Source organism: Mchenga conophoros, linkage group LG4 (genome assembly GCF_057382185.1).
Source record: "Mchenga conophoros isolate Kocher_MC1m ecotype Shallow Benthic linkage group LG4, M_conophoros_male_GT1.1, whole genome shotgun sequence".
Lineage (NCBI taxonomy): Eukaryota > Metazoa > Chordata > Actinopteri > Cichliformes > Cichlidae > Mchenga > Mchenga conophoros.
Window position 1 is genome coordinate 13,024,340 of NC_140529.1, and position 279,662 is coordinate 13,304,001.

General features: G+C 42.7%; 11 protein-coding genes, 2 long non-coding RNA genes and 1 other non-coding gene across 27 annotated transcripts; 8 read left to right on the plus strand and 6 right to left on the minus strand.

Moving 5' to 3' along the window:
* Positions 1 to 8,284: 8,284 nt before the first annotated feature.
* trnas-aga (transfer RNA serine (anticodon AGA)) lies at positions 8,285 to 8,366 on the minus strand. Its single transcript has one exon. It is a non-coding gene; the product is annotated as a tRNA-Ser (tRNA).
* A 701-nt stretch (positions 8,367 to 9,067) lies between these two features.
* On the plus strand, positions 9,068 to 36,027 carry LOC146575641 (nucleosome-remodeling factor subunit BPTF-like). Of its 7 annotated transcripts, none has more exons than XM_085270423.1 (32): positions 9,068 to 9,810; positions 11,662 to 12,484; positions 14,024 to 14,244; positions 17,056 to 17,241; positions 17,450 to 17,632; positions 19,529 to 19,741; positions 19,827 to 19,906; positions 20,040 to 20,392; positions 20,520 to 20,651; positions 20,852 to 20,981; positions 21,080 to 21,215; positions 21,313 to 21,582; positions 21,684 to 23,211; positions 23,488 to 23,612; positions 23,711 to 23,839; positions 23,957 to 24,107; positions 24,196 to 24,319; positions 24,427 to 24,670; positions 25,121 to 25,273; positions 25,704 to 25,843; positions 25,936 to 26,044; positions 26,128 to 26,363; positions 26,459 to 27,623; positions 27,730 to 29,255; positions 29,411 to 29,493; positions 29,578 to 29,803; positions 29,912 to 30,441; positions 30,538 to 30,714; positions 30,874 to 31,066; positions 32,514 to 32,598; positions 32,866 to 33,052; positions 34,113 to 36,027. In XM_085270423.1, exons 1-32 carry the CDS (start codon positions 9,315 to 9,317, stop codon positions 34,126 to 34,128), a joined length of 10,350 nt encoding a protein of 3,449 aa, XP_085126549.1. In that variant the 5' UTR covers positions 9,068 to 9,314; the 3' UTR covers positions 34,129 to 36,027. The 7 variants fall into 7 exon arrangements, with proteins under 7 accessions (XP_085126549.1, XP_085126546.1, XP_085126547.1 ...); XM_085270420.1 differs by having other exon boundaries at positions 35,108 to 36,027; XM_085270421.1 differs by having other exon boundaries at positions 25,707 to 25,843; positions 35,108 to 36,027.
* Positions 36,028 to 37,825: 1,798 nt separating this feature from the next.
* kpna2 (karyopherin alpha 2 (RAG cohort 1, importin alpha 1)) lies at positions 37,826 to 41,277 on the plus strand. The gene is made up of 11 exons (XM_085270428.1): positions 37,826 to 37,943; positions 38,169 to 38,292; positions 38,386 to 38,526; positions 38,955 to 39,043; positions 39,156 to 39,424; positions 39,560 to 39,648; positions 39,811 to 40,074; positions 40,182 to 40,415; positions 40,512 to 40,694; positions 40,784 to 40,933; positions 41,025 to 41,277. Exons 2-11 carry the CDS (start codon positions 38,236 to 38,238, stop codon positions 41,112 to 41,114), a joined length of 1,566 nt encoding a protein of 521 aa, XP_085126554.1. The 5' UTR covers positions 37,826 to 37,943; positions 38,169 to 38,235; the 3' UTR covers positions 41,115 to 41,277.
* A 13,757-nt stretch (positions 41,278 to 55,034) lies between these two features.
* LOC146575643 (uncharacterized) lies at positions 55,035 to 55,786 on the plus strand. Its single transcript, XR_014892321.1, has 3 exons — positions 55,035 to 55,157; positions 55,314 to 55,603; positions 55,713 to 55,786. It is a non-coding gene; the product is annotated as an uncharacterized LOC146575643 (long non-coding RNA).
* Positions 55,787 to 56,992: 1,206 nt separating this feature from the next.
* LOC146575644 (pleckstrin homology domain-containing family F member 2-like) lies at positions 56,993 to 58,521 on the plus strand. Its single transcript, XM_085270431.1, has 2 exons — positions 56,993 to 57,318; positions 57,587 to 58,521. Exons 1-2 carry the CDS (start codon positions 57,072 to 57,074, stop codon positions 58,180 to 58,182), a joined length of 843 nt encoding a protein of 280 aa, XP_085126557.1. The 5' UTR covers positions 56,993 to 57,071; the 3' UTR covers positions 58,183 to 58,521.
* Positions 58,522 to 63,193: 4,672 nt separating this feature from the next.
* Positions 63,194 to 117,272, plus strand: LOC146575645 (E3 ubiquitin-protein ligase SMURF2). 2 transcript variants are annotated; one of them, XM_085270430.1, is made up of 20 exons: positions 63,195 to 63,449; positions 63,633 to 63,727; positions 86,920 to 86,958; positions 88,848 to 88,956; positions 95,417 to 95,550; positions 99,118 to 99,183; positions 99,674 to 99,758; positions 99,923 to 100,006; positions 100,404 to 100,618; positions 102,873 to 102,957; positions 103,906 to 104,064; positions 104,155 to 104,202; positions 109,346 to 109,547; positions 110,969 to 111,072; positions 111,228 to 111,342; positions 112,046 to 112,224; positions 112,659 to 112,917; positions 113,030 to 113,231; positions 114,228 to 114,303; positions 114,411 to 117,272. In XM_085270430.1, exons 2-20 carry the CDS (start codon positions 63,676 to 63,678, stop codon positions 114,508 to 114,510), a joined length of 2,313 nt encoding a protein of 770 aa, XP_085126556.1. In that variant the 5' UTR covers positions 63,195 to 63,449; positions 63,633 to 63,675; the 3' UTR covers positions 114,511 to 117,272. The 2 variants fall into 2 exon arrangements, with proteins under 2 accessions (XP_085126555.1, XP_085126556.1); XM_085270429.1 differs by having other exon boundaries at positions 63,194 to 63,727.
* A 1,774-nt stretch (positions 117,273 to 119,046) lies between these two features.
* LOC146575646 (putative ATP-dependent RNA helicase DDX5) lies at positions 119,047 to 124,461 on the plus strand. Of its 2 annotated transcripts, none has more exons than XM_085270432.1 (13): positions 119,047 to 119,206; positions 119,933 to 120,104; positions 120,216 to 120,312; positions 120,395 to 120,528; positions 120,646 to 120,711; positions 120,847 to 120,988; positions 121,087 to 121,247; positions 121,355 to 121,527; positions 121,617 to 121,727; positions 121,818 to 121,879; positions 121,969 to 122,028; positions 123,293 to 123,514; positions 123,692 to 124,461. In XM_085270432.1, exons 1-13 carry the CDS (start codon positions 119,160 to 119,162, stop codon positions 124,117 to 124,119), a joined length of 1,875 nt encoding a protein of 624 aa, XP_085126558.1. In that variant the 5' UTR covers positions 119,047 to 119,159; the 3' UTR covers positions 124,120 to 124,461. The 2 variants fall into 2 exon arrangements, with proteins under 2 accessions (XP_085126558.1, XP_085126559.1); XM_085270433.1 differs by having other exon boundaries at positions 123,293 to 123,527; positions 123,692 to 123,857.
* An 8,287-nt stretch (positions 124,462 to 132,748) lies between these two features.
* LOC146575647 (envoplakin-like) lies at positions 132,749 to 146,009 on the plus strand. Its single transcript, XM_085270434.1, has 22 exons — positions 132,749 to 132,883; positions 136,037 to 136,136; positions 136,328 to 136,482; positions 136,672 to 136,795; positions 136,892 to 137,023; positions 137,104 to 137,145; positions 137,244 to 137,405; positions 137,524 to 137,631; positions 137,725 to 137,820; positions 137,897 to 138,007; positions 138,676 to 138,822; positions 138,915 to 139,069; positions 139,162 to 139,259; positions 139,388 to 139,557; positions 139,651 to 139,829; positions 140,581 to 140,719; positions 140,823 to 141,016; positions 141,105 to 141,255; positions 141,364 to 141,447; positions 141,559 to 141,699; positions 141,978 to 142,070; positions 142,232 to 146,009. Exons 1-22 carry the CDS (start codon positions 132,843 to 132,845, stop codon positions 145,730 to 145,732), a joined length of 6,123 nt encoding a protein of 2,040 aa, XP_085126560.1. The 5' UTR covers positions 132,749 to 132,842; the 3' UTR covers positions 145,733 to 146,009.
* A 3,599-nt stretch (positions 146,010 to 149,608) lies between these two features.
* Positions 149,609 to 151,920, minus strand: LOC146575648 (serotonin N-acetyltransferase-like). The gene is made up of 4 exons (XM_085270441.1): positions 151,820 to 151,920; positions 151,135 to 151,377; positions 150,649 to 150,803; positions 149,609 to 150,556 (listed from the first exon to the last, which is right to left on the minus strand). Exons 2-4 carry the CDS (start codon positions 151,286 to 151,288, stop codon positions 150,188 to 150,190), a joined length of 678 nt encoding a protein of 225 aa, XP_085126567.1. The 5' UTR covers positions 151,289 to 151,377; positions 151,820 to 151,920; the 3' UTR covers positions 149,609 to 150,187.
* A 1,426-nt stretch (positions 151,921 to 153,346) lies between these two features.
* LOC146575649 (myosin-10) lies at positions 153,347 to 222,881 on the minus strand. Of its 5 annotated transcripts, none has more exons than XM_085270436.1 (43): positions 222,543 to 222,881; positions 220,500 to 220,877; positions 213,569 to 213,725; positions 185,137 to 185,164; positions 182,809 to 182,911; positions 181,302 to 181,331; positions 177,781 to 177,873; positions 175,680 to 175,743; positions 175,082 to 175,180; positions 173,673 to 173,816; positions 173,461 to 173,556; positions 173,167 to 173,285; positions 171,941 to 172,093; positions 171,581 to 171,754; positions 171,322 to 171,495; positions 169,903 to 170,017; positions 169,218 to 169,280; positions 167,184 to 167,377; positions 166,711 to 166,832; positions 165,887 to 165,956; positions 165,566 to 165,726; positions 165,375 to 165,483; positions 163,742 to 163,873; positions 163,441 to 163,647; positions 163,149 to 163,286; positions 162,931 to 163,054; positions 162,647 to 162,818; positions 161,597 to 161,809; positions 161,378 to 161,522; positions 161,077 to 161,283; positions 160,416 to 160,520; positions 159,597 to 159,749; positions 159,270 to 159,518; positions 158,956 to 159,168; positions 158,635 to 158,847; positions 158,393 to 158,554; positions 158,182 to 158,310; positions 156,431 to 156,519; positions 156,139 to 156,262; positions 155,496 to 155,704; positions 155,297 to 155,405; positions 155,018 to 155,190; positions 153,347 to 154,848 (listed from the first exon to the last, which is right to left on the minus strand). In XM_085270436.1, exons 2-43 carry the CDS (start codon positions 220,842 to 220,844, stop codon positions 154,692 to 154,694), a joined length of 6,036 nt encoding a protein of 2,011 aa, XP_085126562.1. In that variant the 5' UTR covers positions 220,845 to 220,877; positions 222,543 to 222,881; the 3' UTR covers positions 153,347 to 154,691. The 5 variants fall into 5 exon arrangements, with proteins under 5 accessions (XP_085126562.1, XP_085126563.1, XP_085126564.1 ...); XM_085270437.1 differs by lacking the exon at positions 222,543 to 222,881 and adding an exon at positions 222,254 to 222,395; XM_085270438.1 differs by lacking the exon at positions 181,302 to 181,331.
* Positions 222,882 to 223,310: 429 nt separating this feature from the next.
* Positions 223,311 to 228,771, minus strand: ddx47 (DEAD (Asp-Glu-Ala-Asp) box polypeptide 47). The gene is made up of 12 exons (XM_085272584.1): positions 228,605 to 228,771; positions 228,299 to 228,392; positions 227,246 to 227,434; positions 227,094 to 227,165; positions 226,829 to 226,947; positions 226,288 to 226,359; positions 226,019 to 226,135; positions 225,765 to 225,911; positions 225,034 to 225,171; positions 224,870 to 224,940; positions 224,561 to 224,690; positions 223,311 to 223,671 (listed from the first exon to the last, which is right to left on the minus strand). Exons 1-12 carry the CDS (start codon positions 228,728 to 228,730, stop codon positions 223,504 to 223,506), a joined length of 1,443 nt encoding a protein of 480 aa, XP_085128710.1. The 5' UTR covers positions 228,731 to 228,771; the 3' UTR covers positions 223,311 to 223,503.
* Positions 228,772 to 228,901: 130 nt separating this feature from the next.
* On the minus strand, positions 228,902 to 233,888 carry wbp11 (WW domain binding protein 11). Of its 2 annotated transcripts, none has more exons than XM_085270443.1 (12): positions 233,780 to 233,888; positions 233,076 to 233,162; positions 232,934 to 232,965; positions 232,733 to 232,826; positions 232,276 to 232,472; positions 231,833 to 231,966; positions 231,566 to 231,723; positions 231,237 to 231,470; positions 230,980 to 231,105; positions 230,593 to 230,874; positions 230,257 to 230,442; positions 228,902 to 230,163 (listed from the first exon to the last, which is right to left on the minus strand). In XM_085270443.1, exons 2-12 carry the CDS (start codon positions 233,137 to 233,139, stop codon positions 229,472 to 229,474), a joined length of 2,199 nt encoding a protein of 732 aa, XP_085126569.1. In that variant the 5' UTR covers positions 233,140 to 233,162; positions 233,780 to 233,888; the 3' UTR covers positions 228,902 to 229,471. The 2 variants fall into 2 exon arrangements, with proteins under 2 accessions (XP_085126569.1, XP_085126568.1); XM_085270442.1 differs by having other exon boundaries at positions 233,691 to 233,868.
* Positions 233,889 to 234,140: 252 nt separating this feature from the next.
* On the minus strand, positions 234,141 to 236,656 carry LOC146575652 (uncharacterized). The gene is made up of 4 exons (XM_085270444.1): positions 236,511 to 236,656; positions 235,085 to 235,204; positions 234,639 to 234,928; positions 234,141 to 234,529 (listed from the first exon to the last, which is right to left on the minus strand). Exons 1-4 carry the CDS (start codon positions 236,556 to 236,558, stop codon positions 234,343 to 234,345), a joined length of 645 nt encoding a protein of 214 aa, XP_085126570.1. The 5' UTR covers positions 236,559 to 236,656; the 3' UTR covers positions 234,141 to 234,342.
* A 21,953-nt stretch (positions 236,657 to 258,609) lies between these two features.
* On the plus strand, positions 258,610 to 262,933 carry LOC146575653 (uncharacterized). The gene is made up of 3 exons (XR_014892322.1): positions 258,610 to 258,740; positions 259,851 to 260,011; positions 262,465 to 262,933. It is a non-coding gene; the product is annotated as an uncharacterized LOC146575653 (long non-coding RNA).
* Positions 262,934 to 279,662: the final 16,729 nt, after the last annotated feature.

A 279,662-nucleotide genomic window follows, 5' to 3' on the forward strand; every position in this document is an offset into this window, starting at 1 on the left:
AGGGAGCACAAATAAAACACCCTTAAAATGTACATAATAAAATGTTTGCTCTCTACTAAAAACAATTCTAAAACCCATAAAGCTACCATTTTCTACATTCACTAAAACCCCCCCTGCTATAATTAGGCCACATGTTCATTATGGGTCCATCAGCAGGCCAGGAATTCCTCCTTTAGAGCAGAGTCCACGCCAGCCCCGTCTTCAGCAGACAAGAAAGAGCCACCCATCTTCTTGTCCTTCCGCTGGCCCATCACTTCCCAGCCCGGCTTGCGTTCTGCACCCGAATCCATGATGCGACCACCGCCACAGCTCCCCTTGCGTCGGTGTCCTGCAACATAACAAATAGGGGCCAGAACAATGGTCCCAGAAGCGGCCCTGGCTCATGGCCATGGTGACCCTCTCCCAATCCAGCTGCACCCAGTAAACAACAGTAGAGACCCTACTCACAAATGCAGGCAGAGGTAAACCTCTGCCCTGCTGCCAATCACACGCGTTGTCTCTTACTGTTGCCGTTCCATGAGGTCAGGACTTGGTCGCCGCATCACACTGGCCATCTCGCATTAACCTTCCAGTCTGGGGCCTCTCTCTTTCAGTGCCCAGCTAGCCTGTTTTTAAAAGGTCTTTACACAGCTGATAGGCCACCTCTGGACACACCCCTGCCTCAGCAGGTGGTCCCTATCAGCTAATTTGTCCCATGTGCAGCCAGTCCACAGTGGATAAAAACCATGTCACATAAAACACTAAAAACCATGCAATAGAAACAGAATAAAACCATGCAAATAAAACACTCATAAATAAACACTAAAAATCAGAATAAAAACAATATACAAGATAAATACAAATTTCCACTGTGTGACATATACAGTTGTACAATGAGATACAGAGCATCTCCTACTCAGTGTAAACATGCTGGGGGGGGTACAGTTCTGCAGCGCTATATACATATGGACAGTATTAACAAAGGGAAAAAGTAAAATGTACATAAAATGTACAAATATACAAGCCGTTTTTAAAAAAAAGTAATATGTAATAAATAGTGTTGTGTATATACAGTTGAGTTATTGCACATAGAATTGGTATTGCACAGTGGTGGTCCATAGAGGAAGTGGGAAGAAAAAATTTTTGGGGGGGGTGGGGGCTGTGTTATCTGTGCATGTGTGAGTTCAGGGTGGTTATGGCTTTGGGGAAGAAACTGTTTTTGAGTCTGTGGGTTTTTGTGCTGATGCACCTGTAGCGCTTCCCTGAGGGAAGCAGGCTGAACATGTTGAAGCCAGGGTGGGAGCTGTCCTTGATAATGTTTGCTGCTCTGGTGAGGCAGCGGGAGGAATAGATGTCCATCAGGGAGGGGAGAGGGCAGCCGATGAACTTTTGTGCTGTCTTGACCACACTCTGAAGCCTCACTCTATCCGCCTTGGTGCAGCTGCCGTACCATACCGTGATGCAGTAGGTTAGCAGGCTCTCAATGGACGAGCGGTAGAAGGTCAGCAGCAGGTTGGAGTTCAGCTTGTACTTCCTGAGGACTCTCAGGAAGTGCAGCCGCTGTTGGGCCTTCTTGACGACCGCTGAGATGTTGTCTGTCCAGGAGATGTCAGCAGAGATGAGGACACCAAGGAACCGGAAGGTGTGGACCCTCTCCACACACTCCCCGTTGATGTAAAGGGGGGCCAAGTCAGTGCTGTGTCTCTTGAAGTCAACAATGAGCTCTTTGGTTTTCTTAGTGTTCAGTGCCAGGTTGTTTTCTGAACACCATGCTGCCAGCTTCAGGACTTCCTCTCTGTAGTCTGCCTCGTCTCCCTTCGAGATGAGTCCGACTACCGTGGTTTCATCAGCAAACTTGATGATGAGAGTGTTGTTGTGGGTCGAACTGCAGTCGTGGGTGTAGAGAGAATACAGGAGGGGGCTCAGCACACAGCCCTGTGGGGAGCCGGTGCTCAGTGTGCAAGTGGAGGAGAGATGAGGGCCGAGTCTTACAGTCTGGGGCCAGTTTGTGAGAAAGTCCTTAATCCAGGCACATGTGAGAGGAGGGAGGCCAAGAGTGACCAGTTTGGTGATGAGGATGTCCGGGATGATTGTATTAAAGGCTGAGCTGTAGTCCGCAAAGAGCATTCGGATGTAGCTCTGCCGCTGCTCTAGGTGACTCAGCACAGCGTGGAGGGCTGTGGCGATGGCGTCTTCTGTGGATCTGTTTGCACGGTATGCAAACTGGTGGGGGTCGAATTCTGGGGGGAGGTAATCCTTGATGTCCTGAAGGACTAGTCTCTCAAAGCATTTCATGATTACCGGTGTGAGGGCCACAGGGCGGTAATCATTCAGGCTGGAGATGGGAGACGGCACTGGGATGATTGTGGCTGATTTTAGACAGGATGGGATGGCTGCCTTATCCAGTGAGAGGTTGATCTCTGTGTAGGCATCTGACACGAGATGAAGTTATCAGATCCCATGTTTCATTAGTGTATGTATTTATCTGGCATGCAAAGGCTGACACTTTCCACTCCACTCCCTGCTGGCATCACAGGTAAATGACATAAGCTCCCACATGTTCCTGCCCCGTGGGGACTTTTATGGCTGCGCTAAGTGGAAAACTGCAATACAAAAGTTGCATTGAAAGCCTGCACTTCCCAGCACCTCCAGAACAATATGTCATATTCTGCTGTAACGTAATGTGGCATTTTGTTTAACCACTCTTCATGCAAATATCGCCTGTGTATTGCAAACATTGGTTTCTTTGTGCCCATGCCAGCGTGTTAATGCTGCCGCAAACTATCTCACACTTCAACTTTAGATAAGTACAAGATGTGGTTTTACTTTATATCATTGTAACACAGCTCCGGATAATTATCCATACTTTTTAAATCGAAGGATTTTAAATTATTGGAGCTCCTCCATCCACAATGTATGCTGAGACTATTTTTTAGTGTGTGACTGCCACCTACTGGTTAAAAGCGGCTATTTATTCTACATGAGAAAAAACAAGGTGTACCTTTATTTTATCAATTTCAACTCTAATGCTCACCTCCTATGTAGACCTTCTAATTTACATCCTATTAATAACCATTCTAATTCATAATTCTTATATATTGTTTATTTTATACGGTCTGAAATATATATTATTACATCTATAAAATGCAAAATATTAATTTTTCTACACCAAGCAGTTCCCATTTTTAGGGATTGTCACTCAATGGTTTATTGAGTCGCTCCTTGGTGCATTTTGCTAGTGTGCTTATAAATACTTATCTCCTTCAAAGCTCCACGTGATGTTTGATTCGGTGACACCAAGTTGCTCGGTCCCTGTACTGTAAGTCAGCAAACAATGTTAACTGCAACATTTCAACTGTGGTGTCTTAAAGAAAACAGGGCTCATTGTCCTGAAGGCAGGGATTCACTGGTAATCAGACATACCGACTCACTTTTGGACCGATGGGCACCGATAGCAGCCCATTCGTTCATTTTCATTACTGACACTGGATTGCCCAATCAAATCTCTTCACGCGACCGGCCCCTCCCCTACCTTCGCTTTGCTCTGACGCACCTTGTCGAAACAATTTAGTGAGAAAGAATTGGCGAAAAGATGGAGTTGAAAAACTGAGAGAAAACAATAAGAAGAAACTAATAATTGATGTAGCAAAATGTGTGGAATTAACCGACATGTTAGCTGGACCAGCAGTAGTACCAGCAACCAGAGGTGGGAATTAACAAAGTACAAATACTTTGTTCCTGTAATGAAGTAGAATTTTCAGGTACTGTACTTTATTTGAGTATTTATTCACGGATACTCCATACATTTTAAAACAAATATAATAAAACACAACACCATCACAATAATCTAGCTAAGTGTAAATTACAGTAAATACTAAATATTGAATGTTATTGTGCAGCATGCAAGACTGACAGTGCACAATGTGCTTTGAGGTAGCAGCCAAGAAAGGTGTAGTTTGTGTCTGTGAACACCCGTGCATACACCTGTGTGCACACCTGTGTGGATGAGCGTGCTTGTATTCAAAAGGTTTCTCCATGTAACGATCTGCTCGAGCGTATGAGGAACCATAGCCCAGTCCCCCAGCAAATGAAGCAGGCATGGAGGAGATCCAGGCCCCAGACATCCAGAGGCCCTCAGAGTGCGAGAGCCCAAGGAGGACCATCAGAAGGGCAACCATGCCACCCTCCTAGGAAGAGCTGAGGAGAGCCCCAGACGAGGGGTCACCTAGCAGCCACGGTGCAGAAGCCAGAGGGGGCTGCAGTGACGTGCCCACGGGCTCTGCTGGCAGCCAAAGTGGACCCCAGAGGCCAGAGGCCCGACCTGACATATAGACACAGACGTACAGGCACACACAGACACAAATGTGCATTCCCACCCTCATGCAAACATATACAAATACTCGGCACTCACCCAACGTGGAGACAGACACAAATGGACACTGTACACACAATCACATTCCCCAAACATACTCTATGCCCCAGGTCCAGGGGGAAACCGCACCTATAGACCCAGGAGATGTTACCCTTTTCCCTGGGGTTGAGACAAGCAGACGCTGCTGGCTCCGTAGTAGCAAAGAGACCCCGCATCCCAGACCCCAATCAGACAGCCAACTGCTCCTCCCAGTCCCTCCGCCCCAATGGCTAACAGAGAATGGGGGTGTGTGAAGAGCCTCCCTCTGCCAGCTGTAGTGTTGCTGCATGCTGTTCTAAAGTGCATTTAAAACACTCGAGGGCAATGTGGTTCCTACCAGAGTGCAGCAGGTGTCAGCACAGCCCCTCCTGAAGACCTTCAATGTCTGCATGCATTTAAAATTGAGAAGTGGGCACCGGCGCCAGATGTGAGGTTGAATACACAGAGCTTTCTCTGGACGCCATATAACATGCCCACCCCCAAGGCCCTATATGTATGTGTTATGAGTGTGAGTAATGTGGATGTCAGGGTTGTGGAATAAAATTTATGTAGCATTTATGGTCAGGGGTTAAAGTGGGCGAGTGAGTGCAGGTGTCCTATGTTGTAGTCAGTATCCACTGCAGAAGAGGAGGAGCACAAGGGAAGTGAGGTTTCACTACAACATAATGTTTCAGCTGTTTTTCTATCGGCTCAAAAAACTGTGTCACAGTGTGTTGGTAGCTAAAGCTCCAGCTTTACCTTTTATCTCACAGGGGCATAAAATAAAGAAAGCTAACTTCACTATCAAAGAAAGCTAACTTATCTATCAGGCCGCAAGAAAGACAGGACCTGGGGGGAAGAAGAGAGGTTAGATTTAAAGATAATGACTGCTCAGTGATACCTGATAAACTGCTAAAACTATTTTTTATCACATATTTGATTTGTATGTGCAATACTAGCTTTGTGTTATTCAAAAGCTGCATGAAAATGCTGTGTAGGTTTGTGCAGGCTAACAGATTAGTTTGCAGTAGTGTGGTGAATTCACAGTAAAGCACTGCGATGGACTGATAGACAGTGGCTGTGGTGGTCAGTCTTTGGTTACATCATAAAGCAGATAATGATCTACATTTAGGCTGATGATGCTTAGATTCATTTACTGAATTGAATCGTTATACCAACGTATACTGTCTAGTATAAAGACACTGTACAGTATAATGTTGGTGTAGGAAATGGAACTCAGTCGAGAAAACTCTGAATCATCTGCTTACATCTTGTTGAATTCAGTTGTATAAATCCACAAAGAGCAGCAGGTTAGCTGATCACAGTATGAGTTGTTTGTATTTTCCCCACACCGAGCCACTGCAACAGATCTTTGTGTTCCCACGAAATGTTCAAATCTCACTGTGACCGTTCTCATTTTTCTGTTTAGATGGCAAAGTCACATTCTGCAATGTAGGCAACAGAATATATATTCTGTTAAGATGAGTATATTCATTAAAAATAGAAATTAAATTAAAGTGGTAGTGCCAGCCAGATGTTTGTAGCTGTGGGTGTCTGGACTTTTAAAGCACTTTTAAGAAAGTTAATGTTCAATTTTAGAGAACGACTGGATGGTTCGAGTAACAGTATAATTTTAGCACTTACAGATCTGACAGTGAGTGGTTCCCGTTACTCATCCAGTCTCAGAAAGCACTGGTTAAAGTGTTTGTGTATTTATTGATTTATTTTAAGTAATTGCGTTTTATGTATATTATGGTTTTATATTTTTACAAATGCTTTATATACTTATTTATATACATATACAGTTGTGCTCAAAAGTTTACATACACTTGTAAAGAATATAACATAATGGATCTACTGAGTGTCCCATTATTTCTAAAACTCTGATTTTCCTCTGATAGAGTGATTGGAACAGATACTTCTTTGTCACAAAAAACATTCATGAAGTTTGGTTCTTTAATGACTTTATTATGGGTTAACAGAAAAAAGTGATCACATCTGCTGGGTCAAAAATATACATACAGCAGTGCTAATATTTGGTTACATGTCCCTTAGCCATTTTCACTTCAATTAGGCGCTTTTGGTAGCCATCCACAAGCTTCTGGTTGAATCTTTGACCACTCCTCTTGACAGAATTGGTGCAGTTCAGTTAAATTTAATGGCTTTCTGACATGGACTTGTTTCTTCAGCATTGTCCACATGTTTTCAATGGGGTTTAAGTCAGGACTTTGAGAAGGCCATTCTAAAACCCTTATTCTAGCCTGATTTAGCCATTCCTTTACCACTTTTGATGTGTGTTTGGGGTCATTGTCCTGTTGGAACACCCAACTGCGCCCAAGACCCAACCTTCATGCTGATGATTTTAGGCTATGTTGAAGAATGTGAAGGTAATCCTCCTTCTTCATTGTCCCATTTACTCTCTGTAAAGCACCAGTTCCATTGGCAGCAAAACAGCCCCACAGCATAATACTCCCACCACCATGCTTGATTGTAGGCACGGTGTTCTTGGGGTCAAAGGCCTCACCTTTTCTCCTCCAAACATATCGCTGGGCATTGTGGCCAAAAAGCTCGATTTTTGTTTAGTCTGACCACAGAACTTTCCTCCAGAAGGTCTTATCTTTGTCCATGTGATCAGCAGCAAACTTCAGTCGAGCCTTAAGGTGCCGCTTTTGGAGCAAGGGCTTCCTTCTTGCACGGCAGCCTCTCAGTCCATGGAGACGCAAAACACGTTTAACTGTGGACAATGACACCTGTGTTCCAGCAGCTTCTAATTCTTGGCAGATCTGCCTTTTGGTGATTCTTGGTTGACTCTTTACCCTCCTGACCAATTTTCTCTCAGCAGGAGGTGATAGCTTGCATTCTCTTCCTGATCTTGGCAGTGATGAAACAGTGCCATGCACTTTATACTTACAAACAATTGTTTGCACTGTTGCTCTTGGGACATGCAGCTGCTTTGAAATGCCCCCAAGTGACTTTCCTGACTTGTTCAAGTCAATAATTCGCTTTTTCAGATCCATGCTGAGCTCCTTTGACTTTCCCATTGTAGCATTTGTGGGCGTTTGTATCCAATGAGCCCTATTTAACCTGTCTAAGAGAAGACACCAGCTGTAGTCACTCATAATCACTCAGAAGAAGTTAAGAGGCCATGCTATGAAGCTCAGTTCACTGACAACTTTCTAAGTCACCAAAATTGCTAATTCATGTTACTGTATGTATAATTTTGACCCAGCAGATGTGATCACTTTTTTCTGTTAACCCATAATAAAGTCATTAAAGAACCAAACTTCATGAATGTTTTTTGTGACAAAGAAGTATCTGTTCCAATCACTCTATCAGAGGAAAATCAGAGTTTTAGAAATAATGGGACACTCAGTAGATCCATTATGTTATATTCTTTACAAGTGTATGTAAACTTTTGACCACAACTGTATATATTTAATGGTTTATACCTTGTGTCGTGGGGGGGGGGGGGGGGGGGGGGGGTAGTTGTGTGTGTGTTTCTTGTTTCTTGTCTTGTTTTTATGGACATGAAGTCTGCCAATAAAGATTGAATTGAATTGAATTGAATTGAATTGAATTGAATAACATTTACATTCTCATGTACCACTATTATTGTTGTCTCATCAGATAAAATGACAAAAAAAATCCCTCAGAATTTTAAACTACAGCATCCATCTGCGTGTCCGCATGTGCAAACGATTCAAAGTTCCGAGTTTTATATGTGATGTGCGATTTGTTAAAGTGCGGTGGTTATGAGAATCACTGTGTGGCGGGGCGCTGCATTTCATTAAGCGCGTGTTCTGAACGCGACACGTCGTATTCAAATGGGTTGATTTTCGTGAAAATTCTCCGCTTTTGTGCCACGGCATGAGGTAATACACGTCGAAGATATCTTTGTTGAAATGAAAAAGATGACGTTGTCGGCAGGATTCGAACCTGCGCGGGGAGACCCCAATGGATTTCTAGTCCATCGCCTTAACCACTCGGCCACGACAACTCGTACATCCCAATCACACAGACGTCAACTCATAACAAAATTTCCGTTATACTACTAGTTACACAAATAAAGCATGTTTTGAAGAGTATCTATAAGGCACTGGAAGCTGGAACAAGCAGGGAAACAAGAGCCAATCTTAACTCAGTTTACCGCTTTATACTCGCCTTAATATAACCTCATCGGCTTTTTAAATCTATTTAATCGTGCCAAATAAATAGATTTGCTGAATATTTTCTCTATGTAGTTATTAGAGTATCCTCTCCCCTTTTATTAATACCAAGTGTTTGTATTTGTTCAGTTCTTACGACTTAATATATTAGCACTGCACGTATATAAACTATTGCAATCTCTGAAAGTATGCATCAGCTGAAATCCTCCACACATGCATATGAGCTCATTGTCCAGTTTACAGCTCGTCGTAACGTGTAGTTTTACATTAGGTGCATTACTTTCGATTATTTTGTTGCCGTTTATCTCCCATCTTAACAAAACCTAAAGGGCGGCACTGAGCCATGGAGATGCAGAAAAACAGATGGCCTCAGTTATGTTCGGTTAAAATTAAAATGTGCGCTTATTTCTATAAACTAAACAAAAACAGAAGTGTGACTTTTAACATGAGACTAATTTGGAGTAATTGTCATTTCGGTCATTGTTGCCACTGAGCTGGAAGCAGTGACATCACGTGACTCCCGTAGCGAGGGCCTGCTGTTTGTTCAGCCAGAGAGGCAGAGGAGAAGAAAAAATGGCGGCTCTCGGCGCACCAGAACGGGACGCCGGGCTAACGTTTTGAGCTTTCACACCCGAAAAAGACACGGGGGCTTTACGGGGCCTATTGCACCGTCTGAATCCTCGCCAGTTCAGCTTTGTGGCGGTCCCGCTTTCGCTCGCGTTCGTGCAGGCTAAAGAGACGCAAACATTGGGAGCGTAAAATAATAGATTTCGCCTATCATGAGAGGGAAAAGGGGCAGGCCGCCCAAACCGCTACAAACCGAGGAGCCATCTCCAGCTGCGGCCCGGGGCTTGCGACCTAGGAGGAATTTGAAGCCCAGGCTAAGGGATAGCGGGGACGAGGACGCTGAGAGCCCCACAAGGGAGACCGTAAAGACGCCGAAAAAGAGAAGAGGGGGACCGTCGACACGGGGCAGGGGACGAGGGAGAGGTGCTGGTGCTAGAGGAGGCAGGGGTGGTCGTGGAGGAAGGCGGACGCCTGCATCCAAAGCGGTTGTGTACGATGACCACGAGAGCGAGGAGGACGACGATGCTGTCAGCCTGAGGTCGGAGGAAGATGAGTTTATTGAGGAGGAACCTCAGTCCGAGGAGGAAGAGGCCCTCAAGGAGGACTCTGACTGCCTGGAAGATGATATGCTTGAGGAGGAGGAGGATAATGCCAGCTACTGCACAGAGAGTAGTTTTCGGAGTCAGAGCACACACGCCAGCACTCCGGGTAAATAAGCACTTAAATATTGCCACGGGCACGGTGTCTGCACACACTTTGCAGGGGTTTGAAAATGCATCCCGAAATGTTGCTGATGAGTGCAGGAAGCAGTTAGGTTATTGTTCAAAATGGAGAATGCACACAGGCCGCAGTCCCCTCATTAAGGCTACTGCAGGTAGAGCGAGGCGGCAGCGGGATCACCAGCTTACCTGGTTGTCACAAACGTCTGTCACCAAATAGCTCACATATATTTCACCTGTAACACCACCGGCCTCTGGCTCCAAGTATCAAATCTGCAAATGCATTCATCTTAGCTGCTAACGTGCTAACTTTAGCAGGAAATATTAGCTTCTAGCTAATGTCTTAATAAGTCTGCGTTGGTTAAAGAACGACACCTGTATGTTTTTTAATCAGTGTTCGTAACATCCAGTGCTTTTTATGAGAGCAGTATGTTCTACTTTCTACTTTGAGTGTTTTATTAGGAGTACACAAAAGAGACTGCTAACTAACCTAGCCCACGAAGCTAGCATGCTTGTCATTTTTTTTGACAGCTTGGCTAACTGTAAATCAATCAAGTTCAAACTCATGAAAACACCGACAGCAACTGTTCTCGTGGTGCAACCGAGCCAGGAAACATTGTATTGGGATTCTTAAGTAGATGTAACAATATTAGCCAGGTGACAGTCACTGTTTTCCTCAGTGCAGGGAGGTGGAGGTTCCCTCATTTAGCTAATAATGACACTGGCCATGTGTCGACCCGGCTATGCCAAAGTATCGCTCTAAAAAGTTTCCCACCACTGCAGGATTCTCAAAAAGGTGTGCCGCTGTGTATAATGTAGATAGAAAGTAGTGAAAATAAAAAAAATCAACTATCTAAATTTGATTTTTAACACAAAAAAAAGGGACATTTAAAAAAACAAAAAACCAGTTGCTCGTTTTGAGTTTGAATCTGGGTTCTCAGTGTTGTGTTGAATCGCAGCTTCTTTTTAATACTCGGTAAACCTGAGGAGAGCAAATGCTGTAGTTTTGAAAGTAAAACCATTCCCCATCCCTGCTTGGCACGGGGTTTCAGGGGTAGCCCTGCACAGCTGCCCGTGTTTTCTGTTTCACAATGAACCATGGGGTTTCTAGTGGGGAGCTTTATTATAGAGCCATGCTGCTATAATAAGGCTACTTCTCGGTTTTACATTGTCTTACTAAAAATATAGACCTTCCCTTAGAAAGATAGACAGTGATTTCTTTCCTTTCTATTCTCATTGAGCACTCAAAGCACCGTGTACATGCACCATATGTTGTTCCATAATCTGCATACGTATGTATCATTCATAGTCAATGTAGCCTTTAAAGATGCGCAGGTTCACTAAATTCTCCATAGAAAAGCAGAGAACCCCTTCCCATCATAAGCCAAAGGCTGAGGAACGACCTAAACAGCGAGAGTCTAATTAACACGTTACAGCAGGTGTATTGCTTAGGGGTTCTCCTGACTTTTTGTTGCCAGTATCGACTAAAATGATGGATGCAAGGTTTTACTTTTTGAACCAGACTTGGAAAGTTAACTTTTTTTCACATTTAGGGTAAAATGTTCTATTTTGTCTTTTTATTTGATTTTTTTTCTGGCACATAAGTTTCACAGGCATATTTGAAAACAATAATAGTTAGAACTACCTTAAAAAATACTACAGGTGAGCATTGTAATATATTGCAAATGTATGACAATTCAAAAGCTGGTAATATCCTTAACATAGTTATTACCATGACAGCTTTAAAAGTAATTGTGTTACTTTTTTCTTTTGTTACGTTGTACTTGGTACTTTGAGGTGCCGTATTTCTCGTTCACAAATCTCATCGTGTTTCCCACAGGGAGGAAAAAAGGCCGAACTCCCCGACCTCGAACTCCCATTCTTGAAGAGAAGGAGATCCCTCCTCTTGAGCTTCCCGACACCTCTGAGGACCTCCTGGTGGTTAATGAGGAGCTACTCAATGCCATCTCCATCTACGAGGTGCTACGGAACTTCAGCACGGTGCTGCGTCTCTCCCCCTTCCGCTTCGAGGACTTCTGTGCAGCACTGGTAGGCCAGGAGCAATGCACTTTAATTGCCGAGACCCATATTTCCCTGTTGAAGGCCATCCTGCATGAGGAGGACTCCTCCAACACTACCTTTGGCCCTGCTGACCTCAAGGACAGTGTCAACTCTACTCTGTACTTTATTGACGGCATGACGTGGCCCGAGGTGTTGCGGGCATACTGTGAGAGCGATGTGGAGTACCATCATGTTCTGAAATACCAGGAGGTGGATGATTACCCTTACAGTCCTCTTGGAAGTAAGATTAAGGTGCTGCAGTTTTTGGTGGACCAGTTCCTAACCACCAACATCGCCCGCGAGGAGCTCATGTCTGACGGCAGCATGCAGTACGACGACCACTGCCGCGTGTGTCACCGCCTGGGTGACCTGCTGTGCTGTGAGACCTGCTCGGCAGTCTACCACCTGGAGTGCGTGAAACCGCCACTGGAAGCAGTTCCAGAGGACGAGTGGCAGTGTGAGATTTGTGTGGCGCACAAGGTGTCCGGTGTCACAGACTGTGTGCCTGAGGCGCAGAAATGTAGGCCCTACGTCCGCCAGGAGCCCATTGGATATGACCGCCACCAAAGGAAATACTGGTTCCTCAACAGAAGGATTATTGTGTAAGTCGGAGCCCTCGTTTCCCTCAGTATTATTCTGTGCTGGTCTCTTTGGCTCCGGCAGCTTATTTCCAAGCAGCAAGCATTTGATCATTGTTATTTAAGGTGGTCAAAATCTATTCAGATTGTTATTCTCAAATCTGACTTTGCCCAATTGTAACTTGAATGATGTAACACCAGAGATATTATCAAACCAACCACTTTGCAACTTATTCAGAGAAAAGACTGAAGCACAGTTCGATGAAATGAGTGTCTGTTCGGTTATCTCAGTTGCACTGTAGATTAGATATGGCCGATTTGCAACATCTAGTTATTTTACAGTTTTAAATGTCCTAATAAGTTCAGTCATCCTTGGTTTTCTGGCTAATTTTTAGCTAAACAAATGTACTTACATCTACATGGTCTAAGTATAAATGGTACATTACAAGCTATTAATGAATGATACCATAAGCAGACAGGCCCCAGCTTTGAGCATACAATAAAAAAAGACCATGCAGACATAAATGTATAAAGTTGCATACCATTTTCTAAAAGATGATCCCTCATTAATCGCCCTTTTGTTTTCTAACCTTTAGAGTGAACAGCTGCAGAGAGAAAGTGAAAGTTGTTGGGAAATAATATAAGCTTTCATATATTCAGTCCTTTGTTTGTCAAGAAATTATAGAAGAGCCCTGCAATCCAAGCCCTTTATCTTTTAGTGCCAGTCATGCTTTTCCTGATTGCATCTCATGCCCGGAAATGATGTTGTTTGAGCATAGCCTTTACAAACAACAGGTGAAATCAATCTCAGTGCCAGGCAGTATTTGCCATAATCTTTTTAATCTCTTTGACTCAGGGGAAAGAAACTTCATACTTGAGCTGAACGCATGATAAAAGCAAAGAATCGAAACCTATTTAACACCTGGTAGTCATCATTTCTGGTGTGTGGTCTGGTGGTTAGCCCTGTTGCCTCACAGCAAGAAAGTCCTGGGTTCGAATCCACCATCTGGTCGGGGCATTTCTGTGTGGAGATTGCATATTCTGCCTAATGTCTGCGTGGGTTCTCTCCAGGTGCTCTGGCTTCCTCCAACAGTCCAAAGGTTAATGTAAACTGGCTGTAGGTGTGAATGTGAGTGCTAGCACTCTCTGTGTTACCATGGTGTGACCTGTCTTGTGTGTAACCTGCCTTTCACCCTATGGCAGCTGCTACACCTGAAGAAGATGCAGTGATGATGTTTCAGTTATTCTTTATCTTTATTCTAGCAGTCCAGAATGCCCACCCACCTGCTGTTCAAAGCTTCTGTTTACAAGAGGCAGCCAATCAGCACAAAGCTTCCTTGAAGGGGAAGGAGTTAAAACAGCTTGTTTCAGACTCTGTGTAAGACGCATAAGGATTACTGTGAACTTTGACTCATGCAAAGCTGCTCTATTGGAGCCCAAAAGAAAAATGTGCAATTGGAGTTCAGCCCCTTTAAATTATATTCTATTTAAACGTTGCACTGTCATAGCCAAGGAAATAATGTTTTTTTTTAATCTAATGGTTAGCCTTTTCTCTCTTCCTAGTGAGGAGGATGGGGAGCATGAGAAGAAAAAGATCTGGTACTACAGCACCAAGGCTCAGCTGGAGGAGCTCATGGAGTTCCTGGATAAGGAGTACTGGGAGATGGACCTGCATGCAACCCTCGAGGAGATGAAGGAGGAAGTCCAGGCTCACATGGACATCACAGAGGACCTTACCAACAAAGCCCGTGGAAACAATAAAGCCTACCTCACTGCAGCCAACGGTACACATCATGGATTTTTTACTTTTGTGCGATAGCTGCAAATGGAGGGAGCTCAGGCTCATAGTAGTGGATTTTCATGCTATAGAGATGTAGAATGTAGCGACGCTTAGCTTGAAATCATTGATTTGACAGTGATCAGAGCACGTGCGACTCGAGCTGTGATACGCTTGCATCCTTGCGCGTTTAGGTCCCGCAGGGTTGCACTCTGAAACACGTCGATGCTTCAGACGATGCTCTGCAGGCAGCAGCACTTTGCATCTCTGACAGTTGGCGCAGAAATGTTAGGTGCTGCCTTTTCTTCCTGCGTTGTGTTCTCTCAGACAGCAAGCAACTGTTTTCCCCTTCTGTTTTCCTCCAGGGAGGCAGTGGTTAGAAGACTTTTGATTACTTAGCCAGCAGTTTCCGTTTGAGTTTGACAGGCTGCCATGTCTGTCCTGTGTTTTCTAACAGTTTTCCTGTGTATGTCAGAAACTGCTAGATGCTGTGTTTTATTAAGGATCTGCCAAAAGATAGAGGTTTTTGTCGGTATTCTGAAGCCTGAAGAGGAAGAAAATGTTTTGTTTTTTTTAAGCCACTGCAGACAAAAGAGAGTTATGAGTAAAGCTGGTGTTTTTCATCAGTTAAAAGCTTTCTGCAGCTGCACGGTGAGGCCTGCACCTGGTTCGTGTCAGTGGGGACGCAGTTGTCTCTGTCCCAGTGAAAACTAGGTTTATGACACATGATGTCTTTGAGATGTTGAACATTTGATAAAGGAAATTCCACTCCATCTTAAATCTTTATTTATGGGAATAACTTAATTTTTGCTGGATTAGTGAAGTTATAGAAACATAATGCGGGTTATACTGGAACTGAAAAGTATGATATGGATGCCTTATTCTGTAGTGGACTCTGGAGGATACTATTAGGGCTGCACGATTTTGCATAAAATGAGAATCACGATTTTTTGGCTTAGAATTGAGATCACGATTCTCTCACAATTCTCTTTTCCAATATAAATATTTATTGCACTTATTAACTGCACATCAACTTCGTAACAGTTGAGACTGAACATAAAAACAATAAATAAACATAAAAACAACAAATGTCTCACATTTTGTCGTTGCCACAAAATGTCGTACTGCTTGAAATTCCGTCTCCACCGTTGCTCGACGCTGCGTGTATAGAGCAGGTAGTGCAACAATAGAAAAATAGTTGCGGGACGGCACTGTGTAGCGTTTGTCTAGGGTGTTGATCATTTTCCTAAATCCCTCGTTTGCACAGTGTTGATGGGAGCCATATCTTTGGTCAGGTGATAAGTAATAGCCTCCGTAATTTCTTTGTGCCTGCGGGAGTTCGACGTGTATAGGGAAGCGCTGTATAAGGTTCCCATTATTGATGTTTGGGTGGTTGACCGGGACGGATTTTCTCCTGTCACTTTCTCGTCATCCCTGACGTGCTCTCCGTTGTTTTTTCCCTGCTAATTTTAGCATCACACGGCACAGCTTCTGTATCACGTGGTATAAGGCTCCGCCCTTGTCATTTGTTGAGCAGGAAGAGTGAGCGCTTGTTTTCATGCGGAAGATGAAGATGTCTGTCTAATAACTCATATATGAAATAATTAGTCAAGAAAATGATCATGAGATAACTCAATAAGGGAAATGTCAGACAGGCATGCATTGATTGTGATCTCCTGATACAGATTTTTCTTTGTGAGAACTACAACTGACTGCATGACATCTTTTCTTTAATTAACCTTATTATGTTCATAATAAAACCATTTGTTAAACTTTATCATTTCTCTCAAGCTGCAGTAAAAGTTACAGGATCTTCGTTTACTTAAACAACCCTGAAAATAAAGCGCTCACCTCCTAGAAAGTGGTACAAAGACCTGAAAATGAGTTGCTGTACGCTCACCTTTACCTGATATATTTCACCTACCACACAAAAGCAAAAGAAGGGCAAAACAAATGTCAGTGCTTGCATAATTTTCCATTGTCTTTATAACTTCACTAAATAAAAGCCTTTTCTCTTTTTCCACTCTTCGCCATAATTTTCTTTGAACCTTTGCTCATACCGAGGCTGCTGGCTTGTGGCGGGCCTTCACCTTTGGCTGGTTTTAACCACTTTTGCCTTTGTTAGCTTCTTTGAAATATTCATGTTCAGCTGGATGAAGGTGGTTTACGTGTCTGATTAGCTCTGTTGTTCCGAAACTTCGTGGTTAACCTTTTTCATTTTTGTTTTACTGTAAGTACACCACAAATGTAGTGGAGTACAGTAGGCAAAAAGAGAAGCTATTTTAATGCCATTTATACTTGCAGAATTTTTATTTCTATGCCATTCATTCATTATCCTTTTTTTTTTTTCTTTTGTTTTGGTCTGCTGCACTATATTTGTCGGCTCGTTATATCTTCTGTCTTTTAAGAAACGATCAAGGAAATGCTAGAGCCTCTATGCATAATTTCTTTAACGCGGTTTTTAATTATTTATTATTTCAGTGATGCTGGAATGTAAGCCTCCTGTAAACAATGACTATCTGCACGTAAACATCTCACAAACATTGGAGGGGTTTGGTTAGATGCTGGTCTGCTCCTCACTGCTATTTAGTACGTCTAACAACATGTTGTCAGACTGTGACAGGCTGGCCGTAGTACATGTTTGTTTATTTATCCCTCGTGCCCCAGAGCAGCAGCTCTGAAATACCTCTTATTTTACTTTTAATGCTTTAGATTTAAGACTTAACAGTTTTAAAGTATTACTTTTCTACGTCATTTGCACATATGTGTAATTGTTGCCTTCCATGTCGAATGAATGAATGTTTCCGTTTGTTTGTAGAAGTTGTCGTGGAGCGTTTGAAGGTCAGGCGGGAGGCACGGGAAGCAAAGACTCGAGCAGAGGAGCCAAAGCAGGATTCAGATAAAGGCTCTGTAAATGCAGCTGACGCTACTGCCGAGTCCACATCGCAGCCCGACAACGCAGAGAGCAAAGCGGTTAAACCGATGGGAGAAGCTGGTTCACAAGGTAAAAAGTTTCTCCAATGTATTTTTATTTTTTTTATTTTTTTGTTCAACTGCCCACTGGAACTTTCTCCAATTCCTCAAAGTAAAGAGCTAGCCTCCTACACGCAGAAGCTGAAATTCTGTCTGCAGCATTATCAAAGCAAATTCATTTTTACCTCTACTTGACCCATTTTGACTCTTCCGGTGCTGTTCGTCTTGTCGCACCACAGCGGCTAGCGCTCCGCCTGCTGCAGAAGAGAGCCGCGCGTCAGATCCTGACCCGGGCTCTGCCGCGCTGGACACAGCCCTGCCTAAAACAGAATCCATTGAATCAAACAAGGAAGCGCAAGTTTCCCATTCTGGGAGCCAGGAGAGCAGCGAGTCAGCTCCAGATGCGAAGCGGGAAAGGACAGGTACTCAGACTCATGTTTGGTCTGCAGTCCAGCTGTCGTCCTGCACTTCACGCCTTGCTGCTGGGCTGTGCATCCATTATCATCTGTCGCTTTGTTTCCGCTGTTTCTTGCTCACCCTGCCTTCATTTTACCCCGCTCATCTGTTTTGTTGGATTTAAGGGTTCGTCTCAAACCTCGTCGATCACGCGTAAGAACTTTTTTTTTTTTTTTTTTTAAGGAGCAGAACTGGTCTGATTTCGTCTGAGCAGGCATTTAAACCAGAGAAAGAGTTTTAGTATCATTATATTTTACAGGCTACACCAGTTACCATCTACATGTGTCTGACCTGATTTATATCAGCAGATATGAGAAGGACCCTGCCCTAACATCAGCCATCATACTGGGCTCCAGTGTCACCATACCTGTGCACAGTAAAATCTTTTCATATATTGCACACATTTGGTTACGTTTATCAAACACTTGCAAATGTAGGAATAGAACTGTGGTTTTGTTATACTATAATATAAAAACTAATTCCTTCCTTAATATACTTAAGTTTTTTAACCATGCAGCTCAGCTGCAACACTTTTTCTGGTCTCATTTATTTTTTTTCCACTTATAGCTTATTTGTAGTGTTGGCTGTCCGCTCTGTTACGGTTTGCCCTGACTTTAACGGGCTAGTGTGAAACGCTGTGATGCATATTTCCTAGCGGAGGCCGCTCGGGTGCATTCCATGCGTCTCGGTGGGTGTGAAAGAAAACGCTGAAGATCTGGACACAGGGAAACATTTCAAACAAAAAAAAGCCTCAGTGGCAGTTTTTACACATCCATCTGTCTCTGAACATTCAAGACCTGACGACACTGGAGTGGCCATAACTGTGAGAAGATGATTTCTCCTTTCACGTCACTGCACAGAAACCCTTCCGTGTGTTTTGCTCCTACGCTTAGCTTTAAAAGAAGGCAGGTGCATTAAGCGCTGCTAGCAAGCTCTCCCAGTTATTCCTGGTGCATTTAATTACTTATCCTGTGCTTTGTGTTGTCTGCTGCACGCTTGGTCTTGAAAAGCATGTCGTTTTTTTCCTCTCTCTCTCTTTTTTTTTGTTTTTGGCACTGTGATAAACGGCGTCCCTGGCAGCAGCTACCACGCCATGTCTGTCACAAGCAGCTCCTTATTCTCTTTCCAATTTATGGCCATTTGGTCGGGTTCTTGTCGCTCAAGACAAAAGGCTCTTTCCGCCGTTTCCCCACCTGCTACCTCGTCAACAAAGAGCTCCATGTGTGTGCAACACTCTCCCGTTACGACTCTGAGGCAGAGCCGACGTTTTAGGTTGCCGCAGGTGTTCGCCTCATTTTGGAAGTGTCATAGATTTCAGTTATTTTAGGTCTGAGGAAGCTTTGAATTGTCGACTAAGCATTCTTCTTTTATAACAGTTTGTTGGGTATATGCTAATTCACATATACACTTCTTTTTTTTCACCTTTTTTTGAGGATTTAATAATTGTTATTTTTGGTTTGTTCTTTTTGTTCACCAATGTTGTGTACATTTTTCTTTTTTTGATCAATTATTTACACACAGTTACCACTTACAGCTCACCGTCACTACCTGAGCTGCACCATGGGCTCTTTCTGAGGCTACTCTTCACAATAAAAGCTTTAGGCAGATGCTAAGATGAAAAAGACGTCTTTGTAGAAGCAAGCATAAATATGTGGCTTACATTTCTGATGGCGATGTGAATGTCTTTGCACATTTCATAAATTTCCACATGCATGCACGGTATTTTAATACTTTAGTAGTGATGGGAGCAGACACATTTTCCCACATGCATAGAGGAACTTTTACTTCCTAACACCTCGCACTGCTGATGCTGTTATTGTTATTGTTAACTGCACTCAGTCTTTTTTGGCATATTTCTGTAGACGAGGACTCGAAAGAGTCTAGCAGCGAAGTCAGGCGAGCTGGTGATCTGCAGGCACCAACTAAAAATCAACCACAACAGCCGCAGTCGTCTCAAGCGGAGGCAAATGGTGGCAGCAGCCAGGTTCCTGGATCGGCGAGTTCCAAGAAACCCGAGCCACCTGACCTGGCCGATAGGTCCTCTCAGTCCTCTTTTACCAGCCAGGATGGGACAGGTGATAATTAAATGGGCTTTTTCATTTGTGGTGAATTGCCTTTGCCTTGGTGATACTGATAGTGAGTGTGTGTTCTGAATAACAGAGGAGTATAACGAAAGGGTCAAGAATGAGCGAGGAGCGGCGCAGGAGTCTAATAACCATACGCCCAGAGGGAGCAAGGAGGTGAGGAAGAGGTTTGGTCCAGCTTCACTGCTGAAAAGTGAAATGTGCCGCTTTAGTCTGTTGCAACTGTCATCCTGTTTTTTAAATATAAAAACGGGTTTTTATGTGCCTTTGTCCTCTGCTCGTGTTTCAGTCATCGCCCGTTCGCTCAGACGTCGAGTCCTTGCGTCTCAGCTTCTTGAAACGGGACCTGACGGTGAATTTGAACAACTTGTTCAAACTTGGCCAAGAGGGTAAATACAGGGTCTACCAAAACCAGTACAGCACCAATGTCCTGGCCCTCAACAAACATCAGCACCGGGAGGACCACGACAAGAAGCGTCACCTCTCCCACAAGTTTAGCTTGACCACCGCGTCGGAGTTCAAATGGAACGGCTCCATCTACGGCTCGAGAAGCCTGACAATCTCCACCCTGCGTCTTACCATCATCCAGCTGGAGACGAACATCCCTGGACCCTTTATGCATCCCAACTGGGCATCACACAGGTACACCTGGGACCAGTGGAAACGCCCCCCGTGTAGTTCTTAGACGTGCTACGTTTGGGCAGAGTCGCATTTCAGATATGAACATCACTATCAGTAGTTTTATGCTGCTTGTGTTTGGTGTTTCTAGGACCAACTGGAACAAAGCAGTGCAGATGTGCAGCAAGGCCAGAGAATTTGCTTTGGCCTTGGCTATACTGGAGTGTGCCATCAAACCAGTGGTCATGCTGTCTGTATGGAAGGAATCCCTTGGACACACAAGGTAAACAAAACTAACGTGGCGCTGTGAAAATGTCTGTACAAACAGTAAAACACAACTAAAGGGTTATTTGTGAGTCACTGCACCTGGGATTTCTTCATTTTTCCTTTTTGGAGTGCACGGCTGACAAACTCGGTAATGACTTTCCTGTTTCCAATACGGTCCTTGTGCTTTATGTCTTTGCTCATGTTTTTTTAATACAGGCTACATCGTATGACCTCCATGGAGCGGGAAGAGAAGGAGAAGGTGAAAAAACGAGAGAAAAAACTGGAAGATGAGGAAACACTGCAGCAGGCCACATGGGTGAAATACACCATCCCCATCAAACACCAGGTACAAACAGCAGCATCTTAACTCTTCTCTGTGTTAATGTGTAAACTACCTCGTCTGAAAACTACTTTTTAACCTCCTCGTAATTTTTTCCAAACAAGGTGTGGAAGCAGAAGGGGGAGGAGTACAGAGTGACGGGGTATGGCGGGTGGTGCTGGGTCAGTAGGACGCACGTGGCCCATTTTGTTCCGAGGCTCCCGGGAAACACAAACGTAAACTACCGCAAAGAACTGGAAGGTAAGAGATGAAGTAGCTTAATTTCTTAATGGTACTTGATATGTTCTCCTGCGGCTGACGCTTTGGGTGCATAAACTATTTTTGCTGTCTTCATTAGCAGCTAAAATGAGGAAGGAAAATGCAGCAGACTGTACAAATAAGCAGAAAATGCCAACAGAAATGGAGACTCAGGCAATTCAAAAGACAGCCGACAAGGCCAAAGAACAAGCATCCGTCACAGAGTCATCTCAGAGGGCCTCGTGCGAGGAGGACCGTAAATCTGAGAACTCCACAGAGGAGGAGAAGCCTGCAGAAGAGGCGCAGGGAAAAAATTCTGAAGCAAAAAGAGAAGATGAGAAAACAGAGGTTTCTTCAAACAACAAGCAGGGTAAGTTTAATTTAAGGTTTTGTTTTTTTTTTTTTTGCCTCTATGCTGTCCATGAATGTGCATCTCCATCATCCACTAACCCCTGCTCTTCTTTGTCATAGATAATCCTGATGGCAAAGGCCCTTCCTCACCTGCTGCACATCCTGAGAGGGATGAACCAACCCAGAAACTCGAGCAACCCAAGGAGGAGCCTGCAACATCGAAACTCTTCGCTGACGTCGTGAACGTCAGTGAGGGCTTCCAGCTGCGCACAGTTTATAAGAAGAAAGTAAAGCCTTCCAAGCTGGACGGGCTCCTGGAGCGCCGGGTGAAGCAGTTCACCTTGGAGGAGAAGCAGAGACTTGAGAAGTTAAGACAGGCAGCCGCAAAACCTGCTCCTGTTATTAAGACTGAAGGATCAACCAGACAGCAGACAGCTACGACTCCGTGCGTTAAAGTAGAAGAGAAGGACGAAAGCCTACAAGTGAAAGATGGCATGGTTAAAAAGCTTGACTTCGATCAAGAGGACATAAAAGCAAAGACGGACGGCCTGGAGGTCAAATCAGAGGAGTTAGGACCCGACAGAGGTCAACAGGGGGAATTAAATTCTGTGCACGGAAACAGCGGGGAGGTTTGTGCCCATAAAGAGGTGAATGGAGGACCCTTAACTAACCCTGGCCTTAACAATAAAAACAACTGTATAACAGAGACATTAGAAAACAGTGAAAAAACACAGAAGTCTGAGAATTCAAAGAAACGTGCCTATGAGGAAGTTGAGAAAGACTCTGAACAGAGTGACACAGAGAGCATGGAGGTAACCCAAAGCAAGACCAGTCCAGTACAGGTGAATGGGAAAACTATGGTCACAGAACCCGTGCACTCAAACCCAGAAACCCGAGATCAAGGTGACGTCAAAGAGCCCGTCAAGTCCCTGATGAATGGAAACCTCTCGCAAAACGATGTATCCGATATATGTCACCCCCCTCCTATGAAAGTCCCAAAATTAGAAAACCATGTTGGAGAGAAAGGAGACTCTGTTAGTAAGAGTGAGGATGTGGCCATGGATACCAAGGAGGCAGTGCCTGTTACGCTTCAGTCTTCAAGCCCTTCTTGCCAGAATAATAAAACTACAGATAATTGCTCTAGTGGTGAAGGTTTGAAGTCCTCTGCCACCAATGACGTTGTCACGAAAGTATCTCAGAACTCCCTGATACCAGACACGCCCAGCAGCACCAGCAAGCTCGATGTGCCCGCAGGAAGTAGCGCCGTTTCCAGCTCCGCCACCCAGCCCAGCTCCGGAACGCCTGTTTCCCAGAAGACTAAACTTCCAGCTGCTGACACCAAAACGGGCGCCTCTGGTTCAGCCAGCTCCATGACAATAAGTAAAGAGTACTCCACCAAAAATAGAGTCAGCCTTCTAAGGTTCTCCAAAACTAAGAAGGCCCGCTCGGGCACAGCCCTGCCGTCTTACCGCAAATTTGTCACCAAGAGCAGCAAGAAGAGCATCTTTGTCCTCCCGAACGATGACCTTAAGAGACTGGCGAGGAAGGCAGGCTTCAGAGAAGTTCCCATCTTCAACTACAATGCCAAGCCTGCTCCAGATATATGGCCGTACCCTTCACCTCGGCCCACCTTTGGAATCACGTGGAGGTCCGTTACACATTTAACCTTTTCTTGAAATTACCTTTAGATCTGCTGCTACAGTATGATGTCATTGCAATAGCCAGGTTGCCATAGACTCAATCCCTCAAATAATTTAGCTGCTTCTTTAATGAAAGGCTCTCGTCTCACAGTTGGCTGTAGTAGTAGTGGCCTCTCAGCCACTGTGATGAACCCCAGTGAATAAGAGAGCAGCTGAAAAAAGTTTAATATAAACTGAATTACTGTTGGAAGATTTACTAACTAACAGCTTTGGTGACTGTTCAGGTACCGTCTTCAGACTGTGAGGTCGCTGGCAGGGGTCAGTCTAATGCTGAGGCTGCTGTGGGCCTGCCTGAGGTGGGACGACATGGCTGTGAAGCCCTCTGCTGCTGTAGGGACAACGCGAAAAGGTTAGAAAATTCTGAGCACATGTTATGTACAGTTTTCTGCTGTTTTTTTTTTATTTAAAATATGAAAATGTGGCAATGTGTTTTATCTTTCACCAAAGAAACAACGGAGACAGACATCACCACAACTGAGATTATAAAACGAAGAGACGTGGGGCCCTATGGCATCCGCTCTGAATACTGCATCAGGAAGATCATCTGCCCCCTCGGAAACAGAGACACTCCCAAAGGTAGAAAACGAAAGCCTGTTTGGGCATGATGTAGGATCTTTGACAAGCTGTTAATGGTCCACTTGAAGAAGATTTCTAAACATAATTAATTGTTGCTTTCTGACTTTTTGTGAGCAGAAACCCCCACTCCACAGAGGAAAGGCCTGCGCTCAAGTGCTCTGAGGCCTAAGAAGCAGGAGCCCACTAAACCGACTGGTCCTGTTGCTGTGGAAACGTGGGTGCCCGAGGAGGAGCTGGAGCTGTGGGAGATCAGAGCCTTTGCAGAGAGGTGAGAAACTCCCTCAGCGTCGCCTCTGTATGTTTCTTCATAGCGTCACTGTGTTAGTGAACACTTTACCTTCTTTTTGGTGCCACAGGTTGGAGAGGGAGAAGTCACAGGGCGGAGATCCCTCCAAGACCGGCAGTAGTCTGAAGACAGCGGAGGAGGTCAAGGCCCATTTAGAGAACCAGCTGAAGCAGGCCAGACTGGCAGCCCAGCAGGTAGAAACTCGGCGCACTGCAGTTACACGGGTGTAATCAGAGATTCTGGCTCTGGGTAAAGCGCCGCACCAGCAGCACATTTAAATGGTTGGACACATTTCTTTCAGAAACGTCTCGAGCAGCAGAGACCGACCACAACTGCCACAACAACCACGACAATGTGCACCACCACCTCAGCCGGCACTCCCGGCACCCCAGTATCGGTGGGCCAGAAGACAAGTCAAATAACTTCAGGAACCAAGATGGTGTTGGCCTCCAAACTGAGCTCTCCAGTCCCGTTCCAGCAAGACAAGAACTTCCATCAGTCTTTTGCTTCCTGGGTCAAGCAGGGTCAGGCTAACAACAGCTCAGGTGAGCAGCTGGAAGATGAGGAGAGGTTTAGTCATCTTCCTTTTTACTCATCATCCTCATCATCATCTGTAAGATGGAGGAACCGAGGAGGGTGCCATAAGATTTCTTCTGTTTTTTCTATTTAAGTAATATTGGCATCCATAAAAAATACATCATCTGCACGACTTCAGCGTTTTCATTATGAGTACGATTCGCATGCCAAAAGAATTTTGTGGTTCGTGGTGTCCACTTTGAATCCTGCAAAAATTCTCAATTCTGTATATCCTTTGAGGCATTCATGCAATACCGTGTGTCATTAGACTCTAAACCAATATACCCGATACCAAAATATTCAAAACATCAGCCTCCTTATATTGACTCCCAACAGTGGACACCACAGCCGTAGACTGGCTGTTGTGGTGGTCCTTCTTGGGTTACCCATGACCACAGGTGGCGTGGTGTGTCTTGCAGCCTCCACTGTGGCTGGTAGCATCACCACCTCAGAGCAAGCCTTCCAGATCGCTGGTAGCCCAGTGACTGTGGCTGGCCAGGTCCTCGCCGCCAAACTGCCACTGCCCGCTAACAGCAAGATTGTCACCTTGAACATGCCCACTACTCAAGGAGGTAGGGAGCACGAGAATGACATCCATTCCTGCCGTTTTTGGCGTATGTGTGCCCAAAAATGGATGGTGAAGTATTATGTGAAAATGTCAGACTTGCGTTGAAGTATTGATGCTGAGCTTAGATAATGCCACATTTTCTGTGTGTGTGTGTGTGTGTGTGTGTGTGTGTGTGTGTGTGTGTGTGTGTTTGTGTTTTTTCTTTGTATTCTGAAAAGGTTCTCTGGCTAAAAGCTGATCGCTGTTTTGTAAAATCGTTTTTTTCTGGTCTTTGGCTTGTGTGTATAAACTACTTTAATCTAGTTAACTGAGTGAGGAAGACTTTCAGACACGCATACTCAGTGCATGCTTTTCCCTTCTGTTCTTGTTTACCTGTATCTATGTTCCTAGCACATTTCTGCTTTTTCTCCTTTTAACATAAATGTTCCTGTCAGCAGGTGTAGTGCAGCAAAAAGTCCTGGGTATATTCCCCTCTGGGCCTCCTGCGAACCTTAGGACATACAGCACACTACATCCTACAACTGGCAACATCAACCTCAGAGCCACAACCTCCACCTCAACCACCCAGCAACAGGTCTTTTGTCCTTCACCCTGCATTTTTCACTTATTAACTAAAGACACTAAGCATGATTACTGATGTTTTCACCCTTGGGTTTGTTTTTCTAGGTCACCACAGCAGGAGGCCAAACACAGCCCAGTACCGCAGTGAATCAGCCACTCACTCAGTCTACCTCTGTAGGCACAGCAGGGGTCAGAAGTTCAGCAGCTCAGCCAGGTTTGTGTCTGAATGCTACTTTTTATTCTCAGGTTAACATCCCCAACATTTCAATACAAATAATAAATCTTGATCCCTTCCAGGTCAGGTTCATCAGGCTGTGGCTCCGATGGGCCGTGGCCAGCCTGCAGCTGTGCCTGGTTCTACACCTGTGCAGGCAGCTTTGGGTCAGAGGGCTGCAGGTCCTGCACCATCACCGTGTGCTGCCTCCACAGCTCCTGGACAGTCTCCCGGAGCTCCTCCCCAGACACAAAGACCGCAGCAGGGTCAAGTTAAACTCACTATGGCACAGCTCATGCAGCTTACACAGAGTGCACAGGTTTCCCTTACTCTTTCTCTCTAAAAGTAATTTATAATATCTTAATCTTACAAATATAAAAAAAAAAAAAAATCCTTTTGTGTGCAACTCCACAGGGAGGAAACCCAGGTCTGACAGTGGTGATCCAGGGTCAAGGCCAGACCCAGGGACAGCTGCAGATCATCCCGCAGGGTGTAACAGTCATCCCCGGCCCCGGTCAACAACTAATGCAGGCAGCTATGCCCAATGGCCAGGTCCAGCGCTTCCTCTTCACTCCGATTCCACCATCATCTTCAGCTCCAACTTCAGCACCTGCTCCTGCTACCCCTGCCAAACCCACTGCAGTCCAGACCCCCCAAACCCAAATGTCAACTCCTCTTCAACCCAGAGCTTCTGCACAAGTCCAGACGACTCCCTCATCTGTAGCCCAAACCCAAATGACGGCCCCTTTGCCTGCCCCAACGCATGTTGCAGGCCCGACACAGATGCCAAGTTTAGCCCCCACTCCAGCTCCAGTCCCCATGCAAACCCAAGTCGCAGCCCCCGTGCCCACTTCCCCACAGGCTGTCGTCCAGGCTGCATCTCAAATGCACCTTTCAGCCGCTACCCCGTCACCTGTCCCTGCACTCTCGCAAATATCCACTCCCATGACTGCTTTGCCACAAGTTGCAACCCACTCCTCCACACAGATGTTGCCCTCCACACCAGCCTCAGCTGTTGCACAGCCCCAGCTGGCATCATCGGTTCCAGCCCTCCCAGCACCAAATGCAGGCCCGTCTATAACTCAGAAACAGGTTTTGACCTCAGCATCATCACAAGCTGACCTCCAACCTGTGGTCCAAACCCTCGTCTCCAGCCTCGCACCCAGTTCTCTACCTACACAAACCCAAACTGCAGGCTCACCACCAGGACAAGCTGTCCCCAGATCCCAAGTCCAGGCACACGCCTTCAGTTCTGCTCCAGGGTTATCCTCCACCCCAGTTCAGGTGCATGCTGCTGATCCCCTGCTCCCCCAGGTTGCTGGTGTAGCAGCAGCTGGTCCTAACTCTGTTCCAGTGCCCATTTCTGCCTCTCTTCCTTCACCTGTCCAAGCTCCCACCCCGGCCCTTGCACCCGTCTCTGCTCCCGTCATAGCCGTCATGTCCACGCAGATCGCTGTCCCGTCCCCAGCCAAAGCTCTTACTCAAATCCAAGCCACAGGTCCTGTCCCCCTCCATGCTGCTGTGGCAAACGCTGTTGTCACACCAGTTACTGCCACCTCAACAACACCTTCAGTGCCAGGTAAAGTGCCCACCATCATCAGCACTGTCCTGTTGTAGTGGACCTTAGAATGGTTTTGCTTTAGTTGACTTTAAAATTTTCTGTTTGCTTCTCTGTCTCGTTGTAGCTTTGACAGAGCAGAGGGCAGCTCAGCCTTCAGGATGGACTCCCACCTCGCCTCAAGCGCAGACTCCAGTTCAGCCAGCTCTACAGGCAGCAGATGCTGTTCAGCCACCCGCTCTGGCTGCTGTACCCGCCTCCGCCCCTGCTCCAATCGCCACTCACTCCCCCCCTGCTCCAATCGCCACTCACTCCCCCGTTACTCCGCTGCCTCAGGCATCTCTGACTCCTCAGTCTCAAGCACAAGTCCAGCACCCGGTCGTCGTGTCCGTGCAGCAGGTGGCACAAATACCGGTCTCAGCAGTGCAGGTTCATATGACGGGATTGCCGGTTTCCTCTGTCGTGACCACCATGAGACCCGCTCAGTCTCAGCTTCAGCCCCAAACCCGCACTCAGCTTCAGCCCCAGTTTCAAGGCCAAATCCGTGCACAGGTTCAGGTTCAGCCTCGCGGCCAAGTCCAACAGTTGCCACACATTCAGGCTCAAGCGCATCTGCAAGCACAACCTCAAAGTCACCCCCAGGTCAGAGTTCAGTTTCAGCCACGAGCACAGATCCAACCACAAACTCAGCAGCCACCCCAAGGGCAAGTACCCCCTCATGCTCAGATTCAACCTCAGGTGCAGTTTCAATCCCAAACAAAAACCTTGCCTCATGTTCAGGCTTCAACCCAGGCCCAGATCCAACCGAGGGTCCAACCTCAGTACCACCACCAGGTACAAGCTTCATTCCAAACGCAGCCGCAAACCCAACCTCAGGCTCAGCAACAGCCTCAGGTCCAACCGCAACCCCAGGTTCAGCCCCAGCCTCAGGTTCAGTCTCAGGCCCAAAGTCAGCTTCAACAGCAGCCTCAGATCCAAACCCAACTCCACCCGCAGGTTCAGGTTCAGTTCCAGCAACAAAGCCAGATTCAAACTCAGGCCTCTCAGCCGCCCCAGGTCCATATTCAGTCACAAGTTCAAACTCAAGTCCAAACCCAACCCCAGTTTCAAGTCCAGTCATCGCAACCAACTCAAGTCCCACAACAGCTTCAGGTCCAAGCCCAACCTCAAGTCCAAGCAAAGCTCCAAGTCCAGTTCCAACCTCAGAACCAAACTCAAGTTCAAACACAGCCTCAGATTCAGGTCCAGTCTCCAATCAGGCATCAGCTCATCACAGTTCCAGGTCTCCAGCAGCCCGTGCAGCTGCTGTCAGCTCTGCCGCCCCACGTTGCAGCCCAGATCCAAGCCCAGATCCAGGCGCAAGCGCAGCAGCAGGGTGGCACGGTTCCTCAGCAGATCAAACTGCAGCTTCCGATCCAGATCCAGCAAACCGGGGGACAGATTCAAGCCCACCAGATCCAGAATATGGTAACCATACAGGCACCGGCAAGTGTTCAGGAGCAGCTTCAAAGGATGCAACAACAACAGCAGCAGCAAGTTCAACAACAGCAGCTACAGCAAACACCAAAGAAGAAGAAACACCAGGAGGCTAAAAGGGAACAGAAGGAGCAGAACGCACAGGCGATCAGCCCTGGAGACGGCATCCAGAAGCAGGTATGAGTCAAAAGAAGAACAAAAATTAGGGATTTCTCACAAAATTTATGTCTGTGTGCAAATGTTAGTTATATAAAGACCTGTTTTAGACCTGACACTGTATTACAATCGAACATATATTAAAATAACTTCTTTGGTTTTTTTTTTAATGTCAGGCGGTAGTGAAGCAGAATGCTACAGCAGAACAGCTGAAACAGAGGAAGACCCTGGCTGCAGCTGAGCGAGAGGAGAACCAAAGGTTCAGGAGCTCGAGTCGGTTAAAACTGTTTAAAACCGATGACGCGGATGAACCAGCGACTAACGCGCTCTTTTCTCTCTTCAGGATGATCGTCTGCAACCAGGTGATGAAATTCCTCCTCGACAAGATTGAGAAGGACGAGAAGCAGGCAGCTAAGAAAAGAAAGAAGGAAGAGGTGGTGGAGCAGAAACGCTCCAAGCAGAATGCCACCAAGCTCACCGCGCTCCTGTACAAGCACAAAGAACATCTCAAGGCTGAAATCCTCAAAAAGAGGGCCCTGTTGGACAAAGAGCTGCAGCTGCAAGTGCAGGTGAGCACATCTCCAGCCTTCTCAAACATATTTTTTTTGTCTATAGACAGAGAGAGTGGGAATATTCTTGTTTACTTTTATTCCTTACATGTGCTGTCTCCCTCTCAGGAGGAGCTGAGGCGGGACATAGCCAGGCTGCAGAGAGAGAAAGAGAAAGCTCGAGCTGCTATTGCCCAGGCTGCTGCAGCAACAGTCAAGGCTGCCTCTTCCCAGTCTTCCCACTCCTCCCAACTCTCTCACTCCACACATTCCTCTCACAGCACGCGCACAGTGACCTCACCTTCATCGTCCCACAAGCGGAAGAGAGAAGATGAGAGAGACAAAGACAGAAACAGGGAAAGGGAGAGGCATCACGACAAGAGTAAGAAACGGGACAGGGACAAGGACAAAGACAAGGAGAGAGAGCGACACAAAGACAGAGATAAAGAAAGAGATCGGGAGAAGGAGAGAGACCGAGAACGGGACAGACATCGGGATAGGGACCGGGACAAGGAGAGAGATGGGGACAAAGACAAGGACAGAGATTCCAACTCTTCAAAACACAAGAAGAAGAAGAAGAAGCTGTCTTCTACCTCAAAGGATCACAAGAAGGACACCAAATTGTACTGTATCTGTAAAACGCCCTATGACGAGTCAAAGTAAGCTGTCTTGAGGGGAGGGGGGGACTTGTAATAAGTCATTGTAATTTGACTGTGAGGCACTCTGCTGTCATTAAATCACCTGATTTCTCTCAGGTTTTATATCGGGTGTGACCTGTGCTCCAACTGGTTTCACGGCGCCTGCGTTGGCATCACGGAGAAGGAGGCTAAGAAGTTGGAGGACTTTGTGTGTAACGACTGTAAACGCGGGCAGGAGGGAGGAAGTAATGAGGAGCTGTACTGCATTTGCCGGACACCATACGATGAATCGCAGTAAGTCACCATATGGATGGCTTTACGTTAGCATTGTCTGCTCTAATTATAGCACCGCTTTTGTTTTTCAGTCTGTGTCAGACGTTTCCTTTGTTTGCATATTTGTGTGGAGTCTTCCTTCAGTGTGCTAACCGGGATGTGTGCGTCGCTCACCCACAGGTTTTACATAGGCTGTGATCGCTGCCAGAACTGGTACCACGGCCGCTGTGTGGGGATCCTGCAGAGCGAAGCCAATCACATCGACGTGTACGTGTGCCCGCAGTGCCAGTCGACAGAAGACGCCATGACGGTCCTCACGCCGCTTACTGACAAAGACTACGAGGGGTTGAAAAGAATATTACGCTCGTTACAGGTATGAAAGTTTTGGAATTCAAGACTGTGTCATTTTTTTTATATTAACAGTAACAAGGTGGTTTCCAATGTGTGGGCTGAGGTCAGTGAGAGGTACTTTCAGCGACTTCCTTATTTCCCACACAAGGTTTTTATTTACGGGGTCAGCACTAGGAATACACAGTGTTGGGCAAGTTACTTTGAAAAAGTAATTAATAGTTTATAGTTACTAGTTACTTCTTCAAAAAAGTAACTGAGTTACAGTATTCTAAAAGTAATTAATTATTTGAAAAGTAACTATTGCGTTACTTTTTTTAAAAAAAAAGCGTTTAAACCTCTGGGGTCCAGGGTATAATTGGCCATTTTTAACTACTTTTGATTTTCCCTCCACATTTCACCTTTAAAAACTATTTACTTTGCCTTGTTTGGTATCATTCTTTTCAGCACAACCTCACGTGTCTGAATTTACAGTTATGTTTTCATTTTGACATACTGTATTAACACAATTGATCTAAAATCAGACAAAAAACATAAAATCAGAGAAGAAAATATTTTTTTACTGTAACAACCACAAACATGTTTAATGAATCATTTTTCATAACTTTAAATGCAAATATACATTTTCAATTTTAAAATCATATGCACAAGTTTTGCAAACAACAAAGTTATTTGCATCCATTTACCTTTTACCTTGATTTTTTAAATAACCATTTTAAACTATTTACAGAACAATCAGCTGTTCTGCATTAAATAAGATGCCACACAATTTATTTGTGCCACTCCAAAACAATAATTTCTGTCCACTATAAACATCACAGCCTGATACCTGACAGCAGGTGTATCACTCCTGTTTCTACCTGGAGACAGCAGTCGCCTCATTGTTCTGACACACAACACAAAACTATCCACAACACTACACACTAACTACACAAGACAACACATTAACTACACACTCCAAACACGCTAAACGTCACAAATCTCTCAACATCTCAAAACTCGCTCTCCCTCTTTTTCTGCTCTCTCTCTCTCTCTCTCTAAAACTTCCCCTGTTTTTTTTTTTTTGCTCATAAGCAGCATATATTGTTTATCATGACTCTGGTTTTACGTGGCCTATCAACACAATTTATAAACTGGTAACGCGGGGATGGGGATGTTTTGAGTCAATCTCTATTTAGGTCTTTTATATTTCAGAAAATGCAGGTGGCTCCAAAACTGGGTGAAACTGTAAAATCTATAAACTGTAGAAAAAGTGAGTGAAAACTATGGATTTTTTGAGATTAAAACATGGCAACAAGACACAATAAAATACTTGCTTTGTCTTTACATTTAAGTGCTTTGATGCTATTTATGTGTGTGTTTGTTTGTGTAGTCAAGGGATGTTGACAGTGAAGTTTTATTTTATGCCTAAAGTAGTTGCAGTAACAAAACCGGCATCATTTCCTGAATTATTATTTTTTTCTCTTCCCCAGTCTCATAAAATGGCATGGCCTTTCCTGGAGCCGGTGGATCCACATGACGCGCCTGATTATTATCGTGTGATCAAGGAGCCAATGGGTAAGACTGTGTGACAAAAGGTCATTTAAAAAAAAAAAAAAGACAATGCTTTTTAAAGTATTTACTCACGTGTGAATTCACCACGTACGGGAGAATTTTGTTTTAACTTATTATAATTATTTAGTTTCTCCTCCAGTTACAGCATTTATTTGCTGTTTTTGCCTCTCTTTGTCAAGTTTGCATAGACTAATTATGTGATAAAAAATTGTGTAAATGTATGTATTTTTTGTGATGTGAGCAATGTGTCGTGCTTTTCCTTCCTCGCAGACTTTTCCACAATGGAAACCCGTTTGCAAAAGCGACATTATCACAAGCTCACGGAGTTTGTGGCAGACGTGACCAAAATCTTCGACAACTGCCGCTACTACAACCCCAACGACACGCCCTTCTATCAGTGCGCCGAGACGCTCGAAGCCTTCTTTGTACAGAAGCTAAAAGGTTTCAAAGCGAGCAGGTGAGTTTAAGCGCTGCTGGTGCCGCAGACTCGGCCTACAAGTTTCTCTCCTCCGTGCTCGTCTGTTTGCTGTAAACACTCGACTGGCCTGACTGGCTTTTTCAGTAATTCTGCCATTTCATTTGTTTCTTCCTTAAAGGGGACCTATGATGGTTTTCCATATTTTCGATACTGTTATGTAATGGTTTATGCTTAGAGCCTATATAGGATTGTTAAGACTGGTACCGATATTTAGTGATTTTAAAGAAATCTGATATTCTGGCCAATATTTAGCATGAAACAAACAGATTTCCTGACATTCGTTCTTGCTAAGGTTGGATCAGCTGGTTGTTTGTCATGTTTCTAATCTGTATTGCCAACAGGGCAGTGCCCTCTGGTGGACAAACCACGCAACATTAACACTCATAACATGGTTGCCAGGTTTTTAGGGATTTTTTTCTCCCTCAGCTTTTTTATTTTACTATTTTTATGTTTTGTTTTTTGCCATTTCTCAGCTGTTATAAATGCCAATACCAGTATATCAGCTGTGGTGTATTTATGCTCATATTAAACACGGGTAAGGTTTCAAATAATGAGCAGGTATTCATCTGCCTGATGTCAGTGAGAGTCCTCTTTACAGGCATATAAGTCCCACCCACTGCTGTTACAAGGGGCAGCCAATCAGCAGAGTTTTGGCTTAAAGGGACAGAGCAGGGCTGAAATAAGAATTAAGGATTACTTTGAAGTTTCAAAGCTACTATAGTGGACTTTTAATAGGTCCCCTTTAATATGTGCATTTATGGCTTTCCATTCACGGTTTCTTTTCTTCTTCTTTTGTTTTATAGCACTAGCATGTGTGTAGTGATGATGTTTTACTTGTGCTTTACTTGTACGTTGTAGTTGCTTGGCAGTACTAAAAACCCAAGAGAGCTGACAGACTTTAGGCCATTACATCCAGTGTCTTGGCAAACCCGAGTGCCATGTTTACATCTTGTATTGTGTATCATCTTGCATTTGTGTCTGTTCACTTTTGCTGCATGCCTTTTTGATTTATGCCATCCCATTTTCTTCTTTCTTACAGATTGTCAGATTCTTAAGTGGGCCAGTCTAGCTGGAGTCTGGACTGGATGCTGGGGTCTCTAGTAATATTGATATGAAAGCGAAACAAAAAGAATAAAAAGGCACAAGAACACAAACAAAACACCAGAGGTTTTCAGGAACCCGTTGTGTAATTGAGGGGCATGCTGTCTTCACATCGTAAACATAGACTGTATAGAAAAAATGAAAGTAGCCCCAACTTCAACTTTTTATCTGCTTTCTTTCTTATAGCTACAGAAAACAAGCCACTGACTTTCACTCTCAGTCAACAGTCTCAGGTTTTATTGAATGCAACATTGTTGCTGTCAAAACTGATAATGGTGAGCCACGGTGGCTACTTCCATCTTTTATATACAGTCTGTGATCCCGAATCAGGAGTCGTGGCCTTTTTGAACAATCAGTCACACTAACGAGGGTTGTGTTCAGTAGAAAATGCGTTTTAGTTTCTCATTCTTGTATTTATTTCAGTTCTACACCCGAGTTAATTTGGGAATTTTGACTCAACGATATAAAGCTGCATATTTTAATATAGAGAGATATTTATAAGACGTTTTGTATACTGCCTCCCTCCTTGAGTTTGATTTTTTTTTTTGTTGTTGTTGTTGTCCTGGCTGTTAAGGTGGTTGTCTTGAATGTATATACCCTTCTTTTATTTTTTTCTCTAAATCATGTACAGCGTTTGTAAGATATGCCTGTATTTGACTGTTTTAAATAACAATGAAATAATTTTTAGATAGTATTATTTTATGAGACTAAAATGTACTAGACGGAGTAAGGAGTTAGAGCAAAGTAACCTCAGTTTGTAGTTGTGGAAGATTTCTTCACTAATAAAAAGCATTCCCAGTTAATTACACCAACATGGCTGTAGGATCCCATGCAGACCCCTTTGCATCCTCTTGTCTCTTGTCTGATCACTGTTATAGCAATAAACAACCTTGCGAAGGGCTCTCAACTTTCCCCTCTCTTCACGTTCTGTAGGTCTCATAACAACAAGCTTCAGTCTTCTGCAGCCTCTTAGGATACATCGCACATTGCGCGAAACAAAAATGCACTTGCCAAGAATATGGCTTTCCTGAACTGTAACTCTGTGATGGACTCTGCCTCACCCTGTGTTTGGGGTTTGCTCCTCTTCGCCGCTGCAGCGGGAGGTGGTGGTAGTGGTGGTGGGGGGAAGCTGGACAACCAGCTTGCTGCTTTCACGGGATCTCTTTTCCAGGCAGAGCCGCCCTCTGCTCATTTCAGCTGTAAGGGACCTGTTTTTATGGACCTGCTTTCATCAGAGGAGCGAGAACAACTGAGGCATTTCAGAAGAAAGTTTACCTCGGAGAAAAGACTCTTACAAGCTCTCATATTTCCATGTACTTTTTTTTTTTTTTGATCTGAGTCTTTTTATCTTTTTTTTTTTTCTTACTTGGTTTAAAAAGAAGAAGAAAAAATCCCTCAGACCATTTCTGTGGTCATCATGTCCAATGTAATAGAAACGGAATACTGTCAAACAATGGCTAGGTTCTACTCAGCATAATGAGTAGAGTTTTGTGTCTAAATTCATATATCACAGTGGAGCAATGTTTTTTCTCCCATTTCCACTCATTGTTTAGTCTGATGTGGCATGAAAGATCGTTTAAGTACTAATTATCTGGACATCGATAGTCTGCTTGGTTAAACTTCTATAACCTACTGAAAGTAATAAGCTATTGTAAATGAGTTGCTTTGCAGTAGTGACTGAGAAGGATGATGTATTTGAAGGTTCCTGCCCTGTTTGTTTAACAAAACAAAAAACAAAAAAAATCATCAGATTTTGACTTGATTTTCTTTTCCTTTTTTTTGTATTACAACTGAAGAAATATTGATGTACATGGAACTTAATAAAATGGAAAACACAGATTTCCTTCCTCTGATTTTGACACAAAAGAGATTTTTTTTTTTTAGTGTCTCTTAACTTGCAGACATAAATCATAATGTAAAAACTGACAGAAACTCAGGTTATGCTGTACATAACCTGAGTTTCTATATCAACTGAGTGATCAGCTGACAGAAAATTGGTTAATCTTTTTATAATTGTTTCCTTTTTACTTTATATGAAAATCCCAATAAATATAACCTCATGCTCGCTGATCCTGTACAGAAAAGTAACCGTTACAGTTCAAAACAATATCCAGTTGTGGTCAGGAATATATATTCACTTATCGGCACGGATCTCATGGGCTTGTAATGATGTCCTCGAACTTTTCTTTATCAAGGGTGGAGTGATTGTACAGCGTCTCTTTAATGACTTTAAAAATTGATTTTGGATTTTACTAATCCATACAAGGTCAAAAGTAAACACACATTCCCGCTATTATTTGGTTAGCAAGTTCCACTCCAGCCTGACCCTTTTGTTATCCATAAAGAAGTCCTTGGCATAGTTTTGGATATTTGACCACTCTTCTTGGCAGATGTTTATTTAAATTGGCTGATTTCCTGACTCCAGCTTTAAAGTGTATTCCACAAATTTTCAGTAGAGTTGAGGTCGGGGTTTTGAGGAGGCCGTTCCATAAGCTTAACATTGGCCTGTTCTATCTATTACAAAACCAACTGTGATGTGTGTCTGGGATCATTGTCCTGCTGGAACGCCCAGGTGTGTTTGAATTTAAGCCGGTTATTTATTTGAGCCGAAGTTGAAGAATCTGAAGGTCGTCCCCCAGAGCACGATGCTACCACCACCGTGCCTGGCAGCTGGTACAGTGTTCTTGGGTTTGAAAGCCTCACCTTTACCCCTCCAAACATCTCTTGTCACTGTGGTCAAAAACCTTAATCGCAAACAAGCAATTTTTAGCTGCGTTTGAATGTTTCCGTTTCGGAGCAGGGGCTTCTCTCTTGGTCGGCAGCCTCTCAGTCCACGGCGATATAAAACCTGTACTTATGTGCAACTGTTTAAACCCATGATCATGGATCCTGCAGTTGTTAAAGAATGCAACAAATTTGTTTAAATGTAAAATTATTCAGAGTTCTTCTGACTTTGATGAATCCAGTGTATATATCCTGTCAAATTATTCCTTTTCATGCTCGCAAAGAGAAACTACCGGTTCTAGTCGATCGTGATCACTAATGAAGCAGGCCAAATTAAAGGACGCTGTCGAACATTCAGCGCTACTTTTTAAAAGGTTTAAGAGAGTGCATGTATTCTTTTGAGCCTGTATTGATTACATATCCAACATAAATCCAAAACTTGTTCACCCAGTTCTTCTTTTTTAAAGTCATTAAAGATGTATGCTATACAATCATTGTATCCTGGAAAAAGAACATTTCAAAGAAACTATTAAAAGCCCAAATTTACCATGACATTCACGGCCATGATGTGTACATCCTCAGACCACACCTGTATTGTTAAACAATGGTTCATAATGTAACTTCCAGATTTATTGTTAATATATTTTATTACACGTACTTTTTAAATGTATTCTATTAAAGGTTAGTTAAGACATGGGAAGGTAGTTATTTTGTGGGGGTTGTTTCCCTGCAAGAGCAGCGTGATACTTGAACAAATATGCACAGATCTGGGAGCAGTGCTACCGTTCCAATATTCAACTCGAAATGTACAAAGTTGGCACAAAACCGACCCGCAGTCAGATCTGACGTGGTAGCGCCCAATACAGAGTTCTCGCGATATTTAAGTGACGACATTTCCTGTGTTCACCGTGATTTTTTTAAACGGCCCAATAAGAAGAGGCGGCAGGATGCTTCAGCTTGAACAGCCCAATCAGAAGGCTCCAAAGCAGGAATTTAAAGGTCTGTGCGGCGTTTTCGGTATGCCATAACTTCTGCTCGAGCACAGGTAAGCATGTGTTAACTCCTTAATGAGACTTTTAAAAGTGTTTTACGATTAAGTTTTGAAAAAGAAGTTGTTGTCTTTCTGCGTGTAGTTATTGCATCAACTGTATTTTCTACGTAAAACGCTTGCCCGATAGCTTAAGTCAAACAAGCAGTACCGCCATATGTCTTAATGCGCGATCACGAGGCGCTTCCGTGTGCTTAAGGACTTCTTCTAAATGTCTTTCAGGAATAAACACGACTAGAGGCTATTTTTATTTTTGCCCACCGCTGTTGACATTTCCTGTTACTTAAAAATGGCTGAGAACTCCCCCCGTCTGAACCAGTTCAAGAACAAAGGCAAAGATGTCAATGTGAGTTTCATCTGCACTATTCACAACTGCTCGCTGAACGGCAAGCTTGTGAGAATTGATTATTTTATTTATTGGTATGTGACATAAATGCAGGAGCTTCGACGCAGGAGGGTGGAGGTGAACGTGGAGCTGCGCAAGGCCAAGAAAGATGACCAGATATTCAAGAGGAGAAATGTGTCTGCGATGCCTGAGGATGCCACTTCTCCTTTACAAGAAAGAAGCCAGAACTGTCAGGTGAGCACTTGAAAGCATCATTTGCTGTTTTGCTTAAATCTGGCATTGAGTAAACAGAAAAAACGGATCTAGTCCCAACAGCTTGGTGCTAGTGCTGTGCAGTACTGCCAATTTTGATCTGATACTAGGGGCCTCTATTGCCAATATCAATAATCATTTTGTTTCAATGTCCACAAAACTAGAAATTGAGTGGGTTACATACTATCCTTTAAACTCGGTATCAATCTTATCGTGCTAGTCAATACCAATACTGCTGTTGGGATCAGTACCATTGGGATTGATCTGCCCATCTGTTAGGTTTTTGTATGGGTTGGAGTTCGTTCAGTGTGATATTCATTGTTAACCCACTGACATGTCAAAATATAGCAACACAAAATCCAGTTTTAAATTTGCATGTCCAATAAACTGCTTTCTGTTGTCCTGTGCAGGGGCTCAGGCAGTGGACTGTCGAGGAGATTGTCGCAGGAGTGAACAGTGGGAATTCTGAGTCCCAGCTCCAGGCTACACAGGCTGCACGGTAATGACTGTGCATTAAAGAAATCATCCTTTTTCTTTTTTTCTTCTTTTTCCATAAATAAAGGCTACATAACTACTGGCACAGTAACTCTTATGTACCGTTTTGAATACAGGAAGTTGCTGTCTCGTGACAAACATCCTCCCATTGACCAGCTGATCAGCGCTGGTCTCATCCCCAAGTTTGTCTCCTTCCTGGGATATGTGGACTGTCCTCCGATCCAGTTCGAAGCATCCTGGGCTCTGACTAACATCGCCTCCGGGACGTCCGAGCAGACGGCCGCTGTCGTGTCAGGCGGGGCCATTCCTGCCTTTATTAGCCTGGTCACATCCCCCCACCAGCACATCAGCGAGCAGGCGATCTGGGCCCTTGGAAATATTGCTGGTAATTAATATGAAAATATTCATGTTTGGTTTTTTGTTTGGTTTTTTTATTTATTTTTTTTTTATTTTAGTGGTGATAAAGTGAGGTTTGTTCATTTTTTATTTTTTTTAAAATATATTTTCCCCTCCTTTTTAGGTGATGGATCAGCTCTTAGAGACAAGGTCATCAAGCATGGCGCTGTGGCCCCTCTGCTCGGTCTGCTGGCTGACCTCAGTGCATTTAGTGTGAGTGTGGATTCTGTTTCTCTCCCTGTTTATATCTGGAGAAAGTTTCAAAAGTTTGACATGATCAGACTCAATCGTTTATTCTCCTCCTTGGCCAGTAGGTGGTTTCCCAACTCAAATATAACTGACCTTGTGCTCTTCTCATATTTGAAATCTTTGCAGGCTGGCTACCTGAGAAATGTGACGTGGACACTGTCAAACCTGTGCCGCAATAAGAACCCCTCCCCTCCTATGACAGCCATCCAGCAGATTTTACCCGCTCTCGTCCGTCTGCTACACCACGATGACCCGGAGGTGCTGGCTGACGCGTGTTGGGCTGTTTCATACCTGACAGATGGCCCCAACGACCGCATTGAGGTGGTCATCCAAACCGGTTTGATCCCTCGTCTGGTGAAGCTGCTTGGCTTTGAAGTCTTGCCTGTGGTTGTACGTATAAAGTCTTGCTTGAGTTTCTTTTATGTCGTAACTTCTCACCCAGTCCCCCTGATGTGCAGCGACTTGTTCTCACTGCATTTCCTCTCGCCTTTCCTCAGACTCCTGCACTCCGCACCATTGGCAACATTGTGACTGGGACAGATGAGCAGACACAGGCAGTGCTGGATGCTGGAGCCTTGGCCATGTTCCCCCCACTGCTTCGCCACAAAAAGGCCAACGTTCAGAAGGAAGCTGCCTGGACTCTGTCTAACATCACAGCAGGAAAGGACTCACAAATCCAAGAGGTCATCAACGCAGGCCTCGTTCCATACATGGTTGAGCTGCTCGCACGGGTATGCTTTTTGTGTGTGTATGTAAAGGTACATATTTTATACCCTTTATTTATTTTAAATTAAATGATCTATGTTCCTTATGAACTTTGTCTGCAGGGAGACTACAAAACTCAGAAAGAGGCTGTATGGGCAGTTACAAACTTCACCAGTGGGGGCACTGTTCAGCAGGTGGTCTACCTGGTTCAAGCCAATGTGATTGAGCCACTTCTGAATCTCCTCTCCTCCAAGGACAGCAAAACTATTCTTGTCATCTTGGATGCCATTACCAACATTTTCATGGTGAGTTGATATTTATATTTTTGCAAGATTCGATGATGGGGTTTTTTGTTCTGATGATAAATGACATCACTGGTGTGTTTTGATCTTAGGCTGGGGATAAAATCGGTGAGTCCGACAAGCTGAGTCTAATGATCGAGGAATGCGGTGGACTGGACAAGATTGAGGCGCTGCAGTCACATGAGAATGAGATGGTCTACAAAGCCTCCCTGAACTTGATTGAGAAATACTTCTCTGAGGAGGTGGGTTATAGTCCTGGAGAGTGGTTTGCAAAATGAGCATTTCTGTGCCTTTTTTAACTTTAATAAGAATAATTATTTTATTTTTTTAAAGGAGGAAGTCGTGCAGAGTGTCATCCCAGAAGCAACCAATGACGGCTATGCGTTCCAGATCAGCGAAAGCCAGAGCACTTTCAATTTCTAGATTGACTTCTAATACCTCTCCTCTCCCTACTGTACCATCATTTCTATTGTGCGTCCTTTGTTCATGTCTGTGTGATGTTTTACTATTTTTGTTTGTATGTGTTGTACATACTGTTTTAACATGGCTGATGAAACAAGTCTGTAAATAAAGTTGTCAGATCGTGTGTGTGGTTTTAGTTTATTGTATCTAAACGGAGTGCTGTAAAATGGTAAATGGCCTGTATTTGTATAGGGCTTTACTAGTCCCTAGGGACCCCAAAGCGCTTTACACATCCAGTCATCCACCCATTCACACACTGCTGTAGTCTGAATGACTACAGGGAGTGCAGAATTATTAGGCAAGTTGTATTTTTGAGGAATAATTTTATTATTGAACAACAACCATGTTCTCAATGAACCCAAAAAACTCATTAATATCAAAGCTGAATGTTTTTGGAAGTAGTTTTTAGTTTTAGCTATTTTAGGGGGATATCTCTGTGTGCAGGTGACTATTACTGTGCATAATTATTAGGCAACTTAACAAAAAACAAATATATACCCATTTCAATTATTTATTTTTACCAGTGAAACCAATATAACATCTCCACATTCACAAATATGCATTTCTGCCATACAAAAACAAATCGGCGACCAATATAGCCACCTTTCTTTGCAAGGACACTCAAAAGCCTGCCATCCATGGATTCTGTCAGTGTTTTGATCTGTTCACCATCAACATTGCGTGCAGCAGCAACCACAGCCTCCCAGACACTGTTCAGAGAGGTGTACTGTTTTCCCTCCTTGTAAATCTCACATTTGATGATGGACCACAGGTTCTCAATGGGGTTCAGATCAGGTGAACAAGGAGGCCATGTCATTAGTTTTTCTTCTTTTATACCCTTTCTTGCCAGCCACGCTGTGGAGTACTTGGACGCGTGTGATGGAGCATTGTCCTGCATGAAAATCATGTTTTTCTTGAAGGATGCAGACTTCTTCCTGTACCACTGCTTGAAGAAGGTGTCTTCCAGAAACTGGCAGTAGGACTGGGAGTTGAGCTTGACTCCATCCTCAACCCGAAAAGGCCCCACAAGCTCATCTTTGATGATACCAGCCCAAACCAGTACTCCACCTCCACCTTGCTGGCGTCTGAGTCAGACTGGAGCTCTCTGGCCTTTACCAATCCAGCCACGGGCCCATCCATCTGGCCCATCAAGACTCACTCTCATTTCATCAGTCCATAAAACCTTAGAAAAACCAGTCTTGAGATATTTCTTGGCCCAGTCTTGACGTTTCAGCTTGTGTGTCTTGTTCAGTGGTGGTCGTCTTTCAGCCTTTCTTACCTTGGCCATGTCTCTGAGTATTGCACACCTTGTGCTTTTGGGCTCTCCAGTGATGTTGCAGCTCTGAAATATGGCCAAACTGGTGGCAAGTGGCATCTTGGCAGCTGCACGCTTGACTTTTCTCAGTTCATGGGCAGTTATTTTGCGCCTTGGTTTTTCCACACGCTTCTTGCGACCCTGTTGACTATTTTGAATGAAACGCTTGATTGTTCGATGATCACGCTTCAGAAGCTTTGCAATTTTGAGACTGCTGCATCCCTCTGCAAGATATCTCACTATTTTTGACTTTTCTGAGCCTGTCAAGTCCTTCTTTTGACCCATTTTGCCAAAGGAAAGGACGTTGCCTAATAATTATGCACACCTGATATAGGGTGTTGATGTCATTGGATCACACCCCTTCTCATTACAGAGATGCACATCACCTAATATGCTTAATTGGTAGTAGGCTTTCGAGCCTATACAGCTTGGAGTAAGACAACATGCATGAAGAGGATGAAGTGGACAAAATACTCATTTGCCTAATAATTCTGCACTCCCTGTATAGTGTATTCAAAGTAATGGCTGTTAGTGAGTTTAAATGCTTTTTAAGAGTTTGTGTTAATAAACTTCCAAAGTCACAATGCATTAGTTATAAACAGGAGCCCTGGAAAAGCTATGTAGAGCTTACATAATACATATAGTATAATTTCCTAAAACAGATTCTTTTAAAAAAAAGTTCATTCCAAATTTCTGGACCTCTGCAGGTCATAGATTTCACAAAAAAAGCTTAGTGGATTTGATCTTTAAGTAGAAGCATGATGTGCTGACAGTATAACTTAACTGGTGGTTATTTGAATTGGCTTTGTATGGAGCACTAGAAGTGGGACACGCATTAGAATAAAGAATTTGGTGCTCCAATTGTGCAACAAAATATGCAGTAAAATGCCTAAAATTTTATTTAGTAAGACATTACTAAATTTATCATTTAAGTAAAGTAACACTAAATATTTCAAAATTAATCCAATAATTCTTTAAATCTGATGGATTTTGCAAAGAACCACTAACTCAAACACTGAAAACATTTTAAAACCCATCCGTTCTTTTATTTCTGACCTTTAAAATGGTGAATGCAGTCCTCATTTTCAAATCCATTTCCCCACTGTTTCCTTTTCCTGTTAGCTCATGGATCATATTAGAGGCAAACTTGTGGTGTAACGGGCCCATCTATTAAATCTGCTATGCCCTGCAAGGCCAGCTGATGTGTGTCCATAGTGGGAGGTGGTCTATTAATCAACAGATACCTTTTGGTTTTCCACAGTCAGAGTTTAAAGATGGTTGGTTGCATCTCACCTAGTCTGTGAATTTTGGTGGTTAGTTGATTTTCTGGGTCCACCTCGGAAGTTGGATTGATGGGAAAATGTCATCAACCGTCAGTGATGCAGGTGGTCGCCAGTCTTCCCCATCCATCTGAAACGTGGCTTCTCTTTTAGACTGGTTTCCACTCCATAGTTGAAATATGTCAGACATATTATTATCTGGGACTGGTAGACCAGGCAATGGTGGCTGTTTGGTGAAACTGTGGAGAAGGACTACTGGCTTCTATGTGATATTTCATCTCCAGCACGGCCGTCTGTAGTCGCCAATTTTTTTCCTGCCTAATAGGTTTTAAAACCTCTACTGAAGCAGATGTAAGAGGGTGGTGGATATTATTGTTTTTAAGACAGATAAGGGTTAATGTTTAAAACTGCCTGCGCCCACCTCAATGCACATCCCCGCAGTAACTCAACCAGTAATTTTTGTGCCGTCTGACGAATAGGTTCAGCTCTGTTGTCTAAACACCAAGAAAAATTGCCTTAAGAAATCTGAAAAAATACCTCAGGGGTTGGAACAGGTCTCTCCAGAGGTTTGGGAGGTGACAGTGGCGAAGGAGCGAGCAAAGGCTGTGCCTGGGTAGTGACAAGTGGAGGATTAATAGTGTGAGACGCAGAAGAAACAAACATATCCTAGAGTTCAGCAATCTTTTGCACAATGGCATTTGACAGAGCATGTTTTGATGTGTGCTCAGCTTCTCTTTCTGTAGATCCAGAGAGCGACTCAGCACCTGAGTCCGCTGAGTCCATGTGAGCCTGATCATTCTGTCATAGTCTACAGTACAGACTGGACTCAAGATGCAGAACCCAGAAAGATTCAGTGAAGGTGTGTTTATTTACGGTGCAGTGGGGACGGCAGAAGAAATGTTAGTTCACAGAATCATCTCCACACAAGGAGAAACCCACTCTCAGAGACCCACTCAGGATTCCCGCGGAGAGAAACGGAAGAGGTGAGGAGATGACACAAGCCAATGCATACAATACCTCAGACTATGAGCCAGTAACACTAACTAGTTCCAGTTCAACAACCATCTTAAACAGCAGGCAGCTGAGATGATTACCAACAGGTGAGTTTGTTATCTGCATCTTCAATGTGCACTTTATTTACATATACTGATAGCAGGATCGCTTAAGTACCAAGACAAGCACCAATCCATGTAGTACAATAAATAACAGCATTCTTTCAGTGCAAAACTACACAACCACAGATATCACTGCAAACCTTGAGTGGTCAGTAACTGTGCTATTAACCAGCTCATTAACGTGACAGGTAAAAAAACAGTTTTTTTCAAACCACTTCAAACGTCTCCTGGAGCTCAGTAGCAGGATATCTAAACATGCATCTGAACTACAGTTACCATTCTGTACACACCGCATTTCCACAGCATCCAGCGATACAAACCTCATTAGGGAAGTAAGATTTAACAAGTTATGTGAGAGTACGGAGGCACAATGAGACAGCAACAGCCAGAGATGCTCACATTAGCCACAACATTAAAACTGCCTGCATAATGCTGTGTACAAGCCCCACTGGGGTGTGGACACAGGCACCTTGGGATGTGAAGTCTAGCACTAGGATGTTGGCAGTGGATCCTTTGGGAGCTGATGGTTGGGGAGTGGGTCCTCAGTGGATCTGGCTCCAATGTGTTCCTTGGATTCTTAATTGTATTTTGATCTTGGAAGTCTGGCAACACCTTGGCTTGTTTGTTATGTTTCTCTGGCTGCTCATGTAGTCGGGGGCTGTCACTGTGAGGGAGTGTGCTCAGTCTGTAACAGTGTTTGGGCAGGTGGTCCACGTCAGGATTACTTCCACATAAAACCCAGACCCGTTAAATCCTAAATAAGTAAGTATAAAGGGCCACCTGGGAGGAAGTAAGTCAGACATTCTGCAGGTTGATGCTTGGACTGCACAGCAGTGATTACACCTCTTTTCTTACATGTCTTACATCTCTCAGCTTGATGAATGTTACAAGTTCAGACTTTCTAAGGACATATGTGATATTTGAATCTTGCAAAGTACCTGGCTAATGTTTTTGTTAGCAGTCTCCAACAGTGCTGACATGGAAAAAAAAAACTTTGTTTGCATTACATTCAGTTTTTACAAATATATGAAAAATAGCTTTTAGTTAAAATCGCTGCAAAGGATTTATGTGGGGCTTAGCTATGCCTAACAGTTCTCTGATTGCCGACACAGTTTACTCAACTAAAATTTTTGGGGGGTTTTTGGTAACCTTTAAGTGCTGCAATTCAACTGCCTGAAACCAGCATGTGATCAGTCGCTATACTGCATTTAAAACATCAGCCGTGCACCTGTTGAATACAGAACAGCTCATTTGTGATCTCTATGAGTAAACCCAATGAGCATGTGTCCCCACAGACCCCACAGTGTTTTTATCTTGCTTTTCCCTGACACCTAGTGGACACTGATGGGCATGTGGTGTGTGATGTATATGATTGAATAGAAAAGCCAAAATTTGTGTGGGGTGTTATAAGACATTTCACAGTGTAAAACCACTCTGACCTATGGCACACTGCATACTGTGAAAAGTGTTAATGCTGTTTATTTACTTTATATACTGAACAGTATAACTACTGTATATTTTATCATCATTAGTTGATTAGTGTGTTTATTGGACTACAATTAGGCCTCATTTATACCAAGGTAAGCACTGGAAGTATCCAACTCATTATAAATTCATAATAAATGCTAATAAAAACTGGAAAATTGCAAAAAGATTTCTTTTAGTTTCCATTTAATGGCTGATCTGTTAGAAAGTAATGTATTTATCTCACAGCTTACAGAATGAGAGTTCATAGGTTAGGAGCTTTAGTGGCCCACATGTTGTGCTCAAGCATTTGCACTAAAAAGGCGATCAGTGTGTTTGTGTGCATTACGCTTGGACACTACACTATGTGTAATCTGTCCAACAAAACCGCTGCTGAGCTCTTCACCTCCTTTTAGAGTCACAGTCGCAGGAGCAGGGAGGAAATCAAACTCCAGCATGAAAGATGTGCCGGCTTTGCAAAACTCCTTTTTTCCCTAAGAAAGACCTGCAAGAGATTTGGAGGTGAGACACTGTAGTAGAGAGGCATCCCTCCTTGTTTACAGTGACAGGACTTAGGAGACAGAGGCATTAGCTACTCTGCTTATTCACATTTCTTAAATCTGTTAGTGTGATAAAACAAAGAGTACCTTGACCATTGCTTACGCCAACCATATTTTTTCTAGCCTGCTCCTAATATGTATTAAAGTCTGGTTACCATGTAGTTAGATGGATGCTAGGAGCTATTTTCTTACTGTAGTACCAGGCAGACTGCACATTTATATTTTATTATGATTGCCTTTCGTGCTATTGCAGCTATATGATGACCCAGAGGTGTTCAGGCTCAAAGCTCATTTAAATTATCTTCAATACTGTCAGTTTCAGCCACATCACTCAGGCTGCTAGTTAGAGACAAAATCCTCTGACTTGTATACAGTGAGTTTGTTTCTACCTCATTGTTCATTTCTGGCAGCTTATGTAAGAGTTTGCTGGCCATAAGCTGAGTGATCACAACTGTCCCCAGTTACATATAACATTTAATTTAAAAGCTCCAATTGTAGTTACTAGTTAATATAAAGGGACTTAATATTAAAATCCCAAAAATCAAATGACCCCCTATGGGCAAACACTTGGCAACACTGATAAGGAAAAATTCCCTTTTAACAGGAAGAAACCGCCGGCAGAACCAGCCTCAAGGACGGGCAGCAATCTGCTGTGACCAGTTGGGAGTGAGGGGAAGGAGACAGGACAAAAGACACACTGTGGAGCCAGAGTTTCATAATAACAAGTATAAACATAAAGACATGAGTGAAGAAAAAACTCAGTGCATCATGGGAACCCCCAAAAAGCCTAGGCCCAATTGCAGGCTGACTAAGGGAGAATCCAGGGTCACCTGATCTAGACCTAATTATATGCTGGTGTGGCACTATGTTAAAGACAGAGACATGAAAATAGTAGCCCCCCATTTTATTTTATACTCAAGGACATTTTCTTTTAGTAAGGCCACTGCAATGTAAGTTTTACTGTTGTATAAGTTCCGCCAGCAGAGGGCGCTCGGTCCTGTACGGGCGCTCGGTCCTCGGTAGCTGACGCTACACTAGAAGAAGTAGTGCCAGTGGTGAAGAGGCAGCGTACGGCCTGCGCGCCAAAGAGAACTGATGGTCTTATTTTTCTGTTTTTACAGTTTTCTGTAAAAATAAATATGTTGCACGGGAGATGAGTTGGCCCATCATTTCAACAGTGTAACATATTTTGGCGAGCCAGCCAGGAGGTGGCGCTAGTGAGTCAACACCATCACCAACCACCTTCTTTCCCAAGAGACGAACCTTCAACCAAAAGAAATGGAATCTCTGCAACCTCTGCGTGACGAAGTGAGTGCAGCCTTGTGGCAGTTGGAGAGAGAGCATCTTGTGGATGTCTGCAGGCGACTGAAATGTTCCGGCCTGGACAGCGCAGAGTCTCACAGCAAGACCAAGAGGACACTCATCAGGTTGGCAGAGGGCATGTTTGATGATGTGGAGAAAAGTGAGGAAGAGGATCAAGTGAAACAGTTTTATAAAGACATTGCTGTATACATCCAGAGACTAAGCAAAGGGGAGAGTCAGTCAGAAAGGGAACCCCAAGGCATAGAGTCTATGCAAAAGAAAGATCTTGAGAACACCGCATGTGCTACTCCAGTACATATTGCAGATTACTCACCCAGAGCCCGACCAGAGGCAACGCGAACTCTTCAAGAGGTAACACTGAAGAAGGAGTTTAAAATCTGTGGGCAGGTTGGAGAGCATGGGCAGAAGGACAAGCAATCCTATCTCAGCTTGATTCGCCAGATTGAGAATGGGAGTGAAAAAGGGCACTCGGAGACTGAAATTGTGGAAGCGGTAATTAGGGCCATTAGTCCAGGAACACCCCTAAGAGACATGTTGGAGATTAAACGTGGGTTAACACTTAGCAAACTGCTCACCATATTAAAGGGACACTATAGGGTAGACAGCCCCACTGAGCTTTACCATCAGCTCCTCAATATCTCCCAAGAGCCCAAAGAAACTGCTTTAAACTTTGTATTTCGTGCCATTGAACTTAAAGAGAAGTTGTTATGGAAAGCGGCAAATGAGGAGACAGATGAACTGTATAGCAGAGCCACCATCCAGCGCAAATTCCTCCGCTCCATTGAAACTGGGCTGCTCAGTGACTCTATCAAGTATCAGCTACTGCCCCCCCTAAACGACATAACCATAACAGATGAAGAACTGATTGAGAAAGTCAATGAAGCTTCAAAGCTAGAAAATGAAAGATTTGAGAAACGGAAAAGGTCCACTGCAGCCAAGATTCCCAGGGTCCAAGAGCTCCAAACAGAATGCCAAACAGCCCTGACATCTGCTCAGAGCCCCTCCAAACCCAGAGAATCCCCCGCTACAGTGGCCATGACAACAGTGAAAAATAAAGAGACTAAGTCAGACACGCAGCAGATTATAGAAGAACTACGTAAAGAGATGAAACAAATGTTTATGGCTGTTATGGAAACCAGTCCCCGCCCCATGGCACCAAAGCAACGAGAAAAAGGCTGTAAAAAGTGCAAAGAAGAGGGGAAAGGAGAGAGCTGCCTGCACTGTTTCAAATGTGGGCGAGAGGGCCACTACTCCCGTGGATGCCGAGCACCGAGACTGCCATCGGGAAACGGGGAGGGACTACTGAGACGGGACCAACAGTAGTCCAAAGCCCACGGTCCCATAATGAACAGTCAAGCCCACCAACATCCTCCAAAGAAACTGCAACTGGTGTCCCATCAGCGATAACTGAGGTTCACTATCTACCCCCTCAACGGAAGTCACGGTTAGTAAGCCTGGTGGGAAACAGATGTACTGTGAACTGTTTTATGGACAATCACCCAGCTAAGGTGTTGTGGGATTCAGGGGCACAGTCCAGCATAGTAAATGAAAACTGGCGGCAAAACCACCTCCCTCACACAGTCGTCAGACCTGTTTCAGAACTGTTAGACAATGAGACGCTCACAGTGTTTGCTGCAAATGACACACCCATTCCCTACATTGGTTGGATAGAAGTCAGCTTCAGACTAGGCAGTGATTTGTCCCCAACCAGTGAGCTGCAAGTTCCAATATTGATATCCAGTGACCCGGCTGTGGCCAGTGATCCCATCATTGGCTACAATGTCATTGAAGCTATCGTGAACCAGGAAGAAGTAAAGACCAAAGGAGGAAGAAAACAGCTAGCACACTATGTGAGTAAAGCATTTGAAATAACTGTACGCACTGCACATAATGTTGTCAAGCTTGTGCAGAACAGCAGTGAAGGCCCAGAGACAGGTGTGGTAAGGACTGGTGTAAGAAGAGTGCCTTTGTCAGCGAACCAAGTCACTACAGTTTATGTACGGGCACACGTTAGTTCACATGCCCGGGGCCAAGACATGCTCTTTCTACCTGATGGAGCTGACCCACAACCAGAGGGCATAATATTCAGTGATGTACTGGTGAAAATCCCAGACAGAAAAGTACCATATGTGCCCATCCCTGTGACTAACACCACAGACCACACCGTTTATCTGGAGAGCCGTAAAGTGATTGGATACCTTGAACCAGTAAAGACTGTATACATAGCTGGCATCCAGACTAAAGTAAATGAGCTGACACAAGAGAACAAAAATGGTACAGAGCTAAAGTCACACAACCCGAGTAACACACAGACACGAGAGAACCAACAGAGACCAAAGTCATGGGACCCACCAGTGGATCTCCAGCATCTGGATGAAAATCAGCGAGCGGATGCGAGGAAGATGTTGCGAGAGGAATGTGAGGCGTTTGCATATGACAGTGACGATGTCGGCTGCATACCATCCCTGAGGATGCATATAAGCCTCCATGACACAAATCCTGTGAAAAAGACTTACATGTCCATCCCAAAACCCCTGCACAACGAAGTGAAAGAGTATTTGCAAGACCTGCTTAACAAAGGCTGGATCACACCATCACGGTCCCCCTACTCATCACCTGTGGTGTGTGTCCGCAAGAAAGACGGCACTCTCCGCCTTTGTTGTGACTTTAGGGAGCTCAACCGCAAGTCAGTCCCAGACCGCCATCCAATCCCAAGGATCCAAGACATGTTGGATGCTCTGGGCGGGAGCTCCTGGTTTTCTGTGTTAGACCAGGGTAAGGCGTACCACCAGGGTTTCTTGGATGAAGAAAGCCGCCCCTTAACCGCCTTCATCACACCCTGGGGGCTCTATCAGTGGGTACGCATTCCCTTTGGCCTGAGCTCCGCACCCGCTGAGTTCCAGAGAAGCATGGAGCACTGTATGGCAGGCCTCAGAGACACTATCTGCCTCCCAAACCTGGACGACAACCTGGTGCACAGCAGCAGCTTTGATGAACACTTGGAACATATCCGCCTTGTCCTCCAGCGTTACAGAGAGCATGGTGTTAAGCTGACCCCAAAGAAATGTGAACTGTTCAGGCGAAGTGTGAAGTTTCTGGGAAAGCTGGTAACAGGTGAAGGCTACACAATGGACCCGGCAGAGTTGGCCCCAGTAATGGCGTTAAAGGAAAAGACACCTGCAACCGTCGGAGAGGTACGTCAAATGCTTGGTTTCCTCTCTTATTACAGGCCTTTCATCCCCAACTTCTCCCGTATAGCCCATCCACTCTACAGCCTGCTCAGCCCTCCATCTTCTGAGAACTCTGCTCCAGTCTCAGTCGACAAGTCCAAAAAGGAAGTGAAGAAAAGTAAAGGCCACTTACCATCACGGGCGCCCATTCAGTGGACGACCTCCCACCAAGAGACATTGAACCAGCTTGTAGATGCACTTACACGACCCCCCATTCTCGGGTACCCCGACTTCACAGAGCCTTTTGTGTTACATTGTGATGCATCACAGGTTGGGTTAGGTGCTGTTTTGTATCAGCGGCAGCAAGGCAAGATGAGAGTCATAGCATATGGCTCCCGCACCCTGAGTCCAGCAGAGAAAAAGTACCACCTGCACTCTGGCAAATTAGAGTTTTTGGCTATGAAGTGGGCGATTTGGGAACGTTTCCGGGATTATCTGTACCATGCCCCATCGTTCGTGGTGTACACTGATAATAACCCACTAACATATGTGCTCACTACTGCGAAGCTTAACGCCACAGGTCACAGATGGGTCGCGGAGCTGGCCAGCTACAACTTCACCATCCGCTACCGTCCAGGCAAGACCAACGCAGATGCTGATGGGCTGTCGCGAATGCCGCTGGACATTGACAGCTACATGAAGAGCTGTACAGCTGAAGTTGGACAGGAAGCCATAAGCGCATCAATGGAGTCTGTAACGGTGGAGGAGAGAGACCCTTGCCAAGGCGTTGGAGTTATCCAGGTGAGTGCTCTGAAATTAATCAAAGATTCTGACACTACCCAGTCTTTTACACCAGACCATATATGCAGAGCCCAGGAGGCAGAGGAAGTTCTGGCAAGAGTGCTCTGGTATAAGTCGCTGGGTAGAAGACCAAGTAGAACTGAGGTGAAGTCAGAGCATCCTGCAGTAGCTGCACTACTCAAGCAGTGGTTGAAGCTTCACGTCGACCAGAATGGTGTCCTGCGTCGCCAAACATCACGGCGAGAGCAGCTACTGGTCCCTAAAGCCTATCGTTCCCTGGTTTTTAAAGAACTCCACCAAGACATGGGCCACTTAGGGGTGGAAAGGACGCTCGACCTGATTCGAGACAGGTTCTACTGGCCGCAGATGGCGAAAGAGGTTGAACACTTTGTTACAGAAGAATGTGAGTGTCTTAAGAAGAAAAAACCGAGTAAGCAGACCCGTGCACCTCTGTCCTCGATCCAGTCCACTTACCCATTCCAGCTGGTGTCCATAGACTTCCTTCACCTGGAAAAGTGTAAGCAGGGCTACGAGTATATACTTGTTATCATGGATCACTTCACGAGGTTTGCCCAAGCCTATGCAACGAAGAACAAAGCAGCTAAAACAGTCGCTGACAAGCTCTTCAATGATTTTGCACTCAAGTTTGGCTTCCCGACCAGACTACACCACGACATGGGCAAGGAGTTTGAAAACAAACTCATGGCAAGACTGAAAGAACTCTCTGGTATCCAGGGCTCCCACACGACACCCTACCACCCACAGGGTAATGGACAGGTGGAGAGATTCAACCGCACCCTGCTGTCCATGTTGCGGACCCTGGAGGACAAGGAGAAGGATGATTGGAAAGAGTCGCTAGCTAAAGTCGTCCACGCGTACAACTGTACGAAGAATGAGGCAACAGGCTACGCCCCATATTACCTCATCTTCGGACGTTCCCCACGCCTGCCCATCGACTTGCTCTTCAACCTGAAAAGGGATGAAGCTCATGTGGACTATGATGACTATGTTAGCTGCTGGAAAAAGAGAATGCAGGAGGCGTACACAGTGGCTTCTCAAACTGCTACCAAGGAAGCTGCTCGAGGCAAAGCGTACTACGACAAGAAAGTTAAAGGGAGAGATCTTCAGCCTGGGGATAGAGTGCTCCTCCGAAATCTCACTCCTCGTGGTGGTCCCGCGAAGATCCAGTCCTTTTGGGAGAACCAAGTCTACAAAGTGAAGGAGAGGAAAGCAGATAACAGTCCAGTGTATGTGATCAGCCCTGAAAATGGCCAAGGCAGAGATAAAGTGGTGCACAGAAATCTCCTACTGCCCTGTGACTTCCTACCAAGTGAGAAGCCATCAACACAGACTGTTCAGCCCCAAAAAGACTCGCCGACTGTGACAAGGAAGAAGTTCAGACCTCCGCGTAGACAGCAGCAGCCAGGGAATGGCGACACATCGGATGATGACGACAGTGGCACCTTCCAGTGGTACCTCAGGCCGGTTCCAGGGAGACGACAGAGGCAGACTCCGCTTAACCCTTTGGCAGAGTCCTTCCAGCCTCATCTGAGTCTCCACTGTCAAGAAGAGGATTTGCCACTACAGAGCGAAGAGGATTTGCCACTACAGAGCGAAGAGGATTTGCCACTACAGAGCGAAGAGGCTTTGCCACTACAAACTGAAGAGACTGGGCCTGGGCAGATCCAAGGCCCTGACCCTGACAATGACAGGCCACTGAGTGGTGATGCTATGACTGACATTCTAGCTGCAACTGGTGGTGAGACTGACTCTGTGAGGCAGCGACCTCAAAGACAAAGACAGCAACCAACGGTACTGAGCTATGACACTTTAGGTCAGCCAACTTTGGTTCAGAGGAACTGTACAGTGACTATGGCTCAGGTTATTGACTGTAATGGCTTCTGGAGACCATGGGCTGTGGGAGTGTGTTAAAGCTATGGTTGAATAGATGATGCACACAGAAATGTCAGGTGACATTTAATTTTGTGGGGGAGAGTGTGGCACTATGTTAAAGACAGAGACATGAAAATAGTAGCCCCCCATTTTATTTTATACTCAAGGACATTTTCTTTTAGTAAGGCCACTGCAATGTAAGTTTTACTGTTGTATAAGTTCCGCCAGCAGAGGGCGCTCGGTCCTGTACGGGCGCTCGGTCCTCGGTAGCTGACGCTACACTAGAAGAAGTAGTGCCAGTGGTGAAGAGGCAGCGTACGGCCTGCTCGCCAAAGAGAACTGATGGTCTTATTTTTCTGTTTTTACAGTTTTCTGTAAAAATAAATATGTTGCACGGGAGATGAGTTGGCCCATCATTTCAACAGTGTAACACTGGAAAGTTTTAAGTCTAATCTTAAAAGTAAAGAGAATGTCTTTCTCCCAACTCCAGATTAGGAGCTGGTTCCACAGACACCATATAAGGTGCCACACGTGACCAAGCTTAGCCAGTTACAAAGGTATTTTGTGCATCTGCATTGTTCAAAAACGGCAATAAGCAGCAATGATTATAACAGAAATTAGAGTTTAATACAACATGGACTTTGGTGTTTGTTTAGCTTATGCAAATTATTATTTGACATGTCATTTGGGGGTATGCAGCAGTGAAGCTCTAACACGACGAGCCCATAAGTTGACACGTCTTTTATTACACTGACCTTGATGCATTGTCCTGGTTTTAGTTCTTATGATTTTATGTGAACATGTTGGATATTTTTTGTCGTTACAATCACTGTGGACAAGTTATTCAACCATGCGAGTGGTTTAAGTAGTTTATGGACATATGAAAGGGTTTGTTATTTTTTTAATGTTTCATGAACTACTAACTGATGTCTGCATTACTGTCATTTTTGTGTATACCTGCAGCTTACTGTGCCCGATCACCTCAAAGACCATAATTATTGTAAGAGAAACACTGCATGCCAGGCCCGTGATGCAAAGAAACCCAGAGCCAGCAGGAAACAACCGTGCTGCAGCAAGGACCAGGTTGGATGTGTAAAATTTCAGGAACAGAATCATTTGAGGGTTTTGGAGTTTGGACTTCATTGTGGTTCATCAAATTTAGATTTTTGTCTTGTTTGAAAAAAATGAGGTCGCTATTAACTACTGACATTCCCTTGTGTGCTTCTGACCTTTCCCCAGGTTGTTAATTCAACCCAGAGGCCCCGGCGCCGTGACAGAACAGTCAGTCAGCCCCGGAAAAGGAAGCGAAGCCCAGCATCCAGTTCTTCCCGACCTCCAAAGACCTCAGTGCCTCCCTCTGCAATCTCACATGATGACCTGCCAGTGTCAAAATAATTGCCCCCCAGACCCGAGCCATGCAGTACCGACCACCAGCCAACCAGCTCCAGCTCCAGCCCTTTAAAAATCCACAACCTCTCAGTGGAAGATTATCAGCGAGTCTACCATGAGGTGGTAGATAGCATGCTGACGTACGTTTGTCTCCAAATGTCCTGTCACTTTTTTAAATCGCCAGCTCTAAAATGGTTACAGTATGGTTTTTGACCACATGCATCATTTTGATTGAATTTCTTCTTGCAGGTCCAAGAATGGCCGCAAACGTCCCTACAGTTTAGAGCTGGGGAGAAGTATTAAACAAAAGCTGTGGGAGAGACTGAATTGTCCTATGGTGGAGACATCAACCAGCGAGGACGGACTTGAAGAAATTGACATTGTGTATGGGCAAAAAGTCAAAATCCCACAATATGATTTTCTGTAAATAGTTCACATGTGACTTTGATTAAAATATAATTTCTGCACAAGTTTGTGTTTCTGTGTATTATAGATATATTCCACTGTGTGTTTGGACAACTCTTTAAGGTCACTGCTGAGAAAATTCATAAAACCTTCATAGGACTTTTATTTTGAAAAATCACTACTTATATTATTATTTATCTGACTCAAAAGGGCTCATTTGAAGTCCTTCTTGACCATGATATATATTCAGGCACTGTGAACAAAACATAACATCCAACTTTAATTCACTCGCGCCTTTGTCTTTTTAAAGACAACACATTACTTAACTTCCTTGAATAAAGTGCAGAATGCTAGAGATTTATGTCATTCTGTTTGCATACTAAATATTCAATAATCATTCATGTTCTCTAATGACCGGTGCCCAGTGTTGTGCCAAAAAGTGATCGTTTGCCAAAGTGATTTCTGGTATTTGCCAAAAGATAATTGATGGTAACAGATGTAAATGACTTGCTGTCATATAATCTGTCAAACGTTTCTCTCATGAATGAGATCAATTCATTTTGATCCAAAAAGAAACTTCCTTTCATCCGATGTGACTTTTATTCAGCTTTCATTTATTCAGGTAAAAAGTGTCGCTGACATTAAAAATGTCGTTTTCAAACGAGGTCTGGCCTGGAGGGCTGCAGAAGTTACAAAAAAATCACAGTCCTTTAAAAAACTGTGATGTTCTTCAAGTGGCCGAAAAGGACTGGATGGATCTTTATAATGTAGGTACAATAAAGCAGATTCATAGAGCTGCTTTAAAATTTGATATAACATATAACCCATTTTTAAACTCTGTTTACTGCAGCCTATTTAACAATATAAGCAACTATATAAAAACATAAAAAGAGATCTAGACATAAAAAACACGCAAAAAGTGATTGGCATACGATCACTTTTTGGCACATCAGTGCAGCGAGGTTGTAATTGCTGCTTGTAACCATCAGGGGGCAGTATCGCTAGAGTGCAGTCTTGGAACCTGTAACGAGAATCACCCTTCATTATCATTAGAGTTACATCTGCCTCACTACTCCCTTTTCTTGCCTTCCAGTATAACATGTTTGTCACTTGGCCCGCCCCGTTACATCACCACCAATAGTTTAAAAAGGCACTCTGGAGTTCAGACACTATCAAGCTGCACAACTTGTTCACGCCAAAGAAATGATGGATCACCCAACCTTTGAACGAGAGAACCAAGAGCGTGTGCAGGCGGTGGAGAGTTCATTCCATCAAGCAGGGAAGCCCTTGTCCAAGCCGGGCCGGATTCTAATCGGAGAGGGAACTGTGTTTAAGCAGGGTCGCAAGAAGATACAGCAGAAAATCCTCTTCCTCTTCACTGATATTCTGGTGTACGGCAGCATTGTTGTGCCTGGTCGCTGGTACAAAAAGCAGAAGATCATCCCTTTAGGTGAGACATTCATCTGCGTTTCCTGCAGCTAACCTACTGTGAGAAGATTAATGTGAAACTGCCAAAAAACAATTTTATGACTGAAGAGAAAGAAATATAGACAAAAGCTTCAAGAAGAGCCAACACTATTGAATACTGTTCATAATATGACTGGCAAGTAGAAAATAGCAAGTGTGCTGTGCTAATTTAACTTCATATGTTCAGCTTTCTGCTCATACCATTTTATCCATGTAATTTTTATGTTGTTATCAAATCACTATGATTTTAGAGGACATTGAGCTGGAAGACCTGGAGGACAGTGACATATTCAAGCATCAGTGGCTGATCCGAACACAGAGCAAGTCTTTTTTTGTGTCCGCCCCTTCATACGAGGAGAAGAAGGCCTGGATAGAGCACATCAATGAATGCCGGTCCAGCCTAATGCAGGGCACCAGCTGCAAACCTTCCAAGAAGTTTGCTGTTTCCTGGATTCCTGATCCGGCTGCTTGCAAATGCATGCGGTGCCTCTCTACAAAGTTTAGTGGGGTCAATCGTCGACACCACTGCAGGAATTGCGGCTTCTTGGTCTGCAATTCATGCTCCAAGCAACGTGCCGTTATCGATCACATCCACCCCACTAAAAAGCTGAGGATCTGCAGTTTCTGCTACAAGAATATTAATGAAGAGAAGTTTCGCGACAGGGGAGACAGCGCCGGGAAAAGCAGCTCAGAGGAGGAAGAGTTTTGTCCTTCTGGTGAGGAAAATGAGAAAGTGGAGGAAGGAGAGATAGGGATCTATTCTCCCAGCAACTGGCTGGACACCAAAAACGGGACTTGGGAACGACTGAGCATTTATGATTACCCAAAGTCAATACCATCACAGTAGCCAATAAACTGCAACAAAGACGCTTTTGAATGGATTCAGATTACACAAAGTTGATTTTCTTACATGAAGTTACATAAATGTAAAGATAAATGTGACGACGTATTATTTGTTTGTGTCTATTTGTGTTTTAATCTTAGGCTGTACACGCAACAATTTGCACTGTAAATAACAAATCAGGAGTGAGTCGAAAAAATCATTTTAAAAAGACAAGAATATATCATCTTTGTACATATTCAGTGCCATTAACCATGCTAGTTAAATGAATAATGCTCCATCTGCCTGTCACTTTGCTGCTGGAACAGCTGAATTTCACAATAAAGGATATTTCTATTCCAAAAAGCACTGTCTTCTCCCTGTGCATGTGACTCTGAATGCATGTTTCTTTGTTTGAATGCATGTAAAGTATTTGCATCCAGTATCTGCTCTTTTGCTGCTCCTTAACCTCAACAATAAAGTGCAGATAATCAATTTGTGAGAGATGTTATTACAACACTGAAATCTCATCATTTAGTAATAAGTCCTCTGTTTAGCCCTCAGAGTCTTATTGGAGCATATTACAGTGTTTTCTTGTACTTCTGTGACTTTTTGGGGTTTTTATTGTGCAAGTCAAGGTCAGTGAAGTAACCGTATATAGTTCCTCACCCACTTAGGGTATACATTTTTCCAATAAGCATGTATATAAAAACCATTCGGGAAAACACACAGAACCTTTACAGCACCATTGATTTATCATCATTTTTCTTCTCACTGGCATTTTTCATAAATATAACATACAAACATACATATCAAACTGTAGCACGTCCTAGTGTTACAGTACTTGATGACGCTGCTATAATAATGCGGTAATAACAGAATGTGGCTAAACATTTACACTTCTTTTCAAAGATTTAAGTTCATTCTAGTTAACTCTCTGAATCGAGCACATCCTAATACAGTAGACAGCTCCAAAACAAAAGCGAGTACATTTTTGAGTCAGTCAGCCAGTTTTGAAAGAACAGTAAATCGACTGAAAGCAAAATACTGATGTAGAAACTGTAACTATGTAACAAGAAGTAGACAAATTGCCTTCTAACTAGTGGTGGTTTCTGCACATTTTTTGTATGCAACTCAATTAAAACTAAATAAATTATAAATATTGAATTATTCCGTTAATTTTAGCAGTAATAAGACTTACAGTAAAAGTAAACACCAATATATGTGATTTAAGTATAATAAAACTATTATAAGGTCACAAAAAATAAATGAATAAAGAAAATGATGTATAAATGGGTCAAATCTGTCACTGGATCACTGTACAGTGATATGCAAAGTTCTGGCAACATCAAATATCCTGTTTACCTATGTTCTATGTTTATTTATTTATTTATTTATTTATTTATTAGGAGTGTTTTTTGTTTTTCTGGAGTTTTTTTTTTGTTTGTTTTTTGTTTTGTTTTGTTTTGTTTTGTTTTGTTTTGTTTTGTTTTGTTTTGTTTTGTTTTGTTTTGTTTTTTTGTTTTGTTTTGTTTTGTTTTGTTTTGTTTTGTTTTTTTGTTTTGTTTTGTTTTGTTTTGTTTTTTGTTTTGTTTGTTTTGTTTTGTTTGTTTTGTTTTGTTTTGTTTTGTTTTGTTTTGTTTGTGTTTTGTTTGTGTTTTGTTTTGTTTTGTTTTGTTTTGATTTTTTTGTTTTTTTTGTTTTTTTTTGTTTTGGAGATATCATGGCTCCTTAGATCCGTCTGGTCAATGTCTAATACCTGCTGCTAATTTTAAGTAAACAGGTCACCGTCTTTATACTACACATTTCACTAATTTCTAAAAGTTAAACAATCTTTTAAATTTTTCTAATGCAAGGGTTTCATTAAGTTACCCCTGTTTGATGTTATGATGACCAGTGTTGGTCAAGTTACTTGAAAAAAAATAATTAGTAACTAATTACTGATTACTTATCCAAAAAAACGTAATCCCGTTACTTTACTGACTGCTTATTTTCAAAAGTAGTTAGTTACTCAGTTACTTAGTTACTTTTTAAAAACATGATACACAACCTGAATAGGCAATAAAGCAATAGACCTTTCAGCCCAATTCTACTTTTTCTGCATAATACATCATACAAAATGTAATCAAATAAAAAAGTCTCTTTTCAAAACTTGTTTTATTAGTTTTAATCTTTTAACTTTGTGCACATTGCATCAAGCAAAAATTAAATTATATGCAACAGTCTTTGACAATTAAACCTATTTTCTGCATATTCCAGAATATAAAATAAGATATATTTTTTTCTGTTTACACTCACTCTTTCAAATAGATGCAAGTAAAACACTCCCTTACTTTACTCATTACTTGAAAAAAGTAATCGGATTACAATGATACATTACTTGTAATGTGTTACTGCCCATCTCTGATGATGACAAGTGTGTGAGTAGCTAAGGCCAAAAACACCCAGTTTCCTGAATTCTTGAAGAACGCTGAAGTTTGAAATACTTCAGGCTGATCGAGCTGATGCAGTGATCTCACTGCATTATCTGCCACATAACCTGATCTTTGCTGATTGACTGGAAGAAATTCACCTGGTTCTACGAAATCACAGTGAGTCATAACGAGGTCAATGTTGATGTCCATTTAAGTTACCAAAAATTGCTCCTTGTGCAGTGAAGGGTTTATTAGACTGAGAGGCAAACTGCTTCTCGCTCAGTCACGTGGAATGGTTTCCACAGAACCCATTTAATATCAGCACTAGTACTGATATACTGGTCAACACAGAGCATGAAGTACAAATAAATACTTGTTGGTTTAAGAAAAAATACATGAATCCCTTTTGAGAAGTTTAATAGAAGTACAGCCACAAAGACTAGAACACCTAGTGTTCAAAAGTAAAATTACCACATTGTCGGGATGCTTGGGGCTTCCCATGCTTTAATTACAATATGATCAGACACATAGAGCTATTTGTCTGTTTGTATATCTGTCAGCGAATTTCCTGAAAGTGGGTGAAGAGGTGGAGCATGAGGAAATGAAGATCTTGGTACAGATTCAGACTGCTTATTTGAAATATGAAAAATATGCCACTGGCTTTGGCAGATGATGTGCTGCTTTAACTGTTGAAAGTTTATCCCCTCACCTGTCAGTATCTTGGATATATTTGGCATTCTTTTAATTATTATCATTATTATTATTATGTATAGCAGATATGATAATGTTGGGGAGTAATATTAATTGCTCTTTGAGGTTGACTGATTTATGTGACCATCCTGTGAGAGAAGATGTGTTTTTCTACCCTTCTGCTACCAGCCTGAAGGCCTGTCTGTCTGTCTGCGAGCCAACAATGATTAAATGATAAATGGTAAATGGACTGATTCTTATATAGCGCTTTTCTACTCAAAGCACTCTGTCATGTCATAACATGTCATAGTTTCAGGTTTCTGCAGTGTATTTGTTCTGTTTGATCCTTGTTACATTGGCTGTGTTTATGGTTTTTCCAGCCTCCGGCCTGAACGTTTGTCTTCATGTGTTAGTTTTTCATGTTTTTGTCATTTCCTGTTTTAGTCTGTAGGTTCGGTTTTTTTCTGTCTTTTTCAAGCCTTTTTCCTGCTTTTGTTCCTCTCATTTTTGACTGAAAGCCCCATCGTCATTACTCTCACCTGTGTTTCATCGTATAATTAGGCCCGCCAATTTAATGCAGTTTCCTTGTATTAAAATATCTCTGGGATTAAATGTTAAGTTAAAGGTAGTAACTTTCTTTAAGCTGACAGAAAGAGTCTGACCCCTTTGAGATCAGGTACGCTGTATGTGACCCACAGTGTAGTATAAGTTTGACATCCCTGGTTTAGATCCAGTTTGTAGTCTGGATGGGAGGAGTCATTTATGGTGTTGTGAGCCTTCTTCGAGCTGCTATTCCAGGGTATGTTGAGAGTGGAGGAGAGCTGGGCATACAAGATGCCCAGCTCTCTGTGAGGTTTGGAACTCTGCAGCTTTGAGTTGACAGAGCGTTGGTGATTTTTACACACTATAGACTCAGCACTCAGCGAGAACACGTTCTAAAAGTTCATGGCTAAGTTGCTGTGGTTCCACTTTGCAACAATAGCACTAACAGCTGATTGTTGTACATGTAGGACCAAAGAAATTTCACAAACTAACTTGTTGCAACTGTTGCATCCTATCACACTATCACACTCAAATTCAGTGAACTCTTAAGAACAACCCGTTCATTCACAAACAATATGTTATAAAGGCAGACTGCATGGCTTGTTACTACATTTTACACACCTATGGCCACAGGACTGAAAACATCTAAATTCAAAGATTCAAAGAGTTTGGCCCAATACTTTTGTCAACGTAGTGGATAGTCTTGACTTTCCCCTTTGTTAAGGTGTTCACCTGTTCACCTGAGTGACATATTTCCTTTCATTTTTGTTAATGATGTTTTTGTTACTTACTTATTTAGGATTGTTTTTTTATTTCTGATATTAATGCTTATTATTACAGATCATTAATTAGATACCCATATACGGTGGCCCTGAGAGGTCAAATGCAGTGCAACTTAAGAAAACACTAATAAATAGAAAAAGAGCTAAGGTATCCGTGTTAGTGCTGCGTGACATTGCAAATTTTGGTATTGATTCAATACCAAGTAAACACAGAGCCAGTATTACCGATACCAAAACTGATACTGATAATTTTAACCTATAAAGGCAGCTTATGTAGGGATAAATAGTGCCTCATAATTTATGAAATGAATCATCAATTTGCAAATGCTGAACACACTTTAATGACCGCAAAATCACTGTGATGTTTTACTTTCCACTATGATTAGTTGACAGCAAACAACAACAAAAAAAACTGTCAAAAGAATTTTCATATATTTTGACACCTGGAATGTAAATGTGCCCGTCTTTAAAACAATTTGGGCAACTTCAGACTGTAACTACGCCCATGTTAAATTAATAAAGGGATATAAACACAGGGAGCTGGGCTTGCCTGTGCCATCAAAGGCGGTCCTACTCATCACCAACCCTTGTTGGAGGAGGCTGTATATATGATTCATAGTTATATGCCACATGTTGGAGAAATGCTTCACTCCCACAAAGCGTGTTGTCGTCACTGGTCAGCTCCCAGCAGCAGCCTCCTGAAGGGGGATCTACCCCGGAGGGCTCCGCAGTTCAACTCTCGACGAGCAGAGGAGGACTCTCACAGTCCGAGGAAGAGGTTCTCAATGAAGATGTGAAGATAAGCAGCGCCTCGGCTCCACCACCAGCTCGTTCACACGCTCCAGCAACGGCGGCCTCATTTCCAGTAAATGCAATTTGCAGCAGCCCTCCACTCGGGCTTTTCTTTTTCCTTTTCCTTAATTTTTCTCATTTGTGAGCGATCGCTATGGCAGTTCAGTCCACATCCGGGCCACAATGCTTTGACTCCATTATTGTCTAAAACTGGCGGAGAGGTTGATAAACCTTGTCATTTTTTACATTTAAATAGACATTTTTTTGGGACGCGCAGTGACGGCTGGGGTCGAGAGGAGATGTCTAACCAAGGAGTTCGGCGGAATGGCCCCGTGAAGCTGCGATTAACAGGTAGCCTGCAACGCTTTTAAATCCCCACGTATTCCCACACACACACCAGCTAGGAAGGCTCCGTGTATTTGCTGGCTGGGAACAGTTCACATGGGCTACGGAGTTGGCTCGCCGCCGGTGCTTTCTGCTCTCATTTGCACAGATTTGTTAGCAGCAACAGTGTATTTAAATTACTAGCTGACTTCACAGGGCTAAGGCAAGCAGGAAAAGCGAGGAAAACGCTTAATGAGGATATTGTTGCTCTTGGAAATAGTCTCAGCCTCGTGATTGTCGCCAGTAAAGCACCACCAGCCATAACAGTGGTACCCGGGTCGCTCAGCTCCAGTAATGAGCCGCCTTCCAGTTGTAGCTGGTTGACGCTTATCAAACCTTAGTGTGTATTAGTGTCTCACATTTATATTCCAGCTCGTAAAATTCCATTATTTTTAAACAAAGGGGAGCTTTACAAGTGTTGTGCTGTTCCGCTGACAGACGGGCTCGCACAAAAGTTGGCTAGCTGAACGTAGCATTCCCGGTTAGCTCTAATCAAGTCTTTATGACAGGACAAGCTTCGGCTGAGATGATAAGCAGCTCAGGTCACTGGAGTCTGAGCAGTGAGCGAGCAGTGCGCCAGAACCGACAAACGGCTGCCCCCCTTTGTTTTGGTGTCGTCGTTAAAGCAGGTTAAAGTTGTATCCGTGAACCCGTGGCCCCCTTTGTACCGCTACGTTATGATTCACTGGGAAACACTTGAATGTCACTTTGTTTGGAAGTAGCATGTAGCTGTGCTGGTCTGCTCGGACCTGTCGCTCTCCTCGGCATCAGCACACTCAGGAGGGGGGGGGAAATAAAAAGGTTTACACGAGAGCAGCTCACTGTTTTGACTGGAAGAGGGGGTCAGACGGCTGCCTCCTGGGTCTTTTTTTTGTTTTGTTTTGATGTGCGTCCAAGGTCCGACCTGAATCCAATTAAAGGGCTGTTTGTTCCACCAGGAACTGCCGAGGGAAACATTTAAGTTGGTGATGTTTCTGATAGGAACAAGTGGAGATAAACAGGGGATCTCAGTGAGGTGAGTGGGATACATGCAGAGTGGCAGAAGACAGGAAAGCTTTCAGCAACAGTTTCACAATGACGCAAAAATTAGATACTGATCATCCATACAGTTGTATATGAGTGTGTATTTGAGAATGCGTTGCCTTCAAAACTGTTAGGATCCCAGTCCTTACTTTCTCTACAGTGATGTTCCTCTGAAGTAAGGCTGCTAACAGAAACTAAACACTGTTATTAACATATAAGCTCGACATGTACAGAGCCCTGCTTATATAGCAGAGCATTTGAGACCCAATGACTACAGCTGGCCTCTCCCATTCTCTACCGAGGATCTCCTAACTGTCCCTCGCTCTGATTTTAAAACCAGAGGTGATCTTGCTTTTTAGGTTTTGGCATCCAAGCTGTGGAACAGCCTTCCTCAGCCTGTCAGGTCAGCTGATTGTGTTATTGGTTTTAAAGCTGAAAACACATTAGCTTTCCCTTAGTCTCGTCCCCTTTATTTTCGACCCTTGTTTACAACTATTTGCATGTATTGAAGTGTGAATAGTTGATTATATGGCTGTCTATGTGTCCGTATTTTGGATCGTTATACTTTGATGTGTGGATTTTACTTAAACTGTGAAGCACTTTGTAACTCTACTTTGCAAAATGAAGTTATGTCATTTTTTTTAGGTACACAACTTCAAATTAAAGTGGACCTTTAAAGTTAAAAGGGCTTGTTGCAGAGAGTATATGAACTGAGAAGCTATACAAGTTAAACAAGGATTATTTTGAACCCCGTGTCATGCAAAGCTACTCTAGTAGACTTGCAGGGTTGAGGAAAAATGCGACTTTGGAGATGAGCATAATAAAAGTCTCGGTTGTGAACTAGTTTGTCACTGCAGTCGTCTCCTGGTGGAATTCGAAGAATCTGAGTCCACTGTAGGGAAAAAATGGTGAGAGCAGGACATTGCAGCGCACCTCTCCTGTTTAAGCTCAGTTAAACTTGTGAAACACTCATCAAGAGTCAATATTAAGCTCCCTACTTATCAATCAGCAAGAGAAATAGAAACTACTACTTGCACACATGTATGTGTTTGGCTTTCAGGATCCTTGCATGCTTTGTTTTGTTTTTTCAGTAACACCAGCTATCCATGGAAAGTCCCCCCCCCCCCCCCCCCCCCCCAGACTTATGTAATCTGGTGCTATCTCATCCATATGGTCCGCTCTGTTCCTTCGCTCAGGCCGTCGCGATCCCTTGTTCTCCAGCTCGTGCAAAGCGGAGCTCAGAGGAAGTTCTCAGAATCAGAATCAGAATCGGAAAGGGGTTTATTGCCAAATGTTGAGCAGGTTTACAACATTAGGAAATTGCTATGTCGTAGCTGCGTGTTGTCATCTCCAGTGGAGTTTTTTTTTTTGTTTTTTTTTTGACATAGCTCTCTGATTAATTTCTTCCCCCGACAGGTTGTGAGCGATGAGTTGCTACATTTAAACAGGCCCAGAACTGTTTGCGTCGTAGGCTTCTCTCCTCGCTGACAAGCCTCCTGTCCATTTAAAGCAGATGTTGCAGATGTTTGCCGGCTATTAAAGCAGGGGAAAAAAAATATCACAAGCAAGCTGCTAAAGCCCACACTTAGGCTCCTGAGGGCAGGTTTCCATTATAACCTGCAGCTGATGTCTGCTAAGTTATGTCATGAAACAAACACGGCTAATGGCGTAACATTACATCACACTCAGTGAAATTGCTGAGAAACGACTCGTCTTATCGTCCGATGCATCTTAAGCTCTGTCATGCACGCCTGGCTTCTGGCATAACTTGGGATGCTTTCCATCATCTGTGCCTGAATTTTTTAAACTTTGCAGAAAAGAGAGCACGTCATTTGTACCCTCAGCAAATATAGAACCACAAGCTCGCCTGTCATAGAAGTAAAATCAGACACATAAAATAGATGGTTAATAATCAGGCACAGTTGGAGCGATGTCCTCATGAAAAATGCTTCTATCTGGAAAGATGTGCACCAGAATAATAAAACTGACCGATGTTTAATTTAATTTTTTTTTTTGTCTCTTCTGGTTAGGTCCTTTACGGGTTATTGCTGTTGTGTCTCAGCTCTGAGTTTACATGTGACTTGTTAAGCATATGGTTTGCTCATCTGAATTCTTTGGCGCGGCGTGAACCGCCGAAGAGAGCTATCTCAGTGGGATTCCCTGCAATTCTCCATTCGCGTTCCCACCTCTTCCTCTCTGAGTCACTCCTGTTCTTTCCGACTGTAAGCCTCTTCCCTCTCAGACCAGGGTCCAAAGCATATTTCACTCCCACCCTCTCTAACCGAGCTTCCTCATCACTCTCCGATCGTCCTTCTGTCTGATGCACTTTGTGTTTAGTTTATTTCTTTCTTTTTTTTCTGTTTTAAATAACCACACATGAGAGTTTGACAATGCTGTTATTTTTCATGAAGTGGTTTGCAATATACCAATGAATGAACATGCAGAAAAAAACACACTTATTTGAAAGCTGCAACAAAGGCCCAGTGTGGGTTGGAGTGAAAGACTTGGGTCTTTTTTAAATTGCAAGTCCTCGCTTTTCAGTGCAGCTCATCGCCTCCAGATGAAGGTCTTTTGGATGCTGCTTAACTGCAGAAGAACCCCCCCCCCCCCCACACACACACACACACACACACACACACACACACACACAGAGCTGGGCACCGATGAGGCTGTGGAGGCACACAGGACCTGATCATCAAAAATGTTTTAATGTGGTCTGAGCTGGCTGCTCGGTGCATTCATGTGGCCTCAGTCAGAGCCATTTTTACAGAGTGGCTGTATGGAAGTGATTTGGGTGCATCTGGGTGTTCAGACAGGATACACTGTAAATACACAGTGATTAGCTGCATGTGGTGAAATGTTGACTCTGCTCGGCCCATCGTGGTCATGCATCTTGAGCAAACATTTCCACATTTTTACTTTTTGTTTTGTTTTTTTCTAAGCTTTTGACAGGTTGTAAAAGAAAACAAAAGAATAGCTGAAAAAGACCAGGGAGGAGTGGGAGAGGTGGAGAAAATAAAACAACAAGGGTGGAGGAATGCAACGAGCAATTATGGCACATCATTTGTAAACACCCCCCCCCCCCCCCCCCCCTCCCCCCTCCGCTGTGAGCCTCCCATAATTTTTAAATTGTCCCATCAATTAATTGACTGGCTGAAGTTGGCTTTCCTGTTGGTTCAGCTGCTCCTCGATGAGGACAAAGCCTTCTTGCGGTTGCTTTAGCCCTCAACTGCTGCCAGCAACGGCCCAGAGGAGACCAGATGTAGCAGGCGGGAGAGAAGAGTGGGCAGCTTTGTAGAGAGGAAGTGCTCCCCAGACTCGAACACTTGTCCAAACGTCACCCCCGACAGGTGGGGAGCAGAGCAGTCTAGATCGCCTTATGATAATAAGTAAAGTGAAGAACCGCAGTCGTATTACTCAGCGGGACTTCAGGCGTCTAGTGTGTTGCTTGTGTCACTGGGTGGCTCGCAGATGTATGTGCTCGCTGAATTATAACAGTGTGTATGGGTTTGATTAGTGGGCAGCGTGTGTGGTTTGGGGAGATTAACTCTTCCTGCTGAGCAGAGCTTCAACACCTCATATTGGTTGCTTTGTGATATTAATATTCGAACAAACAGTATTTTCCTGTATCCACACACTCTGTTTTATTTGGTGTCTGAAAGAATAGGGAAAATCAGCCGCGGTGTTCCCTGTTTGTACTCAAGTTTTCGACAGCAGAGATCCTCAGCCGGGGTGGCCTGTATCCGAAGGGGATTAGTTCTAGAGATACCAGTAGGGTACAGAGCTCATAGTCCTTTGAGAAGCAAAGCAGACCACTCATGATCCATCCTGGTAGCTTATCTACAGCTGTTATTTGGGGAGTAACTTTTTTTTTTTACATTTCGATCCAGATGTTGAAGCTGTGCGACAGATATTTGGGAATTTCAGTGCGGCCGTTTGAGCTCTTGTTGGCAGAGTTGGGACCACAACTGAGACAATTCAGGTCCCCGAGATGCTCAAGTCTGACACGCAGGCCCTCTGTGTGCCTCAGACTTCCTGTATTGGAGGTTGCAGGCCTTTATGCCTTTTATTTGACAGCAGCACTAGTGGCCAGGACAGTGGAGTTATCAAAGGCAGAATCAAACCAGTGTTGACCCAGACAAAAATCTAGATGAATAAATGGGACTAAAGGCCAAATCGGAGGGGGAAAAATGCACTGCTTTTCTCAAGCTTGTGTGGTTGCCTCACATGTAGGTTGTGCCGCCTCATCTTCTGACCCATTTAAACACTAAACACACACACAGATGTACATCTTTTGCACTGTGTGTCAATTGGCCCTCCAGGTAGAGAAGGATGATCATGTCTGCTGTTATCTTGAGACAGGGACGACCTCCATACCTATGTTTTATGTAGTGTATGTGCTCGAAGCCACGGTTAATTACAGTTTTTAAAGAATTTAGATTAGCAGGGTATATTCAGGGTCCGGGATGAGTCAGATCAGGATCGCTACACTCCAGGATCGCACTAGTGGTGTGGCTTCTGTGGGCCTGACAGGGGAAAAAAAAAAAGTGCACAGAGTGAGACCATCTCTTTGGCCTTTGGAAAAATACTAATCCTTCAGGGTGGTTTGGGGAAGACCTTCAAAGGCCTGCTCTCTTAACCTGGCTGTGGTGGTTAATGGGCTTGAATTGGATTAGTAGTGCGTGTGAGGGAGGGACGTTCCAGTGAAAACTAAACAGATTCTCGCCCGCAGTCATTTCTCCTATCATCCCCTGCATAGCTGTTATACATGCTGTCGGTCCCAAAAGCCCAACCCTCCCAACCCCAGCTCCATTTCTTGCCTACTTCCCAAACTGGTTCTCCCTTTGAAGTTAGAAACTCCACTTGAGGGTATTTTTTCCATTAGAGAGTTGCATGCATAACCGATATCAGTCCAGAACCCTGTTTGACTTTAGATGCCCTTGCATGTCTAAAAGAAGTGTATACTGAAGAACAGTATCCATCAGACATTGTGATTATATCTTATTTTACTGACAATTTGAGGGTAACTTGGGTCAGAATCACCCATGTGTGCATGAAGCTCGAGTTGTCTTTCACCTGATGGTCAGGATGTCTGCAATTATTTATTTATTTATTTATTTATTTTTATCACTCAGCAGCGTGCCCAGGTGAGATCACTCAGCACGTTTGCACAAAGTCTCATTAGCACTGATAAACATCGACGCATGCATGTAACCTGAGATTAATTCTTCAACGTGCTAGGTTGACTTTAAACTCTGATGGACAGGGGTTGACAAGATTATCTGTGTAACTCTGACTAACTTTAAGCAGATGGGGTGCTCTCTAGTCTCCCAGTGTTACCAGCTGTTGGTGGTGGTGGTGTTGGTGCTAAAGCCACAAGACGCCAACAGCTGACTGGAAATGTCTGTTCATGCCTTAGCCTGACGTTTGAGCCCCCTTGAGTGCTCTTAGGAGACAGGATCAGAAGAGAGATGTTTATATTCACACCAGATCACATTTCCAATGGCATCTCCTCTGAAGCTGAGAAAATACACCACTGGATTCCTGTGCAGTAAAAAAATCTGACCGCATACGCACAGACAAGTAACTATGATATTTTAGCAGTGGCGCTTGCCTCAGAGTTAGAAAAATCCTAAATATGTGCAGAGGCTCGTAGTTACTCACTATTCCCGGTCTACTCTCGAATGACTGTCTGGTTGATAAGCGTTGCGGTTTCCTTCGCAGGAAGTCACTTAAGATATCAAACTCAAGATCCAGCCAAAACTGGGAGTGCCTGATGAGTCAGCGCTCGGGCAGATGCTACAGACACTGAACTCACTCATGTTTACAGATGTAGTCTGATATCTGCTTTTAACCCATATTATTACAGGCAAAGTGTTTGATGTACAAATGGCTTAAGACTAAAAGCGTTTTTTTTAAAAGACCAATACAAACCAATACAGCAGGAGACTTGTGCACTAATTGTGTAGGCATACTTAGTTAAAGATAAACACGTCTAAGCTTGTCTTTGAAATGTCTGCATACCTATACACTTTAGTAAGTATTGGAAAAATGGGTTAAACTATATGGAATGTGCATTTGATGCCTTGAGCTAGGCGCTTTTCTAAACATGAAACAGGAAATCATCAAGTCATCAGGGCCCTGCAGTGCGTGCCTACTCATTATTTAGTCAGCACAGTTTCTTTCATCTACTGACCAAACAGGACTCCGTTTAAATTGTTCTCTCTGTAGCCACATTGGGTTGTAAAATCTCTGCCACTGTTGCCACACGGTTGTTGTTTTTGAATTATTCCAGGCCTGTATTGACCGCCACTGGTATTGCGGGTGTATAGTGCTGTTAACCCCCTCATCTGCGCTGGGTCTAATAGTTTTTTCTGGTTGATATCCAACTTCAGATTCTAGTGATGTAACCAGCCACCAACGGTGCTGCTTTTTTCCTCTCAACCAAAATATTTCTTTTTGCAGAGCAGTCCAATGCAGAAAAACGATTATCAGCAACAGGCTTGCAGAGTTTCCTGCACACAGACTTTATTTTATTGTAGGCAGCAAAGTATATTTGGTGACTCATCTTAGCAATTTTTCCAACTGTCTGAGAGAGCAATTCTATCTGCACTCGGTTTACCGGTGGATGATTCCCCCCCCCCCGGTCTTATTTTAAAAGTTCAGCTAGCCCTGGCCTCTCCATCTCGTATTTCTGCTGTCTGTCCAGAGAGCTTCTCATCCCACGGTCAGACACGGTTCAACTCCACCATCTTGCACCGCAGCTGGTGATTGTACTTTGGCTCTTAAAATCCTGAACCTGCAGCCAGTGGAGAGCTGTATGCACGAAGCTCACCGAGGTTTCAGAGCAGAGCAGGGACTTCCTTGGCCAGCTGCAGTCCAAGGTGATGGCGTCTCTCTGCAGGATGAGACAGACTGTGCCTTATGCTGTTTCATTATTCATTTACAAGCTTTCAAATTCTACTTTAGATATTTTATTTTGGCTGCTGTAATACAGGGATTTCTCAACTTTTGAGCTAAAGCATATCGTCTCATATTTAACAAAAAACAGGAGCATCTTAAACAAGTATTACTTAATAATTTAGAAAAGCACGGGTGTGCCTCGTTCCTCGCACACATGGATGCCCTCACAAATGGTTTCAGCATGGCTAAATTTGGGTCAGACATGATGACGCATGTCCTGTTGACACTTGTCAGGCACTTTAAACGCGACTCGCAGCGCATTGTAAAAGCCGTTTATTGCATGCACCTGCACACAGCGGCATTCGGCTCTAGTTAATGCTGACAATTACTGTTAATGAACATGTGACGTCACAGCGTTAGTCGGACATTGCTGGCGTGCAGCGGAGCGCTTTCATCTACGATGACCGTGCTGTTATTGTCCCGAGATCCACCCAGTGCAACGCATCCATTGGCGAAGTGCAGAAGGGAAAATATGGCATGGTGGTAATGATGTAACGGTGCTCCCAGACGAAGCTGTGAAGTCATTCTTAGAAACTAAAAGTCCCCGGGAAATTTTGGAGGGAGCACGCGGTGGTCCTCAACTTCTGTTAAACAAGTTGGTACTAAGCACCCCTCCACTGCAGCTTGATCCAAGCCTCTCCTCTGCTCTCCTCCATTACATCAGAGTGGGCAAAGGAGCCAAGAAGCTAGAAGAGCCACGCAGCCACTCAAAACAGCTCAGGTCCAAGCCAACAGTGGTGCAAGCTTGCAGAAGCCCGAGCGGTGCCTCTGCTCTGCTCCGCTCACTGTTTTGACTTCTCACTTAGTAGTGATGGTACTGTGGAAGACTTTACTCGTCTGGATGGCTCTCTGTCAGGCACATTGTAGCACACAGAGTGGAAAGAGAGAGTGATGTACTGCGCAGGGGAAGCAGGAATGCCACAGTGCCATTGTGGCATGGTTTCCCACTATTTGGGAGCTGAAAATAGGAGGGCCGGACTCCTCTGTTATGCAATTGCAGCGGACTGTATCACGGAGGGAAAAGGTGACGTGAGGCGGATGAAATGCTCTCACATTAAGAATGCTGCCAGCCTCTTTCCTCTCACGTGTGGATGTGTGTGGCAAGTTTTCCCCATGTCATACAACAGGTTTTTTGCAAAGGCAGCTGACCTGTTTGATAATCTCCCTTTGTGTGTATCTTTGTATCGGCATCTTCTCTTTGTTTAAAGACTAGTTTGGTCAAAAGGTAATCTTAGTTCAACGTCACGAGGTCCTATTGTGTGTTTTCAAGCATTTAAAGAGTCATTTTTTAGGATTTTGTATCACAGTTAAAAAGCTGTTTTTTGTTTCCGGGACTGGGAGCCCTTATATAAGAGGAAAATTTAGGGCTTAACGTCACTTCACAATGTGGACACACTTTCTTACACTATATAGCTGCAATAATCATTTGTTACACCCTAAAAGCCATGTGATAGTTTTCGCGGCTGCGAGTGTGCTAGAGTCCACTTGTATCCAAGTGATACAAATTTTTGTTATCAGATGGTGAGCTCAAGGCTCCTTGTGGATGTCTGCACCCCTGCCAATGTTTTGCTACCGTACTACAAGCAACAACTACACATGCTCCCGTCAGCCCAGATCCAAGCGGGCTTCAAAGAGCTATAACAGGAGCGACTACTCTTTCTCCATGGTGTCTGCAGCTGTCCATGTCCACTACAAAGTTTAATCCCCATCTGAGGAGTGTGAGGCATCACAATCATATCAGTTGCTGCTGGCCCTAAGATAACATGGGAGGGAGGCGTGGGCACAATATACTTGCTTTATTGGTGTAAATAGTCCCTGCTTGTGTGCACTTTTTAATGGTCCTCTGCAATTTCCTGATTTATGGCAACTTATTTTGCTGACTGCTCAGATTGCTGTTCTAACTTTTATTTTCTTTCTTAATGCATGGCGTGTTTCCCAAGGTGAATTTCCCCAAATGTCTTCTGTTAAACAATCCAAGCCCCTAAATATTAGTTTACTACAATAATGGACAAAAAACAGAAACCTGAACTGGATTCTGTGGTATTGTCTTCTTTTAAAGCTCCCGTGTTTAAAATCTCCCCACTAGATGTCAGTAGATTGCAGATTGCAGTCAACTGAATTTAGTTTTCTTGTACCTCCCAATGCAAGTGCATATTCCTTGCTACAGTGGCAGCTGTAGGACAGACAGTTCTGGCTACCGTTCATCTGTAGTGAGTTTAGGCAGTCCGTCCGCTGTTTACCTTAGCTGGAGGTTATTTGCTCTGGAGGAGGGTGTAAAACTGTGAAAGGAGTCTGTCATCAGACAGTAGTGAGCTTCACTGAGTCATCGATTTGTATCAGAGATACTGAGGTGAGTTGTTGAGGATATCCTGAACTTTTGTCTCAGTAAGTGCTGCTGATTTTGCTGTTGTTGGCGAATAAACTTTCCTCCTTAGCTCACTCAGCCTAACATTAGCTAGTGTTGAAGTACGCCGACTTCACGGATTCTTTTTGATGGTAGCGATCAGGCCGAGACTCTTACTTACAAAACCAGATGTATTTATTTGCGCTTTACAATAAAATACGGATGCATCCGGAGACCTAGCTAACTAGCCTGCTTCCGCTACGTTTAGCAAGGTCTGGCTCACAACCGGAAGTCAACACAATCTTATGGGTTCGGTGTCCCACCCATTGTACCACCCCCTTCAACTGTCCTGCCTCTGGTCTACCCCACCTCAGCACTATAAATAAAATCCTCTAAGTTTAAACCTAGCTCTGTAATCCTCTATACCTACAATGAAAAAATATACCATCATGTCCCACAAGCATCCCTGTTGTTATCAGCTGCCCGGAGACGGTACGGTATCATGTCTAACCTGCTGACAATAAGTAACTGTGACAATACATGCATGTTTTCGTGTCTTTAAAGCCTTGACTTTAATTCAGGAGATGAGGCTTGAGGTGAGGTTTTATCTAGATGTCTCTTTGTCTCCTGTCCTTCATATTTTCACTTCTTTGGTAAAGGGGACTTTACATATCATTAATCACAGGCATGATCCTTCATGTCTTGAATCTAAGTGTAGACACAAATTGATATTAATTAATATACTAGTTTTGTATTCATCTACCTTCGGCGTACCACGTATGTAACCCCTCTCTAGTCACATAGATAAAGTGTGGTTAGATGGAACAGTGATGTCGAATTCAAAATGGCGGTGCAACATGTTGACTTCCACAAATTGGCGCCTGCTTTTAAACAGGAGTAGTCTGTTATTCCAGTTACTGTGATTGTTGCTGTGAGACATAAACATTAATACAGTCACTTCCTTTGCTCATTAAATCTCAAATGTCACCAAAGAACTATTGGTGAGAGCAGCCAGCGCTTAAAATAAAACCAAAGCTTATCTTCCCACCTAATGACTCACCTCGACTGGTTGCCCAAACATTAACAATATCATATAATCACTGGAATTTAATACATCCTTTTCTAACGCCACCTGGAAGAACAGGTCTTCGCTTCCTCTGAGCGTCTCAAAACATTTCACGAGCGCTCTCATTACTTTTCCAGCAGGTGCTGAGTGTGATGTATGATGATATATGGCTTCTCATAGTCACGGCCTTTTATCCTTTTTATGAAAAGAAGCTCTGGGGGGATTTTATGTCTTCTGTGGTTTTTCTTCCCTCTAATTCCATCACTTTTTTTATGCTTCTGGTCACACTGATTTGGGTGCAGCAGATGTCCCCAGTCATCCTTTCCTCCTGCAACAGGAGTCCAGGGAATCTTGAGTTTTCTATCTTTGTTTGTGCCATATACAGTGGATGTCACAGGGAGTTTCTTTAGTGCGTCTCACTGCTGCTCATTTGTTGACATCGGTCTTTTCCCACCATGCTCAAGACACGTGCAACTTGAAAGTTTACCTTTTCTGTTTTTCTCTCCGTTTAAAATGATTCATGGGGATATTATGTTGTTCTTTTTCCTTTCTAATTTTCAAAACCCTTGAAATTGCAGGTCTGTTTGGAGGTTTTTAAAGAGATTTTCCTGGCAGCTAGCTGTTCCATGATCACTCTGCTACCAGTGACTTTAATATCTGTATAATGTGACCAGAAGTCTTATCAGATTTGCATATTACATAAGTGGATTTACTAAGATGTAAAAACCTGCCAGAGCAAAGTTATTTCCCAGTACCTACAAGCCAGTTTGTCTCAACCACATTTCCATAGTTAGTCTGTACCCCATGTAGAGTTGGACGGAGCTCCTGAAATTCTACCCAGCTTCCTCATTCTACTCTGCCTGACTGCAGTTTAAGGGCTAACGTTTAAGTGGTGGAGCCAGGTCTTTAAAAAGTAACCCACTTTGTTATAAACAGGGAAGCAGTGAACGAGCTCGGTAAATAGGTGGTGCGGTTGCCTCTGTGGCAAACATACTGCCCTTTAAAGCAGGGTCTTAAAGCAGGCCTTCTTTTCTCTTTTTTAAAATTTTGCATCAGCCTGAGAGATAATTAGACTCTTCAATGTTTCATCCATCATATTTATACTATGGAAAAGATGAGGAATGAAATGGATTTTTGTACATTTTTAGCATATTGACTGGAATTCTCAGTTTCCCAGGCGACTATGAACCTGTCAAGGAATCTAGTGCCGGTTAAATCCTATTATGCTGTTCCTTGAGACATCTGCCATGTTGGACGTGATGTAAACACGGGTTTCTGGCTCTCACCAGGTGAAATCGGTTGCAAAGAAACTGAACCACAAACCTCCTGGTGTTTTGGTTTTTTTTCCTCCTCATGCTGGTCTGCAAAAACACGCCAACTACTAGCTGAGCGGTACAGAATCTTGAGAAGTGGGACAAACTTGAATTGGAAACGGTTTGCCTTCAAAGTAAAAGATGTTCCTCAGAGCTGCAGCTAACATGTGCACGGTTTTTGCAACATGTTGGGGAATGTACATTTTTCCTAAACGACAGGCGGGTCCCCGAGGGGAAAAAGGTCACCGAATAGTCTGTAGGCCTGTATGGGTGGGGCTTTAGCGATTATTTTCCCTGATATATTTACTACCAGGTTACATGTCGATTAACAGAATCCTGTGCCCTCCTTGGTAGTCGCTTCAATCGCTTGCTGGGAAGTTGAGAGAAGATAATCTCAGGTCCCGCCCACTTTGCCTTGTTTGTGGTTATTTCACGTGTAGTCGCTTGAAGTCTAAACAAGAACTCGCGGACTTCCTTATGCGTGCCCATTATGGGTTTAATCTTTGTAGCACATTAGAAACACAGTCTTGGTTTAGTTTCTCTAGTTCCTCGAACTGTGTTGTCAAAAGAGCAATTGGATACATCACAGAGTCATTTCTCTTCAAAATGAACTTGGACTTGTTCCTGCTGGACTGTGCGTTATTTCCTCTTTGTGTCAGGCTCGATAGCTGCATGCCAGCGAGCCTGTCTCGCATGGAAGCTCCGGTACCCAGCTAATATCAGCTTCCCTTTGCTGCAGTTACAGTGATAGTGGTCTGAAGACATGGTGTTCAAGACTAAACATTACCCAGCATGCTGTCATTGGAGACGTATAAGGAGGCGGCTTGAAGATTAGCAATGAGCCATCAGAATTCTTCATCTTGGCTTTCTCCCTCCGTTTAGGTTCAAAATCCCACAAAGGTTAGGGAGGAGTGGAAAAGGGAAAAGGAAGCCCTTTGTTTATAGAAGAACAATGCGGCGCATGAGAGTGCATGGCGCTGGGCCTGCAGTCAAAACAGGGCAGACAGGCAGAGGAAAGGTCTGGGCCTGGACGAGAGGGGAGGAGGAGATGGGGGGTTAATGCTACTCCCTGAAGATGTGTCAGACTGTCTGGCGATGCTGGGTCAGTGCACTGAACTGGAGGGACCAGGTGGACAGGAAGCGATGATCAGAATGTGGTCAACCTGAGTTGGCAGACCTACGGGGATTTCACGCAACCAGACGATCTGCTCATGCTCTCCATCTTCCTCTTAGCAGCCTACTTTTCCAGACTTTTTTTTTTTTTTTTTTTTTTAACTCATGGATAGGGATGGGAATGGTGGAATATTACCAGGCGGTTGTCTCTGTTCCCACACCCCCATTTCCTCCACCTCATGGGCTCTAGTGTAATGGTTAACCGCAGAGCAACAGACTAGAGGCAGTGCGAGCCCTCTTTTTCTTTTCTTTTTTCTTCCCCCTACAGCATTGTGTTCCTTTCCCATGCTTTGTTGTGTTGCTTTGAGTGAATGTAACCATTATAGTTTCTACATATGTTTAGCTCACAACAGACCAAAGTCAATTCCTAGTCCTGACCAGCATTCACTACCACGACCTCCACCCTCCCCACCTCCCCTAGACATCACGTGACCACTCCCTTCCCAGGTGTTTGGCTTGCGTCTGGTGGACTTCATTGATTCGTCTGCACAGTAGGGCTCTTTGTGTACCAGCCTGTGAGAAACTGTGCCCATCCTCTCCCCACAGGTGGGACTTTTTAAACTTCACCCCCAAGGTCTCCGTCTTTGCCCGCATGGAGCGGCTGTCGCCACTCTGCGTATTTGATTTTTATTAAGAGACAGGCCGGCAAAGGAAGGAGCTAAGTCAATGCAAGCCGATAATCAGTTGTATGCTGTGTTTGTTTAGCTTTCCCAGCTGTCCTTTGGGGGGTTGGGGATGGGTGGGGGGAGGGAACAGCTCTGTTTGGGCTGTAATGTGAAAAGCCATTATGTGACTAATAAGTTGCAGTCAGCCGAGGCGTTTCCACTCGCTCACTGAGAAATTAGGTTTTGTTTTTTGTTTTTTGGAGGTACTCTGTAAATCTACAGGTGAGCCTTGAGTGACATAGCATCTTGATTTTGATTGTTTAAAATGTTTTTTTTCCCTCTGCCTGCAGTCCTCAAATCATTTTTTACCCAGTTCTTTGTGGTTTATTAAAATAAGAAAGTAAAATGGGCTCTCAGGCTAAGAGGTTGTAGTTTTTTATCAGATGCAAGGAAGTGAAACTTATGATCCACTTTCAGGACAGGAAGATGGGGACGGCCAAATAGTCTGAAGTGACACATCACGACTTTACCCAAAAAAAAAAAAATCCCACTCAAAGTGAGAAACTCGAATGACAGATTTCCGACTACTGTGGAAAAAGCGCACATGCCCACTTGTCGCTCCTATCCAGTCGTTCGTCGTGGTGTGAAAGGCTCACAGGCTCGTGATTGTAATGTTAAATGTTTGTACCCATATCGTGCTGCGAGTGTCTCAGTGGCATTCATCCTGTCTGTAGTCTCCACAGTGGTGTCCCCCCCCATCAGTCCTATCAGTCAGCGCCGCAGTTACTGGCTGCGCGAGCCGCTGCGACCGGAATGAGAAACACAGGCAGCACAGAGAAACCCTTCTCTCAGCTTTGCCTCGATACTTGCCGTCGCTATGACGACAGAGGATTTTAGATGGGCCCGAGATGCGAGGGGTTATTTGATGCTTTTCCGGAGTGAGCGACTGTGTGCCTATGTGATAGAAGAGCAAGTCAGGAACAGTCGCGTGACGATACAGTCGTCCCATAGATTGCGTGTCTGTGTAAAATGCAAATAATGGTTCGCTCAAATAAAAAAAGATTAATATTTAAATCAAAAAAAGGGTTCTACGTACCAGAGCTACAACATTTACTCTGATAGCTGATCAGTAAGTCCTTAAGCAAATTAATCATCTTATTTAAACAATCACTTCAGTGAGTTAAAGTGTCACAAATATCTCTAGTTAGAGCTTTTCACATGTAGTGACTTTTCATTCTTAATTCATACTGGGGTTTTTAATCTAATCATACATTTTATTAAATTGGATACAAAATCAACACAGAACAAGGATGTTCAAAGACACTGACTAGCACTATATTGCCAAAGATATTGGCATCTCGTCTGCCTTCACACACATGAACTTGAGTGACATCCCATTCTCAATCCATAGAATGGATTAATGTGATGTCGTCCCACCCTTTGCAGCTATAACAGCTTCATGTCTTTTGGGAAGGCTTTCCAAGAGGTTTAGGAACGTTTATGGGAATTTTTGACCATTCTTCCAGAAGCACATTTGTGAGGTCAGACACTGATGTTGGACAAGACGGCCTGGCTCACAGTCTAATTCATCCCAAAGGTGTTCTGTCGGGTTGAGGTCAGGACTCTATGCAGGCCTATCAAGTTCTTCAACACCAAACTCGCTCATCCGTGTCTTTATGAACCTTACTCTGTGCACCGGTGCACAGTCATGCTAGAACAGAAAGGGTCCATCCCCAAGATGTTCCCACAAAATTTGGAGCACTCCTTCCAAAACCTAAGAAATAGTCTGGCACAAGTCACTAAGCCATTCCATTCTTATTCACTACATAGATTGATTCTTATATAGCGCTTTTCTACTCGGAGCGCTTTAGACAACATGCCACATTCACCCAATCACACAAGCACTTCTATGCTTTTAATTGCTTACTAACAAACATTCACACTCATTCATACTCCGATGGATGCATCGGGGTTAGTATCTTGCCCAAGGATACTTGGTATGCAGACTGGAGGAGCCAGGAATCGAACCACTAACCTTCCGATCAGTAGATGACCTGCTCTATATATTTTAGGATTAATATTACCTTCAAAAGATTATGGAGTTAACACTGTGTCTGTCTAAAATCTGTCTAAAGTGCTTTATAGCCATGGAATAGTCTAGCTGGCCTCTGAAATGTAAGAAAGTGAAGTCTGTTCTTTTTTTTCTTTTTCTTTTTTGTGGGTTGGATCTTTGCATCATGCCTTTCTTCCAGCTTTATGTAGATGGAGAAAGAACACATGATTACATTTATCTGTGTGTGAGTTCAAGAAAGCCCGTCAGCAGTGACCCAGAAAAATAGCAGATTTACGATGTTACCCTGTAGGTGAGAGCTCACCCACTTACTTTACTTAGAAAAGGCATCGGTCATCATCACCTCATCCTGTAATGACATAAATTTGGATGAAAAGCCATTTCACTTAAAGTCATTACATAAACCTTTTGCATAAGAGGAAAAGAACCTGTTTCTCTGTATGTTGGGTCATTTAGCTACTGATGATGTACAGTGTCTCTACAGGGGGTTGAGCATTGCAGAGGCTCCCCAGTTAAATCTGTAGGCCATGCCAAAAGCATTGAGGGGAATGCCCAGTCATGAACTCACAATAACGGCAATAAAATATTTGTGTGTAAAGCCGCAGGGGTTGGGCTCTGGGGGTGGATGAAATTTGCCTAGAACGTACTTGATGTTTATCAGGCTGTTTTGATTGAAACCACTGTGTAGTCTTGCATAAACCTTGCAGACGGTGCCTCTGGATTTGCAGACTGGCGTATTGTGGTCTGTTAAAGAAGGGTGTGTGCCTGTTACCAGGTTATCCCTCTCTCCACCTTCCCTGGTAGACACCATGGCAGGATACTGGAAGGGTGACCAATAGGTGTGATTGAATCAAAGAGAAACTATGTAGGTAGTAACACACCCTCTCACTAGTGATGGAGGGGAGTCTGGGAGGTTGCCAATCCAGTCTACATGTTTTATAGACTTGGAGAAGGCTTATGACGTGGTTTCTCAAGGGATTCTATGGGAAGGTGCTTCGGGAGTGCACTTTCACATCCCGTCTGCAGCGTTAAACGAGACGTGTTAATTGTGGTTGTTGGACTTTGCCAAGGCTGTACTTTGTCTCCACTCCTGCTTGTGGTCTTTAGAATGTAGGCTTCCAGGCAAAGCTATAGTGAGGAAAGCATCTGACATAAGGATCAGTAGGTCACACCTCTGCTTTTTACTCACCCAAAGGGCTGAAAGAACAAGACTGAGACTACAGGTGGCTCAATTTTCTTTACCGGGCGGTTGGAAAAAATCCAAAACTGGATGAGAACTTCAAACATTGCCAAAAACTCTCTATAAGTGATTCCTCAGGAGGAGCTATCTGGAAATAGTTTGCTCAGGGTACTGCTGCTTCCCATGTAGTTATGGCAACTCTTAATTGGATGAAGGAGTTGGAGGATGGATGTGTGGATGAATATGTAGGAGGACAAATTTCATTTTCTCATCAACATTGAGCTTTGTTGAGTTCCTTTCTACACTTTGGACTCTCCTGCCTGACAGAACCCACGCTCAGCTCCTCCCCCCGTGTTTATTTATTTGATGTTTTTTCAGGCTAGAATCGGAGGATCACAGCACTTACAACAATCTCATTAGACAGACTTTACAAGCTGGAGGTGTGTGAAATTCAGAGCTTGTGAAGAGTGACGGTGATTGTCAGAGCGAAGGCGGCAGCCACCCTTAGAGAAGTTTCATGAAATTAAATGAAGCCAGTGCTTTTGCAAAGTGTGACAGTCGTTTCAAACCAAGGGTCCCAAAAACCCAGCCCGCCCTTTATGTTACCCCTCTGGGAATCCTTTGATTCCTCAGCACTCGCAACATCAATCACTTCGCTTCACAAAGACAGAAAGACTTTGCTGATACCCTCATTTGAAGTCTTTGGGTTAACTAAAGGAAATAGTGCGCTCAGTGGCTGGCAGTTCATTTGTTTGCATGTAGACGTTGAGAAGGTCAAAGCTGCTGTCATGTTGAACTTTAGAGTGGCTGTTTCCTGGAATCAGGGCATATCAGAACTGGCAATCCTTTCATTCCGTTGTGTCTTGTGGGTGTCTGATCACACACATTGTAATCCTTCTAGTGTTTCAAGATCTGTAAAATATGGCTCCACTTAGGTTTATGTACATTTTTACTTTTTCTAATGACTGTGTTTGGATGGATGGCTGGATGCCACTCCATCCTGATTGATGTCCTTTGTCTCCCCTTCTCGCTGCACAGCAGCATCAGACCTAACTGGCTCTCTCGCTGCTATTGTCTCTGTGCATCAACCATTCCAGCGGTTTTCCCCTCTGTTTTCAGCTGTCGTTCGGCCCCTTTTATTTTTCCATAAGAAGCCTATATAGGTATAATTGTAGCGTTGCCTTCCTGCTCTGTGGCTAGTTGAGTGCTGCTTATGCCACTTACACAAGGGTCTGCAGCTTTTTCCGGCTGTGGTTGTCTTGCCGTTCCCTTGAATGGATCTCATAGGGTCCTAACTCTTGCTCCTTTGGGCCTGGACTTTAATTAAATGTTTTGTTGTCTATACATTTCCTTGCTGAAGAGTCATATTTCTCAGTCTTTTGCTAGTCATTTCCTCAGTCATGTTACAATGTAAACATCAACTGTCTGAATTCATTTCACTATACTAGATCTTTTTGGAGACACCATCATCTGTTACCTCAGTCAGCCCTTTAGTGCACCACGCACACACACAAAACCCATGCATTCACTCCCCAGTACTTGTTAATAATTAATTAGATCGTTGGAGAGGAGAGTGATGTGTCTCGGGGAGCATGCGTGTGCTCACATGCTTTCCTCTGTGTTCAGGAAGAATGTGACCGAATGTGATGTGTACCAGATGTTTTAGAAATGAGGTGGGTTTCGCTGGAACGTAATGCATTCCCAGGGATGTTTGCGGAAAGAAATTCTTCCTCATCTGTCGAGCATGTTCTTTACCCCCCCCCCCCCCCCCCCCCACACACACACACACACACACACACACGATGGCTGTTTTTAGTATCATGTGCATGCTCACTTGTGTCACTTGTGTGTCTTTCAACACCATAAAGCTGATTGTCGGTTCCTTTAATTTTGTCCATGCAGCATGTCAATAATATGGCTTTCTCCTTCTGATTTCTTGTGGTAAAATTCTTTGAGCTCAAACCAGACTCAGATTCAGACTGATGCTTGACATGGTGCACGTTTGAGTACATGCGGCATGGGGGAGAGGAACAGGCAGTTCTGCTGCAGGCTTGAATGGCACAACCTGCTGCCCTCTCACCTTTAACATAAGAACTAACCAAGCCAACTTCTTCAAAGTGAATGAGGGGCAGGAGCACAGAAGCCTGAATCAAATACATGTGAAGCATTGCTTAGACCAGTCTGTTGCTACTATCACAGTTTTTTATGTATGCAGTTACAACAGCAATGATGAGTGGGTTTTTTTTTTTTAAATATATTAGAAAGATTTTAAAAAGAGTTGACTACATAAGAGAAAACATGCCAACATTTACACTGTCCTAGCATGACAGTTCAGCACCACCCCAACTGTCCTCTAAAATTTGCTTTTCTTTTTTCCTTATTTTTCTGTACTTTTAAAATTTGCATTTGTTAGCTGTTATAAATGCCAACACTAATATACTGGCTATTGGTTAACTGAAGCCCAACCTTGATGTTGGGGCTGAAATATTGGTCGGGCTTTACTTTTTAAACAATACTGAATTTGATGACATTCATAGAAGTAGTATTTATTTTAAATTGCACTGGAATGCATTAGTTTTAAGTAGGTTTACATAATACTAGGATTTGAGAAAACAGTTTACAACATTATATTTGTTATATTACAAGGAATTCTTCCTTCCCTTATCACCCTACTGGTTGCGGCAGATGGCTGCCCCTCTCCAAATCTGCTTCTGCTTCTTCCTGTTAAAAGGGAGTTTTTCCTTCCCACTGTCACCACGTGCTTGCCCATAGGAGGTTGCATTGGGTTGCCTCTGTATTATTGTTGGGTCTTTACCTTACAGTATAAAGCACCTTGAGGTTAATAGTAGGGCTGCCACGATTTGTCGACTAGTCACGATTACGTCGACTATCAAAATCGTCGACGACTGATTTAATAGTCGACGCGTCGTTTGAAACTTTGTACGATCACAAAAGACGCAGGAATAAGTGGCAGGATTTAAGAGTGTAATAACGGACTGAAACAGAAGATGGCAGCATTGCATGTACAAGGATGTCAGCTACCGTTAAACCCCGAAGAAGAAGAAGAAGAAGAAGAAGAAGAAGAAGAAGCAGCAGCTGTGTCCCAGAATTCATAGCGCGGCCCAGCGCAGTTTCCAACAATGGCGGCAGCTAGTTAGTTTTAATGTTACTCTTATTATTCTTTCTGGGTCACAAAATAAACGTTTAACATATTTTCAGGCGAGAATGTAGCTGTGTAAACCTCAAATATCTGCTCAGTTTATCAGGACACCACATATTTTCAAAAGCGCTCCGACGTTTTCGGAGACATCTGTTACCCACTAGCTCGTTAGCGAGCCGGGGGCTAGGCTCACTAGCACTCTGAGAACACCGGACTCCCCGCAAATCGTTTTCAAACCCACCGCCGTCTTTCGCTACTCAGGTTAAACATGATATATGAGTCACTTAGATAACTTAAAATGTTATTGTTTGGCTTTTTTTTTTTGTATTTTATTTGTTCCTGAGTAAATCAGTTTGTCTGAGATTAAAGTTATAGTTTTTACACAGCTGAATAAACGTCAAGCAGACAGCTGATTATCAGAAGTGTGAGATGCTGGAGAATATACTCCAGTGTCCTGTTATATTTTAGATAGCAAGGAGTTTATTAAACTTCACCGAAACAATCTGCAAATTTCATTAAAATTTAATAAACTATCATCTTGTCTTTATTTTTAGTTAGCACAGACCTTAAACACTTAAAGCTGTAAGCTAATGATAGTTATATAAGAGCAGATGCTGCTGGTGCAATAAGCTGTACGTTTTACGTCCAATGGATGATGATCTGATTAGTCGACTAATCGCAAAAATAATCGGTGACTAGTCGACTATCAAAATAATCGTTTGTGGCAGCCCTAGTTAATAGTGTTGTGAACTGAATAGAATTGAATTAAAGGAACTTTATGGCTTCTCAGGAGCCATACTTAGTATCTCCTCAGGTGCTTTTGAGGACTTGAGTTTCATTTTGTCTGCTCAGAAATGTAATTGTACTGGCATAAAAACATGTATATACCATTGATAACACAATATGACTAGCTCTGCACTCTGTACACCTTTTTACGCAGTAAGAGCAAAGCATCCAAATAAAGTTACAAGCAGCAAAACAGATTCTGGAGTAGACTGAACTTTAAATGACAACATTTACCCTGTGTAGTGTTTAATTAACAAAAAGAGGCAAAAGTGAGATTAGTTACTTTGTGTCATACTTTGCATCAGCTAACCATTTCTTTTTTTGGCACAATTTCTTCAAAATAAAACTAACTTGGCGCACTTCCCTCTGTACTAATAGTGACTGACTGAATCATAAACCAGACTTTCACTGTTTTATGTTTGTATTACTTTGATGTAATGTATCATCCCTCTTTGAACCCATGACTCAGCCACATCAGTGTCCAGACCAATTAGGGGCAGCTTCTCAGAAGGGCTTTATTCCTGAGAAAAGCAAAACTATTTCCATGTGCCTGACTCACCGGCTGCAACCGTGAGCTCCAGACACCCAGGTGGTTACTGAGCTTCCTAATCCATCCACACTTGCACAAGAGGGAGTAAGTGGCTCTGCCTCATCACCTCAGCAACTGCCACAAAGGCTCTCAGAGTACAACAGTACTATCGAGTCTGCACAAATTTTGGAAGGGAGAAAGAAAGACTAAACAAACACTCACTCCTGCAGCTCAACATCATGTTATAATGAAAAGTGCAATGTGGTGTTTTTTTATTATTTCTGTTTGTTTTAATGACACCAAATCTTAATTGTGCTGAAGTTTCAACTTTAAACCTCCAGCAAGGGAGTTGGTTTCTCTGCTGCTGTCGACATGTGCTATAAATACGCAGTCTAATCAAAGGAAAGATTGTTTGTGTAATCTGTACCAGCCTTGGCTTGTGTTTGGCTCACAGCTGTAATGTAGTCGTTCTCAGCACACTGTTTTCCGACTCGAATCCTAAACTAGACGAATCGTTCCCTGCGGCCTACCCATGCACATTCCTGCCACTTTTCTAACCAGGGAATTAAAAGAAAATGCATAAAAATAAAAAAAGATATCCACAGTTTCAGATGGAAGAAAAAACCCTTAAGTTGCAAAGTTGTATATTGCAAACCAGACCGGAACACCTCCAGAATTTTTTTTAGGGGTGGCCGTGTATGGGGGCCACTAAAAGTCTTGGGGCAGCACACTAAAAACAGAACAGTGCAGGGGCACAGCAGAGTGGCAAACAAACAAACAAACAACAAAATTGTTACCAACATAGGACAGTCTTGCCAGGGATCAAGGGCCAGCAAATTTTGGGGGGTGGCCAGTTTCCCCCTTGGTGATGCCCCTGAAACCTGATCTTGTTGGGATGAATATTAAACATATATCTAATGCTTGACTTTTTGCTTTTGTTTTTCAGTCCTCTGCGCAAAAAACCTGGTGAAGAAGGACTTCTTCCGTAAGTATCTATTGCCTTTTATTTATCTTTTCATCATAAACCTTTTAAACCTTATTCAGACTTTCATTTAACCAACAACCATGGGAATTTGGTATGAAAGTGAAAGTGGTATGAGGACACTTTGAGCTGACAGAGAGGCCACTGTTTGCAGCTATGCTAGTATTTAAACAGTTTCATTTCAACAGATTTTCTCCAAATGTTCCTAATATGCAGTGTGTTTGGTAAATTTGTCTCGTATCGTAGAATGCCTTTAAAACCCTATAAGTGTAAGTTTTGTGCAACTGTTGCTTACTAGGTTCTTCAGCGTAGGTGTCAGCAAGTGTCACGTTTTGGTGTGTTTGGGTCAGGCTGTCATGGTGAATGAGCGTTTAAGACCCTCTGCTCGCTCAGGAGCTGAGCAAACATTCAGTTACGTGGAGAGTGGTGCTGCGAACATGGATACATATACAGACTTGGCTCTCGTGGTGTATTACAGTGTACTTATGTGAACATGCTGATCCAAGCTACAACTACTTTATTTGTAGATAGGAAAACATCAATCATAGAGGCCAGGCGCTTTTTGTGAAATAGTCACGAAAAAGTCTGTTTTGTGCTCAGGCACAATTTTGTTTTTTTGTTGGGTTTTTTTTCATGACAGAATGGCTTTAACATGTATTTCATGTCTGCAGCTTGTATTTTGCCCAGACAAAGCAGGGATGTGTCTCATGCTCACAAGTGAGGAGTCAATCCGATTGCAGGATGGGAGAGGCTCTCTGGAGAGCAGCTAAAAGACAGGGAGTGCCACAAAGCAACCTGGCCAGTGAGCCAGCCAGTAACCGTAGCTGGTTAGCAGCAACTGAACTTTCAAAATAAGAGGACGGAAGATTTTCTGTTACTAGGTACATCACAGTTCTCTAAGACGGATACAAAATACAAGTCTCAAATCTAGTCATTGTGGGAAAGCTGCTCACCATCTGCGCTGCTATCATGCTACTCTGCTACATGTGCTGCAGACAGTACTAGACTGATGTAACGAGTGCAGCTGGAGCCGGTAAGCTAAGTAAACGGTGTTATGACACTATTTACAAATTCCCCTGATCTTTGTTTTCTCCCTATCAGAGAATTTTGGAGAACATATACAGCAGGGATGCCAAACATAAGGCCCGCGGGCCAGAATTGCCCCGGCAAAGACTCCAACCTGGCCCGCTGGCCGTGTTTGTAAAATGTTAATACATTTTACAGCTTGTGCTACTAATAAAGAACACCTCCACCGTCTTTCATACTACACCAAAGTAATAATCAATTAAAATAACAGCTTTTGGGTTCCCCAGTGTTTTTACAATTTAAGTCCAACGAGTTGTGTTGATAGATTTATTTAATTAAATAGAGCAGAATATATTTAGCTGCGCTTCTTTCTCTTTTATTGAGATATCGTAGGGATTAAATGTGCAGCTAAACTTACGCAGACAGAAAGTGGATTTTTACTTGTCCGGCCCACTTTAGATCAAAGTGTGCTGTATGTGGCCCCTGACAAAGAATAAGTTTGACACCCCTGATATACACCAATCAGTGATAGGCTGCTACAGGCTAGTAGCACTGGTCCCACATTCTCAAACTGTTCTGGAGCACAAGAACTGTAATTATCATTTGCACCATTTATACTGTGAATTAATCATTTGTTATGTAAGGTGTCCCGTGCATCCTTGCACTGCAATGCGTTAACACCAGAGGATGTCAGTTGTCATAAGAATAGAAAAAGTTTGTGGAAGTAATAAAATGGTAATCTTTAGCCTGCCTGGACTGGTCCTGCAACAGAAATCAGTGTTGCGTTGATCACTGCATGTGCATTGTCTTTGTGTCTTGTTAAACTGTTTATTCTTGTGCTGCGGTGTGCTCTTTTCTCCCCGCAGGCCTGCCTGATCCATTTGCCAAGGTGGTCGTGGATGGTTCAGGACAATGCCACTCTACAGACACTGTGAGGAACACGCTTGACCCAAAGTGGAACCAACATTATGATCTGTGAGTCTCAGAGTCATTTTTCTTCTTCTTCATTTATTTATTTATTTATTTATAACACTGAATCATTTCTGACATCTGTTTGTAAGGATTTAAAAAGTCTTCTTTGGTTTATTTGAATACCTCCCACCGCCCCACAGACTAAATCTGATTACAAACAGCAGTTTGAGGCCATGCTTGGCTTATTGCAGTGCCTCTCAATTAGTATGCCTTTCTTTTTATAACCTTGAAGTGTGAGACTTTGCCAACCGATGAAAACAGCTCTTGCATCTGGCCTCTCACTTATTTAAATACTGTGTAATGACATAACCCTTCAGTCGAAAAATGTCCCTTGGAACAGTATTTAAGGAATCAGAAAAGGAGGGCCGTCTCCAATAGTATTTTCTTCCATTGACTGAAACACGTGCATGTCTTGTTGTACCCCGATTGCCTTTTTCCCAAAGATGGAGTGTCCTGCGAAAGTAACCTGGAAAAAACAGAGACAGAGCGTGAGTGAAAATGTGAGAGTGAAAGTTTCCAGTATTGGCCCAGTGTTTATCCAAGCCGTCATGCGTAGCCAACAGCGAGAGGAAGCACGTGTCTCCGTTTGTTTGGTTGCTGGGGATACAGGACCCTCTCTCTACAAGGCCCCACGCCTGTCGCATTTGACAAGAGGGAAAAAGTCACGCGCACGTACGCACACCTCGGGGATGAATTGTTGGAGCGGAGAACACAGACTCGTGGCTCAGTGGAAACGTCTCTGCTCTAATTTGTCCCGAGAGCCTGCAGATATCGTAGACTGGAATTTATGTGAAAACGACTTGGGTTTTTCTGCACCGGTGATACGTTTACCATGACTGTATCCCGTTTTACTGTCTGTGTTTATTCTCGTGGTGAACAGCAGAAGGACCCTCAGGTGGTGTGTTGGAGGAGAGAGGTTTTAATTGACTGAGAGCAGCTTCTCTGGCTGTCTGGCTGGCTCACACTTATTAAAATAGGGCCTGCAACACCTGGTGTTCCCAAAAGAGCCTAGTGCATTAAAGCTGTTGGCAGTGACTCTTTTTTTCCATTTGTTGTGTGTGAGGGTGTAGAAATGATGTGTGTGTGTGTGTGCTGGGTCTTCATTTCTTGGGCATGCTGCAGAGAGCAAACTGGCCCATGGTCTGTGACCCTTCAGCATTGTTGCAGGATGTTGCCAGCATGCCAAGAATAGTAGACGCAGTCTAGCTAGCTGCCTGGGTCGCACAATCCTTCTGCTTGCTCTCGGTTTCTAAAACAGATCCGTAACACTCATAGGATATGACTGAAATAAAGGAAGTCTAAGCTGAATAACTCCTGTTGGGGATTAGTAGAGGCAAGGATACTGTAATTATGAGTAATAAAACCGTTCGTCTGGAGGACCTTCATCGTTGTAGTAAGTGACGGGAAGTGTCTTCCTGCATTTTTGCACTCTTTTGTCATGCTGTCACATTTATTCAATTAGGAATCCATCAGATATAGTGTTATTAAATAATACATCTGCAATGTTAAGTGCCCTGTCTAGACTCAAATTTCTTTACACCCACCCGCTTATCCATTCCCCTCCCATCGTCTGAGCTCTAATTCTGTAGAAGCGACAAGTTCAAAAGAACTAATAGCTGGCTATTCCAGTTTCTCAGCTTTCCAAGGTACTACCAGTACAGTGCAAAAGTCTTGTGCCACCACTCATTTCTTTAGGTACGGTAATTAATTGAGACATGTGCAAACATACATACTAATATAAAGGCATAAACAGAATTTGTACAATTTTGAGTGCCAATATTTGGTATGATGACTTTTATTCTGAACTCTTCCATCTTGTCATTTCTTTAATAGTCTTCAGGAATAGTCGTCTGCCTTTCTGTTTAAATGACCCCACACTGCTTCAATAATGTTGATGTCTCGGCTCTGGGGAGCAGAGTCCTTGACTGATAGAAAACACCATATATAATTCTCCAGCTATGCTTTTACTACATTGGCAGTGTGTTTAAAGCCTTTGCCAATCAGACACTTTCCTGATTGCATACATTTCTACATTCATAATTACATCAATTTTTACAAGACCCCAACATCACTGGCTCAAATGCAGCCCAAACCATGACAGAGCCTCCACCATGCTTTACAGATGTACACACACTCCTGACCACTTGTGTATATATTGACTAGAATTTGAATCAAAAATGTCAAATTTGGATTCATCACTTCATCAGACCTGTTGCCACTGATTTTCAGTCCAGTTTTTCTGTAATTTGACATACCTCAGCCTTTTCTCCTGCTGCTTTAAGAATAGCTTCTTGTCAGCCACTGTTCAACTGAGTTTTTTTACTGCAACTTTTTGTGTGTGTCAGATGTTGCTTGTCCTATTTAGCTCTATCCACTGATGTTAGGTACTACTTGACTGGCAAATGACTGACCTTGCAATATAATACATTATTAATTCTATAATAAAAATGGTGTATTCTATTACTTTGAGCTATTTCAGTTCCAAATCTGTCATAATTGCTTGTGTCTTTTGGTCTTAAAATATCTTAAACACACATTTGCTAACAAAGGACCTTAAAAGATATCATCTTAAAATCAGTTTTCTGTTTTGCGAGGGTTTTTTTCCCGTTAAATCACTGGGTTAAGTGGTTTTGTTTTCGAGTCCAACTCCTGACTGTTGTTTGTTGCTTTGTTTTGGCTGGGATTTGGTTTAGTACATGTAATACATTGAAAGAAACCCTGAGGATAATGCTGAAAGCAGCCTCGCTGGGAAGCCTGCTTGTTTAGGTCCAGTAAAGTCTAACAAGAAATGACTTGAGAGCGATGATTGCACTTTGTGGTTAATGATGTAACTGTTGTATCTGTAGCAAGCAAGCTGTTGTGTATGATGAAATGGTTTGGGTTCCTTAGAATACTTCAATTTAAACTTTTTATATTTGTTAAATCAAAGAGGTATTTTATTACTGCCCTTTTTTAAGAGTCTTTAGGAAACAGATTTATTTTTGTTGGTGTTCGTCCACAACACAAATATCTGACACTGATTCACAGGTCTGGGATTTGTTGCATTTGTATCTCTGATTATGAATTTTTCATTTTGGTGTGTATTTTTTCTTAAACCTAAAATAAAACCAAAGATTCCTCTACTTAATGAAAGGTGTATTAAAAAAGCACACATGGCTCTTTAAATCTGCTGCTTTTCCTTTAATGCCAGTTTTCCCTGTGTGTGTGTGTGTGTGTGTGTGTGTGTGTGTGTGTGTGTGTGTGTGTGCCTATGACTGTATGAAAAATCTTAGCCAGACTAATGAATTTTATTACAAGGATCCAGATGACTTTGGTTTGGTTATAATACTTCCCTCCTGTCATGTCTGTCTGACATAGTAGCGCTCTCTCTCACATCGCACCCCAGACAGGCATTTGGCACTGACTCAAAATGTCCAGACGTCTTACTCACAGCCTCATTGTTTCATATCCCTTTTGGTAAGCAGCATGATAATTACAGTGGGATGCAGTTCTCCGAATCGTACAGACGATTAGTTTTAGACTGAAGGAGGGAGCCCACCCGAGCAGATGTGCCGCAACAGGTTCACATGCTGAGATTTTATCACACTGAGGCCTGACACACGAGGAGGCAGACACGATAAGGAAATAATTCCACTTATTTAGACGCGTCTCTCATTGCCAGCACATCTGTAACTCTGTGTGTGCCTGATCATGTCCTTTACTTGCATAGTGGTCAAACCAGTTAATCTTTTAAAGAGAAAATTATGCCCATTTCCAGCTCCCTTTTAAAAAAAGAAAAAAAAATTTCATGGAGTCTACTGGCCTATCCCAATTATTTTTCCCAGTTCCCCCATTCCCACTCCCTCAAATGCATCTTATTTCTGATTGGTTGCCCCTTGCTGACAGAAGATTTGACCCACCGAGTGGGAGGGGCTTTTGTACCTATAACCTGAGCTCAGTGCCTGTGGTGGTGGTGATGATGATGATTATCTCTCTTTGAAATCAGACCACAGAGCCAGGATGATAAAAAGTAAAAAGACTGTTGAAATGGAGCATTTAAAGCAGTTTGAAGCCTGAGCTTTCTGGCTCTCAGGAGTTTGTACTCAAGCTGACCTCATTATTTGAAAGCTTGACCAACAATAATATTGGTGTAACAATGTACACCAGTCAGGTACAATGTTATGACCATTGAATAAGATTGTGTTGGTCCTCCTTTAGTTGCCAAAAAAAAGCCAGACCTACCCATCAAAGCATGGACTCAACTCGACCCCTGAAGGTGTGCTGTGGTATCTGGCACCAAGATGTTGGCAACAGATCCTTTAAGTCCTGCAAATTTTGAGGTGCTGCCTCCATGGATTGGACTTGTTTGTTCAGAACATCCTAGAGATGCTCAATTGGAGGAAAATTTGGAGGCCAAGTCAACCCTTAAAATTGCTATTGCTTTCCTCAAACCACTCCTGAACCATTCGTACTTTTTGGCCTGGTCCATTATCCTGCTGAAAGAGGCCACGGACATGAGGAAATACGGTTTCCATGAAAGGGTGTTCATGTTCATGAAGCAATTTGGGTAGATGGTACGTGTCAAACTAACAGCCACCTGGAGGACTCGAGGTTTCCCAGCAGAACATGGCTTTCCATAGGTCATCCTGGTCTCAGGTGTTCCCCAGGTAACCAATGCCCACAAATACCCAGCCATCCAGGCCGCCTTCTCTCATCGCTCCAGTTCTGATGCTCACATACCCATTGTTGGTGCTTATGGTCGTGGGAAGGGGTCAGCATGGATACCCTGACTGGTCTGCAGCTATGCAGAACCATACACAACAAACTCCATCTAACGCTGGTTCTATCAGAACCAGCGTTAGATGGAGATAAAGAGAGATAATCATTGTTACTCACTTCACCGGTCAGTGCTCATTTTCTGTCTTACAAAAAACAATCAGGCATAACATTGTAAGGAAAACTATAATAGGACCTTGTAATGTTCTCAGTACTTGCAGTACAACCGTAGCAATCGCTGTCAGTCATAACACGGGCTAGTTTTTACGCTAAGTTTGTGTAGTGTTTACCTACAAAAACTTGTATACCTATACCTGTTATTATTTCCCTCTTTACTCTGTCTCGTGACACCATTCCCATTCAGTTAGCTTGAAATAACAAATAGTATCACAGTGAGACTAAAGCTGGGTTTTTTTTTTTTACACAGGAACTACAAAAGATGTCAGAAGAATTGGGTCAGGACATTGTCTGAAGTTTTCTTTTGTAGATGTAGCCCACAGCTGGAGATCATTTACATCAGCCATGAGCCGCCTGAACGAGGCAGAACACAGGACAGCCAATCAACAACCGCGAATTCACCTGCAGCTTTTTTCACATCGCCACAGATCGGTGCAGTCGGGCATCACAAAGCCTTTGTACTGGAGCTGCATTTACACTTGCAACTCCTTCCACTGCTGTCTAGAAAAGCTCATGTCTAAAACAACCGTAGACCATCAACCTCTGAAAAACAGGAGCCTCTATGATGTTTAATAGGGTGATATCCCCTCAGAGCTGCTAGCGCTGCTGCAGAGTCGGTCTTGCTGTGTGATATTTCATCCTATAATTATTGACTTGTCATTTAAATTTTTTTTCATCCTCTTTAAGTGCAATCATTAACCATCTTCAACCGAGATTACAGTGGGTTTTAACATTATGTCGAGGGCTTACTGTACAGCTACTGCACTTCTTACCTCATCATAAACTCATAAAGTCAAAATAGTTTACTTTGAGGCAAACAGCCTTCAAATTATATAACTAATGTTACGGCCTTCCATGTTTGGCAGAGCAGTTAATGACTGTTTATACCCAATCATAATTTCAGTGCTGCTGGTTTGATCAAAGAAAGTCATTTGTACTTTTCATATATTGAGGAAAATGGTTTTCTTAAAATGTCTTGTGTGTAAATTGTATAAGCCAAAAGAAAACTCGATGTCAGCCCAAGTTTAAAAATCCATTTTGTAGCAAAACGTAGGGCTTATTTCATTTCCCCTGCACGCTGGGAGAGTATTTAAAATGACGACAGATCAGGGGGCATTTTACAGTTAAAGTGGTTTTGTTGCTGTGGTGTCATCGCAGGAGTACCGTGGCCTTCTGTCCCACTTTTATTGAGGATGGCTGGTGATAAATGATTCAGAGAATCCCACTCCACTTGTGGTGCTTCGTCTTCTTCTCAGGCACAGAGGATCAGAAAATCCCTCTGAGCTTGCTCACCTACCTCTTCCACATCCATGTGTGCCGACTCCGCCTCGCTTTGTAGTCCTTGACAAGGAGTTTTAGTAGTAACCTCCGTGACGTGGGTGCGTCTTTGCTGTAGTGCCGGGGAAATCCTCAGGGAAATTTCTATTACCTTTCACCAGATGTCTGTTTGTTGAGCAGTAAAAGAGAGTTTCTATGGCACATCTCATTAAATACGTGTACCTATTATATCTCCTTTTCTCTTTCCCAACAGATACATTGGAAAATCGGATTCCATCACCATCAGCGTGTGGAATCACAAGAAGATCCATAAGAAGCAAGGAGCTGGCTTTCTGGGCTGTGTCCGCCTTCTGTCCAATGCTATCAACCGCCTTAAAGACACAGGCTGTAAGTGCCAGTGATGCTTTAATGTATCTGCCGCACATTATGATGTTTAATTTTCCCTTTTTTCCCTAAACCCTCTTTAACAGTGTAGCTCTCTGTGGATTAACAATATATTTGGCATTTTGTGTCAGCACAAGTAGCAAAGTGATGTACTTTAATGCGTATAGATTTCTGCATCCAGGTTAAGATTGTCTTGTAATATTCAAATCTCCAGCCCAACCTTATACCTCTGAAAAGCTTGTACAAACATGACAAATGACAGCTGCTGGTTATAGGTTATACTTCATTATCATTATGAACATTATGACCAGATGGATCTTTTTAAAATTTTGCCAACTGGCCTCGTACTTTTGGCCTCGTACTTTTGGCCCCAAAAAAGCAACTAATTATATTAATTGTTGAAATTAGCAGCTCTAAGTCTGCGTTCATGGATCTCTGTGGGAAAAGGATGGACTGCACTGTTTCTTGTCTAATGTGCGTTGGGATCTCGTACGTCAGTAGTCGGAGAATGGATTGAGAAATTGACAGGCAGATCATGGAGTATCTTCAGCGATGTGGAGAGATGGGAGCCTCAAGCTGCGGGTAGTGACCTAAAAAAATAAGATCACAGATACAAGCGGTGAAAATGAGTTTCCTCCAAAGAGTTGGTGAGGGATGAGGCGTGGAGCTCAGTCCTTCAGAAGAGACTTAAAGTACATCTCTTCTGCAATGAGCCAGATGAGGTGGGTAGAATGCCTCACAGATTCTTCCTGGGTCAGGTGAAGTGTGCATGTCCAATTGGTGGGGGGGACCTGAGGGCAGACTAGAACAGGCTGAAGGAAATCTGTCTCCGGCTTGGCTTAAGGCCGCCTCAGGGGAGGGGGTGGTCAGTGTAGCTCTGCTGAGACTTTGATTAAAGGAGCACTAAATTCCCAGGAATTAAAGAAATGTAAAATATTTTGGAGCATAGTTAATAGAAGGATGCTTCCTAATAGTTGTCGGTTGATTATTACGAAATGTATATTTGACATATTAAAATAATTCTGATTCAGATAATGAAGGTCCTGAAGACTAAATGTGTTAATAAGATATGAATACAGGTTAAAACGTGAGTCCTCTCCAGGTTGTTGTGAAAATTGATAATAAACATGCTAAAATACTGCTGCATTGTACTTTTCCTTGACATCCAGTTGCTTAATACATACAGAGACACTGTCAGGCTCCTACTTAATATATTGCATTAAATTATAATGCATGTGGAACAGGATATCCGTAATCTTTGTTTTTTCAGACATTTTCTTTAACGGGACTTCCTTAAAATTGAGATTTAAAGAACTCTTGCTCTCCTCACACTTAAAAGAGGGCTTTTCCTTCCAAACTGACTGTTAATATGTTCATTGCATTAATTAGCAGCTGCTAGGATTAGCCTGTGCTTTGCTAATGAGACAGAGGGACTTGATCTCAATGAAAACAAGTATGAAATCACAAACTTTAAAGATGATCTATTACAGTTTTCCTTATACTTGTCACACATGTGTAGTGTGACAAATGCTAAAGGCTCAGTTTCAGACTGTTTTTTGTGCTCGTGGCTCTGTATGATGTAGTTAAGAGCAGATATTCCTAATATGGTCATCTCAGTCACAGGGCTCCACCCACATGCTGTTCAAAGCTTTTGTTTGCCAGGGGTAGCCAATCGGAAGAAAGCTGGCAGAGGAGGCCAACCTCAACAGCAGGCTGATGTGAGGTTTATTTTATCTGGATCTTGTACTTTAAAATATGTCTGGATGACCTCAGTTTTTTTTTCTATTAGCTCTTTATGCGTTATTTGATTTACTCGGTTTATTACAATCTGCTGGAGAAGATGACAGCAGTTAAATTGTCATTTACGGCCATCAGACCTCCACAGCTCACTGAAGCTGGACTATCTGTCCACACCGCTGCTGCCAGAGCTACGCGACTGCAACTTAGAGTGGCTCCATTTAGTGCCCTGTCTCACTCGCTAAGCCTGACAGAGGCCAGACCGGGGTGTGAGAGGGGTCAGCACTCTGCCCCTGCCAGAACAGGAAGAGCCATTTAACATCACCCAGCAATTACGGTAAAAATGTCTCATGTCAGAAGCTAACTGGATAAATGAGACGAAGGTCTTAGTTAATGGCTCCCTATATAAAAGCCCTGCCAGATTGTTGTAGCTTCAGCAAAAGCGGTCTGGAGTGAGTCTGAGCCAGTACCTGCTCCATGGGCCTGCGGTCTTGTAGGCAGAACCGTGAAAGAATCCCACCAGTTTTCCTAGAAGCTCCTGACATTGTTGTTTTCCTGGAGGGACACAGGAAACCTGAACCTTGTGCCACAGCTGTGAGTGGTTTGCCTCCCGCTTTTCCCCTCGCTGTCTCTCTCTCCCTCTCTCTCTCCTGGCCTTCTCCTCACCCCTCGGGTTTCTCCTCGAGTCTCCTCTGTAGACTGGGAACATGTGCGCGCACGCACACACACACACACACACACACACAAATGCCATTGTAACTAATCTCGCTCTATCTCCGTCTGCCGATCTAGACAACCGGTCATTTCACGCAGACATGCATAATTGTGCAGCTATTTAAGTGTAAGCATAGATATGTAGTGTTGTGGTCTCTCCCCTTGTGTGCGTTTGTCATTCTTTTGTCTGTGTGTGTGCTTTTACCAGCACTTGCCATTCAGTCCCCTCCACAAGCCTTACCGAGGGCACAGAGTACAACTTTTGTGTATAATTGTAGAGCGTCTCGGGTTGACTGTAACATTTATACATAATTGCAACGTTTATGTTTCATGTCCTCTTGTATATGACTGTGCAAGTATTTACATGTATACACTTTCATCCAACCTCAGCACGAGTACATTTTCTGTTTTGTCAGTGGCTGCTGACCTCCGGCCAGCCTCGTAACGCTTCGACCGTTGCCAGTTTTGGTCCCTGTTTAGTCTAGACACACATCCTGAGCTGATCTGCATGACACCCAGACAACAGAGAGCAGATAGTGGCATTTCTCATGTCTGCAGGCAACTTCTTTTTTCCTTTCTCTCTTTTCCGCCTGATCTCTCTCCGTTTCTCACTCACTCTCAAATTCCGCAGACTTTAAGAAGTTCAGACAAAGAGTTTCCAGACTTTGGCAGAAGTTCATGTCCACGCTAAGGCTGAGCGGAATAGTGCAGGCTTTGTACTGAAATTTGTCAAATGTTTGACCCCAGCATTTGAACTGAAGCCCGCTCTGTACCGATGCTCAGTGAGTTTTTGTTTTTTACTGCCAGTGGCTGTTCCACGGAGCAGACCATCTGTTCCAGGGCACAGCCAAGCTGTGGTCTGCAGACAGAAGAATGAGAGACAGATAATGACGGAGACTCTGAGTGATGTAAATGATACAGAGCAGTGGGAATTATCCAAAGTGTGCGGGGAGACGAATACATCCCAACACACGCTAGTTTACATGTCTTTCTGAAGTTGATGAATCCTTTTTTTTTCTTTTGTTCTTTTTACTCCTCCTTTCATCTCTATTCTCATTTCCTGTCTGTCTGATTGGCTTCTTCCTCTCCTCTTTGCCTCTCTCACTCTCTCCTGAACAGATCAGAGACTAGACTTGAACAAACTGAGTCCCAACGACAGCGACACAGTCAGGGGCCAGATAGTGGGTGAGTACGGTTTTGTGTGCCCGCTGTAAAACTATCCGGTGATACTTTATAACTTCCTTTGACAGAGGTTGTAGAAGAATCGCAGTGTTCTGTTTTGCTTCTCACGTGTATAAACAGCTCAAAATGAATGCGACCTGCCAAATGTTGCTTGAAAATCTGCTTCTTTTGTCACACACAAAATACATCACTGAAGCTCAGATTTACCACGTGCTCCCGGCAGAAGTTTAAAAACAAAAAAAGATCTGGAAGGAAATGCATTTTTGTTTAACCAGACCCTTCAGCATACCTCTGATTTGAAAAAAAAAAATTAAAAAGAAATAACCTTTTCCCTGCTTCTACTAAAGACACAAAGTTCCATTTTGTGCATGGATAAAATATCTGTGCCTACGCTGTGAGCTGCAGTCTAGTAACACGTGTGTGTGTGTGTGTGTGTGTGTGTGTGTGTGTGTGTGTGTGCGCGCGCGCATCTGTCTGCCATGTGTTGCTGTAGTGAGCCTGCAGTCGAGGGACCGGATAGGCACAGGAGGTCCTGTGGTGGACTGCAGTCGGCTGTTTGACAATGATCTTCCAGATGGGTGAGTGAGTCGGGGAACTCTCTTGTCTTCTCGGAAGAGATATTATTTTTGAAATTCATATAAGAATACGATATCTGCATGTAGTGAAAGGGGGCAGCGCGTCTACTAGATGCTTCTGTGTCTGCTTAACCGTGTGCTGTGTCTGTGTACGTTTCTGCTGCCAGCTGGGAGGAGAGGAGGACCGCGTCTGGGCGCATCCAGTACTTGAACCACATCACACGCACCACACAGTGGGAGAGGCCTACCAGGTGAGTACACTCTGCAGCCTCTGCAGAATCTCAAAGCCAGACCTCTTAAATCAAACAGCAGCAGGCTGATGGAAATCCACATCACTGGCCTCAGTGCTCCCAAACTGGGGAGCTCTGGAGAAAAATTGAGTGGGCTCCTTGAAGGGGGGAAAAAAAAACAAAAAAAAGGTGTCAGACAAATTGCTTCAGACAGTGGCGTTAAATGATACGGAGGAGCTGAGAAGAGCAGAAATGAAGGCATCTCTTTTTTTCCTCTGCCTTTTCTTCTTAGGTTCTTTTTTTTTTTTTTTTTTAATGTCTCAAGCAACCTCTTTTGTATTTATTACTCGATTCTGACGTCAGCCACACTCTTCTGTTAATTATTGAACTCCTCCTACCTGCCTTTTTGCCCTCTCAGGCCGGCATCGGAGTACTCCAGCCCCGGCCGTCCTCTAAGCTGCATTGTGGACGAGAACACGCCTATTAGCACGAACGGCGCCACGCCCACCACAGCGTTACCGCCGAGCAACGGCGACCAGCGAGCGCAGGAGAGACGGGTCCGTTCGCAGAGGCACCGCAACTACATGAGCAGAACCCATCTGCACACGCACCCTGACCTTCCCGAGGGATACGGTTAGTATTTGTGAACATGCGCACAGCCTGGTGAAAAGACTAAAAATGTCACATTTACATGCTTTTTGCAGGTTGTGCACCGTTCTGAGTAAGTGATTGCAGAAGATTGACAAACTGTCATCATTTGCTGCAAATGCACTGAAAGAATTCCTATACGAGTCATGGCTTCCCATAATGCACGGGGCATTTCTTCTTCACTGTTTATTCGCCACTCTGAACGTAATCATTAGTTGTGATTCATCTCTGGCTCTCTTCCACAGTTTGTCTCTAGTCCTTTCTTCTTCCCCTCACCCCCAACCAGTCTAAGCAGATAGCTGCCCCTCCCTAAGCCTGGTCCTTCTGGAGGTTTCTTCCTGTAAAAAGGGGTGTTTCCTTCCCACTGTCGCCAAGCCATTGCTCATAGGGCATCTTCTGATTGTTGTTTCTCTGTTTTCTTTTCTGAATTTTTTATATCTTTTATCACTTATAATAAAATCATTCTTACTGGTGGCAAGAGTCATAAACTCCTACTCCTCCTGACAGACAAACAGGTTATTAACTAATCTGACTAATCAGTTCAGTTCTTTTGAAATGGTGAAGTTGAACTTGAGTTCTCTGAAAAGATAGTCTTCCAATCTTTTAAAAAAAAGTGATATAATTCAGTGCACTGTGCTAATAGTTCTGCACTTGACCCAGATTTTCTAATCTTAATGCAGATAAATCTCCAGCGAAAGCCGCCTCCACAACAAATAGTGCCATCATTCTACTGCTGTTGTGTTAATTGCTTGGCCCTCCTCCCTGCTCAACGCTGAGCCCAGCTAATCTGCGTCCTCATTCAGTCGGCCGCTGCTCACATGACTCTGCAGTTCGACACAAGGAGCCTGAAATACTGGCTCCGTTTTAGACCATCTAATTGAATTGATCTAACTGTTAAAAGCTGGCTGCAGACACAGTCTTCCCCCCTCTGTTCCCCTGATTTTTTTGTTTTTTTTGGAAGCAGACAATCAAACGCATTCATATAAAAGCAAACACACACAGGCTGTGTTTCCCTGCACAGCTCAAGGGAATTTTGTTTATCCTCACAGTAACATCATCTGCAGGATTTGGGAGCCAGAGCCATAGAAGCGTATCACAGCTTTGCCCTCAGTCCCTCAGATTAGGAGGCTCCAAGCATTGCTATGCTTGGTCCTCTACCTCCTTTGCTCCCCATCTCTGTACCTCTTTCTCTTAATCGAGTTAACATGAGTGCCAGAAGAAGCAACCTCGGCTGGACCGAAAACAAATAAAGATTATGATGTTTAGGCATCAATTCATTCAATTTTTTCTGATAACACCAAAAGCTGCTGATTCAGAGAGTGACCTTTCATTTGCACATACAGCCAGTGTAACAAGACCGTGAGAAAGCCTCCTGTACTTGCTTAGCATGTCTGAATAAAGCTCTAAGGATCCTGTGGCTTAATTAAAGGAGAAGCTAGAGCGAGGGGGGTTCATTGTACAGCCTGCAGGACAGAACAGACCTGCCAAAAAGACCCAATCTGGCCTATTTAGATGACTTTCCAGGGGGAGGGTGTATTTATTTATTTATTGATTTTTAAATTGGATCTATGAATTGACTTTACAATGTTGTTTCTTTGAGATTAGGCTTGAACCGGCCCATAAACTGAAACCGCACTTGGAGCTAGACAAATCCAGCAATATAAGTACGTCCTCACTCTGCCCTTACTTTGTTAATTCTTCGGGGTTTCACGTAAAACCTGTCAGCAGCTTTTTGGTTCCCGCATGAGCCAAGAGATGTCTGCCCGCGCCTCGAGCGTGCAGCGCGCTCATCGGCTAAGTGGTGGGTTTGTAAGGTCGTGTGTACGTGCGTATTAAAGTAGGCTAGCACAGCCAAAGGGATGCCAGCGAAGAGCTCTCTCATGGCAAGCAGCTCCATGGAAATATATGTCATGCCATGATGAATGAGCTCACCAACTAAAGAGTCAGACATCCCCCCCCCCTCCAGTCTCTCCAGCGTTCATCTCCCTGTCTCTCACCTCACCCCCTCCCTGCCGCCACTTTCAGGCTGCCTTTTGGGATCTCCACTGACTCGAGCAGTTTTTTAAACTCCATCTGTCTATCACGCTCGAATGCAGACGGGGGTCGCCCAGTGGCATACAAACTCAACTCTGTTTTTTCAAATTCGTCTGGATGATTTGATGCACATTTAATTGCCTAATCTAAGTGTTCAAGCGAACATATAATGAACGATTAATTGTATGTTTTTGTCTTACTACAGAGCAAAGGACAACACAGCAAGGACAAGTTTACTTCCTCCACACTCAGACAGGTGTCAGCACGTGGCACGATCCCAGGGTACCCAGGTATATTCTTCACAGGACGTCCAAATGCATACACATAACACTAGTTTAAAGCCAAAAATGCTTCTAGAATAAATGTAGTCAAACCTGTTGCTTGGCTCCACTTTTCATGATATGCTGCTAGAATCAAAAGTTTCAGGTCACTGCACACAGACTGTCTGTGGTAGACAATTGGCTATTTTAATTGGGGGGAATGGGGAAGACACCAAAATCACTTATCCTTCTTTCTTATACTTCACGGTCCCCCTGACAGAATCCATAGCTCGTGTTATTCCCGGTCGCCTTGCAGTGCGCCGTAAACCTGGAGCTGATTATGAGCCTAACATGCTGTGAGAAGACCCATGTCACGGGGCTCTGAGAGCAATTCGGTCCTCTGGCATGAGTACCGAAAGGCCCGAACCACATGGCCAACAGCACACAGGTCTCACTCAGTCATACCAGAGGCTGTTGAGTAACACCCGCTGAGGCATGTGCATCTTATTGATTACCGTATTCTGAAAGAATGCACAATCTCTAAAATGTGTAGAAACAGACTTCAGTGCGCTCGCTCAATAAATCACGACTGATCACTTCTGTCTTGCATCCAATGAGATTATGAGTGATAGAGGATGTTTTTATTGGTCTAGATAGGAGCCTGTCAGGAGCCACAGCTTGTGAGGCTCTGGTCACTTTGGCTCCAAATCTTAAAAACTGAAAGGTTAGCGCCAGCGTAGCTGCAATTTCTGAACGTCTTGGTCTCCCTGGAGTCCAGCTGAAAGGCTGAAGGGCAGCTGTAAATAGTTTTAGATGGGAGGAAGAAGAAAAACAGAATAAAAGTGATTTCTCAGACATTCAGAATCCCGCTGTCTGCTTTAATTCTTTTCAGTGCTTAGTGCTTTCACGTGTTTCATATCTACCCTACATTAAATTTGCGCTTTCTAACTCTTTGTTTGCTGTTTTCGTACACCTCAGAGATCTGAGTAATGTAAACTGTGAGGAACTGGGTCCTCTACCTCCGGGATGGGAAATACGGAACACGGCAACCGGGAGAGTGTACTTCGTCGATCATAACAACCGAACCACACAGTTCACAGACCCGCGCCTCTCCGCTAACCTGCATCTAGTCCTAAAGTAAGCATGGGACGCTTCAATCGGGGAAAAATGTGAAATAGACCGATGCAAAAGCAAAGATTTATTTTTCTTTCCATTTCGTCTCTGCAGTCCAAGTCCAAATGGTTCTCGAGGAGGCATCGAGAGTCAGAATGTCAGGTAAGGGTCGGGCTTTGTGCCAGCAACACACACACACACAAGCAGACACTGCCAGACTTCATTCGTATAGTTTGCCTCCCTCTGAGCCAATGTTTTTGCCCCGGGATCCTGCGTGTTCACCACCTGCAGACGTTCAACACCCAGCGCACTGCTTCTGCTGAGCAGACGTCTGTGAGCACTCACCCACAGAAATACATACACAGGGCACTTCCCCCGCACGCTCTTTCTTTTCAAATTTCCAAATTCCTCAGTCCATGCAGAGGGTTTTGATCGTAAAGGCGTTTTAGCACACTATCCGTCACAAAGCTGTCTTTGGCCAGACATCAAATAGCAGAGTGGAAACCGAGGCTGGCGTGTCTGCGGCCGAGCAGCGTCTCAACGTCCAGGAGGCGAAGCATAAATTCTATGCCCAAAGTAAATGAAGGAACTGTAATGGCCCGCGCTCGGTGCATGTCGGCGTGCGGGGATGCACATGCTCAGAATTTCTTCCCCTGCGCAGCTGTTCAAACACACACTGCGTAGAAGCATCAGCAGCCGCCGTAGAATTACCCAGAGGCCTTTGCTCTGCAAAAGCTGCAGAAGTGTACGGCGCTTTGGTGGGCTTTCTCCGCCTGACCTCATTCCTGCTCCGTGCAGAGATGGAATGCATCGACACGGAGATCATGTTTCTTTCTTCTTTTTTTCCCCTCCTTCTCTTTTCTGATGGATCAAAGGACGTGTTTGGGCTTTTGGATTAGCTGGGCCCTGTGGCCCTCCTAACAAAGTTAAAAAAATAAAATTGGTTGCTTTGCATGCCACATTTGTTTATAATAATTTGTCATAAGCATAATTATGACCAGATGTATAAAGGAGAAAAAATGGAATTTTGATTGTGTATAAATTATGATATGAAGATTAGCTAATAAGTGGGTGTGTGTTTTTAAAGTAAGATAGAAAAATGTCTGCAGTTATTGGAGTTCTTGTGCTGTGTGGTTCCTCTTTTTTTGTGTGCGTGTGTTAAGTCTTGGTTACTCAAGAACACTTGGACCTTGGTCTGAGATATGCAAAACCTCCATAAATCTATGTTAATCCTTTCTCTTTACAACTACCATATAATAGATCATCTATAGGCTTTTTTACGTTCTGTCACAGCTTTGGAATGACTTTCTAACTCGTGACAAAAGTCTGGAAAACACATCATTCTTCATGCATTTCCTTCAAGACATCTGCCTTCTATCAGATTTTTAAAAAATGTTCACCCTCCGTGTGCTGTCACCCCAGAAAAATGTTTGAGAGATATATATATATTTATATATACATCTGTCAGTGTTATAGTTTATTGCCCTCTTTTTATTTGCTAAAGAAACATCCTGAGCATCAAGAGTGTGGTTTTGGTTAAACTTCCTCTGTGATGTTGCAATCCTCTGCAGATTCCAGCCGCTTGAATGGTCAAGGTCACTGTCCAATAGGTAACCGAATCCTCGTCTGGTTTTAAGACCTGGCTGCAGAATTGCCCGTCTGTACAGTTGCATGAGAAATGATATTAGCCTCTCAGACGTTTGTGATTTGTTGCGCAGCGAAAACATTGCTTTTATTGCAACAACTTGTCTTTGCAGTGAGCGTCTTCAGGTAACATGCACCAGAGTCGTGCTCCTCGGTGAGCTTTTGGAAGGAGAACAGAGCCGTAGGGCCGACGACTGTGAGCGAAAGAGACAGAGAGACGGAGCAGGGACGTTTTGATTTATGGGGGAAAGTGCAGCGAGAGATGCTTGTGCCTCCTCTCCTGCTCCTTCCCTCCCAACATCTGAGTGTCTACAGTATTTTGGGCTGTCAGGAGAGTGCCCTTCCTGCCCTCCCTCCCTCTAAGTCTAGTCTGCAGGAAATAAAGGGCTTCACAAGGAGGTCTTCAGTGTCCTATGGGGCCCTGTGGCTTTCTGGGATAGCAGGAAGTGATTGAAAAGCCAAACTGGATTCTGCCTGGCAGTCACCAAAACCAAACTCAGTCACTTTTTCAAGAAGTTGTCATTGTGGTGCAGGGGAATGCAAGCTGTTGGGTGGATAGTTTAAGGTAGTAGTGCTGAGCTAAACGAACTCTGGACACGTTTTTAGGTCTCCTCCCTGTGTTTCTTTGCCTCACTGAAAACCTGATAAAAGTTGGCGTGGACATGATTGTTTTAACCTTGGCGTCCCTTTTGAGTGTTACTTCCTACATAGCCATACTGTGCCCGCAGACTGTGGTGTGTGCATGTGTGTGTGTCAGCCACCCTCTGTGCTCAGCTCCACAGTCTGGTGTTTATGACCCTGCTCATGCCTGCCCCCCCGGGCCACTGAAGTGCAAAAGGCCACTGTGTAAATAATCCTTTAGTGAAGGCCTCATAGAGGCTCTTTTGACTCTGTGTGTGTGCTGTGTACCCCCCTCTGAGGCGTTCTTCCCAAACCAAACTCAAAAGTTGTATTCTACACTGGAGTCGGGAGCTTGGTCATCATTAGCCTCAGACAAAGATCACAGTCTCGCTATTGATCGGGCGGTAAGAACTTTAAAAGGCAGCAGTGTTTAAATTAAAACATTAGTGTTTTATTCTCTGCTTACTTTATACTTATGTAGAGCAGTCTGATGCAGACATTTAGATCTAAAGAAGATTAACATGACCACCCAGTGCTTTGTGAACGACCTCTGTTGGATGAGATGGTGAAGCTATTACCTAGCGAGCTGAAACATATAGACATAGTACTAAGTAGCATCAAATAAAATACCCAAACTGTCACACAGACTCACAGGTGGGTTGTAGTTACAGTTAACCATACCACAGGCCATCATTCTTGACAGACAAGTGCTTTACAAATGCTTCAAAAAAACATCAACCGCACGATTCAGTTCAGTGCCTTAACTGAAAACGAACAGCCTACTCACCTCCAACCCGTCAATCAAAGTGGCCGTGTTCCTAATAATGCACAACTTGAAGCTTTTATAGTTTAAAGAGCGAGTTATAAAGAAAAACACTGAACACTTGTCAAAAATGAACCATAGAAACTCTTTAATTGTGAACATTTTCAAATGCTTTGGTCTTAAAATTAGGTAAATATGGCTTCAGATGTACAACGCCCAATGCAGATGCAGTGTGTCAAAATCCAACCTTTTCACTGGTTTCATAGGAATTAAGAGAGTAATGGCAGCCAGGTGCTGCCAATCAAGTGTAGTTTGTTAACTGATGATTAGCAAGGGTGAGGGTCTTCATATAAACTGAGGTTTTGTCAGTTCGGGCCTTTCAGGTGTGTGTTAACACAATGCCATGGAGGAAAGAGACCAGCACTCATCGTAATTAAGCAAATGTTGCTGCCCATCAATCTGGGAAAGATTGGTTTTAAAACCCATCATTCTACATTCGACAGATGGATGGATGTAATATTACAAATATGTCATATTTGGTGAAAATCAAACGCAGTGGTGTGGAGGCGTGATGATTTGGGCTTATTACGGGACCTGGGCACCTCACAGTCACTGAGTCGACCATGAACTCCTCTGTATACCAAAGTATTCTAGAGTCAAATATGAGGCCGTCTGTCTGACAGCTAAAGTTTGGCTGAAATTGGGTCGTGCAAAAGGACTCTGATCCCAAGCACAGCAGCATTGTGCCGTTATTAGGATGCACTTAATTTTTTACACATTCCTTCTGCATTTCAGCTGAATGTTTGTGTATTAATATGTGACACAGCGTAACAATATGTGACCTTTTATTATTCATCCCAGGTTGTATTTGGCTGAGGCTACATCCACACTAGCCTCAGAACGCTCCACGTCCACACTAGCCCGGATAACTATCGTTTTCACAGAGTTGTGCGTCTACATTGAAACGGCTGAAAACGCTTACGTTCCAGTACTGTGCATGTGTGAAACGCAAGAAGATTCGACCTGCCTCATTACTGTCTGCTGTTTATTTACTTTCCGGCTCTTTGAAGCGTCTCTGCAAAATGTCGAGGAAAAGCACCGAGTTTTTTAAATGGGCTAACAATGAGGTGGAGTTGTTGCTGCAAGTAACACAAAAGTACAAAGTTGCAAAAACGAGTGAGAATTAAAGAATTTGAAGAAAAGCTATCTGGAGCATGTACAAACTGATATTAATCTTTGAGAGGACTGTCAAAATTGAGAGCAAACAAAACAACTGCTGTATAATGCCCTCTACTATCTTAGTTTAATTGGTCACACGACTAAAATGTGTCATCCTTTTCGAAAAGGCTCCGGGTTCGCTGTCCACACTGTGAAGCGAAAACGGCATTAAATGTATGCGTTTTCAAAACGCTGCATTTTCCTTGAACTAAAACGGCGTCTCAGTGTGGACGGGAGGCCAAAACGGAGAGAAAAAGATGCATTTTGAAACGAAAACGTATTAGCGTGGACGTAGCCTAATTTTAAGACCATTTTCGTGTTGTGATATGTAAGACTTTAGAACTGACTGGGGAGTAGCTTTAGTGAAGGCCGACTGTGACTCTTCTGTTTAGCTGTATAGATCCATGCTTTTCTTTTTCCCTTCCACACAACATTTTCCATATGCCAAAGCAGACGGTAAATCCTGCCTTGACTTACTTTTGACCAAATATCTAGTTGCTGCTTTTCTACTTTGTAGGCCAGTATGCGGTATGACAGCGTGTGTAGGCTTTTCTCTCGCCGACTGTTGGTGACAAACTTTTGGACTTGTCAGAATGTGCCTGCACATCTCTGAGGGATGGCCTTGAGGACCTTACATTAGCTCAAGTTTATGTGATGAGTCAAAAACAACAGAGTATGTATTTTTTTTTTAAAAGACAGTTTTCAATTCAGTCATCTCTGTGTGCGAGGTTTCTGCCAGGTGTGGGGGAATGTATGCGTGCGCACGTTGTGATGTCTTACCTCCAGTAATCCCACCTCCACCTACTATATGTCTGTGTGTATGTGAGGAGCTGTTTGACTTGATGTTCTTACCAGATGACCTCAGTGTGTTTACTCCTCATTCCCTGCACTCAGCAAAGGACTAAGAAAGTACACGTTTTTGAGCCTTTTGGCTTTTCTCTTGTTATTCTTGCACTAGTGCTTGCTTATTTTTCTCTCAAGCGATGTGTGTCTTTTTGTCTCCTTCTTTTGGCCCGTTCTCATCTTCCTCTGCCTTTCCGTGTGATCTTTCCCCTGCAGTCGTCAGAACCAGTTGAAGGATCAGGCCCAGCAGGCTCTGGTGTCCCCCGGTCAGCTCCCCGAGGAGGCCGAGTGCCTCACGGTGCCCAAGTACAAGCGAGATCTTGTTCAGAAGCTCAAGATCCTTCGCCAGGAACTGTCTCAGCAGCAGCCTCAGGCCGGCCACTGTCGCATTGAGGTGTCCCGCGAGGAGATCTTTGAGGTGAGTAGGGAAAGGAAAAGTCCTCGTTACAACTAAAGCTTGCATGTTCAGAAACTGGTACGTGATTTAAACCAGGAGAGTATTCACTTGAGAGCCAGAGCATGTGCGAAACATTTGAAATGAGATTGTGGAAATAATAAATGCGCTCCGTTGCACAACCACCTGATCCTTTAACCTAAAACTCCAGCCAACATATTGACATTTGGCAAAAAAAACCTCCCCAAAAACACACAACAATCAATGCCCTCAATTTCTCCATAATGCTACAAAATTACATGCCTTGTAAGTTGAGCAACTACCACAATTACTTGTGTACCCGCTGAGCAGCTTGTAATTGCACACGTTATTTATAGGTATTTTTCTCCCCTGTTCTCCGTGTGTGCTCCCATAAAGGTCGTTGCCCATAGCAGTTTGGCTGTAAGAGCGATTTCTCTCACACACACACACCTGCACGCACGCACACAGTTATCTATGATGTGTGAAGGCAGTCTGTTCAAAATCTAAAGCAGACCCTCTTGTTCGAGATGAAGTACATTTTCTCAGCGGGGGAGGGTTTTTTGGGGTTTTTTCTCCTTCTTCGTTTTTTTTCCTCCCGTGTCTTATGACGTGCAGGGCCTTCACCAGAACAACAACACCTGCAACAGACTGCATGACCCTCATAAAATATGCACTGGAATGTGCTGGAACAGCCACGTCTGTTAATCTGAACGAAGACATTTTTGTTGGCTGATCTCGATGTGAGCGAGAGAGAGGGTGGAGGTGGGGGGGAGGCGGGGCAGAGGACATCTTGAGGTTGAGCGAGACATAACTGCATAGTTTCTCCAGACCAGCTGAAGCATTAAATTATGAGTGAACAGGCGAGTGTTAGGCGGTGGACTGTCAGAGCTGTCTCCGTGTGTGCTTTTTCGGCGCAGATAAGACATTCCCAGTTCTTCCCCAGCACCCTTCAGCTGTCTGCTCCGTCTGGAGGGCACAGCGGAACCTGGCTGTGGAAGAGGCGGTGTTATTATAGTCTTACGACTGTGTTTATTATAACTGCCCCTAATCCACTTTAAATGAATCCCCCCCACACGACACTGTGAGCCGGTCGCACGTGGGAGGAACGCTGATTTAGGTCGTCCTAAATCCTTGGAAGCAACTGCTAAAAAACCAAAAAAATGCACTGCCATATTAGCATAAAAGACCTCAACATGGCTTCTGAGCCATTGCCTTTCATTTCAATGGCCACAAAAGCTGCAGGTGTAGGATCAGCGGTCAGGGCTGTGTTCTTGTATGTGTGCTTCATGACCAGAATACGGGGGAACTGGCCACGCGCGATTTTTGACAGCGGCCGCAGCATTACGCGAGTCTTCTCAGTGACTCTAACATCAGCATCTAGCTAAGTCGACACTGTTCCTGACATGTTTGTGTCTGCGTTGCAGGAATCCTATCGGCAGGTGATGAAGATGAGGCCAAAGGATTTGTGGAAAAGGCTGATGGTGAAGTTTAGAGGTGAAGAGGGGCTCGACTATGGAGGAGTGGCGAGGTAAAGAGTTTGACCAACTGTGAATACGGCATCTGCCTCCTGATACCCGTCTGTTTTGTTGTTAGGTGCTTTTCCTGTTTAGGTCTGGGATTACAGTGCAGAGAGTGTAACTGCTTTCTGTTCTGTTCTTCCATGCTTGTTGTACCCCCGTGCAGGGAGTGGCTCTATCTGCTGTCACATGAGATGCTGAACCCGTACTACGGCCTGTTCCAGTACTCCCGTGATGACATCTACACTCTGCAGATTAACCCCGACTCTGCAGTCAATCCTGTGAGTTGCACATATAACCTGCAGCCATGTTGGAAATATGCTTTTAGAACCAAGTGTCCACAAAAAAGATGGGATTTTCTTTTTCTTAAATAAATAAGTAAATAAACACACATAAACATCTTTCTTATTTCCTATTTTTTCTTCTTCTTCCTTCTTCTTCCTTCCTTCCCCTTCTGCCTTCTTCTTCTTTCTTCTTCTTCCTCTCTTTTTTGTCTTTTTCATTCTTTCCTTTCTTCTTCCTTCATTCCTCTCCTTCTTTCTTTTCGTCTCCTAATTTTTTTTTCTCTTGCTTGGTTCCTTTAGATGTTGCCACTGTCACACCAAGGCCGTCCTCTTTCATAACAGCTTGCTGTGCAGCTGCCATCAGGGACTTCTTGGCGTTTTGTCTTACCTTACACGGCGTCATTGCGCTATGTTTAAGCTGGTGTCATTTAACATTAATTAGCACTTTCATGTTTGCGTGAGTGGAGAAGCAGCCTCTGCGTAGTGTGGTTGAGATGTAGGTTCACCTTCGTTATTTACTGCTTCTGCCATGTAGAAGCAGCTTCATATTACTGTACATTCCTCCTGTCAGAGAGGTGTGTGTTTATGTTGAGCACAGTCTGGGGGAAGAGTCCAAAATACACTGTGAACATTCACGTCTGCAGATAACTCGCCGCCATCTATTCATTTGGAAACTGAAGTTTGTTTTGTCTGCCTTCAGGAGCACTTGTCATACTTTCACTTCGTGGGCCGTATCATGGGAATGGCAGTGTTCCATGGCCACTACATCGATGGGGGCTTTACTTTACCCTTCTACAAACAGCTGCTGGGTAAACCCATCACCCTGGATGACATGGAGTCTGTTGATCCTGACCTGCACAACAGTCTTGTCTGGATCCTGTACGTACAAGTCAGAGCAGCGTTCCTTTTCTTTTCATTTTTTGTTGTGATTTCTGGATCATTACAACACATCACTCACAATTTTATTCCCATTATGTCAATACATGTTATGCAAAGGGGTGGGGTGGGGGGGTATAACTGTGTTTACTTCTTCTAACTTTGATGACAGCGCCCCCTATGGTTTAAAACCAGTTTTTACATCAGTGGTCTGTTAATCACATATTTTCAGACTCATCAGAGTCAGAATACTTTAATAATCTCTAAAGAAATTATGTAATGTGACAAGATGTCAGGGCATTACTCCGGCTTAGCATTCTACCTGCTGGGTTTACTGATTACCACTTATTTAAAATGTTACATTACTAATGATGCCTTTTTTTTTTTAAGCCTGTTTTGACTCTTCAAAAGTAATTTAAAGGTTTATCTTCCTCCAGGGATAATGACATCACAGGTGTGCTGGACCACACCTTCTGTGTAGAGCATAATGCTTATGGAGAGATCATCCAGCACGAGCTCAAGCCCAATGGGAAAAGCATCTCCGTCACCCAGGACACAAAGAAGGAGTACGTGCGGCTTTACGTAAACTGGCGTTTCCTGCGAGGCATAGAAGCCCAGTTTTTGGCTCTGCAGAAGGGCTTCAACGAGGTCATCCCCCAACACCTTCTCAAGGCTTTTGATGAGAAGGAGCTAGAGGTAACTTAACATCTCCTTATTTGTGTGAGGATGTTATGTTGCTCAGCTTAGCTTGTGAGTCTGTTCACTCTAATTGAGGACTTTCTCTCTCTCTCTCTCTCTCTCTCTGTAGTTGATTGTGTGCGGCTTGGGTAAAATCGACATCAACGACTGGAAGTCCAACACACGACTCAAGCACTGCACTCCAGACAGCAACATCGTTAAATGGTTCTGGAAAGCTGTGGAGTCTTTCGATGAGGAACGCCGAGCCCGGCTGCTGCAGTTTGTCACCGGTTCCTCCAGGGTCCCCCTCCAAGGTTTTAAGGCTCTCCAAGGTAATACCATTCAGGATGAAAACATGAAACACAGGTGCGTGTTGGAGTGTTTGCCTGTCTCTGTCTGGATTTCTGCGACTTGATATGCACCCTGGTCCGTCCTGGCAGACAGATCTGTGCATAGACACATCACCCTGGCATGAGCAGTACACAGCGATCCACATGCTGACAACACCTTACATAACGTGATCGTCCTGTCTTGAGTAAAATATCTGCAGACGCCAAAAGACAACTCTCATTCTTACATTCTTAAGGAAGGAAAAGAAGGAGAAAAGGCTGAGATATGCTGAATTACACAAGAACTAAATGAGAGTAAACAGGTCTGATGGAGTGATGAATCCACATTTGGTTCAAATCATTGTCAGTATATATGGAGGAGATCAGGAGAGAGGTACAGCAGTGGGTCTCTACACCCATCTGTAAACCATTATGGAGGCTCTGTCATTGTTTGAGGCTGCATTTCAGCTAATGGTGTTGGAGATCTTATTAAAACTAATTATGAACACAGAAAAGTACCATCAGATTTTGATCCAAAATACAAACTTATCTAGAAAGCATCTGATTGGCCACAGCTTAATTTTTCAGCACAACAATGATCCCAAACACACAGCCAGTGCGGTAAAAGCAAACCTGGATACACAATCACACAATGGAGCACAATTAGTCGTGCATTGGCCTCAATGTTACTGAAGCAGAGAACAGAACAAAGGAAACATCCAAAGAAGAGCTTTGAATGTCCTTCAGGAAGCCTGGAGAACTATTCCTGAAGACTACTTAAAGAAATGACAAGAAGCTGCCTAAGAGAGTTTAGACTGTGTTGAAGAATAAATGAGGTCGTACCAAATATTGAATTCAAGCTGGTTACAAATTGTAAAAACTGTTTTGTTTTTTTAAATTATAGACTACATTTCCATGTTTGTTCTGTTTATGTGGTCCTCAGTTCGACACAGTACAATGCAGGTATGTAAATATCCTTTTTATTGCTGTTGTATACAGGTGCTGCTGGCCCCCGACTCTTCACCATTCACCAGATTGACGCCAGCACAAACAACCTGCCCAAAGCCCACACCTGGTGAGCAAACTGTTGACATTATAATAGTTTTAGTCCTCTCGCTTTAAGACTCGTTGCTCCGGCGTTGACCCACGATCCTAAACTCCATCTCACCCTCTGTCTTCCAGCTTCAACCGGATTGACATTCCTCCCTATGAGAGCTACGACAAGCTGTACGACAAGTTGCTCACTGCCATCGAGGAGACGTGCGGCTTTGCTGTAGAGTGAGTCTCCGACGCTGGCGGAGCTCACCGACGACCAGAAGCAATGTGGTTCGTCCACGATGAGCACCCGTCCATTCCAACTGGGGTTCATTGATGGATGCTTCACAAAGGGGTGCTCGAACTTCCCAGAGGACAAGCTAAGGGGGAGGGTGGGCAAAGAAGACCTCAAAATGTCACCTGACTCTGGGTATTTTTTTAAAGACACCCCCCTGCCCCCTAGCCCTCCTTAATATCTTATTTTTATCTTTGAAAAGGATCTCTTCAGCTGCTAATAACTCAAACTATTTACTAACTTGTTGAACTGGCAAAATTTGCTGGCTCTTCCCTTTTTCTAAGTTCATTTTAGCATTTAAAAAAAGAAACATATTCCATGTAGCAATTGTCGATCTTGCCAAGCAGAAAACAAGGTCAGTCCGCTCTGAAACAATGGCCACTTTAAACAAGACTGTTGTTTGCTAGAGCACAGGGTCACAAGTGGTTACAGCACAACTACTTGGAAACACTAAATTTGGACGCCGAGAGTGCGTGACTCGGGCTGTGTGGTGCCTCGCGGCGATCACGCTGGGGTTATCTCTAACGCCAAGGATGGGAAAACTGGGGATGTGCGTGGATGAGAAGGGCAGGACTCGAGACTGAATTACAATCGACGGTTTACAACCTTCTCCAAAGACAGCAGTGGGGGACCAGCGCTCCTGTGTCTGCATACCCAGAAAGCCTGTTTTCACCAGTTTTGACAACTGTCCGTGTTCAGAAAAAAAGAGTAAATGGATGAATGGCTTGAAATGTGTTATTTTTATATAACAGGGAAAATTGAGAAAGAAACACTAAAAAAAATAAATCTATATAATATATATAATTTATTGCTGTTATATTTCAGAAACCCCTTTCCATTGTTTCAGAAAAATAAAATCTTTGTTAAGTGTTGCTGTTTAAATTATAGAAGACAAATTGTGAAAAACAAAAATTAAGCTTGACTCAATCTCACTAAAGAATGCTGTGGTTTATCTCTCGCCGTGACCCCTCGCACTGTACGAGGAGACGTTTGTCAGAAAGGGCAAAACAAACAAGGTCTTTGACACACATGCGATGTCCTCTCAGTGCCATAGCTGTTCTGAATGAATGGATCTTTGCAAATATTGAGCTGACCCTTTAAATTCTACTGATTTTCATCCTGGAGCGACAGACATGGTGATGTGAGCCCCCACCCCCTTTTTTTGAATTTTTATTTAAACAGTCATTTGTAGCTGGGCTATATTAATGTCACAATGCCTGCCATTCATTTCTAAAGCTGTCCAAACTCTGTTGGTGTCTTCTTTGCGCTGGCTCCATATTGCTATTGTTTTTTTGTTTTTTAAAAAGAAGAAGAAAAAAGAAAAACCTCTACTACCTTGTAGCCACGTGGTGCTAAATAGCATTAACACTTGTCTTGTATCGGCATCCTCGCTCACTGACATACTACTGCTTAAAGTGCACAATACACTACTCGCACTCATTACCTGTTTGTGGATACCAAGAGCTCTACTTAGCCACGTTCTCAGGAGATGTCAAAAGTAGTTTGGGATGTTGGTTTGATTTGAAATTAATTCTATTTGTCTCGATTTCCTGAATGTTTAAGGGGACCTATTGTGTTTTTCCTTCTTTTGTGTCATATATCTGCTGTTACAGTGGGTAAAGTTTCAAATGTAGAGGTCACAGAGTAATCCTTGTAAGCCCAAACCTCAGACTTCTCACTGCTAAATGTTATGTTTTATGCTTCTTTTTCTAACACTCCTGCCTCTGTGTGAGTCACTGAGGAGAGGATGCTCAGACACACAGCACCGCCCACCTATTAAAGTAAAGCTGGCTTGTTTCAGATGGATTGGACTGAGGCGGGTGCACTGGGCCCAGGATCATTCTGAGCTGTGAAATCATGCAAAGCTACTCTAGTAGAATCCCATAATAGGTCCTCTTTAAGGTGTTTAAAAAGTCATATTTTCAGTGTGCCCACAGAAAAGCATAAGCGCACACTCACTGTTGCATGTCTCCATCGTTTGTTTGAACGTGAACTAAAATGAGACAAGTCCTGTGTTTTTTGTTTTTTAGCCTGCTTTCGCTACGTTTTAATCCAGACAGGAGGGGGTGGGGGGGTGTTTTCTACAATTTTTGAAAATGAAACTCTTGAATGTTTTTAAAAGATGCTGCCTGTCTAGCAATCTCTACGACCGTGGACTGTTCTTAACGTTTGCATACGCTTGAAAAGAAATACATTTAGACCGAGTGCTCGCAAAGTGAAAAGTGTCCTCAGATGGTGCTTTTTGTACAGTAATTAAAAATATCGTTCGTATATGTGGATCAAACCAACTGTAATTTATCTTTTAACTTAAGCAGAAGAAGACGTTTTTTTCTTGAACCGAGTAGAGGAATTGCACACGAACAGATGGAGGTTGCCTCTTCTTCGGCGACCTCTGTGCCAGATACTCATTCACCTTTAAGTCCAGTGCACAGGCTGATTTGCCCAATTGTCTTTCTACACTACGTCGCTCAGCAACGCCCCACAGCTGCCTCTCCATTGAACTACACTTTTTATTCAATAAGTTGAGAGATGCCGCTTTTTTTTTCTTTTTTCTTTTTTTTAATTTTTTTTAATAGCATGATCCACTAGCAGGACTATATCTCTCATAGCTGACTGATGCAATTTGATGTATGTTAACACTATCATTTTGTAAGAGTATTTTATTTTTGTGTGTAATTAGTTCTAATTAAACTTGCCTTTGTCTAACAATGTAAGGCCTTGTACAAACAGATGTCCTGTGGTTTCTTCAAGAAGAGTGTTTTGATTATGATTAGTATTGGGGTGGGGTGGAGGGTACTTCAGGTAGTATTGATCCTAAACAATCACTTTATTTCAGTTTGATTGCATCATTAGCACCATCTAATATAAGAATAGCTCATGTGGGTGTGCAAAGTCTTTATATGTCAATGGGATAAGGCTGTGACCACCCACTGAGACCACTCCAGATTAAACGGCTGGTACTTGGCTGGGGAGGGGGGTTTCAACTCCTCCTGTAGATTGGTACAGGAAACTGACCTGTTCTCACTCTGGGGAAAAATACTTGTGTAATATAGGGAGAATGTAGGTCACACTGGTTGTGGCTTTTACACATTTAGACATACAGATAAGAAGGAACCAGTCTAAACAAAGATTTGTAGATGTAAAAAAACAACCAATGGGAAAGTCAGCGGGTATGCAGAGATGGCCTTTTAGCAGCAGCATGTAGAGGACAGTGATGTACATGATTTCCACAACCAGTATTTAAAAATAAAACCCTGTCAGACAGTATCCAGCTTCTTTAGTTACTGGCCTGGTGAATTCATAAATAGCAAATCACTGTAATCCAAATAAAGGTTTGTGGGGGGAAAGTCGCAGAGATCAAGTGTTTCCTGGCTTGGGGAGAGAAAAATGGCCTGTGTCAAAGCCCAGACCTAAGTTCTGATTTATAATGGCACCCTAGACACTAACAAGATGTGGCTTTATCAATTTCGGCCCATTGAATGGTTTTGATCTTGGGGAGTGCAAATAAATGTAAAGAAGGAAAAAGAACATTAGACTTTTCTATGTGGGTTTGGGTTCAAAATGTTGACAACACTGGTAATGGAGAACTGGATTATGGCTCACTTATCTTAACTAGCCAGTTAAGTCGAATATTGCTGGGTAAGGTAGTTCTTTGTTTTTATATTCATCGGGCCCCAATGTGACCAAATATCAAAGAGAAATTAAAAATGCATGTCGTGGAAGAGTTCGGGTCTTACAAAGTTACAGCTCCCTAATCAGAGACACAGATTTGTTTAGTCTCTCTTTGTTAACGGTTATCCAAATAATGCTCTGTATTCTTTTGTTGCTATGGGATAATTTCTTGTCGGGAAAAAACGCTTTTCCCTACTCTTTAAATATTTTCTCTGATTATTACAATACTATTATTATTATATCACAATATTTTCTAGTTATTCGTTCGAGTATATGTAAAACACACGTTTACACGTGCTGCGCGGGGTGTGGCTGACTGTATACAACATACGATCAAACAAACAAAGTTTATGTGGTGAAACCTCTAATGACGTCACTTACAGTAATAAGTCGGGAGTTCAAGCAAGCCGCGTGACCGCTTTTCTGTCTCGTACATATTCTTCCGCCAGTATATGATTCAGTAACCGAGGTCAAAGCGATCCTGAGTTTTTTCCTTTTCTGACTTGTGCTTTACGATTTAAGAGAGATTTTTATAAGCATGTTATTCAGGAATAAAACACGAAAAACATTTCTTTGAGTTATTATTTCTGAAGCCTTTCTGACGTTTCTTCTATTTTGCCAAGCTTAGCTTCTAAAATAGATTTAGTAAAACTCTCGGAAAGACAGCTTATAGCTTAAAAGTTATGGTGAGTTTACTTCTTTGTTGTGTGTTATTGTGTGTTTTATTCACATTTTGAGCATTAAAAGTCGAACCCCGTATGGCGGATGAATACATCCCGGGGGGTGGAACTTCCTCTTGTTATAAAAACCGGACCCCGTTTTTGCGATACCGGCATTTCAGCGTCAGTGCCGGTCGGAATTTTTCAGTCGGCGGGCCAAGTCTGTTGTATTTATCCTTTTCCTTTTAATTTATACGGTTTGTACACAAAATGCCTGGATATTCCGACAGAGATCGTGGCAGAGACAGGGATAGAGGGTAAGTACATTATTTGATATATTTAGACTTTATTTTTTTAATCACCGTCTAGTAAAAATGTCCAAAGGCTTTCGTAGTCGAAAAAAAGAACCACTCAGCTCAATATTGTAGTTTTTGTCGATGAAAAAACAGGCAGAATTTACTTGAATTAACAGAAAGTGTCTCGCTTTGGAAAAACAGGCTTTTGACCGGTATATTTCAAACCCAAGGCCTAGGCCGGTGAGAGAAGCCCGCTGTCGTTGTCTTTGGCTCAAGGCCTAGTTTGGCCTCGTGCCCTGGCACACTGGGTTTTCGTTAGCTTCAGGATACGTTAGCAAATTCGGAAGGAAGCAGGGAGCTAATTCAAAATGTTGGTGATCGGAATCGCTTGGCCTCGCGTCCTCCCCACCTTTTGTGATTAAATCTAGCCTTTTCTGAGAAATGATTGTGGTCAGCGCGAGTGATGTTAGTAATGCTAGCACAGCTGGCTAGTCGGCTTTTCGCCATGTGGTAGCGTGAATGCGGATACAAAATGCCGGCTTTTTCGCCCCCTCTTTGTTCCTCTGCTGGCTGGAAAGTATATAGCAGCTATGTAATTTCAGAGAATGACGCAGTTAATAAGAAGTTTTCTATATTATAATAGTCGGTGTCTAAAGTGACAGCGCAAGTCGTATTTTTAATAATAACTGTAAGGAGACTGAGTTTAAAAAAAAAAAACTTACACAAAAACTATTTTATTAATTTCAGTTATGGCGGTGGGCCTCCTCGTTTCGGTGGAAGCCGTGGTGGTGGTGGCGGTGGAGGAAAGTTTGGCAATCCCGGTGACCGACTGCGGAAGAAACACTGGAACCTGGACGAGCTCCCCAAGTTTGAGAAAAACTTCTATCAGCAGCATCCAGACGTTGCCCGGAGGTCTCATGTACGTATGACATGTTTTGTAACGCCTCTCGACATGTGCTCTGCCCTGCACGTGTTAGAAGTTATGCAATTGGTTGTGACCACTGATCTTATTTTTCTTCACTCTTTGCAGCCAGAGGTTGAACAGTACAGGAGATCCAAAATAATTACAGTGAAGGGGAGGGATTGCCCAAATCCTATCATGAAGTTTCATGAAGCAAGCTTTCCCTGTAAGTTTGAAAACAACTTAGTGAGATGGTATTGCAAACAGGTTAAATTATTTCAATTAACATTTGATTTCTTTCTTCTTAGCATATGTGATGGATGTCATCAACAAACAGAACTGGACTGAACCTACACCCATCCAGGCTCAGGGCTGGCCTCTGGCTCTTAGTGGCATGGATATGGTTGGCATTGCTCAGACTGGTTCTGGCAAAACTCTTGCTGTAAGTTCAGTATTGTTTTGTCTTTAAACAAATTGCAGCTTTAATCATCTGAGCTGACCAGATGATTTAATATTTCCTTGATACTTTTCTTACCTATGAAACGCTTTTGACTTGCAGTATCTGCTGCCTGCAATCGTTCACATCAACCACCAGCCTTTCTTGGAACGTGGAGATGGTCCAATTGTAAGTAACGACATGGTGTGTGTGTGTGTGTGTGTGTGTTAGCTTGAGTAGGGGTTTTCGTGTTTTCTTTCTCAGTGTTGAAGTTGTGTAGCCATTTGAGCCATTTGTAAAAAAGCTATTATCTTCCTCTAACAGTGTTTAGTGCTTGCCCCAACCCGAGAGCTGGCACAACAGGTGCAACAGGTGGCCGCTGAATATGGCAGAGCATCTCGTCTAAAGTCCACCTGCATCTATGGTGGTGCACCTAAAGGACCCCAGATTCGTGACCTGGAAAGAGGTACTGTTGCTTATTTTTATTTTTTATTTTTTTGGGGGCGGGGGTCAAGTGCTTGCCCTGTATAGTTAAGATGTTAACTTCTCATTATTACTTTAAAGGTGTGGAGATCTGCATTGCCACTCCAGGCAGACTCATTGACTTCCTGGAGGCAGGAAAGACCAACCTCCGTAGATGCACGTACCTTGTACTTGATGAGGCTGACAGAATGCTGGACATGGGCTTTGAGCCACAGATTCGGAAAATCGTTGACCAAATCAGAGTAAGTTTCTGCATATATATCCAAGTAGACTTGTTGGAATAAAGTGATTCCCTGCTAGACATGTAATGCGTTGCAAATTTTTTTTTTTTATTTTTTTATATTTGCAGCCTGACCGGCAGACTCTGATGTGGAGTGCCACTTGGCCCAAAGAAGTTCGCCAGCTAGCTGAAGATTTCTTGAAGGAATATGTTCAGATCAATATTGGGGCACTGCAGCTCAGTGCAAACCATAACATCCTGCAGATAGTGGATGTGTGCAATGATGGCGAGAAGGAGAACAAGTGAGTAACTGTTCTATAGTAAAGTGCCAACTGTAAGGTGACAGGATGTGTTCCTCAGTTTTACTTACGGAGTGTCTGATTTCTTGTAGGCTCATTCGTCTGCTTGAGGAAATAATGAGTGAAAAGGAGAACAAGACCATCATCTTTGTAGAGACTAAGAGGCGGTGTGATGACCTTACCAGGAGGATGAGAAGGGACGGGTAAGTGTTAAAACTAAACTACTGCTTTAAAGTACTGCTTTTGCTGAGATGTAGTAACACAACTAAATTTGAACCCTTGTTTACTTTTAGATGGCCTGCTATGGGAATCCATGGAGATAAAAGCCAGCAGGAGAGAGACTGGGTGCTCAATGGTAAATTTAAACCACTGGTTAAACTGAGATTCAGAATAAAAAGTGCACATCATGGTTGAGTCTTACAGCGTTTGGTTTCTGTTTTCTAGAGTTCAAATATGGGAAGGCGCCAATTCTCATTGCCACAGATGTTGCATCCAGGGGTTTAGGTCAGTATCCTCCATGATGTGTTTAATACCTATATTGTACCTCTAAAAAGAGAGTGTATTTGCTTTCTTTAACTTTTCTGCTTCTTTCTGAGTTTCTCCCCTGGCCTTAAGGAGCAGTCTATGTGGCAGGGCCTTGGCATGACAAGCCCAGGTATCCAGAGGGGGAAGGAGGATTCTTGGAGGTGTCCCGACTGGCGAGGCACGGGTCTCCCAGTTGTGCAGATGTACAGAGGTGACCAGGCCCAAGTGCAGAATAACGCTCTGGCCTGCCTAAAAGAGGGGGAAGTTGAAGGACTCCCCATATGCTCATCTGTTCTCTGGCAATGGTTTGGACTGCTTCACACACCCAGGCTCTAACTCTCCCAGCTCGAAGCCCACCAACACAGCCTCTGATTGTCTTGCATTTGTTTAGGCATGGCAAGTCATTAGTCATATTAGGTGCTTCCTTATTAGACTTTTAAAAGCATGGGTGGCTTAATGTTGCAGTTTCCTAAACTTCTGTCTGAAGAGCAGTCTGTCAGATCGGTCATACCTTCACCTCTGTAAAGACATGGCTACTGGCCCTTTTGGTGACAGTGGGACATGCTAGTTGGACAAACTTGGACAAAATCCAAGCTCACACTCCTCCCTCGCCTGCGTTTCAAAGTCATGTCGAGACCTGCCAACGAGAGACATTGTGATCAAGTGAACAGTGGGTCTGGAAAAGCTGAGAAGGGGTGCACTTGTAGACATCCTGCAAATGGGTTCAGAGCTACAGTTTCTTGCCAAGAGATGCACATGTGAGCTTTAAAACAAAGGTCTCATGTGTGCGTAACAAAGGGACCTCGGTAAAAGCTAGTTGAAGCACACTCGGAGGCAGTAGTGTGCATAGCAGCCCTACTGTGTAGCGACATGAGGTCACTTGACAATATGAGGGGCGTGTTCTGCAATGGGAATGGACTAGTGAATGCATACTCCAAGAATGGTAAGGCTGCTGATCCATTCTTTTTTGTGTGGTTTGGCAGTTGCTTAGCAGGGAAGGTTTTTATTTTCTCACTGGATTAGGAGCTAACGGAGTGTGCATCGTTTCTCTCTTCCCACCGTAGTCTCCCCGAGGATTATGTGTCTAATGCCAGTCAATTTGCAGCCTTTGTGGGTTAACCAGCAATCCCACCGTCATGACCGTACTAACTTGCCCTCTTTTGTTTTTGATCCGGTTGTTGTGGTGGCGCCGGTGCACATTTTGTGTGCTGTCCTCTTTTTATGCCACACTGCAACATTACAGATGTTGAAGACGTCAAATTTGTCATCAACTTTGACTACCCCAACAACTCCGAGGACTATATCCACCGCATTGGCAGAACGGCTCGTAGCCAAAAGACAGGCACAGCCTATACCTTCTTCACACCAAACAACATGAGGCAAGCCGGCGACCTCGTCTCTGTGCTTCGAGAGGCCAACCAGGCTATCAACCCAAAGCTCCTCCAAATGGCAGAAGACAGAGGAGGTAAATCTAATTGGTGAGATACAAAAATGGTGATGAGTCTCTTTAACCCACTCCTCCTTTCTTTTAAGATTAATTTCTTTATCACGACTTGATCTTTGCGTCAACTTTGAGTTTAAATTGCTTTCACTAAAACGTGTTCCTGTATCGCTTTTCTAATGTTGCCACATCTCTTTTTAGGTCGTTCAAGGGGAGGCAGAGGTGGTGACTATCGAGATAATCATCGAGATAGGTATTCCTCAGGAAGGCGCGATTTTGGCAATTTTAGGGACAGGGACAACAGAGGCTTTGATAATGGACCAGCTAAGTCTTATGGCATGAGTTCTCAGAATGGAGGCTATGGGGGCAACAACGGCAATGGCTTCAATGGAGGAAGCTACAATGGTAACGGACAGTCAAACTTTAGTAGTAACCAGACTGGGTCATTCGTAGGCCAGAACAACTTCCAGGGCCAGCAGTTTGGTGCTGGTAAGGCTGTTGCGCAGAATGGTGTGAGTCATCCCCCATTCCCCTTCCCCCAGGGACAGGCTCCGCCACCGCCGCAGCAACAGCAGCATCCTCCACCGTCACTGGTGCCGTACCCCATGCCTCCTCAGTTCTCACAGTAAACTTGTCGTACACTTGAAAGAAGTAATTTATTGCTTTTTGTCTGAGTTGTATACTTGATCCAGATTTTTTTTTTTTTTTTTTTTTTTTTTTTTTGTATTTACACAACAGGGTTACAACAACTCCAACCTCTGTCAAACCTTTTTAAGATCTGCAGTGCAGCACTAGTGATGTTGCACACATTTTTCCTAATGCTATTTAATTTGTTACATTCCTGTTTAGTTAAAATTTTGTACTAGGTAAATAAAAATGTATCAGTTTTCACGTGTATCATTGAAAGTGATGTTAAGTTCCTTTCTTGAAAGTGCACTGCATGATCTTTCAAATAAACTCCTGAAAAGACAGTTTTGTGTCTCCTTTACTACAACATGAATGTTGCTGAGTCATTAGAGGAGCGGTATTAGTATGACTCTCAATGTCCAGCAGATGTCAGGGTCCTGCAAGAATTCAAGCGAAGTGTGCAATCAGGTACAACAATCCCTTAAACCGCATTTAACCTAATGACAATCAGGTGTCTCAGGGTTTTTGTGTTACTGATGTTGCCATAACAGGAGTAAAAATAAAAATCACCTTGCTTAATCTAGTAGCTGAACTAGTATTTGTTTTGCAGGGAGGGTGGTGCCAGGTGAAGGCAAAATGGTTAAAAGGGTTGCATCCCACCACAACTTAATGACAGTGTTCATAAAACATGAGTTTTGGGTTTGTATAAATGCATTAATGTTAAATTTTGAATACCTGTGGAGCTGCTAGTAGGCTGAGATGAAGCAATGTCTACATCTGCTGGTAGAGAATTGAATAGCAAAGTGATTTCTTGTCTACTTCAAGTTACGTTTTACTGCAGTATGAGCAGAGTAACGACTACTGGGCAAGCTTTTCCATGCAGTGCTCCACTTGACTATCAGCAAAATCTGTTATTTCATATGTTAGCCATCTCTTTTTTTGTTTTTTTGGCCTGTCCCGTTTGGCTCTTTTGCCATCAGAATTGTTGTCTAAAGGCAAACAAAGATGCCCAACGGATTTACTTTACCAAATTGACCATCCCAGCCTTGCCGTAATGGTCCATTTGATTCACCTTTTATTGTTTATTTTATTTTCACTTACTGAATACGGGACAGACTTGACTGGGGGAAAGAAGGGGAGAAAGAAAGAGGGAAAGAGAAACAGCTGAGAAGAGGGACGGGGGAGAAGGGCAAAAAACATAAACCAACAGAACGGGCAGAGAAAAAAAAATGCATATATCAATCACCTGGATCACCTGCTGAGAAAGAAAAAAAAACAAGCAGAAGAGAACAAGAGTAATAGAATAAACAACATCACAATGATATATGGGAATATGACAGTAAATACTAAATGTTAAACATTATTGTGCAGCACATAAGATCAACAGAACACAGTGTGCTTTGAGGTAGGAGCCAAAAAGGGTGTAGTTTGTGGGTGTGATCACCCGTGTGTACACCTGTGAGCATGGACGCGCTTGTTTTTTGTTTTTTAAAAGGTTCCTTCATGTAATAATCTGCTAGAGGGTGTGGGGGGGCCACAGCCCCGTCCTCCAGGGCGTGAAGCAGGTGTGGAGGAGATCAAAACTCCAGACATCCAGAGGCCCCCAGAACACAAGAGACCAAGGAAGACCAACAGAGGGGCAGCCGCGCCACTGTCCCGGAAAGACCTGAGGAGAGTCCCAGATGAGGGCTCACTCAGCAGCCGCGGAGCAGAAGCCAGGGGGGGTTGCAGTGACGCGCCCGTGAGCTCCGCCGGCAGCCAGTCGTGCCTGAGTGACCGAGCCCCAGGCCGAGAGGCCGGGGGCACCCCACCTCCGAAGTGGCCCGAGCGAGCCCCAGGCTCCAGGCCCCGATAAGCGGCCGCCAAGGAGTGAGCCGGTGTGTACCTGGACGCCCATCCCCGGACACAAAGAACCACCAATGCACCGATGTCTGAGGGAGTCCGCCACTGGCAGGAGAAGTGGTGGTAGGGGGAGATAGGCCTCCAAACCTTGGAGGGCCTGAGATGTCCCCAGAGAGGTGGCGCCTGACACCCAACCTGACATATAGACACAGACATACAGGCACACACAGATACAAACATCCATTCCCACCCTCATGCTCTCATATGCACTTACTCCACACTCAATCAATGTGGAGACAGACATAAAGAGACGCTGTACACACGATCACACTCCCCAAGCGTACTCTACAAACCGGGTCTAGGTACCCTTGCCCCTGGAGGGGGGAACTTCACCCAGACCCAGGTGGTGTTACCCTTTTCCCTGCGGTGGGGGGAGGCAGACCGCCCCGACTCCGCAGCAGCAGGAAGGCCCCATACTCCAGACCGCAGTCAGACGGCCAACTCCTCCTCCTAGTCCTAGCCCCCCTGCTCCAGCAGGTCGCAGAGAATGGGGGGTGAGAGAAGACTCCAAACCTCCCTCCACCCGCTCATTGTAGTGTTGATGCATGTGTGTTCTAAGGTGCATTTAAAACCCAGGAGGGCTTGGAGCTACCTGCCAGAGAGCAGCAGGTAAGCGCATGGTCCCTCCTGCTAGCCCTCAATGTCTACGTGTATTTAACTCATTCACTGCCAGCCATTGGCAGTGAATGAGTTAAACCCATTGACTCATTCACTGCCATTGACGGCTATAGACGTCAATGGCAGTGAATGAGTTAAAATTGAGAGGTGGGCAACGACGCCCAGGGTGGGGTGTACACCCTGATGGTACTTTGGATTCCGTGTATCGTGCCCACCCCCAAGATCCTATATGTATGTGTAATGAGAGTGTGAGTAATGTGAATGTCTAAGTTGTGGGATAAAATTGAGGCAGAGGCAGCCAGAAGGGGACAGGGGGGGTAGCCTCCTCTGCACCCTGGTGACATACCCCTACTCCAAGGCCCTGCATGTGTGGGTGGTTGTGGTGCAGCGGGAAGAGGGAGGCAGCTGGAGATGGGGAGGGAAGGAAGGGAGGGGCAAGTGACCCCTCCCTGGGGCCAGCTCCCCCGCTGACCCCAGTAGGCACCCCCATACTCCGCGACCCGCCAGGGAAAGGGGGCCCAGGCCCATCCAGACCGGGGCCCAGTGCAGCAGCGCCTCCCGGCCCCACAGAGCACGGGACAGTCCACCCAACCCCACCACAGAGAAAACTGCACCCACCCCACCATCCACTCATCTTCCAGACTACATAAGACAATAAACACCCAGGCTGAGATCTTCCTCCACCTCTCCTGTATCTCCCCTCCTGCAGAGGGAGCTCCTGAGGAGAGGAAAGCTCCTGCAAGATGTGACAATCTCCCCCACCAGTTGAAGAGCCCCCCAGGTGGCTCGATGCACCGGCGGCACCCTGCTCCAGGGCTGGGCCCCCATGCATGTTAGCCATCTCTGCAGTGTTAAGATGGAAATAGGCAGTCTTGAGCTGTGTATCCCACTCCGCGTTTACACTCCTTATAGCAGTTGGCACATGTTTGGCTACTTCCTGAGAACATCCAGTTATCCATAAAATGTACAAAACAAAGTGTTATCCAATATCTATCTTTAGGCAAGCACATGTTAGGTTCACAACTACAACCTTCTATTTAAAATAAGTCACAGGTAAAGAAATTTTGTGCAGCAGAAATATTAGGAACAAACTAAAGGAATCAAGTGTACTTATGTACACTACATAAAGATATGGAGATATCACTGATTTTGCTCATTTAACTCCTTTTTTGATTAGGAAGCACAACTGTTCTGTCATAGCTCTAGTAAGACTAAGCATTGCAGTCTTTCTCATTAAGGTTAAAAGAGGATGCGGGTCCCAGTTATCACAGCGCAGCTGGTGCTCCACCCAATGAATGTATATATTCATGATAAAGAGACTGAAATCTGGTCACAGGTCAGTGGCGAATGATTACAGATCAGATCTCTGGATGAACAGTCCCCGCTGCTGCTCACAGGTGCTGTGGGTGCGGCTGATTAAACTGCTTTCTACATGTTTACAGAACCATAACGTAGAAGTATGTGAGGAACGCACGCTGTGTAAATACTACAGAGCCAGAGAAGAGCTCTTTTTTTTTTTGTGACAGCCACACCTCAATGCCGACAGCATTATCTGAAATGAACACACGCTTGTCTTGTATGTTTTTTTCTTTTCAGGACTACAACCTTTTTTACATTGTGAAATCAATTTACGGCAGGTACGTTTGATTGGGAGAACAAGCTTATCTTTCATGAATTGCATAATGTGTCATTTAAACAGATGGGCTGGGTTTAAGGACAGAGGTGGATCACACCATTGCTGCCTTTGAGGAAGCTTAAAATGTGCCTATGACCTCACTGCCCTCGTCTTACTCATTGCTTGTGTCATTCTGCACTTTTTTTTCTAGAAACAGTTCATGGCAAAACACTTCCACTGATAAAAGTTCATCATTAACCCTGCTGCTTCAAAGCAGAGCTGTCATAGTTTTGAATGAATTTTTATCTTATTTGAAATGAATTAGATGCTTTTTCCTCTTAGTTTACTATAATATCCTCTCTTCTGAAACATCTTCTTAATGCTTATCCAAGTCAGGGCTATCCTAGTTGTAATTAAGTGTGGGTGGGGTACACCCTGGACAGGCTGCTAGTCCACCACGAGTCAGACAATCATTGACATTCCCACCCTAACACTGTCATCTTAAAGCTGGGGGGCACAAGGGGACCAGGCTGAGCATGTCTTCTAGCAACATATACTCACATTCAAAACACTTCCACACTTTTTTTTTTATATATATATATATATTTAAATATATATAAAAAAAACACCCAGCACGCCCCCTGCGGGCGGTTTATCCTTCAGGCTCGGGTCCTCTACCAGAGGCCTGGGAGCTTGAGGGTCCTGCACAGTATCTTAGCTGTTCCCAGGACTGCGCTCTTCTGGACAGAGATCTCCGATGTTGTTCCCGGGATCTGCTGGAGCCACTCGCCTAGCTTGGGAGTCACCGCACCTAGTGCTCCGATTACCACGGGGACCACCGTTACCTTCACCCTCCACATCCTCTCGAGCTCTTCTCTGAGCCCTTGGTATTTCTCCAGCTTCTCGTGTTCCTTCTTCCTGATATTGCTGTCATTCGGAACCGCTACATCGATCACTACGGCCGTCTTCTTCTGTTTGTCTACCACCACTATGTCCGGTTGGTTAGCCACCACCATTTTGTCCGTCTGTATCTGGAAGTCCCACAGGATCTTAGCTCGGTCATTCTCCACCACCCTTGGGGGCATCTCCCATTTTGACCTCGGGACTTCCAGGTTATACTCAGCACAGATGTTCCTGTACACTATGCCGGCCACTTGGTTATGGCGTTCCATGTATGCCTTGCCTGCTAGCATCTTGCACCCTGCTGTTATGTGCTGGATTGTCTCTGGGGCATCTTTACACAGCCTGCACCTGGGGTCTTGCCTGGTGTGATAGACCCCAGCCTCTATGGATCTTGTACTCAGAGCTTGTTCTTGTGCTGCCATGATTAGTGCCTCTGTGCTGTCTTTCAGTCCAGCTTTGTCCAGCCACTGGTAGGATTTCTGGATATCAGCCACCTCCTCTATCTGCCGGTGGTACATACCGTGCAGGGGCCTGTCCTTCCATGATGGTTCCTCGTCTCCCTCCTCTTTCTTGGGTTTCTGCTGCCTGAGGTATTCACTGAGCACTCGGTCAGTTGGGGCCATCTTCCCAATGTATTCTTGGATGTTCGTTGTCTCATCCTGGACTGTGGTGCTGACACTCACCAGTCCTCGGCCCCCTTCCTTCCGCTTAGCGTCCAGCCTCAGGGTGCTGGACTTGGGGTGAAACCCTCCATGCATGGTAAGGAGCTTTCTTGTCTTTATGTCAGTGGCTTCTATCTCCTCCTTTGGCCAGCCTATTACCCCAGCAGGGTACCTGATCACGGGCAGGGCGTACGTGTTGATGGCCCGGATCTTGTTCTTACCATTCAGCTGACTCCTCAGGACTTGCCTGACCCTCTGCAGGTACTTGGTGGTTGCAGCTTTTCTAGCGGCCTCTTCATGGTTCCCATTCGCCTGCGGGATCCCCAGGTACTTGTAACTGTCCTCTATGTCTGCAATGTTGCCTTCTGGTAGTTCAATCCCCTCAGTTCTGACTACCTTCCCTCTCTTTGTTACCATCCGACTACACTTCTCCAGTCCGAACGACATTCCAATGTCATTGCTGTATATCCTGGTGGTGTGGATCAGTGAATCGATGTCTCGTTCACTCTTGGCATACAGCTTGATGTCATCCATGTACAGGAGGTGGCTGACAACTGCTCCGTTCCGTAGTCGGTATCCGTAGCCAGTCTTGTTAATGATCTCACTGAGGGGGTTCAGGCCTATGCAGATCCCGCACTTGATGGTGACTTGTGCTATGGGCTTGGAGTTGGCCTCTAGTGTTGTACGCCACATCCCCATTGAGTTCCTGATGAAGGCGCTTAGGGTCCCATTGATCTTGTACAATTCTAGGCATTCCAGTATCCAGCTGTGGGGCATTGAGTCATAGGCCTTCTTGTAATCAATCCAGGCAGTGCACAGGTTGGTCAGTCTGGTCTTGCAGTCTCGGCTGATTGTTCTGTCTACCAGTAGCTGGTGTTTTGCGCCTCTGGTATTCTTGCCAATCCCTTTCTGTGTCCCGCTCATGTATTGACCCATGTGCCTGTTCATCTTAGCCGATATGATGCCTGACAGGAGCTTCCATGTAGTACTGAGGCAGGTTATTGGTCATATATATATTTATATATATCTATCTATATCTATATCTATATGACTCCTGTCTCAGTGCGATCCTTCGCATGTTTTGGTTTCTGTCTCTTCGGAAGCTGTTCCATCACGATATTGTGTACCCAAAAACATTTCTGTTGTATTTTGTGTGCTTTTTTCTGCATTTCTAATTTTAGTTCATTTCTAAATATGCCTCCTAGTGTTAACCACTCAGGGCTTTGGTACACTGAGGATGAAAACACCAGTTTGCCTAAAAAGGGGGAAGCAGCCCACTTGAGAGAAGGGGGAACCCGAGACCAATTCTTTAGCTGTGCCCTTGCCCCATAGACTGTGGTGAAATCTGGAGCAACCTCAGAATGCATTGAAGCTGCTGAGTATTCCCTCGGTGTTAACTCTGTTTTTGTTCTGTACAAGGATGTAAATCTGGCTCTTCAAGCTCTTTAATGTTCCAGTGACTTCATCAGGTAGTTAGTACATGTCAGATGTTTGATTGCAGAACAGGGTGATTTACGGTGTTAGGCTGTAAGGTTATTATTAGGTCAAAACCTCAACCAAAACTAAAACTTGGTATGGCTGCAGGCTCAGGCAGTAACCGTCTGCCGGTTCATTACTGTGGGAAAAACATTTCATGCTGTCACTGTTGATCTTGCAGATTCAAAGTGCTGCAGGGGTCAAAGTGTCACGTCCATGACCCCAACCATGAGCTGCTTTTCATGTCCGACCACCTCTGTTTGATTTTACTTCGTTTTACCTTTTTCTGGCTTCTACTCAATCCCTCCCTGTCCTCCTGCGCAGGTATGTAGGAGTTGGTTTCCTGAGTAACTGCTCTGGGTGTGCATCAGACACACCTACAGCAAGCATGAGACGGAGCAGCGTGCTGAACTAATTTCTTAGAAACTCATATTGTTTGACTCCACGAGCAGAGGTGCATCTAACTCCAATCACCCACGTTAATTACTAAGCATGCTGCATACTTACACAGGCACACACACACACACTCAAGATACAATGCATGCTCTGCAGCCCTGCAGATTATCTTTGTTATCAGCTCTTTTCTTTTCTTTATTTACCTCTTTTGGCAGCAGGTGAAGTTTGCATTCCTCACATTAGACCTTGACTCCTGTCCGGTAATTTCACAGGGTGTGTGTGTGTGTGTGTGTGTGTGTGTGTGTGTGTGTGTGTGTGTGTGTGTGTGTGTGTGTGTGTGTGTGTGTGTGTGTAGGCACAGACGATATAGAAATTTATATGCTCACCCACGCTGAAAGGTGAAAGGTCAACTATTTAGAGTACCACCCAACATTTAATGAAACTGAGTATACAATTTAGATTTCATACTCTGTCTTTTCTGTTTTTATTCATACTTCTCAGATAACAAATACTGAAACGTAGCACAGTGAAAATCTAGGTTAGACCTTTGATTGTCACATCTAAACAAAGAGAGTAAAGATGAGCCTGATATCCAGTCAAGTGGCTAGTTTTTCTACATTCCCCTGTAATCATCTCTGAGGGGACCACGAGTGCTTTGTGAGAAGCAACTTTAGAGCCCGTTACTATGATGAAATTCTGTAAAATGATCAAAAAAAAGGAAAACAAATCCCACTGAGCTGACTGTAAGTCACATATGAGCTAATCAATGATTCTGGTGTAACCTCAGGAGCAAAATGATGTTCTGTCAGATTTTCCTCTCGAGTTTCCTGCAAAGGGATTAAAAAAGAGAGAAAAAAGAAGAAGCACACTCACACTTCTGAGAAAGCACAAGCGCACAAAATTACAAGGGTAAACACAATTATTCTCCTAGAATGTGAGGTTGCGGGAACGTGGAACAGGTCCGCCCGGTCTGCCGCTCTCTCTGCTTTTCCTGGCGACACACCTGCTGGCCCGGGGAGGAGCTGAGACAGGTGAACGCTCCCTTAACTGAGAGGGAGACGCCACGGGAGGTAAGAAGGGAGCAAGAGGAAGAAGAGAGCGTTAGGAAGAAATACACTTGGACTCAGATTATACACACAAGCGACGTCCCAAGATGTCGAAGAAACAGGATCCCAGCACTGTGAAGTTAAACAAGTGAGTTGGGATTTACTCTCTCTCTCCCTCTGTCTGTGTGTGTTACTGTATTGTCTTGGTTTCTCTCTTTTAAATGCCTGATGGTGTTTTTTTTGTGCCATGATCCCATTTATGTTTGCACAGGCTGTTTCACTTTCCCCCGACAATCACACTGAGTGTTAAAGTACAGCCTGTGTTTTTACGTGCAAACAGACTTTCTGTCTCATTCATTCTCGTCTCCATGTCACTAACTTTAAAGTCAGTTTGTTTGTCACCTCGCCCAACTCCTTCACTTAACCACACACATTTTTAATTGTTTCTTTGCCCAAGGGGTGTATCACCAGAGTTCACTGACTCACTTTATCCATTTCTGGTGCCACTCAATAGGCTGAAGTTCTGACTCACTCAGCCGATATGTCAACAACGTCCCTGTCGTTTCATCCGACAGCGTGTATAGTGTGCAGCTTGCAGTACTTGCTTTGCAGTTGTTCGAGGGGGAAAAGTGAGTTGACTCCTGACGATGTTAAATGTGTGGACTCTTGAAGCGATTAAGCAGGGGTTTTATCTCATCCTGGTGTGAGGGGACACAGGCAAACACACTCATACTGTTACAGTGGGGCGTGACCTGAAACCAAAGACTTGAAAGTGTGACTGGAAAGAAGGCATGAAGGAGCGGCAGGGCAGGGTTTTCCTGCTGCTTTCATAATCAGCGCAGTGACACTTGTACCTGAATGAAGTGAATGTTTATTCCGCCTGCATGCCTGCGACAGGCTCAGGGTGGTGGGCGCGTCCCATGATGCACTGAGTTTATACACCACTGTGCATTTTCATCGTCTTCTGTCCTTGTCTTCCTCCCCTAACCATGGTCGTGCTGGAGGTTCCTGGTCATCAAGGGGGTCGTCTGATTATCTGGATTTTGTCTGTGCTATTTTAGGGTCTTTACCTTGTAGAGGTGACTGGTGATTTGATTTGGCACTATATAAATAAAACTTAATTGAATTGTGTTGTGGGCATTCACATCATTTCTGATGCACAGAGCTGAACATTCGCGATTCATGGGGGTCACGAGCTCCAGCAGCGCTGCGTATTTCTTCTGCGGTTCTCAGGAATGAAGCACGTGACCCGCATCTTAGATGTTTGTAGTAAAAATCAGTTTGAGTAAAGGAGAAATCAGTGCTCGAGGAAGTATTCTATTTATATCCTGTTTTTCCCTAAAAGTACGTCAGAATTACAAATTGTGAAATGAAAATGTGTGTGTCATTTAATTACACACACACACACACACACACACACATTTATAGTTTACTTTATAGTGCAAAAAATTGACATTTTAAAATACTATTTTATATGAAATCGTTGTTGTATATATTTATGTAATTTTAGTTAAGACAAGTGTTAATTAAGCTGTGGCTGTTTTAAACAGGACTGCAGTTTATTTATTTTAATCATGGACCAATAACATAACTACATACCCTATTTGATAAAGAGCTGGCAATTTAAAAACAAAAAGGGATAAATTCTTACTAATTCTTACTAATTTCAAATATAATAAAATAATCAAAAGAAACCATGAAATATGAAGCGCTTTTTAATATAAAGCGAGCAGCTATGGCAGGGCTGTCAAGCACTGGCCAAGCAAAATCACCCCCCCACCCCCCCCCCCCCAAAAAATAAAAAATAAAAATTGACACACACTGTTGAAATTGCTCTTCTTTTTACTACATGAATTAAATATAGATTAAAGACGTGACAGAGCAAATTAATCCAAACCCTTTTTACCCTGCAAGACATGAAAACAACACCCTCCTAGATCTTACCCTCCTGCATCAGTGCTCCTTTGGAAGCCATCATGTCTGACTACAAATGTCAATCAATGGTTAATCATATGATTAAAGGTGCAACAGGGATGTCTGAGCTCATCACAGACAGCATTCCTGACTGCTAAAGGGAGGCGACAGGGGGACACTCCCCTCTACCCTGGAATGTGCGTCCCCTCATCTGGGGTGTGTCAGGATACATAGTTGTCTTTCATACTACAGCCAAGAAGGAATGACAGAAAAAAACACATTTAATGAGAACAAAGAGCTGCGTGGAAAGTGTTTGATGAGTGACATTAAAGTGAAGAAACACGAAGAGCCACCGAGCTGGTTTTTATGTTCACAGCTGAACAGATTTCTTTGTGTGAAAGGTAAATAACACCATCATTTAGCTTTAACCACTTTCACAATTAGGATGTTCTTTTTCTTCATGTTCATCTGGAAATATTTAAACTGGGCTTTTATGCTTTTCATTATTTTCTGTCACAGATTTAAAATAATGGATGCTCATGTTAAATTGACTAAAGTAAAGTCAGCATATGTGGCAGGGTTTGTTTTAAACTCTTGGCTCTGTATGATGCACCAGAGAAGGGATATCCTCTCCAGACACATCCATCCATCCATCTTCTTCCACTTTATCCGGGGCTGGGTCGTGGGGGCAGCAGCCTAAGCAGAGAAGCCCAGACCTCCCAGCCACCTCCTCTAGCTTGTCTGGGGGAACACAAGGCGTTCCCAGGCCAGCCGGGAGATATAATCTCTCTAGCGTGTCCTGGGTCTGCCCCGGGGCCTCCTCCTGGTGGGACATGCCTGGAACACCTCACCCAAGAGGCGCCCAGGAGGCATCCTTGTCAGATGCCCGAACCACCTCAGCTGGCTCCTTTCGATGTGGAGGAGCAGTGGCTCTACTCTGAGCCCCTCCCAGATGGCTGAACTTCTCACCCTATCTCTAAGGGAGAGGCCAGCCACCCTTCGGAGGAAGCTCATTTCCGCCGCTTGTATCCGCGATCTTGTTCTTTCGGTCACTACCCACAGTTCGTGACCATAGGTGAGGGTAGGGACATAGATCGACCGGTAAATTGAGAGCTTCGCTTTTACACTCAGCTCTCTCTTCACCATGATGGACCGGTGCAGCGTCTGCATCACTGCGGCTGCAGCCCCAATCCGTCTGTCGATCTCCAGCTCCCTTCTCCCATCACTCGCGAACAAGACCCCGAGATACTTGAACTCCTCCACTTGGGGCAGGAACTCGTCTCCAGACACGCCCACTTGTATTTATGAGGCACACCCAATCAGAGGAGATAAGGATAGTGAGTAATTGGGAGCATTTTCACCATCATCTGTCTCTGTTCCTACCCAGGACTCAGGCCCAAGAACTGGCTGTGCTGATTTCTCGCATGCAAAAGAATGCAGACCAAGTGGAGAAGAATATCCTGCAAGCAGAGAAACTGCTGGCTGTGGTAAGAAGTCCTGATGAATCATAGGTGGAGGCACTGTATGCCAGCATTTCCTTTACTTAACTTATCATTCTGCCATAAGTGTTAAAGTGAATCTCTGAGGCACTTCCTTTCCACAAGAAGTTTAGCAAAAAAATCTAGAGATTTAAAAAAAAAAAATGCTACTTTGTTGCATTTGCGGTTCTCCTGTGCAGGACAAAGAGCGAAAGGGGAATAACGAGCAACTGCTCCACAAGAAGGAGAATGCAGACAACCTGGCCCAGGCCGAGGGACTGCTCAAGGATCTTTTCATGGACGTGGGCGGAGCCAAGAAGCTCCAACACCCTCAGGCTAAAGAGATTGAGAAGGAGTGAGTGTGTTTAGGGGTGTCATGGCCAAAATTCAAACACGCACAAATGCTAGCATGCATGCCAAGCAGACAGAACTTGATCTGTTACATGTCACGGAGGCACACTCGCCACAAACAATCATTTCCACAATCCCTTTCCTTGCTCTCCACCCATCTTCTCACTTCTAACTTAAACATTTTGTCTCTCAGTGTGGTAAATCTCCACTATCGCTGGGCCAAGGACTGTGCTACCTTCAGGGAAGTGTACGAATCGGTACAAGATGTGGACCTGACCCAAAAGATTGGCTGGGGTCCTCTGTTTGATGAGAGGCTGGTCAGTTGAACGACCAAAATTTCTGCAACCTTAAAGTCCTTCAGAGATTTTTAGTAGCCGCTTGAATCTTGAATGGTTCTCTGTTGTGTTTCACAGAAACAGCTGAGAGCGGAGGCATACGGCCCTAAGCTTTCTGATGTAGAGAGGCAGATAGCAGCTCATAACCTTCGCCATCAGGAGATCAAGGCCTATCAAGACCAGCTGAAGCCCAGCACTACCCTCTCACAGGTAGCAGAGCAAAGCTTCACATGTATGTACAGTTCCTGCGTGCAAGATGGATCATTAACGTGCTTCTTGTTTGTTCACAGGAGCAGTACGCTGCCGTCAAAGAGAAATATGCTGAACTTTTTGTAAGTCGATTTAATTAGTAAATTTGCCACTTGGAGTTAAACTTGAGGAGTGTTGTGTGTGGTGTTCATATGTTGTTTGCACCTTGCGTGTTCTGCAGGAGAGCTCCGAGCGACGGCGCAACCACCTGGCTTCTTTATACGAGTACATGCAAAGCTGCAGCAAGGAGCTGATCTACCTGTCGAACCAGCAGGATAGGATCCTCCAGAGAGACTGGAGTGATCGCATGGTTGACCCGCCGAGCGTCCGCATGGAGTATGAGGTGAGAATCCAGCATCACGCATGCTGAGTGATTATTATTAGTTAAAGTCCCAGTTTGTGATTTTATCGGTGCAAAGGCAACTTTGAATTGAGCACTTGCACGTTTCATTTTTGCACAGAAATTCAAAGCTAACGGACTGTTAGCACACGAGCAAGAAGTCAACCAGCTGCAGGAGGAAGGAGATAACCTCATTAAGATGAAACACCCCGGCAGCCCAACCATAAAAGTACATTTTACATCTGTGATAAATCATCCTACTGTCCCGTATGGCTGTATGGTTGTAGCATTAATTAAACATGATCGTTGATGTCGTTGTCAGGCACACAGAGATACGGTACAAGCTGAATGGCAAGCCTTTCTCAACCTGTGTCTGGCACAGGAAGTACACCTGGACAATATTGACAACTACAAAAAGGTAAAGAGCTGTGAGGAAAATTAAAAGTTTCCAGTTGACTAAGAGCCTGCTGCTAACAGCTGACTGTTCAATGCAGTTCCAATTGGATGCAGAAAGGTTGTCAGAATCTCTGGAGAGACTCAGCTCGACTCTGGACTCAAAGTCCATGGAGAACAAGACGAACCCCGAGATCCTGTTGGCACTCGAGGTAAGACACAGTTTTTTAAAAAATATGTTGTGATTTCTGTGCAACTTCTAGGAGTCTTAACAAGCATAGAAAAGCCATGTTTTCATGGCTGACACAAGAGGGACCGACAACTAGTCAAAGGTGGTACATGGAAAATTCTACCAAAAATTAACACCAAACCAAACCAGACAACAGTTTGGGAATTCAGTCTGTTACAATTTTAAATGCACAGACTTCCATACCCATGAAATTAGGAGACTCAGCTGGACTGTAACAACAACAAACTGCTGTGATGACTGAGACTGCCGTAGAAAGGAATGATTTTAGGCCAATGTTCAAGATCAGGGATGTTAAAATGGTTATTATAGCAGTGCTACTGTAGTTGTTAAGTGTGTGGGATTTATGACAAAGTTCAAATGTCTGTCTCCTCCTAATAATACTGTGTACAGATAACCATTCGCACCTTTGGCCCATTTAGAACCACCAGTTCGGCCTTTATTGACTTTATACTTAATTCTGCTCATTAAAGTGTTCATTTCCTTGCTGAACAATGGTGACTTTGTTGTGTTATGGTGCAAAATAAACCCATTGTCCCCATTTAAGGATATACTCAAGGAATCAGTTTGTACCTCTAACTACTTGAACAGTGGGAAAACATACTTTGAAACTGTTTTGAAATTCACTTTCAGGGAGATGAACCAGCAGTGAAGAGGAATGAGCAGCGCCTGGCTGCCCTCAGGGAACTTAGCGATAGCGTCGTGCCTCTGAAGTTGCGCAGAATGCAGCTCAGCAAACCGACCACTGTAATATCCCTGTGTGACTGGATCGATGAAGAGGTACGATGTCAACAGCTGTCATTTACAGGCAGCCACCTTATGTTGGAGATAGTAAATTTAGGGATTACTCTTTCCTTCTCTATCTGTTTTAGGGTGCCGTACGACGTGGTGAGAAGCTAACCCTGAAGTCCAGCTCTGATAATAACAACTGGAAGCTTCAGGACAGCAGTGGGAAAACCAAAACCCTCTCTGCAGCATGTTTTATGATCCCACCACCCGATCCTGAGGCCTTGGAGACAGTGAATAGGTTTAATCACGACTCCTTCAGCATACTTTATTGGTGATTATAATTCAACCTGAAGCTGATTTTAAACCAGCACTGTGTGTGTGTGTGTTCAGTCTGGACAGACAGCTGGCTGATCTAAAGCGTCGTAGATCTGCTCTCATAGCCTCCTTAAAGAGCCCTGCTGTAGAAGTGATTCAGACTCAGAAAAGAGGTGAGAACAAAAGCAGTCACTTCACTTCTTCTCATCTCCTTGGACTTTCAGACCAGGACAGAAGTCTTTTCTGAAACGATTGGGCTAGTCTGTCTTTTCATTGTAGAGCCGTTTTCCTTTCTCCTCAGTTGCTGTTAAAAGTCCAGAGAATCCCAGAGTTGCAGAGCTCCTCAGTGAATTAGGCAAAATCAATAAAGCCCTGGAGGCGCTGGAAAAGGAGATCCTGAGGCGAGCGAGGACCCCGTTAGACAACCGTAACCCAACTCAGGACCTGGCAAACAGATTGCAAGAGCATGAGGTAAACATGACGAGCATTATACTTCAATGGCACCACGCAGGTCACAACGTAATTGAATTATGTCCTATCTAAACGTGTTCCTTTGCCCTCCAGAAATCGGCTCTCGCTGTGAAGAAGCTAGAGTCAGAGAAATCTGCCATCCAGAGAGAAGTGGATCCTATTCTGGCTAAGAAACCTCTGGGTCCCACCGCCTCTGCCCTACCACCTAAACTCAGCGCCACCAACAAAAAGTTTGATGACATCAATGCTCTCATCGACCTTTATAATAAAAAGTACGAACATTAGAATGAAATTCTAAATAAAATCTCAAATCTAGAATGAAATCTTCCTTAAAGTGCAGTCATTATAATGGAAGTGTTTTAATAGAAAAAAAGCCTAGTTCACTCATAAATATACATAGACTAGCGTGTAATTATGCCTTGAATGAAAAATGATACGTCATAAACGTATAATTAAGCCATTAAAAATAAGCAGGTTTGTGGAAACCGTCATGTTCCCCCACCATAATTGAATACAATTATCTCCCTTCCACCTGATCGTGTTTTATATATGTGGCTAGAGACCGGCTACATATGGATTACACCAGAGGTGGAGGAGAAGAGAATTTGTAGGCGTTCGCGTGCTGTGGATGGACATTTCAGTCCGTTCTTGGACCTTTAGACTCAAGATAAAAGGCATCATGCACATGTTTTATTGACAGAGGAGGGGTCCCCTTCACCCCAGAAACATAAAGAAAGAGACAACCGTCAGAAGTGAACTTCTCTGACTGAATGACCTGTATTGGATTTATTTCAAAAGGTTTTACAGCCTCTGTAGTAAATAAAGATGGACACATCTCACCCAACATTGACAGCTGTGGTAAACAGTGGACAAAAATAGCCAATTGTTTCAATGGATTTTACCATTAAATTGAGCATTTAGCAACGTGTCAGTTCAGATATAGTAGAGTAGCATATCTATGTGCGTGTTCTTGTGGCGTTTTCTTTATTTTATTTAACTTTGCTACTTCTCTGCTTTCATCAGAGCAACAGCTTCCATGTACTTGGAGAAAGAGATAAAGAACGTAGAGGGCGTTGTCTCTGGGTTTGAGAAAGAACTGGCTAAAGATGGCACCATTCTTGACCAACCAAACTCTCTTCAGAGCCGCAACCAGAAGCTTCAGGTGTTGTAAATAAATCTAAAACGTACACAACAATATAGATAACTGGAATCGTGCAAATGTGTCTTTTCTCATGCCTTTTCTTTGTCGTTATGTTGTCAAACAGGCAATGAGTAAAGATGTGGCCTCAAAGAAAGATGAGCTGAAGAAATTAGGCAAAGAATTGGACCTGACAGAGCAGGCGTGCAACTCTCTGCAACAGAATCTCAATGAGTATTGTCCCGACATCCGCCGCCAGGAGGACCAGGTGAAGAACCTGAAAAACCGTTACACAAGGGTCAATAGCCAGCTTCAGGAGAGGTGAGAGAAAAGTAAAGACAAAATCAGGCATTGTGGTAACCATTGCACATGGGTGTTGTTGTAACTCGCGTGTATGTTTTTGCTTTAGGTCTGCTCTTGTGCAGCAAGCAGTCAATAAAAACCAGGATTTCCAGAGTGCCGTTCAGTCGCTGGACTTCTTCTTGGTCAATTTGCCAGATAATAAGATCAAACCTACGGACGGAGTGGCACAAATTACAAGCAAGGAGAATTCTCAGAAGGTGAGTGGAAGTATTTTGTTTTGTAATTTTCATTTTATTTACATGCATTAACAAGACTCTGATGTCTATAAATAAAATAGCTCAAGTCTGCTTTTGGTTATTTTTTAGAGAGTGGTAGAGGACATCAAGAAGAAGTCAGGTGATCTTAACCGCGTCAAGGACCTTTCCCGCAATCTGCAAAATGTCTTAAATGTGAGTTCTGAGAAGAAGACCTAAACCTAGCGAAATATTTACTGTATATTAGGCATAGCCTCAAAATGATGCCATTCTTAAATGTTTAAATGTATTTCTATTTCTTTTCAGGACTATGAGATCAAGTCAAACACTTACAGTGCCATTCTGACGGATGATGATGGTGCTGACGAGAGTGAAGAAGACGTTGACGAGGAACCAGTTTCACTGAAACGTCAAACTTCAACTCTGTCTCAGGCGATACAGAGAACGGTATGGTTTCACACAGCTACACAAAGACAATAAAGTAGCTACAAAAAGATATTTTTCTTTGTCAATCATTACTTCAAGCACACCATTGGCTCAACAGAGTCAATAAGTGACTCTGCAAGCAGCTTTGCAACCCACCTTTTTGTCATGCTGTATTTGACTTATTTACTGTCATAATTCACAGTTCCCTGCTTTTTTCTCTGTTGCGGTCTTGCCATTTCTGTATAACCAAATTTTAAATTATTGTAGATGGAAATAAGAATCTTCTTCTTTTACTACAGGAGAAAGATCTGTTGAACCACTTCGCTGAGGTGTCTGCAGAGAACAACCAGCTACTAAATCAGTTGGGTACAACAAAGAACATCATGGCTATGGTAGGATATCATGGAATCAAAATAAACCCAGCAGCATTGTTGTTGTTATTTCACTGTGTGTCTGTGTTTTTTGTTTTCTGTTTTTTTACATTAAATAATACTCACCACCTCACCTCACCTGCCTTCTCTGACCTCCTTTGTGTCCTTTTATTTATGTGCAGAACGAAGAGAAAATCAGTCAGGTGGCTGTCACTCAGCAGCTGCAGCTCCAGAGCCAAATGAAAGACCAGGAGCAAAGCGATAGTCTGAAAAAGGAATTAAGTGAGGAGGTCAACAGGCGTCTTCATGCTGAAAACAACCTGGATACATACCGCAAGAGGTTTATGTCTCTGAAGAACAGGAGAGGAGTGGAGAGGTTGGAGGAGAAGGAGGTGGTGCAATATTACCGCGATCCCAAACTGGAGATGGAACTGAAGTCGCTGAAAAGTCGGATCGAGGATGAAGAACTGAAAAGGTCAGGCACCAAAACAGAGATTGAAATCAACAATGAGAAGATTATCAAACTGGAGCTGCAGCTAACCAAAGTCGAGCCTAAACTAGTGACTAAGATCCTCACCGAATACGAGAAGGACCCCCAGCTTGATAAAGAAGCAGCTAAGCTTCGAGACGAGATACAGAGGTTGCGCCTGGAACTCCAAACGAGGAACACAGAGGCAGTTCAAGTGAAAAAAGAGATAACCGTTTTGGCTCAGCAGAAACCAAAAATCATAGAGAAAGTTGTTAAAAAGGAAGTGGTGAGACTTGAGAAAGATCCAGAGATGCTGAAAGCTGTTCTTCTGTTCCAGAGTGATATTGCAGAGGAGGAGTACCGATGCAAGGCCCTCAATGATCACATTTTTAGCACAAGGAGCCAAATAAACACACTGGAGAGGGTCATCCCCACCATCCAGCCCAAGGTTATTACGAAGGTTGTGAGCCAGGTACGACAAGATCCGGAAACGGTTGAAGAGTCAAACAAGCTGCGGATGACTTTGGAAGAAGAGAAGGATGAAAACGTTATCTTGATGAAAGACCTGACCACCCTTCAGTTACGTTACAGTGAACTGGAGAATCTCAGGCCAAAGGTGGAGGTGAAGGAAATCATCAACGAGATTTACAGAGTCGATCCTGAGACAGAGGTCGAGATGATACGTCTGAGAAAAGAGCTGCAGGATTCAAGCCAAAACCGCACGGACACGGAGAAAGAAATTGACACAGTGACAAAAACTCTGGTTACACTGCGGGCTCAGAAGCCCAAGGTGGAGTACAAGGAGGTGACCCAAGAGGTGATCAAAGAAGAAAAGAGTCCAGAAGTCATCAGGGAATTACAAAGACTAAACAACCAAATGAACCGTCTGCAAGTCAACTATCACACCACCATAGAGCTTCTGACCCACCTGCGCAAAGAAAGGGATGAGCTGAAAGCTGAAAAAACTAAAGTGGAGACACAGCTAGTGAATAAAGAAGTCATTAAATATGAGAATGATCCTCTTCTGGAGAAAGAAGCTGACAGGCTTCGACGGAACCTCAGAGACGAGATTCAGCAGCGCCGATCTTTAGAGGAATGTCTCTTTGACCTGCAGAACCAACACATCACCCTCGAAAGGCAGAAGCCACAGGAGAAAATTCTAACACAAGAAGTGGTTCGGCTTCAGAAGGACCCTAAGCAGATCCTGGAGCATGAGAAATTAAACAAGAAACTGGATGATGAAACGAAAACCCGCAGAAAACTTGAACTGGAAGTCCGACAACTCAGAGCTCTGATTCAAGATAAAGAGATTATGCTGGCTCAGCTGGATGATCGTCAGAAGAAGATCCAAGTAGAGTCAGAGCTGAGACAGATCAAAGCTCGTATTCTTGAACTGGAGAATACCCCACCACCCATTGAGGAAAGAATAATTGTCGAGGAGGTCTTGAAAGTGGAGAAGGATCCTCAGCTGGACAAACTTATTGGTAGTATACATGACAACTTGGAGACAGAGGGCAATGAAATCAATAGTTTAGAGAGAGAAATCCGCAACATAAAGCTCAAGCTTGAAACTCTGCAAAAGGAAAAATCGATTGAGAAGGTTGTTTACCGAGAAGTTGTCCGTGTGGAGAAAGACCCAGCAGTTGAAGCTGAAAGAGAACAACTCAGAGAGTTAGTAACAAAGGAGAGAAATCTCAGGCGGAACCAAGAAGATAACATTCAAAGCACGCACCTCAAAATGACCCATCTGCAGACGTCAAGGTCTGTGACTTCTCAGGAGGAGACCACTCTCATTTCCATCAGAGATGCTCTGCAGAGAGATAAGGAAGATCTCCTGAAGCAGTTCAAAACCTTAGAGTCCCAAAGACAGAGTATCAGCATCACCTTCCAGCAACAGTCCAAGTTGATGAGTGAGAGGAACCTGACGGTGCGGCAGAGAAGTCTTAAGACGTCCTCTGAAATACAGAGGCTTGAAAAAGAGATCCTAAAAGAGAAGGACAAAATACACGAGAAAGACAAACTCATCATCGAGATGCTGGACAAAATAAAGCATGAGGACCATTCTGAGACTAAAACCAGAGAGGCAAATCTTTCCACCAAGATCACCATCTTGGATCCAGAAACTGGTAAAGATCTGTCACCCTACGATGCCTACTTACAGGGACTAATCGATCGAAACCAGTACATCAAGCTGTCAGAGCTGGAGTGTGACTGGGAGGAAATCACTTCAAGTGGTCCAGGTGGAGATACAATCATTTTGCACGATCGAAAAAGTGGGAATCAGTACTCTGTGAGGGATGCTCTGAGGGAGGGCCGTTTGACTCAACGTGACGTGAGCCGCTACAAGGAAGGGAAAATGCCCATTTCTGAGTTTGCTCTCCTCGTTGCAGGCGAAAGAAGCAAGCCCTACGTTCCTCCATTAATGCCAAAATCTCCCACCAAAACAATCCCAATCGCTCCTACCAAACCCATCTCAACCTCTCCCTTGAGCTCCATGTCTTCATCTCTGAGGTCCTCCTACACTAACCTGAACACTCAATACAGCGGCAGTCTCGGCAGTCTGACCAACCTCAGCGCTTTACCAGGTGATGAGTTTTTCCCAATCTCTGGCATTTTTGACACCACCACCGAAAGCCGCATGTCTGTGAGAAGTGCCCTCACCCGCGGTCTCATTGATGCCGACACTGCTCTAAAGCTGCTGGAGGCACAAGCAGCCACCGGTGGAATAGTTGATCTGGGCAAAAAGGACAAGCTGTCTGTCCACAAAGCAGCTGAACAGGGCCTCATTGACACAAACCAAAAGTATAAGCTTCTGAATGCCCAGAAGGCCTTCACCGGAGTCGAGGATCCTGTGACCAAACAGCGTCTCGCTGTAGGACAGGCAGCACAGAAAGGGTTCATTCCCCAAGAAAATGCCAGGAGGTACTTAGAGGCGCAGTGTTTGACCGGCGGGTTGGTAGATCCCACCAAAGCAGGCCGCCTCACTATCAAGGAAGCTCTCGCCACCGGTCTGATTGACAGCACAACGGCAAAAGATCTGCAAGATGAGGCTTCCCACACAAAGGAGCTGGTGGACCCCATCAGTAAAGGGAAGATATCATACAAACAGGCGATGGATCTGTGTAGAAAAGATTTCAGCACAGGCCTCTTGCTTCTTCCTGCAACCTCCACTGACGTTGCCAATGCTCCATCATACTCAAACTTCCGTTTCTAGGAAGTTTTAAAGTCTAAATTTAGCTAAAGATTTAATTTTCTACAGACTGTGGTGCTAGAGGGTGCATGAAAAGTCTATTTAACATATTTAGGGGGGAAAGAAAAAGAGAAAGACAGGTGTTCATATGTTTTGAAAACACTGAAAAAAAAGTGTCTGGTAGAGCTGCACACTTTTATCTGTTTCATTTTTTCCAGTTCTATTGTTGGTCTGCTGTGAAAACAGTTATTTTTTGTTATGTATGTGCTGCATAGGGGCTTATTAAAATGCTTCACTTTGATTTTTTTTCTGCCTTGTTATTTAAAATACAACCAGCTGCAGCCTGTGATAGGCTTTTGACCAGTCACGGGTGTAACCTGGACATCAAAGTGCTGCAGAACTGAGTCGGTATGATCTGAAAGTAGCAATAGAACCTATAAACTCATCTGGAAAGCGTTTACTCAGGTCATAAAGCAGACTTCTGTACAACTTTATGCAGCTGCATTTGCTGCCCCCTGCTGGACATTGCAGGTTCAAGCCACTTCTCCAGTTCTCCGGCCTTCACTTTTTAGTTTGCCAGCTTTGTCCATGTTTTATATACAGTCCATGATGACCGCGGACTCCTAGTTTTCAACATTAATATGAGGAATCTGGCATTACCAGAAACAGTGTTCTTCATAAGTGACGCTTGTGTTGCAACTACAAATACCCCTCTCATGAAAATAGTTGTACAAAGCTGCCAACCCCAGCGAGTCATATGTTTGGAAATGGTGGATTACGGATACAGATTAAACATGAGTCACATAAGAGCACTGTAGTGCGTTAAGGTTAACAAGGTCGAACTCGTTGAGGCGTGCGTCTAATAACAGACTGCCCCAGCGACGTGCACGCCTTCTTGTCTCCAGGCCGATGAGCAAAGGAGCGTGCAGAAGCTGATTTGTCTACATGGGCCTAAGTTGTGATATTGGTTATGGTCTAACACTGCGGTGGTGATAGAAAACGGTGTTGGGAATGTGTGGCCTCCATGCTGGGATGTCTGCCTGCCAGATTACCCGGTGACTGTAAGGACTTTGTGGGATTATTGCACGTGAGCCTGTCTGGAGACTGCAGTAGCCCCATTCTGTGTCCAAAGCCGGGGGGATGAAGGATGTCCCCTGATTTGGTTGGGTCATCTCACTTAATGTAGTTGGCTCACATAATGATGTAATTTCTCATTTTTTCAAAGTGAAAATTGGAGTTAAATTGTGGATTTCAGATGTTTTTGTGTCTAACCCCATAATGCGTGTCTAATAACCGCCTGCCTATTAAAAAGCCTGCTATATGGCAGCATCACTAGTGCGTAGCAGCAAAAGTGGTCCCTTTGGACTCACCGATTATTGCCCGAGTGACGTATGTGATAATTGGAAGCTCCTCTTTGTTTTGTTTGATTATTGCAGTTATAATTCTAGACTACGGCGCTATCGGTTAAACATTGACAATGGGTCTCTGAATTGATTTGGACTCTGTGAATGAAGACGGCAAAGCCTCACATATGCCTGCCCTGCAATCATGCCAACAACATATCAGCTACCATTTGGAGCGCTCTCATTCAGGCAGCCCGTCCAGTATTTGCACTCTTTAAATAAATATAGGCAGCAAATTTTCAGTCTATTGTTGCTACTTGAAATTGATCATTACTGAAAGCATTTAGATATAAAGCTGCAAACTATATGAGTTCTCATCACAGTCATCCACACACTGACAAATCCTTAAATAAACAGCATGCATGGCCTTATGAAGACCTCAGTATCACAAGACTAAAATAAAACTTTCTGCCAGGAGGAAGAAACTCCCATCGAGCAAAATGTGCAAAGGTGCCAGCTGGCTGGAATCAGCCATAAGACAATATCGCTGCGAGCCAACTTCACTCTGCAGATTTCTGCTGGAAGAGAAAAATTTAACTGAAAGAATGTGAAAAAATCTTTGATGCAATCATCCTTCCCAAAGTCTACAAGATTTTTAAAAGGAGTCACAAATTGAAATAGTTCAGTTTCCTGGAAAAAAAAAATCATATTTAAAGAGAGCATTTTTATACAGTAAAAGAGAGAGACAAAACTTTCACTTACCAGCTGCTTTATTAGGTAGGTGGCTTTTGCTCGGACAGCCTTTTACCTTCAGAACTGCTTTAATTCTTTGCGGCACAGATTCAACAAGTTAGATGGGTTGAATCTGAGGGGGACATCAGAGGATGGGTACACTACGGTCATACAGGAATGAACATGGTCAGCAACAATACTCTAGTAGGTGTGATGTTTAAATGATGCTCATTTGGTGCTACGAGACCCATGGTTAACCAAGAAAATGTCCCCGACACCTTTACACCAGCAGCATCCGCCTGATACCAGGTAGGATGGACCCATGTTTATGCCAAATTCTGACACCCACTATCTGAATGTCACAGAAGAAATCGAGACTCATCAGATCAGGCAATGTTTAACCGACTCTAGCTAATAAAACTTCTTCTATTGTCCAATTTGGTGAGCTTGTACTAATTGTAGCCTTAGTTTCCTATTTAGCTGGCACAAGCACCACCCAGTGTGCTCTTCTGCAGCTCCATGTTCAATGTGCACTGAGAGATGCTCTTCTGTGGTTGTAATAAATCAGGAGATGAGTTGGCTTACCATCGCCTTTCAGCCAGAACACTACTGCTCACTGGATGTTTTCTCTTCTTCAGACCATTTTCTGTAAAGCCTACAGATGGCTGTGTGGGAAAATCCCAGCAGATGAGCAGTTTCTGAAACACTCAGACCAGCCTGCCTGGCACCAACAACCATGCCACCTTCAAAGTTACTTAAATCCCAGTTCATTCTCACTCAGATGCTCAGTTTGAACTTCAGCAGGTCACCTCGTCAATGTCTACACGCCTAAATGCACTGAAATGTTGCAATGTGATTGGCTGATCAGATATTTGCATTAACGCACAGCTGATCAGGTGTACCTAATGGAGAGACTATTGAGTGTATAACTGCACCCCAATCAGTTTTACATTTATTTACAATTTTTTCTTCTTCTAATTAACAAAAAAAACCCCAGCTGATCCTAAGGTGATCAGATGAGAGGCACTGACTGATTTTTCACAGTCTGAGTCTTGCGTCATTATGTCTTCATACTTCACAAAACTACTGTATGCACATACTTACATTCCACTGAACCGTGTTTGGTCACTGATAGCTCGGACAGACTGCAGCTGGGTAAGTGGAAGAAAATGGTTGGATTATATTTTAATGGTTTTAAAGTTTTATTTCCATTTCTGATGAGTTTAAATCCCTCTGTGTTTAGTGGCTACAGGTGCAGATTCAAATTCCCTACTTTTGGACCATAATCATCATTTTTGGACCATTACAGGGAAGTACCAAATCACCAGAGGTTAAGGTTTGGCCTTCATGACGTAGGAAATACAGGGGTCTAAATAAGTACCTGATCTTTAAGGTACAAAGTGTAAAGATAGAATCCAGCTCGTCTCTCACATCCAAGAGAGAGCAATTTTAATCCTGTGATGATTTTTCTCCCCATAGCTTTTTAAGAAATATCCATAAATGCGCTTACATTCAGACTTCCACTCTGAGGTAGTGTTGATGTGACAGTTCTGGGTCATTTATGAGGTGACCACTACCAGGTTTGTCCTTCAGAGGGGTGGGAGCAGCTCGTCCTGGTACGTTAGGGGATTACACCTGAGTCGGTGACTGTGTCATGGATTACAGCTTCACCTGCACAGCACACTGTCTACAGCATGGAGTGCAGGGACAGCTAAAGACAGTGGGTGCTTGTGTAAGCTATGGTTAGTGCAATCTTACAGCAAAGAGAATATCAAATGTCTGAGAGAACAAATTACATTAAAAATGAAACTTTTTCATCTTAAAAAACAGTATAAAACATTTTATTGAAACACTGTCACAGAAAAGAACTTTAAAAAAATTACATGGTTTGTCAAACTGTCGTCACAACTAACGCCAACCTGCTCTGTTTGTGCTTCTCTAGGTAAAGGTCATTGGTCCTACAGGTTAACTAATCCCCACTCGGTGATTACAATAGCTAAAGCCCCCTAATGGAGCTGAGGAGGAGCTGGAGGATGGTGGAGCTGTGACTGAGCTGCTAAAGCCCGGTTTACTGACGTCAGACCACAGTTGTAGGAAGCCCAGGAAGGTGCTTAGCAGAAGACAGCTTTACACCCAAGCGCAAAGTCTACCACAAATGCGACATTTAACTCCAGTTACTCACTACTTGACTCTTCTCGCATATTTATAACACGTCACAGTACAGTATATAGTACATCCTTTGTTTTATTATACATATTAAAATCATTTCACATGGGATCAAAAGTCCAACAAATCAGAGAAACGGCTGGAAACTTGAGACAAACCCTGAAAGATGCTACAGAGAACAACACTGAATTCCTTCCTCTTAGATTAAAGACAGCCTGCTCGGCCCTCAGTAAGCACTTCATACATCAACGCGTTCGTCAGTCTTTGTCAGGGGCACAGTCAGGGGGTGCTGAGGGAAGCGGATCGCTTCGCTGTTGCGGCGCATGTACGCGTGGCCGCTGATTGGGTACCACATCTCGGTGAAGGTCAGGTTGGCCACGGTGATGGCGCATCGCCCCAGCACCTTGAAGCCCGACTTGCGGTAGAAGGGGATGAGGAAGTCTTCGCACATCAGCACCGCTCGGCGCACGTTGGGCAGGCAGCGGAGATACTGCAGGTAGCGCCACATGAGGATGGGACCTTTGCCCTGCTGCCTGAAAGTGCGATGGACAGCCAAGACGTGGATGTGCACGGTGGAGCCGCAGGGCTTGTGGAGCGTCAGCGCTTCCTGGAGGGGAGCGGAAATGGGAGGTTTAATAATTAGTGATGATTTTTAACTGTGAAAGGACAGAGAGAGAAAAAAAATGCAGGATGTCTTACTGTGGTGAGCCTGTCCTGGTCCCACAGAGAGCCGATGATAAAAGCCACCAACCGACCCTCCTCAAACCAGCCCATGGATAGCTCTGGACACAGTGTGAGGAAGTGACGTACTTCATCCAGGTGGAGGGGGCACTCACCTGACACTGAGATAAATGCTGAGAGAGAGAGAGAGAGAGAGAGAGAGAGAGAGAGAGAGAGAGAGAGAGAGAGAGAGAGAGAGAGAGAGATTGGTGGTCCGTGCGCAATAGCGGTTTGGCACAACTTTTACGCACACATTTAAACGGACCAAATCGATCAATTAATCGACTGTGGAGCAATCACGACATCTTTAGTTCATACACCAAAGGAAAATGCATCACGTGACTTCGTTAAATAAATCAAATCCCCACATGAAACCACACTTTAACAAAATCATTATTTCCACTCAGCAAAAAGTCCAGAGCGGATTTCTGCGTCAGCATAAGACCCACAGGAAGGATCACTTACCCTCTCGCTCGATTTCAAAGACGCTTATGGCATCCTGCGTGTTGAGCGGTCGGACTTCACTCGCGGGAAGCGTGTGTCTCCTTTGGATACCGGGCGAAACTGAAGGTGGGGACTGCATTGGCTTGATGAAAGGCTGCGCGCCCACAACTGACATTATACGACACTGCGCTCTCCTCCCGGAAAAAAGTGTTTCTGCGCTCTCCTGCTCTCCTTCCTGCTTCGCAGGATCACCTCTGTCGGGCCCTGCGAGGACAACAGGGGGGTTTGGATCCGTATTTATAGAACAGATCTCCTAGCTGTGATTCACAGGCTGATTTGCATTTGAATATTTTGGCTGTCAATGAATGAATAAAAAAAAGGTCACAACAGTGTAGGGCCATTTTCTGAACCCTGTAATCAACAGAAGCCATTGTTGGTATTTACCATTAAAACCGACAGACAATGATTGATGACTCACTGAGTCACCACTGCTGGCTTTTTTTTTTCTTGGCTTGTGTACAGGGAGCCATGATGCCCCTGGAGCAGCTGCAGGTGGTAAAAGTTTGCTTAAGTGCTTTTATTGCATTTGATCAAACTATCCAGTGCGGTCAAGTCTGATAAGAAGCAGATTATAACGAAACAAACCTCTGTCATCCATCACTTGTACACTTTCCAAAGCAACAACCAGGCTGTGAGCGATACTTACCGGAAGGTGTTGACGTGTAAGTCCGTTAAGTTTGCGGAGTGACTGCTGAAGCAGCTCTGCGTCTCTCTGTTTGCGTCTCACCTGCTGCACAGCTCTCTTCATTATGGAGTGATTATTACTATGAGTCACATGGTGAAGGATTACAGAAGTTGTTTCCACAACTCGGCGCATTACAGGCACTTTATCTCCTCTCTCACTGAACACACACACACGCACACAGACTCCACAGTGTGTTTTGGATAAAAAGGGAAGCACTGTATGTAAGTGGTTCCCAACGCTCCATAATTTTATGTTTGGGCTGTTGATTGAATCACCTAAAAATGTTTAGGGGTGAAATGTCTCAGCTCGTCTGAGGGAGAAGGCTGCTCTGGGGATGGCATCCAATGCCTGGCATTGGATGGTCCACATATGTTAGTTCAAATGTTCATTGTCAAGGGGCAGCCAATCAGAACAAAGTTGGCATGAAAGCGGGAGGAACTTGTTTCACACAGAGGATGATCTGAGAGGAAGCAACTTATCACCCAGTGTGGGATAAATAAAGATTATGTTGAACTACTAAGACACTTTATTAGAGCCTCAAAACCAAATAACTGAGAACATAATGGATCCCCTTTAAACACTGTTAAGGTACAGCACTGGAGTAAACTTACTGGACACTGTTGGTGTTCACAGTTTGGTTTCTGTGACTTTAAAAAAGGTTCCTGTGCTCAAAAAGACGGACTGACATTAAATTACCTTCTAGGACTGGAGGGCTTACAAAAAAGGTGTAAGATCAGCAAGACAATTTTATAAAAACCTTCTGCTGGGCTGCCGAAGTGTTAGAAGTGCTCCCATTTTGGCTTTCTGAGGACATTCATCATACTTTACCTTCTTTGTCTTTCTGGTTTTGTGTTAAAAGATCCCAGCAGGCAGGTGTGTATGGGTTTGTTCTGGTTTAGATTTTCTTTTTTTACGGATCCGTCACTACAAACTAGCATTCACAAACTCACCACACGATGTTCTTCTTTCTTTTTCTTAAAAACGTAGATACATTTTGGTTCTGTTAACTCTGTTATCTCCGTTGGCATTCACCCTTTTTATCTGACCTTTGAACTGGTTCATGACTGTATTTTGTAACACTCAACCCTCACAGGTTCTCACCCCAAACACAAGTAAATTGGTTAAACTGAGGAAACACTGGCAAGGTTCTTAACAGCAATGAGTGGAGGGTGAAAAACTGACACATCATTTTTCTTTTCTTGAGACATCTAAAGCTGTTTATCATCCGATCTTTAAACAGATCGTTCATGAAAGTAAATCTTCTTGTTTTTATATTAGCTGTAAGATAAAAACATGGATGTGTTATTAGTTATTATGCAGTTATTTTCCTGGGCTATGTGTGACTCCCAAACTAATAGAAGTTTGATGCCTCTGGCAGTGAAGAAGACATCTGTAGCATCTCATCTTTGAGTTCAGCTAAATGCTCTTTAGTCAAAAGACAAAAAATAGACAAAAACATCAGTGACTGCTGAGGAAACCAGGAGAGTATTGGGCTCCATAGACTTTAATGCATTATAGAACTTCTAAAGACTCATAAACTGTACGTGTCATGAGCAAAGGTACAGTTGAGCAATGTGCAATACTGAGCATTTTGAAATATGAATGGAGTTTGTCTCGTATACAATAGCAGAGATATAAATACAGTTGATGTCTATTGGATTGTTTTTAACTCTTAATAACTCAAAAAGTATAAAAGTTACTGATAAGAAAAGTCATAGCACCCATCTACAAAGAACCCCACACGGCTGACATATCAATCATCGTGGCAACATACACGCTGCAGGAGGACATACACGCCAAAGTAAATCAGGTTTCCACTAATATAATCTGTTACAAATGTAAATTTATGATTTTTGCTTTATGAAAATACCTTCATGAAATTAAGCATGTTTCAATACATGAACAGTATATGTGGCATAAATGGGTTTAGAGTTTAAAGAGAGCGAAAAAAGGCACAGAAGAAGAAGAATGAAGCGAGAGGACATGAGTGCGATTTAGCGCTCACGCCAAATAATTACAAGTCAACACTGACCTACTGTCGAACGTAAGAGAAACCAATGCAAGAAGCAGCTTACACTCACATTTTATACTCATACGCAAGCAAGCAATCCTAGCATAGGACTGGAAAAGCAAACAATATCAGTTCCAGTTCATAACTAATATAACTAAACTGAGTCACATGGTGCATGTATTGTAGATCGGTGAAAAAAAATAGCATCTGTTTTCATTATGATGCGCTCCTTTCAAATATTGCAGTGCTATCGTTTTAGCATTTGGAAGCATTTTGAGCAGGGGTGTCGAACTCCAGGCCTTGAGGGTCGGTGTCCTGCAGGTTTTAGATCTCATCCTGGGTCAACACACCTGAATCAAGTGATCAGTTCATTACCAGGCCTCTGGAGAACTTCAGGACATGTTGAGGAGGTAATTTAGCCATTTAAACCAGCTGTGTTGGATCAAGGAAACATCTAAAACCTGCAGGACACTGGCCCTCGGGGCCTGGAGTTCGACACCTGTGAGCTAAACGGTGGTCCAGCAGAAGAAAATCAACTAGAGGAGCTGAGCACAGAGCTGGAGTAGTAAGGCGTTTCTTACAGTCTTTAGTGGGGCGGTGGTGAGAGCATTGGGGGTCCAACTGCTGGTGTCTGCTAAGGTTGAAAAGGAAAGTCAGGATGGCTTAGGTCATGCTGCCTGTGGTTTGAAGAGGGAAATCTAGTCAAACTGGGGATGTTTTGGACTTCATGTGCTAAAGTGGCCAGAAGAGGGTCCCTGTTTAAGCTGTGAGAGTCCCGCTGTGTCTGTTAGGGCTGACTGAGGGAGGGTAAAGGCTTTTCTTCTACTCTGTTTGTGGCGCTGGGGTCTCATTGGCATTGTTGTCAGTGATCTTGTTTTCCAGCTCATCGTCGGACAGGAGGTCCAAAGAAGAAGTTCCCTCGACCTGCAGCGGACGTCTGCCTGAGCGACTGGAGGAGAAGGTGATGGGGCCACCACGCCTGTAAGAGGGAGAGGAGCAGAGAGGAGGTAAAAAACAGGAAGACACAAATTAAAATGGAAAATGTCTGCTGCTGTTAGGGACAAATGTTTAAAGTAGCAATGTCACTTTAAAAAAAAAGATCAAGTAAATGAGGATCCTGTGACTGCAGCCACTTTCTCCCTCCTCACCTGAGGCGGTTCTTGAGAGTGTGGACCTCACGGCTCAGGCCCTCGCTGGCCTCGGTGGCGTCATCCAGTTCTCTCTGCAGCTTCCTACGTGAAGCGTTGGCCCTCGTGGCCTCCTCTTCAGCCTCCTCCAGCTGCCGCTTCAGCTGCTTCATACGGGAGTTGGCCTTTTCCACCTTCACACACACGGAGACGCGAGACATAGAGCTGTTGTTAAGCTGAAGCTGAGAACATGCGCAGTGAGTGATAAATGCAGCTTATTTACAGCAGCAGTAGACATACTTGCTCTTTAAACTGGTCGGCATGGCGACGCTCATCCTCCACTTGCATGCAGACTTCTTTTAGCTTCTTCTCGGTCCTTCTGACGATCTTGTTGGCTGCCGCTCGCTCCCTTGAGTGGAGAAGATGTTCCACGTTTAAAGTTTTTTGACTGGTTTTGTTCATTAGCTAGAGCATGAAGAGCGGTGTAGTAAATTCCTACCTTGCCTCCTGCTCCAGCTGTTCCTCCAGCTGTGCTATTTTGGCCTCCAGGGCAGTGATGGAGGCCTTGAACCTGTTCTTCACAGAACCCTCCAGCTCGCCCAGCTTGGCCCGCAGCTCCTTGTTTTGACGCTCCAGTTGCTGGCGAGCATTTTCGCTTTTCTGGGCTGTGCTGCGCTCTGCGCTCAGCTCTGTAGTCAGAGTGTCCACCTGATGGAGGGCGAGAAAGGTGGAGTAAAAAAAAAAAAAATTGTCACGGAGAAACAGAGAGAATCCAAGTGGACAGGGATGGTGCACGACACAGGTTATGGTTCCTCTCCGATAGCCGAGATGGGTAAAAACCTGCCCTCCTCATCAGTGCTGCCAGACTGAGGTTGACAAAACCCCCCGCAGATATTTTCATTTGGAGATGACATCAGTTGATATTTGGTTTCACATGGATTTGTTGGCTTTTTACGTTTCCTTAAAAAGCTGCAGTCAACTCAAGACAAACTGATACACCTCTGAAATGAAACAAGGGCCCATCCATCTTTCTTACATTCTTACAGCTTCTTGGAGCTCAGTAAATGTTTTAGTCCAATGAAGACTCGGATGATTAAAGACACTGAATACGCTCATACTGACATTGCGGTATGAAATCAAACCTGCATGGTTGTCTTTCTGAAGCGGTCATTGAGTAGCTCCATGTTGCCCTGCTCCTCTTCCAGCTCCTCCTCCAGCTGGGCGATGCGAGCCTCCAGCCTTCTCTTCTCATCCATCAGAGCAGTCCTGACACAACGAGAAAAATAAGATGTCCTCGATGAACAGAGCAGCCGAAATACGACTGTCAGGGTCATTTTAGTTTTTCTGTAAATTATTGGTTTGGTTTTTGAGAGTCATTTGTTTTGACTTTTGCACTTTTCTCGTAATGTCATTTCCTAGAGCAGGTGAACTTACTTCCCAGAGGTGCTGTTTGAGATTTCATCTTGCAGCTCATCGCGCTCCTGCTCCGCGTGGCGTCGTCCCCTCTCAGACGCTGCTAAGTCCTGCAGGGCAGAAAAAAAAAAATCTATCAGCACCAATGTTCCCTCTAATTTTCCATGTGTCTGAGCGAACACACAAACTCCCTGAGCGATCCCTTGGACCACTGTGAGTGACATCAGACGTGTGCACTGTGGTCACGCCAGCATTGAATCCATCCAAGTTACATGGTTTATTAAGATAATCAAATTACAGCATTTACATGTATGTTAGACTACTTTTAATTAACTGCTTTAGCCCACTTACAATGAAAATGTAAAACAAAAATGTAGTCATTGACCTGTGTAGTATGGTAACACTATTGGAAGTAAAAATAACTTGAACTCAAATTTTGAAAACACAACTTTCTTCTTTTTTCTTTTTTATAAAGCTCTGACTTGTATTATGAGTCTGTGGTCTGGGAGAGAGTCCTGTAACTCTGTCTGCAAAATACAGTATATAATGACCAATGTTGGGCAATTAATTATATAGTTACTTCTTCAAAAAAGTACCTCAGTTTGGCAAACAACAAAGTTTTTTGCAGCTATTTTTTTTTTTTAAATGCAGCCAAGGTGTTTTTTTAATAAACATTTCAAACTATTTACAGCACAATCAGCTGTTCTGCATCAAATTTGATTCCATACAAATTATTTGTGCCACTCCAAAAATAATTTCTGTCCACATAAAGGAGAACAACAGCCTGATACCTGCAAGCCTGACAACAGGAGATGCATCACTGCTGTAACACCTGTAACACTCAGCAGTCGCCTCATTGTTCTGACACACACAACAAGACTATTTACTACACTACACACTAACTACATAAGATTTGCGCTATGGTGCAAATCTCTTACATCTCAAAACACCGCCGTCACTCCTAAAACTTCCCCCCGTTTCTTAACAACTTGCCATATCATTTTTTGATTGGTCGACATGGAATTTTTCGACCAATAGGAAAGGGTGGGGTTTTTTTGGTTTTGTTTTTGCTCACAGGCAGAGAGTGCTTTCGAGCGTTTTTTCTTATAGAACGTTTCTTCCCGCAGTAAATATAAACAACGATAGTATTCAGGAAGAAAACCAAACATTGCAGATATTTTTATCATAACTCTGGTTTTACGTGGCCTATCAACACAATTTAAAAACTGGTATAAAGTCCACACTTTTTCCGTTAGTTGTTCCGTCTGTCCTGCTCACATCTCCAATGGTTGTACACGTTGTCATTAACGTGGTTTCACGCCACATCAGCTACACCGCTTTGCTAGCTAAAACACCGGTGTCGGCACATAAGGACGCTGTCATAGCCTGTCAGCGACATTGATTAGCTGCGTATATACGAATGTGAATCGCATTATTGGCTGGACTATGGGATAAGGTGGCATCGTTCTAATCCCATACGGGAGCAGCCAGTCACTTACTGACTAACACTGCAAAACAGAATTGTTAAAATTTTAATTTTAATTTCAATTCAGGTTACCTTTTTTTTGTGCGCAACGAAGATTTTCTGTGCGCAGAGACCGTGCCAGCAGTGCGCAATTGCGCACGTGTGCAGCTTAGAGGGAACATTGATCAGCACTTCATCGAACATTAAGAGGGACTCTTGAATGTATAAACTGCTGTTAACTGTGAATTACCGACACCCTGCATAGCAACAAACATCACAAAACGTCTGAGCTTCAGACTGTCCTGACCTCGTGTAGCTGTACAATCTCTGCCTCCAGGCTCTTGAGCTTCTTCTCGTTTTCCTTGGATAGGGCAAAAATATCGTCTCTGGAAGCTCGAGTGTCTTCCAGCTCCCTCTGGTAGTCTTTCATTTGGGCCTGAAGGAAGCAACAACAAGGCATGACTGGAGAATAAAGTAAAAAAATTCGGCTGATGCAAACACGTGAATAAAATCTGCACCTGTAACTTGCGCAGCTGTTTGATGGCTTCGTCTCGAGCCTTGTTGGCTCCTTCTATGTGACCCTCTATATCCTTCAGGTCCATCTCCAGCTTCTTTCTAGCAGCCACAGCCAAACCTCTCTGCTTCCTCTCATCCTCCAACTCCGCCTCCATCTCTCGCACCTGGAAGGAGACATCACAAGTCATCAGTGTGGAAATTATGGGGAATGAACCAATGCAACATAATTAGATTTAATTTCCACCTGCTTGACCAGTGCTCTCTTCTTCTCATCGTTCTGGTCGTCCCGGCCCTGCAGGTCTCTCTCATACTGGGCCTTCATGGCCTGCATGTTGACCTCCAGGCGCAGCTTGGCGTCCTCTGTGGCCTGCAGCTCGTCCTCCAGCTCCTCCAGCTGAGTCTTCATCTCCTCCAGCTGCTGCTCCAGCGTGCGCTTCGACTTCTCCAGCTCATGGACCTGATATGTGTGTGTGAGATATGAAAAAGAGGAGTGAATGAAAAAAAGAAGAAGAAACACTTGGATACAAACTTCAAAGGTCCCCTTCTAAAACACTGTGCCGCTCACATTCTTGCCCACGTCGTCCTTCGAGCTCATCAGATCCTCCATTTCAGCGCGGAGCTGCTTGTTAATCCTCTCTAGCTCCTCTTTGGCTTCCAGTGCCTCGTCCAAGGCTCTGGCCATGGACAAAGCTTTGGTCTCCTTCTCTCTGGCCTCAGCTTCAGCACGGTCACGCTCCTCAGCATAACGAGCTGAGATGCTCTTCTCCTCAGCCAGCATCTATCAAGAGAACAGAGTTGCTCTCTATAGTCTTAGCTTAAAACAAAAAATTGTATGTACAACAAACTTGACCTGAAATGCATCCACTGACATGTTCTCACCTGGTCAAACTTCTTCTGTTTCTTCTCCAGGTTGGAGACGATCTGTCTCTGGTGGTCCAAGTCCACAGTTAGATCATCTAGCTCCTGCTGCAGACGAGTCTTGGTCTTCTCCATTTTTTCAAAAGCGATCGTCTTCTCCTCCAGACGCTGGTTGGCCAGTTCCAGGTCCTTCTGCAGCTTCTTCTTCGTCTCCTCCAGACCTTCAATTGTTCCAACATCGTCTTCAAGCTTCTTCTTGCTCTCTGACAGCTGCACCACAGAAAAGAAACTTTAAAGGACAGTCACATTACTTAAACTTTGTTTCCTACAGCAGAAATCATGTCCTACCTGAGCCTGTAAGGTAAACATCTGTTTCTCCAGATTCTTGCGTGCCTCCTCATCCTCCTCCTGCTGCTCCTGCAGAGTGTTTTTCTCCTCTTCCAGCTGGCGAATTCGACTGCTGAGGTTTAGTTTCTGGCGGGTCTCCTCCTGGAGTAGCTCCTAATAACAATGAATATGGATACAGTTATTTTAAAAGAACAGTTTCACTTAAATGATTTTGAGGCTAAAAGAGGACCCGTTACAGCGTGTATATGGTGTGGGACGGAGAGATTTCGCAGGTCTTTCCTCCCCACTGCTGTCAGACTCCATAATAAAGACTTTAACTGATCAAGCACACACATCCATACATATGCAATAATACTAAGTGCAATAATCCTTTCTGTCATCGTTGTATTTTTACTCAGTTGTATATAGTATTTGTATTTGTATTCTATATTTATCTTATTGTATATTTATTTTATTTTATTCTACTGTATATAGTATTTTATTCTATTCTGTACAGCTGTGTACTGTATTTATTCTTATTGTATTCTAATTTTTGCCTCATAACTTTTGCACTGTCCACTTCCTGCTGTGACAAAACAAATTTCCCACGTGTGGGACTAATAAAGGTTATCTTATCTTATCTTATCTTATATACACTCTCCAGTAATAGAGACTGGAAATGGGCACTGGAAAAGTTATAAGGGTGTGCACCAAGGCCCAGTATAAGACAAAGAAACATTTTGTACTTGAATAAGAATAGAAATAGAATAAGAATAGAAATACTGAGCTGGAAATGAGCATAGGAGGTTCCCTTTAATATCACAGTTAACTTTACGCTACCTGTGTGTCTTGCAGTTGACTCTCTAGCCCAGCGACATCTTTGGCCAACTTGATCCCCTTCCTCTCTGCATCTTCCAGCATGGTAGACACATTGTCCAGCTCAGTCTGTGTGAAGATTTTAAACCAGATTATCTGCTTTGGTCCAACAGATTTGAATACAAAAATGACAAGTGGCGAAACAAAATCTCTGCGAGCTTATATTTACAGTTTTTCAAGAATCTGTCCTTTAGCAGTCAGTATGTACTATAAACTCATTAAATGAAGCAGCTGTTGTCCAAAGTAAAGACTAAACAGCTACAAAAGAATTCTTACAACGTCGACTTATCGTCAAGAGAAAAGATAAAGAGTCACACAAAGAAATACAACTGAACAGTGAAAAAAATGAAGTTACACTACAATGAAAAAGGTTAAAAAAGGTTGGTGGTTCGATCCCTGGCTACTCGAGTCTATATGCCAAAGTATCCTTCGGAGTGTGAATGATAGATAGAAAGCACTAAAGAAGAACCAGTTCATTTACTTTAAGCTTATGTACACGAACAAGAGGATTTTACTTCTAGAAGAATCCAGATATTTTTGATAAGCTAGCACATTTAATAAAAATGTGTTTTTCCTCTGCTCTGGTACCTTAAACCAGTTTCACCACCACCCAACACCACCTCACCTGCAGTTTGTGTGAGCGCTCAGCCAGTTCTCCCTTAGCCCTCTCTCCTTCAGTGACCCTGGCCATGAATTCTTGCAGCTGAGCCTCCAGCTTCTTCCTCTTGTGTTCGGACTCTTGCTTTGCCTGCTGCAGGCTCTTGACCTCGCTGGCCAACTCCTTGTTGGCAGTCTCTTGGCTCTGTTTGGTCTTTTCCAGGTTAGCCTTGAACTACGTATAATCCATAATAAACATTAGTAGTATAAATGACAGAGTAGCACCTATAGTAACTTGTGAATCTGCTGATTGGAAAAAGGTCAGTTACCCTCTTTGCCTGTTCGAGCTGTTCGGACAGCTCTTCTAGGGCTGTGGCATGCCTCTGTCGCATCTCCTGGATCTGAGCCTCGTGGTTTTTAGTCTCCTCCTCAATGGCTTTCTTCAGCTCTGCAACCTCCTGTTCACGCTTGGTCCTACAGAGAACATAACAAGCTCTCCTAAATGCACCACTCTTTAAAATATGGATGAGAAATGTAGCATACAGTACCTAAGCTCCTGCTGGGCTGCAGTTGTGTCGAGGGTGTCCTCCAGTTCAGTCTTCAAGGCCTCAAGCTCTTCACTCAAGTCCCTCTTGAGTTTCTCAGCCTTGTTCCTGGCCTGTTTTTCGGACTCGAGGTCCTCCTGCAGCTCAGACAGCTGCGCCTGCAGCTCCCGAATCTGCTTCAGAGCATTGTTCTTATGGCTGACTTCTTCCTCGCTCCTGAAATCAACGTATAAAAGTGGCTATAATAAAAAAAACACAATGCCTCTGGAGATATAGGACAACCTCAATGTTCCACTAAAAATAAGCACTAGAAACTTTTTCAGTCATTTCCTCTCTTCTTCCTTCAGCCCGTCTAATTATAAAACAGAAAAACCATTGGTTGAATGTAAGACGGTTTAGACTTGAATAAAAGTAAATGGTAAATGGCCTGTATTTATATAGCGCTTTACTAGTCCCTAAGGACCCCAAAGCACTTTACACATCCAGTCATCCACCCATTCACACACACATTCACACATAGGTGATGGCAAGCTACATTGTAGCCACAGCCACCCTGGGGCGCACTGACAGAGGCGAGGCTGCCGGACACTGGCGCCACCGGGCCCTCTGACCACCACCAGTAGGCAACGGGTGAAGTGTCTTGCCCAAGGACACAACGACCGAGACTGTCCAAGCCGGGGCTCGAACCGGCAACCTTACGATTACAAGGCGAACTCCCAACTCTTGAGCCACGAACTCAATAAGTGCCAGTGCTTGTTCAGATTTGCTTCTCCAAAAATGCCGTGCATGTAATGAAACCACTGGTCCAGTGGGTGGCAGCAGAGGCAGGATCACTGTTGTACAACCGGCCTGCAAGTCTAATAAAACGCTCCATATAAAATGGCTAGTGTGAATGTTTCCAGTGCGCTGACTGCTTCGTAATGCTATGCAACACTTATCTCACTCCTGCTCTAATCACTTTAGAATTTCTATGACTCTGAAGCCCATATTTAGCTCAGTCTGTTGAACTGATCAGGACTCATTCTCCTCCGTAGTCGGGCTACCATCTCCTACCTCGCCTGCATCATCTGCTGCTCGTCGTCTTTCTTGCTCAGCTGCATTTTAAGTTCTTCTATCTGGGACTGAAGCTCTGATATCTGGTCCTGAAAGTCGGACGTCTCCCCATCCAGCTTCCTCTTAGCCTTCTCTAGCTCCTGTCGGGTCTTCTCCTCTTTTTTCAGCCTCTCTGATTATAAAACACAATAAAACATCAGTTTAATATAAGACAGTTCTTTTAACAACTGTGCTGTAGAAGCGATAGTTTACTATTCTCCGTATGCTATTTTATACTTGTTTACCCTCCAGGTCGACCATCATCATTTCCTGCTTGTTTTTGACCTTGCCCAGGTTCTTGGCCTTCTCTTCCTCTTCAGCTAGCATCGAGGTCACCTCATTGATTCTGTCCTCAAGCAGCTTCTTTTCCTAAACATGAAAAGAGACAGACCCCTTAATGCACAGCTAACTTCCCAACTCAAACATGAATGCGTCCACCCTTTTAGAGGCATCTTCCTCTCACCTTGAGGAACTTGGAGTTCTGGTCCTCCAGCAGCAAAATGTCCTCTTCGTATTTCTTCATTTTAGCTTCAGTCGTCACTTTCTCCAGCTGCAGCTTCTGCCTGGCAGCCTCCTCCTCATCCAACTGTTCTTCCAGGTCCTACGCACAGCAACAAACATAATGAGCAAACATATTTTGCACTGAGTAAGTCAGTTATATTTTAAAATATACTTGTTTTTTTAACATTCCCAGCTGTTACATAAGTAATTGAGAGACAAAGAATCTATTTCTCCCAGCATTAATGCCCTGATACCTGGATATGGGACTGCATCTTTTTCTTCTCGTTCTGCAGCTCTTGGCTCCGCTCTTCTTCTTCCTCCAGCCTGGACTCCAGGTCGTGGAGGATCTCCTCCAGCTCTTGTTTTTTGGAAGCAAGACGAGCTCTCATCTCCTCGGCCTCTGCGAACAGCTCTGTCTCCGCTTGCAGCTGCTCGGCTAAGATGTTCTTCTCTTCCATTAGCTACACATCGATAATGTTACTGTGTCGATTGTGCACCTCAGAGAGTTCAACATTAAAGCGAACATTTGATGTTATTGCTGTAGTTGTAACCAACCTGCTGATGTTTTCTCTCCATCTCCACCAGTTCTCCCTCCACCTTCATCTGCTTCTCCTTCACTTTGACCAGCTCTTCATCCTTAGCCTGCAACTCTTCTTCCTGCCTGGTCACCTGCAGCAGGGGCTTCACCTGTGGGTACAAATGAACAGTAGCAGCAAAACCAGAGGGACTCTGCTTTTGCACAACACTGACTACTACAAACTAGAGATGGACCGATCCGATATTACGTATCGGTATCGGTCCGATACTGACCTAAATTACTGGATCGGATATCGGAGAAAAATAAAAAATGTAATCCGATCCATTAAATATCACGAAAGCACCTCACAAAACTTGCAACACGCCGTAACTCACCTCAGAACGTTAGCACGTCTGAGCAGTATGCATCACGTGATAGAGCGGCTGTGGCATGCGGGACCTGTCGGTGCTCTGGATAGCATTTGGAGCTTCGCTAGCAACCCGGCATTTCATCTCCGACAAAGTTATCCCCGAGAGAAGTAAAGCAAGTGTGTAAGTCCATCTCTGAATGTTTGTAAAGCATTCCTGCGTTAAGCTTAACAAACGATATATGGAGCGACTGCCTCTTCTTGCTGCTACTTCAATCATGAAACTGCTTAACGATCAGCTGATCAGCTTTTCTGAGTCCGTCTCTCTAGTTTGCTTTTGGCCCACTTTGCACCAGAAAGAGGAAACCAGCGGCTGAACAACAGAAGCACGTTTAAGCTTGATCAGCTGTTGTTAGAATGTATTTAATATTACTTTCTACTTGAGGATCTTTTTCTACCTAGCTGACGCTGGTAACTGTGCAGGGGCGGATCTAGCAAAGTTTAGCCAGGGGGGCCGATAGGGCATGAACAGGGAAAAGGGGGCACAAAGACATACTTTTCTTTCTTATTCTCATTTAAAATGTCTAGCTTTTAATAAATAATTATCTGACACCCAAAGTTTTAATTTGATGCAAAATGAATAGAAGTCCATTACTGTATATAGTAACTATTAAGTCTAATATATATACCCTAGTAAGCTATAGTACTTTTTCCTTTGGGAAGATACCATCTGTGCAGTCTGCAATTTTGTTGAAGAAAGATGTTGAATCTATTTAATATTTCTTGAAAAATAATTGATTTCTGTGCATTTTTTTCACACTGCATCAAATTAAGGTTGATTACGTCGATTAAGCATCATGAGGTGGAGCGTGAGGGGTGGTTCCTTATTTTTTATTTATTTATGTTTGTTGTTGCTGGGAGTTGGAACCCTATTAGTTAGGTTGCTTAATATTTACGCTAAGTACTCTTTAAAATACCAGAATAGGGAGGATGGTGTAGGTCTAAGTTTATTAGATTGATCAGTATTGCTGAACTATGAAATATTTTTTTTGTATACAGGTATAACAGAATAGCTTTAGTGTAGTTGTTGTTTTAAACTTGAGTATGAACTTATACAAAATGCAGCAAGATATTTAAAAAACAGTTTTGTTGATTAAAAAACACTATATCGGATTCATATCGGTATCGGCAGATATCCAAATTTATGATATCGGTATCGGTATCGGACATAAAAAAGTGGTATCGTGCCATCTCTACTACAAACTCTTAATAATTATCAGCACCGAGAAATGAGAGTTACACACCTTAGTGAAGAGTCTCCACCACTGCCAGTGACGCAGCTTTAAGTAAGCGGCACAGTTTCTCTGGAGAACCTTTAGCGCACTGAGCTGCTGTTGTTTCTTAGCGAAGGCCCTGAAGCAAACAGAGAAGAAAAGAGAGACAACAGTGAGATTTTTGTGATCAAATATATAGAAACAACTCTGTTTATACTTACTTGCGTGCCAGATATCCTCGACAAACAGCCTGGAAGTAAATGATGATGTCCGTGATTTTCAGGTCCCTCTCTTCCTCTAAGTGGGCGAGGACTCCGGCCCTGAAGAAGATCTTACTCTGGCCAATTCGGAAAAGGTTGCCATCCAGCTCTAGGGCTTGAATCTATCATTTAGAGGGAGATGAGGTGAAGATGTGGTTGAAACGGAAATAATACTGTTGTCTATTCATAATTTATTTATAATCATTTTAATAACAAGGTGACCTTTACTTCTTAGACTCCTCCATGTAAAGATAAATCACCGGAGTTTGGACGGGTCCTTACCATTCTCTCACAGGCCTGCTTGCCATCCATGAAGCCCTTGGGAATGGCGTTAGGAGTGAGGATCTCATACCTTGTTAAAAAGCAGAAAGAAACAAGCACCATCACTGAGTGACAAAATGTCCTTGCTAATATTATATAAAACAGAATGAAAGACAGGACCGAGTCCTTTGTTTCCCGTCAGGTAGAAGCTGCACACATGAATCCCTTTTTTTAGTTACATCTGTTCAACTTCTCGTTAATACAAATATTTAATCAGCCCAAGAATAACGTGACTTATTTGAGCAGAGGCCTCCACAGTCACCAGATCTCAGTCCAGTAGAGCATCTTTTGGATGTGGTGGAACTGAAGATGCATGTCATGGATGTGCAGCCGACAAATCTGCAGCTGTGCGATACTATCACGTCAATACAGATGTTTCCAGCACCTTGATGAAGAATTAAGGCTGTTCTGAAGACAAAAGGTGCTCCCGCTCATTACTAACAAGCTGTACCTAATAAAATGTCCAGTGAGTGTGTATTTTAACATGTAAATCACACTTTTTATAGCTGTCTGTCTCTCTGTATTAACCCTGTGACAGAATGGCAACCAGTTCAGCGTGTACCCCACCTCTGACCCAGTGACAGCTGGGATAGACTCCAGCACCCCCAAAACCTTGAACTGGATTAGCGTTTAAGAAAATGCACAGATGGATGGATTCATATATGACAAGTTTAATTCCGAAAAGAGCCTTACACGTTTTTTCCCCAAAGTAATAAATACATTTAGCTTATTCCAAACCTTAGTAGGAAAACATTAAGGTGACTGAGACATAGATTAAAAATGACCTTTGTCTAAACTCCTGGAAGACGATGCGGTTGGGGAAGCCCTGTCTGCAGATACGGATCCCCTCAAGCACACCATTACACCTCAGCTGGTCCAGAACCAGGTGGGGGTCCAGTTTACCAGCCTGGCAAAGCAGGAAGAGGAAAAATAATGAGATCAACAAAAAAACATGAGACCATGAAAAACATTATGTAAAGCTTCTGTATAAATAGCCCTTTAAAAAAAAAAAAAAAAAAAAAGGGTTTAATGAGATCTGTTTCCATGACACTGCACGTGTCATCCTCTCAGCTAAAGACATCAGTGCTTCTTGCCTGTACTCACGACGATCAGTGCAAATGTTTCCCATCTCAGTGCAAGCATAAATAAGTGAAGGCATTTAAAATTCCCACAGAATTTGCACATTTGTTTGTAGTGACGAACTCAGAATCTACGCTGAAGCAGGACATTTTGCTGATGGTTAGATTTTAAGACTCACCCTTTTTTCATGGTTGGGGATGATGCAGCGGACAAAGTTGGGGTTGGTGTTCCTCAGTGTGGCCATGAGCTTAGACAGTTGCTCCTTGTACAGCTGCCCCACGGTGCGAAACATGCCCTTCTTGGTCTTGTAGGCAGCACCAAACGCTGTCTCATTCATGCCCGCAACCTGGTCCAGTCCCACTATCCGGTCAACTGGTAAAGAAAAATTAGTTAAAGAGGATTACAGATAACTAGATTAAAGGAGGAAACCACAGATGCAGATATGATTGATATGATATGCTATTTACATGAAAAGAAAAGAGAAAAGCCGGCAATTTTTCTTTGATGTGTATTTTAAATCTAATGTGAATGTTTATCATGAGACGCTGCCAATAATGGCTGACGTGTTAAACTCAGCTGGGTTTGCTCTTTTCTATTTTTATAGTACAGCATGAAGACAGACAACACTGTTACCAGACCAGCTGTGAGCGATGACCATCTCAGTTAGCACACTACTTAATTGTCTTTTACTCTTAAATGCTTTTAAAGCTTTTAATCTAATGGATTTGAGTCCACAAAGCAGGAGTAATGTTTTTCAGATGATCTTCTAAACGCCGTACACACATGAAAATATAGCTAAAAAAATGGGGGTGTGGTAGAGAATAAGAAAAACTAGGATCGCTATTCCTTTTTTTCTGTCGGGTAAGATCTGGATATGAATGTCTTTTATAATTTTCTGTAAATTTGGCCAAAATAAATCAATATGCAATCACATTTCTTGCTCTGGGTGTAGCTCGGTGGTTTAGTAAACCAAAATTTTAATATGTGGTGGCACGCTGATGTCATCTAAGAAAGGGAAATTCCATATAATAAACAAAAAGATCAAGGTGCTCATAAATGCTACACAATATTTCTGCTGGATGAATCCCACACACACTTCCTTCTGCATAAGACATTTGCAAAGCAGATTTTTAAGAAACATTTTCTTACATCTGTAGTTACTTACTAGCAGTTTCTGTTCTTCACTCCGCTTTTAGATTAGGCACTATGTGCACATGATCACCAAAGGTTGCATAAAACTTCAGAAACAGACCCCATTTAAACATCTTTATTCACATGTTTACAAACTGTGGTATAAACATCACCAGAGGAATTATCAGTGCTAGAAATCATATTCAAAATGTAAACAAACAAAATGAAACAAAAAAAGATTTCGCCACAAATTCATGAATTTTTATAAAACATCACTTTGTTCTCAGGATGCTGGCTTACTTGTGGCTGTTTCTTTTTTACCTCTCTCTGCATTTAATCATTAGTTATTATTAATCCTTTTCTCACTTTCTTCGTCACCCCCAAGTGGTCACAGCAAATCGCTGCCCCTCCCTGAGCCTGGTTCTGCTGGAAGTTTCTTCCTGTTAAAAGTTAGTTTACCCCTCCCACTGTCGCCGAGCGCTTACTCAAAGGGGGTCGTTGGGTTTGGCGTTTTCTCTTTCTGTGCTATTTCAAAAAAATAATAATAACACCCTCATGTTGAAGAGCTATTTCTTGTTAGTTTTCATCATATTTGCTTAATGTCTAAGTAAACTAAACACTTTTTGTTAAACAGTAGATTGTTAATCACAGCCTCCTATGAGTAATAAGGATTGACAGGATGTAGTTGTTTTTCCTTTTGAATTGTTGACCCTGATTCTGAATATGCAGCCCATTAATTCAGTGAGCTTTTTTTTTTTTTAAATCCTTCATTTGTACACTAGAGCCTGAATCAACTTTAAAATGCATCCCCCTGATCAGGCACACTCCAATTTAGTGTTTAAGATTTTCACAATTTGTAAAAGAAGACTTCACAAACAATAGATGTATTAAGAGTGGCAGTAAACCACCAGCACCAATAGAAATACGTATGAGAGGTTTTAAAGCCATGCAAAGCTGGAGGAGAACTTTTTGGACAGATGCACGGTGCAGTCATGACAGGACAGGAAACCAATGAGACCGCCAGTGCAGAGCAGGAGAAGCAGCCAGTGGTTTACAAAGGTTAAGTGTTACTATCATTCACCTGGAGCTTCATGGAGCCCAGACACATTGTCATAGAAAGAGGCTCTCTGAAACGTCTGAATGTCTACAGCAACAGAGACACAGACAGAAGACAGGACAGTAAGAGAGAAAAAGAAAGACAGCAAGGATGCAACACACACACACACACACACACACACACACACACACACACACTTTCACAACACTGATTAGCTGTTATTAAAGAAGACAGAAGAGTAAATATCAGTGTTATTACCATGTTATTAAGCTTCTCATTAATCAGATTGTTAATTCCACAAAATCAGAACAACAATGTTAAGGGCCACAGTTAGCACCTGAAAAACTAATAAGGTGTTTACTGGTATAATTGGCAGTTTTAGCACCAAATGTCATTCAGCTCATTCGACTGAACGGAGTGGGCTGTGGTTTAACTCACTTACCCTTAATGTTTCTGCTGGCAAAGCCTTTCCCCTCATTAGTAAAACCATAAAACACACCTCTAGCTCTGAGAGAAAGTGTGAGAGGAGAGGAAGTATACTTCCCTCCATGAAATATGACATTCACTCAGTTATAGCATGTCACATTGGAACTTGTGGTGTGTAATGTCAGTCTGAAATGGTGCAGAGAGCAGGAAAATACATATAAATACACACAGGTGAAGACTCAGTGGGCTTTTTCAGGCCACTACAAACTTCTAAATGACTTACCATCTTTCCAGAGCTCGGCCACAAACTTGTCAGTTGATTGGTGCAACAGCGTGGCTACATTGTCATTCAGAGGATCCATGTTCTTCATAAGCCATTCATCAGCTTTATAGTCCACCTAAGCAAAAACAGTGATCGCCATTGTTTAAGCACAAAAAATGCTTTCATGTGTTTTTATATGTGCAAAAAACAAAAATCAAAGATGAGAACACCATGAGGGCTGTGACCTCCACCTAAAACCCACACAGGAAAAACAGCATCAAATCAGGCTTTATTTATGCAAATTTGGCTCTAGGCCATTCATTCTCTTTCCTGTCTTTTATCTTATACCCCAGTGTAACTGTATAAATAATAAAAAGAACATGTGTGAAAAATCCACTCTCAGAGGAATGGTTTTCAGGCTCTGATTAACTGCCTCTGCTCTGTTGCTTCACCTGTCTTAAGTGACAGCTAGGTCTGGCGCTGTTTCCAGATACCACGCAGCAGTTGTTTTAACTTACAGGCAGCACCAGATGTGCTGTGTGAGTCTATTTCAAACCACAAACTGATATAATACTGTATATGATGAGATTCACAGTTGGATATTATATTTGACTGGCAGCACAGTGAAGAATCGCGGCGGCACAGTTGGGTTGGATTAAGTGTCTGAAACAGGATAATGACCTGTATGTGTTTTTCAGAAATGTGACATACTACGAACAGTGCTGGACGAGAGTGGAACATAACAAGCAAATTACACGCCCGGCAACCTAACATGAAGAATGTAAGAGCCGCATATGGGTTTAATCAAAGTCCAGGAAAAGCAAACTTGCTATGTTTGTACTTATTTTCCTCTTCGGTATCACTCTGTCACAGAGGATTTGTTTGCCCAAGTTCAGATTTAGTGTTGGATCCAGTTTTGTGAGCTGGATGTGAAATATTTATCTGAATCACCCGTTTCTCATACGGACTAATGTTAAACTGACTGGTGGTCTTCAATGAGCTTGTAAAAATATGTGCAATTCAGAAAAAGAAGCAGGTAAATAGTATTCAACACATCAGGGTAGCTGTGATATCAGATGTCAAGCGCCCCCTTTGGAATGCCGCGGAGGATCGTTTTTTCCGTACAGATGGCAGAATACCACACAAAGGTGAAAGTTCACATCTCAGTTATGCAACCGCAAGGCATCAGGCACTCAATCTCACACCAATGTGAACCAGATGTGGGGTTCCAACAGCAGCGGCAGCAGCACAACAACAGCGCTATTGTTTTAATGCAATGACCTGGTTAAACTACGCAACCACAAGTCTGTGCCACAGAGAAAAGCAGCAAAGTCGTTGGACAAGGAATGCACAGAGCTCCCAGAAAGATTTAAAGCTATAAAGGAAACAAAGATAATTGCTTTCGTTTTGATTTTTGTCTTCCAAGCCTGATATACGTACCCTTCCTGCATAGTGGATGATGCAGAAGTCAGCTTTGTCTTTGAGTTGACGTGGCTTCTGAAACTTGCTATGTGTGCCCAGCTCCTGCAGCACTTTGTCTACAAACGTCTTGTCAGTGGCCTTGGGAAACCAGCACTCCTCATCCAGCAGGGCGAGAATGCCAGGGGGGTTATTCTGAGGAGATATATTTAGCGAATAACCGTGTATTTAAAAGCAGACACGTATACACACTGTCATACATGCACACAAGCACACTGACCGGTCTCTCGATGAGGTCGATGCAGGGCTGCAGGTCAAGGCCGAAGTCGATGAAGCTCCACTCGATGCCCTCCCTCTGGTACTCCTCTTGCTCCAGGATGAACATGGTGTGGTTGAAGAGCTGCTGCAGCTTCTCGTTGGTGTAGTTGATGCACAGCTGCTCAAATGAGTTCAGCTGGTAGGAAAGTGAATAGCAGAAGGAAATCTTTGGCATATTTTTTTTACATGTGATTTATCCTTTCGCTGGATCATCTGTCCTGTCTGTTTTTATACTCTTACAAGGGAACAAAACTACATCTGCCAGACGTCACTTTGTATGTTGTAGAAAAGCATCTGTCACTATTAAAAGCACCACGAGCACCTCAAAGATCTCAAAGCCAGCAATGTCCAGGATGCCAATGAAGGACGCCCCCTGCCGTTTGGTCCTATCCAGCGCCTTGTTGATGCGATGGACCAGCCAGCGGAACAGCCGCTCATACGTCGCCTTAGCCAAGGCTTCAACAGCAAAGTCAGCCTGAGGTAAAACAAAGAGAGCAGAAAAGTGCGGAGAGCAACATGAATTATACATGAGACGCACACAGACTCGTGTTGTTGTTTTAGTTTGGAGTGTTGGGGCATGACGTCAAACAGTGGGCCACAATTAGGACAATCCATTAGCCAGCTGGTGGACCAGTTCAAACATATGGTTTGAGTTCGCAAAAACGAAGTGTACCCTTAAGCACTCTGGAAATTAACCTTTTCAGCTGCAAACAAAAAGACAAAAACGGAATACAAACATAGCTATTATAAAACATTTAGTTTATTAAGTTCTCATAAAAACAATTTAAAATTCAACTAAACTGATTTGGATTTTTTGTAATCGGGAATCTAAAAAGTTTCCAGACTTTGGTTTCCAGCTCTGAGGATTTTAACAATGCTGCTCGTGCAATAAAAACTACTTGAAAAGTTTGAGATTTAAAACATTTTTAAGAAAATCTGTCATGATTTCCTGACATTCAATTAAATAATGAGAAGATTTGCTTAATTATTCTCACAGTTTTACACTAATCTTCTGGGAAGATGCAACGGTCCGCTTGGGACAAAGTGACAAAAATGTCATCAGAGGTTAAACGTGAAGCTCTGTGTGGATGTCTGCATCTTCTCCATTTTGCTTTGGTCTGGTGATCTAGCCCAGCGGTCCCCAACCTTTTTTGCGCCACGGACCGGTTTGTGCCCGATAATATTTTCACGGACCGGCCTTTAAGGTGTCGCGGATAAATACAACAAAATAAAACTAGTACTAGTACTGAAAAAAAGAAGATTTATTCATAACACACGTGAAAAGACCCAGGAAAACAGAGTTAACGATAAAGACGATAACAAAATAACGCTGAAAACCGATAAAAACCCTGAAAACCATACATTTCACACCTGAGCCTCAACTCTTGCGGCCCGGTACCAAACAACTCACGGACCGGTACCGGTCGGAGACCCGGGGGTTGGGGACCGCTGATCTAGTCCATACACTACAAGGCTAGAACTACAAATATATCCTCCAGGTGGACTTCCTGGTAGGCTAGTAAGACCTGGCCATAGATGGCACCTTACCTGTTCTTTGGTCTGTGCCTTCTGCACATAGTCTCGCCCCACTTTGATCCTCGGGGTGAGGATAGCTCTGGTAAACTCCATAACATTCATTCCAAGCAGGTGGCAGAGCTTCTGTGCCGCTGGGAGAAGTAGGGAAAACAAACCATGCCACTAATTTATATACAACAGAAATCAAATCATAAAGAATACAGTGAAAGTTTTATTTTTACATAAACCTGCTGTATTTAAAAGCTTTTTAAAATCAGAAACTGTGAGAAGAGTTATGTTTGTTTATTTCGACTGGATGTCGTTTACCTGTATTCTCAGGCATTGAAGCTTGATCGGTGTTTCTCTCCTTTTTAAAAACAATGTTTCCAAACTGCAGCACTGCAGAGACCACCTTCAACATGCCTGACAAAAACAGGAGATAAAAACCTTACTGAGTGCCAGACAATGCCTGAGGAAAAGCAGTGTCTGAGGAACCTGGATTTCCAAAGGAATGGAGCACAGATGGAACTATAACTCACAGACAATCTCGTCATGGGAGAAGCTCATGATGTGCATGGCCTCCATCGTCTCCTGGAAATTCTCCTTGTCCTGCTGGCCCGGAATGGGAATGTTACCATTTGACAGGAAACGGTAGTTGTTAAAGCCTTCGAGGAGCAGATCCGCTAAAGAAGGAAAGGAAAAAAAGAGTTGTTCTTTATACCGTAGAACATATTTTCCTTATACGCCACTGTTCTATCAAAATTTTAAACGAATATCCTCATACGTGGCTCTCATTTTTCTTAAAAACAAAAATAAGGTAAAAACAAAATCTGGTAATTCTTTGTTTTTACATTAATTGGGCCCCAATATGCCCAAATATCAAAGAGAAATCAAAAATGCATGCTCTGGAAGAGTTCAGGTCTTAGGAGGTTAAATTAAGGATGATGGTAAAAGCAACTTTAATTGTTTTTTCTGGAGTTTGGAGGGCTCTGGAGCAGTGAGCGTGTTGGGGCTGGACTTAAGGTGATTAAAAACATCTAAGTGCTCCTTTCTGAATATTAATGATCAGTGGGTATCTGCTTAATTTTGCACAATAGGCATTTGTTGGTGTTTTACTGTGTACATCTAAAATGCATCTGCAGAACTCTGCATGGAAATTCTATTGGATGGTGATCCAGGGCAGGATGATACTATCAAACATTTCATCTCTTTTCCCCATAAACACATGTGATGACCTCCACTCTACACTTAATGGCAAGTTTTGAAGCTTTGGTATTAGAATAGTTTCCGTGTTTTTCCAAGAGTAGCTGCGTGGGCATCTTCGTTAACTTCTGATACCCAGTCATTCTGTTATATAAGCAGGCGTAAAATATGACAGAAGCTCTCAGTTCAGAAAAGAGCTTCAAGGGTTACTCATAGTTGGCTTTCAAGCGGAAAAGAGTTAAAGAAGATTTTACTTGGAATTTGAAAGTTCTAACATTTGTCTCAGATGTTTTATTTTTATGACATTCACTAATATCTTGAGCTTCCTAATGCTCTTATTGCAGTATCAAGGCAGGTACAGCTTATCCTGTGTTAAGTGATTTGATTATTTATGGTGAATCTGTTTATATTAGTTTTTTAAATATTTACTGCGAGGTCCCAGTTCTGACACAATTTATGTGTCAGACTGTGGCTGTAATCTTTGTTCAGTAGGAGACAGAAGAACAAGGCGATCAGAATAAAACAAAGATTTCATCTCTTAATCTAAGGGGGAAAAGCCAGGAACAGCACAATGATCCAGCTGAATAGCAAGTTCATTTGTATACATATAAATATATATTAAATGAAGTCAGACTTAGAATGAAACTCTGACAAACTCCTTGTTTGTCTACAATTTTAACAGCTTGCCAATTAAATCAGTTCACTCTCACTGCCCGTGCTTTGAAAGCAGTGCACAGACACTCACTTCGAAGATGCTCTCCAGCCCCTGCCAGCAGCCGATAGAAAATGTGAAAGGTCCTCTCATCTTTGGCCTGTCTAATCGCTCTTGACTTCTCCAGAAGATCTGAGAACAAAAGTTAAGTCCTGACAAGGAAATCACAAAACTAAAATATGACTCTGTGGTCCCACTAATGAGGAAGCTCCTGTTTTGCCACATGCAGTTTGACTGGAAAGGTTTACCTCTTGCAATTTTTGGTAATCCTTTGTTTCCAGTGGAGGCCTATGAATAAGTTGGGAAGCTATCTTTAACTTTTTTTTGTGTTAGAACACACAAATTTCACCTAAAAAATTTGACTTGTGTATTTGATTTCTCACCGTGAATAACAACACATAAAAATGAGGAGTAACAATAACAGTGTTGCTTCTCTATAGCTCAGTGTCCTCGTGTTTATTCTGGGAAATTACATTCTTGTGGCTAAGCCCAAGCTCTGGTGATACATACAACCTTCACTGCTCTCTTATCCCAGTGAGCATCCTCTCCTTTAGCCCTGCTCTGTGTCGTTTTATTTTTAAACATTGATTTATGCCTTTGCTTCTTTAGTCCTTGCAAATAATAAGGATACAGGTTTCAATATTGGCCCCAACAATGTAGCCTGTGACGTCAAAGTTGATTCTGATGAACTTTCCCTGCAAGAAACAAAACACTGTTAAGAGAAATTAAGACATTTGTTGAACTCCGCAGATAATCACGAAGCCTGTGATGCATGAGTGTTTATACGTTATTATGTATATGTGTATTTGCAGCTGTCCTCTCTTTATTTTTTCTCCCTCTGGGCACAGCTGCGTTTTAAGTACCACCTTGTAGGTCCTTGCAGATTACAGAAATGTGGTGAAGAACAAAATGTCTATATTAGGAAATACTAGGTTGACAGGTCAGAAAGAATCTCAGGCATGTGTGCGGTTTCCTGACAGTGATTGTGAGCAAGCGTGCATGAATATTTGTGCCCATCTGTCTTCTGGTATTCACTGCTCTGCATCCCAGACAGAGGGTGATTCACGAGGACCCAGGCTCCATAGTGGTTAATCTTGACCACATGGTTTACTTAGTCACAAAAAAATGTCAAATGTTTAGAGTGAAAATTGTTGCGATTACTGTAACTCATCTCAACATGATCTGAAATAAGCGAATATTAGAAGCATGACATCAGTCCACTTACGAAACAACCTTTTTATTTTTATAAAATCTTCCAAAGTTGCATTAGTCAAACCAAAAAGCCCCAAAAATGTATTAAACAGTTTTGTGCGTTGGATTAGAAGACCGGGACTGCTCTCATCTAGATGGGGGAATATGAAGAAAACTTTGCAGTACTCTGCAAAGGTAAGAATATTCCACCCACCATGCCCGTCAAAATCTCACAAAAACCTCATTCAGAAATGCACCCCTCCCATTTAACCTGACAGAGCCTGAACATGTGTGAATGTGCTCTTTGGTAAATTTTCTGAACAATCTGGATCTAGTAATGTTTACATATTGCTTTCAACACAGTACAAGTCTGTAAAGTCACTGGACCTTTATATACTGTCAAATTGAGAAGCAGTACAGTATTGTGCAAAAGTCTTAAGCCAGAATGTGTAAAATTCTAGCAATATGCAGAGTCAGTTTTGGCATGACTACATTTATTCTTCAACACAACCTCAACTCTCTTAGGCAGCTTCTTTGTAATTTCTATTGCCGTAATTTACTCCTGAAGTTTCAGGAACAGTTCTGCAGGCTTCTTGACTGACATTTAAAGCTCTTGTTGACTAATACAGTTACATTTTGTCTTTTTCTATCCAAGTATGCTTTTACTGCATTGGCACTGTGTTTGGGATTATTGTCATGCTGAAAAATAAAGCCAGTGCCACTTTCCAGACGGTACTGGATGGTGAAACCACAACAGAGCCTCCACTGTGCTTTACAGATGGCTACACACACTCACTGATGTACTTCTCCCTTCACCTCCTCTGTACATGCTGATGGCATTTTTAACCAAAAGCTGCTATTAATATCAAAGTGCCTAAAGATATAATTTGAAATTGTGCAGACTCAACATTGGCTCATCCCACGTGGAGTTAGGTGACTCTTTTATGCTTGAATGATTTACAGGTGAGCGTTAAGTAGCTCAGCAAACAAAAACATTCCTCCTAAATGATCAGGTACAAGGACTGGACTGAAGTCAATGTCAAAAGAAAAACTTTGAAAGACCGTTAGAAAGCCCAGAGAACTATTGCTTGAGACCACTTAGTTGAAGCAAAATAAAAATAAATGACTCAAAATGTTTGCAAAGTGCTGTAACTGATTGAATGAGTACTGTGGCTTGTTCTGACAATCCTGCAGAAATGTTTAAATGACGTCTTGAGGAACACTCATGACCGAGAGTATGTCGGAAAGACCAGAAATGGTTAGTTTTACCTCCAAATAAGAGCAATTTATCTCAGGGAGGGAAAAAAGGAAGATTCAAATGTTTGATGTTTTTGCATGAAACATTTTGAATAGATTCTGTAACTAAATATATGTCAAACCTAGAGTGGGATCAAACATTGCATGCTAAAGCTGTTTAACATGAAGACACAATGTTTTTATAACCTCATAACAGACTCAATGTTTTTCCCTTCTGGATATCTGTTCTTGCTCATGTGTTTAAATCTGGAAAATGATCATTTAAACAAGAAATGTGAACTCACAAAGCGAGATGAGTTGTCATTTTTCACCGTCTTGGCATTGCCAAAAGATTCAAGGATGGGGTTGGCTTGCAGGAGCTGGCGTTCCAACTCACCCTGTGGAGAAAGAAAGGGAGGTAAGCCAACCAGCTGTCAAACGTGTGCATTATGCAACTGAATATTTTCTTGTTATCGCTATTTTTTGTGTCTTCCAAAATATCCACAAATTGGCAAGGCAAAATCAAATCTTCTCGAAAAGCAGAGAGAGAAAATGTAGCAAAGTCAATATGCTAAACCAGTCTTTAGACAACCAAGTCCACTCACAAGCTCTTTACCATGACTCTGCTGGCTTTACTTTAGTCAATTGCAGTACAATGTGAATTTTCTCTGGGGAACTCGAAAGGATTTTAGGGGGCCAAAACAACCAAACGGTTTTAGAGAACTTGTGAAACCACAAAGGCACTACAGAGACGGTGTTTCGTCACATATCCCAAAGTGAGTGATTATCTTGGGTTGATGAATGAGATGCTTCCTCCGGCCTTCGCATTCCTCTCGTTGTTATAATATACCCTGTAACGTATGTCTGAAAAGTCTGCCAACACTGTGATAATGATGGCTTCCTCTCAGTTTTGGAAAAAGACATTCCTATGAAACCTTTTACTCCCGGAGAAATGAGATAACCTCCTATATCCAGGGCATGACAGTCCAAAAATAGCCTCTACTGCAAATCAGAGAGTTGTTAAAATCTACTGAGGATATTCCTCTGGACTTTGATAACTCATGGGGAACAGATTAAGTTGTGCCTTAACTCTAATTTGCTGCCAAGCTGGCTCTTGTTGTAAGCTGGTCAGTAATGGCCTATAATGGCATATAAAGAAAATATGGGTCCACCTGTAGCCATCTTTTTTCTTAAACTGAAGTTATTATGCTTATTTCAAGAGCCATAATTTCATTCTTGGACTCTAGTAGAGTAGCTTTTCTATTTTACTTTGTCTACCAAACATGATTTCTAGCAAACCACATTCACTAAATTCAGCAGACATCCAACCTGGCCTCTCTCCCCTTTCCATGAGGTCTTGGAACGACATGGATTTTTGCCAGCCAATCAGCAATCAGGCTATGTTACAGATCGTGACTTTAAGGCATCTAAGAGCCCAGCCTAAACCATAACCTCATAGTAAGTGCACTGAAGTTGATTTTTGACATAAAAATGAAAAGTTTTGAAAAAGAAAATCACAAAAAAGGAAAAAAGAACCTCAAACTCATATCTTACAATTAATTAATAAAATTTAGAATTTTCAACTAATTGAATTTATAATTAAATTAATTTTTGACCACTTATTTCAAATAATTTAATTGAATTTTTAATGAAGCCAACTGGGTGGGGCTTCTGCGCTCACAGCTAGAGCCATGTGCCTGAGATGACCAAATTCAGGACATCCCAGCTCCGTGACATCATACAGAGCCCGGTGTTTGAAAAAAGTGAATAAAACCAAGAGCAGTCAGACGCCTGAGCCTTTGGCTCAAAGCCATTACTTATGAAATTGCTGACCTCGTTAGAAACTATGACCATTCACCACTCGAGCAATCTACTGAAAACAAGGACAAGCACAGTAGGTCTACTTTAAATAGAAAAATGAAACCGACGCAAAGAGAGACAACAGGGAGCCAGCAGCTTACTGTTTAAAGGCGGATACCACATAACTTTAACAGGCACGGCTTGACTCATGACCCATGTTCACTTGCCGCATGTCTCTCCTCATTTCCTGTCTGCATCTTAGCGACATTACCTAATTTAAACAAAATGCCCCACAAAGATATTTCAAAGACAAAGAGGTAATAGTACTTTATCTTATAGCACGGATGGAGGAAGCAAAGAGTAAAACAGAACAAATAAGATAAATCAAAAAAGATCTGAGCTGGGTGACTGAACAAGAGCAACCTGATCCTCTATCCTATATTCCACAAAAAGCAGTCTCAGTGTTGCAAAAATTATGAGCAGAATGAGACAAATAAGTCAAAATGTGGAAAAAAAAGCATTTCTAGCGGACCATCTTTTAAGCTTGTCGCTCCATATGTTACCAAAAAGGAGAAAAAAGGTTTATGAACAAAAATACTGAGCTCGAGTAGAGTTAATACTAAAGTTTAAACCCTCTGAGCAGACATATGGGCGACACATGGAAATATAATATGTGCAAAAACATACAAATATCATGAACTGCTTGAATCTTCATATGCCGCTTCAGTATGCGTGTGCAGTCTGCTACATATGTCTGCCTAATGAGCTGTCTGGAACTGTTCTCCATTCAAGTATCCTGACAGGCATGAGGTTCACTGAGAAAAGCTGGGAGTAACCGATTCCAACCAGTACATACATTCGTCTACAAATGGCATTTCCATTCATATTTCTTACAGAGAGAATTCATATAGTCTCCTCCCTTCAGGTCTGCTTTACCTCTTCACCACCTCCATCTTCACTCCTCTTACAGTCTCCTGTCCTGCTTCATATTTTTGCTCCCCCTCAATCCCTGGCTCTACATTCCTGCGCTCAGAGGTCACTCTAATGCATCGCAGCGGTAAAGCGGCATTAAGGAGGTAAGCGTGGATGGTGTACACTGACAAGGGAGCACTGAGGCACTTAGTTACAGCTACTCACTCTCTGCGACTGAAAGTATATTAAACAGGCATTTACTCAGATTGCCTTTGCACAAGCGGGTTATTGGACTTCTACGAGGGCCTCTTTTTCTACAGTTATTAGATTTTCTGAAGACAAAGAAACATCAGATATTGGTTTAGGGGGAAAGATAAATAGCTACCAAATAAATCAACCAGAGACAAGGAGAGCCAGAAAATAGTTTTGGAGAAACCACAACAAACAGAAGATGGAATTTGGGAGTTTTCTGTACTTTTCAAACTTATCTGTGACTTAATATTTGAAAATCCATGTGAGGCTGTAACATTCAATCACAACAGTGATCATGCTATTTAAACTACAAACATGCATCACGAAAGGAAAACATGCAGAAATATATATATGCAACATTTACACATTGATATTTGAAATAAAAACATTTGCTCTGACAAAATATGAAAGACGAAGTTTGAGGAGAGATGTTTAGGGTGGCCGTCATCTGATTTTCACACCGCTCTTTGTGAATAAGAACACAAAACTGTGCCAGAAAGGGTTCATTTAAGCTCCCGTAGCGCTCAATGAACAGCTTTAACAACAGGTATTTGACTGACAGATGTTTCTAATAAGACCTCTCAGTTTTCCTCAGTTCTAATAAACCCAAACCAACTGATAAAACAAAGTGTTTAATATCGTGAGCCTGCACGCCGGCGGACAGATTCACTTGGTTTCAAATAATCATGTGAAAACACCGAGCCAGCACAAACAAATACCTCATAAAGAAAGAAGCTTAGATTAGTCCGTCATCATCATTACAGAAGTAGCAGAGATTTAGAGAGAAGGGCATGCAAATATACACAAACATAGACAAAACGGACGGCACACTGATTTTGGAAAAAGCTGGAGATACACTTGCCTGTAGTTTGAATGCTTTGGGAGAATCGGGCTGTTTGTTATGGATAAACAAATACAAGTGTTAAAACCTGAAGCTCTTATGTCAGACAAAAGCCATGAGAAAGAGAACACCAGTGCAAATTTAGCCCAACGCTCGAGCAAGAGCTAACATTTTAGGTTAACTTTTACTGAGGTAGGCACTTTAGGATTAGGTAGAACACAACAGCATTAAAAAAGTTTACTTTACAGCTGAGCGCTAAGCTAGTTTCATGTCTCCTGAAGCTAGCTTAGCTTCTTGAACAAGAAAACAGTTAGCTTAGCATTGGCTAAAGCTAAAACAAATGGCTAGTCACACTAGAGTAAAAACAGGATAGCAATCTGTGTTGACAACTGCATTACATTTTTCACATTCGACAACTAAATGCAAGAAGATATGGCAACCAAAGTTGACTGCTAGGTGACTGCATTTGTCGTCTGGTGGGAGGCAACATGTCTCCAACACATTACAATCAATCTGAGTCAGTAGTTGCAGAAACTGCAACTTGCTTCTTTGCTTTAGAGGACTAGACTCAGCTGGTTGCAAACTGGTTGTACTCCAACAGAAAAGAAAGGTTGTTGAGTGTTTGTGTCATTTTGCAATTAAAGCACCATCCTGCAGCAACTATGTCACTATTTGTGGAGGAATTTCTGAGATTCACATCTATGATGTTGTGCCCAGATTCTGAATGCAAATAGCGTGAATTTCTGTCTATGTACACTACCACTTAATTTTTTGCCAATTTACCACTGACTGTTAATTACTGTGTATTATCACAAACAGATTTCCTGTAATTGCTAAATACACCCAGTTAACATAAACTGACGGCAGGGTGCTTTATTGCCATCTTATTGCTGCTTTATTGCTGTCTTGATCCACCAAAGTAACTTTTTATACAGCAGCTGACTGTACATGTTCACCCCCCAGTGCCCTACATTGAAGCAACCATTTCAAAGGCAGTGAGATCACAAATTTCATTGCACCCAGACACAATTACTTTGGTGCCGCGGTCTCCACTGTTTTCTCTAGTGTGACTGTACCTCACAAATGAACTACTCAGGTGTGTTAATCCACGCAGAAACCACAATATAATGACTTTTCACCTTTTTATGGAGCATTACATGCTAGACTATCATTTGCCTCTGAGTAGAAACCAGCAGAGGTTCATGCAGGTTGGTGGTAACAGCCAAGAAAAGTGTTACACATAAATAACTCAATTACACTTTAGTTTTTGCATGGATTAAATAAATGAGAGTCAGGCTGTTGCCGTTTCCTGATTTGTGCCAAGCTAAACTAATGGGTTGTAAGATAAAATCACTGTATGACAGAAATCAACCTTCTCAAGCTTTCTGACATTTTTTAAAACACAGCAATAATACTTAGAAATAATTCACACAGTGATAAAGCCAGCCAGTTTTTCAATGAAATATGAATTTTAGAGGAGATGGGGCCATGTTTAGTGTAGGAGAAACGTAGGCAGTACGGCTCTCACAGGAATGTTGTGATCTTTGCGTCCTTTGTGTGAGGAGGCAACGTGGGCCAGGTACTGGATGACCTTCTTCGTGTTCTCTGTCTTGCCAGCGCCTGATTCACCTCTGAAAAGAAAGAGTAAAGACAAATACACATGAATAGAGTGAGAAAATGTGAGCCAATACATGACAAGGGAGAAACAAACAGGTTTTGTTTCTGACCTGAATTACAAGGTTTCCCTTGTGAAGCACAGCCACATAACAGGAAATATTATCTATGAGTTGTTCACAGTTTACCAAGGTACAGAAAAAACAACCCTAAAACCTTAACCAAGATAACTTTCACTCATCGTTATTGTGGTTAAGAGTGATTGGATGAACTCCAAGGACACAATTAATAGAAACAAAAAAGAAAACAGAGAGAGTGACTAAACATCAGGCTATCTTGTTGTTTTTGTAAAAATCAATCCATTTGTTTGTCAGTCTGTTTTGCTAGAGAACCCTGTGGTTTGGAGAGCCAGGCTCCAAAGTTTCCAGACCCCACTTTTGGGCTGTCCTTAATGATAGCTGTGTTCAGGCACGGCCATCCGCAACTCCCACAGTCGGGTCCTGGAGCTCAGAAAACCAGGGCCAGCAGTGAAAAGAAGCCAGTGACACTACATCCATCTACATACCAGTGGCTTTAGTCTAACTCACTATTAGCTGTGCACTGCAGTTTTAGCTGCAACACTAGAACTGCACGGGCGAGTCCTCGAGTGCAGTGTACGAACATAGGAATATAGGTCAAACAGGTACTCATCCAAGTGTGGTTTGATGTCTTCATTGTTTTACTATGAAGACATGAATCCTCTTTGAATAAGTCTCCCAGAAATCATTCATTGGTTTTCTCGTATATTCTCTCTTTCGCCAAGCATGTGGTTTAAAAGACCTTTGACTTTGGGAACTATTTTTATGTCTAGCCTCTCCTTTTCTCACAGATCTCAGTGCTAGAGAGTCGAACTAGATTCTGAAAACTTAAATGAGAGATTCTTCAAGGTCTCAGTCTTCCTGGATATTCCCTCTCCTGTCCTATGATATGTACCATATGGACATTTTGTAACACAGCGGCTTTTGAATTGGCGCTACCTAAAGATGAATCCAATTAAAAGAACATTTCTGTGGCTTGTTTTCATGCAGTTAGACCCTACTTTTACAGTCAACTCCAATGACTGGAAAACATCATACATAGTTAATGCATGGTTTCTTGCCACATTTGACCATTTATACAACACTATGCATCATTACATACCAGACGCTGACTGCTCACACAAGGCCTGGATCTCTACATGTTATTCTAAACTATGCACTATATAATTCTGTGCTATGCACTGTTATGCTTAATGGCATGGTGGCCTTTCAACTGAATCAAAGTGATCTATATTACAACAGAGCTGCATAAATGTAGGTCATAAGCAACCTTTTTCATCTGTTTCTTCAGGAGTAATTTTCCTTAGAGCAGGATGAGGAGGAGACATTTCTCTAAACTGGTTGACCATCTAAACCGCAGGTGTCGAACTCCAGGCCTTGAGGGCCGGTGTCCTGCAGGTTTTCGATGTGTCCTTGATCCAACACAGCTGATTTAAATGGCTAAAATACCTCCTCAACATGTCTTGAAGTTCTCCAGAAGCCTGGTAATGAAGTATTCATTTGATTCAGGTGTGTTGATCGAGGGGGAGATCTAAAACCTGCAGGACACCGGCCCTCGAGGCCTGGAATTCGACACCTGATCTAAACTGTGGGGCTAAACTCTTAAAAGGGCGCCTTTTCCCCAACAGGGGGTGCAGTTTTCTGAATTTAGGGCATATTATTGCAACTGCTTCTCATCTGTTCATTGGCAGCATCAAACCCCAAGAAAGACAGTGGCACTTAATTACCCTCTGCCAAAGAAGATGAAGGCCGGCCACCAAACCACACTCATAACTCCCTCGGTATTGGGTAGAGCCGCTGTAAAAGCCCAGCATCCGCAAAAAGCTATTTGAAACCAACTTTTAAATAGAACATGGCAGGATAAAGGGAGCTGGCCAAATGAAGATAAAAAGACACGGGAAAAAAATACTATAAATAATCCTTGTAAAGTACTCATAACTATAAAAGATACTTATATTTAAAGGCATTTCAAGGACAAGCGGTCTTTATATAATGTAACTCTATTAAGGTGAAGCGATATAATCCTTGTCTTGAGACAGTTTCATTTTCCAGTCCATCAAGCTGGTTGATCTCTAGAACCACCTTAAAGACCAGTTCAACCATCTGCCCTAAGAAAGAAATTAAGACAAAAGTAGAAAAGAGAAGTTAAGAGTTGCAGTACTCACGTGCAAAGAATTGATTGGTCCTCACGGTCTGTTCAGAGAAAACAGAAAAAGAAAGAAAGCATCTCTTGTTTAGTCATTCATTTTGACGTACAGAGATAGCATTCAATGGCTAAGCTGTCACATACAATGGAACATAACAGTTTAATAGTTTTCACCAGGCTAATACTGGAGCTGTGAGTACATACACGTACATAAACACAGCTTGCATTTTCCTGAGAATTTCCTGAGAATAACAGGAGAAACATACTGCTCCGTGAACACTGAAGTTTATAAAGGAGGTGTGTTAGGAATGCATTTTTCACCACAGCCAGCAGGGAACTGACATGCTTATCATCAAACAGAAACTCTGGGCTAATTTAGAGACTTAAAAATATGTTTGAAAACACGACATGTTTGGTAATATGGCAGGTTTAATCTTCCAGATGACCAGGCAGCAAATCCAGACTTTTTTAATATGATCTTGTGAAGAGATTTAAAATTTTTAAGAGATGTTAACTAACACTAACAATTAACCCTACAATACCCTTTGTATCATATTTGATACATGAGTTTTTGAGACCTCTATCTCATCAACATGATCAATATTTGCCATGATTTCAAAATGTTATGGACAAAACGCTGCCTAAAATTAACATTGTTGTTAAAAAAGAAGTTACCAAAAATGCCCAATGTATCAAATGTGATAGAAAAACATATAATAAATATATAATTAAAATATATCATACACAACATGATACAGCAAAAAAAGCGGATTTTGTTATAAGGGTTAATAAAAATCTCATTTGATAGGTTGGGTCTTACAGGGTTACTCATGTTTTTTCAGATATTTTTTCAATTTTCTGACATTTAAGTCATAACCTAACCCTAAACCTAAGCAATGAGTATATGTTATCTTTATATACATTAACTTGTTCCCCCAAGTCTTGACAAATTCAGAAGTTTTTGCCTTTCTCCAAAATACAATTTTTAAAACAACTGAATTTATTGTGAACCTTTCATAGTGTCAAAAACTAAAATGGTTTAGTGAACTACAGAAGCTGAATCTATTTAAACTCAAAACTGATGTACGTTGTATTATTTTTAGCCATTTCACCTAGTTTAAATAATTACTTTAGGTATCTAATAGGGATGGGTATCATTTAGGTTTTATCCGATACCGGTGCCAAATCGGTACTTTTGAAATGGTGCCGGTGCTCAAACGGTGCTCAAACCGGTGCTTAAAGAATGGAGAACACAAACTTTGTCCAAAAACCTCTCATGTTCAGCTGTTTTTTTTGTAAAAAGATAACAATGTTAGCCTTTTCTGCAGCTATGGGTCATATATGGTATCACTCTTGGCTGGAAGCAGTGCTTAAACAATGGAAAAAACACAAACTTTGTCCAAAAACCTCTCATGTTTAACTGTTTTCCACTTCTTCTTTGGTCATTTTAGCCTTTTTGGCCAGGGTGAAGGGAGTCTCTGCCATCAAACAAGAAGACAGCCGCATGTAGCTATGATGATGTTTGCTAGTTCACCTTACATGCATTAATGTAATAACGTGGTTAGCCTACTCAACGTAAATCACACAAGAACAACATTAAGCTACTCACGCAGAGAAGAACGGCTGCTGCTGCTGCCATCAAATACGGCGCATTTCTCGGCTTTTAAAAAAACGCTATGCGTCGCCAGGTGTTTCATGAGATTCGAGGTGTTACTTCCTTTGACAGTATCACAGTATCAGCTTAAAGCACTTGTTGCTGCTGAGTTTGCATATTTTGCTGTGAAGTACAGCCAGACTTTTGACCGCTTCGCCTTGGACATTTTTAATCTGTAGCTCTGCTCTAACAGAACGTACGTACCTGGCCCCGCCTACTATCCTCGGAAACGTAAAACGATTGGCTAAAAGTGTATCACAGCTCAGGAAAAAAAAGCACCGAAATAAAGCACCGAAATGTGCGCTGCTTTTCGGTCTGGTTACTACCGTTTATGTCAGAACCGGTGCCATCATGGCACCGGACACCGGTACCCATCCCTAGTATCTAATGTATGTAATGTATCTACTTGAAACATTTATCAGTTTCATAGCATACTACACTTTCTAGGAATCTTCCCTGAGGTTTTCTAAGCTACAGACACTTGGTTTGGTGAAATTGAGGCCTTCGTGACTACAGGCCAAGAAGCATACTTCATCTCAAGAGACTGAGAACAAGAAATGATGAGAAAAGAACTTCAAAAACCGCAGTCATCTCTGAAGAAACAAACAATTTACAGTTAAAAAATATTTTTCTTGTTGTTTTAAAATGATAGCAAACCATAATTTTTCCTGACACTTATTTAGAGCCTCAAGTACAACTTCAAATATACAAAGATCACTCACCATTCCATTTACTAGTTCACACGAGAGCAGCCACTTAATAAAAACCATGCTCTCTAAGTAGCTGTTTACTGTGACTAATACCTGCAGTCATAACCTAAAACTAAACCTAAAACCATCTGCTTGTGTACCATGTGAAGAATGAAGCCTGACATCATCGCTTTGCCCTTTAGGAGACAGAAAACACAGAAGAAATTACCTCATCACATGTGCCTATGACAAAGGCCAGGGGGTAAAAACGTGCACTGAGCCGAGGAGCAGCTGCAGCGTAAGGGTGAATGCCTTACTGCTAACAAAATATCTATAACACACATTTAATGATGACACGGGGACAAAACATGTTATTTTATTCTTATTTATTGTTTTGACATATGACTTGATCAAGGAAGCATCTGAATAAATTATGTTTTTAAAAGTGAAACTGAAAGGAACGTATCACAACTACAAATCAGTGCTGGGGAAACAGCAGCAGGTTTACTGTTAGACATCACAGAGGGTCTGTTTTGCTGTGGCTACATTAGATGCTTGCAGGTAAAGTCCTGTTTTTCTCACATGTTTAAAGTACTCTTGTTGAGTGGTTCTTTTTTATGTGTGAATAAAGCTGGTTCACAAAAACATGGCGATTAACTAAAAGCTCTAATGGATAATTACAGTGGTCTCTCTAAAAGCCATCCGCTCCGCAGAGATGATAGTTCAGCTTAAAGGACTTGGCACAGAAATTTACTCACACCTTGTTGACATGGCTCAGTTTTCACAGGTGGCTCAAACAGTCTTTAAGGTGTTATATTTCCCTAGAGAAATGTCCTTTTGTTGTGTACTAAAGCGGAAACTTCCTTTAAGTGACAAAAAGCAGGTGACAAATGAGTTTGTGCGAGTGTGTTCATGTGAAAACATTAAAAGGGATTCTCTTTTCTCTCCACGGAAAATCAGCTTTGTTTGATTAAAAAAAAAGAATCACGGATGTAAATGTAGGGCAGATAAGATGCAACACAAAGATTCAAGCCTAATGTATGCAAATATAACTGGCATCATCTCCCCTGACAATCAGGCTGCCTTGAGGTGACTTTTGTTGTGATTTGGCGCTATATAAATAAAATTGAATTGAATTGAATTTAAACTCGGGTCAAAGTTTGATAACTCATCCTGCCTGTGTTTTATAGTCTGAGACCTGATGCTCATCTGATTTACCCAATATTGGTTTAAACAGGCCCAAAAGTCCTATCGGACACTCACGCAACAGCACGTAACCCCTCATGAAAATTAAAACCAAACACATACTAACTACACAGCTTCTGAACAACATCAGGTGTTTACAGGTTTAAACAGGGGAGGCGCATGACCTCATGTTTCTGAAATTAACACCTGATGGCAATTCGAACAGAACAATCCCAAAAAATTCAGCGTGATTTTGGATTTTTGTGTTTAAATGATGCATACAGTACAACTGTGACAAGCCCAAATGGCAGTTTATGACCTAAACACCATGTGCCGGGTTAGTTCCCAGAAACATAGGTTCTGATACACAGAAATTATGTTTTGTTCTTCTGGCAGCAGCTTGTCAGTAGTCAGCAGTGTTGGTCAAGTTACTTGAAAAAAGTAATCAGTAACTAATTACTTATTACTTCCCCCAAAAAGTAATCCCATTACTTTACTGATTACTTATTTTCAAAAGTAATTAATTACTTAGTTAGTTTTTAAAAACACGATTTACAACCTGAATAGGTGATAAAGTGATAGATCTTTCAGCCCAATTCTACTTTTTCTACATAATCCATCATACAAAATGTAATCAAATGGAAAAGTCTCTTTTTAAAACTTGTTTTATTAGTTTTAATCTTTTAACTTTATGCATCAAGCAAAAATTAAATTATCTGCAACATTCTCTGACTGGAAGAAATTTGTTTAACATTTGAACCTATTTTCTGCACATTCCAGCACATAAAATAAAATATTTTTTGTGTTTACACTCACTCTTTCAAATAAATGCAAGTGAAACACAGCAGAAAATAAATAAAATAAAAAACTAGCGGCCCTGTTGCTCTATTTTCACCTGTAAAGCAGGAGTAGGGTAGGCGGAGGTTTGCCCTGGTGCAGGTGTGCCGCAGCGGTCAGTTGAAGAATCCGCGAGTTTCTCTGTGAATTTCACATTACGTCGTAGCGCACTCGGTGCTTGCTCGGAAGTTTAGGGTTTTTTTTCGCTGTAAAAATAAGTTTTCTTCCCACGCAGTGAACAGCGGACACTAATGTTTTTGTCATTTTTTTACGTAATCAAACTCAAAGTAAGGTCAGTACTTCCACGCTTTAAACGCTGCACGCTCAACCTCTCCTACAATCGATTTATGATCCATTGTTGATCTGCACACAGCTGTTTCCACGAACGTCGCACTCGCTTACGTCATTGTCATGAGACACTCTCGCACTGTTTTTGCAATAGTAATCCCTTACTTTACTCATTACTTGAAAAAAGTAATCGGATTACCGTAGTTAATTCAGTTACAAGTAACGCGTTACTGCCCATCTCTGGTAGTCAGTAGTAATACAATCAGACCCGGATATTTTAAGATATTGCTGTATGTGTCTGCTAACGTTACAAAAAGAAAAAGAATAAAGCAAACTCTGCAAGTGTCAACTGATGTGATCCAACACAAAAAGGCAGACAGGCTTTTTTTCTGCACTGTGTCTTTATAAGGTAACAGATGGGGCTGATGGAAGTGGTGTTTAGATGTGTGAGTGTGTTTGTGGACAAGCAACATATACACAAGCTATCAGTTCTGTCAGATGGAAAGGGGATAAAAATAACGAATCTTGTTTGTACTGGAAAAAACAGGGATTGGCAGACACACACAAACACACACAACCTTGGACTTCCACTGGAGTCGCAGTCACTTCATTCTCTGCTTATCAGACATCTATTTACCCATCACACCTTTGATGCTCTCCTGTGATTTTTATCCAGCCATGTATTTTTCAGTCAACATCCTACACCTTTCAGCTTTTCCACTGATTGACAATCATTCCTTTAATCTAGTGTCCTCTTTCTGATTTCTTTCCCCTGTGAGGCCACACAAAATAAAGGTAACACTGACTTCACCTGCCAGAGGGGAGTTTTGCACAAAGCCTCATGTTCAAGCACACAGTGATCCATCAAGTAGAGAGTATGCAACAATATATCTGCTGCATTAACGATGGTATAACAATACGGCTACTCAGTGACACTAGATACATTTTGTGTGTATCACCATTATTATTCACTTTTAGTGTCAGTTATATTTATTAGCCATCTCTCACAGGCCACCGTTTTCCTGTCAAGAAACCAGCAAAACTGTATTTAGAAAACTTTTAAAACAATATTTATTTGGTCTGAATTTTTGATAACAGTTAGAAATTGTTAAGATGAGCCTGGATTGATCTTAAGGAGTTGTTTTTGTTGTTTGGATTTGTTTTAGGTTTTAGGGCGCACCGTCAAAATCTAAAAATGTGTGACCCCAGGAAGAACAGCTGCTGGACTGCTGCAGCTAATGGGGATCTTAATAAACTAAACTAAACTGCTCACCTTGTCCAACTAATCTGGTAAGTGCCTAGACTCCTGGAAGTCTAACGAGTGATAAAGCTTGCATGTAGTGCTGGTGTGTTGATAATTTTATCTATATTTCCATTGTTTATCCACCTCTAGTGCAGAATCAAACTACAAATGGAGAATGTCCCTCTAAAACGTGTGCCTCAATGCTGTAACCAGCACATTTCAAAAGGTGAAACTTTTACTTTGAAGTTGAACATTCTGTGTTCTTCTGCTCATAATGTAGTCTGCAGTCAAGTTGGTGTTTTCCATGCAAACTACAGGATACAATGTGTCAACGACCAAAGCAATCACAAGGAGGTTTCCACTGAACCACTGTATACCTCTTTGCAACCAATTTTCACCTTCGACTGCCAGTAACCATTCTCTAACCAGGTGAGGAAGTATGCCTTGTAACCTAGCAACTGGTAGTTGCCAGATATTCGCTGACTGCTGTCTAGGCCTGTGCGAGTTTGGGCTGCACTGAGTGTTAAGACTGCATGTAGTAAACTGTTAGAAAGATTATGTGTCACAGTTCTGGGTCAGTTTGACCCAGTATTTTGAGTTACGTTTTGGTGTGTTTTTGGCATCATGGATTGTTTTCTTATTCTCTTGTGGTGCTCTTGTTGGTGATGATGATGATTATTATTATGAATCTATGTTTCAGTTATTCTTGTTTCGGGATTAGTTCTTACGTTTTGTGCTCCCATGTTTAGTCTGGTCTAGTCTGTCTCTCAGTGTCATGTCTGCGGCTTTGTTTAATGGTTTCTTGTTTCCTGTTTTATTGTGAAAGTCTATGTCTTATGTTAGTGTGTGCAGCTTTGCTCCCCATGTCTCGTTAGTCCAATCCCTCCCAGCTGTGTCTTCCTCCTGTTGCCCATTCCCTGATTAGCAACCTGTGTATATAAGCCCTGTGTTTTCCCATGCTCAGTGTCGCGTCGTACCATTAGATTATGCCTGTGTGTTTCTTCATGTTTTGTTTTCATGCCTGCAATAAAGCTTTGGTTTTGAGTTGCATTCTGTCTTCGAGTCCTGCATTTGGATCCTCATCCCTGTCTGCCCGCACACAGAGCCCTGACATTATGTGCATACTGTTTAGTAGTCTATTTGTTATAACGTATGTTCATTGTTTCACTGTAAATGACATTTTTGCGCTTTTGTTACATTTTTGTTGTGGTCTTCTATAAAAATCAGTTTACTGTGACCTGTGCTATCTGAATGAATTAGTGGGTTCATTCACCCTGCCTCTGCTGCCACCTTGGCCTTCTTGGCAGCTCCTGTTTCCTAAATCACCACAGCAACCAACAGCAGGGTCATATTTACCCAGGATGCCATGCTGGCTAGGCGTAGGTGGACCAGTCAAACTGAACATGCGCTTCCTTTCCAGTAGCTCATTACTGTCTCACTAAATCTTCACCCCCTTTGTGCTTCATTTTCTCTCGGTTGCTCTCATTTCCCCTTTTACCCCCCACGAATGCGGCAAAGCCAGATCACTCACACCACAAAAGAGGGGGGAACTTGCTGGAGACAAAATCACTTTTTCACAGTAACAGATGTTTTTCATTTAAACACCTCATCAACTTAGCTTTTAGTTTCTTTAGTTATTTCCTCCACCACAACTCAAAGGTCATTAGTTGATGTTAATGTGAGTCGGAAATAAAAACGGCTGTTCATTCAGCTCAGCTAAGGTAAATAACGAGTCAAAAAAAGCTGATTTTTATCAGTATTACTACAATGACATATGGTAGTTTACTGAGAGGTGGAACGCTTCAATACAAAGGTAGAAAGAAGAAAGCTAGAAAAACAAATGCTTGACCGCACTATAAAAAATTTATTGTTGTTTTCACGCACACAATGAAACATTTCTTAAGACTATTTTGCACTCCAGTTAATTTAAATATGTCCACAGTGCAAACTGAGGACATATAATGCTGGCACTTGTATGCAAGAATGTCCCTTAACGTTCCTGTCTTGCACAGCAGGGTTTCCCTTTGCTGCTAATAATTTATCCCCCATGAGGATTAAACAAACCCTCATTCCACACATTCCAAAGCTTTGCCCCCCTTTCCCCCCGTCTCCACAAAAGCCTCAGTCATTATCATAACCCCCCTATTATCAACCTTATTTAACCCTATGCAGCCTTAGCGCTCCTCTCCTGGGTCAAGTTTTCAGTTCAGTTTTCAAACTGTGAAATATTTTTTTTGACCCCATGTTACTTTGGTTAAAAGATTAAAAGAGTCAAATATCTTTTGTTCTCATAGCTCCATAACAGCCCTGCTTGGAACACATAAAACATTATATAACCTTAAAAAAAACCCTTGCAGTCATCACCTAAAATGATGACTTGTAGTTCGAATGAAAAGATAAACAATGAGACTCTCGTTTAAAGCTGTGAGTGAAATGGGTTTTCTTAAAATACTGGGAAGCCATGAGCATTACTCCGAGGGCAGAAGAAAATTTCTCATTTAAACTCCAATCTTCTCACCGCAGCCACCAAAAACACTCCACATCCCAAGCTGAAACCAGACCTTAGTGTACAAAAACATTCTTAGTGCAAGAATCATAATTGTGCCCATTTATTGTCAATGGTCCTCAGCATTGTGGCTTCAGTCCAATGCAGCTCAAGTCTAAATCAACATAATGTGCTTAACAACTGCTGCAAGCTGATGTTTTACGTTTATGCACATGAATCAGACAGCTATCAAACACTGCACACTTGTGTTCATTTTCAATAATCCAATACTTGCGGTCATCACGTTGACAAAACAGGAAAAGTTGACACCTCTTTGCACTCAATGCTTTCACACGCATTTTGACACAAATCACAACTTTCTGGTTATGAATAAAAAGCAACGGAAAGAGTATTAAAACAGGGGGTCTTTGCAATTGGATGTAACACATTTTTTCCACCCTGAAGCACAAGCTCCCACAATTTGCTTCATAAAAGAAGTCGTAAAACGCAACTGCACACAGTGAAAATCATAGCACCATGGCAACCACTTCACACACATTAGAAATCCTGAGTGACGGCCAGTGAGCTGCTCTCTCATAAACTGTTATATGTTGTGGGGATTACTCATGCACACTCAACTCCCTGCTCACAACACAGATATGAAGGTAATATAAAAATGGAGCTCTGATTACTCATAAAGGAGCAGAGAGAGAATCCAGAGCTACTTGAAACAAAAGAAAGGCTCTGGCTGTGTGTGTGTGTGTGTGTGTGTGTGGGAGAGAGAGTGAGCGCTCATTCACATTCCCAGACAGTGGAAGTAGCAAACAGTCAGTGTGATCTGGGTAGTGTCTGTGGGTACCTGCAGTGTGTAACTGTCACTTGGAAGCTTCCTAACGATTATGAGAAGCACACTTAACACAGTTAAGTAGATGATTAAGGAAGAGTAATATGTAATGTGCCACATCCTCAAACAGCAACTTCGATAAAACAGACACATTTAGACATTATATATTATCTAAAAGGCAGTTAAGGTAGTAAAAACACTCACTTAACACAATCTCTGGTGTGGAATGGAGTAAAGAAGAAAAAAGAAAGAAAAAAAAACCCCACACTAGGCCACAAAGACAAGCCAAGAAAATACATGAAATCATCAGGGTTACGTTATCACATATTCCCTCTAAACGTGTGTTTGGACAGAAAGCGAAGTGAATGTTCGTTTTGAGCCAAAAAGAGCGCCGAACCTTTCTGAAGTCTGTGTGGATTGATCCAAGACAACCAATAAACCAAATGTACAAATGTTAGCTATAAAGTAGCTAGAGACAGACGCACCAACAGTGTGTTTGTGTGTGAAGGAGAACTGGACTGTGTTCAGGGCACTTTAGACTCTGGCTTATATCAAATTATAAGGTTTTTCCATCTTAATTCCTTTTATTTCTGTATACATGTCAAGCATTTAATTTTATATTTTTATGTTTAATGGTTTAATTTGAATGTTTAGCGCAGCAGTTTTCAGCTCAACTTTGTGCAAATGTTCACCTACTCTTTTTTTAACATAATGACAAAACTTAAGAGCACAGAACAATAAGATAGGAAGTAAACACAAGATTTAATCCCGACTTCCTCAAGATTTAAAGGAATTATAAGAATTTCTTCACCAAATGCTCACTTTACTGTTACAACTGTTCAACTGTTCGTTAATATAAATATCTAATCAACCAAACAACTCAATGTATTTAGGCATGAAGAAATGGTCAACACATCTAGTTAAAGTTCAAATCCAGCATGGTGAAGGGACTTTGAATGTGGCGTGGTTGTTGGAGCCGGATGGCCTGGCCTGAGTACTTGAGAAACTGCTGACCTACTGAGATTTTTCCACTTAACCATTTCTAGGGTTTCTAGAGAAAACACCTTGTTTTTGCCAGAAGTCAAAAGAGAATGTACAGACCGCTTTGAATTGATAAGAAGGCAACAGTAACTCAAACATTCACTGGTTACAACCAAGGTAACAGAAGAGCATCTCTGAATACACCTTGAGCTTTGGAGCAGATGGACCACAGCAGCAGAAGACCACACTAGGTGCTGCTCCTGTCAGCTAATAACAAGAAACTGAGGCTATAATTCAAGAGGCTCACCAAAAGTGGACAACAGAAGGTTGGAAAAACATTCCCTGGTATGATGCAACATTCAGATGGTAAATGAAAAGCATGTTGTTGCCAAATGCGGCCTAAACGGCCTTGTATCAACTGTTTAGGCTGGTGGTAGCTATAATGGTGTTGGGGATATTTTCCTGGTACACTTTCCACCCCTTAGTATCAACTGAGCATTGTTTAGACTCACAAATCTATCCGAGTATTGCTGCTTACTGTGTTCCTCCCTTTATGACTACATTGTCATAAAGGGATGGTTGATGCAGTGTATCCATCTGACGGCTGCTTCAAACAGGATAACACAACAAATCATGTCACCAAGCTCAAAGCACAACAAACTGGTTTGTTAAACACGAGACTGAGTTCACTGCACACAAATGGCTGACAAAACTGCAGCAGCTGTGATGCTACCATATCATGGACCAAAATTTCAGAGGAATGATTCCTCTGAATTCTGGCATATTCCTATTTCACAAGCAAATAAGGCAGTACTAGTACCCAGTACAATAAGTGCAATAAGTAGTACTAGTACACAGTACAATCAAGATATACCTAACAAAGTGTCCGTTGAGTGTTTATTGACAGCATTGTTTCCCTGGATGGGTATAGAGCAGAGTAAGCTGCAGTGAATGGATGATGGTTTAACAACATCCCACTAACGTTGTTAAGACATTGATGTAGTAAAATTGTGAGCTCTGTTACTATTTGGCATAAAACCAAATTGTTAACAGGCACTGAAAAGCTTTATGACTCTCAGCTAAGGACAAAAAATGCAACATTTAAAGACATTCCAGCTTATATTTGAGCTACTGTCGTTCGTAGGACGTTCGTTTGTACTGTTCGTTTCTTTACATATGGCCATTTGTAACTGCTGAGTGACTAAACAGCTCAAGTGCATTTCTCAATGTAATGCTGTTGAACCAGCTGCCAGTTAGGCATTCACAAGAACAGAAGGGCAGAAAGCCCCATCGAGATGCCAAGCCCTTTGCAAGTAACAGTCAGTGTGAGAGTGTGTGTCCTGGAATTTGATTGCTCCTGGTTTCCCTTGATTCCAGCACTGGGGCCTCTTGGGTGTGGAACAGGCGTTGTTTTTAGCAGGCTGGTGGTGCAACAGAGGTGGCATTAAAGGGAAATGAGGCCTGCTTTCCTACTCGGAAACTGATGTGCTCCATCATCAACTAAACACAATAATCAAACCCTTCTCCATGCCAGGAAAAAACAATTTAAAATGTGCCAGTGAGACGCATCATTTTCACACCATCAACAAATGAACAAAAGGGTGGAGACTATACTAGATCCCATTGACAGTCACAGGACATTCCCCTGTGCATCTGGCATAGGCGAATACTTCCCATGAGAGGGAAGAGAGTAGTAAGAAAGAGGAGGGTGTGATGCGACGCGACCAGATAGCAGAATGAAGAGGAGGAAACTGAGATAGGAGGCAGACAGAAAGAAAACAGTACTGAAACGGGAGCTTTCCAGCTTTAAATACTGACTCGCTTGCAAACGAAATCCTAAGGATGTTTCTGTGTCACTCGTGGGATAGTGATGACAGTTGGCAGCTGAGATCACAGACAGAAATAGATTGTCTCCACCCTCTTGGAAATAACACCAGTGTGTGAGGGACCACCTGGGAGTGGCAGAGGAGGTGGTTTTATCATCATTTACACCTTCAGCTTCCCTTTCTGGAGCATGTTAGGCTTTCCTCTCTCTCTCTCTCTCTCTCTCTCTCCATATCTTTCTTTCTCACACACATTTTAAACCACAAGGATGAATTTTTATTTTTTATAAAATGCTAAATCTGACCCTTTTCACCATTACCTTTGGCATTTTTCCCTTATTAGACATACATATAGTTAGGAGTGTGAGGACACAATGGGAAAGAGTGGAGTATGTAACTACATTTGGGATACCGGCTGATAAGAAGTGTATTCAACTTTCTTTGGCATGAAAGGAGGAATTTGGATTTTCACAACAGCCACAGTTTTAAGATGAGACAAAGCTGCAGCTAACAATTAGGGCTGCTCAATTAATCGAATTTTAATCACGATTACGATCTGGGCTTTCAACGATCATTAAAAATGACTGAGCCGATTATTAGCCCCTCCCTCCCTCGTGCTTTACTCTCGCGCTGCTCCGTGTGGTAAATCGAGCGCACCTCTCTGCATTTCGAACACGCATCACAACAATTAAGAGGACCCGAGGAAAGCTCGGAAAGCTAAGCAGAAGTTATTTGGACAGGAGAGTGACTGCCGTTGGTTGAAAAGAGAGGTAAAAAAAAAAAAAACTTCAGTGGTGTGGAAACATTATGGGTTTGCGGAGTCAGACGTGGATCAAGTAGACACAGTGTGTAAACTTTGCTATGGTGTAGTAGCTGCACCACAGAGCAACACTGCAAAGTTCACTAAACATAGATGTTTACATTTTTCATTTATTTCTTATATTGCAAACATTTGCACTGTTATCAGTATTTGCACACTATTTTATATTATTTTTTAAAGTCATTATTCAATACATTGTTATTATTAACCCTTTAAAGCCAGTCAGAGCAGCACGCTCCGTTTTGCGTAACTATTTTTAAATCCCTGTAGAACCTGAACCATGTAAGCTAGCGCAATAATTTGTTTTGCATATGAAACCAGAGGAGTTGTACTTACATCTTATGCCATCAGCTTGTCCTAAGTCACGGTTTGCTTCCACATAAAGCTTTGCAAAAATTGCATAAAAAGCACTTGCAGGAACAAAAACATAATATTCCAGAAACACTTTGCCGATCTGATCAGCTGTTCTTAACACTTCCCACATTGAAAAACACGTCAACGTGAACTGTCGCATTTCCTGCCCGAAACCGGAAGTGACGTCATTTTCGCGGAAAATGTAGTTTTTTACTTGTAGGCCTATACCTATACTGGTGTTTTTATAAGTCATGTTTGACTTTTCTGAATAGATTCCGTGATGCTTAGAACTCAAATTGCACTGCTGGAAATAGTTTATTTTGATGCACCTGCTGTTTTCTTTGCAAATTTGCATCATAGGATCAAAATAAATTTCCTGTTGTTGTAAACTATTTTTTGCAACTTTTTTGTATTTAGTTTTGAGGGATAAACCTCTTAAATTTCTCCAAGTAGAAATATATGTAAAAAAAAAAAAAAAAAAAGATTTTCAATTTTTTTTGTAGTTTATTGCGCTTTTTTGCAATTAATGTAATTACTATGGACTTAATGCAGACATATTATTAAAATTTGGGCTATAACAGTTGTATTGATGTATAGCAACTTGAAATGCTCCCACAAATGGCACTACAGCATGTAAAAAAATAATATAAGCTCTGGCGGACTTGGTTCTATGGTAGGTCTTAAAGGGTTAAATAAATATCGTCAAATAATCGTGATCTCAATTTCAGTGAAAATAATCGTGATTATCATTTTTGCCATAATCGAGCAGCCCTACTAACAATTATACCGTTTTTCAAACACAATACTGGAAACGGAAGGACAGAAAATCTACAACCCTTTGTAAACAAGATTCTTAGGAATAATACCCACTTAAGCTAATCTCATAGAAAGCCTTTTTCATGGCAATATAAAATCTATCCATCCACCTCAGCTTATTCAGTTCCAGGTTACTGGAGCCTATCCCAGCTGTCATGTGGCAGGAGGCAGGGTACACCTTGTATTATTCACCAGTCTATCTAACAGAGACACACTCACATTTGCACCTGCTGCCAATTTAGAACTGCCAGTTCACCTAACATCCATGCCTTTTGACTGTGGGAGGAAGTCGGAGAACTCCACAACAAAAGGTTCCAGCCAGCAGATTCAAACCGAGGATCTTCTTGCTGTAAGGCTAACCACTTCACCAATATATCAACCTATAAAATATACACTATTATTATTTATTAGATTACCTAGCAGGCATATTAAGACTGATATATCTAAAGCATTTTAGACTGTATCAACAGACAGTATCAGTGTGCGCTCATACTAAGAGCCAAGACAACCTTAACCCCAAAAACATTTGTAACACTGCATGGCTGTCTGTGAAAAAAAGGTTAGAGGAAGTCTGAGAAAGTGTTGCATATGATTGGAATGTAGAGACTTCTGCATGTCAAATTAATATTCTCGGCCCCACGTCCCGTCGGCTTGGGTTCGACATGTAGAGCCTGTGTTATTCTGTCTGAGCTGGACTCCACAGGGAGTAGGCTTCTGGAGTCTTTCCTATGTTGAGTCCCACAAAGCACATTTTTCAAAGAAGAGAAAATGAGGGGTATCGAGATAGACACAGAGATAGAGACAATGTGAGAGGGAAAGGAATTTACACCCAGTTCCCACATGTTTCTCATGAAGAGGTGCTGGAGTGGTGTGGAGCACATCTGTGGGCGATCTGATGATCTTCTATGATCTAAATTTGGCATCAGCTTTGAAGAGTAACCATTCAGATTATTAAATAAAGAACAGCGCTGTCCAAACAGACCATGACGAACGAGGAACAGCAGTTTACAGATCAACATCCTTTTGTAATGGTATCAGAACATAAACAGGATGAAGACATCTGTAAATTGAACCATTAACCAAATTGAGTTGAAATGAGAAGCACTGCATCTCAGCATCCATGGACACAGCTAATCCTGTGCTTACATGAATTCACCTAAATATGTTTTGGAGAATGATTGCAACCATAGTATGTGTTGATGCATGCCCAATCATTCAGGCGGGTAAATCTCAAAAAGTTGATCCTGTTCATCTGGATGTAGACTTTTCAGTGGGGGAAACTCATCCAAGTTTCTTCCTCAGTCTTAGACTGAAAACGCTACGTCCACATGAACAGAATCAACTTTGTGGGGCATAGAATGTCTATGAAACATGAACTACCTGCCTATTGGTGAATGGAGTCTGCATCCTGAAGCCTCTGCTTTGGTATTTTGGCTGCTGCCATGTTGGTTTTGGAAACAGGAGTGGCCATGTTAAGTTTAGTGGGTGGAGTGCTAAGTAACAACCTGTTAGGATAATAAAGTTTCACTTAACCAAAACTAGTCACCTGTCAACCAGGCTTAAAGTTGTAGGCCCATAATAATATGTAAAACATTAGGCTTTAACAAATTTGAAAAGGATAAATTATTTTAAAAAGTATCCCTTGTTCAGTTACTATGACAAGAGAAAAGAGTAAACATGCTATTTTCGTGAGTCTGGTCAGTTTAACATATGAGCCATTCCACGGGCCTTCTGCTTGACCATCTCCATTTTGCATAAAAAATTTTTGGTTACAAAGTTTGAACATTTACAATTATTGGTATAAATTTATGAATTATATATCAATACTATTAAAAAGATATTTTTTGAAAAATGGTCTGTTGACCCACTTTCAGGCCTTTTTTTGTACACTGAACTCTGAGGCATGAATATTTTGAAAACTATTAAAGATAAAAGCCTGAAATTTTCATTGGCCTTTATTGCTATCAGAATGAATCAGAATCTGTAATTTGGGACAAATACATCAAAAAATGTTTCAGTACTGGCTAAAACTAAAATAACAATAGATAGCTTAATTGGAATAAAAATGTAAAAGATCTTTAACTATAACTGAGAAAATCAGTTTGTTTTGTCATTCGTTTAATTTATTTTTTCTTTTATTTATACTTCCTGAACTATAAATAAATACTGATACTTTGTAGAACTGCTTAAATTTGTATTTCATTTTTTAAGTAGCCAGTACTTGAGATATTCTCATGTATATATGTTTGGCACTGATCACCACCTGCACTCATGTATATATCTTTCTACGTAGCACTCATAATTCTTATTCTCATGTATATATCTCATGTATATCTCATGCACATATCTTTCTTTCTACATAGCACTTTAATTCTTATTGTCTGCACTGAAGCACCGCAGCAATTTCCTAATGTTGTAAACCTCAACATCTGGCAATAAACCCATTCTGATTCTGATATCATGACTCATTTTGACGGTAAGAAAGGCCAGTGAAAATTTCATGCTTTTCAAGATATTCATATTCAAACACTGCCTGAAAATTCCATTTTGGAAAAAAATTGTCCAAGCGGGTTGACAAAAGAAACACAATACATTAACACTAAATCCATACACATGGGATACTACATGGAGTAGAGAGACATAGCAACGCTGAGACTTAATCTACTTTTTTGGTTCAGTGAACACAGTGGCCATACCAGACAAAGTACTAGCGCTGTCAAATAGCAGAAACACACAGTCATGTTCCCATTTCCAACAATAGCAAATGAGGGTGGGATTCAGTCTCCTCTTCTGATATGCTCAGTCACTATTTAGATCATCATTGACTAAAACAAGATTATCGCTGTTCTAGTGCAGAGTACAAATGAGAAACCTGCGATTTCTCTGAAGTCCAAAGATAATGTTTTTAGTGGACCAACCTGCCTGTTTACTATTAAAACCTCTATCGCATAGTAGGGAACATAATATAAAATAACTAAGACGTTTGAAACCTTTCTTGTTCTACTTCTTCTGTGGAACATCAGGGACAACTCCTTCAACAGCTTCTTCCCCACAGCTGTCAGACTCCTGAACTCTGCCTCCTGACATCTGACCCACGTTAAAACATGGACTGAACATACACACACCCACAATGGACAACTGCACCCTCAAACACACAATAATAACATGGACTGAACCACCACTCACAACCACTAGCACTTTATATAGCCTCTGTAGGAATTATATCTCACTTATCTTAACTGCACTACTGTATAGCTCTGTGTAAATAATCATTCTGTACATTCAATAATCTTTAATCCTACAACTGTTTACAACTTGCATAGTTCCCATTTCTGTATAGCTGTATATCTCAAATTTCTGTAAAGTTATTTATTTCATATTCTGTATAGTTTTTCATATTTATATCCTGTTCATAGCTTGTACTCACTACAGCCTGTACATACTTAGTTATAGAATATTCACAACATACTTCATACCGTGTACATTATAACATACCATAATAGACCCATTTCTGTAATATACTTACATATCTATACTATTGCTAATATATATTGTAATATATCTATATCACTAAAGCACTTCTGGATGGATGCAAACTGCATTTCGTTGCCCTGTACCTGTGCATGTGCAATGACAATAAAGTTGAATTCTATTCTATTCTATTCTATGATCATCATGGCTACCAACTGTCAAAAATCCCTCAAAATACTATCCACATTATCCCTAAGACAAATTTTCAAGACAGTGGACGCACTGAGCTGCATAACTATAGATGTGACATACGCACAGGTTTGTTTTTCCCAACAGAGCTTAAGTGCTGCATAACAGTTTGCCTACAGTGAGCATAAAATTAGCCTCGTCCTGTTGGGTGTTGCCTTTACACCAAATGAAAGGGGAGAGAATGCAGTTGCGGAAGATATGGCAGCAAGCGTTTGGCAATGTAATCGATTGCAGATGGCAGCCATCGGGGGGGGCTTGTTTGGTCCACAGTGGTTCTTTGTGATGGCTAGGCCTGCCATAATCCAACAGGACAAGGCGGTTTTCACGTGTTTGTGTGTGTGTTTATGCTGGTACCTCTGATATCATAGCGCTAAGCTCTGCAGCCCCACAGGAATTCCATACACACAGGGGGGAAAAGGGATTCAATCATAGGGAGAAAAATGTATCAGTGTGATGATGACCGACTCTGATAAAACGAGTGAAAGAAGATGTTTAAAAAAATACAATAAATCTGAAAATGTAACAAGGTTAAGCAAAAATCTAGTGGGTGTAACTAATATAAGTCAAACTTAATGTTGTGCAACAGCAACAAGTAGAAGTGGAGTAAATTCTCAAAAGAGAAATTATGAGAGTAATTGTTAACTCAAAAATGGAAAAAGTGATTTGCAGCCTTGTACTGTAGCTACACTGCTGTGCATATATTTACCTTACAGATCAGTAAATATGCACATGTAATCAGTTGCTCATTAAACCCAGTGATGGAGCAGTCATCTGCTTTTCTCTCTTGCCTTCAGAGGGTTATGAGTTTGTCAGAGAGAGAGCAGTGACGGCAGGTAATCGTATCTGTACTGCTGAGGCTTCTGGCATCAGTGCTATGCTTCTCTGATGACAACACTATCGAAGAACGAGGGGAATATATGACAGTGACTCCACCTTAAATCATCTCCTCACCACTCTTTTCAAACATTGGCACCGTGTTCGGGCTGAGAGTGTTATCTACACATAGTAGACTAATGCCTATCTCACGCAGATAGTTATACATTTGGGGCTTGAAATAAATACAGAGCTATAAAAACTAGAGATGCATAGGTAGGCCAAAAACAGGACTTTCACCCAGACCGAGGTAGTAATTGTGTCAATGTTTTCCAGATGCTCTTTGGTTATGTTTAGTCAGCAAATCTATTTGGTTAGGTTTAGGAAAAGATTATCAAACCCAAGAGGTTTTGGTATCCCTAAAAGGAAATCCACAAAACTGTAATAAAAAAATATTTGAACCATTTTAAGTAGGGATCCATTTATTCAGGCATATGATGCATCTACATTCCTGCCAAATAAAGGCTAAAAAGCTCAAAAAATATCCTTTTAGAAAAGTGACACTATGACACTGGGCAATAAAACACAATCCACAATTTTGTTGTACATGTACAATGACAATAAAGGGCGATAAAGTCAAATCAGTGAACTAAGCAGAAATAATACATTTATTCTTCTTAACATACACAGTTAAGGAATTTTTACATTTCTACCAAGACTCTGAAGTCCATCAACTTGTAGTTAAAAAAAAAGAAGCCGTGTCAGACACCAAGGATACCAAGATAACTGACAGAGAACAGCTTTCTGGACCTTGCCCCTGTCCAGGTTAGGTAGGAGAAAACTATAAGTGTTTACACATGGAGAGGACTGTAACCATAAATCAGAAATGATGTATGACCCCCAAACAGAAAAATGATTTTATCCTCCACGAACTCCGCAGCTGCCTGTCATTAAAGACTCATCCCCTCACATATATTTGTGTGTGTGTGCTTGTATGAGTCGGAGTATATTTGCAGTACACTCATCCAAGTATGCTGTTTGAACAAGCTTCACCCTTTCCCTGGAAGTTATAGCTTCAGTATGTTCGGAGTATAGACAGTCATTTTGACTGCCCCCCCTCCTCAATACACACACACACACACACACACACACACACACACACACACACACACCTGTCTTGTCAGTCAGATCTTGGGTGTGCCCCTCACCAGCACGCCACTCGAGCCCTCACTGCCCCAACAAGTGGCCCCATTTCCCAGGGAAGCACTCTGTACTCCAGGCCTCCCTGCCTGCACCCACACTCACAGGGCCTTGGTCCCAGCCCCCTCCAGACTGCACAAAGCCCCCATTGTGAGGCACAATGCTAGCCACCCCCTCTGCCTTTCCCCTGTACCCTCTACTCCATTTCCCCATAAACTGTGTCGCTTCTGCCCCTTCTTCCTTTTTACCCATCTCCATCACTGACTCCTTTTCAGTCTTTGCCGTCTTTCCTCTTCCCTCGTAGTTATTCCTCCTTAAACTTTGATCCTGTCTGTTGGGCTCTGCCATCTTTTATTCTTGTGCAACCCTTTCCAAGGATCCCCTTCAAAATTAACGTCTCTATGCCCCCCCCCCAAACTCTTTCAGCACAGCCCACCTCCTTCACATCTCTGTGTTCCAAGACATTTTCCACTTCTGTGACTGTTTTGTTACCTCTGAATCTTCCTTCTCTGCTTTGCTGGGGAGATATTTCATATATAGGTGTATCTGCAACTCTGGGGAGGAAGAGAAACTAAACATATACCACAACAGCGTTTTTCCCAGTATCTGCAGACCTGTTTTTAACAACACTACACTACACATTTCAAAACAAAAAGTAAAACACACTGGGGCGATAAGGTTAAGACATTATCACACAGCAGGAGATGGTTCTCATCCTCTGTGTTCTCATTAATTGGACAAACTGATTAGACTTTTTCCAGCGTTGTTATAACATCAGCACAAATCAGTGCAATATAACATCACACAGATGTATTGTACTGGAAAGATGGCAGATTAAAAACCTAATTAATGTCTACTATGACTTCAGACATTTGTGTTCTCACTTGCACCTCTGCTGGGAAATGACTAGGCAAGTTCAGGGCTGCAGTGCATGTGTATACATCGCAGTGCAGCTATATTTAGATGTCCCACAGTTTGTCTTACAGAGCTTAAAACCAATACTGTGCCTCATCAAGTAAAGGGAAAATTCCTCCTAAAAAGGTTAAATAAAGGGTAATGCACCTAAATGGCATATTTAATTAAGAACATTTATGTGCAGTTTTAATTGACAGATTTGATATAAGTATAAGTATAATAGCTATAAACTAAAAATAGGAGGACGTCAGCAACCAATAGTGAAAAAAGCTAAATATGTCTCCTCTTCCTCCCTCAGTTATCTACACGACATTGTGATGGAGACATTCCAGTCTATCTGACTCAGTGTCGCCTGCTTTTAATATGTGATTTGTATTTGGATAAAAATAACCTATACCATGGGTGGCAACCTTTCCGATGATGAGTGCCATCTAAAATTTCCTCAGAAGTCAATGTGCCATATAACTGCATTAGCAATAATTTAATAATGCTCTATAATAACAGTTACACACTATATAGAACAACTTTATAGAATTACATTTGTTTGCAGATGTTTGCAGCTATCAGCGAATAGTTATCAGCTATTTTGAAACAAAAAAAGACTTTTTATCCATAACAAGAACCCCGTAACAGCAAATGAACTATACAACAGATCTCACAACAATGATAAGAAAAATGAACTGGGCCAATATGACATGTTTGTTAATACAGAGATACACATGTTAATGTGATCTCTGGTCTCCCACTCAGAGACACAGGTCTCCGAGTGTCCAGCATTCAGACGGCTACCTGAGGACACTCATGTGAGAGAAAATCTGCTCACGCAGATATTTAGAGCCAAATACTGTCAATAAGGCCTCTGCAATGTTTTGAAGACAGTTAAACTAGTCAGTTAGTGATGTCCAGCAGGTGAAAATGCAAGCTCCATGAACACGCACAGCTATGCATCCCAGCTGCGTTCGTAGTTCTGCAAACTTGGACCCCCACAGAGTCGAGCTTTTCATTTTAATCAGCTGCATTTCGAAGTCACATTAATTGGCATTAACTTAGCCAGTTAATGCGAAACAAATCCAGCTGCTCATTAAAGCTTTCTGGTTTGGTCAGTAAAGAAAAAACTGGTCCATATGCCTGAAAGTCCCGAAAACGCATTGTGAATTCTGTCTCGAGTCTACAGATGTATACGTGTATTTCCGCGGTGCTCCTGAAGCATTTGAAGTGTCGGAATGTGGAAATTTCAACATCGCTTGAAAAAACTGCCAGCTAGCAATGTCCCTCTCACTGGTAAGTTATTTTTAGGCAATTACAAGTTGAATCTGGTAGTTGGGGTTGTTAGCTAAGATACCGTCATTAAGAACCTGCAGAACTAGTCTGTCTATGCGAGCTAATTTGTGATGTGCATCGCTGGCCCGGCCATTTATTTTTTAATCCACATTCTCAGATTAACTCACTGCGTGTCATGCCAACGGCTGGACTGGGACAAAAAAATCTGCCCAGGCATTTTGACTAGAGACCGGCCCACCAGGTATTACAAGAAAAGCCATAAAGCCTTTGAATGAAGACAAATGCTGTTGTGACAGTGATGTACAGTCTTATTGGTATATATATGATTTCTATACATTTTACATCAGATAAAAACTTTGATTGTAAGATTCAGATAATTATTTATTAAAAGCTAGACATTTTAAATGAGAATAAGAAAGAAAAGTATTTCTTTGTGCCCCCTTTCCCTGTTGATGCCCTACCTAGCCCCCTGGCAAAACCTTGCTAGACCCGCCCCTGCACAAGTTACCAGCTGTCAGCTACAAAGGATCTTGGTGTTATTTGTCTCTCAGAAACAGTTCATAACTTCCCTTCAACTCATTCATGTGACCTAAAAGGTAAACCTGTTTCTCCATCACCTGTTCAGCTCTGATGATTCAGTAAGGACATCTCCTGGTTTCATGTTTCCCTCTCACCACATATCCAAACTGATATCAGGACCAGCAGCTTTTACAGCTGTGGCTCCAGCAAACATCATCTGATACTAGAAATTAATATTCAATAAATTCTAACAACAGCTGATCAAGCTTAAACATGCTGCTGTTGTTTAACGCGACCTCCGCTGGTTTCCTCTTTCTGGCGCAAAGTGGGCGATAAACAAACAAGAGAGAAAAGCCGATCAGCTGATCATTGATCAGTTTCATGATTGAAGTAACAACAGGGGAGGGAGGGGGAGAGAATGAGAGAAGAAGAAGCAGCTGACAGTGTAAAGACGCAGAAAAAGTCCAGCTTTGTGCCTTTTTTCCCCATTGTAGCTGAAGTACGGGACAAACTGTGTTCCTTTTCAGCTCAATACGAAACGCGTAATATTTTCTCTGAATGAGGGATCATTCCATTTTTTACGGGACGGTTGGAAACTCTACTAACAAACTTTGTGAATTAAATAAAGTTCAACATCAGTAACATCAAAGCACCCACCCAGCTGCATAGAAACTCCATCATGCTAGCTAGTACGCAGTACGAGTTATTCTAACTGACTGTAAAAAGTCAGCAGAACTAAAATAAACTCCACATAAACTTGGTTTATATCTGACCCAGACAGACTGCAGGTCATAACTTATCACCTGAAGTTCACTTCACCTGACACTCGGACCGGTGGCCGCCTCGCGTCTCTCCTCCTCCTGCCTCCCCTTTCCCTCACCCACCTGCTGCCCTCTGTGGGAGCTCCGCCATAGCCACCAGCAAACAACTGACATTTTTACATATCTGCCAGCATCTGGCCAATCCACCACCTTTAATTGTTCATGCCGTTACAAGAAAAAAAAAATCATCGGCCCATAAAAACTAAAAATCACCATGGCCTGCATTTGTATAGCGCTTTTCTAGTCCCTAAGGACCCCAAAGCGCTTCGACCGACCGGGCAAATGCCCGGTATACCTGATGGCCAGTCCAGCTATGGTCGTGCCATCAGTTAACCCTGGCACGCGTGCCCAGGATTGCCGACCCCTGACCTATACTAAGGGAAATGCACTGCATTCTTTAGTGAGGGACTTGTAGTTCTCATGTTTAAGAAAAAGTTTTGTGATAGCATTACTTTAATTTCTGAGGTTGCATTCACTCTATAAAGGCTCACCTCCCATTCAAATCACAATGGGTTTTGTGTGAATTTACACCTAACATTAACAGTAGATTTCCCTTATACTGACAGATGCTCATCACACTGACGTCAGGATGAGTATATAGAATAAATATGGAATGAGATCTACAATACCTAAGCAAAGAAAATGTCTTTACAGTAGAAGGAGACAGTAGGTTTGCTTTTCTTTTTTTAGTTATTTCTAAACAGGTTGTGTCTACAGTACCATCTGTGTTCTCAGATGTGCTGGATCTCTACCATGTGATGGAGATCAGAATAAAAATAATCTCACTGTAAAATCTGCTTTTCAAATTTGTTGATGTGAGGCTGCAAACCAGGCTGTGTTGCATACAGAAAAAAGAAAGACTCATAAATGGATGCACTCATATTGCCCTTTTTTGACAAGCAAATTACTCCTATGGAGTGCAGTCAGTATATGTGACTATCTGTGGCATTCACTTACCAGTCCTGTAAGTGAGTCGAGTGGCAGTAACATGACTATATTATACAGTTCCAACCTGAGTGTGAGGCGCACTCTTCTCATAGAGTGAAGCAGCAGTAAGAAACAGACAACTAACTCATAAAAGGATAAAAAATATGGATGAAAACTGCTGAACACAAAACACAAATGCATACTTACAATACTTACGGACAAATCTGTCATGAACTGAGCCTTGTGGCCTGAGCAGTTGAGAGGTGAAATAAGAGAAAACTGAGACACGGTGTTGTCAATTAAACAGGGGTCTAACCCTGGCTTCATCCTGACACGGAGAAGGGATGAGAATGTGGACATTCCCCACACTTGTTCTCCTGTGTTTCCTAATCAAAGCCTGAGACAGAAGGAACAAAGAAAACTGCGCTGCCACAGAGTTTCCAGCAGAGCTGCGGTTTGTATTTTTCATGTTAAGTGAAAGGCGACCAAAATGCTTTTAAGGACTTGGGGAATTTTTCCTCTTCAGTGTCTTCAGAGCCAAAACATTCTGGTTGAAAGGAAGAAAGGGACTGAACAAACTAGTAAGTGAAACGGTAAAGGGGTAGAAATAAGAGAGGCCAGCTGCTCTACTTGCTGAGAGGAGAAAGAAATCAGTAGGAGATCCCAAATAGTTTGAGATGGAGCTACAAAAGACATCCTGAACAAGACTGCAGAAATATTAAAAAGGCTGAAGTAGATTCATACAGAAGCAGCCAGCTAAATAGTGCCACTCAGAGTGACACCTCCATTCAAGATCCCAGGGGTAGGTTATTTTAGTTGCATATACAGATAAACACATCGGTATCCACGGTGATCTACCTCTGCTCACAGCAGCCCAGCAGTGGGCAACAGGCTGCTTGGACAACTATGAGAACTTGACAATGACTCAGCTCGCATAATTTAACACAGTGAGGTATGGAGAGCTGCAGCAGCGATGACCTCATTCCACTGCCTGGTTTGCCCTGCCTGTTGTGAGGGGTCCGAAAGAATGAACAGAGAGAAAGGGGGTCAGAGAGAAGAATGATGGCACCAGAGAGGTATCCTATATCGAGACAAACACATTCTGAAGGCACAACAGGCCGGTAAGACTGAGTGTGTGTGTGTGTGTATTCAAAGTTTTGAAAACCACATTGAAGAAAATATACAAAGACAGGAGCTATATAATTAAGGTGCAACATTAACCTCATGTTATATAAATTTGTTTTCCCAGAACTTTGGGATCTAACTCTACACGAGCCACCTTAAAAGTTCCAAAACCAAACTTTAAAAATCAGATCCAAGGTCAATTTAGGCCTGAAATCTTTCAGCAACAACCATGTGGTAAAGCTGGCAGAGAGTTCACAACTTGCCTCAGAGGAAGTTAGTTAAAGTCCCATTTGGAGGTACTTCGGATTTGATATGATTTATTTAGTATGTGTTAGTACTTTGATCCATTAAAAGACATGTTTCTGTTGAAACAAATGTACCTCTACAAGCAGATATATATCTCAATATACTGGCTGGGCCTCTTCACATGGTCTAAACGTGGGCGATTTTCTTATTTTTTAAATAACTGAATGTGACTTTTGGCCAGTTATGACTTCCCTGGAGTGGCGAGAGTCGCTGAAAGCAGAGACCAGAGAACAGCCTGAGGTCATGACAGGAAGCCTTCAGCACATCAGTCAGACACACAAACCCTGAAGCTTTACAGCTGCAGCAGGTCCACCAGACAGTTATAGCCCTTTTTCACTTATATCTACTCGACTTTGGACATTTTCCATCACAACCCAGCACCACCTAACGCGTGTAGTGTTTTTATAGTGATACTGCCGAAAGTCCCGTGATGTCATTTGCATGTGACACGAATGCCATGGTATGGTGATGGTATGCCTTCTGCTTTGTCTATGGATATAGGTCAAACTCAGGGACCACAGCGTTGTTTTTTTGTGTAGCCATTTCCCTCGTTGCCAGGTTTTGAATTTTAATTTGATTTTGTGGAGGTGATGCTCTCATGACTCATTGAGTGAAGCCACATCAGCTCAGATCACTTGGAGCCCTGGCCGAATAGGTACTCCAAAAAAAGTACCAGGTACCAGGTATTACCACCTAATGAAAAACCCTAAAAACTGAGTCGAGCCTTGCCAAGTTAACATGAGTAGGTACTAGTGGGAAAGGCCTCTTACTGTCGCATAAAGCTGAAACAGGTACAAATAAACACGCTATTTAAAGAATCAAAACCCTCAGATGTGAAAGAAGACTCAAGAGAAACAACAGGGAGACATGAACACTGTTGTTCTAGTGACCGCGATGGCTCAGAGCAGACAGGCTAAAGCTGTCTAAACACTGATAAACTCTAATAAAGGTTCTGCTTATCACAGCAGTCCTTCTACATCAGAAATTCAAAAACAATTAGTTGGTATTCAAACTGGGTCATGGCCTTGTGTCTTGTGGGTCTTTATATTGTAATCATGCTCACATGATGACATTTTTAGAATTACAAAAAGGAGACTAGTGTGGGCTTCAATAAAAGACCATCAAAACAAGTTGTGCAACTCTTTTCCAATAATGCATGCTCTATTAACCTTTTCCTGCTGTCTATCCTACAGCAGGCCGGGTGGATTTTGATGAGCTCCAGCTACACCGTAAGTTCAAGTATGCAACAGCTGTAGCTCAAGACATGAACCAACTATGCAGTGTATTTGCAAGATGAAAACCAATCTGTGCTGCAGGTCAAGTTAATGACAACTTGAAGACTGATGTTTTTAAAACCTGCTTTCTCACTTTGCCTCCTTCGGTGTCTGCCCTGCCTTTCTGTATCTCCTTTACTTTTGCTATAAATTCCTTTGTCACAGGGCATCAGGTCTACCAGGCGAGCCTCTCGCTACACACATTATTAGGAGCTTAGAGGCTTCACTCTCGCAACTCACAGCACATTACGCTCATCTGAAACACAGAAAGAGACTACTGTCTCTTTCTGTTGAAACAAAGCAATGATATACTAAACCTTTTAGCTGACCTGGCTTAAATTTCCAAAACAATCATGTTTTTCAAACTGAACAAAAAGGAGAGGATCTCAGAACTACGGTGTTTCTATAAAAAACTAAATCAGTATCTGAAAATTCAAAGTAAGAAGTTTTGGCTGCACAAATCTAACCTTTTAAAGACATAGTGCAGACTTAAACGTGCTTATGTGCTGCATAGTAAAAGATACCACTGTACTATGATGTCAATACTGAAATTTCTACCTAAATTATAAAACATCCCCAGTGATGAGATTTTTAGCTCAACTCTTTGGGACTACATTACATCATATATCAAACATATACAGGAGCTTACGCTATTTTTGCCCTGTGTTTGATTATGGCTCAGTGGTTCTGTGATTTCAGTGGAAGCTGAAGCACCACATTTTTTCCTTTCAAACCTGCATGTGGTTCTGCGGTATTGCAGATGGTACGATGGTTCACCATAAGAGTGAGACAGAGGAACAAGCCTTGGCTTTTGGCACTACCAAGCCTTGAGTTAGAAAGTTGAAATGCTACGGCTCTCAGCTACCATGGGGCTGAAAATGCCATTTTATGTCCCCCTCCTAATCTGAGACATCCAGTCTAAGGCTCTCCTAAAAATGCCACCATTATAAAGTAAACTTCTGTCTTCATTTCAGCTTGGAAAAAATACTGCAGTGGTTTAAAAGGCAAATCAGTTCATGGTTTGGAGAAATAATTATGTAGAGAGCCAAAAACATTACATTAGCAGACCTCTGGCCAGTATTTGTGAGAACAAGCTAAGAATAAACGATGCAACTTAAAGCTTTGATGTAAAACTCTTTGCCTGGTGTTTAAAGGATAAAGACTGTGTTGAACAGCCTTGCATTACCCTGCAATTACCAATTAACTGACTGACCCCAGCCATACACCTGGAAAACCTGCCACATAGTTAATCTGCTACTTGACCCCTTCAGTGATAACAGACACCTCTCTGACCTTGTGACCTTCCACATACATTACACAACTATATTCACACACTAATCTCCAACACTATACAGCCAAACCCAATCCTGCTCGCAAGTGAGATAAACACCAAAATTCTTCAGCTTCCATTATACCTGTTTGCTAATAAGTTAAGTTACCTTTAAATGTGTTTATCACTTATTTTACATACTGTAGTTTTCAAGTAATCATAGCAAAAGGTCCATTTCCAAAGAGCAGATGTGTAACATACCTTGAAGCATGCAGCGGTATGCTGATTCAGAGATGGCATAAATGTGCGGAGGCATCTCATGCCTCTTCTTCCCTCTGTACATCTCAATGATGTTCTCTGAATAGATGGGCAGGTTCTTGTAGGGGTTGATGACCACGCAGAAAAGCCCAGAGTATGTCTGTATTTAAAGATATGAAACAAACAAACATGGAGGTTAATATCAAAGAGTTCTCTAAGAACTAAAAGAACATGATTAGGTCTGTTGTGGATGTTTCTCAAGTTTGCTCACAATGATCACATAAAGGCTCAATGGAACCATAAGTGGATACAAACAGGATGTGTAAAACATTAAGGTCTTTTAGATTGAAAGGAGCATGTACATTTCTGGTTTTATAAATCATCTAGCTTGCATTTTATCAGTGCAGGAAGACTTGTCATTACCCACATTTTGGTAGCTTACATCATCATAGCTGGCATGCAAGACAGTGATAGACGCAGAGCAGAGCAGATCTGAGGGAATGCTGATAAATGAAACACTGAGCAGACACTTGTCTGTGTGCAATACCCAGAGAGCCTTTTTAAGCCAAAACAGCACCGCATTAATATGAATAATGAGTTTATGGAATATTATAAAGACTCATGTTAGAGCAAACAGTGTGCACTGCAAATGTTTAGCCTACTTTCTGACTTGCGGTGTTGCATTTGGCTATGCCATTAGCTTGACAATGTCTCCCTAGAGAGTGTGTGCGAAGGCTTCTGAGCTATGCTGTAGGCTGAATCTGACTCAACCAGAGAGCAAGGCAGACGGCGTGAGGGGCCCTGGTGGGGCAGTGGCTCTCGCTCATTCTGCAGATGCTATAGGGGCTTCACATTTCCCCTATGGATGACACAGAGAAAAGGCTGCTTCACGGTAGTATGACCTTCACACTGACATGCTAGGCTTATTCCAGGAGCCCACACAAATCTCCATTGTATTTACAGAATATAAAGTACAGCTATAGTGACTGAACCTTAAGAAAGTAATAATAACGCATACCTTGAGTTATGCCTCTTTCAGTGAGTTAATACCTCATATATAACTAAAAAAATTAGAGCCAGATGTTGAACAAAAGATAGATGGATATTATAAATCTGTGAGGCCGAGATGGCTAAACACCCTGGGCACCAGAGTCGGGCACCTCTCTGCTAGCTACTTGGAGTTACAGATATGTTTGTGCAGTGTTACTTAACACTACTTACAAAAACATGAACATAATTCCAGAGGTGCATATCTCCACCAATGATAAAAAATTCACTTGAGACCATGCTTGAATTAAGCTCATGGGTTCCAGAAGGATATCAGAGTCTGGATGAGTCTGCTCCATTTTCTTGAGAACATCAGAACAATCCTCATTTCATTTTTATTTCAACTTGATGTGGTTTTGTGAAAAATATTACACAAAATGCCCAATCGTGCACTCTCTTAAGTGTTGATGATCCAGATTCAATCTGGATCAATTCCAAGAGTTAATAACTTCTATTTTGGGCCCAACTTCACTTCTGGTTAAATTTTCAAGCAGTTGCCTTTTGAGTAATCCTGCAAAAAAAAATAGGCAACAAACCAATCACTAAAACCTCTCGAGCAGAGGAGAAGTCCGGAAATAGAAATCTGATCTATGAAACTGAAATTATTTTGACGATCAGGTTCCTCTTTTGACTGTCAACATGACAAATACAGTTCAGAAATAAATAAATTTAAAAGGCAAATGCTCCATGAACTGTTGTCCATAATAAGAGCCTTTGTTTTGAAGAGCCGTAAATATTTAAAAAGCTATTTATTCTATCGCTTCCTCAGCCATTAATATAGTACAACTAGTAAACAAAGCTACAATATTTGGAAAAGCAATCTCCTTCTGGGATCTTTTTGTATCAAAGCATCACACATCATGACACCTGCTTCATTATTAACGCTGCACCTAAGGCTGAGTACAGCACTGGGACGTCTACCTGAGTGACTCAGCAGACGATCACAAAGGACCCGGAGAGCACACAGCGTACTGTAGCTGTTACGTAACAGCTCAGTCAGGGGCCTAAGTCAGCACTGAGCAACTGATGCTGTGCTGCTGATACAGAAGAAAGAAGGCGATGAAGTAGAGAGAGGCAGACGAGGATGAAGAGCAGAGCAATGATCCAGCTGACGGAGCTCCCTGTGGTCCAATCCAATGGAGAAGCAGAGGCGTAAAAAAACACCTAGCCATGCTCTCATCCTTTCTGTAAATTGCTCCCTACATGAGGGGGAGAGAGCTGCTGAAACTCTAACTCTCCACTCTCCTTTTCGAAGGCTAATGAAAATTTAATTCCCCCGTATCTGAAAACTGGAGCCACTATAAATGGAGAGTCTGTTCTGTTTCCATGGTTTAGTTCTGCAGCATTTAGTGCAAAAGCAGCTGGTGTGGCTGCAGAGAGATACCTGGACTTGAAGTTTGCTGTATCACATTCTATGTTCATGTTTTATTTGGTTAAAACTGCACAGAGCAGACCCGCCCTTATCTATAGATTTCTTGTTCATTTTGAGGGTCAAGTAAAATGTCTTTTGTCATAAAACACTATTTTCAGCTCCTCTCTTATTCATAATGGTTTGTCACAGTGAAAAAAAAATATGATGCCAGAATATTAAGTGGTTATTATTCCTCAAACATATGCAAATATGAGAAAAATAAAATAAGGATATTCTTATTGTGAAATATCCTGCAGGATAAATCCAGTACGAAGACCATTAACAACTGCTATTGCCAACTAGCAGAGGACACAGCTAACTTAACACCGCCTGACAAGAAGCCATGCCTGGCCCAGTCCAGGAAAGAGAAGGTGATATTTCCACTGTGAAATCAGATCCAGGGGAGGGGATGCCGTGGCCTAGTAACAGCTGAGCAACACATAGCCAACAGCAGACACAACAGCCGACCCCATCTGCCACCTCTGATCAGTCAGACAGCAGGCCTACGTTGACGGGACTTTCTCCACTCCAAAAGCCGTTAAGGGCACTCTGAGTGCAGAGACTTGCTCGGCGCCACTAATCTGTGTGGACTACAGTAGACTTTGACCAGTTCCCCAACGGGGCTCTGCTTCACTGATTTCATAGCAAAGCTAATAAATACTTCAGACTTGGCTTTTGAAGTAAAACACTGGTATGTGTGGTATCCAATCAGTTTAACAGCAGCAGCAGAACGATCAAATGTATAAGCTTTGAGGCAGTGGAGCCCATTATATAAAACATACTATATGCTATCAGAAAAGCTGTATGAATCTATGGCATTACATCCACCACACATTTTATTTCTGTAGAAATCTAAGAGGCAAAATGAAGAACAATCATAGCACAGCAACAGGTTACATCATAACCAACCTAAGTTCCTCCAGAAATAGAAGTCAACCGATGACTTTAATCTAATCATATTAAAACATTTTCTCTACAAAGTTATAAGGATGAGCCTGGCCATGCAGGTTTTCTTCTCTTTCTTAGGTTGCGCCTGCTCTAGACCTGCAGGCAGATCCACTATTATAATGTAATCATTCTGAGCAGGGCCATAGTGTAGGAACTACGCAAATATTTGAAATCAATAAGAAAGAAATGGATTGTGGGTCAATACTGATGTTTAAAGTAAGAGTTTTCATACACATTTTTAGTGCAAAACTGCGATACATGAAGTTGATGATCGGTCAACAGAGTGAATACTTATAGAAATAAGTATACTTATTGGAGCTGATACTTATAGAAAACCAATGCATGCCATAAAACAAAGAAAGAAAGAAAATCTATGTCATTATTCTCCAGGACAAGTACGTCAGAGCGGAGAGGCAGAGTGAGTGTGGGAAAAGGAACTGAGTTGATGAAGATAGGACAGACACTGAGCAGCAGAAGAGCTGAAGTAGGCGGCAGGAGACAGACAGACGGATGGTCTTTTTGCCGTGGAAGAATGCTGAGGCTTTCTGACAGCTGAGGCTTATCTAACAACACAAAGGCTTGCTTGTAGCCCAGCTAGTGAGTAGCATGGTGGCTAGCCTGTGACTCACCACCGTACAGATAGAAAGGTGCCAAATTTAGTGAGCCAGCTTGACAGGCGGCCTGACTTTACACGAAACAAGCCGTCAGCTCTACAAAGGGCCATACAAAAGAGGCTGTACAGGATAGAAAAATCACACAGAAACTAGGATTTCACTGACCAGTAACAGATGTGTGATTGTAATTAACAGTAAAGATACACACTGGAAAATTACTGGACGCCCACAGTTGACTTTTCTGCATGTTTCGGCAACAATATATAAGATTTGTTTTCTTCACAGTAACCTTAACATACAGAATGTGCATTACTGACCTACTGACTCATCTAGCTCAGCAGGAGCTCAGTCTACTCCACTTAACTTGAATTTTCAAAGCTTACACAATTGAAAATGAAATAATATAACATCACAAGGGACACCAGTGTGAGGCATTCTCTCAAAGCAATACAGTTTCTAATAGGGGTGCAACAATACTCGTATCAATATTGAACCGTTCGAAACAGTGCTTTCGGTTCGGTACGCATATGTATCGAACAATACAAAATTTTTATTTTATCAACTTTTCTACTGACGATGCTGTCTGTGTTGAGCGCTCAGTGGATTTGCGCTCGACAGTGCAGCCTAGGCGGAGTAGTCGAACGCAGATTCACTGAGCGCAGGGCAAGCTAGCAAGACAGAAGTTAAGCTCTCCTTGCAACATGGCAAATTGAACCTCCCCCACCCTCATTCAGATCTGGCCTTTGGAACTATTTTGGTTTTCATGTAACGTATGACCCTGAAGGTAAGGGCGTCATGGACAAAAGTAAAACAGTTTGTTGGATGTGCCACGCAATGCTCAATTACATGTGTGGGAACTAGTGTGTTAGCGCAGTTTGCTCGTTAACGTGTTGACGCCGTCCAGCCCCAAGCACGGGGCGATCTGCGGTAACTCGTTAACCGAGATTTGCCGTGTTGTGGCGTTAACGTCATTTCAACGGGATTAACGCTGACAGCACTAGTGGGAACACAACGAATATGACTGGACATTTACTCCGACATCATCCTAGTGCAAAGACAAGTGGAAGCAGACAAAAACAACAAGCAGGCATGCTACAAACTTTACCCGAGTCATTTAGACAGCCGTTAGCACATGATTCTCCTTATGGGGACCTGATATGTTTAATATGCTGCTGAGAATATAGCCCAGAAGAAGCGTGTAGTATAGCTTTTATTTTGGAAAGAGACATTTCTCTGTAATAAACTCTCTTTTCCAAAGATGAGTGATTTCAAAACTGTACTTTTGAGTTAAAATATATATTTATAATTTTAATAAATGACAAATTAAATAGGCATGAACATTTTTTTTTGTATCAAAAAAATATCGAACCGTGACACCAAAGTATCGAACCGAACCGTGAATTTTGTGTATCGTTGCACCCCTAGTTTCTAAGTACCTGATACATAAAGACATGGTACAGTAAGTCCTGTACTGTATAAACATACACAACAACCTGCATTGTCTGCTAGAATGTGGATTGTGATATTGGGGATTATCAACATAGGTCTTCTAAGTACAGTTAGACCAAACTACAGAGTCCCTTTAATATTAGGTTATTGAAAACAGTAATTGTGTCCTAAAGGCAAACCTATGAAAATATTTTACAGGTTTAGAAAAACAGTTAGTACAGACCTCAACTTGTAAAAGACTTGCAGAATCATATTATGACTCAGATACAGAGGTCTTTCCAATTATCTCAATTCAAAGCACAGCCTTGGGGTAGGCATTATATTATGTCTGCAGTAGATATATCAGAGCTCTGGGGGGTAAGTCAAACGCACTGGAAAGAAGTTTCAAGCACAGGGGGTTTCTTTTTCTAACAGTGAGCTAAACAGGAGAAAATTCTCTTCCTTTTAGAAAACCAACACAGTCAGACATATGTTTTCAATTTCTCTTAGGCAAGGGGACAATTAACAAGCACCAAAGCCAATTCTGAACCCAGAAAAAAACTGAAACCATGACACCATGGTATTAGGAAGAAACTGAAGAGGGAGCTGGTGGAATGACATGGAAATTCAAGCCATATGGGAAATTGCTGAAACGCTTTCTTCCATTTTGGTAGCGGCAAATTATAATAATACTTTTAAGCATTTGACGATTGCAATGCGTTGCTGCATTCACTTTATCACATCTTGTTGGATGAAAGGCTCATTTATAAGTGCAACGAGTCACCCAGCAGCGCCCGAACCACAGTCTCTCAGGTAAAAACTAACCCACATTCTATTCCTGGTAAACATGTCACTAAATGGGTCAAGATCGCGTCACAGAGCTGCTTCATCTGTGGTGAAACTGGATTATGGGGACAGAAGCGATGCAGTGATAGAGACCACTCCAGACACTGCGTAAAAATTCACTACTACAAAACATTTAGATATACAGACACCAGAGATTTTCCTGACTGGTCTACATGTGTAATATATTTTAAAAAATGGCCATGTGGATGAGAAAAACTGAACTGATAGGGTTGTTTTGTGATCTGAGAAACAGCTAAAATAAAGGAATGTGGGGGTTAGGGTGACACCAGCAAGGTTTATGGCAAAGGTCTGTCTTTAGCCAAGGTGAGAGAGAAGTTATGGCATTTAAGACCATAGAGCTCTGTCAGTCATTCTGTGTGCAAATATGTGAGTGTGTTTGTGTGGTCATGAGTCACTCAGATGAGCTGCTTTTTTCCCTAAACAAAGATGGATAAATATCAGATCTCACTTTTAACCAAGACTGTAAGACAGGTGACTAAACACGAAACAACTGCCTGCAACGAGCAGAACAGCCAGAGAAATAATTTTGAGGTCAACCATCCACCAGTGTGTTGAGTTTACAGTAAACTGTTAGAAAAAAAAAAGAACCTTTTGAAGGCTCCAGGTCTAAGTCACTCACATATATGAGTCCAGAGTAGTAGCGGTCCTTCAGGTTGTGCAGCACAGACGCCTCATTCAGGCAGGTGAGTTCAGCCATGTCTTCCACCTTGCTAAATTTGGGTGGGTTCATCTTCTGGATGTCATCCTTGTTGATCACCACCTTTTTACCATTCTCTGCCAACTCCACTAGCACTTCCTCGCCACGCTCTTCTCGGATACCCGCCGCCTCAAAGCCATGGCGCTCGGAGGGGACCCACACTAGCTTCTTGGCCGTCCAGTCAGCCTGTGTGGCTGGGTTGTAAACCACAGCCCGGTCCACAAACAGGTAGCGCTCTGGGTCCTCTTGCCCACTCCGATGAGACATTTTAACTGGGAATGATCACCACAATATGGCCACCTAGAAGAAAAGGGGGTGCAGCGATAAGTAGCAAAACGTGAAATTTAGTCAAATTTTACATCTCACCCTATGTGATCAACAGGAGTGTGTGTGTGTTTGATCGCAATGGGATTGCACTGGTCACTTCATAGGAAGTAACCTTTCTGCAAACAGCTGCACTCTGACTGTAGTCACTCTCAGAGTGAGTGATGGAGGTTTGCAGATAACTAGCTAATTTATAAATACAGACGGATTGCTAACATGCTGCCATCAGTCTGAATGAGTCATTGTCAGCGAGCACAACTCAAAGGTACTCCACACAACTGGCTGCCAGCTGGTTATATTCTAGTTATATTCCTATAAAACAGGAACACTGCTTAGTGCAACAGTTAAATATACATTTCTGTTAAATGTGAATTTCTGTCTATGTAGACAGCAACGGTGATGTTTGAAGATATATTACAATTAACTGGTGTATTATCAGAAAAGGACTGCATGTAGATGCCAATTTCACCCCATTCAATAGCAGACTGAATCTGTCGTATGTTAGGTTTTAGTGAATAAATGAATAAATAAATAACTGAAGTGAGATAAAAACTTCAACTTTGAGGGCATGATTTGCAGTTGAAAGAATGTGATATATACTACTGCAATTCTCAGCAGATGGCAAAGTAGTTCTGTTAAAATAACATCGCATTATGAACTTAGTGTCTGGTGATTCCCACTTGTAGTCATCACTATAGATCCAATAATGGCAGAAACGTCCAGTGACACTAATACTTATGAATTTAGTAGAATTCACTGATCATTATACATCACATAGATATGCATGAATTTAAGTATGTCTCTTGATTCATAGCTGGTATAATAAAGTAATACAGTGAAGAAGGGAACTCATATGTCAGACAATCAAATAAAAGTTGCGAGTCAGACTTCAGTGTAGGTTTGGCAGCCTGGCACTGCACAACAATAATGCGCGTACTGCGGAGACTACACCGCTCTGCCAGAAAACCAAACGGGACAGATGGACGACGTACTGTGAGTGTCACATACAATAAGTCGCTCTCGTTCTCCAGGGAGCTCGCTGTATACAAAATAACCCGAATTTTAACACCTATCCAGGTAGCTCTGGAAACTATAAACGCCTGAAACATGCAGCTGAAGTCGCCCTTCCAAATATTAGGCTAATAACTGCGTAATAAACCTGCGCAACTGACGGAGCTAGCTACATAAGTGGGTAACGGGAATAAGTCACGACACGGTTAATTTAAAAGAACGAGTAACAGCGGCTAAAAGTTATTGTCTGGAGAACAACCATTAGGATAAACAAAAATAAGGTTACTGTCGGAGAAAATTATTGTCATGAGCCAAAAGAAAGAGTCATAAAGCTAGCTTACCACAGTCTGCACTTTTTCTGTTACGTATTAAGAGTTCAGGTGTTACCAATTAACACGTTTCTATGGTGAGAGAAAAAAGAGAGAGAAAGAGTCCTCGAGGTCAACCAGAGCGCTTATGACGCCGAGCGGTGGATTTTGAACCCCGCTACTCAAATAAAGACTGCAGCCAAAGTAAGTTTCCAGAGCGACCTCCATCCCCTATCCCGGAGGCTGCTCACTCACTGACGCCGTAATAATCACCACGCGCCCCATCGTTCTTCGCCCTCGCGGCTGGCGCGAGCAAACTTACCTGCAGCAGTCAGAACCTGTTCACAAAGCTCCCCCTGATTCGACCCTGAACGCAACTATACAGCTGCTAGCCACAAGAGAAATGCAGGCATGTATCTGGGCTTCGGTATGCACCACAGTGCAGAGTGCTGCCTCCACACTGGGGCCCCTCCTAAAGAGAGCAGGCTTGACCACCGCTGCTCCCGCCTACGGTGGACTGTGCGCACTAGAAAGTGATCGCGCAGATCAATACGCCACACTGTCGCACTCTTGTCAGGATTCAGCCGCTAATAAATTTTTATGTGCGTGCCTTCACGCCTGTCAGAATCCCCTCAATGGCATTAATGAAGGCAGCAATAATGAATACACTGTCGGGCATTATGCTGCGGTGGATACCTTTTAAGATCTATCCCACAAATATCTAGGCACTGCACACCCACTACATGCAGCCTAGAAGCGATTGGGCTCTCGCTTTGCGGTCTTTCTCTGCCCTTCTCCACTATTGGCTGGAACAAACCAACCCCCCAATTTGCTGCAAACCACTGACAAGCATAAAAAAACCCCAAAACATAATAACTATTGCAACTGCTGCTTGCATGCATTATAAAACCGCCTCAATTTGCCACGCATTGTTATTGTTGTCTAATACCTCACATGTTTTCTAAACAAAAAAGCTAGAAAACAAGAAGGGTTAAGTACTTCTTAATAAAACATAATGTGGCTTTTGACTGAAACAGCTCCCTCTTGTGTCTGAAAGCAACATCAGCAGCGGCACCAGCTCACACAATCGTGCGACTTCTTGAGTTTTATTACAAATGGAAACATGTCACCAGGGGCGAGAAAAACATGTGTTTTCTGTAATTAAATAGTCATTCACTTTACTAAGGAAGCAGTGGAAAACGTGTCATAACAATGAAAGTTTCAAAAGACGGTAAAGGCGTTGTATGTCATAGTTCTGTACAGTCTGTTAATGTTGGGGCTCTTCAGCGTCCGCCCCTCCAGGCTCCTCCGCCACGCTTCTTCCCTCCTCCTCCTCCTCCTCCTCCTCCTCCTTTAACCTTCTTCCTCACGCCGGTCGCCTGTTCCGTGTCATCATCGTCTCCGTCCCCTCTTTTAGGCCTTTTCCTTTTGTCGCCTTGCTCCTTCATTTCCTGGGGAACACAAACGTTTTCTTAATGTTCATCTACACTAATAGCTGACTATATTCTATATACAGGCATTTTAGGTCAAGACGGAACAAGTTTAATTTTAAAAAATCAAACATTTCTAAATATGTATTTTTGAAGAAATTAGCCAAGGTTTAGCCAAGTTTCAAACATTTGTTCGTAACTTTTAGTTTATGCTTGCAGTCATTGCTCTTTTAAATATATGGTTACATTTAAATCATTACACTCCCCAACAACTTTACCACCTACACCTGCCTGTTAATGCAAATATCCAGTGTGGTCAGTTCTCTGGTCATCTGCTTCAAGTTTCGAAGCAGATGACCTGCGGCAGCAGAAGACCACACAGAGTGCTGCTCCGGTCAGCTAAAAACAAGGAACTGAAGCTAGAAGCTGCATGGTCTCATGAAACAGAAGGACAACAGAAGATTGGAAAAATGTTGCCTTGTGTGATGAGTGTTGATTTCTGCTGCCACAATTGGATAGGATGGTAACAGTTGGCATAAACGACATTTTATCAACAGCTCAGGTTGCTGGTGGTGTAATGGTTTTGGGGATATTTTTCCAGCACACTTTGGGATCCTTAGCACCAACTGTTTACTGTTCATACACCACAGCCTGTCTGATCATGTCCATCTGTTTATGACCACGCTGTATCCATCTTCTGATGGCTGATTTCAAGAGGATAACACACTGTGTCACAAAGCTCAAATCACCTCATGTAGAAACATACCACTAAATACTGATGCATTGGCCAGGCAGGCTCAGACGGGTTTATGCACCATTGTTTTCACACAGCATGTTTTTTTCTTCTTCAAATTTTAGGCTATACCTGACAAATACAGAGAAAAGACACAATAAAGACAGGATGACTTACTATTTTGGCAAATCTCTGGGCCTCGCTCACCCTCTCCACCAGCATCATCACTTCCTCCTCTTGGGTTGGAAAGGCTGGAAGTTTCTTCCCAATCAAGCTTTCAATTCGCTGGAAAAGCTCCACATCATACCTATGGTTATATGGACACCAGACACATTTACTTGCTGCAGTGACCTTCCTCTCCAAACCACAGTATTGCACAACTTACTCAACCATGTCAAAATGGTATAAAAATGGCAATAAGTGGAAACAAAGCAGAGATGTTATTGTATATGGAATGACTGGTGACAATAAAAAGGCCCTTCTTACTGAGTGACGAAAGTGATGGATTTTCCAGATCGTCCTGCTCTGGCTGTTCGGCCAACCCTGTGAATATAGTCCTGTAGGATCAAACACATCCACAGATCAGCTCATCGGTGAAGTGAAGTAAATCATCAAACGCACCACCAACATGATTATCAGCGCCTCGGTACCTTAGAGTGAGTGGGAATGTCATAGTTGATGACGCAGTCGACATGAGGAATATCCAGTCCTCTGGATGCCACGTCAGTCGCCAGCAGCACCGACCGAGACTTGGACTTGAACTTGTTCAGAGCTCCAAGACGTTTATTCTGCACGGCGAAGGAAGGAAGATCCAGATCACATCACAGTATCCACCAGAAAGAAAAAGGGAAAACTTTCACTTCCTTAAAAACTCCATTTGATAAATGTCTGTGTGCATATTTACACACAACTCATATCATACATTAGGTCACATTTGCTGTAATGCCACAAAACCAGAAAGAGGGCTGACATCCAGCCAAACGGGACCAAAGCTGGTCAACATTCACTTTCATTCATGAGTGAAAGAAATTTTTCTTGGTCTACAAAAACAGCATCTTAGATGGTGCAAAGAGCTCTATTCAAACATTTAAGTGAACTGCAGCCTGATTTGAATGTAGATTTGATTGTAGACTGCTTATGGTAAACTGCAGACCATGACAATGACTTCCAGATGTTTCCAAATGGTACAAAAAGTACACTAACTTGCATGTAAAGTTAATTAAGCATGACTTTAGCATGTGTTGCAAGTGTGATCGTAAACCAAACTGTTTACAGGGTTTTATAGTATGCGTAGGTAATGCTGACAGAGCAGCAGGCACTATAATGAATGCTAACATCTCAGGTTAAATCCTTATACTCAACCGAGTCTCTGAAGCTTTACCTGACTCATCTGCCCATGTAGAGGGATAGCAGTGATGCCGAGGTTCCTCAACAACAGCGCCACCCGCTGGGCTGTGTTACACGTGCTGCAGAAAATAATAAAGGAGTTCCCGGCCAGCTCGTTCAGGATGGAAACCAGGTAGCAGTCCTGTTGGCAAAACCAAGAGCTAAACTTACTGAATATAAAACAGCTTCAGCAGGTCACAAACACAACTGTCAGCACATGGTCAGCACATGTACACGTGTGCACCCTACCTTGTACTTAGATGGTATAAAGATGTAGTACTGCTGCAGTTTGTCTACTGTGGAGTATTTCGTAGACACCGCGCACTTCACAGGATCTTTCAAAGCTGCTCTCTCTAGTTTCTGGACCTGTAAACATATGACAGAAGGTCAGGCAAAGGCTACTCTGGCAGCTGCTTATTACTGTCCCCCATAATGTGCAGGACAAGGACGGCTAAAAGAAACGCGACTAACATTCTCCGTCATCTAGAGTCGACAAAGAGAGAAGAACACAAAGATACCTTTTTGGTCATGGTAGCCGAGAACAAGAAAGTGCGTCTTTCTCTTGGGATCACCTTCAAGATTTTATCCACCTGGTAAAAAAATAAATAATAATAGGTATAAAAATGACAGTTTACATGAGCTACATGCTTCTTGAAATTTGTACAGGTTAAATTCTCGAAAACCTTCTCTGTTTATAGGCAAAGAGCTTCACAAATGGACACGTCACAGGCGCAAATCTAGCCTGAGGCGTTGGAGGTGTGGAGCCCGTAGCCAGCAGGTTTTTAATTTAAAGCTCAGCCTATCAGCTATTTGTAATCTTTCAAAATGCTCCACTGTCAACCAAAAAAATATACGTCAACTTGGGTTTTTACCAGCTTACGGCCAGTAATGCGAAGTTTAGGTAAATTTCACTTTTTGGATTTAAACTGCCATAAAGGTTGTCACATTCACTTTAAAATGCTTTCATCAATAACCTTTGAGCCTGCCATTTAACAGCACACTGAGGAGGATGTGGCTGAGGTGCTATAGTGAGTCTCCTACCAATAGGAAGCTACTGACCTCAGTTTCGAAGTCCATGTTGAGGATTCTGTCTGCTTCATCCATGACCAGGAACTTCAGCGCTCGTAGAGAGAAGCCCTTTGTGTTCTCGAGGTGATCGATCAAACGACCGGGCGTGGCTGGAAAAAGACAAAACGATTTTTTTACTTAAAAGTATATCATCAAAATCAGTTTATAAAGGATACAAACATTACAACAGTGGGTGAACATAAGCAGACGTGTGAAGTGTGAAAAATATGCAACGCTCTTAAAGGTAAAGTCTTACCAATAACGATGTGCGGCTTTTTCGCTAACACCAGGGACTGGGACATCATGTCGATTCCACCAACTATCACGGCTGCAACGGAAGACAGACGGATTTAGAGCACAGAGCCTCCCGCACTACTGCAAGCCGCCTCACCTTTCAAGGACACGTACCGCACTTAACGCCGATACTGGAGCCCAGGGCCTCAAACTGCTCAGAGATCTGAAATGCCAACTCTCTAGTGGGGGTGAGAACAAGTGTGTGAAGCCTCTGGGGGGAGGCCAGCAGCGACTGGAGGATAGGCAGAGCGAAGGCACCGGTCTTTCCTGAACCAGTCTCCGCCAGGCCAATAACATCCTTCCCTGCAGGTCACAAGGAGACAAGAAATGTTACGCACTTTAACCTTTAGAGATTTAAACAAGTCCTGAGATTCAGACTGAAGCGCTGCTCCTTTAGCTTCAGTCCATGTTAAATCGTAATGATTCACAGAGAAATATGGAGAAGTTTCATATGTTACACGTACAGATATGAGGTGTGTAATCACGGTATGAATTTGAGCACAAACTGATTTCCAATCCTCTGCTGAGATTTCAGATTTCAAATCCCTGGGCCATGCATTTAGCCCATCATCTCTGATTAACAGGATATTTGCTGTCATTGTTACTTCAACTTTGTTTTTTTGATGGTCTAGTACAATGATGCACAAATGGTGGCTATGCTAATGCCAAAACAAAGCTGAAAAGTAGCCATACAAAAACATATAAAAACAAGTTCATGAATATTTGAACATTCAGGGGCTGGTAGTGTTGGAGTAAATCTGCCTCTTTTAATAATTCAATTTATTCATGTCCTTTCTTCACTTTGTATAATAAACATTTGTCCCAGTCTTGTAGAAAGTTTTCTTCTTTCTTTTTCTGTCTGTATGCGAGTTTGTCCATCACAAGGATCTCCTCAACAACAACCACCCATTGTCTACAGCTCATTGTTTAAAACCTTAGGGGACTTAAACAGCATGGACGCAAATGGCCTCTAAGATGATCCAAATAGAGGATCTGAAACAATCGTTGGAATTACATAACTAAATATTTCCCGCAGAGCGAAAAGAATTTTATTCCAGAAGGGTTGTATTTTTCCTGATGTCCAAAAATGTGCGTATGGTTGTTCCGTGTGATCATGTACTGTTACTTGAGTAAAACTGACAGAAAGAGGTAAGCGTGATTTCTCACCTTGCAGAGCCACCGGTATAGCTTCTATCTGGATCTTCGTGGGGCTCTTCCATCCCAGCTGATCACAAGCCTCGCATAGGACATCAGTAACACCCTGTCGGAAGCAGACAAAAGGTAGAAATCTTTGTAACACGATCGTAATTGTGTACTAGCGCCGTATATGTCTCACAGACATATCCCATTCATATTTAAAAGGATAAAATGAGGTTTACATAACACAGCGGAGTTGTAGCTAACTCGAACAGCAGTGGTCTCTCCGTGTTAATGTGCCTGACTCTTTTCCTTCACTCGCTGAAGCAAACCTACCAGATCCTTGAAGCTCTTCACCGTCTCGTCGTTTTCTCCGCCATCACCGTGATCGCTTCCTTCATCGCTGCTCGAAATTTCGAGTGTTTCGTATGTGTTTGGCTTCACGCTCTCCTCGTCCGCCATGCTTTTCGCCCCAACGTGTCGTCAGTTCCGCACTGCGCAGATGCGGAAACGAGTTCAAGCTTAAGCCGCAGTGGATGATGGAAGTTTGTGTTTACGACCGAAAACGCCAGTGATTGGCTAAAAATACGACATGGGAATTTCTGTCGCGGATTGATTCACACTGAAACAAGATTAAACCAGTTTTTTGAGTTTTTATTTGGCTGAAGATCAAACAGTTTTACACTTTTACTGTTGTCAGTGGTTGGAAAACATTCTATAACTATTTTTATGTTAGGAGATCTGCAATAAAAAAAACAGAAAAAAGTAATACAAGATTGCTTCTAAGGTCAAGTTGCAAACAGGTGGTTGGAAGAAAAACAATTTCAGAGTTAAAAAACAAGACAAAAAAAACAAAACAATATGCTGGATGTGAAAAAGCACTTCTGTGCAGAGCATAGTGTTCTTCTCTTGAATTGACTATGCAAGTTACCCAGTAAAATAAACAGATTTCTTACTCTTTTTGAAATGCACATTCTTGTTGATGCAACAAAAATCTAACCCAGATCAAATGAATATGAGCCTGTAGAGAACAAAGCTGAGGGTGTAGTGGCCTTTCACTGGTAGGTGACAGACAAACTGATTCTAGCTGAAAGTCTGAAGACGGCTACCTCTATAACTCTGCACAGAAAACACAAAACAAACACACTGCTGTTGTTCAGCTTGCCACACTGATCATCATTATCGGCAGTACGCTCCCGAGTCTTAGAGGAGTCCCTCCATCTCCCTCATAAAGGCTTCATACACCTGGTCTTTAGTCTTCATGTTGGGCTGAGACACAGCACCCATCTGTGATGGATTGGCCACGCCCATAGGAGCTGTTGCTGTGCTGTGCTGTTTCTGCCACTGGCCTCCTCCCACACCTTCATCTCCCCTCCTTCCTCCAACAGAACCCCCTGCTTTCTCCATGGGCCCAGGTGCTGCTCCTGGCATTGTTCCAACCTTGTCCCTACGCACCCTCAGCGCTGTGGGCACAAAGCGGGTCACCTCTGCCTTGGGATTGATAATTTGAGGTTTGGCAGAGATGGTAGCCCCGCCTGCACCGGCACCTGCTGCCAGGTTGCCTCCTGCAGCTGCGACAGAGGTGATGTTTGCGCGTTTTTCGATGGTGGGAGGGTGGTGATGGCTGGGGGGATTGCTGCCCGGATTGGTGCCTGTGGAGGCAGCAGCTGTCCCAGGCGGAGGGGGCATCTGCATGACACCAGGTCGCATGGGCATGGCAGGGGGTTGCAGGTTGGTCTGTAAACCGTCCTGGCTGGATCCTGAGCCTTTTTGTCGCTGAACAATGTTTGGAGGAGCACTCAGCACATTGGAATTGAGAGGTGGAGGGAAAAGAGACAGAGGTGGTGCAAGAGGACGCGGAGGCCCTCCAGCTCTTGGGGGAGGAGGCGGGATACCTACAAGGAGAAAAAAAAACATAAATGAGAAATGCATTCAACAGAAGTTCTCACTATTTTATATCTTTAGATTGCCTCCACACACGTGCCTACCTGGTGGTGCTGGGGGTGGTAATCTGGGAGGTGGACCACGTGGTGGAGGGCCTGGTGGAAGGCCAGGAGGGGGGCCTGGTGGAGGACCAGGTGGTCGACCTGGTGGAGGCCCAGGAGGCAGAAGCCGAGGCATTGGAGCCCTCATTCCTGCAGGCATGCCAGGAGGCCTCAAGAACGGAGGAGCACCTGAAGATAACAGAAGATCTCTTTGAAAAAACGATGCAGAGCACTCACACTTAGAGAAGTAGAAGACCCCCACAGAACAGGCACAGGAAATTATTCTAGTATGACTTCAGAGTTGAAGCAATCAATCTTTTAGCTAATCAGAATGCGAACCTGGTGGGGGGCCAGGAGGTGGGCCAGATGGTGGACCAGGAGGCCTCATTGGTGGTGCCGGAGGTGGACCAAGTGGTGGAGGTCCTGTCATCGGTGGCCCTTGCATGTGTGGAGGCCCTTGCTGTCCCGTGGTCCCAGCTGGAGGGGGTAGTCGCTGATTGGCCATGAGATGGGACTGGTTGTCCCCTGGAGGGCCTCTGTCCTCGATGTCAGAGCTGTCTGATTCATCTGTGTATTCTTCCTCTACCTCTTCTTCTTCCTCCTCGTCAGGAACTGACTGACCTGAAGACAAAAAATGAACAAATAAAAATGGCATAGCATATCATCATACAAAGAAAAGACACTGTGAGGAGCACTAGCTTAGTAAGTGCTTAGCACTAACAGTACCTGCCATCCTTAACATCATGGCTTGCAGAGGTGTAATGGCCTTGGTCTTCTTCACAACCCTCTTCTTCTTCCTTTTTCCTTCACGGGGTGCCTCTGCAGGCATATCTGCGAAACGTACGCTACGACCTGCAGTAGTTAAATAATAACAAATTCAGGAATACAACAGAATAGAAACAGTTATAAGATCAAGAGATAAATAAAGGCAACAAAGACGTGAGTTGAGGCTTAAATGTGTTGAAGCAGTCAGAAACACTCACCACCATGTCTTTCACTTCTGTCTCTATCTTCTTCTCGTTCTCTCTCATCGTCCTGCCTGTCCAAGCGCATTCTCTGTTCACCATCTCCCCCTTCATCTCTCTCTTCTTCACTGATGTCTTCAGAGTCGCTGTCGTCATCAATATCGTCCTGATCTCTGTCGCTCTCACTCCCGCTGTCCCGATCTCTCCCCAAATCCATTGCAGAGTCCTTTTCAAATCCAGGAATGGAAGGCTCTGTTCAAAGGAGAAATAGTGTAACAAGAAGAAATGTTAAATTATAGGTGGAAAAAAATCATTTGATTATCAGAGGGAAACTGGCTGTATCTCACCTGCATCTGTGCCGTAACCGCGTCGAGCAGGTCCATACAGTGCCAGGACCTGAGGAGGTGGGGGGCCAGGTGGAGGCCCAGGGGGCTTCTTCCCTGGAGGTAAGCGTGGGACACCTGGCACTGTTGCCAATGCTGGTCCGGAGGACGATGGTCCTTTACTAAGACATGCATAAAAACAGAATTAACTCAACTGCCCATTAAAATTCTAAAATGTCACATACGGAGTTTAACTGCTGAAACTTTTACTACTCATTGAATGAGTCTTACCCAAAAGTGGAGCTCTTCTTCAATATGGAGGGAGGCTGAGCCCCTGGTAGTGGGATGTCCTGGATGTGGATACTGGATGGGGCATGAGGCATGTCTGGTAGAGGGATACTGTCAACCTCCACCAACTCTGCATTCTGAAAAAGAGGAAACGTCACACAACAGAGTAAACAGAGAGCACAACAAAGGATAAATAAGGTAATGGAGCACACATCTGAAGCAATCAAGCTCAAGACAAATAAAAGACGAGTAATGGGTTTTGGTGTCTGCCCCAAAATATTCATAATCCTGACTTTTAAGATTTTTTTGCAGCCCAACAAGGCGTACACAAGCCTGTAGGACAATGTGCATACAATATACCTCTCATTCCTGCATCAATTTATGCAAGAATTATTATAAACTGAGGAACCCCGCCCCCCAAAACTGTCATGTAGTTTCCAACACACCTTGACTGAGTCAAAATAAAGAGACAGCTGCCCTCTTTTAGTCTCATAGTCCAGTTCAAGTTTGCGTAGCTCTTTGTAGGTTTCAGGATTCTCTCTTTCGTACAGACGAACAATGCGCTCAAATGTCTCACGCAACTTCTTCCTCTTGTCCCGCAACACCTTCTCATTCAGCAACGGCTGCTGAACTGGGTTGAACTCTGTTCAGAAACAAAGTAATTATTTTCATTAGAAAAGCAGCAAATTAATTGTAGAATTCAGATTTTGACTGTGATTTTCTGCTGTTACCTAAAGGCCTGAAATACTTAAATACACACACTAATTATATATAGCATTAATCTACTGATACATGTGTTCCACAAGCTCAGGTCCTCTACAAGTGGCAAACATACAACTAAATAGTTACAACTAAATATATCTCTAACATCTAAATTGCATAAACTCTGCCCTGTCATCTCACCCATCTCATCCAGCTTCTCCATGTCTCTGATGATCTGTCTGGGATCCTTCATCTTCAGGACTGCTGCTCTCACCATCATCCTCTGCTTCTTGTTCTAATATTTCCAAATGAAAACGATGTTACCATCATATTATCACAGTATTGTTATCCTGTATTGCATATTTAGAAATATCTTTTTTTTTTTAAGTGAATGGTTCTAACCTTTTTTAACTCCCTTTTTCTGGCCTCCTTTCCTGTAGAAGGGGGGGAAGAAATGACCATTTTTATATCTAATCAGCAACTGAGCAATATCCAGCAGATCAATTCATGATTGAATTAGCGCCAGTTTGTTATCAGCACTTACTGGCCTGGTCGGTGGGATTCATAAACTTCCCACTCTTGGTGGAGGAGGTTGAACGTCGCCCCATTGTGACGGTAGGTCTCCTTCACGCTGCCATGTAATACAGCAAAACAGAAGAGAAGTGACTTGTAAAGGAAACCTTACGTTGTTATTTTGTGGTACGTTCAAGAATAAGTCGGATTTTGTCACAACCTAAAAATAACACTTTTAGCTCATATTTATGAATCACTGAGACTTTAAACAATGTTTGAATTCATTTTTGACAAATTGCAGCCTCCTTTTTGTTAATTCTAACTTCGATATCAAGGCAGTTTAACCAAACTATCTACAATACACGCCTTAAAGAATTTTACTGTTAGCTATTATTAGCAAAGAAGATAAGAAAGTTGACAATCAACGCACGAGTCAAACTATCTAAGCTCTTTGCACAATTAAACTATTGAATGAGCTGATAAACACCACAGAGCCAATCAAACATTTGTAACACATACATACATATGTTAAATCATGCCGGTCAAAAGCATTTGCCTGGCAGGTTAGCGGCTAACGTTAGCTTGCACTTATAGCTAGGCCCGCGTTAGCAACGAAAGCAGCACAGGAGGGAAAAATTCACTGTACCTTTTGTTCAGTAAAAACTCACAGGGCACAACGCCCTACACACACGCACACCTCCGTGTGCCAAAAGCAATGCAACACGTTTTACGTACGTCCTGAAAGAGAAATCCAAACCCCCCAGGATTGAATATCACACCGTGGCTTCGCTAACTGTCCGCCATGTTTACTGCCGCGAATGAAAGCGGAAAGGCGATTTTGACGTCATCAAAACAAGCGAGCAGTGAAAGAAAAATAAAACTAACTGGGCGAACGGTATTATTTAAAACTTCACTTCATAGCATTTGTACATATACTAGGACTTTATCATATTCATATTGTGTGGCGCAATGTAACTCTAATGATAATGAAGGGTGATTCTCGTTACAGGTTCCAAGACTGCAATCTAGCGATACTGCCCCCTGATGGTTACAAGCAGCAATTACAACCTCGCTGCACTGATGTGCCAAAAAGTGATCGTATGCCAATCACTTTTTGCCTGTTTTTTTTATGTCTAGATCTCTTTTTATGTTTTTATATAGTTGCTTATATTGTTAAATAGGCTGCAGTAAACAGAGTTTAAAAATGGGTTATATGTTATATGTTTTGTAGCAGTGCTCCTGCTGCTCTACATTCACCTCTCCTTTGCTCTTTTGCTCGGTGGATGTTGAGGATTTGGCTAACTCGAAATGTCAAAATCATATTGTGGGATTTTGACTTTTTGCCCATACACAATGTCAATTTCTTCAAGTCCGTCCTCGCTGGTTGATGTCTCCACCATAGGACGATTCAGTCTCTCCCACAGCTTTTTTTTAATGCTTCTCCCCATCTCTAAACTGTAGGGACGTTTGCGGCCATGCTTGGACCTGCAAGAAGAAATTCAATCAAAATGATGCATGTGGTCAAAAACCATACTGTAACCATTTTAGAGCTGGTGATTTAAAAAAGTGACAGGACATTTGGAGACAAACGTACGTCAGCATGCTATCTACCACCTCATGGTAGACTCGCTGATAATCTTCCACTGAGAAGTTGTAGATTTTTAAAGTGCTGTCACTGGAGCTGGTTGGCTGGTGGTTGGTACTGCATGGCTCGGGTCTGGGGGGCAATTTTTTTGACACTGGCAGGTCATCATGGGAGATTGCAGAGGGAGGCACTGAGGTCTTTGGAGGTCGGGAAGAACTGGATGCTGGGCTTCGCTTCCTTTTCCGGGGCTGACTGACTGTTCTGTCACGGTGCCGGGGCCTCTGGGTTGAATTAACAACCTGGGAAAGGTCAGAAGCACACAAGGGAATGTCAGTAGTTAATAGCGACCTCATTTTTTTTCAAACAAGACAAAAATATAAATTTGATGAACCACAATGAAGTCCAAACTTCAAAACCCTCAAATGATTCTGTTCCTGAAATTTTACACATCCAACCTGGTCCTTGCTGCAGCACGGTTGTTTCCTGCTGGCTCTGGGTTTCTTTGCATCACGGGCCTGGCATGCAGTGTTTCTCTTACAATAATTATGTTCTTTGAGGTGATCGGGCACCGTAAGCTGCAGGTATACACAAAAATGACAGTAATGCAGACATCAGTTAGTAGTTCATGAAATATTTAAAAAATAACAAACCCTTTCATATGTCCATAAACTACTTAAACCACTCGCATGGTTGAATAACTTGTCCACAGTGATTGTAACGACAAAAAATATCCAACATGTTCACATAAAATCATAAGAACTAAAACCAGGACAATGCATCAAGGTCAGTGTAATAAAAGACGTGTCAACTTATGGGCTCATCATGTTAGAGCTTCACTGCTGCATACCCCCAAATGACATGTCAAATAATAATTTGCATAAGCTAAACAAACACCAAAGTCCATGTTGTATTAAACTCTAATTTCTGTTATAATCATTGCTGCTTATTGCCGTTTTTGAACAATGCAGATGCACAAAATACCTTTGTAACTGGCTAAGCTTGGTCACGTGTGGCACTTATATGGTTTAAAATTACGTGTAGGATATAAAGAAAAGCAAGCTGCAATAATAGGAGAGCCCTGCCTTGTGTGTGGGGGGTAATGAGTTCAAGATCATCATTAGGCTGTGGTGTAATGAGGGACCTCTACCCAGAGGTGACTGTCTTGTCAGGTGAATAATTGTAGCATAAGCCACAATGAAGAAGGAGATTAAAACTTTAGTTAAAAAAGCCCAAAAGCAGAAGCTTTGAGGATTTTAAAGATGATCACAGTTACATGTGGCTCCTGTAAACATGTGACAGTGTGTGTACATTTGAAAATTCAGATGATGCTGCAGAACATGGCTTGCATATTTGTAAATAAACATTTTGGGGATTAGCTTTTCTACAGTGAATAAAGTCTCAGTGTTTACTTGTTTTATTCCCTGATTTTAGTTTTAAATACAAAATAAAGGCCCCCAATCAGGAACATGCACAGCCCACCCCCCCCCCCCAAAAAAGCTAGAAACAGGCCTGGTGATCATTATGCACTTGAGTTAATTCGAGATGTAAGATACTCTACTTATTAGCAAAAACTGAACATTTTTATCCCAGCTGCAAACTTTGGTGACATGTCTGCCACAAGATCATTTAATACACGCAAAATAAAACGTTATTATAGGTAACATACTAGTTTAAATGACTTTATGCACAGTTTACCCGTTTACAGCTACAGTGCAACAGTCTAACATGCAGGTATAACTCCCACGTGCACAGGCACGTTTTTAATGCTTTTTATCCACATTTATGTCGTCTATATTTTCATGTTGCCCTGTTGCAAAGTGAACTCTTTCTGGCCGTCGAGTAAATATTCAAAACTTATTGAAAACGGTCATAAAATCTCACATTTTCCATGATGGATGATGGTTGCTGGGTCGCTTTCCTCCGTGACATGGGAGTTGGACACTTGTAAGGCTGCAAGAAGTCTTGAGCAGAAAGTTGTCTTACTTTTGCAGAAATTTTCAGAAATCCCTTGTAGCTTTGCACAACACGCCGAGTGAAATCTGTCTGAACTATACCAAAAGATGCAATGCAAATAGAACCTGGAGACGCATAGCAACCACGCAACCTGTCATTTTAAATCACGCATTTTTGTACCTACTGTTAAAAATCACTGTAATAATTGTTTTTAGTGAGTTTTTCCCTCAGTTCAACCTCAGTTATGGCGGCTTTTTTTAATATTTAGGCATCCACATAATTACTCCATCAAAGTGGTGCGTAATGATCATACGAAAATACGTCAAAACAGAGCAAAAGTGGTTTTATTTGCCACAGCATATCACAGCAGCTCATTGTATTTGAAAACTACTGGATTTCATAAGTTGTGCTTATTTTATAAATGGCCCGGAGAGTAGCAAATTCTCTCTTTCTACTCACTGTACTGAACCCGCTGCACTACCCACTTTCACCAATAGGTGTCACCCTTTTACCGTGGAACCAGCTATGTACAGCTCCAAAGTCAATCGCTAGAGAGATCTGTTGCAGTAATAACTTCTTTCCAAAAGGTGTCTGTATAAAAATCTCTGTTATGCTCTGTCAGTTTGCAGTGCCTTAGTCTGTGGTGACATTTTTACTGGCTCATGCTCATGAATCCACATGCAACGCACCCTCTGTCCCAGCCTCAGAAATGGATTTAAGACGTTTTAGTTTGATATATCGCCCTGTGGTCAGTTTTTGACATTCGTTTTGTTGCGGTCTTGAAAACAGAAAACAGTTACATCTGAAAGAAGATTTTAAATAAAACAAAAAGGGACAATTATATAATACATAATAATACATAAATGTCTGTTTTTATACAGCACTTTTCTGCTCCACTTGCACACTCAGAGCACTTTATGAAACATGCCTCATTCACCCATTCACACACACATTCATACCCTTTTGTAGTGTTTTTTAAATAACATTGACATGCATTCTCACTCTATACTGTTTATGGCATACAGTATCTGCTTTGTTGTTGTATCACTAAAATAACTTTTGCTTAAGCAACATGAACCCAGATGGTTTAAAAAACAAAAACAAAAAAATCGAATGGCATTACATAACAAGAGAGAAACAATGACTGGAATGTGCAATGTGGATTTCGGTAAGTGTATAAAAGAGGCAACATTTCCTTGTACCATGTGGTTATAAACAGGTTGCTCTTCATTCTAAGAAAGAGCTGGATGTTTACAGAAGATGTGACGGTGTCACCATTTAGTTAGAAAGTATTAGGCCAAACTCTTTAAATCTTTGAATTTAGATGTTTTCAGTCCTGTGGCCATAGGTGTGTAAAATGTAGTACCAAGCCATGCAGTCTGCCTTTATAACATATTGTTTGTGAATGAACGGGTTGTTCTTAAGAGCTCACTGAATTTGAGTGTGATAGTGTGATAGGATGCAACAGTTGCAACAAGTTAGTTTGTTAGTTTGTGAAATTTCTTTGGTCCTACATGTACAACAATCAGCTGTTAGTGCTATCTTTAAGCTTCTATGAGTCCACATCACAGAGAGCTGGGCATCTTGTATGCCCAGCTCTCCTCCACTCTCAACATACCCTGGAATAACAGCTCGAAGAAGGCTCACAACACCATAAATGACTCCTCCCATCCAGACTACAAACTGGATCTAAACCAGGGATGTCAAACTTATACTACACTGTGGGTCACATACAGCGCACCTGATCTCAAAGGGGTCAGACTCTTTCTGTCAGCTTAAAGAAAGTTACTACCTTTAACTTAACATTTAATCCCAGAGATATTTTAATACAAGGAAACTGCATTAAATTGGCGGGCCTAATTATACGATGAAACACAGGTGAGAGTAATGACGATGGGGCTTTCAGTCAAAAAATGAGAGGAACAAAAGCAGGAAAAAGGCTTGAAAAAGACAGAAAAAAACCGAACCTACAGACTAAAACAGGAAATGATAAAAACATGAAAAACTAACACATGAAGACAAACGTTCAGGCCGGAGGCTGGAAAAACCATAAACACAGCCAATGTAACAAGGATCAAACAGAACAAATACACTGCAGAAACCTGAAACTATGACATGTTATGACATGACAGAGCGCTTTGAGTAGAAAAGCGCTATATACAGCGGGGAAAATAAGTATTTGACACATCAGCATTTTTATCAGTAAGGGGATTTCCAAGTGGACTATTGACACAACATTTCCACCAGATGTTGCCATCAAGCCAAATATTGAAGTCATACAATCAAATCAGAACATATAAGTATACAAGTTAAACCATAATAAATAAAGTGAAATGACACAGGGAATAAGTATTGAACACACTTTATTCAATACTTTGTAGAAAAGCCTTTGTTGGTGATTACAGCTTCTAGACGCCTCTTGTATGGATAGACCAGTCGTCTGCATTGCTCAGGAGTGATTCTGGCCCATTCTTCCACACAAACGGTCTTTAAATCTTGAAGGTTCCTTGGGCCTCTTTTATGAACTTTAATCTTCAGTTCTCTCCATAGATTTTCTATGGGATTTAGGTCAGGTGATTGACTGGGCCATTCAAGCAACTTGATTTCCTTTCTTTGAAACCACTTCATTGTTTCCTTGGCCTTGTGTTTGGGATCATTGTCTTGCTGAAATGTCCACCCTCTTTTCATTTTTAGCTTCCTGGTAGATGGCAGCAGATTTTTATCCAGAATGTCCCGGTACATCTCTCCATTCATCCTGCCTTCAATAATATGAAGTCTGCCAGTACCCCTTGCTGAAAAGCAGCCCCAAACCATGATGCTTCCACCCCCAAACTTGACTGTTGGTATGGTGTTCTTGGGGTGGTGAGCAGTGCCATTTCTTCTCCAAACATGGTGTGTAGAATGACTGCCAAAAAGTTCAATTTTGCTTTCATCTGACCATACTATAGTCGTCCAATAATCCACAGGCTTCTCCAAATGCTGTTGCGCAAATTTTAACCGAGCCTTGACATGCTTTTTGTTCAGCAATGGAGTCTTGCGTGGTGAGCGTGCATGGATGCCATGGCGGTTCAGTGCATTGCTTATAGTTTTCTTTGAAACAACAGTACCTGCTGATGCAAGGTCTTCCTGAAGTTCTGTCCGAGTGGTTCTTGGCTCTTGGAGAACCCTCCTGATTATTCTTTGGACTCCTCGGACAGGGATCTTGCGTGGAGCACCTGATCGTGGCAGGTTTATGGTGAACTGATGCACTTTCCATTTCCGGATAATGGCCCCCACAGTGCTCACAGGAACATTCAGCATTCTGGAAATGCACCTATAACCATTCCCATCAAAATGCTTTTCAACGATAAGATTACGAAGATCTTGAGAGAGTTCTTTGCTTTTACCCATCATGAAGTCTTTCCTGTGTGCCTTCTGGGTAATGAGGAGCCTTTATAGGCCATCAATTAGGACTAAAGCAGCTGATATCAATTAGTACTGATAGGGGACAGGATTTCTCTATCAATACTGACAGATTTCAGGTGATCTCCTGGCTTTCTATGTCATTTTGCCCCTTGTTATCTCCATGTATTCAATACTTATTCCCTGTGTCATTTCACTTTATTTATTGTGGTTTAACTTGTATACTTATATGTTCTGATTTGTTTGTATGACGTCAATATTTGGCTTGATGGCAACATCTGGTGGAAATGTTGTGTCAATGGTCCACTTGGAAATCCCCTTACTGATAAAAATGCTGATGTGTCAAATACTTATTTTCCCCGCTGTAAGAATCAGTCCATTTACCATTTATCATTTAATCATTGTTGGCTCGCAGACAGACAGACAGGCCATATATCCAAGATACTGACAGGTTAGGGGATATGCTTTCAACAGTTAAAGCAGCACATCATCTGCCAAAGCCAGTGGCATATTTTTCATATTTCAAATAAGCAGTCTGAATCTGTACCAAGATCTTCATTTCCTCATGCTCCACCTCTTCACCCACTTTCAGGAAATTCGCTGACAGATATACAAACAGACAAATAGCTCTATGTGTCTGATCATATTGTAATTAAAGCATGGGAAGCCCCAAGCATCCCGACAATATGGTAATTTTACTATTGAACACTAGGTGTTCTAGTCTTTGTGGCTGTACTTCTATTAAACTTCTCAAAAGGGATTCATGTATTTTTTCTTAAACCAACAAGTATTTATTTGTACTTCATGCTCTGTGTTGACCAGTATATCAGTACTAGTGCTGATATTAAATGGGTTCTGTGGAAACCATTCCACACGACTGAGCGAGAAGCAGTTTGCCTCTCAGTCTAATAAACCCTTCACTGCACAAGGAGCCATTTTTGGTAACTTAAATGGACATCAACATTGACCTCGTTATGACTCACTGTGATTTCGTAGAACCAGGTGAATTTCTTCCAGTCAATCAGCAAAGATCAGGTTATGTGGCAGATAATGCAGTGAGATCACTGCATCAGCTCGATCAGCCTGAAGTATTTCAAACTTCAGCGTTCTTCAAGAATTCAGGAAACTGGGTGTTTTTGGCCTTAGCTACTCACACACTTGTCATCATCAGAGATGGGCAGTAACACATTACAAGTAATGTATCATTGTAATCCGATTACTTTTTTCGAGTAATGAGTAAAGTAAGGGAGTGTTTTACTTGCATCTATTTGAAAGAGTGAGTGTAAACAGAAAAAAATATATCTTATTTTATATTCTGGAATATGCAGAAAATAGGTTTAATTGTCAAAGACTGTTGCATATAATTTAATTTTTGCTTGATGCAATGTGCACAAAGTTAAAAGATTAAAACTAATAAAACAAGTTTTGAAAAGAGACTTTTTTATTTGATTACATTTTGTATGATGTATTATGCAGAAAAAGTAGAATTGGGCTGAAAGGTCTATTGCTTTATTGCCTATTCAGGTTGTGTATCATGTTTTTAAAAAGTAACTAAGTAACTGAGTAACTAACTACTTTTGAAAATAAGCAGTCAGTAAAGTAACGTCAGTAAATTTCTGACGAAACCACCACTAGTTAGAAGGCAATTTGTCTACTTCTTGTTACATAGTTACAGTTTCTACATCAGTATTTTGCTTTCAGTCGATTTACTGTTCTTTCAAAACTGGCTGACTGACTCAAAAATGTACTCGCTTTTGTTTTGGAGCTGTCTACTGTATTAGGATGTGCTCGATTCAGAGAGTTAACTAGAATGAACTTAAATCTTTGAAAAGAAGTGTAAATGTTTAGCCACATTCTGTTATTACCGCATTATTAGAGCAGCGTCATCAAGTACTGTAACACTAGGACGTGCTACAGTTTGATATGTATGTTTGTATGTTATATTTATGAAAAATGCCAGTGAGAAGAAAAATGATGATAAATCAATGGTGCTGTAAAGGTTCTGTGTGTTTTCCCGAATGGTTTTTATATACATGCTTATTGGAAAAATGTATACCCTAAGTGGGTGAGGAACTATATACGGTTACTTCACTGACCTTGACTTGCACAATAAAAACCCCAAAAAGTCACAGAAGTAAAAGAAAACACTGTAATATGCTCCAATAAGACTCTGAGGGCTAAACAGAGGACTTATTACTAAATGATGAGATTTCAGTGTTGTAATAACATCTCTCACAAATTGATTATCTGCACTTTATTGTTGAGGTTAAGGAGCAGCAAAAGAGCAGATACTGGATGCAAATACTTTACATGCATTCAAACAAAGAAACGTGCATTCAGAGTCACATGCACAGGGAGAAGACAGTGCTTTTTGGAATAGAAATATCCTTTATTGTGAAATTCAGCTGTTCCAGCAGCAAAGTGACAGGCAGATGGAGCATTATTCATTTAACTAGCATGGTTAATGGCACTGAATATGTACAAAGATGATATATTCTTGTCTTTTTAAAATGATTTTTTCGACTCACTCCTGATTTGTTATTTACAGTGCAAATTGTTGCGTGTACAGCCTAAGATTAAAACACAAATAGAAACAAACAAATAATACGTCGTCACATTTATCTTTACATTTATGTAACTTCATGTAAGAAAATCAACTTTGTGTAATCTGAATCCATTCAAAAGTGTCTTTGTTGCAGTTTATTGGCTACTGTGATGGTATTGACTTTGGGTAATCATAAATGCTCAGTCGTTCCCAAGTCCCGTTTTTGGTGTCCAGCCAGTTGCTGGGAGAATAGATCCCTATCTCTCCTTCCTCCACTTTCTCATTTTCCTCAGAAGGACAAAACTCTTCCTCCTCTGAGCTGCTTTTCCCGGCGCTGTCTCCCCTGTCGCGAAACTTCTCTTCATTAATATTCTTGTAGCAGAAACTGCAGATCCTCAGCTTTTTAGTGGGGTGGATGTGATCGATAACGGCACGTTGCTTGTGTTGCCTCCCTAAGATGATGACCAGAGGGGCAACTGGTTTCCTGTTCAACAATGTGTGGTGCTGTGATAAAGAATAGAAAAAGGGACACACGTTGAGCTGATGTCAGTTTCACAACAGGAAGGTTTATTCTTCACAACAGCTTAGAACAGCTTCAGATATCACCATACTAACTGCAAAGAAATGGCCTTATGCTTCAGTCCGGTTTACCATACATGGCCACAGTTCCCTGAGCTAGAGACTGTATAAATCTCTCAATACAACTTTGACAAAACATAAACAAAATGTTGCTTAAATCCATTGATAATATCAGATCCACAATGTATCACAATAAACACATTTGTTTTACAAAGATAAACAAAACACAATAGTGTACTCTGTACTTCATTTTTAACTACATTTACAAACATCATAAAATTAACTCATTTTTAAACATTTTAATTCTTGTTCAGCACTAAATTATTTATGTGAAATGTATTTCCACTGTACTGACAATGTAACTTCTGTTTTTTAAAATATAGCTATTTTACTCTTTACAAGAAAATAATGTCTTTGACATAAAACAAACATATTCACTAGGGGTGCAACAATACTCGTATCGATATTGAACCGTTCGATACAGTGCTTTCGGTTCGGTACGCATATGTATCGAACAATACAACATTTGTAATTTATTTTATCAACTTTCCTTCTGACGATGCTGTCTGTGTTGAGCGCTCAGTGAATCTGCGTTCGACTACTCCGCCTAGGCTGCACTGTCGAGCGCAGATCCACTGAGCGCTCAACACAGACAGCATCATCAGAAGGAAGAGCACAGGGCAAGCTAGCGAGACAGAAGTTAAGCTCTCCTTGCAACATGGACCTCCGCCACCCTCATTTAGATCTGGCGTTTGGAATTATTTTGGTTTTCATGTGACGTATGACCCTGAAGGTAAGCGAGTCATGGACTAAAGTAAAACAGTATGTTGGCTGTGCCATGCAATGCTCAATTACATGGGTGGGAGCTAGTGTGTTATCGCAGTTAGCTCGTTAACGTGTTGGCCGTCTAGCCCCATGCACGGGCGATCGGCGGTAGCTCGTTAACGGAGATTTGCCGTGTTGTGGCGTTAAGGTCATTTCAACGAGATTAACCTGAAAGCACTAGTGGGAACACAACGAATATGACTGCACATTTACGCCGACATCATCCTAGTGCAAAGACAAGTGGAAGCAGACAAAAACAAGCAAGCATGCTACTAACTTTAGCCGAGTCATTTAGACAGCTGTTTAATATGCTGCTGAGAATATAGCCCAGAAGAAGCGGATAGTATAGCTTTTATTTTGGAAAGAGACATTTCTCTGTAATAAACTCTCTTTTCCAAAGATGAGTGATTCCTCAATCAGATACAGGGCTCGCAATATCGCTAGCCCGACGTCCCGGGGCTAGCGATTTTTTCAGTCGGGCTACCAAAATCTATCTCTTCCCTGCCCGTCGGGCTATTGTAGGAAGGAAAAATATATGTCAATGCTTTTGCATTCTTTCAGAAATGTAGCTGGGTAATTATGTCATTGGCATCGGTGAGCCACTGTCAATATGTGACATATTGAAATCGCGTTTGAATTTGCGCTTGTTTTTTTGCTTTCACTTTGCAATCGTGCGAACTGTGTATAGAGAGCGACAGCACTGATCTGTGAGTGATGATAATTTGTGCACCAATTCCTCTGACATCGTCTTATCAATCGTTAGCTTACTATGCAAACATGACAAGTGAAATCTCCCGCAGCAAGCTTAAACATGTGAGAGGTTGATCGCGCAGAGAATCGCTGAGCTTATGTGAGTGCGTGTGTAAAAGCGGCAGGATATATATTTTAGTTCTGCTGAGCCAAATAAGACAGGTCAGGGTGAAGAAGTGACAGCCAAAGAAAAGCTTACCACAAAACGGAGAAGTTATGACAAATCAGACTATAAGGCAAAAAGAAAGTGCAGCTTTATGGTTTCATGGACAAAATAATTTCTGTGGCTGCAATATGACGAGCTATATAACCGGGGCTGCACATAAGTGGTCCGCAGGTGCGCATTCGCTGTCAAAATAAAAAACACGCACAAGGGTTAGGGTTAAATTTAAAAACTGTACTTTTGAGTTAAAATATATATTTATAATTTTAATAAATGACAAATTAAAAAGGCATGAACATTTTTTTGTATCGAAAAAATATTGAACCGTGACACCAAAGTATCGAACCGAACCGAACCGTGAATTTTGTGTATCGTTGCACCCCTAATATTCACTGTTCTTATACAACCTACAACTATATAGAGTGCAATGCTCCTTTAACAGCGTTCACTACTACTATGCAGTCAGCATTGATCAAACAGTTTCCTTATAACACTTTATAAATGTCTTTGTATTAAACCACAACATCAACCAGAAGAATAAAACATAGTATAAAACCCATTTATCAGAGTGCATAATACATTAATAGTTCACAGTCCAGAAGTCTCTCACAGGTCAGATTAGCTTCCCCACACACACACTCAGTATTCCACATTAGCCAAGTCCGCTAGCATTAGCATCATTTAGCCTGCAGCCTTAACCCACAATTCAGACACAACTCAGAACGAATCCATTTCTTTAGCGAGTTGCGCTCATTACCCACATAAACAACATCGTCCGTTTGTAAGGTCTGCAGTATACATTCATTTAAATGCATTTACTAACCTGTGATAAAGAATAGAAAAAGGGACACAGGTTGAGTTGATGTCAGTTTCACAACAGGAAGGTTTATTCTTCCTCTGTGCCCCAAAACGCTACTCGATACCACTGCGCGTAATGCGCCCTCTAGCGGCTGGATGTAGGATAGCATTTTAAATGACAGGTACAAAAATACAATCACAACAAAAACCTTTGGGGGGGGGGGGCTGTTTTCCCCAGTTTATTTCTGATACCAGATTTTACTAGAGAGCTATTCTCAACTCTCTACATTAGGAAAGCGCAGGCCAATAAAGAGTCTGTTTTGGTAGTGTTTTTTGACATAGAAAAGGCATATGATATGTTGTGGAGGGATGGGCTTTTAATCAAGTTGCATAAGTTGGGTATTGGTGGCAGGACATTCAATTGGGTCCAAGACTTTTTATCTGGTAGGAAGATCCAAGTGCAAATTGGGTCTACAATTTCTAGTCAGTGCATGGTTGAGAATGGAACGCCACAGGGAAGTGCGATTAGTCCCCTGCTTTTTGTTATAATGATCAATGATGTTTTTTCTGATGTTCCTGAGGGAATTGGGAGGTCTTTGTTCGCTGATGATGGTGTGTTATGGAAAAAAGGAAGAAATATTGAGCACCTAGTGGGCAAGGTTCAGGAGGCTGTGAATATGGTGGTTGAGTGGGGATTTGACTGGGGATTCAGGTTTTCGGTGGAAAAAACAAAAGTGATGTTCTTTACCAAAAGAAAAGTGAGTGAGACTTTGACATTGACACTGTATGACAAGGTAATTGGGAAAGTGAGCTCTTTTAAGTACTTAGGTGTTGTGTTTGATTCGAGACTGACATGGTGGGAGCATATTGATCGGATTGAAACCAAATGCAACAAAGTTATTAATGTTATGAGGTGTGTAGCTGGGAGGGGTTGGGGAGCGAGCTCTTCTGCTTTGAAAAGACTTTACCAGGCATTAATTAGGTCGGTCTTTGATTATGGGTGTGTGGCATATGGTTCAGCAGCTCCTTCTGTGTTGAGACGTTTGGATGTTCTGCAATTGGAAGCCCTTAGAGTATGCTGTGGAGCTTTTAAGACGTCTCCAGTCGGTGCCCTACAGGTGGAGATGGGAGAAATGCCCCTAAATCTTAGGAGGAAGCAAGTGTCGGTGAATTACTGGGTTCATCTTGGTGGTCATGGTGACGCACATCCCACAAAGGAGGTACTTTTGGAATGCTGGGAGTATGGAAGAAGTCAGAAGGCTCATTTTGGAAAGGTGGGGAATCAGTGGGCTAAGGAGTGTCAGGTGTATGAACTTAAAATATGTCCTGCAGTAGTGTTCTCTGTGGTTCCCCCATGGTTATTGGAGACCCCTCCTGTGGACTGGTACTTGCTGGATCTGAAGAGAACATTGAAAGGCAGAGTCGATCTTGTTTCAGCATTTCATTTTCACAGCTTGACTGAATACCCTGAGTGTATTCATGTGTTCACGGATGGTGCTAAAAGTCCAGTTACTGCAAGTACAGGGTTTGGACAGTTCCGTCAAAATATATTGGAATACACAGACGCACTTCGGATGGACTGGCAGTATACACGGTTGAAATGGTAGCAATTTTGGTAGCATTGAAATGGGTAGAGTGTTCGAAAATCAGGCAGGTGGTAGTGTGTTCTGACTCGGCAGCTGTTCTTTCAAGTCTACAATCATTTTGTTCGAAGACAAGGCAGGGCATGCTGTATGCTATTCTGGAGACTGTCAGCAGAATAAGATGTTGTGGTGGCAATATTCACTTTCTTTGGGTGCCAGCTCATGTAGGGATCAGTGGAAATGAAAAGGTGGATAGGTTGGCGAAAAGAGCGTTGACTAAAAATAGGACTGAGATGGAAATTACAAGCAGTGGATCTGAAGCGAAAGGTGTTGTTTGGAGGCAGGTTGTTCAGGAGTGGCAGAAGCGGTGGGATTCAGGGAGTACGGGCAGGCAATTGTATCATCTTAAGAAGGAGGTGGCAGTGAGTAGGTTGTATAGGGGTAATAGGAGAGATGAGGTAGTCATTACCAGGCTTAGACTGGGACATTGTGCATTAAATAAAACACTACAGATGATAGGAGAACATGGGACGGGGCATTGCGGAGTGTGCCAGGAGGAGGTGGAGACAGTAGAGCATGTAATACTGCGGTGCAAGGGTTATGATATGGAGAGGTCAGTTCTGCAGAATAGATTGAAGGAGCGGGGAATTGGGGAATTTAATCTGAAGAGTGTGTTGGAGGGTAGTAGGGCACAGGTGAGGGAACTGGTGGGGTTTCTGAAGGCTATATGTGTTTATGAAAGAGTGTAGGGTTTTGTTTTTTTTGATACAGCTTGTGAACTCACTGTCTGACCCATACTCCGGAACAGTAGGAGGCAGTAATTAGAGCAGGGCGATATGGCCAAAAATATTTATCACGATATATATTTGAAAATTTGCGATAACGATATAACTGACGATATAATTGATGCGAGACAAAATACAACTCCACAACATTACTAGCGCAAAAAGACAACCTTCCATTTATTTTCACTTAAACAAGAAGCTGGTTTTTATGTACATTAAAGCTTTATAAAAATGTAACAGTGCAAATGCAAATTCCTTGCTGAAAGTTTAACCAAAAGGCATTTCCAGTAGAAATGGGCTGACATATCCTGAGCATAACCATGTATAATATCCACTGAAGTTAAAAAGAGGTGCTTTGCAACATTAAACTGCAGTGCGCAGTACGTATTTTTCGGACCATAAGGTGCACGGGATTATAACGCACATTAAGCGAAACAAAGCAGTCAGATAAATCAAACTTTATTAAACTCATTCTTCTTGCTTCCTCCACTTCTGTACCATTGATTCATTAATGTTGAATTCTCTGGCAGCTGCTCTATTCCCATGTTGCAGTATATTAATGACTAACCTCGTATTGTGGATGGATTATCTCAGTTGTTCTCCTGACTGAAGTTCGGTCCGTTTACAGCATCCTGCCATGCGATTGCATTTGTCTCTAACTATCAGGAACCTTAGTGTTCGTCCTCCAGCTTCACTGTTTATGTTATGCTAACATAACTGTGTCGCTAGCGATCATGTAGCACATCATTATATACCAGCTAGCCCAACTTCAGTAACCCTACAAACGTCACTGCTGTTTAGTTTCCTGTCTTCATTTATGTTGGAAGTGATAGCAGAGCTGTACGTTTGAATTTTTTTCAGAAATTTCTCAGTCAGAACATGCAATATCATGCTTAGGTAACTAGCAAAACTAGCGAGCTAACTTCCGCTAGCTTCCTGCTAACTTCTAACTCCGTTAAATGTAATACATTTTGTTTTCATGGATGCCTGGAAGTTAAACTTCATAGTTACACCTGGTAAAGCAGCAATGCTGATCGTTTTATTAAAGATGAAAGAATTTAGACAGTTTTTAACTCTCAGTGATGCTACAGCGTTCGTTTGACCTGAAGGACACAGAGTTTAGGACCCAGATTACTCCCAGATTTAAGAGCATCTTAGTCCGACAGATACGACAAATACGACAATAACGACGGCCGATTGCATGTTCTGCAAAAAAATGTGCTTTGTTGTGTATCTGACGGACAAACACCAAACCAGTTCCACATCACTGAAGTTGCACCATTTTTACAAACCAATTCTGGTTCATCTGTTTCACTCAACAATCGGCCATGTGCGTATGAAAACAAAGGCACTGCGCATGTGCGTTTTACTCATATTCTATCGCGATATTTCATTTTCCTATCGTTGCATACCGGTATTACCGTGAACGGTATAATATGGCCCAGCCCTAGCGGTAATGCCCCTTTACGTTGGTTGCCAACCGCCGTAAAACACAAAGGAGAAGAAGTCGTCCATGAGGGCCGGTGTCCCTGCAGGTTTTAGATCTCACCTTGGGTCAACACACCTGAATCACATGATTAGTTCGTTACCAGGCCTCTGGAGAACTTCAGGACATGTTGAGGAGCTAATTTAGCCATTTAAATTAGCTGTGTTGGTTCGAGGACACATCTAAAATCTGCAGGGACACCGGCCCTCGTGGACTGAGATTGCCCACCCACCCCCAACCGGTCGCTGCAGATGGCCGCCCCTTCTTGAGCCTGGTTCTGCTGGAGGTTTCTTCCTAAAGGGAGTTTTTCCTCCCCACTGTCGCCCAGTGCTTGCTCAAAGGGGATCATTGGATTGTTGGGGTTTTCTGGCTTTTACTGTAGTGTTTTCACCTTACAGTATAAAGCAGCTTGAGGAGACTGTTGTTTTGCCATGATGCAATATAGTATTAAATATTACTAAATTTTAAAAACATCTATTATAGCATCAAAGTAAAACAAAAAAACTAAAGTATACTTCAATGAAATTAATCAAAATGTCTAATCTGGCAAAAAAAGAAAAAAAAGGTTTCACCTTTAAATAAAAATCCAAATCACAAACACATTATGATTTTTGTTGTGTGTGTGTGTGGTTTTTTTTGTGTGTGTGTTGTCAAGTATAAGATTTTTGCACTCTGTCATGGTCTCGATGTCTGCCCGGCCGGCTCCGCAAGGCTACATATGTTTATTGTGTTGCTGCTTTCTTCCACTCGTCATTCTGCCTGGGTGGAGCTCAGGCCCACTCACCTGTCTGCAATTACGCTGCAACGTGTCCTGTCTGTATGGACTGAGAGCTGCCAGAGTAATAATGTAGAACATGTATGTTCCGTGTGAGACAAAGGTATCTTTACGAAAACAGCAACGTACAAGCTTCTTATGTTCGACACTTTTAATAATTTTAGCTATTTTTGATTAGTGTTTAGATGACGTAGTTTATCTGTGCAATAAAAATTAGAAATTAGAAATGTGCAGTTTACACGAAATAAACACACACACACGTAGGATGACCATATTTTGATTTCCAAAAAAAAGAGGACACTCGGCCCAGTCATGATAAACTTTAATAATACTGTTTTCTTGAAGAAAATAAGATAATTTTAACACATTTAAACGATGCCTTCTCGGTGTGGTTAGTGAATGGTGAAACAAAAAAATGTCATATAGGCTTTTACAAGTCAACAAGGGCAAAAAAATAATAATAATAACTTAAAGCCAGTGGAATTAAATAATGGTACAGAAATAAGGCCTAATCTGAATAAGAAAAATGACCAGTACCGGGACGCTACGAGGGAAATTTCTTTTGCAGCTCTGTCCCGTCTGTGAGCGCGGAACAACAACTCACAAAGCAGCAGCTCAGGGATGACGTCACACATATGTGTGTGTAGGAAAACCCAGACATCTATCATCTATCTCGAAAATCTCGAAAAGAGGACGCTATATCAATAAAGCTGAATTGAATGCAGTACGTGCAGAGAGCTGTGCTACAGAGCAGAGGTTTAGTGAGATATCCTGAGGGTTGACCTGGATTTACAGGTTTGCAGAGGGGGTTCACATCAACACGGTTATGTGCCCCACACCTAATCTGTGTTTTAGCAGGTTATGGTCAGGATAAGTAATGATGTGTACAAAACTGCCACCTACTGGCCAGTCATTTGTATGGAAAAAAGTATCACCAATTATTATTGTGTCCCTTTCAGTTGTGTGCATATAACAGGTTACATGAAGACATTTCTTGTTTTATTGGTGTCAATAGAACAAACAATTTCTGTCTCTTTAATCTGTGTCACTAGTTGAAATTCCAATGATGACCAGGAGATGGAGACATTACAAAAGGAACACTGTTTGCTAAGTGTCAGCTCATATGTTTCCTTTTATTGCAGAATAAGAAGAACAAATTGTTACCCTTGTACTCGTTAGTGTGAGCTCCCCCGTTGATGTAGTGCAAGTCAGTCTGTTCATCAGTGGCGTGTTTTGTGTGTCTCTTCACAGTGGAGAAGTACAAAAACTGTCAGCCCCTGGCAGCTTCCAGTAACTGCGATAAAGCCTTGGACCCTCTGGTTAACCTCAAGAGTAAGTAAAACTCTGACTTGAGCTTCCTCTGTTCTGGAATTCTTTCTTCTTTCTCTCTTTAAATCTTCACAGGATAAGAGTTAAAACCACAATGTGTTTTTTTCAGGTTTCTCCAGATTTCAAAGCAGGAGTTACAGCTTTGTCAAACATCCCCAACATACAGCGTCATGACGACTACCTGGTTATGCTTAAGGTGAGAGCGCTCTAAAGGGCGCTTTACTACTGTAGCAAAGCTCAGCTTGGCACAGAGAAAGAAAAAGTTGGTCAATAATCGGTATAGTTGGTGAAGTTTGTGTTTGCTTCACAATAAAAGCCCTTAAAATGCCTTTCATGTGAGCTGGCAACACGAGTAAAGCCCTAATTTGTTCTTTGAATGCAGATTAATGGTCAGATTGATAACAGAGACAAAAGTTGGTATTCTGATCCAAGAGAGACTTTCTCCAGAAGCCACCGCTAAAGCAACAATAGAGAGGTAAACTCAAAACATCCATCCATCTATCCTCTTCCACTTATCCAGCACCAGGGGCAGCAGCTTAAGCAGAGAAGCCCAGACCTCCCGCTCCTCAGCCACCTCCACAAAGGTGTTTTCAGGCCAGCTGAGAGATATAATCGCTTCAGCATGTCCTTAAATACACTGGGAAATAACGAGAGGAATGAGACACAGAAGGGGAGCATAGGTAGGAGAAATCAGACATAACGAGAGCCAAGGGAATCGAAACACAATATATTCACGTAGGACACAGACCTTTAAAGTAAAACAGGAAATGTAACACAGAGATGCAGACTGGACTAGGAGATACAGCTGACAGGAGAGACAGAGCAACAAAGAAACACAGAGATCAACATAAAGGAGCACAGAGGGCAGCTACTAAATACTCAGAAAACTAAACAGAATACAAGAAACCCAAGACACTAGACTCTATAGAATAAACTGGGGCAACAAAGAGAACTATAGAACATACATCATAGTACAAAAACACTGAGATACAAGAAACTCAACACTGGGTCAGGAGACCCAGGATCCTGACACTTCAAAGTGAATAATACTAAGCGATCACCCTTCATGACACCATTTAAACAATTAGAATTCCAACTGTGCGTCTAAGAGGGCACTGCCAAATGTGGGTGTGCTTTGGTGAACATCAAAACACATCTTTACCACGTCGTCCTACGCTAAAAGCTTTGTTAATCAAACGTGACATGTTTCTTGTGATCGGTTCAGTGGAAAATTTCATATTTCCTTCTGTGATCCATCCATCCATTTAGAGTTAAACTGTTCTAGTGAGCCTGTTGCATTTGTCAGAAATCAGCAGTTGTCATGAGGCATCTAACTGGTGAATAATTTGAGGCATACTGCTAGAATGTATGTACATCTGCCCCAGATAATCCAAAAAAAAATTCAAAGATTAGACAAAGATACTGGCAGAGTCAATACAAAATATGTTAGGCCACTCTAAAACTTCCATTTCATGAACTCTGACCTTAAATGAGGCAAGTGGAACCTGAAATGTTGTTGTAGGGCTTTTTGTCACCTCCTGAATGAATCTTCAATGAAGTCTTGGAGAAACAGATTAGGCTTTCGCTCTATACTAAACGGTGGTGTTCACTGCTAACTTACTTGAGTACACCAGTTTGTATCCTTCTGTCAAGGGCAAAGACCAAATGTGTGTATGTGTGAGTGAGTTTACTTTGAGTATATCACCCTGGGCAAGATGAAAGGTTCTTGCAGAGATGTTGATTCCTTTCCCAGCTTGAACCTCAGATCAACATCAAATCGAAATTAGCACTAATGACCCACATAGCAGGTGACAAGCCCTCACAAAGGTTTGAAGACTGGTAATACATTTGACATCTCTTAAATACTTGCAATGATCAATAGCCATTATTTTTCTCAATAAAAACTCATGTCATGCATATTCTGAAGCGTTAAGATCTATGACCTTGATGCTGTAGATGCACTTGTGGTTGTTCATTGTTCATTGGGTAGTTTGGCGAGAGCAGTATCCCTTCATTATTTATGACTGAAGAACGACACTCTGCTGAAGACAGAGGATAGAAAGGAGACAATTAAAAAATGCACAATATGGAGACATTAGTTTAATTCTTAAGAGGCTTATAAGGATGTGGAGTGGTCATGTGAACCGGTTTTTGTTGTACCACAAATTGACCTGCATTTAAAGCTTTAATGATAAACAAAAGCTGTGTTCTGCAGCTTAATAAAGAGGCTTGTGGCTTTTTAAAGTCCCTGGTCCTACCAGATAAAAGTTTTTGCCCATTTTCTGTGCAGCTAGGGGGAACGCAGGCTGTCCTCAGAGTAATAATCAGTGAAATTCCTTTGTTCTTAATATAAATGAAAAATGAGTCTCATGAGTCTCATTAGGGTTGTTTTTTTATGTTTCTGTGTTCAACCGATGTAATAAAATATAACTGTAAAGCTTCTACAGCTTTTATGTACACTGGCTGCCTGTCCGTCAGAGGATAGACTTTAAAGTTCTGATGCTGGCCTATAAAGCTCTGAATGGTTTAGGACCAAAATACATCAATGACCTCCTGACCCAGTATGAACCTTCCAGATCCCTCAGGTCATCTGGATCCGGTCTTTTATCAGTTCCCAGAGTCAGAACCAGACACGGAGAAGCTGCATTCAGCTTTTATGCTCCTTATATCTGGAACAAACTCCCAGAAAGCCTCAGATCAGCTGAAACACTCAGTTTATTTAAATCCAGGTTGAAGACTCACCTGTTCTCAGCTGCATTTGAATAAAGCACCAAATCCACACTTTAAGCTTAAATTTCAAAACTTACATTTAACTACTGATTTTATCTACTGTTCTGATTTTATCTGTTTTGATTTTATATACTGTTGTTTGTTTGTTTGTTTGTTTGTTTGTTAATTAGTTAGTTAGTTTATTTGCTTGTTTTAATCAATTTTAAATCATGCTTTTTATTTGTTCTTGTTTCTAATGTCTCTGTAAAGCACTTTGAATCACCTTGTTGTTGAATTGTGCTATACAAATAAACTTGCCTTGCCTTGCCTTGCCTTTAAAACCTTAGTTGTTCCACTTTTTTTTACATGAGCAGTGTTACAAAAACTACAATACAAAAAATACAAAAACTATTTACATTTTAAATGGTTTAAGTGTGTGAATGTGTGTGTGAATGGGTGGATGACAGGTTGTGTAAAGCGCTTTGGGGTCCTTAGGGACTAGAAAAGCGCTATACAAATACAGGCCATTTACCATTTACATTTTAACTTTTAACTATTTGAATTTTCAGCTTTCTGTCACGGGTTGCCGGGGCAAGCCGTGTGAGAATTATTTAGTACCCAAAATGCGGCAGCTGTGGTGCAAGTGAGTTTTTTAAACCAAAAGAGGATACAACAGGATTGGCGAGGGTGAACATGAAACTAAGAAAACCTAAACTGGGAAAAACTAACAGAAACCAACCAGAAACAGATATGCAGGGAGGTACGGGGAAATTCACTTCAAAGATCTGGCTCTAAGATTTGTTTCGTTCGTGACCGACACATCACTAGTGCAGATAGTGGCAATGAGCTCTCCTTGCAGGGCCCTTTCTAAGAAATTTGACATCATAATCTTACAAGTTTCATTGTAGGTTCAAAGTTATTTTCCCCAGTAAAAAGTTACAGTCAGTCAAAAAACGTATTTTTTTTTTAATGCAGGAGTGGCACATGCTCAACAGAACAGAGCTAGAGATATAACAAGTAGACAATTGTAAAAGGGAATTTTTTAATCAACGTGAGACCTAGCCAGGTTTTTGTATCTGTATTAAGTGGTGTCTTAAACTTTTTTGATTAATTTCTTTTCTAAAAAAGGAATTAAATTTTTTTTTTATCACATAATAAACTTTAGTGTCATTTGTAAAGCTGACTTTAGGTGGCACTACTACCACTATTACCACAAAGTAAACCAATGATTCGATACAGTATTTGAGATTTGAGCTTTCTCAGCAGATACATGGAATAGACTACAAAACAGTTCATTTGATGCCAGTCCCACTCTCTCTCTGTATGTCACTCACTCGCTGATACTAACTGTCAACTCATTACTTCTTTTTCTCTGTCTTGCAACCCCCCCCCCTCCACACACACACACACACACACACACACACACACACACACACACACACACACACACACACACACACACACACACAAATTAAAATTTAATCATGTTTCAAATTTAATTTCAATCTGCATGTATTTCAATATAAACTATTGGAAGTAAAACAGAATTTTAAAACAAAAAACCATAAAGAGAACTTAAAAGTATTCCAGCTGCCAATTTGTAAAGAGTCAAGTGTATTTCTCCCTCTCTCTCTCTCTCTCTCTCTCTCTCTCTCTCTCTCTCTCTCTCTCTCTCAGACACAGACACATTCAGACAATTTCAGTAGTGTGTGTGAGAGCGTTTCAGTAGTGTGTGTGAGAGCGTTTCAGTAGTGTGTGTGAGAGCTAAAATTTCAGTAGTGTGTGTGAGAGCTAAAATTTCAGTAGTGTGTGTGAGAGCGTTTCAGTAGTGTGTGTGAGAGCGTTTCAGTAGTGTGTGTGAGAGCGTTTCAGTAGTGTGTGTGAGAGCTAAAATTTCAGTAGTGTGTGTGAGAGCGTTTCAGTAGTGTGTGTGAGAGCTAAAATTTCAGTAGTGTGTGTGAGAGCTAAAATTTCAGTAGTGTGTGTGAGAGCGTTTCAGTAGCGTGTGTGAGAGCGTTTCAGTAGTGTGTGTGAGAGCGTTTCAGTAGTGTGTGTGAGAGCGTTTCAGTAGCGTGTGTGAGAGCGTTTCAGTAGCGTGTGTGAGAGCGTTTCAGTAGTGTGTGTGAGAGCGTTTCAGTAGCGTGTGTGAGAGCGTTTCAGTAGTGTGTGTGAGAGCGTTTCAGTAGTGTGTGTGAGAGCGTTTCAGTAGCGTGTGTGAGAGCGTTTCAGTAGCGTGTGTGAGAGCGTTTCAGTAGTGTGTGTGAGAGCGTTTCAGTAGTGTGTGTGAGAGCGTTTCAGTAGCGTGTGTGAGAGCGTTTCAGTAGCGTGTGTGAGAGCGTTTCAGTAGCGTGTGTGAGAGCGTTTCATTAGTGTGTGTGAGAGCGTTTCAGTAGTGTGTGTGAGAGCGTTTCAGTAGCATGTGTGAGAGCGTTTCAGTAGCGTGTGTGAGAGCGTTTCATTAGTGTGTGTGAGAGCGTTTCAGTAGTGTGTGTGAGAGCGTTTCAGTAGTGTGTGTGAGAGCGTTTCAGTTGTGTGTGTGAGAGCGTTTCAGTAGCGTGTGTGAGAGCGTTTCAGTAGCGTGTGTGAGAGCGTTTCATTAGTGTGTGTGAGAGCGTTTCAGTAGTGTGTGTGAGAGCGTTTCAGTAGTGTGTGTGAGAGCGTTTCAGTTGTGTGTGTGTGTGAGAGCGTTTCAGTAGTGTGTGTGAGAGCGTTTCAGTAGTGTGTGTGAGAGCGTTTCATTAGTGTGTGTGAGAGCGTTTCAGTAGCGTGTGTGAGAGCGTTTCATTAGTGTGTGTGAGAGCGTTTCAGTAGTGTGTGTGAGAGCGTTTCAGTTGTGTGTGTGTGAGAGCGTTTCAGTAGTGTGTGTGAGAGCGTTTCAGTAGTGTGTGTGAGAGCGTTTCAGTTGTGTGTGTGAGAGCGTTTCAGTAGTGTGTGTGAGAGCGTTTCAGTAGCATGTGTGAGAGCGTTTCAGTAGCGTGTGTGAGAGCGTTTCATTAGTGTGTGTGAGAGCGTTTCAGTAGTGTGTGTGAGAGCGTTTCAGTAGTGTGTGTGAGAGCGTTTCAGTAGTGTGTGTGAGAGCGTTTCAGTAGTGTGTGTGAGAGCGTTTCAGTAGTGTGTGTGAGAGCGTTTCAGTAGTGTGTGTGAGAGCGTTTCAGTTGTGTGTGTGAGAGCGTTTCAGTAGCGTGTGTGAGAGCGTTTCAGTAGCGTGTGTGAGAGCGTTTCAGTAGCGTGTGTGAGAGCGTTTCATTAGTGTGTGTGAGAGCGTTTCAGTAGTGTGTGTGAGAGCGTTTCAGTTGTGTGTGTGTGAGAGCGTTTCAGTAGTGTGTGTGAGAGCGTTTCAGTAGTGTGTGTGAGAGCGTTTCAGTAGTGTGTGTGAGAGCGTTTCAGTTGTGTGTGTGAGAGCGTTTCAGTAATAATGTCCCTTACGGCACCTCATACGATATGGCAGCCTCGCTTCTGTCAGTCTGCCCCAGGGCAGCTGTGGCTACAACTGTAGCTTGCCTCCACCAGTGAGTGAATGAATAGTGGAATTGTAAAGCGCTTTGAGGATCTCGAAAAGCGTTATATAAATGCAATCCATTATTATTATTATTATTATTACCTGCACTTCCGTTCTGGTGTTGTGGCAAAAACAAAATGAAGAAACAAACATCAACAAAACACTGCTCCACTTTAACCTCTTACTTTGGCAGAAATCATCTCTCATTATCCTATAATATAGGCTGCTGCATAATAAACAAAGATTTTTGGAGGCTAATAGTAACGTGAAATAATAACTCCTCCGAAATGCATTAAAACAAAAGAGGCCTCTTTGAAAATGTAAGGAGCAGAAAGTACAAATATTTGTTTAAAAATGTATGGAGTAAGAGTAAAAAGTAGTGAGAAAAAAACTACTCAAGTAAGATACAGATGTCTTTAAATTCTGCTAAGTGTGAAGAAATCGACCCAACACACACAATCTTTGCGTGCTCAGTGTGGCTTTTATTCAATACTCAGCAGCTGATACTGTTGTTTTCGGTACTCAGACGCAGGAAACAGGCACACCTTAGCTGCTGCAGCCAATCCGCTCCTCCGGCTCCACCGTTACTAAATACACAGAAGGGGAAGAAAGATCACACACCCCGGCCACATTAAGTAAGTTACTTTAAGTAAGTACAGTAACAAAATATTTGCATTTCGTCACTTCCCACCTCTGCACTTAAGAGAATCAAGTACAGAGCAGGCTCTTCTGTGTTTTCATGGCAGCATGGAAAACACTTATACTTACTCCAAGCACTGCTGCGAGTTTGGCCGTCAGTGTCAGTTTTCGGATTCACCTGCTGAGCTGCTGGTGGACATCCACCCGGACCCAAGCCTGGCCCTCAACTTCAGCCAGAAGAGCCACCGGGACCTGGCCACGCAGACAGGTGTGGAGATGTCAGAGCACGAGGTGAGCCTCACTCCCAAGAGATCATGGGATAATTATCAACTAAATTATCAAAATCAAATAATAAAATAATTATTACAGAAAACGTTAAAAACAAAATTGTATGAATCTGAAGGGTCTTGATGCATGCAGACTTATGTCAGTCTGAAATTACCTGCCACTTAAGTAACTTATTACTTAAACTTCATTCCAAAAAGTTTGAATAGAGATACAAGACTAGAATATGTGACCGTGATCTGCCAGAACTTCCCAGTCCCAGTCTCTTATGTGGGCCCTTGGGAAAATTAATTGCCTGCCACATCATAGACTGTGAGCCTGAGGAGCCATGCTGATGGTTTTCTCTCATTTTTTACTGCAGCGTTTCTTTGTAGTTTGTAGAAATGGAGATGTTTTATTTTTCTGAAGACATCTCAGGCTATTGATGAGTTTTAGAAATTATTTATGAGTCGTGGACACTGTCAGATCAGCTGCCTTTACACAGAGAAATGTGAATACTCTAGAGTTATGGGCAGGGATAGCTCAGTAGGTACAGTGGTGGCCCTATGATTGGAAGGTTGGGGGTTCAAATCCACTGAACGGCTCCCCTGAGGTACCCCTGAGCAAGGTGCTGTCTCTACGCACTGCTCTTTGGGTGCCCAGTGGCTTCCCACTCCTTCTCTGAGTGAATGGGTTAAATGCAGAGAGGGATTTTCCCTCGGGGATCAATACAGTATTTATTATTATTATCTTATTAGTATTGGGCTAGGATAAATCAAGCTAGAAGCAGTCCATGAACTAAAATGAGTGTGACGCTCCTGCAGTAACTGATCACCTACACACAGCTTGAACTGGATTGCCAAAAGGGTTGAAATTACATACATAGTAAAGACACTGGTTCTTATATACAGAACATGCCTCATTCACCCATTCATAAAAGCAACTTTTCTGTGTTTTTTATCACACTCTGATGAATGCATCAGAAAGCAATTCAGGGTTCAGTATCTTGCCCAAGGGATGCAGCCAAGGACTGAACCACCAACCTTCTGATTAGTGACCTGCTCTACCTCCTGATTAACAGTGCACTGTGTGAATTGCCTGTCTGTGTGAATCTCAGGTGCTACTTGTTGTTTTCAGGTGAACACAAAACTTCATGAGACAAGAAGCTGTGGAGTAAACCAAGTGGAGGGGGGTGGCCCAAGGACATCGACCCTGCTGAGAAGAAACAAACAAGCCTTTTCAGGAATAAGGTGGAAAAGGACGAGAGCTATATCAACAGTGTTCTGCAGCTGTGCAGAGTAAGATCCAAATGAATCCACAGCAGTCCACCTAGTCTTACTATGATGCATGCTGTCTGGTTGGAGTTTTGGGTTGATGCATGTTGGCGGGATGGTTGCTGGCTTTATGGATGGTTGGGTTAATGCAGGTGTTGTTGGTTGGATTGATATTGAATGGATACATGTTGTTTATGGATGTTGTGTAGCCCAGGGTTACAAACAGATAAAAGTAGAAACCTTTTGTTAAAATTATTACACAAGTTGTTAATACATTTAAGTTAAAACATTCAAAGCTAAAAGAGCAACACTGGTTACGCTGGTGAGGCTGCTTGGCTCTACACTTGCTGTAGCTGTGCCTCTGATGTAAGAGGAACATTGTTGCTGTTGAAGCAGAGAAGCAGGTGAAAGCGTAACGTGTCTTTTGTTAGCTAGTAGATCTGGAGACCTGAAGCTCTTTCCTTATAAATACACAGTGTTTGCACTAACAGTTGCAGCTGCTTAAATGTTAAAGCTGTTCACTTGGTAAACAAATGTCAAAGATTACAGTTCTATGTGATTAGCTAACTGGTGCTGTCTAAACTCACACTCCTTTGTGTTGGTGTTTTGGTTTGGAAGTTGAGTTGTTGTTGTGAGTTGAAAGAAAATGAACATGCATGCCTATTTGCACTGAGTTGTTTTAAAGTAGTGTTTTTGTTTACCACTGGTGTTATTAATTGGTATAATGAATAGAATATAGCGAGTTTGCTGCCTTAAAGGAGCAGTATGGATTAGATCTATGAAACTAATTAATTTAGTTTCACAATTGGTAAGGACCATATTACTATGTAACATAAAAAAATGAATTTGATAGTTGTACAACACATTACCGGTACGCCTAACTTTAAAAAGTTAGGCGTACCGGTACGCCCATGGCAAAAAGTTAGTCTAGAGCCCTGAGTAGTGTATGATGATAGCAATAAATCAACAAAAGGATCAATGAGTGCATTTCTGGCTCTGGTCACACCCCTCATTCTATGATGTCATTCTAATGGTATCATGTTGTCCAGGTCATGGAGGATGCCATCAGACTGAACAATGCTGTGGACATCCATCAGGAGTATTTCAAGGATGAGGAGGAAGTGAAGGAAATTCAGGAGTCACCATCAGAATATAGCGTCAGCCACCATCAATGTCTTCAGGTATGGCTGACATGAGGGGTGTTTAGCATCATAGTCATTAATGTAAAGCATTCTGTCCTCCTCGTTTATGACATGCGGATGATGGATAACCTGAAGCTTCTTGTTTTTTGCCCAGAAAATTATGTACATATTGAGTTAATAAGCATCACTGTACCATGTCAACCAATCAAACAATTATATGGAAACATGGCATTTGGTTGTTTAGGAAGAGGGGGAAGTTTTAGGAGTGAGAGAGCGAGTAAGTGAAAGAAGGAGAGAGCAAGTTTTGAGATGTGAGAGGTGTGTGACGTTTAGCGTGTTTGGAGTCTATAGGTAGTTTGATGTCTTGTGTAGTTAGTGTGTAGTGTAGCTGTTGTTTTGTTTTGTGTGTCAGTTATACTAGTGAATGTCACAGTTGTCGCAAAAGAGCCACCAACGGAGGATTGCAGTGTAAACGCTGTCTCCAGGTGAAAAACAGGAGGAGTGATACACCTCCTGTTGTCAGGTGTGCAGTGTTTAGGCCTGTGGTGTTCTCCTCTGTCTTATAGTGGACAGAAACAGTTTTTTGGAGTGGCACAAATAATGTGTGTACCTTCTTATTTGATGCAGAAGACCTGATTGTTCTGTAAATAGTTTTAAATGCTTATGTAAAAAGCCTTTGCTGCATTTTTAGGTAAAAGATTGCGTGTAACTTTGTTGTTTGAAAAACTTGTGGATACATTTTTAAATTAAAAATTTCTATTTGCATTTGAAGTTATGAAGATATTTTGTTAAAAATGTTTGTGGTGTTACAGTAAAAACGTAACTTTTTTCTACTGGTCTGACATTACCTCAAACTCTGACAGGCGATAACTTCCAGTTCAGGTTAGACCCAATCTCCCTGATTGGTCAAAGCAAGAGTCTGCCTATCTGAAATTGCTCTATTGATCACTGTTGTTCTTTTCAATGGTAAAGGGTAGGGCCACCTCTAGTTTAAATTGCTTTATCGCTGGAGGAGGAGCCACAGCTCAGGGTTTGCTTCGTGAGTCAACGAGATTGTCATTTTTACCTACACTGGCCGATGTGTGAAGACGCACCTGACTCTCTTGGGGATTCTCGCTCCAATACAATCACCTCACAATGTGTTGGAGCATGTGTAGACTGACTAATTCAGATTTTGTCATGGTCCGGGTGAGTTCTGGATTTTTCCAGCGTGCCGGTGGTCTCAAACATTCTGTGCCAGGATGTCGATTAACTCTCGTTAGTGAAGGCTTCACAGTCGTAGAACCTCGTCATAGTTAAACTCTGTTTTAATTCTGTTTTTCCCTCTGCTCTCAGCAGCCCGCTGGATGCCAGCTCTTCACCTCCATATTCCTGACCTCAGTCCGACGCCGGTCTGCTCGCAGCTTCTTTGTTCCACGCGCCTGCCTCTCTGCCACAGATACAAACATCCATTCCCACCCTCATGCTCTCATATGCACTCACTCCACACTCAACCAACGTGGAGACAGACATAAAGAGACGTTGTACACACGATCACACTCCCCAAGCGTACTCTACAAACCGGGTCTAGGTGCCCCCGCCCCTGGAGGGGGGAACTGCACCCAGACCCAGGTGGTGTTTCCCTTTTCCCTGCGGTGGGGGGAGGCAGACCGCCCCGACTCCGCAGCAGCAGGAAGGCTCCACACTCCAGACCGCAGTCGGACGGCCAACTCCTCCTCCTAGTCCTAGCCCCCCTGCTCCAGCAGGTCGCAGAGAATGGGGGTGAGAGAAGACTCCAAACCTCCCTCCACCCGCTCATTGTAATGTTGATGCACGTGTGTTCTAAGGTGCATTTAAAACCCAGGAGGGCTTGGAGCTACCTGCCAGAGAGCAGCAGGTAAGCGCATGGTCCCTCCTGCTAGCCCTCAATGTCTACGTGTATTTAAAATTGAGAGGTGGGCAACGATGCCAGGGGTGGGGTGTACACCCTGATGGTACTTTGGACTCCGTGTATCGTGCCCACCCCCAAAATCCTATATGTATGTGTGATGAGAGTGTGAGTAATGTGAATGTCTAAGTTGTGGGATAAAATTGAGGCAGAGGCAGCCAGAAGGGGACAGAGGGGGGGGGGGGGGGTAGCCTCCTCTGCACCCTGGTGACATACCCCTACTCCAAGGCCCTGCATGTGTGGGTGGTTGTGGTGGAGCGGGAAGAGGGAGGCAGCTGGAGATGGGGAGGGAAGGAAGGGAGGGGCAAGTGACCCCTCCCTGGGGCCAGCTCCCCCGCTGACCCCAGTAGGCCCCCCCATACTCCGCGACCCGCCAGGGAAAGGGGGCCCAGGCCCATCCAGACCGGGCCCAGTGCAGCAGCGCCGCCCGGCCCCACAGAGCCCGGGACAGTCCACCCAACCCCACCACAGAGAAAACTGCACCCACCCCACCATCCACTCATCTTCCAGACTACATAAGACAATAAACACCCAGGCTGAGATCTTCCTCCACCTCTCCTGTATCTCCCCCTCCTGCAGAGGGAGCTCCTGAGGAGAGGAAAGCTCCTGCAAGATGTGACAATCTCCCCCACCAGTTGAAGAGCCCCCCAGGTGGCTCGACGCACCGGCGGCACCCTGCTCCAGGGCTGGGCCCCCATGCACCCACCCGCCCACAACCCCGGCAACACACCAACCATGCAGGACCCAAGCCCCCGAGGCCCGGTCCGGGTCCCAGCCCAGAGACGGAGCGCCCCCAGAACCTCACGCCCATCCCGGACCCACCCAGGGGCAGCCAGGCTACCAGGTCAGTAACCCACGTCCGTCAGCACAGACCCTCCCCTAGCCCCGCTGCACGCAGCCGCGAGGAAACAGTCACCTGAGAGCCAACAGAGCCCCTAACCGGACATGACCGCTACCCCGGGTTGAGCCCCCCAAGGAAGATGCCTCCGGGGAACCCCCCGACGCCCTAAGCCTGTCCCTACCCCCACACCAATCACAACAGTGAAGGCGGGACCAAACTATGACCCCCCACCCCCACTAGGTGATGGAGCTGATCAAAGGAGCCCAGAGCAATTGATCTGATGTGGTGGCAGAGGCTGTATCAAGACTAATGTAATCTAATAGATAATTTCTATATTGGTTAGAATTAAGATTATTTTTATTTTTCCAGTTCATGAGGACTGTTTTCTTGGCTATGCATAGGGCAGTGAAAACCATATGGGCTATATTCTTTTCTGAAGTGACATTATCTAAGCTGCTCAACAAACACACTAAGGGGGAAGTTGGAATGTTACATTTCAGACACTTCGATAAGTCTTCACATATCTCGCGCCAAAACTTCTGAACTGGTGGACAGAACCAAAGAGCGTGGATATAATTGTCCGGTGAATTGGTTTGGCAGTGTGAGCAGTTGTTGGTAGACGTAAAGCCCATCTTGAACATCCGATGACCTGTATAGTGCACTCTATGTAATATTTTGTATTGAATTAATTGAAGACTGGGATTTCTAATTAGATGAAAGGTTTTTAAGCAAATCTGAGACCAGAAGTTTAGGTCTAAGTTAACTGATAAATCCGCTTCCCATTTTGCAATAGGAAGTGATATTGATTCATCTGTTTTAGAAAGCATTCTGTATATTTTGGATAGTAATTTGGGGGGTTTAAGAGTAAGAAATTGAACCACACTTGGTGGTGTTTGTAGTTCAACTTGACCCGGTTTAAATTTCTTTTTTACTATGGATTTAATTTGTTGATATTCTAAAAATCTTTTCTTGTTGATCCCATATTGTGTAACTAGTCCGTCAAATGAAATAAATTCTGTTCCTTCTAGTATATGTTCTAAATATTTGATTCCTTTATCACTCCAATCTGAAAAGTTTATCATATTATTGTTTTGTAATATGTCAGGGTTGTTCCAGATAGGTGTACGTTTGCATGGGATTAATGAAGACGCCGTCAATTTTAGAAACTCCCACCATGCTGTCAGAGAAGAGCTGATGTTGATGCTTTTAAAGCATTCATGTCGTTGGATGTTTGAGCTGATAAATGGTAGGTCTGAGATCTCTAGATTATTGCAGAGTGCTTGTTCTACATCTAGCCAAGGTTCATCTAAGAGGGTGTGTTTTAGCCATCCTGAGATAAACTGAAGCCTGTTGGCTAAGAAGTAGTGCTGAAAGTTAGGCAGTTCTAGTCCTCCTTTATCCTTGGTCTTTTGTAGTGTTTTTAAGCTTATACGTGGGGGTTTATTTTTCCAAAGGAATTTGGACATACATGAATCTAGAGATCTGAACCAATCTTGTGGCGGTTTAGTTGGGATCATTGAGAATAAATAATTTATTTTTGGTAAGACCATCATTTTTATAGCGGCAACCCTTCCCATGAGTGATATGGGTAGACATTTCCATCTAGCCAGATCATCTTCTACCTTCTTTAAAAGTGGGATATGGTTTAATTTAGTTAGATCTGCAAGCTTGGGAGAAACATTAATACCTAAATATTTTATATTTCCCGATTGCAGTGGTGTAGAAGAGGAATTATGGAAGGAGCAATTAATCGGTAGGACTGTAGATTTTGACCAGTTAATTGAGTAATCTGATATTCTTGCAAAAGAGTTTATCAATTCAATCACCCCAGAGATATTGGTTTGTGAATTTTGGAGAAAGAGTAACACATCATCCGCATAAAGGCTGATTTTATGTTCCACGTTCTTGCATTTTATGCCCTTAATTACTGAATTCTGTCTAATTGCTGCTGCTAGTGGTTCAATAAAAAATGCAAATAGTGAAGGGGAGAGTGGGCATCCCTGCCTGGTGCCCCTCAAGAGACAGAAGCTGGAGGATGTCTGGTCATTTGTTCTAACACAAGCTGTTGGGGAATTATATAATATTTTTAACCAGTTTATGAAAGAGGATCCAAAACCAAATTTGTGTAAAGTTGCAAATAGAAATTTCCAGTTAACTCTGTCAAATGCTTTTTCTGCGTCTAAAGAGAATATTGTAGTTTCTAGGTTTTTACTGTATGAGTAGTCTATCAAATTAAGTAATCTACGTGTATTTGTTGATGAGTGCCTACCTTTTATGAAACCAGTTTGGTCAGGATGAATTAAGAGGGGGGTTATTTTCTCCAGTCTCTTTGAGTGAGCAGTTCTTTCACCACCTTCATTGCTGTCAACAAAGACAACAGAGAGGCGATCCAAGGACCTCTGCACCGCAGACATATTCTACCACCCTGTGAGGTTTGTTTAAAGCAAACAAAGCAATACCATGAAACTGTTAACAGCAGGATGTCAGAGTCAATAGAGAGGACTCAAAAGAGCAACTTCAAATCAAACTATTTATGTAGTAGGTGTTTCTTTGCCAATGTCTTTCCCCTGCATTAGAAAGTAATAAGCCAGATGGAAGTACAACACACATCTATGCATTTCTATAAAAACTGACCTGCCCTGAACTTAAAATCTCTCTCTCTCTCTCTCTCTTTGTTTTTCCTTAAAGTGATGGCTGTCCATTCTTCCTGTAAAAGGTGTAAATATAAACCTGAATGAATGGGAGTAGAAACTGTGTGTGCGCATGAAGACATGCTTGTGTCGCTGAGATTTAACAGATTTATGTATGTTCACGTAGCCAAGTGATAATCATATATAATAATCACTGAATAGTAATAATGTTATTGAACAGGTTAAACATTTAGATATCACAAAAAGTTGCAAAAAAGCAATAAAAAAAAACAACACACACAGCTGTGAAGTCAGCTGCACATGAATAACATTAGTACAATGACAACTTTAATCAGAGTGAGTTCAGAAGATCCAAAAGTGGGACACTAAAAACAAGCTAGTGAAAGCAAAAAGTGACTTTGAAAAATTTATTTCATAGAATTAAAGCACTGATAGGAAAAAAAACTAAACATGAGAAGAATGGCAATCCTGCAGCGACCAATCAAAGAAGACTGTAATGGCTGCATTGTAAAGAAGTGAGTGAAGAAAGCTGATTTTTTTTTTAGTTTTTCTGAGATATGCAGAGTTTTAACGAACAATTTGAACACTATTATTCATTTACATTATTTGTTCTCAACAGAGATGGGCAGTAATGCGTTACAAGTAACGTGTTACTGTAATCCGATTACAGGCACTTGCCCTGGTGGCCATTCTTTCAGTGGGCATTTCTCAACAACAACTACAAACACTAGTGAAGTGAATGGGCATTTAATTAAATAATGAAACATTTAATTCAATAATTAATGGCATATTTAATTCATTCATTTTGTCACTCCTGGCCCTCCACACCTCACTGCCATGATTGTTTGTGTAGTTATTGGATTCTAAAACTACTAGAATAGAATAGAAAACACATAAGATGCAGTCTCTGTTTTTTCTTCACCTTATTAATTTGAACTGAACTGAAATAAATCCGTTCTTTTCTGTATGGTAATGACTAGGACCTGTCCCAGCTGTCTCTGGTGGATTCAGTATTGTCTCCAATGTTTCTGATAACTTCCAGTTTGGGAAGTTTCCCATGCAGGTGAGGAATGCAGTGACTGACAGACTACCCCTCCTTCATTTAGGACCCATGCCAAACACTGAGTAAAGACTTCCTTGCATTAAACCTGCATAGCTGTTTTCACATTTATAACAAATCACCTAAGTGACCGGCAGTGATCGTATAGTTAGTGCTCTGAGTTGTTGCCTAAACAAGCCCTCTTCAAATCGGAGTTACAGCAGAGAGAATATGGCACTGAAGCAATGATGACAGCTTTAATAACCTATTTTATCTGCAATTATTCTTGTATGAAATTCTCTTAAAGTAGCAACTGAATTTCAACCAACTCAGCTAGCTCTGCATATTTTATTTCCTCTGTTAAAATAAAATGTGGCGGAGCCCAGCTGTAATTGTACCTTGCATTAATATGGTGTATTATTGATGGTGACACAGCACTGCTTAGCATGTCGTCCTGAATCTCAGGTGTGCCAATGACCTGTGCAGTATATGAGGCACTAAAATCCTGGTGGATTTCTGGGATACGAACAGGACGGAGTCATGTGAGCTCTATCAATATTGCACCACTTACGTCTCAGACCTGTATGTATGTATTTATGCACTGAAATCGCGCTGTAATATCCAGTTAACTGTCCACATTTGTACTCTGTTTTTCCATTTATTATATTTTTTTCATTAATTTGTCTGAAAAAAGATCCACGTAGTAACCAAAGAGAGACTAAATCAATGGTCTCTAATAGCAGCCAAATTATAAGAGCTTTCATTAGTGATGGTGAGATGAAGCCTTGTGATGAACTGAAGCTTTCCATCCAACTGGTCGACTCATGGTTCGAAGCACTGTGACGATTCATTGGCTCTACTGCGCCATCAAGTGGACGATTAAAGTCAGACAGGCTCAATGATTATAATGATGTGATGTGTAAACCTCTAAACTTAATAAATAAATTGTTTTCATGGTTATTTATCCCGAATATTGTCTCAGTATGTCTGATACAAAAGAGAAAGTGGAAACTATCAGGACAGAGTTTTGGTATGATTGTGTAACTGTGTAATCATGCTTATGTACATCTGGACAATGACACAAACTAGTGTGTGGTGCTTCACTTTTTAATAAACTAAAATCAGATTATAAGATCTGTGGTGTTGTTGATTTATATTATGGTACTTATCATTTGTGATATTTATTACTGTGTGCATAGTTTATTAGGAGAGATGAGATTAAATGTTGTCAGACAAATATTCTCTTCCTTGCTGGTTCCATCGAAGGAGAAATGTTCAAGTAAGTATGTAACTGGGACGTAATCCAATTCCACAACACAATGTGACGGGGAATCAGCTGTGTTTTGCTGCCCAATTTATTTAGAATCTGGTGCAAACCGGCGAGCCAGTTCCTGAATCAGTCACGTGGTACGGACTGCCCGCGAGGCCTCGAACATCACTGCATACGTAATCAAAGCAAGCCTCGATACGCGCTTTACAAAACTACCACGAGATTACCCGACACACGCTTCAAAGCTTCGACACACAGGAGACATCACTACTGCACACAGCCTTCACACGACAACAGGTGCACCACACTGCTAAGTGTGTTTTGTGTTTAGAGTTTTGCTAAATGGGAGACTGAGCTTTGAATAGTGTTTAAGATTTTGGCAACAGTGGGACTGATTTGATGAAAGAGTTTTCATAGTTGACAGTTTAGTTTTTACAATGGGGTTTAGTGTTTTAGCAATTCAGAAAAACTCTAATACACCTGTGCTTTTCCCAGCAACTGAGGCTTTTACCCTGCACAGTTTAAGGTATGATAAAGCACTGACCTTATAAATGGCACAAAATACACATTTTAGCTGGGAGCTGGTCATTCACAGGGGAAAGGCTCCATTGTACAACAACAGTAGTAATAGTAATAATAAATTATTATTAGTCAGGCAAGTATATCATATACCAAACATGCTTCCAAACTAATGACATTTTTTGCATTCTTCACATCAGGTCAAAATGTACTTTTTTTAAAAAAGTGACTGGCACTGCGGAAATGGATCTACAGCACCACTTAAGAAATTTTAAAGAACTTCTAACAACTTATTTACAGCTTGAAATACGTGTATGACATTTATTACACACAGATTCAGTGAACCCAATCCAAAGAGGAAGTCTGGAAGTCCGCCATTTTGAATGTAAAATGACATTTTGGCACAGTTTTAGTGTTTTCCAGGCATCGCTGGTTTACACATTCGCCTGCAAAGTGAGAGGTCACTGGTTAAATTCCATTTGGTTACTTCAGGAACTTTTTGGGGTTACTTCAGAAAGGGACATCTTCGTCAAAGCCATGTTTGTGGTGGAATTTTGATCATTTATCACTGGACATAAGATTTTCATCTCTAAAAATGTATTTTGTCCAGTCTGTCCCAAACTTCACACTTTTGATGACAGTTTGGCGACGACTACATGCCAATATCTGGTCACACATGGTGCCACAGTTCTCATATAACATTTTAATCAAGACTACCCCACTGTGATTGAAGTATTTCTTGCAAAACAATCATAACCAAACAAAACCTTTCCTGTTCTGTAAATGAACAGTAGGACAAAATGATTACTAGTCATTGCGGAAAGCACAATTAATGTTTTTGTTTACATCGTTGGAACGAGGAAAAATTCCCCCACCACAAAAACAGAAATACTCATGAAAGCAACCTGTAGTGCAAACACGAGGGCTGAATTTATTACTTCCTGCACTAGAAAGCTGCCGATGTTGCTGATATGGATAGATCACCAGTCTTCCTTGTCTTTATCTTATTATCTCCTGTTGAGATGTTGCAGCAGAAAATGCAGCCTGGCCTGTTGAAACATTGTTTTTTTTTAGTGTTTCAACTGAAAAAATAGAATGCCTTTGATCCAAATGGAATGCATCTTGTGAAAAAAGGTGACATCTTGTGACATCACAAGATGATGACATAGATCCTTTGTTATGTCATCATCTTGCTGAGAGAAAAAACCCTTAAGTAGGAGCTTTGCTCTGTTAAACTTTAATGCTCAACGGACCTTGACCTGACAGCAAGCAAACCCTTTTTGGAGAGTTTTGAGAGAATTTTACTTAGCAATTCACCGACCAAGCCGACACATTTCACCATGTCAGCTCACCCATCCTTCAGCTCAAATGAGCTTGGATTAGTTAAAGGGAGCATTTTGGGAAAGCACTACAAGGTAGAGGCTTTCCTCGGAGAAGGGGGCTTTGGTATTGTAGCCAAATGTCGTGATACCATGACTAACCGAGCTGTGGCTATTAAAGTGAACAAGAGCCACCCTGATATTCTGCAACAGGCGAAATTGGAAATTTTCATCCTGGAGCAGCTGCGAAGGTTGGATTCAGATGCCGCCAACATTGTTCAATGGAACGGCTTTTTTCACGACGGAGAGCGGGTTTGCCTGAAATTTGAACTCCTTGATCAATGCCTGAGGGACTACATATGGGACCGGAAAAACCACTGTCTCCCCATAAGCGAAGTCAGGCCAATTTTAGGTCAACTGACAAATGCTCTGTCCCACCTGGGTTCTGTGGGAATGGTGCACGCTGACCTCAAACCTGGAAACATCATGGTTGTAAACCGCCACGAGTCTCCCATCAAAGTCAAACTTATAGACTTTGGCCTCGCATGTCCTGCGTCTGCAGTGATGCCTGGTGACCGTGTGGGGACGGTTGGTTATTGTGCACCTGAGGTTATGCTTGGCCTTCCTTACAATGAAGCAATTGACATGTGGTCTCTGGGGCTGGTAGCTGTGGAGCTTGCTACAGGGCTGCCACTCTACCCTGGAAATGAAGACTATGATGTTTTGAAATTCATCATAGAGACTCAGGGTCAGCCACCAGATCATGTTCTAGACTCTGGCGTCTACACTGAAGACTATTTCATTGAAGACAAAGACAAGCAACAGCGCTGGACATTTAAGACTGACCAACAATTTCAGTATGAGACAGGATATGAGTCCCTGGAGACAAGATGCATAAAACTGACGCGTCTGGATGACCTTGAACAAATAATAATGTTTAGACGAGGACCAGAAGCTGGCCAACGCTTATTTGTCAGCTTAATTAAACAGATGTTGGCCTTGGATGCACACCAGCGGATAACACCCTCGGAGGTTCTCCGGCATCCCTTTTTCAGCCCTAAGAGTTCCCTGTGCATTGACATGAGTGCTGAAAGATCACAAAACCCTGTGGTCTTTCAGCACCCTTCAAACTTGGAAAGCAAGAGATCACAGAAAATCAACTGCAGTTTTCAAAACTCGGTTGAATTTTCTCATCAAGTATTCGTCCACACATCAGCCAGTCCATCATTCAGCTCAGATGAGCTTGAATTAGTTAAAGGGAGCATTTTGGGAAAGCACTACAAGGTAGAGGCTTTCCTCGGAGAAGGGGGCTTTGGTATTGTAGCCAAATGTCGCGACACAACAACCAACCAAGCTGTTGCCATTAAAGTCAACAAGAGCGACCCTGATATTCTGCAACAGGCACATGTGGAAATTTTCATCTTGGAGCAGCTGCGAAGGTTGGATCCAGATGCCGCCAACATTGTTCAATGGAACGGCTTTTTCCACGACGGACAGCGGGTTTGCCTGAAATTTGAACTCCTTGATCAATGCCTGTGGGACTACATAGGGGACCGGAATAAACAGGGTCTCCCCATAAGCGAAGTCAGGCCAATTTTAGGTCAAATCACAAATGCTCTGTCCCACCTGAGTTCTGTGGGAATGGTGCACGCTGACCTCAAACCTGGAAACATCATGGTTGTAAACCGCCACGAGTCTCCCATCAAAGTCAAACTTATAGACTTTGGCCTCGCATGTCCTGCGTCTGCAGTGATACCTGGTGACTTTGTGGGGACGGTTGGTTACTGTGCACCTGAGGTTATGCTTGGCCTTCCTTACAATGAAGCAAGTGACATGTGGTCTCTGGGGCTGGTGGCTGTGGAGCTTGCTACAGGGGTGCCACTCTACCCTTCGGAGAATGACTATGATTATCTGAAATTCATCATAGAGACTCAGGGTCAGCCACCAGATCATGTGCTAGACTCTGGCGTGTACACTGAAAACTATTTCATTGGAGACAAATACAAGCAACAGCGCTGGACATTTAAGACGGAAGAACAATATAAAGGCTCTGTTCCAGGGACAGGACATGAATCCCTGGAGACAAGATACATAATACTTACACGTCTGGATGACCTCGAACAGCTAATGATGTTTAGACGAGGACCAGAAGCTGGCCAACGCTTATTTGTCAGCCTAATTAAAGAGATGTTGGCCTTGGATGCACACCAGCGGATAACACCCTCTCAGGTTCTCCGGCATCCCTTTTTCAGCCCTGGCCTCTCTAAAAGGTTCCCATGTATCAACACTGAAAGACCATACTGAATCAGTCTCCAGCATGGCATCTTCCACCCTGGACAAAAGTGATAAAAACACAAACTGGGGTTGGAAAATGACATTAACAGCAAATTACAATGCAAAAATTAATTAAGCTGCTTCAATAATGATCACTTTGGCTTCTTTTTTTTAAATTTTCACTCCCCCCACCCCAACCAGTCGTGGCAGAGGGCTGTCCCTTCCTGAGCCTGGCTCTGTTGAAGGTTTCTTCCTTTTTAAAAGGGAGTTTTTCCTTCCCACTGTCGCTAAATGCTTGCTCATAGGGAAATCTTCTGATTGTTGGAGTGGCCAAAACTCTAGGGGAAGTAGCAATTCTTGTGAAAATTTAAAAAAAAAGCCTACCAATCTTCAAAGCGCAGCAGCGGACACCTTACCATCACATCAGTCCTTCAATCAGACCTAAAACACCACCTTTACAGAAATAAATTCCATACAAATTGGAAATAAATTGTGTAATAATTGTTGTTTTTGATTGTTTATAAATATATAGTGCTACCCTTCAGCCTCCTAGTAGACATACCTGTGTTATGAATGTGAAACTCCTCTGATTTTCAGAAAAGTTGACCTCTGACCTTGAAGTCAAGGTCATTGAGATTTAAGCTTCACAGAGATTTTCAGTAGATGCAACCATGGTATTGACTTGAAAATTCTACACTATCAAAGACTTAGGTGCCCACAGCACCTCGCCATATACAAAAGATTTTTCTATTCATTTATGTATTATTAGTTTATTTATTTCTTCATCCCGCTCTCTCTCTTTTTTTTAATTTCACCTTTCTGTTGCGATGCTCTGGACATTTCTAAACCCCACAAGTTCAGCCTCAATTTTCAACCCAATTTTCCTATACTTTCACTTGAACACGTTGTGGAGCAGGGAAATTATTTTACTGCTATGTTAAATAACGTCCAGCCTTCACCTCTCACCGGTCCTCGTCCCCTCTTCTCACAGCTTCCTGTGTGGCCTCCCAAATCAAACACAGGCCCAAATCAGCCGTTTCTTCTTCTCTGTTCATTCTCTCTTCATCTTTTCAGTCTTTTCTTGGCGGGTAACTCCCAGCATGGCAAATATGAACTCAGACAGTCCAATGCAGTGCTTTCACACAGTCATGTCACTGGTACACTTTCCAGCTTGTAATTCAGAGCACATGTTCCATTAACATACATGCTGCTGGACCCTTCAGTGTTTTAGGTCAGTTGTACTGTCTTCTGCCTGCTGTTAATTCTTCAAATCTACGGTGTTGTTCTGTCTGTCTTCTGTCTTCATCAGGAGATTGACTGTCCTTTAAGCTTCTTCTCAGGATAAGGGCAGGATGAGAGGTGAAGCTGTAAAGTTTCAGCCAAAGCCTGGCCTGTTTGTCGTTCCAATTATGTTAATCTATCATTTTGCCGCTGTACTCATCTGAGGTTGAGCCAAGTCCATGGGCACCTGTATTAACACACTAAGACATTTATTTAATATCATTTTCATTACTATTTCTTAGCACTTTCATTCTCTAATTCCTCTGTTTTCCTTTTGAAACGTCTCTCACAAGCTCACAAGCTATATTCAGACTTCCTGCCAGACACACACACACACACACACACACACACACACACACACACACACACACACACACACACACACACACACACACACACACTCTTCACTTTACTGGATTTTCATCCGTTTCTACAGCCTAATCAAGCTCTTATTTTATGTTCACACTCTATATACCCTCTGTAACTCTACTAATTCTAATATAAAAAGAATGCACCCTCAGCACAGAAAAACAGAAAAGTCAGTGATGTACTAATGTAGCAAAAATAGGAAACATTAGAACTGTAAATGTTTTCTTCCTTGTCTGCAGATTAACAGTCCACAGGTTGGGTGCTCGCACTCTGATTCGTTCCCTGGAGATGAAGGAGAGAGAGCTCAGAGGACAGCAAGATGGAGGAGTGAAGGAGAAGGTGGTGCAGCTCAGTGTCCAATCAGGAGTGAGCAGTTCTTTTTTTTTTGTTTTTTTTTTTTGGCCTGTCCCGTTTGGCTCTTTTGCCATCAGAATTGTTGTCTAAAGGCAAAGAAAGATGCCCAACGGATTTACTTTACCAAATTGACCATCCCAGCCTTGCCGTAATGGTCCATTTGATTCACCTTTTATTGTTTATTTTATTTTCACTTACTGAATACGGGACAGACTTGACTGGGGGAAAGAAGGGGAGAAAGAAAGAGGGAAAGAGAAACAGCTGAGAAGAGGGACGGGGGAGAAGGGCAAAAGACAAAAACCAACAGAACGGGCAGAGAAAAAAAAATGCATATATCAATCACCTGGATCACCTGCTGAGAAAGAAAAAAGAAAGCAAGCAGAAAAGAACAAGAGTAATAGAATAAACAACATCACAATGATATATGGGAATATGACAGTAAATACTAAATATTAAACATTATTGTGCAGCACATAAGATCAACAGAACACAGTGTGCTTTGAGGTAGGAGCCAAAAAGGGTGTAGTTTGTGGGTGTGATCACCCGTGTGTACACCTGTGAGCATGGACGCGCTTGTTTTTTGTTTTTTAAAAGGTTCCTTCATGTAATAATCTGCTAGAGGGTGTGGGGGGGCCACAGCCCCGTCCTCCAGGGCATGAAGCAGGTGTGGAGGAGATCAAAACTCCAGACATCCAGAGGCCCCCAGAACACAAGAGACCAAGGAAGACCAACAGAGGGGCAGCCGCGCCACTGTCCCGGAAAGAGCTGAGGACAGTCCCAGATGAGGGCTCACTCAGCAGCCGCGGAGCAGAAGCCAGGGGGAGTTGCAGTGACGCGCCCGTGAGCTCCGCCGGCAGCCAGCTGCGCCTGAGTGACCGAGCCCCAGGCCGAGAGGCCGGGGGCACCCCACCTCCGAAGTGGCCCGAGCGAGCCCCAGGCTCCAGGCCCCGATAAGCGGCCGCCAAGGAGTGAGCCGGTGTGTACCTGGACGCCCATCCCCGGACACAAAGAACCACCAACGCACCGATGTCTGAGGGGGTCCGCCACTGGCAGGGGAAGTGGTGGTGGGGGGAGATAGGCCTCCAAACCTTGGAGGGCCTGAGATGTCCCCAGAGAGGTGGCGCCTGACACCCAACCTGACATATAGACACAGACATACAGCCAGCTTGCAACAGTTTTTGTGTTTTTGGACTCCGTTCACGCCTCACCCGGACCCCTCTCCTTTCCCATCTACGTCTCGCCTCCGCCTGCACAACTAAGACTGTTACTAATCACTGCCCATCACATTTTAATACCTGACCCCACTTGCATTCCACTTGCATTCCACTTGCATTCCTCCCTTCCCCTGCAGCATAGGGTTCACGCTCGGGATTTTACCCAGTGTCGGGTTCCTTAGCTGCTCCCCTTACAGCATGAGACTAATTCCCAGGACCTTTTTCACGGCACATAAAGCGTACGTCTAGTTCATGGTCATGTTTTTGTTGTGTGATTCTTTTAGTGATGTCTAGCTGTGCCATAGTGTGTATATAAGCTCATAACTTAACACAGAAACTTTAGCTTGTTTCATTGACCGAGTGTTTGATACTGTTCAAGAAGTTTTGTATGAATTAACTCATAGTGTACTTTCGTGGCCTGTGCCCACTAGTATTGCTTTAGTTAATAGTTCTTTCTTAGTGGTTGTTTCCCTTCCAGAGGATTTTTCTACTTCTCGCCCTTAGTTCATAGTTTTAGGTCATTTGCATTTTGTTGTTCACCCCACAGTTTGTGTCACTCTATTTGCAGTAATAAACAGTTGCGTAACATCCACACCTTGCAACTCTGAGTGTTGTCTGCACCTGAGTCCATTTACCTGTTTTTGGCCGCTCGGCAGTGACAGATTTTCCTTTTTTGAATCAAAAAAACACAAGTAAAATGAATTAAAGCCTTCCAATGCCAGTGCGGCATGCAGCCTCCAGCTCCCTCCGTCCTCACAGGCCTCTGTTGTTACAAAAGCACCGATTTAATTAAGAAAAACCTTTTTATTGTCGTTCAACACATTTTCACACATACACACAGCCCCCCAAAAGCAGTTGTCTTAATTTATTATTTTATTTATTATTTTTGGACATATGATTATTGATTAGTACCAAGTTCAGAAATATCATAATGTGATGATTTTCATAAAACGTTATAACTGTTATTAACTCTTACTACTTCCTTTATTATTTCCTCAGTTATAAACCAGGGTTATAAATCACTGGTTTGACATAAGGTACATAATATCTCTCCAGATGTGCTAACTCATGGTGTCCAAGGTTATCTGGGGAAGTAGCTGAAAACAAAGTGAATCTTAACTAAAAGAGACACACAAGCCCCTTTCATCATCAAGAGAAAAAGGCAAAACTTAGAAGCTAAACAAATGTCAAGAAGATTAGATGAAAGCAGATACACTCCTCTCCATGGAGCAGGAGTAAATCATCAAAACATATACAGCCACCACACAGCAAAGGCAGGCTAACACTGGAGTTCTGCTGTCTCTTCCTAACTGCATAGGACAAACAGCTGCACACAACAGCAGGAGAGGGAGCAAAAAAACTGGAGCAAAATCACAGTGTTTCATGCTAGGCCTGTACGCCACACACAAAATGACCAATGGGTCTAAAAACTACTGGTTATGGAATTGACCCGTCAGCGATGGTCAGTATACTCCTCTAATTCTCAACCCTGGTCTGATCTCTAGCTAATCAGCATCCTGACTGGTAATTGCTGTACTTCTTATGTCCTCAGAGATCCTAATGAGGTCAAACGTACTGTCACCAACCTGTCCACAGGCTGACTTAACACCACATCAGGGTCAGTATGTTCACTGCAGAATGTTTTGTGTTACAGGGAATCCGAACAGGAGTTGCCTGTCTGGAGTTTGAGTTTGAGGCCACCGTGGTGAGAGGTATTTCCGTTTTTAGGATTTAGAAAACAGTTCTCTGTTATGTGGCTTCAACTACATCATTATTACCGAACGTGTTTGATTCAGTTTGGTAAGCTCCAACAGTAGACTTATGAGTATCCCCACTGCTGCCTGCTGCCTTTCATTCTGGGAGTTTGGTTTTTGTGCTGGAGCTGTATGTAGGGTCATCCTGGGCACATCCAGTCTGGATCACTCCACTTCCTGCACCATGAAAACATTGAAAATGATGTGAGGAATCCTATTACTATTTAAACAAAGTAAAAGGTCTGATGACTGATTTTAGAAAATGTTTTGTATAGTCACTTTCACTTATTCTGGACAAAATCCCAGAGTATGGAAGAACAAGCATTAGAAACAGTTTGGGTTCAGCAGCATCATTCTGCTGGACAAACCACAGCTTTCGTATCCTACATGACGCTGTGTGGAGCTTCAATGTAGTGAAGCTCCACACAGGACAGGACTGCTCGCATTAGTCTGAGGACATCAAAGAGTCATCCATCATGTGGACCAAGTAGGAAGCAGTGATCGCAAATCTCTGATTAAAATTAAAAACATACTTCCCAAAAAGGGGATTTTGTTCATCTGGACATGGTGTTTTGAGTGGGAGAACTGTTTCATCACTCATCTAAGTGACTTTTTCAGTTACTTATTTTTTCAGAGGTTACTTGGATATCACAATGATGCCATAAAGTTTAACAAAATACTATACTGACTGAATAATTCTTAAAATCTTAGGTTTTTATTGCTTGCTCAAAATTCTGCTCCAGTCATATGTGTAAAGGTAATAAAGTACAGCTGCCATGGGTTAAAAAAAGGATGAGGTGTTCAGGAGGTGCTTGGAAATTTGAGCGTCAGTTTGAACAGCAAGCTATATAATGACAACGGTGGTGTCTGAGTGTGTCTGTGTCTGAGAGAGAGAGACAGAGAGAAAAATATACTAGACTCACGAGTGTAAAAATTGGCAGCTGAAATACTTGAAATTCTGGCGAGCACTCCCGGAAGTTTTGGACGCCGGGTGATCATTCGAGCTGGAAGTGTTCCCACGCTGGAGACAGCCTCAACTGCCGCTCATAAGCCGTCACCAGCTGCAGCTGATTGTTTATTAGAGACACAGATTAGAGCACAGATATGGAAACTGTTTATTCACTGTCACAAACACTCGCACTGTGTGGGGAGAATCGAGAAGATCACCTTGGAAAGCCACAATGCTGAAGATTTGGATATATTTGTTGTCATCACTGTTAATAAATTCACTGCTTTGTCTCGGAAGAGTCTTGCGTTGGGGTCTGCTTCCTGAACCCACACCCTGACAGCGATACATGTTAACAAAGAATATGCTTCGATTCCCTGTAGTGAACAACAGTTGTAACTCTAAATTTGCTTTAACAAGTAGGTCTTTCTATAAGGCTTAATTCTCCAAAGTGTGGATAAAAGAAAAAGTAGAAAAGATGAAAGTAATTCCTTGCTTGTATGTTTGCTTTTCAATCATGAACTGTGCTCCTTTCTGTGTGGTAGGAAATTTGTGACGGCAACTGGTCACGCTTCTCACACCTGACAAGCTTCCAGAAAGGTCAAAAGGTCAAAGGGAAAGTCCTGAGATCAAGGGTCACCATCAATCACACTCAGATTCTTGAGTGGCATAATGTACCCACCTGTTTAAATGTTTAAATGCATTGAAATGCTGCCATGTGACTGGCTACGCAGGTACTCGTGTTAACAAAGAGTTGAACAGATGTACCCAATAA

Excerpts from the sequence above, each read along its gene's own strand:
- LOC146575647 (XM_085270434.1), top strand. The coding sequence starts at position 132,843 with ATGTCGAAGAAACAGGATCCCAGCACTGTGAAGTTAAACAA. Across the intron at positions 137,024-137,103 it reads CCAGCACTACCCTCTCACAG|GAGCAGTACGCTGCCGTCAA; the intron begins GTAGCAGAGCAA and ends GTTTGTTCACAG. Across the intron at positions 137,146-137,243 it reads AGAAATATGCTGAACTTTTT|GAGAGCTCCGAGCGACGGCG; the intron begins GTAAGTCGATTT and ends CGTGTTCTGCAG.
- LOC146575652 (XM_085270444.1), bottom strand. The coding sequence starts at position 236,558 with ATGTCACGGAGGAAAGCGACCCAGCAACCATCATCCATCATGGAAAAT. Across the intron at positions 235,205-236,510 it reads CATCATCCATCATGGAAAAT|CTTACGGTGCCCGATCACCT; the intron begins GTGAGATTTTAT and ends GTATACCTGCAG. Across the intron at positions 234,929-235,084 it reads CGTGCTGCAGCAAGGACCAG|GTTGTTAATTCAACCCAGAG; the intron begins GTTGGATGTGTA and ends GACCTTTCCCAG.
- LOC146575645 (XM_085270429.1), top strand. The coding sequence starts at position 63,454 with ATGCAATTTGCAGCAGCCCTCCACTCGGGCTTTTCTTTTTCCTTTTCC. Across the intron at positions 100,619-102,872 it reads TGACCTTCCCGAGGGATACG|AGCAAAGGACAACACAGCAA; the intron begins GTTAGTATTTGT and ends GTCTTACTACAG. Across the intron at positions 112,918-113,029 it reads TTGATGAGAAGGAGCTAGAG|TTGATTGTGTGCGGCTTGGG; the intron begins GTAACTTAACAT and ends CTCTCTCTGTAG.
- wbp11 (XM_085270443.1), bottom strand. The coding sequence starts at position 233,139 with ATGGGGCGACGTTCAACCTCCTCCACCAAGAGTGGGAAGTTTATGAAT. Across the intron at positions 232,966-233,075 it reads GAATCCCACCGACCAGGCCA|GAAAGGAGGCCAGAAAAAGG; the intron begins GTAAGTGCTGAT and ends CCCCTTCTACAG. Across the intron at positions 231,106-231,236 it reads CAGAAGTGAAAGACATGGTG|GTCGTAGCGTACGTTTCGCA; the intron begins GTGAGTGTTTCT and ends TAACTACTGCAG.
- kpna2 (XM_085270428.1), top strand. The coding sequence starts at position 38,236 with ATGGCTGAGAACTCCCCCCGTCTGAACCAGTTCAAGAACAAAGGCAAA. Across the intron at positions 39,044-39,155 it reads CAGGCTACACAGGCTGCACG|GAAGTTGCTGTCTCGTGACA; the intron begins GTAATGACTGTG and ends TTTTGAATACAG. Across the intron at positions 39,649-39,810 it reads CTGACCTCAGTGCATTTAGT|GCTGGCTACCTGAGAAATGT; the intron begins GTGAGTGTGGAT and ends AAATCTTTGCAG.
- LOC146575649 (XM_085270436.1), bottom strand. The coding sequence starts at position 220,844 with ATGTCTCATCGGAGTGGGCAAGAGGACCCAGAGCGCTACCTGTTTGTG. Across the intron at positions 161,523-161,596 it reads GCAGCCCAGCAGGAGCTTAG|GACCAAGCGTGAACAGGAGG; the intron begins GTACTGTATGCT and ends TGTTCTCTGTAG. Across the intron at positions 161,284-161,377 it reads AGCTCGAACAGGCAAAGAGG|TTCAAGGCTAACCTGGAAAA; the intron begins GTAACTGACCTT and ends GATTATACGTAG.
- LOC146575646 (XM_085270432.1), top strand. The coding sequence starts at position 119,160 with ATGCCTGGATATTCCGACAGAGATCGTGGCAGAGACAGGGATAGAGG. Across the intron at positions 120,712-120,846 it reads AACGTGGAGATGGTCCAATT|TGTTTAGTGCTTGCCCCAAC; the intron begins GTAAGTAACGAC and ends TTCCTCTAACAG. Across the intron at positions 123,515-123,691 it reads AATGGCAGAAGACAGAGGAG|GTCGTTCAAGGGGAGGCAGA; the intron begins GTAAATCTAATT and ends ATCTCTTTTTAG.
- LOC146575644 (XM_085270431.1), top strand. The coding sequence starts at position 57,072 with ATGATGGATCACCCAACCTTTGAACGAGAGAACCAAGAGCGTGTGCAG. Across the intron at positions 57,319-57,586 it reads GCAGAAGATCATCCCTTTAG|AGGACATTGAGCTGGAAGAC; the intron begins GTGAGACATTCA and ends CTATGATTTTAG.
- ddx47 (XM_085272584.1), bottom strand. The coding sequence starts at position 228,730 with ATGGCGGACGAGGAGAGCGTGAAGCCAAACACATACGAAACACTCGAA. Across the intron at positions 225,912-226,018 it reads TTATACCATCTAAGTACAAG|GACTGCTACCTGGTTTCCAT; the intron begins GTAGGGTGCACA and ends TTTTGCCAACAG. Across the intron at positions 223,672-224,560 it reads CCCAGAGATTTGCCAAAATA|GAAATGAAGGAGCAAGGCGA; the intron begins GTAAGTCATCCT and ends TGTGTTCCCCAG.
- LOC146575641 (XM_085270420.1), top strand. The coding sequence starts at position 9,315 with ATGAGAGGGAAAAGGGGCAGGCCGCCCAAACCGCTACAAACCGAGGAG. Across the intron at positions 17,242-17,449 it reads GGGAGAAGCTGGTTCACAAG|CGGCTAGCGCTCCGCCTGCT; the intron begins GTAAAAAGTTTC and ends GTCGCACCACAG. Across the intron at positions 24,671-25,120 it reads TCAGGCTAACAACAGCTCAG|CCTCCACTGTGGCTGGTAGC; the intron begins GTGAGCAGCTGG and ends TGTGTCTTGCAG.
- LOC146575648 (XM_085270441.1), bottom strand. The coding sequence starts at position 151,288 with ATGTCAGTTGTGGGCGCGCAGCCTTTCATCAAGCCAATGCAGTCCCCA. Across the intron at positions 150,804-151,134 it reads CTTTGAAATCGAGCGAGAGG|CATTTATCTCAGTGTCAGGT; the intron begins GTAAGTGATCCT and ends TCTCTCTCTCAG. Across the intron at positions 150,557-150,648 it reads ACCAGGACAGGCTCACCACA|GAAGCGCTGACGCTCCACAA; the intron begins GTAAGACATCCT and ends GCTCCCCTCCAG.